The sequence below is a fragment of the Rhineura floridana genome, chromosome 12 (genome assembly GCF_030035675.1).
Source record: "Rhineura floridana isolate rRhiFlo1 chromosome 12, rRhiFlo1.hap2, whole genome shotgun sequence".
Classification (NCBI taxonomy): domain Eukaryota; kingdom Metazoa; phylum Chordata; class Lepidosauria; order Squamata; family Rhineuridae; genus Rhineura; species Rhineura floridana.
The window spans coordinates 331,660-564,097 of NC_084491.1; the positions used below are offsets into that span (position 1 = coordinate 331,660).

Consider the following 232,438-nt stretch of genomic DNA (forward strand, 5'->3'; position numbering starts at 1 on the left):
AACATCGGGCACTTCTCATTCCATATATGGTAAGAGCCTTTGTTGTAGAATAGTGAGCATTACTTTACTTGCATGGGATATTAAAGCAATAGTTTGATAATTACCGCATTCCCTGGGATCTCCTTTCTTTGGAATTGGGATGTATATTGAATGCTTCCAGTTTGTGGGCCATTGTTTAGTTTTCCATATTTGTTGACAATTTTTTGTCAAAATTTGGACAGATTCCGTCTCAGTAACTTGTAGCAACTCTTTTGGTATGCCATCTGTTCCTGGTGATTTGTTTCTTCCAAGTATTTTAAGGGCAGTACTTAGGAGTCCTAAAAAACTGATATTTATAAAAATTCAGAGTGAAAGAATAATATTATCATTTTCACGAGACTTCTGGCTTCCCTGATTTTTTTTCTACACAGGAAACCAAACTGAAGTCATATTAAACTACCATCAGTACTGGGGTGGATCTCCTTATAGGTGGCAACCTGCTAAGACACCTTGATGGTGGGCCCCTGAATGTGGTGATCCACAGCACTACAGTGGACAGCGAGAACCTCCTCCTTGGTGGCAGTGGCACTGCAGCTCCCACAATACAGCTATGCCCCCTACAGAGAGGTCAACCCAGCTATTTGGATCAGCTCACAGAGCGCTGACACGCACACCCCCACCAGCTCATGGCGAAGGTTCCCCATGCCTTGCGTCACAGCTCCATCCCACACCTCCTGCCAACAATGGCAACCAGCCAGCTCTGCACCTTCCTTCTTGTTGGTGCTGCGTTTGCTCCAGCTGGTGCTGTTCAAAGGGACACCACGCTGCAGCCCAACGGAGTGGACCACCACTCTCTCCATCTCTACCAGGAGCATTAGTCCGTCCACCCCAACAAGAGGAGAGCCCTCCCACAGGCGCTCTGGTGGCAGCTCCTCCACGACCAGAGCTGGCTGCTCAGGGTGAGTCTCCAAAGGCATCATGGAGGAATATAAGAACATAAGAACATAAGAAGAGCCTGCTGGATCAGGCCAGTGGCCCATCTAGTCCAGCATCCTGTTCTCACAGTGGCCAACCAGGTGCCTGGGGGAAGCCCGCAAGCAGGACCCGAGTGCAAGAACACTCTCCCCTCCTGAGGTTTCCGGCAACTGGTTTTCAGAAGCATGCTGCCTCTGACTAGGGTGGCAGAGCACAGCCATCATGGCTAGTAGCCATTGATAGCCCTGTCCTCCGTGAATTTGTCTAATCTTCTTTTAAAGCCATCCAAGCTGGCGGCCATTACTGCATCTTGTGGGAGCAAATTCCATAGTTTAACTATGCGCTGAGTAAAGAAGTACTTCCTTTTGTCTGTCCTGAATCTTCCAACATTCAGCTTCTTTGAATGTCCACAAGTTCTAGTATTATGAAAGAGGGAGAAGAACTTTTCTCTATCCACTTTCTCAATGCCATGCATAATTTCATACACTTCTATCATGTCTCCTCTGGCCTGCCTTTTCTCTAAACTAAAAAGCCCCAAATGCTGCAACCTTTCCTCGTAAGGGAGTCGCTCCATCCCCTTGATCATTCTGGTTGCCCTCTTCTGAACCTTTTCCTACTCTATAATATCCTTTTTGAGATGAGGCGACCAGAACTGTACACAGTATTCCAAATGCGGCCGCACCATAGATTTATACAACGGCATTATGATATCGGCTGTTTTATTTTCAATACCTTTCCTAATTATCGCTAGCATGGAATTTGCCTTTTTCACAGCTGCCGCACACTGGGTCGACATTTTCATCGTGCTGTCCACTACAACCCCGAGGTCTCTCTCCTGGTCGGTCACCGCCAGTTCAGACCCCATGGGCGTATATGTGAAATTCAGATTTTTTGCTCCAATATGCATAATTTTACACTTGTTTATATTGAATGGCATTTGCCATTTTTCCGCCCATTCACTCAGTTTGGAGAGGTCTTTTTGGAGCTCTTCACAATCCCTTTTTGTTTTAACAACCCTGAACAATTTAGTGTCGTCAGCAAACTTGGCCACTTCACTGCTCACTCCTAATTCTAGGTCATTAATGAACAAGTTGAAAAGTACAGGTCCCAATACCGATCCTTGAGGGACTCCACTTTCTACAGCCCTCCATTGGGAGAACTGTCCGTTTATTCCTACTCTCTGCTTTCTGCTTCTTAACAAATTCATTATCCACAAGAGGACCTCTCCTCTTATTCCATGACTGCTAAGCTTCCTCAGAAGTCTTTGGTGAGGTACCTTGTCAAACGCTTTTTGAAAGTCTAAGTACACTATGTCCACTGGATCACCTCTATCTATATGCTTGTTGACACTCTCAAAGAATTCTAATAGGTTACTGAGACAGGACTTTCCCTTGCAGAAGCCATGCTGGCTCTGCTTCAGCAAGGCTTGTTCTTCTATGTGCTTAGTTAATCTAGCTTTAATAATACTTTCTACCAGTTTTCCAGAGACAGAAGTTAAACTAACTGGCCTGTAATTTCCGGGATCCCCTCTGGATCCCTTTTTGAATATTGGCGTTACATTTGCCACTTTCCAGTCCTCAGGCACGGAGAAGGACCCAAGGGACAAGTTACATATTTTAGTTACCAGATCAGCAATTTCACATTTGAGTTCTTTGAGAACTCTCGGGTGGATGCCATCCGGGCCCAGTGATTTGTCAGTTTTTATATTGTCCATTAAGCCTAGAACTTCCTCTCTTGTTACCACTATTTGTCTCAGTTCCTCAGAATCCCTTCCTGCAAATGTTAGTTCAGGTTCAGGGATCTGCCCTATATCTTCCACTGTGAAGACAGATGCAAAGAATTCATTTAGCTTCTCTGCAAGCTCCTTATCGTTCTTTAGTACACCTTTGACTCCCTTATCATCCAAGGGTCCAATCGCCTCCCTAGATGGTCTCCTGCTTTGAATGTATTTATAGAATTTGTTGTTGTTGGTTTTTATGTTCTTAGCAATGTGCTCCTCAAATTTTTTTTACCATCCCTTATTGTCTTCTTGCATTTCTTTTGCCAGAGTTTGTGTTCTTTTTTATTTTCTTCATTCGGAGAAGACTTCCATTTTCTGAAGGAAGACTTTTTGCCTCAAAGAGCTTCCTTGACTTTGCTCGTTAACCATGCTGGCATCTTCTTGGCCCTGGCGGTACCTTTTCTGATCTGCGGTATGCACTCCAGTTGAGCTTCTAATATAGTGTTTTTAAACAACTTCCAAGCATTTTCGAGTGATGTGACCCTCTGGACTTTGTTTTTCAGCTTTCTTTTTACCAATCCCCTCATTTTTGTGAAGTTTCCTCTTTTGAAGTCAAATGTGACCGTGTTGGATTTTCTTGGCAATTGGCCAGTTACATGTATGTTTAATTTAATAGCACTGTGGTCACTGCTCCCAATCGGTTCAACAACACTTACATCTCGCACCAGGTCCCGGTCCCCACTGAGGATTAAGTCCAGGGTTGCCGTCCCTCTGGTCGGTTCCATGACCAACTGGTCTAGGGAATAGTCATTTAGAATATCTAGAAACTTTGCTTCTTTGTCATGACTGGAACACATATGCAGCCAGTCTATGTCCGGGTAGTTGAAGTCACCCATTACTACCACATTTCCTAGTTTGGATGCTTCCTCCATTTCATTTTTCATCTCAAAATCTCCCTGAGCATTTTGATCAGGGGGACGATAGATCGTTCCCAGTATTAAGTCCCTCCTGGGGCATGGTATCACCACCCACAATGATTCTGTGGAGGAGTCTGCCTCTTTGGGGGTTTCGAGCTTGCTGGATTCAATGCCTTCTTTCACATATAGAGCGACTCCGCCACCAATATGTCCTTCCCTGTCCTTCCGATATAGTTTATATCCAGGGATAACCGTATCCCACTGGTTTTCTCCATTCCACCAGGTCTCCGTTATGCTCACTATATCAATGCTCTCCTCTAAGACCAAGCACTCCAGTTCTCCCATCTTGGTTCGGAGGCTCCTAGCATTAGTGTACAGGCACTTATAAGCAGTGTCTCTCTTCAAGTGTCTTTGGCACTTGTGGTTTGGCCTGTGGTAATTTTGCTCTTCTGAATTTATATGCTGTGCCCCTGCTCTCGCAATGCCTACTTCTAGGCCTACCCCTTTTAAAATTTCATCATTTCTTTGGTTTTTATCCCAGGGGGGAGGTTTATTCCAAACCGGACCTTTCTCAGCTCCTGTCGGGTTTCCCCCCTCAGTCAGTTTAAAAGCTGCTCTGCTACCTTTTTAATTTTAAGTGCCAGCAGTCTGGTTCCATTCTGGTTCAAGTGGAGCCCGTCCCTTTTGTACAGGCCCGGCTTGTCCCAAAATGTTCCCCAGTGCCTAACAAATCCAAACCCTTCCACCCGACACCATCGTCTCATCCACACATTGAGACTGCAAAGCTGGGCCTGTCTGGCTGGTCCTGCGTGTGGAACTGGTAGCATTTCAGAGAAAGCCACCTTGGAGGTCCTGGCTTTCAGCATCCTACCTAGCAACCTAAATTTTGCTTCCAGGACCTCACGGCTGCATTTCCCCATGTCATTGGTGCCAACGTGCACCATGACCACTGACTCCTCCGCAGCACTGTCTACCAAACTATCTAAACGACGGGCGATATCTGCAACCTTTGCACCATATATATCTTGCAGGTGGGGGGGCATCACCTGAAGTAGCATCAGCCCAGGGACTGGAAGTGGTTGCACCATGCCTGGGGAGCACAGTCTCCAGGGGAAGTCTGCACAATGGCTATTGTGCAAGGATGTCAGATAAATTTGTTATCTTTGAACTTGGTACTCAATTGTTCATATTTTGCTGCCATTATGCATAAACCAACCAACCATTACTTATATGAGCACCCCCGAGTATTTGCAGGATTCTGTAAAAGGCCACCAAAAAATATGGTAATGATTTCAAAAAACCTGTGTCCTACTTTTCATAAACTTCTATGCGTGAATGTCACAGTGCCGGGGGCATGCACGCCACCCAGGCCCTGAAGGTCTCCAGACTGCTGCACATACTGGAGGCTCATCAGCAGGCAGCCCCTGCAGGTGGACGGGCTGGCAGGATGCGTCGACTCTTGTGATCTCCCCACAGCTGACCATGGGTGCCTGCTGATGCCCTCTGCATGGCACACTGCAACCAGGCACACCGTTCCACGTGCACGGTGATCAAACAGGCACTTCGGCTGCTCAAGAGCCTGTTATGCTTTCTCTAATGCATGGGAACAGGGGTGGGGCCTGCCCCCCCCCAAGGTGGTGAAGTCTTTGCAAAGGAGATTGTGGCAGCTTAGGTATTTTTAATTGTCGTTTACGCTCAGTTTTCTGGACGGAAGTGCAGGAGTCCACACATCTAATTAAACAGACTTTGCTGTGCTGCACGGGTGATGAAATGCTTGCCAGTTTCCAGCTCATAAATAAGCTGATTTAAAATGTATGTTCTAAGTTTAAAAGAAAAGCAGAAAATGAGTTACACTCCAGAAGTTGCCTGCCTCTGCTGTTTCCTCTCTGTCCATATGTCTTCCTGCTCCACTACATTTTATGTTCAAAATTCTTCATCCCAAACTCCAGTTCCAGGTCAAAATTTAAAATGCACTTGGAGACATTCCCACCTAAAGCCAATCAAGTCTTAACAATTAGGCTTTTACATAACTTTTTACATAACAATCAGGCATTTTACGTAAAGATGAGGAACTGGAAGTATTGGGAAGATGTGAAGCCTTGTGCTGCTGCATGGGTGCATTCTGCCTTTTGCTGCAGGACAGTAGTAGGAGTGTACAGTAGCGGCATATTCAGAAGTGCAGGGACCCTTCATGATAGTCACAGCCACACCCTTCCCCCCCTTTTTGCTGCTGAGTTCAGCATGAGATCTTTGCTATTGCGTTCTCCCACAACAACAGACATCTCTGGGAGCCAATCAGCATGACAAGGGAGAGTGTTAGCTACTGAAAAGAGTCTTCTCAGTGCTTGACTCGCTTCCTTTCACTCTGATTGGCTTCAATCAGCAGGAAAGGCCAAGGAAGCCTGTTAGAAGCTACTCCTCTTTCATGCTGATTAGCTTGTAGGATGCTGGAGACATGGGGACTCTGCTCCCCAAAACGTGAGGGGTCTAAGACCCCCTGAAACCCTGAATGACTACACCCCTGTGCAGGACACCAACAGGAAAGGCCTAAGCCGCAGCTGGCATCACATTTCTGGCAGGCACCTTTCTCTAAGACGGTTGCAGAGAGTCAGCGTCTGGGCGCTGCCGGACCAAATCTGGAGTCTGGACCTCCCTGTGAGATCAACTGAAACCCTCCTCCAGCACGCTGCAGGCAACGGAGAGGCCACGAGGGGCTTCCATGGTGTTGCCCACTATAACTGGGGCCGCCACCGCCAAGCTCCTGCCTCTGACCCCGCGCCTCTTTGTTGCGTTTTTTTTATTTCCCCTGCTAAACTCAGGCTGCGCAGGTCAAGCTGATCTGGCGCTCTTAGCCAAGAACAGGCTCCCCCGCCCGCAAGAGCGGACTTTTGGCCAAGAGGAAAGTGGCCAGGAAAAGCACTGGACGTGTAGACGAGCACTTGCTTCGTGGCGCCGTCATCGGACCTGGGCATGAACAGCCAAGCAAGAGCGCGCCCGCCGCGGCCCGCCTGGAAATGAGCCGCAGGCCGGCCGCCCCGTCCTCGTGCTCCCGCGGCTGGGGGAAGAGGAGGGCACCCGAGGAAAGGCTCGCTACGGCCTCGCGCCCGGCAGAGAGCTGCAGCGGCGGAGGCCCTTGGAGGCCGCCTTCTCCTCGGGCCTTCCTCGGGCAGGCTGGAAGCCAGGAGGCTACTTCGACGGCTGCCCAGAGCCGGTGCGGCGGGGCGGAGTTCCGGCTTCGCATCCTGCGCAGGCTCGCCCGGGGGCGGGGGGCCGCTTGCTCAGTGCAGCCTCGCCGGGATGTGCTGAGGAGCTGATTCGAGGAGAGGGGGACCCAGAAGCCGCGGGTTGGGGCTGCGCTGTGTCTCGGGGATCCGAGGGAAAGAAGGGGGCGGCCTCCTTCCGCCTGGCCCCCGCGCCCGCCCCCCCCAAGCGCTTCTCGGCCCGTCGGGTCCCAGCGATCAGGCGGGCGGGAGCGGAGGCTGACGAGGTGAATAAATAATAGGAAATAAAACTTCATGAAGCAGAAAATAAAAGGCAGATTATACAGATGCGGCAATTTTAAGGATCGTTGCCTCTGTCCTTTTTTTACTGCTGCATCTGGAGTTTCCGCGCCGCCCACTGAGACGCTGCAGCCAAATATTGGCACGGGGGGGGGGAGAGGAGGCGGAGGTGGCGAAGCAGGCGCGCCGCGGCCCGGCCGTTCCTGCCCCAACGGCAATAGCCTCAGACGGGGAGGCGGGACGGGGCGCCGGGGAGGGCAGCCTGCGCTTGGCCCGGCCCGGCCCGCCCCTTCCTGAGGGAAAAGCAGTGCGCTCGCGGGCAGGGCCAGGCTCTTGCCAGCCCTCCCGGGAGCGTCTGGTGATCCGACGGCACGGCTGTGATCGGCCAACGGAGCGGGAAAGGTGCCAGTCCCCGTGCTCGGTGGGCGATGGAAGTTCCCTGGGGCGACTGTAGAGCGGCGGGCCCCACAGGCTCAGAGACCCTCGTCTGCTTCACTAGCTTGCTTTAGGTAGCCGGGGGCTACTCACGCGGAATCCTAGTCGACTGCGTTCCTTTCTCGTCCCCTCACCCCCCCCCGCGAAACCGTCGATTTGGGCTGCCTGCTAGAATTCCAGCGGGCGCAGCAGAGGGGGGCGAGCGGGCTACTAGTCCCTTTGCTAAACTGCAGCGGGCACTTTTTATTCTTCGGGGAGTAAGTCTAAATCAGCCGCTGCTCACCTGCGCCACCTTGTGGCGAGACCTGGTCTGGCAGCCTTCCACTTTCACCCTCCGTGGTGGTCCTCCATGGACTGCACAACCAGAGGAAGTGGTAGGCGACCCTCCCACAGGGCCAGGCCACTGTTGAGCCCCCTCCCAGCACAGAGCCAGCCCCCCTCCAGCTGCAACCCCTCCGCCTGGCTTCTCTGCTAACTTAGAGCAGCCTCTGACCCCCCACTAATAATGGACTTTTACAGAAGGAGAGGTGCTGGGGGGGTACTCTCCCCCCCCATTGCAGGGGTGGCCCTGGAGCCAGCTTGGCCCCCGGAGGATGCGCCTGAGCACGGCCCAAGTGCAACTACTCCAGTCACCAGTTTCCATTGGAGACCTAAATGGCTTCAGGCGGTAGGAGGAGGTGGTGGCCCTTCCATGAAGGCTGGGGAAACTGCCAGCAACAGGGGCAGTGTGTGCGCATTCTTGGTTTTACCCCGCCCAGAGTCACCCCCAACCTTCAGGGCCCAGATGGGTGCAATGGGGCAGAGCAGAGGCCTCTCTCACCCTCCCACAGCCAGGTTCATTTGGAGCAATCACAAGGTTCCCACCCCTCCCCCTGGCTTCGCAGAGGCCCAAATTCCCCTGCAGAATAGGGCCAGGCCTGGAGTAGGAAGGCCGGCCGGCTAGACAGGCCCTGTGGACTATGTAGACAGCTAACGGGCTTGTAGCTGGAAGAGGCAGGGCAAGAGGTGCCGAAGGGAAATTGCTGTGGGGGCGGGAAGAGGGTGACAACGGGGCCAGTCAACCCCTTCCTCCTAGAATTTCAGGCCCCTCAACCCACCCCCCACCTCCCCCTCAGAGAAGCAGCCAGGAAGGAAATCCTCCCCTGCCCCACTGTCCCCTGCTGTCCCCAGAGGCTGGCTCAGAACAGGTGGGAGATGTGGAGCCCACCGCCGTCCCCCAGGGCTGCTGCAGCGCCCCAGTCTGTGCCCGCAGCCACAGGCCGCTCCCAGCAACCCCTCAGCATCCACTCCAAGCTTCGGTCCACCTTTCCTTTATTGCACAAAGGCCACATCCGCCCCAGCAGCAGTAACTGTGGCCTGAAGGCAGCGCAAGGCTGAGCCCCACAAGCAGAGTTCAGCAGCAGACAAAACACTTCCTGAGTCTCTGAGTTGAAAGGGGGGGACTGGGTGATGCCCAGTGCTGTGAGCACAGAGGACATTGCGCAGAAGCCGCACAGGTGAGGCATCCGCACCTGGCGCAGTCTCCGCCAGTCTACCTATTGTGCTTGTGGTGCCACCTGGAGTCCAAATTCTGCAAGTGCCAAGTCAGAGAAAGGGCTGCGTCTCCCCCTTCGTACCATTTGCCATCCTTGGGCTTCAAACAGCAATACCTGGGGGGACAGGGAGAGGGAGGAGGCCCAGCTGAGGAACCCTCACAGCAAGTGCTTGTTGCGCCTGGGGATGATTCTGCGTACTGTCCGGCGCTCTGAGATATTCCGTTTCACCTTGACGCCAGCAGGCAGCCCATCCATATTCAGGGAAGGGCTGGAGTGGGACTTTTGCAGGGCAGGACAGGCCTCATCTGCTGCTTCGGCCTCTCCCAGCTGAGCTTCCCACTGGTCAAGGTCCTCCGTGGGACTGTTGAGCCTCACCTCCAGGAGCCTCACGTAAGTCTCATAACGGTGCTTCTGCACAAGACCAAAAAACAAAACAAATAAAAAACAAGCATGAAGGGAAAGCGCCTTCTCTGATTGAAGCAGCCAGTGAGGCACCCCAGCCAGACGTCCCTGCTGGGAGGACCAGGGGGAGGTTTCAGCCTGTTACGGTGGATTCCTCCCCTACTTTTCATTCTTACCCAGGAGTAAGGATGCACCCAACATCCATGGTTACCTACTCATAACTATGCACAGAACTGCAAAAATATAATTTGAACAGTGACCGCAGATTCTTTTTTTAAACAGCAGTCGTGATTTATTCTGATAGAGGTGTTGCACCCAATGGGAAAGATGTAAAACGCTACAGGGCTGGCATGAGGAGGAAAGAGAAAGCGCCAGGAACCACTAGAGCAAGCCAGCTAGCAAAGACCCAAACAACATGCAAACTAACCATGTGCAAAAACTTGCCCAAGAAAAGTTGTGTGTGCTTTTGCAAGTTAGGCTTTCCAAGCAATCAGTGTGGGAGGAGGGCAGTGGGAGCATTCTCCCCCTACAGAACAGCATAACTCTTCAGGCCCCTCCCTTCGCCATCCCTAGAAGAGAGGCCAGCCCCCCCCCCACCTCATAGAGCAAATACTCCTTCTTCAGCTGATACTCCTCCAGGTCCCGGCCACGCCCACGCTTGTGTGGGAGGTTTCGCTGGTGCTCCAGGAGCTCGTCTGACACCTTGTCCATCCAGCCCTCGTGGGCAGCGTGTTGATCCTCCTGCAGCAAGAGAAACAGGCTGTGACTCACCCTTCCCTGCCCAGGGGCTGACACAGGCCACAACAGAGCCTCATAGGGCAGGGAAGGGCTGGGGGTCTGCTCTTCCCCCGTCCCCAACTGTCTTCCTGCTATTTCGTGTGGCAGCTGCAGAAGAGCTTGCCCAGAAAGGCCAACACCCACGCACACACAGACACTGCCCATCTCACCAGGGAGTTCTTGCAGGGTGCAGTCGGCAGAATTGGTCGGATGAATTTGCGCTGGGAGCCCACTGCAGCGGGGAAAGGTGGCGAGGAGAACATGGCAGCCACAAGGTTTATGCGGGAAATCCATGAGCTCATTTCTGCCGAAGTCCTGTGGAAACAGTAGAAGGCACAGAATTCATACACACATAAGGAAGACAGCAGGGGTGTGGGCCTTTCCAGTGTTTTGCCCTGTCTGCAACATGCACAACTATCTGCCTGTTGGACAGAAGTTGCAATGAAGCCTGGCTCTCCAGGAACAAGCTGGTTTCCTTGAGGCCAAGATGGCTGAGCTGGAGACACCGAGAGAGGCAGAGATGATTGTGGATGAAGCCTTCAGGGACATTAGAGCTGTGTCCCACTCCCAGGAAGATGGCTCTCCTGCTATCATAGAGAACGAGGGCCTCAGGGAAGGAGACAGTCACTCTGAGGAAGAAGGAAACGATCCCTTAGAAGGGACCCATTCCTTGGGGGACAAGCAGATATCTCTCATGCTGAGGATACTTCTCCGGGGGTGGAAGGATCCTAGTAGTGGGCTATTCACTCATTAGACAGTCGGGTGTGTGAGATGGACGCGCAGACAGCAGGGTCATTAGCCTGCCTGGCGCATGTTATGTAAATTTGTATATTTGTTAGCAGAGATTGCCAATGGTCTGAAATGCGTGTGTGCCAGTGTGTGTGTTTACCTAAGTAGCAGGCTTTTACCCTGCATTGAGATCACTGAGACAAGACTCAGTAAAATAAGAAAAGCTACTTTATTTATAGAAATACATAGTAGATAGAAAGGCATACCTAGTCCTAATTAACTAAGTTGGAGGCGCACCACCCAGACGTGGGAGTTGCCCTCATGGCTCAGGAGGGAGAGCAGAGACAAAGATGTCTCCTCTCTCTCGGACAGTCCAAGAAGGGAAGAGAGAAAAGGCCGGAAGGAGGAGAGGCAGATAAGCTTCCCTAAGCATATCAGTCTAGCGACGGAAGGAACTCAGTCAGAGCATCACAGGTAAACAAGCCTATCCATCTGGAGGATCCTAACACTATCTCCCTTCTGGAACATAAATAAAAGAACAAAACAGGAGTTGCTCTTGCCCCACTTCCAACAGCGCAAAGGTTGTGGATGTCGCCCGTCAGCAGATAGCTTGGTAGACAGTGCTGGAGAGGAGTCAGTAGTCATGGTGCATGTTGGCACCAATTGTTGGAAGTGGGGCAAGAGCAACTCCTGTTTGGGTTCCTTTGTGTGTATTCCAGAAGGAAGATAGAGTTAGGGTCCTCTAGCTGGCTTGCCTACCTTCACCTGTGCTGTTCTCTACCTAACTTTCTTCTGTTGTAAACTGATATTCTGCTCAGGGAAGCTGACCTGCCCCTCCTTCCTTTGTCTTCTTCTTCAACCGGCAGAGGAGAGAGGAGACACCTTTGTCTTTGCTCTCTCTCCTGAGCCATGAGAGCAATATCCACATCTGGGAGCTGCACCTCCAATTTAGGGCTTATCCAAATGGAGCGGGATAATCCACCATTTCCATATCTGATTTGTCAGCTGATAGTCCTCACTTTTTGCCTTTTTGTTCGCTGTTTCCCAATGAAAAAAAATGTCCCAATGAAATTCCCGATTTCAAACAGCAAATCGCATTTTTGCCGGTATTGGAAGGAGCGGATTTAACCCACGAAAATGCGTGACACCACACGACGTCATTTGGATGACCAAAAAATAATAAGCACACATAGCGCACGTGTCACACATTTTGCAGTCGTCTGGATGAGCCCCAAGTTAGTTAGAACTAGGTATGCCTTTCCTATCTACTAGGTATTTCTACAAATAAAGTAGCTTTTCTTATTTTACTAAGTCTTAAGTTTCAGTGATCCTGATGCAGAGTAAAAGCCTGCCACTTAGGTAAACACACACACGCAGCTCAGACTGCTGAGTATCTCTGCCTATATATATTTCCACAACACCAGTGACATGGGGGAATGCAGTCATGAGGTCCTGGCAGCAAAATATAGGTTGCTAGGTAAGATGCTGAAAGCCAGGCGCTCCAAGGTAGCTTTCTTTGAAATGCTACCAGTTCCACTTGTCAGCAAGACAGGTGCAGCTTTCTAGTCTCAATGGGTGGATGAGTCGATGCTGCTGGGAGGAGGGTTGTGGATTTGTTAGGCACTGGGGAAGATTTTGGGACAAGCCAGGCCTGTACAAAAGGAATGGGGCTTCGCTTGAACCGGGATGGAACCAGATTGCTGGCACTTAAAATCAAAAAGGTGGCAGAGCAGCTTAAACTGACTGAGGGGGGAAAGCTGACAGGAGCTAAAGGGGGTCCAGTTCAGAACAAATCTCCCCCCTGGGATGAAGACCAAAAAATGATGAAATTTTAAACGGGGTACGCCTTGAACGAGGCATTATGAGTGCTGGGGCACAGGATAGCAGTCCAGAGAGAAAAAAGCACCACAGGCCAACCCAGAAGTGCCAAAGACCCTTGAAGAGAAGCCTCCAAGCCAAGATGGGAGAACTGGAGCACTTGGTCTTAGAGGACAGCTTTGCTGATATAGTGAGCATAACTGAAACCTGACGTAACAGAGAAAACCAGCAGGAAAAAGTTATTCCTGGATATGGAGTATAGTGGAAGGACAGGGAAGGACATATTGGAGATGGTGTCACTCCATACGTGAAAGAGGACATTGAATCCACAAGCTATGAAACCCCAAAGAAGCAGACTCCTCCAAAGAATCGTTGTAGGTGGCGATACTGAGCCTCAAGAGTGATTTAGATGATCTGTCGCCCCCCTGATCAATATGCTGAGGGAGATTTTGAGATGAAAAATGAAATGGAGGAAGCATCCAAACCAGGAAATATTGCAGCAGTGGGTGACTTCAGCTACCCTGACATAAACTGGCTACAGATGTGTTCATTCATGGCAAAGAGCTGAAATACCTAGGTGCCCTAAATGACTGTGCCCTAGAACATTCAGTAATGCAACCAACCAGAGGGACAGCAACCCTGGACTTGAGTGGCACCTGGGACCTGGTGCAACATGCGCTGACCAATTGGGAGCAGTGACCATAGTGCTATTAAATTAAACATACATGCAAATAGCCAATTTCCCAGAAACACAGTCACATTTGACTTCAGAAAGGAAATCATCCCCAAAAGGAGGGGACTGGAAGTTGAAAGGCAAAGCCAAGAGGATCAAATCACTCCAAAATGCTTGGGAGTTGTTTAAAAACACAGTATTAGAAGCTTAGTTGGCGTGTATAATGCAGATCAGGAAAGGTACCACCGGGGCCAAGAGGATACCAGTGTGATTAACAAGCAGAGTCAAAGAAGGTATTAAAAGCAAGAAGTCTTCCTTCAAAAAATAGAAGCTTTGTCCAAATGAGGAGATGAAAAGGAACACATTCTTGAGTTATACATTTTGGAGGGGGGGGAAATCTTAATTTCACATATGTGCTCATGGAGTCTGAACTGATGTGAGTGACCAGGAACGAGACCTTGGGGTCATAATGGACAGCTTGATACCATGAAAGAGGCAAATTCCATCTAGGAAAGGTATTGAAAATAACATTGCTGATATCACAATGCCTTTATATAAATCTATGATACAGCTGCATTTGGAATACTGTGTACAGTTCTGGTGAGGTAAAAGAAAGTACTTCACACAATGCACATTTAAACTATGGAATTTGCTCCCACAGGAGGCACTGATGGCCACCAACTTGGATGGCTTTACAAGGGGATTAGATAAATTCATGGAGGATAGGCCTATCATTGTCTACTAGCCATGACGACGATGTTCTGCCTCAATAGTGGGACGCAATATGTCTCTGGATACACATTGCTGGCAACCGTAGGAGGGGGGAGTGCTCTTCGCACACAGGTCCTGCTTGTGGGCTTCCCATGGGCAACTGGCTGGTCACTATGAGAACAGGATGCTGGACTAGATGGGGCATCAAGCCTGATCCGGGCTTGTCTCCTGTTCACACAGATAAACAACCCAGAGAGTTATCAATATCCATTTCTAATTTAGTGAGCTTGCCTGCATCACGGCAGCTTCCCTGCTGAAAGAGTCCCTCTTGCGGGGGGGGGGGGGGAGAGCTGTTTCCCAGTGGCGGCAGCAGCAGCCGCCAGTCTGACTGAGCTACCACGGAAGATGCATCAGTAAAGTCAGTAAGCGAAAGCAGGCATCCTTGGTGGAGCCCACAGACAGCAAGCATGGCTATTACTCCAGACAGTTCGCAAAGGGAGAAAGGGCAAGGCAAATCTAGACCTAGCAGGCAAAAGTTATGTACACAATATTAAGGTCAGTTACATTTCAAATACAGTTATGGTTGTCAAATAATAGGATAAGTTCTCTATACAACCATGTCAGTCATAAGAGTCACCATGTCCCAGTAGACAGAGTTGGGCTTCAGTCTGCCGGGATTCGGGTCAATATCTCCCCTTCTTCTACCAGGGAACTCATTTACTGTTGGACCTCTCCATCTGTAAAATGGGAACAGCAGAGACCTCTACCCCACAGGATTGCTGGGAGGGCAAGCCCATGAAGACTCTAGTCAGCATTTTAATTTGCAACAGAGTAGCAGCGATTTAGAATGTAATAGGAATGGAGGACTGATTTTGAGGAATGCCCAAGACCAAGTGTGTTTCTCAGGTTTGAATATATGCCTAAAATCTGAAACTGTTCTCTGTATGCTTGCCAAATGGTTAAGAATTCTGTGTTTTCAGGTAACAAGATTTGCTGCTGCACCGTCTAAAACTAGTTTTTGTCGTTCTCCTTTTGATCTGTGAACATGCCAGGGCAGCGATGAGGAGTCCGAGAGAGGAGAAGCAAGGTGGAGGGTGGGAAAAAGGCTGCCAGGGATGTCTCTGCCCCAGAGATGGTGAAGAAGACCCCAATCCGAGGAGGGGAGAAGGCGGCCTTGGCTGAGCTCCAGCTCCAAAGGCCGGCAAATACTCACGGGGCTTGGAAGAGGAAAACGCGCCAGTCAGCAGTCTGCAGCCGAAAGACATGGGGCCGCTTGGTGTATTTGCTGGCCGCCTCTGCCAGGGCATGGTGCACCCCAATAGGCTCCTCGGAGCCAGAGGCATCCATCCGGCTCTCATCCTGTGGGGACAGAAGCAAATGGAACAGCCCCCTGAAGCACAGCCTCCGTGGCAGGGCAGAGCAGAGCACAGATTCCGCATGCAGAAGGGCCCCAGCAACACCCCCAGTTGCCAGGCTGGGAGAGGCCCCTGGCCAGCCAGGGCTGGTAGACCAAAAGCCTAGCCCAGCATAGCATGCCGTGAGCTAGACAAGACTCTTGGTTAAACGATGCTGCAGCTGGTGGCTGGAAGCCAGTGCAAAGGGCCCTTACTGGGGAGGAGCTCTGGGCTGCAACACCCCTGGAATGAGAGCTCTCCCAGGGTTCAGAAGGGTTAAATAGTGAGACACATCCTGCCTGGACACTGAGGCATAAGCCATGAGCCTCCATGCAGGTGAGGAGGAGGAGGAGGCGGCAGTGCAGACCCCACGGATGCCCACCTCTGAGAACTGACCCACTGGCCCCTTGCAGGCCTCTTGTGCACACTCTTCCTCATGACATCCCTCAGCCACACCAGAGTTAAGTTCTCCGGACCCAGCGGGGCCTGGCCAGCCGTTGGTTACCTTAAAGAAGTAGAGCACCATCCCCTTCAGCACAGTGTGAAATATCTTCCAGCTTCTCTTCCCCCAGGGTGCTGCAAAGGAGTGAGATGGGGAGGGGGTTGGTTGGGTCCAGGGCTTGCATCTTGGAAGGGCTATGGGGCTCTAGCACAGACATCACCAACACATGGTCCTCCAAGCTGTTGGGGCTGACAGAAGCTGTAATCCAAACCGGTTGGAGGGCACCAGGTTGGCCAAGGTTGCTCTAAAACTCTGGGTGTTGAGGACCCTGGCTCAGGAGAGCTCCTTGAGATGGGAAGCCCTACAACTGCCTGCCCCCCTTGGCGCCAGACAATCCTGCTTGCGGCTGCAAGGCACTCCCTGCATACTGGAGGGGGAGAATCATGGCTAGCATAAGGGACTCCAGCCTTCCACCCCGCATCGGCCACGCCACTGGCCTGGCATGCACGTGCGATGGCTAGAGCCTCCAAAGCATGGCTGTCAGGCTGCTAGCCCTCTGCCAGGGCCCAGCACTCACTTTTTTTGCCATCCGCCTCAGCATGGACCTTGCGAGCCAAGAGGCCCTGCTGGTACGTTTCAGCACCAGGGTCATGTGACAGAGTCAGGAAAGGGTTGGCTTTCTTCTGGCTGGATGCAGAGGGTAAGAGCACAGCGGGGTTGAGCAACTCTTCCTCATCACTGCAGGGAAGAGAGAGAGAGAGAGACTGACTTTCTATGGGCCCACCTGCAAAAATCATTTTGGGGAGAAAAGGGAGAAACAACAACTTCTGAGTCAGCTACTTCGGGGACTTCAGCATCAAACTACTCTTGCGGCATCTTCCATGGTTGCCAAGGGCCAGCCAAAAGCAGTTTGCTGCTTAAGGTAACCAGGTGCCCCCCCTCCACAAACAGAAGCTGACCGAGCCTCATCTCAACACTGGTGATGGAGCAACCGTCTAGCTGAGGGTGCAGAGGGAAGACCACACGGCTAACTCACTTCTGCCTCCCAGCACCTCACTGCCATCACGCCCTCCCCTCCACATCCACCATTGAGGCAGCCGCCTCCCTCTGCCTAATGGTAAGACCGGCCTTGATGGCTGCCAACTGCTTAAACATTCTCCTAATCATTTGGGCAAGTAAATGGGCACCTTTAAGCATCTGGGTTCGAGATGCAATCCTTCCAGTCCTTAATGAGCATCTGGGGATGGCTTGTTAGGGGTCATAATCCGCTGGAAAATTGGGAGCCAACCTGTTTTGTGCATCTTAGGTGGCAGCTAGCTCACTCCAGAGCATAGGGAAATGCGAGATCTCCCCACTGAGACCGGGCAACCTAACCTTGGAACTTTGCTCCCCAGCTGTTAGGATTCCAGTTGCCCTTTCTCTCTCCAAGCAAGTTTCTCACACAGGTGTGACACAATCAAGAAAAATAGTTTTCAGGCTGTGTGTGTGTGCGTGCGCGCACTCATGAACATGTGTGTGTGTGTTGCACATTGATGTTTGGTTCCTCCCCCATATCTCGAAAAACCACCTACAGAGGATGTCAAGGAGAAAATGTCTCCTCTCTCCTGGCTGAGGGTCACACGACAGCCCCGGTGGGAAAGGTCTGGGGCTCTCCAGATGCTGTCGGACTCCAACGCCCATCAGCACCAGCCAGCAGGGCCAACGGTCAAGGGTGGTGGGACCTGAACCCAACAGCAACCAGAGGACCACAGATGTTCCTCACCTCTGCACCACAGAACCCACATGTTCTTAGTCCGTGGCAGAAAAGGTGTTCCTGTCCAGGAAGAGCATTTAACTCTGTTCAGCTGGATGACCAAAACTCCAGGATGACAAAGGTTCTGCTGGTGCCTCACAGGCTGTCTGCTGCTGTTCTGTGTGGCAACACAGAACACCATTACCTTGCAGCCAGAGGCCGTGGGGCATTGCTGAGCCATCACAGCAGCTCACACCATGACATCACAGCAACTCACCCAATGGTGAGAGAGATCTCAAAGAGAGATATGGACAGCCTGCACCTATCCTCAGGTTTTATCTTTTGATTGAGGCCCTGGCTATGACCTTTTGGAGCAAGCAGCAGCATTATTATTGCCAAAGGGTCCCATGCAGGACCAGCCTTGGTCCTCCCTCCTGCCACTCAGACCCCCCCCGCAACACACACACACACACACATTGGCGTTACTTACACAGCCCATTCCAGTTTCTCTTGGCGGATGGAGTAATACAGCGCCTAGACAGAGAGCAAAGGAGCAGGGCTGTTAAGATTCCCTCCTCACATCCAAACCCCCGTCAGTCCCCCAGGCCCTGCCACTCAGCAAGCTCCTGAGAGTCCATCCTCAGGAGCCCCCCCAACACAAACACACACACACAAAACACACACCTCCACAGCACACAGACCCCATTGCTACTGCCACCAGAGCAATCTCCATTTTCTGCCTCTGGAAAACAAAATGTCTTCCTCCCTGACAACCTTGCCTTTTATTTTATAGGGAAAAAATCAAAGCCCTCTTGGTGCAGCAAATCAATTGAAAACCTCCAAACTGCTGAGTCCCCACAGACCCAGGTGCCTGCGCCAAGACCCAGGCCGCTCCTCTATGGTAGATGCCACGAGGGTGGTTTTGCACTCTCCCTGCAGCCACGCAGTGGGGCAGAAACCCCCAAATGGCTGTGGCATTATGTACTGTGCTCCCTGGAATATGAAGCTTGGAGAATAACTGCCAACGTGAGAGGAAGACATTTCTGTTCAGGAACTCCAGTGAAGGAGGCCAGTCCGGGAACAGACCAGGGGGTTAGAGGGGCAAGCCCCTGTTGCACATTCACTGGAGGAGGGGGCACTGTAACCATCATGCCTGCAGAGGCTGGGGCCACACAGCAGCACGCCCCTGCCATCTTCCCACGGAGCCCCCCAAGCCCTTTTGCCTCTGTCTGGCCACTTGACGGAGCCACAAGTGGAGCCAAGGGGCCCGCCTAAGCCTGGTCCAGCTGCAGGGCTCTGCTGGCAGCCCTGCTGGCCTCCAACGCCGCTGGCAGGTTTGCACCTGATGACTAGGGCAGCAGAGCCAGCCCCAAGGGCTTGCCGAGGGAGAAGCGGGTTGGGCTGGGCCTGAGGCCTAGATGTAGACGCTTCCTCCAACGAGGCCTCTGAAGCAAGCAGATGGATCCTCTGTGCAGCCGGGAATTCCGGAATCCCCCAAACTGTGCAAACTGGGGGTGGCTGGGGCGGAAAGCTCTAGAAGGCATTTGGGCATGTAAAAGACTAGCTTATCCGAGAAAAGGCGAGACTGGGCCACCCGCCCCTCCCCCCACCCGTGTACAGAAACTGCTGCGTGGAGGAATTTTCAATGCACGATTTCCCCTCCCTCCCCCCGAGGAGGCCCAAAGGAATGGGGGGCCCCTCGCCGGAGACCCAAGCACTGCCCTCTGTACCTTCAGCAGCTCTTTGGGGAAGCTCCTGCCATGCTCGTTCAGGCCGTCGAGGTTGTCGAGGAAGCCCTGACAGGTCATGCTGCGCCCGATATTCTGCTCCCACCAGCAGGGAAGGGGGCGGAAGGAGAGAGGGGCCATGTCAGACGGTGCGAGAGCCACACGGGGGTTCCTGGAACAGTCCCCACCCACCCCAAACATTCCTTCCCTGCACACAGATTTAGACCCAGAGCCACACAGGAGGGAGCTGCCTAAGAATGGGTCCCCTCTCTCTCCCTCACAATATTCCTTTTTCCACCCTGACACACATACAGCCATGGGGACAGGCTCCTCCAGGCTCCAGGCCTTGCCACAGACTGGAGTTTCCACTCCCCATTCAGGACAAACCAGAAGTTTAATGGCATGGCGAGGAGTCACGTGTGGTCAGGAGCCTTTTTTCCTAAAGCTAATTGTGAGCCAGTGTGGCATAGTGGTTAAGGTATTGGACTACAACCTGGGAGACCAGGGTTCGAATCCCCACACAGCCATGAAGCTCCCTGGGTGACCTTGGGCCAGTCACTGCCTCTCAGCCTCAGAGGGAGGCAATGGTAAAACCCCCGCTGAATACCGATTACCATGGAAACCCCATTCATAGGGTCGCCATAAGTCTGGATCGACTTGAAGGCAGTCCATTGACATTTCAATTGTGGCACAGTGGTGACTTTCGTGAATCATGGAGGAAAGGGCCTCCCTGTCTTTTGCAGTCTCAGTGAACTCCCCACCCACCACCCACCTCGTAATGAAGGAAAAAAACAGACATGGCTGCACACCACACCATAGTCTGGTAGGTCAGGATTCTTGACTCACAGGTAACACAACAGCCTCCTCCCCTGCCCCCATGGCCTCACCTGCCCATGCAAGTCGGTGTTGAGGAGCATGATGGCACAGGTGAGGGTGTGCACAGCGTCTGCAAAGGAAGGACACCAAGACACTCAGAGGGAGGGGAGGAGGAGGAGGTATGAGGGCCTTGCAGGCTCCTCCCTTTTCTTGCCCCTGGCCCCGCCTTCTCCAATGGCAGCAGTTAAACCCACTTAGTGAGAGAGTTCAGGGCCTCTCTCTCTGGGCCAGCTGAAGAAGGCTAGGGTTGCCCAGGACTTAAAACAAATCTGCCTTTCCGCTCTTACCATCGGATGGAGCAGTGTCCTGGAGGGCAGGCATTACAAGCATAACAGGCATTTTCTATCCCTACTGAAATCTGCAACCAGGAGGCCCATGTTCTTAGACTGCCCCCCCAAAAAATCATGCAAATTGGGCAGGCCCATTGCCTGAAAAGGGAAGAGAGGGCACTGCTCGTAGCCCCTCCTCCTTGCCATTCATTGCCAACAGCTGCCCTTCAACCTTGAGTTAAACTGGAGGGCAAAATACAACGGCTTGAGGTGCAGCAGGGTGGGAAGGAGGGAGGGGGAGAGGGGAGAAGAGTCTCCTTGCAGTGCCTGTGAGGCAAAGGGTGAGCTGGAGGGCAAATCCCTTAGGTGCATGGGAGGGAAAAGGGCCTGCAGATGTGGGGGGTGGCCTTTGTCCTGCTTTTGCAGGTTATACCAGCCCAATGAAGTACGACAGGCAGAACAACAGTAAAAAAAGTAAATGAAGGAAGACCCTTTGTTGCCCTGGATCCTGACTGCACAGGAACGCTGCCCGGGGGCGGAGGGGGTGTCCTGTTTCGTGGCTTCTCCCCTCACTGCACTGCTGCCTCTTGGGCTCCTCAGAGAAGCCGGACAAGCGCACAGGCATTGATCCATCCTCCCCAGTCCAGAAGTGCAGGCTTTGCACCCAAAGTGAATGGCAGGACAGGACAAGGCCTCGCTCATACCTTGCCAAAGGGGGTGACTGTCACTTAAACCCCAGCGAGATGTCAGGGGTTGCCGGTGGGAAGCCACCTCACCCCCCACCTTACCTGGGCTCAGACAGACCTCGGGATTGCAGCAGTGATAGCGCTGGGAGAAATGCCGGAGGATCCGCTCCCGCTCCTGAGTCTCCCCTGTGAGCACAAAAGCCTTCAGGAATGTCCTGCCAACAGGAGGAGAGGCGCATGAGCTGCAGGGAGGGTGTCCAGGCGTGGGATGCCAGCGCAGCCAGGCTGAGGCTCTGCTAACAGCCCACAACGGCAACCCCTCAGCCGGCCTCTGCCTCCAGCTGCTACCCGCGACGACAGCGGAAGAAAGTTGAGACCACGAGGGTGGGTGGGCTGGTCCACTTCTGCCCCTTCCCAAGGGATGGTCAAGTGTGGAATGGAGTCCGGCCAACAGAGACTACACCTGTCCAGAGCTGGTGGGAGGATCATGGCGGGGCATTGCTGACCGACCCACCCCAGGATTTCCTGGCCAGGCCAGCAGGACCTTCAGCCAGAGATCAGCTTCCCCGCCTGCCTCGCTGCTCTCAAATCCGGACACCAGGCTGGGCCTAGAAGTGGCAAAAGGGGCCCCCTCCCCACCTTGATGCTATCTTTAGACAGGTCAGGCTTCTGTTTTTTTAAAGGACTGCTCTTGGTTTTTATCTTCATGGTTGCAACCCGCCATGCAACCTTTATGAGGCTGACAGGCTGCCTGCAAATCAGTGAATACAAAATATATCAAGCCTGCCACAGCCTTTAGCTGACAAAGGAGCCCCTCATCCATGGCCCTGATCCAGAGTGTGCAGGAGCAGCTGCTGAAGCTGGACCGACCTCCTCCCGCATCTGCCGGGCTCCCTGCGGTACCTTGGCCTTCTCCTCTGGCCCTTCCTTGTGCTGCAGCACTCAGGTCCTGCTTGGGGGCTTCCAAAAGAGGCGTCCAGCTGAGAACCGGGTGCTGGACTAGAAGGGCCACTGGCTCCTCAGGTGCTCTCCTGCCGCTCCTGCGCCAGCCCAGACCTGCCCTCTCCCGCCACCTTGGAATGGGCTGGGAGGGGCCCCAACACCTGCCATCCCCCCAGGAGCAAGGGTGGCCTACTTGGCCTCTTCTGTCCACCCTACCTCAGGGCTTGGTCCAGAGTCTGTCCGCTGAAATGGAAGAAGGAGAGGTAGGCTTCTGCAACCATCTGGCTGAAAGTGTTGCTGTGGACAAAGACGCAGGAAAAGTTCAGACCTCCAGCGTGACACGGATGCACTTTCTGCAGCCAGCCCTCCACCATGGCCCGCAGAAGACCTTTCCATCCTCCCACTGGGCACCTCAAAAACGGCCACTGCCGGCCTCTCACTTGGGGAGCAGCACCTCTACTGCACCTCTAATAGCTGGGTGGGAATGGGGAAGTCAACAGGTACCTGTACAGCTTGTGTGGCAATTCCCCTTTGTCCTATTGTTAAAGATCCTGGAGAGCTGCTCTCCTCTTTTCCACCCACCCACCCATCCACACTCCCACGGCCGAAAAGCCCCCCAGCCAACGAAGGGCAAGGAGAAGAGCAGCCGGGTCTCTCCAGGACAAGAAAGGCCACTGCTCACTGCGACACGGAAGCCCACTCTGGCACAGGCCTATATGGTTACTTTCCAGCCTGGAGAGGACACTGTGGGGGAGGGTGTCAGACCACCTGAAACAGTTTGGGTGGCAAACGGGCAGCTCCATGCATGTGGGAAGGGAAGGGAAAGAGCCATTCAGCACGCTCCAAGACCCCCTTACTTCTTCCGGAGGAAGGAAGCCACCTGGGATCTCTTGAACCCATCCAGGTGGTACAGGCGCGTTGCCAGCCTCAGTGCTGCAGCCTGGTCTCCAGCAGTGCTACCGTCCGTGTGGAGAATGCCGTTGGTCTCTGCTGGCTTCTTGGCATGCAGACTCTCCCCCAGGTTGCCATCCTTCCCAGAGGGCGGGTCTTCAGGGGCACTGCAGAGACAAAGCCAGGCACCAGTAGCAAACTGGGAAAGGGAGGAAAACAGCCTCTTCGGGGGGCCAAGAGGAGCAAAAGGAGGCAGCTGCCTCCCAGAAGCACCACAAGGCTTCTGTTATCTCTGGGGCAGAGGCATCTCCCTGCCTGACGGCTGGTTCACATAGTTTAACCCACTGAGTACCACTGGTGCTTCATGCTGAGACATGCTGAGACCTTCAATGATCCACCTCCAGGCATAAAATCAGATCCCTTCCCTGCAAGATCAGGTCTAAACCATCCCTCAGTCTTGAGGGAATGGGGCCCTTGGAGCCAAATGAGGGTTGAGACAGGGAAGCATAAAGCCACAGGTCAGAGAGAAGCTCTGAAAGGCCCTTCTGTGCCCAAGGCCCAAGAGAGCTGCTGCCATCTGCGTACACAACACTGAAGCAGATGGGCCGCAAGGGGCCTACTGATCAGAAGGCAGCATCCAGACGGATGTCCCTGTCCATTTGAAAGAACAGCTGCTGGTGCACCAGCCCTTGCAAGCCCAGCTGCTGGAGCAGGACCGCTCCTGGGACAGCCCAAGCACCTCTGTGCTTGCCAGCCAACCTGCCTGGCAGTGCCACACTCTCTAGAGCTGTGTGGGGCTAGTTGTGGGCTGCCCCTCTGTACTTTTCCCTCTGGGATGCACAGGGCACATGAGGGATCCACTCCTTGCACTGCTTCCACTGAGACATGTTTCTCCCTACTGTGGAACCTTTCCTTTGCAGAAGGAGGTCCTGAGCAGACAGCCTGAGTAAGCAGATCCCGAGAGCCAGAAGGCACAAGGCAGGCGCTGGCAGGGGGGAAGTGGCAGCAAGGTAACTGGGTAAAAACTGAGGTTCATCAAAACTGCAAGACGTCCGCTAGCCGGACGGCTCCAGAGGAACCCTTCTCCACATGACAGTGACGCATCTGCCCCAGCCCAGCCTCTAACCTCACCAGGAGGATGTTGTGGGCGCCTAGCAGATGAAAGGAGGCTGACAGGTCCAAGAGACACTAAACTGAGCAAGCTTACTGTGGGAGAGGCAGCCTTTCTTCTTCTTCTTCTTCTTCTTCTTCTTCTTCTTCTTCTTCCTCCTCCTCCTCCTCCTCCTGCTCCTCCTGCTCCTCCTCCTCCTGCACAGCTTCTTTGCCATCCACAATGGGCACCTCCACCATCTCAAGACCCTTTGCTGAGCTCTGTAGCTGCCTTCCTACACCACCAAGCAAGACTGAGTGCAAATCTGTCGCTGCAACTTCCTCCTGCAGACAGGAAGTGCTTTGGGGGCCCTCCACCCTTGCGCAGGAAGGCAACGGGTGGCCACAGGATGGGGCTTGTGGCCTGTGTTGCTCCTGCCACTGACTCTGCTCTGCAGCAGAAGCCATGAGGGCCTGGGAGCTGGAAGACACCCAGATGATCTCCGTTGGAGATGGAGGCTTCAGCGGGGGGCAGATCTCGTGAGATTCTTGCAGCAAAGCAGACACCAGGGAGGTGCTGGCAGCAGAAAACAGCAACCCTTCCTGTGCTTGCAGATCCACGCCATGGTTTCCACCTGGGGGGGGGGGGGACACACGTTAGTTACATGACAGCCTCCTCTCTAGCCCTCTTTGAAGGGTGCGTGTGAGAAAGGGGCCAGATGACCTGCATGCCTCCCTGTGGGTCTTGGGCCTGCACAGCATAGGCTGCAAGAGGGGCCCACCTGAACCCCCTGGCTGGTGATGGCTTAAAGTTTCAGAGGCTAAACAAGGGGGAGGTGGACTTGTGGTAGGAACCTGCAAAACCAGACTTGGAGAGCAGCCCCCTCCCCTCTCCAAAACAGCACCCGCCCAAGCCAGTCAGCACTATATGCAAAGCTAAAATACTAAAATTAAAAGCTCTTCTCTTGAACCAATTTGGCCATGTACCAGAAAGTAGGGAAGGCACATGTCAAGGCACCCAACCATCACGCCTGCCCCACCTAAGCGGGGAGCATGTCCTACAGCGTCCTGTGTTCTGCTTGCTTATAACGCAGCCTCCTCCAGGCACCTATTTTGCCAGCCTCTCCCCTTTCCCGGAGTAAGACCAGGGAGTAGTCATAGGTAGACCTTTGAGAAATGCTTCCAAGTGCCGAGTTTTTAATTCTGGCAACTAAGCTTCCAGCAACTGCAGAATGAGATCTTGTGCATGCTCAATCATCACCTCCCTGCTCCCACCCACCAAACCGGGGGGGGGGGGGGAGAGGCAGAAGTTCAGCAATTTGCTTGGCCCCCAGCCTTCTGCTCCCGACTGGTGCAAGCACGGGGGCATGTGCCTCTCCAACGCACCCACCGCTGGGCCTGGGACTGTCCTGTTGTTCTGGTTGTAGATCCCAAGGACGCATCCAGCTAACATCTACTCAGGAGTCAGCCATTGAACTTAATGGGCCTAAGTTAGATATGGCCATTAATTTCAATGGGTTTACTCTATATTTTTAATTAAATGAATTTTAAACGGAGCTAACCTCTTGCAAAAGCCAGCTCTATGTAGGCTTAGTCACAAATGCCAGGCTCCCTCCTGCTGACCTGAGTCACTTCTAGTTCTACGTCAGTTTTTGAATATTAGTGTTTTGTGTAAACAGTACAGTAGGGCCCTGCTTTTCGGCGTTCCGCTTCTCAGCATTCCACTAATACGGCAGTTTTCAATTACAGTAGGGCCCCACTCATACGGCGCGTGTTCTGCTTTTTCGGCATGACGCACTCCGAGAAGGGTGTTGGGTGCCATTTTATTGTCGGTGTTCCACTTTTCAGTGATTTTCGCTTTTCGGCGAGGGTCTGGAACTGAACCCACCGTATGAGTGAGCCCCTACTGTAGACATATATTGGAACTTTTACCTTTGTACTCTCCCCCCCCCCAAAAAAAAATGACAGCACGAGAGAGTTTGCTCTTCCTGCTCAGTTCCAGTTTACGCTGAACATGCCCACATATCACTGGATACCAGGACTGCGCACCCATTGTCCCTTCTGTGTCCCAAGCAGAGGACAGATGCAAACAGCTCTTCCCTGAGAGTGAGTGCAGCAGCAGCAGTCGATGCAGGTGGCTGACTGGGGGCGCTGCACCATTTTGTGATATTAGCTCTTTCTCTGTTCCATACCCACCAGCAGCCATTTGGTGTTTGCCATGCCCCTTTGGAGCCATTTGATGACCCAAAAAAGTTTGGCAACCCCTGACGTGGATAATGAGTGCATTTGTTTGCATGTATTCAAAACAATGTATTCACATATTGTCCTCGCTCACAACTGCACCCAAAATGTGGCCTTGGCCTTTCAGCCCCAGTTGGCTATCTCTGCAGGTGGAGAAAACGCTCCAGCTGAGGACTCTGGCCTCCAGCTGAAAACACTCCTCTCCCTGGAGGCTTCTTCACAGGGTTGGGCTCTGCCACTGAAGGCAAACTGCTGACATGCACCCTGCAGCCTGCCGACAAGGACCAAGGATAAAAGACTAAAAGAAAAACCCACAAGTGTGGGTAAATGAAAGCTACAGCATAAGCGAGCACAGGATGGAGGCTGCAGAACACGCTGAATGGTTCCATGGTACAGAAACTAAAGTGGACACTTGGCTCATCATCATTTCCATGCTTTTGGCACCATGAGTGAATATGAAAAGGGTCAGCATCTTCTCTTAAGCCAAAGGGTCTCTGATCACAGAATCTCTCATCTGATTGCAAGCAGGCTGGGGGCAGGCTTTACTTCATTTAATTTATTTATTATATTTTCTGTGCCACTTTCCATAAAAAGTCCAAAGAAATATTATCCCAGTTTTAAATTTTTAATACCAATTAAACCAGTAAAAAGCATCAATAATAATAATTAAAAATAAACAGCACCAGATTATGCCATTTACTTGGCAAGTAAAGGACAGCAGGGAGGGGACCCTTCAACCCCCTGGCAGGTGGTAATTCCAAAGCATGGCGGTGTGGGGCATGGCGGAAAGGAAAAGGAGATAAATGGTAAATTGCACATTCCTCTAACCTCTCTTCATGTAAGTAATATATGTAATGTGTAATGTAGTTTGTTTTCACTTTTGTTTAAAAAGGTTGAAAGTATTTTTATGGTCATTTATAATTTAATTAAAAGAAGAAATGTCTGATGTTCTGAAAATTCCTGACCCTCTCTTGAAAATCTACCTACCAGATAATGATTTAGCAACATCCAAACCCAGTAACAATAGAAAAATTGTGTTTACTTGCAGCACTTCCAAGAAGGTGCCTCCCAACCTCCAACCCACCCCTTGCAGGCAGCTACACAATACACAGGGTGCTGCAGGAGCACTAAAGAGCCTTACCATCAGCGGCCTCGGCCTCTGTTGCTCTGGGGAGCCTCACTGCTGGTGGGCAGACTGCTTTGCTTGCGGAGGAGACCGGGTGGCATGTGGGTGGCACAGCCGGATGCTCCTACATAAAAGCTACTTCCCACAGCAAGACTCACCTGGAGGAGCTGCTCTGTCCAAAACGCTTCCGGAAGGGTTGTGGACCAACTGGTCTGGGAAGCAGCCTTGGGCCTGGAAGGCAAACCATAATGGGAATCAGAGAAAGCCGAGGCAGCCCTGGTTCCCCACCACCACCTCCCCAGAAGACCCTGCCTGCCTGTGAAGCCTTTGGCATGGCCCATCAACAGTGGATTATACAGACACAAGAGTGGCTGTATGCTATAGCCAGCAAGGATTTTTTGCATTCCGCAATGTTAAATTGAAAATACCCCCCATGCTATTCTACTGCTTCCCATAAGCTCATTTAAAAACAAATTCTAACAAAACTTATAGTCCTGAATTCAGAAATGCTTGCTTAACAACCCTCTAAGTTTTCATGGTGGTACACAAAACACAGAGAGAATCCAGAATTCAAAGTCTAAAACAAGAGTAAAATAATCCAGACCCTTGGACTTTTTTCTGTCAGTGGTCTCATAATTTGTTGAAATTAATTAAAAATCAGCTATATTCACAGAGTACCTGTAATCCTATTACTGACTTTGCCCCATACTCTGACCTTCATCTTCTGCAGTTAAAAAGTTAAAAATGCATGGCTAAATTTTAATTAATTTAAGAAAATTAACATTGGAATCTATGACACAGGCATGCTCAATAAAAACCAACAGTAGTGTCCTCAAAGACAGACTAACAGCTGTTTGGGTTGGCTAATCAAAGGGGCACACCCACACCAGGCATTGATTCCACTTTAAATAGTTATGGCTTCCCCAAAGAATCCTGGGAAGTGTAGTTAGTGAAGGGTGCTTAGAGTTGTTTGGGGATTCCTATTCCCCTGACAGAGCTCCAGTGGCCAGAATAGTTTAACAGTCAGCCCCTCTTCCCACAGAATTCTTTGATTGTAGCTCTGTGAGGGAATAACAACTCTCAGCACCCTTCACAAACTACACTTCCCAGGATTCTTTAGGGGAAGCCATGACTATTTAAAATGGAATAAATGTCTGGTGTGGATATGGCCAGGGACAGCTTTGGTTTAAATTTGGATGGGAGACTACACATGTCTGCTGTGGAATAAAAAGGTGGGGGAAACTCTGAAAAAATGATACTGTTAACAGTATTTTCCTTTTGGAAAGGAAAAGGGCTTTCACTCTACCCAGAGCCCACCCACCTAATCTCCTCCCCCCTTCCCTCCCTCCCCCATGTCAGTTTCACCTATCCTAAGCATGACGGCATGGGAGAAAATCCCATTGAACTCAATAAGCATGCACATGATACAGCCTACCCTCCCCCTCCTTCCTCCTCACTCCATGTTTGGAGATGCAGTCCTGATTGCAGATGTTACCACCACTCACCATATGCTCAGTGGTACATGTTACCAAATTCTTCCAAGCTACACAGGAAGTGGATTGGACTGTGAAAGACCAACCCAAATTGTGTTTGCATTTTGAAAAATTTGTAGGGCAGTACAATATCTCAGAGAGGAGGTCAGGTCTCCTGCTCCCCTGGTGCATTCACTATAGCTGCCCAATTTCCCTGCTTTTTAAAGTTTGGTAGAAATATCTGCTGGCTATAGATACATTCTTAAACCGCAAGGGGTTTTTGCCTGTTAGTGAATCTTCGCTAAGTGCCTGCAGGAGGAGGACGGCTGCACGTGGGCAGCTGAGAACAGGGATAGAACCCACACAGATGCTGATTTCCACCAGACCCGTGTCAGAGCCACCTGACCATCATGGGCCATCCTGATGCATGTGTACTTGAAAGGAAGCCCTCTGCTGCGTAAGGAGGAAGATGGAGAGTTGTGGTTTATGGGGGGACGGCACCGGCAGCAGCAATGACATATAATGCTGTAGCCTAAATAGCAGCTCAAAGAGCCGCAGAGAGAGGGGGGTAGTGCTTCCTCTGCAACCACAAGGTCACAGAAAGCTGCATGTTGGTCCATGTAGCTCTGAATGGTCTGCACTGACTGGCAGTGGCTCTCCAAGGTTCCAGGCAGGAATCTCTCCCAGCCTGACCTAGAGATGCCCTTGGGGATTGAAAGAAGATTCTCTGCCCTGAGCCACAAGTTCCCGAGGCAAGGTGCACACAGATTGCTCATCAGCTGGCGGACATTATTAAGGCCAGCTATGGCCTGCATTGGCCAGCAGCCTTTTTTTGCAGCCCGGCCCAAGGAGGCTGGTGTTCCAGTGCCTGATGTGGGGCAGGAGCAGCAGGCAGAGCTGGATGCTCAGGACTCTCCTGATGTGGCAAGTAAAAATCTGTGGTGAGGCAATTAGGCAGCTCTCTTACCTCTCTCTTCTCTGCTGAGGAGCAGGCAATCTCAGTATCCCCTTCTGTGATCATCAAGGGAGACAAGGAGCGGAAATGAGGCACGTAGCTCTGGAAAGGGCATGCAGGCGGCAGGTCACTGACAGGGTCTGGCGCAGGCCCAGGGAGAGAGCCTGTGGCCACAGGGCTTATTGCCACATTTGTCTGGCATAACAGGGCATCGTCACAATCCCTATAGACCAAACCACTGACAGAGATCCCTTCCTCCTCTTCTGTGGAAGCCTTTTCTTTTGCATGATCCCAGAGTGCTGGTCTTTCAAAGCTGATGGTTCTTGTTGGGCAAGGACTCTCCTGAAACAGCGGGTTGTTGTAAAATAAGGATTCCACCTCCTCCTCCTCTGAGCCTTCATCCTCCCCCAACCTCTCTGAGCACTCATCTGGGTCCTCCCCACTATCACTCTCCAGGGGCAAAGGCTCATGGGAGAATGCCGAGTCCTTAGATACGGGCACCCCTGGCACCGCCTCAAGGCTAAGGGGGGGAATTGGCAGTGGCTCCTTTTGCCGGTCAATCTCTCCTTGGAGATCCAGGACACACATCTGAGCTTGGAGGATGCTGGCCCAAAAGAGCGCCTGGGTGGCATCATTGCTGCTCTTGCTCTGACTTCTCAGGCTTCCTGGCAGCTGAAGCACATCTCCCTGAGGCTCCACCAGCTCCTCAGAGAAGCAGTCCAGGCACTCTGAAGCAGAGCACGCATCAGTGGGGAATTCTCCCTCCATGCAGTTCTGAGCCAATGGGGGAAAGGGGTTTTCAGAGGCTGCATCAGACCTGCTCTGGCCAGTGCCCTGGAAGCTATCCTGGAAGAAATCTATGTCTTCCAGGCACATGAAGGAAGGGGGAGGAGCCAAGGTGTCCATCACCTGAGGAACTTCTGACGATGTAAGCAGGTCACAAGCCCCTCCCAAGCTCTCTGCAGTTCCACAGCTCAGTTCCTCACTTCCATAATCAGCCAGGAGATCTATTAGGTCCCCTGAATGACTGGGGGTTCCAAAATGCTCCATTCCAGCTTCCACCATGAAAACATCCAATAAAGGTCCAATGAGGCGAAGCCCTCGTCTTGCTTGCAAAGCGTTCAGCAATGCCATCTACTGCAGGCAAGGTCCATGCCTCTCCCGCTTACCCTGGAAAAGAGAAAGCAAACATTAAAAATGAAACAAAATGAAAGTCAGGAAGCTGCCTGCAAACAGCCAGACTGAAAAGTAACTGCGAAGGACCCTGCAGGTCTCACCAGGTGGTGCTTTTGCATCTTCCACCCAATGAGTTCAGCTAAACGCTGTTACAGATGTAGTGCAGGTAACCCTGATAAACCCAAATCTCTTCCACAGTTTTTCTCTGAAGACACAAGTGCCATGGAACGTTTGCAGAAGAAGAGAGCAAGAAAGGAAAGGGGAAGAGAAAGGCTTGCTAAAATGCCACAATGTGAATTCTCTCTTCTGCTGCTGTCGTCTTCATCACTCTGGCCTCAAGCAAGAATAAATAAGTCAATAGTCTAAAACAGTTTCACTGTGTAAACTAGTCAATAATCCAAAACAGTTTGTAAACTCAGAGTGGGGGGTGGAGATTGCTACTGACTAGCTGCTACTCCTTATAGCCAGTTACAAATCGCAAAAAGACAGGTCCATTCTGGGGCAATCCAGGAGAGCCACATGCATGGAAAGGATGTGGGGACACAGCACAAGAGGACAAACTGCAGACCTGAGTGTCAGCCATCATCCCAACGTGAAAAAGGCCCCTCTTGTTAAAATGGCTTTTAGCTGTTCTCTTCTCGTGAAGCTGCTCAGAAAAGGAGTGGAAGAAGAGGGCTGGTATGCCCTCTGCATTAGAAGGGAACATAAGAATATAATGTTGGGTGCTGGTTCAGACAAAAGTGGTCTAGTCCAACATCCAGTGACCAACCAGAAGCCCAAAAGAGCAACACTCTCCCCACTTGCAATTCCCTGCAATGCATATTCAGAGGCATATGCCGCTAATACTGGAGGCAGAATTAGCCATTGTGGCTAATAGCTGTTGAGAGCCTTATCCTCCACGAATTTGTCTACAGCCATCCAAGTTGGTGGTCATCATAACATCTTCTGCGAGCAAATTCGTTTAACTATATGCTGTGCAATGAAGTACTTTATTTTGCCTGTCCTGAATCTTCCAACATTCACTTTAATTCAATGGCTCCAAGATCCATTATTTTGAAGGGCAAAAAATTTCCTCTATCCATTCTCTCCAGTCTCCACACCATGCATGATTTTATACACATCTATCATGTCACCTCTTACTCACATTTCCGCTAAACTAAACAGTCCCAAATGCTTGTAGGGAGGTTGCTCCCCTTCATCATTTTGGTTGCCTTTTTCTGAACTTTTCCCAGCTCTACAATATATATTTCAGATGTGGCAACCAGAGCTGTACACAGTTGTCCAAGTGCAGTTGAACCACAGATTTCTATAATGTCATTATGATATTGGCAGTTTTATGTTCAGTTCCTTTCCTAATGATCCCTGGCAAGGAAATTGCCTTTTTCACAACAGCTGCACACTGGGTCAACAACTTTATCAAGCTATCCACTGCAACCCCAGGGCTTCATTCCTAGTCAGTCACCCCATGAGCATGTATGTGAAATTAAGATTTTTTGCTCCAATATGCATAACTTCACACTTGTTTACATTTAATTGCATTTGCCATATTACCGCCCATTCACTCGGTTTAGAAAGGTTGTTTTGGAGATCTTGACAATCCCTTTTTGTTTTAACAACTCAGCAAACTTGGCCAACTCACTGCCCCCCCCCACTCTAGATCGTTCATGAACAAGTTAATCCTTGGAGGACCCTACTTTCTACAGCCCACCGCCAGTTCTCATAAGTGTATATATGAAATCTAATTTTTTTTGTCCCAATGTGCATCACTTTACACTTGCTTACATTGAATTATTACAGACAGACAAACTGGAACAGGTTCAGAGGAGGGCAACAAGGATGATCAGGGGACTGGAAACAAAGCCCTATGAGGAGAGACTGAAAGAACTAGGCATGTTTAGCCTGGAGAAGAGAAGACTTAGAGGAGATAGGATAGTACTCTTCAAGTACATGAAAGGTTGCCACACAGAGGAGGGCTGCGATCTCTTCTCGATCATCCCAGAGTGCAGGACACGGAATAATGGGCTCAAGTTGCAGGAAGCCAGATTTCGACTGGACATCAGGAAAAACTTCCTAACTGTTAGAGCCATACGACAATGGAACCAATTACCTAGAGAGGTAGTGGGCTCTCCGACACTGGAGGCATTCAAGAGGCAGCTGGACAGCCATCTGTCAGGAATACTTTGATTTGGATTCCTGCATTGAGCAGGAGGTTCGACTTGATGGCCTTATAGGCCCCTTCCAACTCTACTATTCTATGATTCTATGATTTGCCATTTTACTGCCCATTCACTTAGTTTATTTATTTATTTATTTAAAAATCTTTCTATCCCTCCCTTCTACCCTATAATAGGGCACTCAGGGCGGCTTACAAAAATAAAATCAAACATGTACATAATAAAATTGTAAACAGAAAAATCACATAAACATTACAATATATTAAAATACCTAAAATACAATTAAAATACATAACGTACAATATATATATATATATACACACACATACATATATATAGGGAGTGCTACTAAAGGGACTACAAAGGTAAAATTTAACATAGAAGGCATAGAATCGGTGTCAGGCTCTACCTTCAGTCCCTCCCAAAGGCTCTCCGGAGCAAGATCATTTTCAGAAGTCTCCGGAAAACCAACAGGGAGGGAGCAGAGCAAACTTCTTGGGGTAGGGTTTTGTGCTTCTTGGAATTTCTTTTTGACTTAACCATCTTGAACAATCTAGTGTCATTAGCAAATGTGACTGTCTCACTGCTCACAGGTCTAGGTCACTTATGGACAAATTAAAAAGCTCAGGTCTAACCAGCACAATCATTTTAGCTCATCCCAGGACCAGAGCAAATCTGGGTGGAGTTCAGTTTTCTCACACTCCTCTCAGACACAGATCCTGCCCTGAAATGATCTGTTATAACATCCACGGGAAACTCAGTCTCACAAACAAGCAAAGCAATGAGGGTGATGCAACGCCTTGCCTGCAGGCAAATGGGAAGCACTGAACTTGGCTAGCATTTCTAAAAGAGTTTACTATGAGCCATCAAAGAGGAGTCCCAGACGTACAGTACAATCTTATAATGTCTACTCAGAAGTAAGACACATTGAGTTCAACAGGATTTACCTGGAATATAGGACAGCAATCTTTACTGGGCACATACAACAACATATTTCCTGTGTAAATTGAGCTGCATCCTAACTGCATCTGTTCGGGGGGGGGGGATAGGGAGGGGCAGGGTAAACCTTCATTTCCTGCCTTTCCATTGACTCCTGTGAATTTTACTTACTTACTCCTGTACAGTGAATTTTACTTTTACTTGCATTTTGGGTGGTGCAAGTTACATCAGGCTCTGTGGGAAGGATGAGTGAATGAAGTTAGGATGTAGTGTAACTTTATCCCCCACTGCTATTTTGTCCTTCACACAGGCCTAATTTAGGGTGGCTTAATTTACTCCAGCAGAGCTTTCCTTCAGCCAGTTTAAGGTCAATTGGGGTTTACTAAGAGAGGAGACATGCCAGATCCGGATTGCATCATGAGCAAATCTAGGACTGCACCCCTAGTCAGCTTCTGACCTCTGTCTAAAGAGCACAGCTTGATGGCATCAGGTCCACTGCAAGTCAAGACCCAGAATGCAATGCTATGCCATTTACCTATCAGCCAGCCCCACTGAGCACAGAGTAAACATCCAGAGGTTTGTGCTGTGAGGTGCTATAATGCCATGCATGCCTACTCTGTGAGATGCCTTTGATACACCCTTTTAACAGGAGGAAATGCCGTAGGGGAAGCTGTTGGCAACAGGATAGCCTCAGGGGTTCAGCAATTCCCTATAATTTTCCCATCGTAACCCTTCCCTCATCTAAGGCTGGGAATTCCCAAGGTGAATTAAGGGGATAATTTTCAGATTCAGATCAAGGAAGTGAAAAGATATGCACATTGCTGGCACATCAGCATCTGCTCTGCCAGAAAAGGCTTCTAAATTCTGTCCGCTTATTTAAGTCAGGAAGGAGCCATTTAGCCTTAGGCAAATGCAGAGATCAAAGGAAATGCGCTTGGCCAAACATCAGCCTGCACTCCATGCCCACACTGATCTGCCCCAATTGCACGCCACCCATTACTTCACTGCATTACACTTTTATAATCAGCCCATCTTCCAACAGGTCCATGGTGGGAAATGACACCCACAGAATCACAGAACAGCAGAGGTGGGCTGTGGGCACACTAGCCACTTGAAAAGCAGCCAGAAAGGTTTTTCTGTTTTGAAGCAACTCTGCACTGTGCTGGCCACACCTCCCCCACGGCTGACTTCAGGCCTTTCAGGACCGCCCACCCGAAGACAAATGGGTTGATCTACCAATCGGCTGCAAAATCTCTCTGAGGCTGAATTTTTAAAAAAGTATTCAAGCTGATCCAACCAGAGTTTTAGAGAAAAAAGGGCCAGGACTTGACTAACATCGTGTCCCCCCCCAATTTTCAGAAAAGAGAGGTGGAGATGCACTGGAACCTGCACAACAGTCTCTCTACCCTGGGAAGGGGCCTATCAGGCCATCAAGTCCAACCCCCTGCTCAGTGCAGGAATTCAACTTAAAGCATACCTAACATCTTGTATCAATTTACCACCATTCATCATGGTAAAGACCAAATCATTGCAGCTGGTGAAAGCCATTCCCAAGGCACCAATGTCTCAAGGACCCAAACCCCTCCCGCTATTGGCATGAAAACTGAAGGGCCATCATAGCCCAGTGGCAGACACCTGCTTTGCATCACGAAGGAAGGTCCCACGTGCAATCCCCCGCTGGCATCTCCTGGGAGAGACTCCCCGACTGACATGCCGGAGAGCTGCTCCCAGCCAGTGCAGATGATTCTGAGCCAGACGGGCCAAGGCTCTGACTCCACGTAAGGCAGCTTCTCCTGTCCCTGAGGTATTGAAACTAAACTACAGCCATCCACAATCCTAAGCCTGGGTTAGAGGAGGCAAAACTGGTTAAGGGAGCAGGTGAGATGGTACTCACCAGCCCTGGGCCTCCGTCCGAAAGACACTGCCTGCTGGCCTAGCGTAAAAAGTCAGAGGTCCCTGGCAGCCCAGTCCAAAGGAATGTGTTGTGCTTCTCAGCACAGAAAACAAACTGTAAAAAGAAGCCAGATTCCTCTTCATTTTACTTATTTTACTGTAAGAATTGATATTCCACCTTGTCCAAAATTGGATTTCAGGGCTAAGTACTTAAAAATTTAAAACACAGTATTAAAAACAAACATTTTAAACAAAAATACAACAGCCCTTAAATGCAGAGGTAAAGAATTTCTTCACAGAGGCAGGAAAAAAGGGCAAGGCAAGCTTATGGTAACAAATACCCTGAACCAGATGATCCACTGGGTCCCTTTTAAAACCACAATTCATGTTATGAAATGGGGGGAGAGATGACAAGAGTAGAAGAAATCCCAAGTGCAAAGGAAGTAACTGCGGTCCCCACCCTGCAAACTCTCCATCACAACCTCAGCTCAAGGACATCCTAGAGAGAAACTCTGTAACCTACATTTGCTGTTTGTCTGCTGCAAGCCATGGGGAGATTCACTTGACTGCAGCATCCATTAAGCACAGCAGGTGCGTGGGCCACTGGCCTCAGAAAGGAGGAAAACACCCTCCTACCCAACCCCTTTTCCAGGCCTGGGACACTCCATCCACCCTCTTTGTGGGGGAAGCCGCAGCATTGCTGGCGCTCTAAATTTCCTGCTGAGGGGCAAGTCAGTTAGCTGTTCCACTGCGATGTCAACCCTCTGCAGCTGCAGCTCATCAAGACGGAAGCAGCTCATCAGTCAACCGGCCCACTCAGAATCCAGCCTGCAGGAGGGAATGAAAGGGGAAGTGCAGTTTCTGCCATTCCGGAGTGATGGGATCTCTCTGTGGTAAGAGAGGGCCCACAACAGTAGTGAAATCAAAACTACCCCCAAAGTGGCCCTGCTGTTCTGGCATCCCCATGAGGCAAGAGGAAGCACTGGTCTCACATACCCTTGAAAGCAGCTCACAGAGAAAGAGAGAGAGAGAGAGAGATGGGGCAGTCATGTCGTGGCTCCTGGCAAAGCAGGCTGAGCGCAGCAGCCTCTGGTTGCTGTTGCCTCCACTCCAGCCAGGATTTCAGCCTTGCCCTGAAAGACACTTTCCACCCTATAGCCCTCACATCAAGCAGGGCTCCAACTGCTGCATCGGCCACCTCACCAAATACCTTCCTCAAGAAGGCAACTGTGGTCTCCTCTCCTCACTGCTCCCCCTGGCATTAAATGCAGGCCTTTCCAGACAATGCCAACCCCAATCCAGCAAGAGTGGCACAACAACCCACACCCAAAATGAGGAGTCAGGGAGTGTCCTGCTGCAAAAGACTGAGTCTGAATCCTAGCAAGACGGAGACTCTGTGGGTTGGTGGTTCCCGAGTTTGGATAATTGGTCAGTTGCCTGCTTTGGATGGGATCGTTCTCCCTCTGAAAGAGCAGGTCCATAGTCTGGGGGTGCTCCTGGATCCATCTTTCTCGCTAGAGGCCCAGGTGACCTCAGTGGCCAAGATTCCCTTTTACCAGCTTCAGCTGGTAAGACAGCTGTGGCCATTTCTGGACCGAGGTAGCCTGACCCGCTGTTGTCCATACACGGGAAACCTCCAGGCTGGGTTACTGTAATGCACTCTATATGGGGTTGTCCTTGAGGGTGATCTGGAAGCTGCAGCTGGTGCAAAATGCGGTGGCACGACTGCTCACTGGGGCAGGGTATCACTGCTGAAAGAATTGCACTGACTGCTATCGGGCCAAGTTCAAGGTTGTAGTTTTGGTGTATAAAGCCCTATACAGCTTGGGACCAGGATACCTGAAAGATCGTCTTACCCCTTATATTCCCAGCAGATCACTGAGCTCTACAGGTGAGGACCTCCTGCAGATACCATCGTATCAGGAGGTCCATTCTACACAACATTGGAAAAGGACCTTAGTGTGGCAGCACCTACCCTGTAGAATTGCCTCCCCTTAAATATTAGACAGGCGCCATCTCTGTTATCTTTTTGGTGCCTACTGAAGACCTTCCTCTTTCAACAAGCCTTTTAAGTAGAGACCTTATCCCAGTCTGCATCTGTGCTAGAATTGCTTTTAAAGATTTTTAAAGGTTTTTTTTAAAAAAGAGATGTTGTTAAGATGTTTTATTTTTAAGATGTTTTGTTTTTGAGATGTTATAAGATGTTTTTAGTGATTTATCTCTTGTTTGCTGCCCTGGGCTCCTTCTGGAAGGAAGGGCAGGATTGAAATGTAATTAATAATAACGGGAGAGCATTGTTGCTACGCTTTCTCAGAAAAAGATGCTCTGGGGCAGGGAGGACGTGACCTGCAAAGAACTGCTTTTTTTCCCCCTAATGGATATTGCAGGGGTTAGAGGAAGACAGTTGTTGGTGTCTGGCACTTACTAGAAAACAGTTCCAGCACTGAAGGGGTGCTGCCATTCAGTCTCTAAAGAAGCAAAATAAAACAAACTTGTTTTTGGACACACAAAATGTGCTAAATGCTGGAGGGGGGTATTTACCTCTGAATATGCAAATGGGAACTAGTATGGGCACATCCATGCACGCATGCTCGACATGAGGCAGTTCTGGCAACTGAAGCTCCTTCCCTTTTGTTCCCCGGCAGGGAGGAGAAAGACCCACAGCTCTTGGCTGTCCAGTCCCTGTTAGCTCTCTAAGTAGGCAGGTCAAAGGCCCATTCTTTCTTCTTTATTGTGGTATAGGATTCCAAGAACAGCTGTCAAAAATCTGTACAAGTGTCATTATTATGACATAAAAGTAGCATCTTGTGGCGTTCAGAATGGATTTCTGACTGGTTTTTCCCAAGTTATATCCTCCTCTTACTTGAGGGTTTTAATGCTGCTTATTGGGATTAGTATATTTACTATTTTGGGAAAGGGAATTCTCTGTTATGTATAATCCTGTAAAATGCAGGAGTTTGATTCTTTGATGTAGTTTTTATGAGATGTATTTACATTTTTAAATGTTGTAATCATGATTTTGTACATTTGTAAGTTGCCTAGAGACTTTGGCAACACACAACTCTGATCAATAATAATCTTATGCATGCTTTCCTGGGATTAGTCCCACTGAAGATATTATGGAGAAAGGGTAAAGAAGAAATTCCACCAACAGTTCAGCACTAAAGGGAACGTCAGCCTAGTTTGAAAACGGTAGGCTTTGCCTGCCTTAAACACACACACACCCAACAAGCTCTGTTTTCCAAGGTTAAAAAAGGTTAGGCTGTTGTAGGTAAAAATAAAAAAGACTCACCTGGATGTTTCAGCCTTTTGTTTAGATGAAAAACAGCGAAAGGCTAGGCTAGTCTGCCAGGCTAGAGTGCAAGGCACCTTAAACTACAGGGGAACTTGCACCATTGTAAGTGTGCTGTTGAGAGCAAATAAAATTAAGTAAAAGCTAGTTAGCTTTTCTTAGCATCATTAGTACAAGGAAGGCTAAGTCCCAGTTGACAGCTGAGCCACCAGCTTCACTCAATCATTTCCCTTTGTTTACTTCCCATTGTTCACTCCCCATACCCAGGGGGCTACACTGACTGGGAGCAAGAATTTAAACTACATTCCCTGGCCTCACTTGCTGGCAGTAGCAGGTGGAAGGAACCAGCCACACATATAAATGTAGAACAGCCTAAACAAGGGAGCCTGCTGCATGAGCTGGAGGGGCCCCCACTGACGAAGCGCTCTGGCCCCAGCTGAGAAAGGATGAAGGTGAGTTAAGCAGCCGAGTCATTTCGGCAGCAGGGCAAGGAGGCCAGGGCACCCCACTCTGCCCATCTGTTTTGTGACCTGAACAAAACCTATGCTTTCAATAAATTAACTCAATAAAATACAAAAACAATGATGCAGGTAGGAAGCTAGCAGAGATGTAGGGGCTTTCCACTGTTTTGCACTTTCTATCACATGTATGACTGTCTGCCTGTTGGACAGAAGTCGTGGGTGTGCCCTTAGTGCAAGGCGGTCCTAGCTCTCCAGGAACAAGCTGGTTTCCTTGAGGCCAAGATGGCTGAGCTGGAGACACTGAGAGAGGCAGAGATGTTTGTGGATGAAGCCTTCAGGGACATCCCCACTCCCAGGATGATATCATGGAGAACAAGGGCCTCAGGGAAGGAGACTGTCACTCTGAGGAAGAAGGAAATGATCCCTTAGAAGAGACCCATTCCTTGGGGGACAAGCAGATATCTCTCATGCTGAGGATACTTCTCCGGGGGTGGATCCTATAGTCAATCATTAGGAAGATAGACAGTGGGGTGTGTGAGATGGGGGTGCACAAAGGTTGTGGATGTCACCCGTCAGCAGGTAGCTTGGTAAACAGTGCTGGAGAGAAGTCAATGGTCATGGTGCACGTTGGCACCAATGGCATGGGGAAATGCAGTCATGAGGTCCTAGAAGCAAATTTAGGTTGCTAGGATGCTGAAAGCCAGGACTTCCAAGGTAGCTTTCTTTAAAATGCTACCAGTTCCACACGCAGGGCCAACTAAACAGGCACATCTCTATAGTCTCAATGCATGGATAAGACGATGGTCTTGGGAACACGGTTTTGGATTTGTTAGGCACTGGGGAAGATTTTGGGACAAGCTAGGGCTGTACAAAAGGAATGGGGCTTCGCTTGAACCGGGATGGAACCAGATTGCTGGCACTTAAAATCAAAAAGGTGGCAAAGCAGCTTAAACTGACTGAGGGGGGAAAGCTGACAGGAGCTAAAGGGGGTCCAGTTCAGAACAAATCTCCCCCCTGGGATGAAGACCAAAAAATGATGAAATTTTAAACGGGGTATGCCTTGAACGAGGCATTATGAGTGCTGGGGCACAGGATAGCAGTCCAGAGAGACAACAGTACCACAGGCCAACCTCTCTGTGTTACACCCAAACCATTCCCCTTAAAGAGACAACAAACAGTTTCAACAGCCCTAGAACAGTTGGTCCTGGAACTGACGATAGTGACGGCAACTCTGGACTTAAGTGGCGCCTGGGACCTGGTGTGAGATGTGTTGACTGATTGGGAGCAGTGACCATAGTGCTATTAAATTAAACATACATGCCAATAGCCAATTTCCAAGAAAATGCAACACAGTCACATTTACTTCAAAAAGGAAAACATCCCAAAAAGGAGGGGGACTGGAAGTTGAAAGGCAAAGCCAAGAGGATCAAATCACTCCAAAATGCTTGGGAGTTGTTTAAAAACACAGTATTAGAAGCTTAGCTTATCCAAACGGAGCGGGATAATCCACAGTTTCCATATTCAGTTTGTCATCTGATAGTCCTCACTTTGCCTTTTAGTTCGCTCTTTCCCAATTAAAAAACATGCTTTTTTGCACCCGCACACACAGCGGTAAGACCCCTACATTCTTTTCGCTTTTTCCAAGCTCCTCCTCTAAAACCTCCCCCTATCAACCAATTGGTCAGCAAAAAAATTACGTATGCTCCTCTCCCCCTTTGCAACGAAGCACAATATGGCTGTAAAGCAGTTCTCGCCTTGGAAGGAAAGGCTGCTGGTCGGTTTCATGCCTGCCTTGTTTGTATTCTCCCTTTCCTTCCCAGGAGAATGAAATTGACAAAGCTTTCTGGAGCAGGCTTGAAACCGACCAGAAGCCCTTTTCTTGTTTGCATTTGCCATATTACACTTAAACAAATGTATGCTTTTCTGATTTGAAGCAAAACCCCCAGCAAGTACAATGACATTGACAAAGCTTTCCGAGGCAGGCTGAAACCGACCTCCCCCCCTTTCTCGCTTGCTGTGCATTGCAGATCTCACCCAGAGCGGCCGCCCAGTTTGCAGGCTGGCAAAAAATAAAATGCATCTGCGCAGTAGTTGCAGATCCCCCCCAACACCCCACCATTGCGATGATTGGTTCAATTTTCCCGGGCTTTTATTCTCGCACATGCGCAAAAGTGCAGATACGTGATTGGCTGGAATGAGGAGAAGGGGCAAGGGGAAACACCCAAAAACTGCCCATCAGCTGTAAAGTCCGCGGTATTGCATCCTAACTCCTGAAGGCACAGCGGATGATTCCCGATTTTAAACAGCAAATCGCATTTTTGCCGGTATTGCAAGGAGCGGATTTAACCCGCGAAAATGCGTAACAGCATGAGACATCATTTGGACAACCGAAAAATAATGAACACACATAGCGGGCGTGTCACACATTTTGCAGTCGTCTGGATGAGCCCTTAAGTTGGCGTGTATAGTGCAGATCAGGAAAGGTACCACCAGGCCAAGAGGATACCAGTGTGATTAACAAGCAGAGTCAAAGAAGGTATTATAGGCAAGAAGTCTTCCTTCAAAAAATGGATGAGGAGAATAAAAAGGAACACAGACTCTGGCAAAATAAATGCAAGATGACAATAAGGGATGCTGAAAAGGAATTTGGGAAGTGCATTGCTAAAAACATCAAAATCAATGACAAAAAAAAGTTTGAATACAGTAAAAGCAAAAGACTGTCTAGGGAGGTAGTTGGACCTTTGGATGACAAGGAAGTCAAAGGTATGCTTAAGCAGGATAAGGAGATTGCAGAGAAGCGCAATGAATTATCGGCTCCCGCCCCTGCCATGGATTGCAGAGAGGGAGCTCCCAGACACACCCACTACTGCCACGCAGTCCCCACCTACCTCTCCCTTTACATAAATGCTGGTTGCGCTGTGGGCGCAAGCCTGCCATCAACTAAGATGGTGGCTGAGGCTTCCCTAAGGGACTGATGCCTCCGCCGCCATCTTGGTTGGTGGCACGAATGTGTGCTACGCGAGCGCATCCCTGCCATCAACCAAGATGGTGGAAGGGGAATCAGCCCCTTAAGGAAACCTCGGCTGCCATCTTAGTTGATGGCAGGCTTGTACCCACAGCGCAACCAGCATTTATGTCAAGGGAGAGGTAGGTGGGGCCTGCGTGGCAGTAGTGGGTGTGTCTGGGAGCTCCCTCTCTGCAATCCATGGCAGATGCGGGAGCCGATACTGCCGCAGATTGCAGAAAGGAACACTACCCACCCACTTTAAGGAGGGGCCCTTCAGGGGCCCCTTGGGAACCAGAGGCCCTCAGCCAGGGCCCAACCTGGCCGCCCTCTGGTGCTGACCCTGGAAAGGAGTATGAGGAACTGAGACAAATAGTGGTGATGAGAGATGAAGTTCTAGGCTTCATAAACAAAATAAAAACTGACAAATCGCCAGGTCCAAATGGCATCCACCCAAGAGTTCTCAAAGAACTCAAATGTGAGTTTGCTGATCTTCTAACAAAAATATGTAACTTGTTCCTCAGACCTGCCTCCATATCTGAGGACTGGAAAGTGGCCAATGTAACACCAATCTTTAAAAAAGGATCTGGAAGGATCCCAGAAATTACATACTGGTTACCTTAACATCTGTTCCAGGAAAACTGGTAGCAAGAATTGTTAAAGATAAAAAATAATCAAGCATATAAAAGACCAAGCCTTGCTGAAGCAGAACCAGCATGTCTCCTGTAAGGGTAAGTCTTGTCTCGCTAACATATTAGAATTCTCTGAGAATGTCAACAAGCATATTGAGATGATCCAGTGGAGATAGTGTGCTTGGACTTTCAAAAAGCTTTCGACAAGGTACCTCACTGAAGACTCCTGAGTAAGCTTAGCAGTCATGGAATAAGAGGAAAGGTCCTCTTGTGGATCAAGAATTGGTTAAGTAGTAAGAAGCAGAGAGTAGGAATAACTGGACAGTTCTCCAATGAAGGGCAGTAGAAAGTGAAGTCCCCCAAGGATCGATATTGGGACCTGTTCTTTTCAATTTGTTCATAAACAATCTGGAGTGGGGGGGGGGCAATGAGATGGCCAGGTTTGCTGAGTTGTTAAAACAAAAAGGGATTGTGAAGAGCTCCAAAACGACCTTTCTAAACTGAGGGAATGGGTGGTAATATGGCAAATGCAATTAAATGTAAACAAGTGTGAAGTTATGCATACTGGAGCAAAAAAATCTTAATTTGACTGTAACTGTCTAGGAGCTAGACCCAGAGGTCATACTGGATAGCTTGATGGATGTTGACCCAGTGTGGGTCAGCTGTGAAAAAGGCAAATTCCATACTAGGGATCATTAGTAAAGGTATTGAAAACAAAACTGCCAATATCATAATGCCATTATGTAAATCTATGGTGCGACTGCATTTGGAATACTGTGCACAGTTCTAGTCACCTCATCTCAAAAAAGGATATTGTAGAGCTGGAAAAGGTTCAGAAAAGGGCAACCAAAATGATCAAGGGGATGGAGCGACTCCCCTATGAGAAAAGGTTGCAGCATTTGGGGCATTTTAGTTTAAAGAAAATGTAAGTGGGGAACATGACATAAGTGTATAAACTTATGCAGAGCATGGCGAGAGTCGATACAGAAAAGTTTTTCTCCCTCTCTCATAACACTAGAACTTGTGGACATTCAAAGAAGCTGAATGTTGGAAGATTCTGAACACACACAAGGAAGTCCTTCTTCACGCAATGCATAGTTAAAGTATGGAATTCACTCCCCCAAGAGGTAGCAATAGCCACCAACTTGGATGGCTTTAAAAGAAGATTAGACAAATTCATGGAGGGAAATGCAATCAGTGGCTGCTAGCCCTGGTGGCTGTGCTCTGCCACCAGTCAGATGCAGGATGCTTCCAAAAACCAGTTGCCAGAGCCGCAGGAGGGGAGAGTGCGCTTTGCACTCAAGTCCTGCTTGTGGATTTCCCATGGACAACTGCTTGGCCACAGTGAGAACAGGATGGTGGACTAGATGGGCCATTGGCCTGATCCAGCAGGCTCTTCTTATGTTCTTATGATGTACATGAGGGTGCATTTGAAAACTTCCCAGAAACTTCAGAAAGCACAAAATTCAATTGTTAGGTTACTAATTCAGACGAGCTATATGGATCACATCTTGCAGTTCTTAAATCACAACACCAAGTACCAATCCATCCAATTTAAGGTGCTGGCGATTACCTATTGAGTCCTGGATGGCTTAGGACCCAGGCAGGCTTGGGCACCTGAAGGGCTGCCTTCTATCACACGAGCTTGCTTGAACTCTGGTGGTCATAATCCAACGTCCGCCCACTGCCAGAGCCTAAGTGGGTGTGCTGGTGACCAGGGAGAGGATCTTTTCAGTCATGGGGCCTTGCTGTGTAACATCCTTCTCAGGAAGGCTTTCCTCGCACCAGCTCTGATGTCATTTGGGTGCCAGGCAAATACCTTTTTGTTTGCCCAGGAATTCCAGCATACCATGAAAGTTAGCCTCAATTACTGTTATATCCATTTTTCTTAATGTTATGAGTTTATTTTAATTACTGCTTTTGTTGTTTTGGTTTTGAGCCTCTTGTACATGGGTTCTGCCTTCAATGTTTTGTTATATTTATTTTTTTATTCATAAAAAATATTTGTATACCCCTATTTAGTTAAACATAAGAACATAAGAAGAGCCTGCTGGATCAGGCCAGTGGTCCATCTAGTCCAGCATCCTGTTCTCACAGTGGCCAACCAGGTGCCTGGGGGAAGCCTGCAAGCAGGCTTAAAACATCAAAGCAGTTTACAACACATTAAAAACAACCACCACCATTGAATTAAGAACATTAAAAATACAATAAAAACAAAGGTCAACTGTTGCGGAAAAAAAGCATTTTCTTAATTGCCTGCATAAGCCTGGCAGAACAGAAAGGTTTGCAGCAAGCGTTTAAAGTTAAAACAGAAGGCGGCTCCTGCTGAATCTCTGTTGGCAGAACATCTCGGAGAGCTGGGCCAATGACACTGAAGGTTTGTGTCGGTGTTAAATGAGCCTCACCAACAAGGGGAATGATCAGAGCCGTTCCTGCAGATGATCTCAGTGACTGAGCTGGGATATAAGGGTTCAGGAGGTCCCTATGATACCCTGGACCTAAGTTGTTCAGGGCTTTGTAAATTAATGCAAGGACCTTGAACCTGACTCAGTAGTGGACAGGCAGCCAGTGCAGATGTTTTAAGAGTGGTGTCACATGTTGTTGGCCATGTGTCTACATCAGCATTCTGGCTGCTGCATTTTGCACCAGCTGGAGCTTCTGAACCAGGGCCAAGGGCAGCCCCACATAGAGTGCATACCAGTAATCCAGCCTCAAATTTTCCAACACATGGACTACAAAGGTCAGGCTATCCCTGTCGAGGAACAGCCGCAGCTGACGAACCAGACAAAGCTGGCAAAAGGCACTCCTGGCTACAGAGGATATTGGGCCTCTAGTGACAGATCCAGCAGTGCCCCCTAGGACCTGGTCCTTCAGAGGGAGCGCGACCCCATCCAGAACAAGTAACTTGCCTATCTCCTGGACATGGGAACCACCTACCCAAGGAGCCTCCATCTTCTCAGGATTCAAGCACAGTTTATTGCCCTCATCCAGTCCACTATAGCATTCAGACACCGATCCAGAGCATTCACAGCCTCTCCCGATTCAGATGTTATGGAGAAATACAGCTGCATGTCATCAGCATACTGCTGACACCTTGCTCCAAAACTCCTACAGCTTCATATAGATGTTTAATAGCACTGGGGAGATAACAGTACCCTGCAGAACCTCATAGCACAAGTCCCAGGGGACCGAGGAACACTCACCCAGTGTTATTGTCTGGACGTGGCCCTGAAGGTAAGAGTGGAACCACCATAATACAGTGACTGTGTGATGTCCCTGTATGTAGATATTACTGTAAATATGGTAAGTGCAGGTTTTGTAGGGTAAATGTGGAAAGTAGAGTGAGTGAGAGGAGGGAGTACATGGGCTAGAATGCTAGAGAATGCTGTATTGTGATTGGCTGAGCGTTTGAGTGGCTGAAGGTATAAATGAGAGGATGACAGTTGAGAAAGTTCTGCTGGTTGAGTCGGTTGTTGTGGGTTGGAGTTGGTTGTGGGTTGGATTATTTGGCTGGTATTAAGGCAGATTATATATGACTGGAAACGTAAAGAGTGACACTATATGAAACCATACGCTTGTTAAATATACCTTAAGTAATCTTGTTATTTCCTGGTGTTTATAAACAAATATTTTCTTGGTTTACCAAAGGCCTGATACTTGGCTTGGGGCTTTCACAGACCAGAGGGGTAGGCAGGATATTTACCAAGGTGGAGAAACAGTATCAAATGGTGGCAGCGGTGAAGAGATAGTGTATCATCAAGTATCCAGGGCAACCCAGGTCTGTATGCTTTATTGGCACAAAGATCCAGGGGGTGTGTGGACTGCAAGTGCACCCAGACACAAAGTAACAAATAAAGCCAGAAGGAGACTAAGGCAAAGTCTATTGTGAAATAGGGCGTGGCTGGTGGTGCAGCCTAGCAGTGGGATCTTGCGAGATCTGTGCTAGAGCCGGTGAGAGAACAAATAAAAACCAGGATCCTGACTGGAGGGACCTGACAGGAGGTGGCAGCGGTTGGGGTCCTGACAGACTGCAGTACCCATCCCACTGAGTCAGTCCAGGAGGATACCATGGTATCAAATGCTGCAGAGAGATTGAGCAGAAATAACAGGGTCACACTCCCCGTCTCTCACGTGATAAAGGTAGTCCATCATAGAATCATAGAATAGTAGAGTTGGAAGGGACCTATAAGGCCATCAAGTCCAACCCCCTGCTCAATGCAGGAATCCAAATCAAAGTATTCCTGACAGATGGCTGTCCAGCTACCTCTTGAATGCCTCCAGTGTCGGAGAGCCCACTACCTCTCTAGGTAATTGGTTCCATTGTCATATGGCTCTAACACTTAGGAAGTTTTTCCTGATGTCCAGTTGAAATCTGGCTTCCTGCAACTTCAGCCCATTATTCCGTGTCCTGCATTCTGGGACAATCGAGAAGGTATCCCCACCCTCCTTTGTGCGACAACCTTTCATGTACTTGAAGAGTGCTATCGTATCTCCCCTCAGTCTTCTCTTCTCAAGGCTAAACATGCCCAATTCTTTCAGTCTCTCCTCATAGGGCTTTGTTTCCAGTCCCCTGATCATCTTTGTTGCCCTCCTCTGAACCCATTCCAGTTTGTCTGCATCCTTCTTGAAGTGTGGAGACCAGAACTGGATGCAGTATTCAAGATGAGGCCTAACCAGTGCTGAATAGAGAGGAACTAGTACTTCACGCGATTTGGAAACTATACTTCTGTTAATGCAACCTAATATAGCATTTGCCTTTTTTGCAGCCACATCACACTGTTGGCTCATATTCAGCTTGTGATCAACGACAATTCCAAGATCCTTCTGACATGTCGTACTGCTGAGCCAAGTATATCCCATCTTATAACTATGCATTTGGTTTCTTTTTTCTAGGTGTAGAACTTTGCAGTTATCCCTGTTGAATGTCATTCTGTTGTTTTCAGCCCAATGCTCCAGCCTATCAGGGTGACCAAGGCTGATTCTGTTCCGACACCAGTTCTGAATCCAGATTGTGATGGATCTAGATAACAAGTCTCATCCAGGGATACCTGCAATTGCTCTACAATCACCTTCTCCACCACCTTTGCCAAGAAAGGCAAGAAAGGGGGTTGGCGACTGGTCTATATTTGTTACACTCCATTGGGTCCAGTGTGGACTTATCAAGAAGTGGACACACCATCGCCTCTTTAAGGGCAGCGGGCATCACACTATCACACAAAGATGTGTTTACTACACCTGTGACCCATTCAGTCACCCCATTCCAGCTAGCTTTAACAAGCCAGGATAGACAAGGATCTAATGAGCAGGTGGTCAGGCAAGCATCTTGTCCACATTATCAGGCCACGTTAACTGGAAGTGATCCCACCACACTGGGTTTGACATTGCATTGGACACCTCGGCTGGCCCTGTGACCACAGTAGTGTCTAAATCACTGAGCGACTTGTCCCCAAAGTGTTTAGCCGGCTGGCCACAGCTGGACACCGTGTACTCCAGAGGTCTGCCCCCGTGGTCAGGAGAGACCAGCCCCCAGACCACACAGAACAACTCAGCCGGACGACTCCTTGAGGACACAATGGAAGCAGCAAAGCAGGATCTCTGTGCTGCCCCCACACCGTGTGGCAGGCCTGACTGTGGGCGCGACTACATGCTCAGTCGGCTGTGCAGCAAGATCTGCGCCACTCACGCTCTGGCCCTCGCCCGGTCCTCGCCATCCGCAGCAGCTTCTCAGCATGCCAAAGAGCAAAGAGGCTCCCCGGCACCAGAGGTCCCTCGGGAGCGGTCGTGTCAATGGCCCCACAAGTCTCACCCTGCCCAGGGAGACCTGGGCTGCAACAGGGTCACCTGCTCTGTCACTGGAAAGACCCCTGGAGCGCTCAGGAATCTGACAGATTACCCTGACTGGTCACCTGCAGCGTTTTTACCGAAAGTCGAACTTTGGCATGGCCGTTTTTAAAATAAACAGACAATCCTTTCCCAAGCGGGTGTCCTCCAGATGCTCTGGACTACAGCTCCCATCAGCCCCTGCAGCATGGCCCCTGCCGCCCTCAGCCCAACATCACCGGCCCTCCTGGGGTGGGGGCTGCAGGCCACAGCATCTCGAGGGCACCAGGTGGGAAAGGGTTAACAAGCTTTGGGCTCTCAGCCCCATTGGTAACGAAAACGCCTCTGCCCCACAGAAAAGCGACTCGTGGGGAAAATCCGACACCTGCGGAACTCCCGGCGGCCCTCCCGGCTCGCTCCCGGAGCCCAGCCTCTGCCCCGCCGCCGAGGCCAGCTCCACCACCAGCGAAAGCCGTTCCCCGAGGCGCGAACCGGCCGTGCGCTTCACAGCTCGCTCCGGCCCGTCTGGGGCCGCCGGCGGCGACAAAAGACAGGGAAGTCGGCGGAGGCCCAGCAGCCCTTAGGTCGACCTCCCGATGCGGGAGCAGTCTACCTCTGACAAGCGATGGCGGCGGGAGGCAGGAGCGGCCCGGCGTCAACTCCTCTGTCCTGGCGCCCTCGGGGTCGGGCAGGACAGCCACCCCGGCATAACGACGAGGCTTCCAAGCACTCCTCGCCTGCCATCAAGCGACCCTCCCTGGGCGAAGAAGGGGCCCCGCGGAGGCGCCCACGACGCCCGTGCCAAGCGCAGGGGCCGCACCCAGCCAGGCGGAAGCCGGCAACCGGAGGAGCAGGGGGCCGCCGCGGGGGCTCCGGCGGACCGACCCCGCTTCCCGTCGCGGAGCGCCGCTCCTGCTCCCCAGGGCGCACGGGAGGCGGCGGCGCTGGCGGCAGCTCCTGCGAGGAGAGCCCCGGGCCGGGCACTTACCCTGCCGGGCCGCCCTCTCCGCCGCCCGTTCAACTCAGTTCCTTCCTTCCTGCTTGTGCGCCCGCCCGCCCCGTCTCGCCGGTCCGTCGGGGAGTCGCCGGAGGCCCCGCTTGCAGGGCGGGAGAGGGGAGCCCTGCCCGGGCAGCTCCAGATGCAACACGTCCGCCCGCCCGCTGCGCGGAGAGGGAGCCGCATTTCCTTCCTGCCCGCCGGTGCAGAGCGAAGACCAACCCGGCGGCGGCGGCGGGGCCTGCGCCGCGCCTCCTCCTCGCAGCAACTTTCCAGCCCCGACCTCGGCGGCCATGATCCGCTCGCTGCTGAGACCCCCGGGAGGGAGGGGGCATTCCAGCTGGCCGCTGCGGCTCGTCTCGCGCCCCTGAGACCCCAGTCGGGCAGGACCGGCAGCGGCGGCGGCCCAAGTTGAACCCGACCGGGGGGCTGGGACGTCATGCCCCCGTCCCCGTCCGGCGAAGGCCCTTTTGTCCTTCCACGAGGAGGAGAGACGTCGTGCAGCCCCCCGGTCGTCCTTCAGCCTAAAGGACCAAGGGTTACTCGACTGGTGGAGCGGCTACTGCCCCCATTCGCCTGCGCGACGCTCCCGCCGCCTCGGGCAGCCGCTGTCTGCCATCTTGTGAGCGCCACTTCCATTGGAAGCGGACCAAGACCGAAATCGGGGCCCGTCGAGCGCAGCATCGTCGCCGCTAACCCCCCGGCAGAGGCTTCCTCCGGGCTCTCCCGCGGGGGGGGGGCGCTTTTCCAGCCCCGCCTGGAGATGACGCCAGGGACTGGGACCTTCCGCGGGCACAACTGGGGCGCCTCCACTCTTTCGGGGGGGCCCAGTGCACGTCTCCCTAATTTAAAGAACAAAACCGGGAAGAAGAGCAGGTGTATTCCTTGGCTGAACTGGCAGGTACAGGTAAAGGCAGCACTGCCCCTAAGTTTTCATGCCTGCTTGGAAGAAACACCCCCCCCCCAGAGGCCAAAGCTGTGGCTCTCCTGCCCCACCATTGCCTGTGCTAGCAAGGTAATGACCCTCCAGGCAGCCACTGGGCTCCCCAGTTCCAGAATGTCAGCCATCGCTCCCTCCTGCCTGTCCATTTGTCAATACTCCCTCCAAGGGGCTGTTTACGTGACAGTAGCCCTCCCCCCACCATGACTCTAGGCAAGATTCTTCCTTTTGAATGTGCAGGGGGGCACGCCCTCGACAAGGCCTGTCCCCTTTGCACCTTTCTGGCAGCTCCCTCAAGATTTTGAGATAAAGTTCCTTTCTCTGCGTTACTTGCAGGTGAGGTCTCAGACCCATGGCCACAAATCTTCCCACCTGAGCTGAGTGGAGAGCGCTCTTGGCAGGTGTCCCTGGTGGGAATCCCCAGGTGGGCCAATGGGCCTGGCCACTCACCTGCACATTCGCTGGATGCTGGCCCAATGGAGTCCTCCAGACCTGCACTTTGGGGGCAGGCCTTAGAAGCCCTCTCTTTAGCTTTTCAGCTGCCCTGCTCCCAGGCCCCACCAGGCCAGCGCCAGGCAGCGTGGCCGGCATTGTCGCTGCTTCACAACCACACGGACCCCCTGGGCAGGCAAAAAGCGCTGTTGTTTGGATTCCAAGAACAGAGTCAGTCACACAGACCTGTCCTTGATCTCTGCAATGCCTGGCGCCCACGACGGGACTCAGTCCCAGAACTGTCCAGTGAGGGCTTCAAGCCTCATTGCAGCTACTCCCCAAGAGCATTTCATCACAGAGACTTGCCCAACAGCTGTCTGTGGGCCAGGTCGGTGACCATTTCCTGAGCAAGCAAGATGGGGCAAACTTGCTGTTTCCTGTTTGTCCCTAAGGTTACACGCACCTTCATTGTCAGGAAGCTACAGGGAGCACTCTGAGGGCTGAGGAGTCCTTGCAAGGGTGCAACAAACTTGGGGTCGCTGGCCTCAAGCATATGAGTTTTCCTCCTCTTCTAAGGTCACCCAGCGAGGAACAGAATGCCCAGAGGGGAAGGCAAGCAACTGATTCATTCTTGTCACTGTTTCCTCCCATCACAATGGAAAAAATGTCCACGGATTTTCCACAGATCTCCAGCATGAGCTATCCCAGAGAAACAACATGGTTGGCTCACATCATACAGGAGCCAACCACTAGCGGCCGTATCACCAGCAGCCCAGAATGAGGGGGGGATGTGACAGCCAGAGGTTCCCAAGTGGTGTTGTGAGCAATTTGCCCCAGTTGGGCTGTGGGAGAGAGCTGGGGCAGCAGAAACAAGCCAGAAGGGGGGAGATGGCAGGCAGGGCTGACAGGAAGCCTCAGATGAAGAACAGTCACCCACTGAAGTAGACCGTGAATCTGGGTAGAGAAAAAGGCCCAGGGCTGAGCGTGGCATGCAAGGAAGGCAGTTTGGTGGATGAATTTCGTCATGGCATGATGAAAGAGGAGGGATTTAGCAAGCTCCAGGTAGTTGCGCAGGGTCCGGGCAAGGATTAAAGGGAAGACTCCTCTGTGTCATTATTGGTGGCCTTAGTCTTGCCACCACATGACTATAACCGCTCAGGAGGTTGCATCGCCTGATCACAAGATGGCATCTCACGTTTTGGCAGCTCCACAATTTTGCAATCCTTTGCAGTGCACAGAACCCTTGAAGAGGCTCCCCCTTGTGGCAGAGCAGCGCTTTGCTCAACGAGGCGCCCGAGTGCAGGCAAGAGCTGATTGACAAACACAGAATCATCAAATAGTCGGGTTGGAAGGGGCCTACAAGGCCACCGAGTCCAAACCCCAATTAAAGCGTTCCTGGGAAGTGGCTGTCCAGCTGGCTCTTGAGTGCCACACACCACCTTTACAGTGAGCCCTTCCTTACCTCTCCGGCACGTTGTTGTACGCCTGTGTGGGGCAAGGGGGATCATCTCCGGTGGAAGAGCTGCCTGGTGCAAAATACATTGGGTGAGACTTGGAGGGGTAGCTCTTGATTTAACTTCTTGTTTCGTCATTGGGCTTTCAACTGACTTTGGGGGAGTCACCCAATGGACACATCCCATGCTAGGATTTGCCATACTGGCAGCTTAATGCATTTGTCAGGAAATACTGCATCCAGACAACTCAGCAGGAGAAAGGCAAGGCTGGGGTCCAGCTGAGCTGAAACTGGACCTCTTGGGGGTCTGAGACAACCTGCTTTCCACTGACTCTAATTGTATATTACATGCTCAGGGCCAAAGTGCATGTGGCCCCAGACTGGACTGTGGTGTGAGGGGAAAGGAGACTTCGATGGCACACACACACCATGTCTCTGAACTGGATCAGGGCCCTTGCAGCTGCTGCTGGCACAGCTCTGCATTGCACAAGCACTCTTAAGAGGGGCTGAAGTGGCGATGCCTTTTATACAACTTTATGGGACCCTTCCAGTTTTCACTTATGGGGTTAGGTATCCAAGTTCCATAGGCATGGCAAGGCAAGGCTTGGAAGGAGGTGCCCAGAGCGTAGCCCCTTCCCATGTGAAGCACGGATGCTTCCTGATGTCATGCTCTGCTCCCCTCCACGGTTGTCAGCTAGATTCCCTCTGCTGGGTCTTGTATGGTCCTCAGACAGATGAGATGCACTTTCCCAGGAGCGCACAGACAGGTTGGCCTGGGGCGAAGGCCGGGGGTGGGTGGGCAGAGTCTCATTTGGCCATTTCCTTTTGCTTTTTCACAAGACTTTGCAGGTGAAGTAAAGTGCCTGTCCCTCAGTCACCATCAGCCCTTCAGTCCTGTTTTCTCATCTGTGAATGAGCCTCCTAGCTGCTTCTCTAAATGGGACTCTCTCACACAGAGAATCAGCGTCCCTGCAAAATAAATCAAGGAAGGATGCTGGCAATGCCTCTTACTGCTTAAACGTTGCAGAATCCTGGTGACAGGAAGGAGCCACGTGGGTGCAGCTGCCTCTGTCTTCACAGGAAGCCACAGCTGTGAGGGAGCAACAGAAACCACGCACAGACCGTAGCAAGCTGCGGAGGGCTCTGTTCTCTTCTCACCTTGGAGGAACGCGCAGCAGGCAGGCAGAGTGAGCTAGCCACATGGCTGGTGAGGAGGGAGAGGAAGGCCCCCTGGGCCACCCCAAACTCTTCCCAATGGCCTCAGAGGCTTACCCCGGCAGTGCTGCTTGTACACACAGATTAACAATGAACAACAGGTCTTTCTCCCTGTGGGCAGCAGCACAGCCATCAATGGGGCCAGCAAAGGACTGAGGCCAGCGCCCCTCCCTCTTCTCCGGCAAGCCGAGAATGAAGTCCCGAGGTAGGGTTCTTGGTTAATTTCTAGTCAGCTTGTATTTAAACATGAACCTGCCTAATTTGCACTTTCCAAAACAATGAAAGAACCAAAATGCCGCCATCCTTCAAAATTCACACTTCTTTAGACTTTGCAGTTCAGTTCCCCAGCCAAATAATGTGGACAAAAATGTGTATACTGGTGCAGAGTCTTCACAAAATTGCATTTATGGGTCCAACCTGTCTAAGGCAGCGTCCTGTGTTCCTGTCTAAAAGTGTGGACTCCAAAGCCACCCGCTGAGGGCCTTTCGGAAGTGGCAGGATGACACTCTGACACAGGGATATCGTGGCCATCGCATCCCCAATTGGCGGGCTGAGGGCACCATTTCCAGGGATGTTGTGGGTGTCTGCTGTTTTTTCTTCCCAATTTTTATATTTTTGATTAATACTGCATTTTTCTCTTCCTTTCCTTAGGTGCCTGAATGTAGAATTTGGTGGCTGTCCCATTGATGAATTGACAGTGTCTCTCTGTAGGGTAAGGATAGGGCTGCTCAGTAAAAGACCTAAGAAATCAGACTGGTTAATCAATGAAATTAACTGCTTATCAGAATGCTGATAGTTAATGGAGGTATTTCTCATGTGATGTTTTAAATTTAATGGTGCTGATGAATCAGTGAAATAAAGAATCAAGGAACTGCATGATGACTTACAAATTAATAGTTTGATATTGATGACCACAATAATAATAATAATTTACTCATAGAGAAAATCAGGCTCCTGAGTCTTGAATTTTTATTATAAAAATTTAAATGTATTTGTGCATTTTATGTATTGCATATTTATACATTTTTATTTTTAGTTATGTTTTTATTATAATAAAAAGCAAACAAGAAAAAGCACAACACAATGACAAATATAGAAAAAGTCTCAATACATAAAAATATGAAGATAGATACAGGATTTCACAATTAAACAAAAGCAAGACTAGTCCTTGGGAATGCTGGATTTGTTTCCAAAAGTGAATGTGGAAGTACATTGCTTTGGGTCTTGCTACAACAGTAAATAATAAAATTTACTCTATTTTTCAATAAATAGGTTATCTGATTTTGGATCAAGAGGGCAGACAGAACCTTTGAAAACTGCACCATTTTGGGGGGTCTTAGAATTTCCGAGCAACGCCGGAAGTAGGGGTCTGCTAGCAATAATAAACTCAGAGGCCCAACCATGAGGGGTGTGACCTGAAAGGAGGCAACCAGTTGTCCCTGACACACCTTTGAGTAGTTACCAACAGTAGGAGGAAGAGACAAAACAGGAGGGGCACGAAAGTAGCAGGCGAGGCCACCCCACTGAGCACCATAGAGCAGGAGAGGCAAGTGCTTCTTGCAGGAATGAATGGCCCAGGGCTCCCCACCCCCGCCACAGGTGTGCTGTCCCATCAGATGCTCCAAGGGCCAGTTTCCTGGTGGGTTAAGACAAGTTCAAAAGAGGCTCACCAGGGACCTTTTTTGCCTGAGCTGAGGAAGGATGGCTAGAGAAAGGACAATATCGCGGAGGGTGATCCCATCCCTTTCTCATCTGGAACTCCTTAAGCAAGGCAAAGGGAAAGGGCTGCTCTGCCTCCTGGAAGCAGAAGCACCTCAGACCTTGGACCAAGCCAGCTCCACCCATGGCAACGAAGACTGGGCAGGCAACTGAACATCACAGTAAGCCCCCTTTTCAGAATGTTCTTATGAACGTTCCACTCAGATAAACCAGAAGATGACCAGGATCCCTGCCACATGATGCCACTGCTCAGGGATGGCAAATGCCCTTAGGCAACCGTGGAGAGGAGACAGGAAGCTTCATTCTCCTGCTCTGCTGTTCCTTTCCTGTCTCTGTGAGTGTCCCAAGCCCATGGACTCAGTCAGACCCCTGCCTGTCTCTTTCTCCTTACCCAGCTCATTGCACGGCTCAGTGACGACACAGCTGTGGCTAGTCCTGGGGTGCTGTGCTGAGATTAGAGCAGCCAGAGGCAAATCAGAGCCACAACAGGCGAGATATGTGCTGCAAGAACCCCCTCCTCTGAACTGTGATGATGAAGCTAAAAGGAATGCAGAAAGTGGTAGCTACATAAAGAAGGAGCCAGCCAGCTTGTAGGACAGGTTTGACAGCAGTGTCGCCTTTGTAGGCCAGGCAAAACGAAGGCAGCATTCTGCCAGCTGCCCTTCCCCAAGCACAAGAGGTTCTCCAATCTTTGCCATGGTTCTGGAGCCTAAGGCTGGGGCAGTCACTAGCTGCAACAAAAAGTCTGCTGGGGGGGGAGGCAGAGGGAAGAAGAGAGCTGAATGAGGGCCCTGGGAAGCCCTGATCCAACCAGTGTCTGCAGCAGACGCACTTTGCCTGCACCATCTGCCTGAAAGTCAGCAGGGCTGGCTGGCACCTGCCACCAGCCATGCTTCCAAGCGCCACATTTGGGCCCAAGGAGCAGCTGCACTCTTCTGAGGCGGACATCAAGGGCTCCTGCCAAAGGGTCTCTGACCCAACAGCCGAGAAGGAGACCTCCCACAGCTCATAAGAACATAAGAACATAAGAAGAGCCTGCTGGATCAGGCCAGTGGCCCATCTAGTCCAGCATCCTGTTTTCACAGTGGCCAACCAGGTGCCTGGGGGAAGCCCACAGGCAGGACCCGAGTGCAAGAACACTCTCCCCTCCTGAGGTTTCCGGCAACTGGTTTTCAGAAGCATGCTGCCTCTGACTAGGGTGACAGAGCACAGCCATCATGGCTAGTAGCCATTGATAGCCCTGTCCTCCATGAATTTGTCTAATCTTCTTTTAAAGCCATCCAAGCTGGTGGCCATTACTGCATCTTGTGGGAGCAAATTCCATAGTTTAACTATGTGCTGAGTAAAGAAGTCCTTTTGTCTGTCCTGAATCTTCCAACATTCAGCTTCTTTGAATGTCCACGAGTTCTAGTATTATGAGAGAGGGAGATAAACTGCTGCCCCTAGGCTCTGGAACTCCCTCCCTAGGGAGGCAAGAATGGCCTCCTCTGTGCAGTCTTTCCGCCGACAGCTAAATACTTTTTTCTTCCGGCAGGCCTTTGGAACTGAAGGTTTTAAGGGTAGTGACTGAAGAGGATGCTGAATGTTATTGTTTTACTTGTATGCTCCTAAACTGGGTTGCAGTATTTTAAGAGTATACCTAATTGGTTTTAACATCTTAATAGTTTAATCCTGTTTTAATGCTGATTTTATATGTTTATATGTTTTATATTTTTATAGGTTCTTAATGATGTGTACTTATTTTTATCTGGAAGCCGCCTTGAGTTCCAGTTTGGAAAAAGGGCGGGGTATAAATAAAGATGATAATAATAATAATAATAATAATAATAATAATAATAATAATAATAATAATAATAATAATAAAAACTTTTCTCTATCCACTTTCTCAATGCCATGCATAATTTTATACACTTCTATAATGTCTCCTCTGACCCGCCTTTTCTCTAAACTAAAAAGCCCCAAATGCTGCAACCTTTCCTCGTAAGGGAGTCGCTCCATCCCCTTGATCATTCTGGTTGCCCTCTTCTGAACCTTTTCCAACTCTATAATATCCTTTTTGAGATGAGGCGACCAGAACTGTACACAGTATTCCAAATGCGGCCGCACCATAGATTTATACAACGGCATTATGATATCGGCTGTTTTATTTTCAATACCTTTCCTAATTATCCCTAGCATGGAATTTGCCTTTTTCACAGCTGCCGCACACTGGGTCGACATTTTCATCGTGCTGTCCACTACAACCCCGAGGTCTCTCTCCTGGTCGGTCACCGCCAGTTCAGACCCCATGAGCGTATATGTGAAATGAAGATTTTTTGCTCCAATATGCATAATTTTACACTTGTTTATATTGAATTGCATTTGCCATTTTTCCACCCATTCACTCAGTTTGGAGAGGTCTTTTTGGAGCTCTTCGCAATCCCTTTTTGTTTTAACAACCCTGAACAATTTAGTGTCGTCAGCAAACTTGGCCACTTCACTGCTTACTCCTAATTCTAGGTCATTAATGAACAAGTTGAAAAGTACAGGTCCCAATACCAATCCTTGAGGGACTCCACTTTCTACAGCCCTCCATTGGGAGAACTGTCCTTTTATTTCTACTCTCTGCTTTCTGCTTCTTAACCAATTCCTTATCCACAAGAGGACCTCTCCTCTTATTCCATGACTGCTAAGCTTCCTCAGAAGTCTTTGGTGAGGTACCTTGTCAAACACTTTTTGAAAGTCTAAGTACACTATGTCCACTGGATCACCTCTATCTATATGCTTGTTGACACTCTCAAAGAATTCTAATAGGTTACTGAGACAGGACCCTTGCAGAAGCCATGCTGGCTCTGCTTCTTCTATGTGCTTAGTTAATCTAGCTTTAATAATACTTTCTACCAGATTTCCAGGGACAGAAGTTAAGCTAACTGGCCTGTAATTTCCGGGATCCCCCCTGGATCCCTTTTTGAAGATTGGCGTTACATTTGCCACTTTCCAGTCCTCAGGCACGGAGGAGGACCAGAGGGACAAGTTACATATTTTAGTTAGCAGATCAGCAATTTCACATTTGAGTTCTTTGAGAACTCTCAGGTGGATGCCATCCAGGCCCAGTGATTTGTCAGTTTTTATATTGTCCATTAAGCTTAGAACTTCCTCTCTCGTTACCACTATTTGTCTCAGTTCCTCAGAATCCCTTCCTGCAAATGTTAGTTCAGGTTCAGGGATCTGCCCTATATCTTCCACTGTGAAGACAGATGCAAAGAATTCATTTAGCTTCTCTGCAAGCTCCTTATCGTTCTTTAGTACACCTTTGACTCCCTTATCATCCAAGGGTCCAATCGCCTCCCTAGATGGTCTCCTGCTTTGAATGTATTTATAAAAAACTTTTTGTTGGTTTTTATGTTCTTAGCAATGTGCTCCTCAAATTCTTTTTTAGCATCCCTTATTGTCTTCTTGCATTTCTTTTGCCAGAGTTTGTGTTCTTTTTTATTTTCTTAATTCAGACAAGACTTCCATTTTCTGAAGGAAGACTTTTTGTCTCTAAGAGTTTCCTTGACTTTGCTCAGTAACCATGGTGGCATCTTCTTGGCCCTGGCGGTACCTCTTCTGATCTGCGGTATGCACTCCAGTTGAGCTTCTAATATAGCGTTTTTAAACAACTTCCAAGTATTTTCGAGTGATGTGACCTCTGGACTTTGTTGTTCAGCTTTCTTTTTACCAATCCCCTCATTTTTGTGAAGTTTCCTCTTTTGAAGTCAAATGTGACCGTGTTGGATTTTCTTGGCAATTGGCCAGTTACATGTATGTTTAATTTAATAGCACTATGGTTACTGCTCCCAGTCGGTTCAACAACACTTACATCTCGCATCAGGTCCCGGTCCCCACTGAGGATTAAGTCCAGGGTTGCCGTCCCTCTGGTCGGTTCCATGACCAACTAGTCTAGGGCATAGTCATTTAGAATATCTAGAAATTTTGCTTCTTTGTCATGACTGGAACACATATGTGGCCAGTCTATGTCCGGGTAGTTGAAGTCACCCATTACTACCACATTTCCTAGTCTGCATGCTTCCTCAATTTCATATCTCATCTCAAGGTCTCCCTGAGCATTTTGATCATTTTTTGAGCATTTTGATTGTTCCCAGTATTAAATCCCTCCTGGGGCATGGTATCACCACCCACAATGATTCGGTGGAGGAGTCTGCCTCTTTTGGGGTTTCGAGCTTGCTGGATTCAATGCCTTCTTTCACGTATAGAGCAACTCCGCCACCAATGCTTCCTTCCCTGTCCTTCCAATATAGTTTATATCCAGGGATAACCGTATCCCACTGGTTTTCTCCATTCCACCAGGTCTCCGTTATGCTCACTATATCAATGCTCTTCTCTAAGACCAAGCACTCCAGTTCTCCCATCTTGGTTCGGAGGCTCCTAGCATTAGCGTACAGGCACTTATAAGCAGTGTCTCTCTTCAAGTGTCTTTGGCACTTGTGGTTTGGCCTGTGGTAATTTTGCCCTTCTGAATTTATATCCTGTGCCCCTGCTCTCACAATGCCTACTTCTAGGCCTACCCTTTTTAAAATGTCATCATTTCTTTGGTTTTTATCCCAAGGGGGAGGTTTATTCCAACCTGGACCTTCCTCAGCTCCTGTCGGGTTTACCCCCTCAGTCAGTTTAAAAGCTGCTCTGCCACCTTTTTAATTTTAAGTGCCAGCAGTCTGGTTCCATTCTGGTTCAAGTGGAGCCCATCCCTTTTGTACAGGCCCGGCTTGTCCCAAAATGTTCCCCAGTGCCTAACAAATCCAAACCCTTCCACCCGACACTATCGTCTCATCCACGCATTGAGACTGCAAAGCTGTGCCTATCTGGCTGGTCCTGCGCATGGAACCGGTAGCATTTCAGAGAAAGCCACCTTGGAGGTCCTGGCTTTCAGCATCCTACCTAGCAACCTAAATTTTGCTTCCAGGACCTCACGGCTGCATTTCCCCATGTCATTGGTGCCAGTGTGCACCACGACCACTGACTCCTCCCCAGCACTGTCTATCAAACTATCTAAACGACGGGCAATATCCGCAACCAGGCAGGCAAATCAACTTGCAGTCTACACGCCCATCACACACCCCAATGTCCATGTTCCTAATGATCGAATCACCCACTACAAGGATCCCTCCACCCCCTGGAGATATATCCTTGGCACGAGAGGATAGCTGCTCATCCCCCAAAGAATGGGTCCCTTGTAAGGGATCGTTTCCCTCTTCCTCGGCTGGATGCTCTCCTTCCCCGAGACCATCGTTCTCCATGATAGCAGGAGAGCTATCATCGTTGGAGTGGGACACAGCTATAACATCCCTGACGGCCTCCTCCACACACCTCTCTGCCTCTCTCAGCTTTTCCAGGTCAGCCACCTTGGCCTCAAGGAAATGAAGTCGTTCCCGGAGAGCCAGGAGCTCATTGCACCGAGAGCACACCCACGACTTCTGTCCAACAGGCAGATAGTCGTACATGGTGCAGGCGGTGCAAAACACTGGAAAGCCCCCACACCCCTGCTGGCTTCTTACCTGCATAGTTTTGTTTAAGGTTTATTACGTCAATGGGTTGGAAACTGCGGTTTAGTTGAGGTCAGGGAACAGACGGGCAGCTCATGCAAGAACATTCAAGGTTGGTACCAAAAAATCACGGACAGATTGTGTGTACAATTAATGAGAATTGAATGTTTTGAAAGTGGAGGGGGGAGTTCATGAAAAGTTAAAAAACCTTCCCAGCCCTCTTTCCTGTTGAGGAGCAGCCTTTTCCCCAGTGTATGAAGGAGTGGGAAGATGCTCATTAGACTCTGCAGCCTTGTTGCATATGAGCTGCTCACTGTATGCAATAAACAGACTGAGCCTTCCTATTCAAGTCCCTGGAACACTCCCCATCACCTGGTGACATAGCCAAGGGAGGGAAAAGCAGCTCAGCTAGCCCCACTGCCATCTCCTGCCACAGGGAACCACCTGCCCGGTACGATCTTTGGGAGAAGCTTGGCTACATGTCCTGCCACCACCTAAGGTTACGTTGTGCCTGCAAGGAAGGAGGACCATCACTGCCCAGGGAGGGAGAGCCATCTGCCTGCTTTGCTGCTGCTGCTTGGCCAACATCTCTGCTCTCTCCTTCTTGGGCTCCTGCTCTGCACGTGGGCACCTTGCAGGACCAGGCCCCAGGCACTCAGCCAGCTGTGCCTGATACTGTTCCATCTGTCCCTTCTCTGGAGGGGATATATAAGCCGGCTGGCTGAGGGGGCTTGGGAGATCCAGTGCCTGCAAGGGAAGAGGACCATCACCGCCCAGGGAGGGAGAGCCATCTGCCTGCTTTGCTGCTGCTTGGCCAACATCTCTGCTCTCTCCTTCTTGGGCTCCTGCTCTGCACGTGGGCACCTTGCAGGACCAGGCTCCAGGTACTCAGCCAGCTGTGCCTGATACTGTTCCACCTGCCCCTTCTCTGGAGGGGATATATAAGCTGGCTGGCTGAGGGGGCTTGGGAGATCCAGTGCCTGCAAGGGAGGAGGACCATCACCGCCCAGGGAGGGAGAGCTATTTGCCTGCTTTGCTGCTGCTGCTGCTGCTGCTTGGCCAACATCTCTGCTCTCTCCTTCTTGGGCTCCTGCTCTGCACGTGGGCACCTTGCAGGACCAGGCCCCAGGTGGCGCTTTTCCCGGGAAGAAGAACGGTTTGAGAGCTGCGTTGGTGCGCATGGAGCACGGGACTGTGGTTGTTGTGTAGACCTGAATGGAATGAGTGGATGTTTGTATGACTGTATGTTGTGAGTGTGTGTGTATTTTTATTTTATTTTATTTTATTTTTATTTTTATTTTATTTTATTATGTGCCTGGGCGGGAGGATAGGGTATTGGGAGGGGGGACCAGAGGGGGCCCCTGTTAGCGTAATGACGGGTAATGGGAGGTATGGCGTTGTGAGGAGGACATGCCGGTTGAGGGGAACTCGGCCCAGACAATTGGTGGCTGTACCGTGTTCCGGTCCTCCCCACATCCATAGGATTGCTGGTAGTTCTATCAGCCAACTCTCGGATCTCCAGTTGCTGCTTCTTAATGCCAGATCGGTAAATAATAAAGCTTCCCTCATCCATGATTTAATTGTGGGTGAGGCGGCCGATCTGGCGTTTATTACTGAGACATGGGTGAGCGATCTGGGAGGCATTAATCTCTCCCAGCTGTGCCCACCTGGGTACTCGGTTCAGCATCTGGGTAGATCCGAGGGTCGGGGAGGGGGAATCGCTGTGGTCTATAGAAGTTCCATCCCTCTCATTAGGCACCCTATCCAGGTAGCTAATGGTCTGGAGTGTCTCCATATTACGTTGGGTCAGCGAAACAGACTGGGAATACTGTTGGTGTACTGTCCACCCTGCTGCCCAACAGCCTCCCTAACTGAGCTGACGGAGGTGGTCTCGGGTTTGGTGTTGCGATCCCCCAAATTTATGGTATTGGGGGATCTCAACATTCATGCCGAGACCGCTTTGTCTGGGGCGGCTCAGGACTTCATGGCCTCCATGACAGCCATGGGGCTGTCTCAATTTGTTACTGGCCCTACGCATATTTCGGGGCACACTCTAGACTTAATTTTTGCTACTGGAGCAGGGGATGGTGATCTGGGAGTGAGGGATTTTACATCTATTCCTCTGTCATGGACAGATCATCGCCTATTGAGGTGTAGGCTCACAATGTTTTCTCCCCTCTGCAAGGGTGGAGGACCTATTAAGATGGTCCGCCCCCGGAGACTAATGAATCCTGAAGGTTTTCAGAAGGCTCTGGGGAGTTTTCCGGCTGATAAAACTGACGCTCCTGTCGAAACCCTGGTCAATCTGTGGAATACGGAAATGACCCGGGCAGTTGACACGATCGCCCCGGTGCGCCCTCTCCTCTGCAGAGCTCAATTGGTTCCGTGGTTTACCCCGGAGATAAGAGTGATGAAGCAAGAAAGGAGACGGCTTGAGTGCAAATGGAGACGAACTCCCGACGGCTGTGGTCTTGCACTTGTGAAGATCTCTACCAAGCTCTATGTGAAGCCGGTGAGGGCAGCGAAGAAGCAGTACTTTGCTGCCTCCATTCAGTCATCTTCTAACCGCCCAGCGGAACTTTATAAGGTTGTTTGGGGACTTTTACACTCTGGTCCTCAGAACGCAATAATACCATCAATAGCCCGCTGTAATGAGTTTGCGAGACACTTCCAAGATAAGATCACAAACATCCGCCGGGACCTTGACTCCAATATTGTAGCAGTTGAGCCTAATGAGGTGTCCGGAGCACAGTCCTGTCCTGTTTTATTGGATGAATTTCAGTTGGTTCAGCTCGAGGACGTGGACAAGGTGCTTGGACAGGTGCGGGCGACCACTTCTGCTCTGGGTCCTTGCCCCTCATGGCTAATAAAAGCTAGCAGGAACGGAACAGCCGGATGGGCCAAGGAGGTGATCAATGCCTCTTTACGAGAGGGAGTGGTACCACCCTGCCTGAAACAGGCGGTGGTGAGACCGCTCCTAAAGAAACCCTCCTTGGACCCTGAAAATCTTGACAACTATAGACCAGTAGCAAATGTTCCGTTCCTGGGCAAGGTTTTAGAGCGTGTGGTCGCTCACCAGCTCCAGGCTCTCTTGGATGAAACTGATTATCTGGATCCATGTCAATCGGGCTTTCGGCCGGGGTTTGGTACAGAAACAGCCTTGGTCGCCCTGTATGATGACCTCTGTCGGGAGAAAGACAGAGGGAGTGTAACTCTGTTGGTTCTCCTTGATCTCTCAGCGGCTTTTGATACCATCGACCATGGTATCCTTCTGGGACGTCTTGCGGACTTAGGAGTTGGAGGCACTGCTTGGCGGTGGCTGTGCTCCTACCTCAAGAATCGTCTCCAGAAGTTGGTGCTTGGGGAGCATTACTTGAGTCCCTGGATACTCCAATATGGGGTCCCACAGGGTTCAGTTCTGTCCCCCATGCTCTTTAATATCTATATGAAGCCGCTGGGCGAGGTCATTAGGAGATTTGGAGTGCGTTTCCAGCAATATGCTGATGATACGCAGCTCTACTTCTCCTTTTCATCTTCTTCAGGTGAGGCTGTTAATGTACTAAACCACTGCCTGGCCGCGATAATGGACTGGATGAGAGCTAATAAACTGAGACTCAATCCTGACAAGACTGAGATGCTGTTGGTGGGGGGGCTCTCTGCCCAGATGGTTGATGTCCGACCTGCCCTAGATGGGGTTACACTCCCCCTAAAGGAGCAGGTCCATAGTTTGGGGGTCTTATTAGATCCGCTCCTGTCAATGGAGGCTCAAGTAGCCTCGGTGGCACGGAATGCGTTCTACCAGCTTCGGCTGGTAGCCCAACTACTTTTTATTTTATTTTATTTTTATTTTATTACATTTTTTTTTTAGACCGCCCTATAGCAATAAGCTCCCAGGGCGGTGTACAGCATGATAAAACAGGTTAAAATACAAAAACACAATAAAACATAATTAAAAATTTTCAATTTTAAATTCAAATTTTTAAATTTTTAAAATGCCTGGGCGACCCTATCTGGATAGGGAGAACCTTGCCACAGTTATCCATGCTCTGGTAACCTCTAGATTGGACTACTGTAATGCACTCTACGTGGGGTTACCTCTGAAGACGGTTCAGAAACTTCAGCTGGTGCAGAATGCTGTGGCCAGAGTTCTTACTGGGACAAAAAAAATTGATCATATAACACCTGTCCTGGCCCAGCTGCACTGGCTACCAATATGTTTCCAGGCCAGATTCAAAGTGTTGGTTCTTACCTATAAAGCCCTTAACGGCATTGGACCGCAATACCTGACGGAACGCCTCTCCCGCTATGTACCTACCCGGTCGCTGCGCTCGACGTCGAAGGCCCTTCTCCGTGTCCCAACGCATAGGGAGGCACGGAGAACAATAACTAGAGCTAGGGCCTTCTCAGTGGTGGCCCCCGAACTATGGAACGCCCTCCCTGATGAGATACGCCTGGCGCCTTCTTTGTTATCTTTTCGGCGCCAGGTAAAGACCTACCTCTTCACCCAGGCATTTTAAAAATTTTAAAATTTGAATTTAAAATTGAAAATTTTTAATTATGTTTTATTGTGTATTGTATTTACATCCACTTGTATTTTAACCTGTTTTATTATGCTGTACACCGCCCTGGGAGCTTATTGCTATAGGGTGGTCTAAAAATGTAATAAAATAAATAAATAAATAAATAAATAAATATCAGAGCTGTTTTGGTTCAGCCCAAGTTGTTTTTAGGTGCTCCAGTCTGGTGCAAAACGGGCCTTTCCCAGTGGCTGGTGACTCCTTTCCTTTGTCAAGTGTATGCTTAGCCTGGGCTGTGCTTTTCCCCTCTTATGGGCATATCCTGCTATGTTTTTTTCCAGTAACCCATAGAGAAATAACATCTTTATTTTGGGAGGGGTAGCCATGTTAGTCTTGTGGCACTTTAGAAGACAGGCAGAGAAATTCAAATTATGGGGTGGGGGAGGCGCATCCACTGGTGATTTGCCAGTGCAAATCTGCTGCATCCAAACCCTGCTTGGGGGCAGCTGGGAGGGGCTGTGCCCAGGATAAAGGCCACCAGTCCAGGGGAAGACGCAAAGATACACCTATGGCACCTATAGCAACTATGCCTGCACCACCCACACGCTTCCCAGCAAGCACAGCTGCCTTGTCCTATGTACACACGGCCAATTGGGGACACCTCAATGGGAGGGAAAAGAAAATGGGGGGAAGCCTCCAGCGCAGTGACCCCCTCCCAAATGTCACCGTGACAGACTCAGCATTCAGTCACAACACACCACCATCACCAATATAGAAACACCATATGGGAGGAACATAACTCATATGGGGCAGGGCGCTGCTATTGTCCCATCTCCTTCACCAGGAAGCCTCTTGATCATGGGATGGGCTTAGAGGGTCTGCATCTGGTGTTGGGCCAGAGAGACACATTAGGGGTGCTGCTGGTCTGTTGACCACCACCACCCCAGTTGCCCACCATCATCCCTGACTGAGCTGACCAAAGTGGTCTCTGGCATGATGTTGGAGGAACCCAGGATGGTAGTCCTGGGCAACTTCAATATCCACCCAGAGGCTGCCGTTTGGCTGGCTGAGACCTTCATGGCCTCCATGACAATCATGGGACTGTCTCATATGGTTGTCAGTCCAGCACATCAGGCACAGCACACCCTTTGTGTGGATCTTTCTCTGAGTTATATGAAGTATGGGCCGAAGGTAGGGGTGTGCAATGCACCCCCTTCTCAAGGTTGGGTTTGGTAGCAGCAATTCCCCCCTGTAAATGTGGTGGGCCTATTCAGATGGCCCACCTTCAGAGACTGATGGAACCTGATGTGTTCCTGAATGCTCTGAGGGATTTTCCAGTGGAGAAAGCTGACGATCCTGTCAACGCCCTGGAACAGCAAGATCAGGCAGCAGATAGATAAGAACAAGAGCCTGATGGATCAGACCAGTGGCCCATCTTATCCAGCATCCAGTTCTCACAGTGGCCAACCAGATGTCCATGGGAAGCCCACAAGCAGGACCTGAATACAACAACACTCTCCCCTCCTGCAATTTCCCCCAGCAACTGGTATTTAGAAACATCCTGCCTCTGACCGTGGGGAACATAGCCATCCTGGCCAGTAGCCATTGGTAGCCTTCCCCTCCTCCATGAATTTGTCTAATCCTCTTGTAAAGCCATCCATGTTCAGCTTCAGTGGATGCCCACAAGTTCTTGTGTTATGAGAGAGGGAGAAAAACTTTTGTGTATCCAGTTTCTCCCTGCCATGCATAATATCATACACTTCTGTCATGTCACCTCTAACTTGCCTTTTCTCTAAACTAAAAAGTTCAAAATGTTGTAATCCTTCTTCACAGGGGGTTGCTCCATCCCTTTGACTCAGGACTCAAGGCACAAACATCCAACAGCAACAGGCTGGGAGAACTGTGGCATCTTAGTAACACCTTTTATTGACAAATATACAAGCAGTCCCTAGGAATGGCCAATGCAGTCACTTTATCCTGCAGCTCATCCCCAAGGAGAGCAACTCTGCTCAGGGATGTCTGTGTTTATTGTTTTTATTTATATTCCACTTTTCTCAGTAGCATTTGAAAGCAACTTGCAAAAATAGGCAATAAAATCAATAAACAACACTACAAATAAAAGCAAAAAGAGTAGAAGAAAAACATATATAAAAGCAGCAGTCATAAAAATTTCTAAAAACAGCAGATGAGGGTCTACCATGCAGAGGAGGAGCCTGTCTGAACAGAAAGCAGGGAGGGGGAGGTGACCCCCTCCCCCTCTTCTTAATATTGATCTTCAAGCTCAAGCGGATTGGGGAGGGGGAGAGGTGGTTCTCGTAGTAACCTGGTCTTGGGTCTTTAAAGAGCAACACCTTCACTTTAAACTAAGCCTAGAAACAAACAGGTAATCAATGTTTTGAATTATACGTTGAGCTCCAGCTGGTGCTTTGGTAGCCACACATTAGGACCCCGTCACTATTTCCAGGCCCGTGAAGAGAGCTTTGCAGTTGCCCATCTGGAAGGGGGCAGAGCAATGTGAACTAGGCAGATGCAACAGGTACATATGCCTGGGTATCTCAAATGTAACTTAAGGCTATATCTTAACTGCTCCTGGCTGGGGAGGGCAGTGACTGTAGAGGGGCTGTGTAAACCTTCATGTTCTGCCCTTCCATTGATTCCTATGGGATGAATTTTAGTTACACCTGCATTTTTGGTGGGTGAGTTCTGTGAGTGGAGCCAATGAATGAATGGAGTTAGCATTCATTATTATTTATTTATTTATTAAATTTATATCCCGCCCTGCACCCTGAAGAAGCCCTGGGTGGCAAACAAATGATAAAACGCTAAAAACATCTGAAAAACAATTCCTATACAGATGCAGAGTGGGATAAAGGTCTCTATCAAAAGGCTTGTTGGAAAAAGAAGGTCTTCAGTAGGTGCCAAACTTTATTTTTCTCTCTCCTTGCCTGTGACAGTCTCCTCTCTTGTCCTTAACACCAGCAGGGCTTTCCTTGTGGTGGTGCAAGTAGATATGCCTGGGTAAGTCCACTTAAGGGGTAGAGACACTATCACTGTTCTGCTGTTTCCAGTGCGTCTCCACCTCTCTTTTTTGAAAATGGGGGCACATGATGATGCTGGTCAACCCCTGCCCCTTCTTACTGTTAAACCTGGTGGGAGCAGCTTGAGTGCGAGTTTTTTTTAAAAAATTCAATGTCGGAGGTTTCACAACTGATTGGTATATCAACCCATTGCCCCTCCAGGTGTGGCCAATGGAAACACTTTGCTGCAGGCTCAGACAGAGACAGTGATTGGCCCAATGCTTTGCTGTGAGCAGTCCTGAAAGGTCTGAAGTCAGCACTGGGGAAGAGAGATGTGGCTAGCAGAGGGCAGAGCGCTTCAAAAGGCAGCCAAGAAAACCATTCTGGCTGCTTTGGAAGTGACTAGTGTGCCCACAGCCCTTAGGTCAGCCCAGCTGGGGGGCAGGAGAGACATCACATCCTAACCTCTCCAACCAACATGTCTGTGTAGAACTGTAAAATAATTCAGGAATGAATTTCTGGTGCCAGGTCCAAGACAGCTGAACACATAACATTAGAAAAATGGCTTCCCTCCTTGAGACAGAGTTTTAAAAAATGCTTGGGAATTATGAAGGGAAAGTATTCTGCATTTTTTTAAAAAAACAAAACCCATTCATATTCAATAGTAGTGAGTCACCACTTTCCCCCTCCCTCTCTTAGTGGAAGCTCATTAAAAGCAGGTTCCTCAGCTGGGCTGCTTCATGTATGATTTGGGAGTGATAAAGTGGACTCCTGGTTACGCTCTTCAAGAATAAAGATGTGTTTCCCATAGCAAGAAAGCAGCTGTGATGTCTTTTCTGACATCCTTTCTCTCTGTCTCTCCCACCCCATCTCCCTCTTTCTCTCTGCCCTCAGTATGTTTGTCCAAAATCCCAAATCCTTCCTTTGAATCTGGGTTTGAAATAAATGCCTTATAACATCATGGGGTTGCTAGATAGCTTGCCCTGTGGTTTTCCTTCATAATGATGGCTGTGAAAGTATATAAAACATTCAGGATTCGTACTTTTAACTTCTGAATTCTTCACGTTCTAGTTCTACTATTTTCTTTTAAAACAAATGTTTTGTTTTGTTTAAGTACACCTGAATTGCAGCTATGGATCTGTTTTAGGTAAGCCTTGATTTCCCCAGATCTTCCCCCCTCCCAGTCCAAAACAGTTTTGGAGGAGAGGGATTAGAAGGTGCAAAAGTAGCAGTGGCAAAAACATTGGGCTGCCTCCCCCCACCCCGCCCACTCTACAGGTGTCCCCTACTGGAGACTGCAGCCTGAGCCGCAAACGGGGCACAAGCACAAATGTGTGGCATAGTTTGGCCCGGAAGGGACGCTGAATCTGCCGAGGCAAGATTGGTGCCCGTGAGGATCCGGTGCCGGGGCCAAGCAGCTGGGAGGAAGAGCCATCAGGACAGCTGTACCCGTGCAGGAGGGGACTCCATTAGGGCTGAGAGAGACTTCTGGGTGCCTCTCCATGCTCCGTCACCCACACGGGGGGAGGCTGCAGCATTACTGAGAGAGGAGTGGCTGTGAAATCCTTGGGTGTTGTAAGGAGTCCCTCGGGGAAATTGGGCACTTGGCAGCTGCTGCTCCTGAGGGCTCAGCAGGGCTGGAAATAAAAGTCCACCACATGAGACGGTCCAGGGAGCTGTGTGAGGCCAAGAGGCTCATTGGCTCTGGAAGAGGTGCACAAGAACCAGCCTGGGCAAGCAGCTGACTCAAATCGCCATATCCCATCCTTGTTGGACAAGAAGAAAGTAAAGCGGCCGGACTCCTCCCTGCTGTCTTTGTGTAGGTCGGTGATGTTGATGTTCTGAGGAGGATAAAAGGGAATGATGTGGTTAAAGATGCCTCTGAGGAGAGAGTCTGTGCTGGCGTGTGGGGAATGGTGGCAGGGAGGGCTGATCCCATCTCAGCTGGGCGTCTGTCCTCCCGGCTGATGAGGAGAACACGAATGTTCCCAAGGGAGCCAGATCCCCATGAGGCACCCAGTACTGACATGTCAGGGACGGCGGCTGGGAGGACATCTTCTTCCTAGGGCAGCCTGCAGGTGAGTTTTCTTCCTTGCCCACCCAGCGTGAACTACGCAAGTGAGGGGCAGGGAGGGTGGCTGGTTTGCCCAAGAAAGAGCCGCTCTGCCTGGGAGCGCAAAGGAGCTCTGCCAGGCTCTCAAGCTGACTCACGACTATTCAGCACCATGGGACTAGAGGCCTTTGGGGCTGGTAAACCCTAACGCAGAGAACTCTCCTTTGCCTCCCACCCTGCCTGTCCCCATTTCCCCCTCCTGCCTCTCTCCAGCACAGCCACCTCCCCCCATCCTGGCATCCATGAGGCCTCCTCTTGCCTCTCTCCAGCACCCACTGCACAGCAGAGGGACAGCCAACATTTGCCAAGAGCAGCTGCCTCTGCTGCTATTGTGGGAAAGAAGCCAAGTGTGGCACTGGCTCCACTCTGAGGCTGGAAGACAGAACAAATCACCCCTTTTCAAAGAGAGTTGCAGCCACTGAAGACAGGACAGACTGACGGGACGCACACATGCACACACGCACACCCAGAGGGGCAGCTTCTCCCCTTTCCCCTCCCACACAGGGAGCAATGCACATGAGGCTGTTGCAACTTGGGAGTAAGACTTACTGAACGTAACGGGACTTACTTCCAGGTAAACACTTAGGACAGGATCTCTTTCTCCCTCCCCCTCTCTCTCACACACAGCCTGCCTCTGGGTCTCTTCTCTGACACTTGTGGGATTTATAGCGAGGGTTCCCATCCCTATCACAAGCGCAATGTGGCGATGCGGAAGTGGCCCCCTCACCTCAAGCTGCAGCGCAGGCCAGGCACTGGAGGAGCAAGCCAGGCACCGCTTCCCATCCTGAATACTCAAGATGATGGGGAATTTGTCCTGGTGAAAGGCACGGTTGTGAATCCAGTATATCTTCTCTGGAGGTGGGAAAGAGAAATTGAGAGAGTCTGTCAACATCCTGTGGGGACTCCAGGTGAGAGATGGGATCTTGGTGGTCATTCTGGTGAGCGAGGTGAGGATTAGGGGCTCAGTGGCCCCCAGATGGGCATTAAGTGGTCTAGGGTTGCCTCTTGCCACCCTGGAGGCAGGAGAGGCTCTTCAAGAGCTCCTGGGCAGCTAAGATCCCACAGACACAATCTGCCTCCAGCTCAGAAGGGCACAACCTGAGAAAAGGAGGCCTTGGGCTAAGCTGCAAATGTTCCTCTCCCTTTCCAGCGACTGGGGGCTGGATGTGGATGCCAAGCCAGGCCAGGGACTGGGCCTATGATCGAGGCAGAAGCAGAGAACAGGCAGCAGTGAGAAGAGCGTGAGGATGTCTGAGGAAGATGCCTCCCTCTCTTGGTTGGGATTCGGAAACAAGGCTGGGGGCAGGAGGGAGCAGAGTGGGAGACACACACACACCCCCGCAGCTCCTCTGCATGTTCTGTGCTGGTTGCATATCCACAATACAGATCAGACCCAACCCACTGGGCATATTTCTTGTCTGTTCAGCCTATCAGCAGCTTCAGGAAAGCCCAACTCCACACAGACTCACCTTCCAGTGCAAAATTGGGGCCTTGCAGGTATCCAGCTACTAGTTCATTGTTCTGCAGGTACAGGGATTTCTGGTTGACATCCCAGATTCTGAAACATCAAGGGATGATGTTAAAAGAAAAACACTCCCTTTTTCTCCCATCAGCCATACACCTGGTAGCAATCCTCAGCATTTTCCAGATCTTCACATCGAGGAGGACCCGGCTGCCTCTGACTTGCCCAATCAGCGTGGAGGTCTCAAGGCCTACACCTGATTCTGCAGAAGCTGTCTGCCATTTACAAAACCCACGAGCCAAAGCTACAGCCCAAGGTGGTGCCTGACCCATTATCCAAGCCGAGGGCCTGCAGCAGCTCATCATTTCCCACTCCCAGCTGGCACCTTCCCCTGCTGTTGACTCGTCCGGCTCACCCCTGCATTCTGGCAGCATTTCCAGGTGGCAGCATCAAACTCACCAGAAGGGCGTCAGACGCCAAACTGGACTGAACATGAACACCTGTACTCATAATGGGATCACAGCACTGGGCACAGTGAAGCAGGAGGAATGGGGTGCTGTCAGTCCATCCTTCAAAGTCCTGCATGAGAACAATCCCTTTCACATCCTTCTCACTAGCTCTGAGACTCAGCATTCATCTATTTAGATGAGAAGTTTGTTTGGTCTCAAGAGCTCAGATTATGTGACATATTACAGGCAAAAAAAGAGAAATCAGGTATAATGCATCTGCCAAATGTGCAGTGTTTGCTGTTTGGTATCCAGTTTGTAGATGCTGGAGCAATTTTGACCAGAAAGTGCCAGATTAATGTGAGCACAATGATTTCTGCAGGCTCACAGGCACCGAGTTAGCAGCCTCTCCTATACAGGCTTTGCCACTTACGGACCGGCACCCATTCTGCTGTGCTGCGGAAACCGGCTGCCCATTGGCACAGGACACTTACCTGGACCTGAAGACAGCTGCCTGGGCATAGCCCTTGTCTCCATCTGGACAAAGAACAGAAAGAAGGAAGAGGAGAATGTTACTTGCTGGGCATTTGTGAGGCTCCATAGTGAATCTTGAATCAGGTGCTCTGCTTGGTCAGTTAGGCTGCCTTTTTATAGATTTCTTGTCAGCCACATGGTGGGAATGTACATTATTGCCAGACACTGTAATTAATTCTGTGGTTGCATCCCCAAATTTCCAGCAGTTCTTTTGCATGTTGCAATTCATGTTGCAACTTCAGATGCTGAAACTAAAGTTCCTTAAAACAGCAGCTGAAGTTCCTTCCTATTGCGACACACAAAGGGGAAAGGAAATGGCAACAAGTAAATACGGTGACAAGAAAACACTGGTTCAGTTTTAAGTTGTACCCCCAGCAAGGAATATAAAAACTCTTCAAGAGTCTTTACTTTAAGACCCATTCCTTGACAGGAGCTGTAGCTTGGGACTTCTCTGAGCAGAGGACGATTGCAAAGCCACAGCTGGTCCCTCACCAGAGCTCCAGTCCCCCGTCCTGGCATTTCTACTTACAAATTCGCCCAAGACAAGCATCAGAAGGAGAGATTGCCTTTCTCATGGTTAAAACATGGCTGTTGCAAGTGACCACAGTTAAAACAGAGAGAAGGCTTGAGTTGCGCATTGTCAAGGGCTCTTCCATACCAGTGCAGCCTAGCAGCTCCTGTGTTTGTGAGTCGCCCATTGTGCCTGCCGATCCTGTCGCCTGGACTTCCTCTGGGCCTCACCTCAGCTATTTATTATGCAGTCTTGGGAGGAGTGGCCAAGCTTGGAGGCTGCGGACAGAAAAGTAGAATTACAAAAGAGGCAAGTGATATTTGCATTTGGAGGCAAATCTATCTTCAGTTATCTCCCACCCCACAAATCTCAAGGGGCCTTTGCAGAGTTAGGCAATGCCACAACACCCTCTGAAGGCAAAGAAACTGTAGCTATGCTGTTATCCCTCCAGGGGACAACTGAAAAGGGAAGAGGACAGAGGACAAGTGTGTCTCTGGTGGGAAGGGCCTCTGCCTGAAACTCCAGAAGAGCTCCCTGGGCCAGCCAAAGGAGAGGACCAAGGGAGGGGTCAGCAAGGGAGGCGGCTGCCTGCTCCTGGGCTGCACAATCCAGCTTCCTCAAAGTTTCCACTATCATGGGTTGTTGGTTTTTTAAGAAGTCAGTGTTTGGCCCTTTGGAACGCAAAGCTTCACTTGGAAAAGATCTGTGGGTAATACCTGGGGAAATGGACTTGGAGTGAGGCTTCTGCTCCCCCACACAAGTGCTTGACCCTCCCCATGGCCAACAGAAGAAAAGTTATACACAGAAAAACTGCAGAATAAATTATGTAATGCCAGCACTTTTGTGTACTTTAATCTGCACGATTTACAGTGCAGTCCAAACACCAGAAATGCCAGGTTGGTTGGGTGGTGGTGGTAAGATCCAGCATATTGAGCCCCCCACACCCAGTGGAGGGATATCCATTTATACATGCCAGCATAAATGCACTACACCAGTGGAAGTCCAGTCTCCTTGGCCCCACCCCATATGCAAGAGGCAAATACACCTGCAGACGATGTGTTCACAGGACCCCCCCAAAAGGGGATGTGACATAGGTAGGGGAATGGGACATGGGGAGGAAGGATGTGCAACCCCATCCAATCATTGCTCAGCCTACAGCGATTCCTTTGCAAGCAGCTGCAAACTACAGCCACAAAAAGGATGGTGCAGCTGGACACGCCCCTTAGGGAACAATGAGAAGAGCCCTCTCTCCCTCCACCTGCCAGCCACCCCACGCTGCTCCTGAGAGAGCAGCTTCTGGATCCAGTGGGAAGAGGGCGTGCACCAGCAGCAGGATACCAACCCCACCTGTGCCACAGGAGGAGCACTCCGAGTTAGGTTGGGACTTCCGGTTTCCGGTCGCTGACTTCGGGTGAGATTCTCCCTTGCCTTGTTTAGCTTATCTAAATCTATAAACAACATAGGTTCAGTTTTAGCCATAATACAAGCCCAGATTTAGCTATTTTGGAGTTTAATCCTTTTAGTCTTTAGTGCAAAAAAAAAAAATGCTCCTAGGGAACGTTGTTGCTGCTTTCGTCTAATTGCCAAAACTGCCTTGAAGTTTTACGGCTCCGTTCTCATACAGCCTTACGAACTAAACTTCACTGAAAAGAATGGTGCTAACAAGAAAGGAGAGAAGAGCATTAGGCCTCCCTCTTCCCTCGCAGAGTTTACCAAAGAAAGATAAAACCGAGAAGATAAATAACAAGTCGAAGATAAAGCAGATAAGTCAGAGGAAACAAGACTGTTCTCCCCCATTACATCGACTGGAACCTGAGTTAAAGGGACAGAAGAAAATTACAAACTTTTTCCCAACGGTTCCCAAACACCATCCTGAAAAGGACTTTGCAGCTTCGGTTTCCTCTCCTTTAGAATGGTCTCTGCCTCTCAAAGGCTTTCTCCATAACCACAAAAGTGACTTACCAGCAATGAACTTGGCTGAAGAACTAGAGCTAGCTGAAAGACAATATACAGCAAGAGATTCTGCTCTTACAAAAGGAGATACTGCTTTAAGGGGTAATCTGGATACTGACATACAACAGGTTGTTGCAGTCAACATTGATACACCAAATTCAATACAAGTTTGCCAGATTGCCATCTCTTCCTCGCGTCATGAGGTAGAACAGCACTGCGACAGTTTTGAGAAACAACAGGTGACTCACGCTTCTCCATCGGACTCTAATCACCTGTTTCTAAATGAAGTTACAACTGATTCTACTTTACAAGGGTGGTTACTTATGCTGACCACGGATTTGGAGAGTCTCAAGTCATTTATGCATGAATGTAACTCATTAACGACGTTAGTCACATCAAGCTTCATTCCACAAATCAATGTGTCCCCCACCTCCCAGGGGCATTTGGCAAGATCTGCAGCCCCCACGAAACCTGTCCAACAGAAATTAGGCAGGGGCAGAAAGAAGGGGCCGGCATTCCACGTAAAAAAGAGTAAAAACGTGAAGTCTAAAAATCTTCCGCGGAAAAGCAGGATGAATTATAAGAAACTTTTTAACTTGTTAGAATCTACATCTGTTATGGAGTCACGAAAATCTAAACCTTCCTCACCTCAATTGCCAAACAAACTAAAACACTCTGATATAAAGACTTTTGCAGTACCTAAAGCAGAAGGAAGAATTATTGTTCCATCGATTTGTGAGGGGAAGAGTACATCTGAAACCCCTCCCCCAACTCCTTCGCTTTATATGCCTTTGCAGGATCCCTGGCAAGATGCTCTGAGGGGTGTATCTATAAAACATCAGCCGGCGATATCAGCCTCATCCCCGAGCTGGAAACTTGTACTTATAAGCAATAAGTTAGTTCTAATTAACTATCCAAAACCTTGGGGTTTAATAAGCCCATTAAACAGGAAACGTCACCTGGCAGATTTACTGAATAAATCGCTAATTCCATTTCGGTATAGGGAAATCCATACAATTGACATCAATCAAGTAGAATATCTTTACTTTAACAGTAACAGAGCGCGGGCTGTGGTTACTTTTGCCTCACAGGAAATAGCCAAGCAAATATGGCGTAATAAAGACTCTTTGTTTAAGCAGGGCATAACAATTCTCTGCTTTTTTGCAAATGTTGCCCCCCCAATGGTTTTAACAAATGATCTGAACAAGTGTCAAAATCAGCTTGACATACCAGCCCAATTAGAACCGGAATTGTTGATAGATTTAGAGGATCAAGTTAATCTTGTTGTGGGACAAGCAGCTCGAATTCGGCCAGAGCCCCTCACAGCGTTAAATTACCAAAGGAGCTATTCTAGTTCAAATTTTAAGGAGGATCGGATCACCCAACAAAGGGAAAACGTAGTCTCTGATTGTGTTACCATCAAAGATTCTACTCTGATAGTTAACCATCATCTGCCTGCTAAGTTCCATCGCCAGAAGGACCCACTTGATGATCTTTTAGAGGAGGATGAACAATTCCTGATATAGTCTTTTGGATTATTGCCCGAGACTGAACGGGACAAAATTTTAAATAGACTAGTTCATCTTTCATTACGACTCTCGGTGATTCATGAACGTTCAAAGGCGAACTCGTACCCAAAGGATGAAGTGGAAAAGGAAGTAAAGGATGAATCTAACTCGCTTTTTATAACGGGTCTGCAAGATCCCCAAAGACAATTTCTTACTAACATGCGTGATGTTTTATGTTGCATGAACTCTCCACCTGGGCTAGATTCCAGAGAGGGCATGTCCAACCGGATCTTGACTGAGGCGTCAAATGAACTACCAGGGTCAGTTTGACATTTTATGATCCTGTCATGGAATATCAAGGGATGGTCCAATAAAGACTGTAAGGACGACCTCTTCAATTTTTTACAGCAATATAAGATCATATGTTTGCAGGAAACCTGGGTTACAACTGATTCATCAATGTCTCTCTCTGGTTTTCAGGCTTATTCCATTCCAGCGTTTAAACATAGCATTAATGGCAGAGGTAGTGGTGGGCTCTGTATATTTATATCTGATGACTTGCCGCTAGAGATCCATACCCTAAATCCACCTAGCGAACATTTCGTACAAGGTCTAAGGATTTCTAGCTCATTGACGGGTCCACTCATTATATAAATGTGTATTTTCCTCCTCATAAAGCTAGGAATCTATCATCATATAATGTTTGGGACCAATTATCTGAGTTTATAGCTCTATTGGAGTGTCAATATTCGGATTATAAATTGATTATTTGTGGTGATTTCAATGCCAGGATCAGTGATGGTAGTTTAGATGTACTTTCACTAAACCATGATCCGGTTAACCCTTTCTCCCTGGAGGATAGGATTTTGCGAGAAAAAACGCTAAATAAGCAAGGTCAGAGGTTAATAGATTTAATCCTCTCTCACCAGCTAATCAATTTACATGGTTCTCTGCTTGATAATTCTAATGGGGCCTACACTTATTTTTCCATCCGGGGCGCCAGTGTAATAGATTATATGCTGGTCTCAAGTACATTTCTCCCGAGGGTGGATCGTTTTCGTGTTCTGGATAGAATTGAAAGCGACCATTTCCCTTTGGTATTGAGTCTAAGATTGATTAACCCGCTGTCCCCCCCCGGTATTACCAAATAATGAAAATTTACAGATTGCGGACCGCAGAGTATTCTGGTCCTCAAACTTACACACGCTCACTCTCCAAACACTCGGAAATCCTGGTATCTCTGAGATCAGACAGGCAGTTTTGGAGTCGAATATGGATCCCACTATAGCTTACCTGCAAATTTTAGCTTTGATTAAACCTTTGCTAATTAAAAGATGCAGACCCATTATAACTCAGTTTAGGAGTAAGAGTTGGTTTGATCAAGAATGCAAGTCGGCAAAGCATCAGTTAGTTAAACTTACTCGTAAAATATTAAGAGACCCAGTCACCTTTAACTATAATCAACTCACTAATCTGCGTTCTTCATATAAATCCCTAATCAGATATAAAAAACAGATGTTCGCAAGGAGCCAGTGGGACAGGCTTTATCAAGCTTGGCAGGATGGCAACGATCGCCTCTTTTGGGAGTTGGTCGCTACTGGCTCTGGTATTTACAGACAATTTATATCTAGCAACATTTCTCCATCAAAGTGGCAGGAGCATTTTGCCCAGTTATTCGCTTCCCAGTCTACGACAAATCTCATTTGCCCTGTCCATATTAAGCCTAGTCCTTACTTCTGGCCCCCGGTCACACCATCTCATGTTAGATCACTTATTTCTGCACTAAAAAAGGGCAAGGCTCCGGGGGAAGATATGATTCCCCCGGAGCTTTTCCTTGGCTTTCCAGATTGGTGGGCACCTATTCTGGCCAAGCTTTTTACTAATAATAACAACACAGGATTAATGCCAGACGGCTGGAAACAGAGTATAGTTATTCCCATTTATAAAAAAGGTATAAAAGACGACCCGAACAACTACCGGCCTATAAGTCTTTTGGACATAGGCGCGAAGATATACAGTAAGTTCCTTCTTCAAAAACTGGAGGAATGGGAAATTGAAAATCAGATTATCGCTCCGGAACAAGCAGGGTTCCGGAAAGGCCAAAGCACATTAGATCACTGTGCCACTCTTTATTTCCTCGCAAGGCAGGCTGTAGGTGGTCCCACTAAACATTTATATGCCGCCTTCGTGGATTTAGCTGCGGCATTTGATTCAATCGATAGAGATTGCCTTTGGGCCAAGCTGGCGCGAACTAACATTAATAAACGCCTACTATTCTTAATTAGAGAACTATACTCAAATAACATCCTTAAAATTAGAGTAGGTAATAACTTGACTGACCCAATAGCAGTAAGAAGAGGAGTTAGACAAGGGTGTCTTTTGGCACCCACTTTATTCAACCTATATCTGAATGATATAGTATATGAATTAGAAGGATCAAAATATTTTCCACCTTCTGCAGGTAGTAGAAAGATCTCTACTCTTTTATATGCAGATGATATGATCCTCCTTTCCCTTACGCCTGTAGGACTAAGAAGGCTTTTGACGAAGCTAGACTCTTACTGTAAGACTGAGGGACTTCAAATCAATTATAAGAAAACAAAAATAATAGTGTTTGGCAACAAATATCAAAAGCATACTTGGTCTATTGGGAATCATCCAATTGAACAATGCCGGTCATTCAAGTATCTTGGAATTCATTTCCAAGACACGCTAGCCTGGAAAACACATTTGGCAGCCATTAAATTGTCCGCCACTAAAGCGACAGGTTCAATATTAAAATTCTATAGGACAGCGGGGGGGAATTTGGTAGCTCCTGTTTTAAAAATCTTTCAAAGCAAGATTTTAGCTCAAATTACTTATGGGGCGGCAATTTGGGGGTGGTCAGTGTCTTCATATTCTACCCTTGAGGCCATCTAAAACACCTTTTTTATATGCTTACTTCGCCTTTCGCCTGGTACGCCGGCTGCATTCATGAGAGCCGAAACTGGTTTGCTCCCTATTAGTGCCCGTATACATGAATCTTTTCTCCGTTACTGGTCATCTTTGGCAAACTCGTCAGTAAAGATATTAGCAAGGTTATGTTATGAAGCGGCAGCAGTAAATAATGCCTGGAACTCCAAATTTCGGATGGTTCTTGCTCATTATCATATCTCCATTCACCCTATATCTGCGCTGCATAGGTATAATATTCATGATCATATAGCGAGACATTGCATTTGGCTTGATGGTTTGACAATCCTAAATTCCAAATTTTCTAGATGGTTTAATCTTTTCAAATGTGAACATAAATTGGCTAATTACTTAACATATCAACTGCCGGTTCATCTTAGACATGCATTTACTGCTTTAAGATTTCAAACTATGCCAACAGTAATGCTAACTGGGCGCTATCAACAAACTCCACTTGAACAACGTCTTTGTAAATGTCATATGGAGAAAGTGGAAGACTTACCTCATTATTTATTTGATTGTCCGATCTACTCTCAGCCCAGATCCGAGTTCCTTGACCCTGTAATAACCCTTCTGGGTCCCAGATCCGATGATTATTTCATTACACTCCTTTTAGAAGATAATGAATATTGGAAAACTTACCTGGTGGCACGTTTCGCCTATGTTGCGGAAAAACTGAGGGCCAAACATCTATGTTCCCTGGATTTAGTTTCAGTCTAAGGCTAATAGGTTTTAAAGTTTTATATGGACTTTTTTTTTTAATAGAACTTGTTCAGTTTATATTGGTTTTATTGTATTTATATGTGTTTTTTAAGTCTGCATGTATGTTGCGATGTCCAACGGCTTGCAATTAATAAATTACTTACTTACTCACTCATGCTTCTCACAGCACAACATGCTGCCTCATGAGCTCAGGAGCGGGGCTCCCGGGAGGGGCAACATGGGGGCAGTGCACTTTGCATGTTGCGGAGCACCCCACCTGCCAAACCATGGCCCCTGGTTGGAAAAGGCCACACTTCAAGCAAAGTTCCCAAGATGAGGGAGAGGAAACAGTGCTAATACTTCTCCCTCAAGCCTCTCTCCCCAACAGGACTTGGGAAGTCCGGAGTCCAGGGCAATAGGAACAGCACCGAACACCCGCACCCTCCGAGCCCCCACAGGGTCATTCCAGGAAAGGGGGACACAGGGAAAACCCAAAACAACCCCCATCCCTTGTATGGGGGGCTGGCGGGGGGCAGCAGCAAACACCCCTCCAAACAGCTGAGGCTACTGTGGGCCTTCACACTGCCACACCCCTGGCAGGATCCAGACCTGTAGCCAGGGTGGGGGGGGGGCATCCCCCTAACGGCTTACAAATAAATAAACAACAGGAAAACCCTCCCTTACTTGCCAGGATCTCACCCTTGCTCCCACACATGGCCCCTGCTGTGCGTGCCGGCACCCACGTCACTGCAGAGCCTTCTGCTAGAGACTGGTGTGACATCCCCCATGCCCAGAGATGCAAGAGCAAGCTGCTCCAGGCCACTGGTCAATGCGACTCCCACAACTACCAGCCCTGGAGAGTGTGTGTTGGCCGGGAGATTTGCAGGAGCGGCCCAGCACTCAGACCGGTGCCATTGAGGGGCTGCACACTAACAAGCTAACCAAAATTCCTGGCCCTCAAGAGTGTTTGTCTTGCATCTGGCAGTCCCAGGGATGTCCAGGCCCCAGCGAACGGGCCAAGCAGCTCCAAGGCCAGAGGAGAAGTGCCCCAGGCGGGTAAGGAGGTGCCAGGCCAAAGGTCAAATGCCCCCATCACTGGTCCTGGCAACAGCAACAACTGCAGCAGCAGCAGCAGGCGCTCTGCTGTAACCAGAGACAGGGCTGGGCACTGAGGGGTCAGCTACCCTGATGCCCCCAACTCCTAGCTCGCCTTTGTGTGTGTGTGTGTTGTGTGTGTGTGTGCGCGCTTTGTGGTTTGTAGAATACCCAACACGCTTGCACTGGGCACTCCTGTTTCTTTACTGTTGCCTTTGTTGGAATAGGAAACTATATTGTGGGAACTAGTTTTTTATAAGTGAGGGGTAAACTAACATTCCTAGGATTCTTGGGGGTGGGAGCCATGTGTTTTAAATGTATGGTGTGGATGTGGCCACAGAATCTGCTCTTGGACCACAACTCCCAGCATCCTCTCCTGTAGGGACCTAACACAGAGCAGGAGGATGAGAAGTACCATCCAGACAGGGCTGGAATGCACGCAGGTAAGCTACTCCTGCCACAGGCTGCTTTGGAACGCAGGGACGGGGTAGGCGACAGCCTGGCATGTGAACCTTCCCAGGCAAGCCTTCTGTATTTAAATTTTACAAAATTTATAGACTGCTTGATTGTAAATAACCTCTAAGAGTTTATAAGAAACATTAATAAAAACAGTTAAAAACAAATTGAAAACAAATTAAAAACATTTCAAAAACAGCTGTAGGCTAAAAACAGATTAAAACACATCAACATCTATGTGTCTTGATAGGCTTGCCTAAAGATAAATGTTTTAAGCAGGCACCGGAAAGGAAGGCACCTGCTTGTCAACTGGCCTTAAGGGTGGGGAGGCCGGCAGCTGGCAGGAGGGGCGGGGGCAGATAAGGCGCAGCCCATGGAGAGAGGAGGGCAGGGCAGGCAGTGAGCAGCAGGGGCCACTGTCGCTAGGGGCCAGCGCACATGTGCAAGACGGGGCCCTGAAGGCGGCTGACATTGTGAGGCTGCGGTTGACAGCAGCATCTTGCCCCACAGTGCTCCAAAGCAACATGCTGATGCACTGATAGGGCGGGGGGGGGGGTCCTGCCTGTGGTGCAGAAGCATGTCTCCATTGCCTCCCCCATCAGGCCCCCAGCCCAGCCAGGTCAATGTCTATGAGTAGCTGCCACACTGCTGCTACACCGCACAGCTTGGTACAGGCTATCACCACTTTGGTTACCTTCACAGGGAAGTGCACGCGCGCGCGCGCGCGCGCACACACACACACACACACACACCCTGTGTGATGGAGGCAGCAGCACCAGATCATGGGCATCTTCCCAAGTGTGTTTGATCACCATGTGTTGCCAGGCCACCTGACTATAGCATGCTAAGTGGCGGGCACATCCACATGAGCAGGAGAGGACTTATTTATTTATTAATTATTTTGTTTATATCCTGCCCTTCCTCTCGGCAGGAGCCCAGGGCAGCAAACAAAAACACTAAACACTTCAAAATATCATAAAAACAGACTTTAAAATACATTAAAACAAAACAACTTTAAAAACTTTTTTTTAAAGTTTTGAAGACATCTTAAAAAAAGGTTTAAAAACACATTAAAAAGCAATTCCAACACAGACGCAGACTGGGATAAGGTCTCAACTTAAAAGGCTTGTTGAAAGAGGAAGGTCTTCAGTAGGTGCCGAAAATATAAGAGATGGCACCTGTCTAATATTTAAGGGGGATACTTAGAGAGTAGCCACGGTTGGCTGTAGAAGGAAGGTGGCCACGGCCAGTGGCCCCCACACCCCAGCCCAGCCACCATCTCTGGGCCAGTCCTCGAGCACGTTCAGCAAAGCCACGGACTCCATACCCGAGAAGGCATACACGCTCTTCAGTAGGGTGGCTTTCACATGGGTCAGGGATCGCCAGTCCTGCACCCATGGGTGCCACAGCAGGTGCAAAGGCCCCAGACCCTGAGCCTTTGTTTCTCCTTCCATCCTCTGCAGTCTGATCCAGCAGGAAACTGGCTGAGATTACATGGTGGTGGTGCTACCGCTGCAGAGGAAAGGGTGGTGGAGTTGCCTGCTGTTCATGCTCCAGCATGAACACCTGATGGGGTTGTTTTCTGAGTGTTTGAAGGGTGTGTGTTTGCTTTCCCCATCTGTCTTCTGAGCTGCTATGCCATTTGTGCTTTGTATCTCCTGTGCTTGCAGTAAATCTTCCTTTGGCATCTCCTGGTGTGTGAAAATTGTTCCTTAGTATGTGGGGAATACTGGTTCCATGTGGGTGTGCTTGAAGGGGCATTGAGGGTACCAGCAGCTCCATATATTTGTGTGTGTTTACAGCACTTGGTCTGGTTGTGCCATTTGTGCGTATCCACCTGTGATTGGTTGTGTAGGATGGGCGTGCCATGCATGCCTGGGGGCCAGTATGCATTGACTGGGTGATGCTGGCAGAGTTGCTATGGACACGGTGTGCATCTTTGCTTTCCCTCTTCTGGGCTAGGGCTCTTTCCACCCCACCCCCCCAGCATGCCGGCTGCTTACAAATGCGGTTTGGATGCATTTGTTTTTAAGTTGGTCTTTTGCCAGCAGCTCCAACTTATACCACTTTCCTATAGTATGGATTAAGCTGTAAATGAATGAAAGCACTTTGTGTTTACCCCACGCAGCCTGTCTGCAGCTGCTATTCTGAGAATAAAGGAATGGGAAATTGGCTTATTCTAAGTGGGTACGTGATGCCTCCTCATGGCCCTGTGATGCAGAAACTGGTTTTCTACAGACACAAGCTGCGATATGAGGAAATGAGATCATTTCCAATGAGAAGACCTGTTTGTTTTCAGGAATGTAAGGCTACAAGATGTTGTGCAATGCATGTCCAACTGCCATAAAAATTATGCATGTCTGTGTTGCCTTTGCCTGTGTGGTCGCATTTGTTGCGTGTCACAGGCTCAACGTGAGCCAGCAGTGTGATGTAGTTGCTAAAACAGCTAATTCAGTCTTGGGCTGCATTAACCAAAGCACGGCCTCCAGATCAGAGGAAAGGAGAGCTCCACTCTGTTCTGCATTAGTCAAGCCACATCTGAAGTACTGTCTCCAGTTCTAGGAGACACATTTTAAGAAGAACATTAACCAGCTGTAACATGTACAGAAGAGGGCAGTCAGGACAGCGAGGGGTTTGGAAGCCAAATGGAATGGCTGAGAGAGCTGGGCTACTTTAGCCTGGTGAAGGTTTCATCTGTTTAGACTACCTCAGAGACAGTTAACATCCACAGGAACAGAGGCAGAGGTGGCGACTGCCTTCTGGTCCATCTAGCTCAGCACTGACCACCGTGCCGGGCAGTGGCTCTCCAGGGTTTCAGGCAGAGAAGGGTCTTTCGCAGAACTAGCTGGAGATCCCGCTTGAGACTGAACCAGATGCTCTCACACTGAACTACAGCCCTTCCAGATGCCTCAATGGCCAGTTCCTTGAGCTGGATGGAGCCCCAGCTGACAAGGATTTAAGGCAAGTTAAGAAGCAGGGCGAGGAGAGGGTAACTAACACCCATTTATTTAATTATTCAATCATATAATCATATAATATAAGGGGCCTATAAGGCCATTGAGTGCAGCCCACTGCTGAATGTAGAAATCCAACTTAAAGCATCCCCAACAGGTGGCTGTCTAGATCCCCTAGATGACTGTGTCTTAGAACAGCTGGTCATGGAACCGACCAAAGGGGCAGTGATCCTGGACTTAATCTAAAGTGGTTTCTAAGACCTAGTGAGATATGTGTGTCAAACCAATTGGGAGCAGTGACCATAGTGCTATTAAATTAAACATACATGTAAATGGCTGTTGCCAAGAAAATCCAACCCAGACACATGACTTCAAGAAAGGAAACTGAGGGGATTGGATGTTGAAAGGCAAACTCAAGAGGACCAAATCATTCCAAAATGTTTGGGTGTTGACTAACATCACATATTAGAAGCTTAGCTGGAGTGTATATAGCAGATCAGGAAAGGTACCAACAGGGCCAAGAGGATGCTGACGTGGTTAACAAGCACAATCAAAGAAGCTATTAGAGGCAAGAAGAATTCCTTCAAAAATAGAAGTCTTGTCTGAATGAGGAGTATAAAAAGGAACACAAACTCTGGCAAAAGAAATGCAAGATGACAATATGGGATGCTAAAAAGGAATTAGAGGAGCACATTGCTAAAAACAGACCAATAACAAAAGACTCTTTAAGTACATTAGCAGGAGACCTTCTAGGGAGCTGGTTGGACTCTTGGATGACATGGGAGTCAAAGGTGTGCTTAAGCAGAATAAGGAAATTGCAGAGAAGTTGAATGAATTCTTTGCATCTATCTTCACAGTAGAAGATATGGAGCAGATTCCTGTGCTATAACTATTGCAGGATGGGAGTCTGAGGAACTGAGGCTGATAGTGGTGATAAGAGATGAAGTTAGTTCAATATATGTTCCAGAAAACTGATACCAAGTATTGTTAAAGTGCTGCCAAAGCTTCCTGTGTCTGCTATTATCATGAGCACCGTGGAGAAGTCTTGGCAGAAAGGCTTTGACAAGAAGGACTCGGATCCAGAGGAAGGTCCCAGTGTTCTGTAAAGGGGGAGGTGAGTTTGGGGGAAAGCCCAGTGATCTGCCGGACAGTGGCCATTCCTGACAGGTAGCCATTCCTGCACCCCTCCTCCCGAGTGCTCACTGCCTCCTCCTAATAATAATAATAATAATAATAATAATAATTTTTATTTTTAAGTCGCCTATCTGGCCACGACAACGGCCACTCTAGGCGACGTACATAAAAAGATAAAAGGATAAAAATACAACATTTAACCAGAACAACAATCAATGAAAATCTAAAACCGCCCATCTATACAGCTAACCCTAGTCCACCCCAGCAATCCTGTATGCCTGCCTGAATAGCCAGGTCTTTAAGGCTTGGCGGAAGCCTACCAGGGAGGGGGCATGGCAAAGATCATAAGGCAGGGAGTTCCAGAGGGTGGGGGCCACAATTGAAAATGCCCTCTCTCTGGTCTGCACCAGCCTAGCTGTTTTAACTGGTGGGACCCAGAGAAGGTCTTGCATGGCTGATCTTGTCAGGCGGCATATTTGGTGATGTTGGAGGTGCTCCTTCAGATAAACTGGTCCAAAACCGTATAGGGCTTTAAAGGTTAACACCAACACCTTGAATTGGGCCCGGTACACAACTGGTAGCCAGTGTAGTTCTTCTAACACCGGAGTGATGTGATCACGGCGACGGCTGTTTTTGATCAAAGTGCCGCCGCATTCTGTACCAGCAGGAGTTTCCGGACCATTTTCAAGGGTAACCCAACGTAGAGCGCATTACAGTAGTCTAAGTGAGAGGAGACCAGGGCATGTACTACCCGTGGGAGCAGATGGACAGGAAGGTAGGGTCGCAGCCTCTGTATTAGATGTAATTGATACCAAGCTGCCCGGCTCACTGCCGAAACCTGAGCTTCCATAGACAGCTGGGAGTCAAGGATGACCCCGAGACTGCGGACCTGGTCCTTCAGGGGCAATCTTATCCCATTAAACACCAGGTCTATATCTCCTAACCTTCTCTTATCTCCCACGAGCAGCACCTCAGTCTTGTCGGGGTTCAGCTTCAGCCTATTACTTCCCATCCATTCGCTTACGGACTTCAGGCACTTGGAAATGGTATCCACAGCCAACTCTGGTGAGGACTTAAACGAGAGATAGAGCTGAGTGTCATCCGCATATTGGTGTCACTGCAACCCAAATCTCCTGATGATGGCCCCCAGCGGCTTTACATAGATGTTAAATAGCATGGGGGAGAAGATAGAACCCTGTGGCACTCCACAATTGAGAGGCCAAGGGTCTGAAACCTCATCCCCCAATGCTACCCGTTGATGCCTGTCTGAGAGATAGGAATGGAACCACCGCAAAACAGTGCTCCCTATTCCCATTCCCCCCAGGCGATCCAGAAGGATACCGTGGTCGACGGTATCGAAAGCCGCTGAGAGATCCAGGATGACAAGGAATGTACATTCTCCCCTATCCAACACCCTCCTCATATCATCCACCAGGGCGACCAAGGCTGTTTCAGTTCCATGTCCAGTCCTGAAGCCCGATTGGCATGGATCTAGATAGTCTGTTTCCTCCAAGTGTGTCTGTAACTGTTTGGCCCACTCGCTCAATCACCTTGCCCAAGAATGGTAGATTAGAGACTGGGCGAAAGTTATTCAGCTCTTGGGGATCCAAGGAGGACTTTTTCAAGATGGGCTTTATTACTGCCTCCTTGAGGGCTGATGGCATAGCACCCTCTTCCAAGGAAGCATTCACCACTGCCTTGATCCCTTTGCTCAGTCTCTCTTTGCAGCCCACAATGAGCCACGTGGGGCAAGGATCAAACAGACAGGTGGTTGGCCTCACAGTAGAGATCACCTTGTCCACTTCCGCAAAGGGAAGAGGCTGAAACCGATCCCACCGGACTGGAAAGCAACTGGCCGACTCTGGCCCACTTCCTGTGTCCACAGCGTACGGAATCATGCTCTTCAGGCGCTCGATTTTATTGGCAAAGTGTTTTGCAAATGTGTCACAGGAGGCTTTTGACTGCTCCATAGGTTCCTGCACAACTGGACCAACCAGGCTTCGGACCACTTGGAACAATTTCCTGGGACAACACTCTGCGGACGCAATTGAGGCAGCAAAGAAGTCCCTCTTTGTTGCCTTTGTTGCCACCTGGTAGGCAGCTATTGCTGCTCTAACCAGTGTCCGATCGTCTTCAGAACGAGATTTCCGCCACCGGCGCTCTAGTCGTCTCACCTCCTGTCTCAGACCTCACAACCGTGGTGTATACCAGGGTGCGATCTGAGTTTTATTCAGGGGGAGAGGACGTTTCGGGGCCACCCAGTCTATTACCCTGGTGATCTCCCTATTCCACTCTGTCACTAGGGTTTCGGCCGGGCAACCTTCAGACAGCTCCAGATCTCCCAGCGCCTTCAGGAATCCATTAGGCTCCATCAGGCGTCTGGGGCGGACCATCCTAATAGGTCCTTGTCCCCTGCGGAGGGTATATGGCACTGAGAGGTCTACATTCACCAGATAGTGACCTGACCATGACACGGGGTGAGAAGAAACAGCCCCCATTTTCAGAGCACTTCCTCCCCCTCCCGAGACAAACACAAGGTCAAGAGCATGACCGGCTACATGGGTGGGCCCGATATTACTAAGGTGCAGATCCCAGGAAGTCATGGTTTCCATGAAATCCCGAGGAGCTCCAGTGAGAGCAGCCTCGGTGTGCAGGTTGAAATCCCCCAAAACCAAAAGGTTGGGGGAGAGAACCCGCACACCCGAGACCACCTCGAGCACCTCGGCCAGGGAGTCTGCTGTGCAGCGGGGTGGGCGGTACACAAGGAGAATCCCTAAACTGCCCTTTGGGCCCAACCTCCAGTACATGCAATCAATAAACTTGGTCTCATGGAGAGGGGGTCTGGCGAAAATCAAGGACCCCCGATAGATAACTGCCACTCCCCCTCCCCGCCTACCAACCCTCGGCTGCTGTGTGTACCGGAAACCGGCTGGACACATGGCCTCAAGCACAGGAGCTGAGGCCTCATCCAGCCAGGTCTCAGTAATACACACCAGGTCTGCGTTCTCATCCAAGATCATGTCATGGATGAGTGTTGTTTTCTGTACCACAGACCTGGTGTTACATAACAGCAGTCGGAGGTCGGCTGGAGTCCTGCATCCCCCAGTTGTCTTCTGGTGATGAACAGGCCCGGAACAGGGGATGGATATTAAGCATCTATCCCTCGTTCCCCTAGGCTGGCGTGGCCTGTCACCCGCACCTCTCCAGCATCTGCCGCCTAGCCTTTTAATATCATGGCTTCCCACCCTCCTCACAACATCCCTCTCCAGTCTGCACATGTCCCCCTCCCCGATTGGCAGTCAGGCAGGTCTCCCACCCTCCCAACCAGGTCTCCCACCCTCAAACAAGTCCACACAGAATTGCCTGTGTCTCTCTTGCTTCAGGTCAGCTCATTTACAGCCAGTGGCCGCCCACCATCGGCTGCAGCTAGGCCTCCACCACAGCTCTCTCCTATCTCCTGACCTTCGTTGTCCTCCAGTCACGTCCACTGGCTCCCTTTCTTCATCAGGTCGGAGCGTTCCGCCGTCCTTCTCTTCTCAGATCTTGTTCTCCAGGAGCCGCCGAAGCGGCCGGCGGAGGGCGCGCCGTGTCGCGCCACTGATACCACGATCTCTCCCTTCCCTCCCACGCGAGAAAGCCGCGGGTAAGCCGCAGAGGGGATAAGGCAGGCCGCGCGGATAGCACCCAGGCCTGCCGCTCCACGCCCTCAGCTACTCCACGCCCTTCATTCAAGCGGCTCTTACACTCGGGCAGAAGACGCCCCGAGGCCCCGAAGGAAACGCTGCAGTGGTTGCCGCTGAAGGCATGGGTCAGGGCGGGACCTCACTGGGACCTCACTGGGTCGGCGCTCATCCGACTCGCGCAACCGCTCTTATCGTCACAGACCACCTCAATCTTCAGCTCCAGCCTCCGCAAGCCTCCAGCCTCCGCAAGGCTCCCCGGCCACCTCCCCCGCCGCAACCACCACTCTCACCGCAGCGCCACACCAAGGCACCGGGAAGGTAAGCTGCCTTAATCAGGGGGGAGGAAGGGGGGTGTTCCGCTCTGCGTTGTTCACTCACACAGTCACTCGGGAGCCCGAAAAAGATGTTCAAAACTAGATGTTAGATAGATGGATGTTAAAATAAACTGCGGAGCTCCGAGCATAGCGTCCTCCTATGCCGCCATCTCTGCTGGCCAAACAGGAGTGCTCAGGGGTGGAGCTGCCAAACATGGTGGCTGAGGTGTCTCTGCCCACCCGTCCCCAAGGATGCACAGGTGAAAATGGGTTGAGCCTGCTATTACGCCTGCTCATTGGTCTGCCTGCTTGCTTCCCTGGTCCTGATCCAAGAGAGTTCCCAGCCTAGTGTACCCACACCAATCCTATTAAAGGGAATTTGGGAGGCATGTCAAATTGTTGCAATGTCTATGCATGTGTAGCCATGCCTAGAGATGCGTGAGAGGAAATCGGATGACTGTGTACTCTGTAGTTTGTTCTATAAACTGTGCTTGTGTTAAGTTCTGCATTAAAGGAAACAAGAAAAAAAACAAGCCAATGATCCTGTGTCTGACACCGTGGGGGTTAGGCAGGACAGGTGCAGGGTTTTTTTAATGGAATATTTGTGTTTTTAACAGTGTTATAAGTCGCTTGGAGACCTTCAGTTAACAAGTGACTAAGATATCTTATAATGTATTGTTGTTAATATAAGTCCTGACTCACTCACTATTAGAATTATTTGACAGTATCAACAAGCATATAAGCAGAGGTGATCCAGTTGACACAGTGTACTTGGACCACCACAAAGTTTTTTACAAGGTACCTCAGCCAAGACTCCCGAGTAAGCTTAGCAGTCATGGGGTAAGAGGAGAGGGCCTCTTGTGGATCAGGAACTGGTTAGGAAATAGGAAACAGAGAGTAGGAATAAATGGGCAGTTCTCCCAATGGATGATCCTCTGTGGCGCAGAGTGGTAAGCAGCGGTAACGCAGTCGAGCTCTGCTCACGGCTGGAGTTCAATTCCAACGGAAGGAGGAAGTCGAATCTCCGGTAAAAGGGGTCGAGTTCCACTCAGCTTTCCATCCATCCGTTGTCGGTAAAATGAGTACCCGGCATATGCTGGGGGGTAAAGAAAGGCCGGGGAAGGAACTGGCAATCCCACCCCATATATACGGTCTGCCTTGTAAACGTTGCAAGACGTCACCCTAAGAGTCGGAAACAACTCGCACTATAAGTGCGGGGACACCTTTACCTTTTTTTTTCTCCCAATGGAGGGATGTAATGAATGAACCATGTCTTATATATGAGTTATGTTATAAATATAAAAAGGTAGTGTCTGCAGGATTAGGTTTAGGGGTATACGCCCATAAGTCGGAATCGACTTGAAGGCAGTCCATTTCATTTTCATACCCCTTTAAGTATGACAGGGCAAAATTTAGTGTAACACCTGGGCTAAGCTCTCTATTTACTAAACCTTGAGCTACCCAATGTACTGGTTGCTGGCTGACCTGCGAGAGAATTACTATTTGGAATAAGCCCTGTAAGTAGGAATGGTGAGTGCCTACTGGTAAAATACATTGAGATTATCATCTTACATTAAATGTGGACAATTCTGAACTAGGCAATACCTATTTTTTCAGATTGGGCAACCCACACAACAATTCAAGATCCATCAAAGAATATAAATGTATATAGGAGAAGATAGATTAGTATATAAACATGTTTAAAACAGATTGTTTTTCAGTTCTGTGGGCTCTTTTTCTCTACAGGTCAGTATGTATTGTTTTGATACAACAGCAAACTGTTTATGTAGTGACAAAATTGAACCATTTATCTGTATTGACAACTGAAGAAGACCAGTTTAGGGTAGAAACACATTTGATGTATTGGTCTATTATGTGTTTGTAATGTAATATTTGGTTTGTCACAACATTGTTGGCAGCATCAGTAGATATTGGATATTTTCCATATATCTGTCCCTAACATCCGAGTTTTTAGGAATTTTATTTCCCCCTGCATATTATTTGAGATTAAAGTTGGACATTTTTTCTATTTTACAAATTCTAGTATTAATACTTTTCAGACTTAAGAACTCCAAAAGGATGTCTCCAAACTGACTAAATGGGCCGTAAAATGAAAAATGTAGTTCAATGTGAGCAAATGTGAAGTGATGCAAACTAATTTTAGGGTTAGGGTTAGGAAGGGCAAAGGCCTGCGCAGCCCTCGCCCTCGAGACGGAAGGCAGGAGGAGGAGCAAGCCGGCCTCTGTGGGCGCCAGAGACCTGGACAGGGGCTAGCAGGTGGAAATGGCCAGAGAGCGGTTTGTGGCTCATTGTTAGGCGGAAATCCCGCAGGGCAACAGCCGCTTTGCCGGCGGGCTCTCTATCGCCGCCCAATTCAGCAGAGGCCGGAGGGGGGCCCGTCAGGGAGGCAACTGCATCCCGCACCGCGGATCCGTCGCTGACTACGCGGCTGGAGCGGATGACCTCCAGGGTACCCTCCCCGCGCGGGCTGCGCAAGGGCGGAAGAGAGCGACCCCGCTCTCCCCCAGGAAGGGAGGGAAGCGGAAAGACGCCCCCGCTCGTAGATCCCCCTCAGGCGGCGGGGAGGGGCGGCCACTCCTTTCACCCCTCCTGGGCTAACTTCCTCGAGGAGACGGAGGAAGCAGTTTGGGGGAGCAGCCTAAATCGGGCGCCACTGGCCCACACCGCAGGACTAGCGTCAGCACTCCCGCTCCGGGGTCCTTCCGCGCCAGTCTTCTAGTCAGGCTTCCGGGAGGCGCGCGCTTGGAAGCGCTTGCGCAAGCGCGGTCTAGTTCTGGGGGCGGGTCACCTTGCCGCAGCGCATGCGCGGCCTCGCTTCAGCGGGCCGTCTGCGCATGCGCGACGGGGTGGAGGCCAGAGGTAGCCATGGCAGGCGGGCGGCGCTCTCGGGGCCCGGCGGCCCAGGGGCTCCTGGCGGCGATGGCGCTGCTACTCCTGCTGCTGGCGGGCCATGGGGCCCAGGCGCTCTACTTCCACATCGGAGAGACCGAGAAGCGCTGCTTCATCGAGGAGATCCCGGACGAGACCATGGTGATCGGTGCGCATGCGCCCGCCGCGGGAGGGGTGGAAGGGCCGGGGGCGCGCAGGAGCGAGCGAGCGAGCGTCCGCGCACTCCCGAGCACGCGCACTCCTTCTCCATCTCTCTCTCTCCATCTCTACCCCCCGCAGGGAACTATCGGACGCAGCTGTGGGACAAGCAGTCCGAGTCGTTCCTGCCCTCCACGCCGGGCCTGGGCATGTTCGTGGAGGTCAAGGCCCCCGACGGGAAGGTGAGGGGCAGCGCCGTCCGCCAGGAGGCTGCTCGCCCCGCCCCGCAGATGTCGGCGGGGAGGCACGGTCGGGGCGTGTGGCGGGAGGGCCGGGGAGGCCCCCGTGGGAGGGAGCCCTGCTTTGGCCTCCCTCCGCTCTGATTTCACGCCGTCGCCCCGCAGGTGGTTCTCTCCAGGCAGTACGGCTCCGAAGGCCGCTTCACCTTCACCTCGCACAGCCCGGGCGAGCACCAGATCTGCCTGCACTCCAACTCGACCCGCATGCCGCTCTTTGCGGGCGGGAAACTGGTAAGCCGCCTTCGGTTCTCTCCAGGCCTCCCCTGGTTCAGGGCCTCAAGCCGCCCTGGCGATTCCCCGCCCTAGGCAGGAGGGAGGCTGGGCAGAGCTGCGGAAGGGACGCTGCCGCAGAGGGCTGCTTCTCCATCTTGCTGGCCTGCCCTTTGCTCCTGCAGAGAGAGCATCACTCGGTACTGAGCAGCCGGGAGGGAAGAGCCAGGTGAGGCCTGGGTGCTGAACTTGTATTGGCTGAATGCTCAGTGCTGTTTTGTGTTCAGCGAGTGCACCTAGATATCCAAGTTGGGGAGCACACCAATAATTACCCAGAGATTGCAGCCAAGGACAAACTGACCGAACTGCAGCTACGAGCCAGGCAGCTCTTGGACCAGGTGGAACAGATCCAGAAGGAACAGAACTACCAAAGAGTAAGCAGTGTTTTGACACTTTATGTCTTGGGAGGAGGAGGAGGTGGCAGAGGGGTGTACCCTGAAAGTCATTTTGGTTTGTGAGGAACCTCTTGGGGACAATGGAAACTTTGAGCTCTGTCTAATAACTAGTACCACACTCAGAAAGGAGCATCACTGAGAAGCATTTCTAGTCTGAACCTATAGAAAAGAGATGGCTGCATCTCAAGAGTATCTTCTTTGGGAGAGGGGTATTTAAATGACAGAGGTGCTGGCTGACTGGTGTTAGAATTACATATGTGGAGAGTAAATAGTGGTGGATCTGCACAGAATGAGATTGGCAGGAGTTGCTTGGAGGAAGTCATTTTGGAACAGTCCTACATTTGCAGATAGGATCTACCTGCATGGATATATAAGCTGGATTGTATGTGCACGATGCAGGTGAGAGGACAGGGCAATTTTTCCTCTGACTTCCACTTCTGTGTCCCCTTTGCAGTACCGTGAGGAGAGATTCCGGATGACCAGTGAGAGTACCAACCAACGGGTGCTGTGGTGGTCCATTGCCCAGACCATCATCCTTATCCTCACAGGCATTTGGCAGATGAGACATCTCAAGAGCTTCTTTGAAGCCAAAAAATTGGTTTAGCCTTTCTGACCATACAGGCACTGTCATTCAACAGCTTCTTGTTTTCAGCTTCCATTGAACGTATCTTGACTCTTCCAGGGTTAGAGCTGAGATGGAAACAACCTAAAACAACCTTGGACTAGTGCTTGTGATCTTCCTCTCCGCTGAGAGGGATACCCTGCCCAGAGAAGTCTCTCACATGCCACCTCATTTTTTATTTTTTGTTTTGCTGTGTTGGAGCAAGAGCAGCTGGGAAAATCTCAATGGCCAACACCTTCATGGACATCCCAGGGGAGATAATTACTTTCTAAGAGATTGAACAGGCTCATTTTTAAAAAAGAACGTGCTGTCTTGTTTCTTGGTTCTGATTGCTGGGAGTGACTTTAAAAGGTTCTGTTCTGGTGGTCTCCATCATTCTTTGTTCTTAACACAAGGCATTGGGGCAGCCCTTGAAGTGGATAACTTCCTAGAAGGGAAAGGGGGGAAATTAAGTTTCTACCAAACCTAGGCTTGGGGTGGGTGGCAGCTAATACCTACAGGACCTTGAGGGCTGCTTAGAGCAACACCAGTATTTAGTCCTCCAGTCTTCCTCCAACAACAGGAACAAATAGTCTTCAGCAACATCTTATCCACCATCTCTTGTAACCCTCCCCAGTTTCCAGCACAGGCTGGAAGATCTTTGCCTTGTGTAGATAGTCATTCTGAAAGAGTAATTTACAAAGGCTCCGGGGTTGTTTTAGGCGCTGGCATTCAGGGCCCCTAGACTTCCTGCAGATGAGCATGAGTGAGTGTAGCTTCTTTAAAAGCACAGGGAGGGCATTTTGCAGCCCTGGCACTGCCTCTAATGTAGATGGCAGGAAGCTTGCTAGGTGGCAGCCTTAAGCTGGCTGGCATTTATGTGCCACGGAGCTTCTTGGAAATGCAACATTCTCCTCCCCTGGGTTTTTTCCCTTGGCTGCTAAGGTAAATTCTTAATAACATTGTTCCTTGTCACAGTTTTGGAGTGAAGTAAAAAATTTTGCAAAAGGATTTTCTGCTTGTGTGTGTGGGGAGTCTGGGGTGAGCTGCTCTCTTATGTGTTGGGGGTGGGGAGGGGAGTGCAGAGCCCAAGATGCAAATTTCAGGTTGTCTGGGGCCAGGCTTCTCAGCAAGCTTCCTAGGGAAGAAGCTGCCTTGGCAAAGGAGCCTCCCCCACCCCCAGCGTCAACCCTTGGGGGGGGAACGAGAAGGATTTTGTTACTGGGTGGCTGTATGTGGGACTTGTGCCATGCTTTCAGCTTCCTCTGTGCCCGTAGGCATCTGCTGGCATAAGATTATATGCATGAGGATGGGTGACAGAGCAGGGTTCTGAAGGCCACCTTAAATGACCACAGAGGAGAGTCTGGCTCTTGGAGCAGGCAAGGGGGCCTGTCTTCCAGAATGCCCGAAAAGGAAGAAGTCACAAGTTGGGCCTTGGGTGCAACAGAGGCAAGCAAGTTTTTTCCTTTGCTGCTGCTGCTACAAAATCAAGGATGGCTCAATCTGACAGTGGCCCCTATGCTCTCGTGGTCCAAAAGAGGCTCGCTGCCTGCCCAGCCTTAGATCTTTGCAAGCCTTGTAGCTCCCAGCCAGTTTACGCTGAGGAGCAGGAAGCCGTCCCTAAAAGGGGCTCTTGGCAAGGAGTTCCGCTGGTGCGCGCTGGTCCAGTCCGGCCACGACCACGTTTGCTCCCAACGCAGAGCGCCGTCGGACAGGACGCCATCCCGCTCCGCCGTCTGCATGGCCGCCCATTCACCTCCAGAGGGCGCCGACGGCGGGCTGGGGGCGCTCTGGCCGTGTGTCTCGCTGCTCCGTGTGGGCTGCGTTGAGCGAACTTTTCCGGCTTCAGAGGAATGGAGGAAGGAAGCGGGGGACGGGAAGCTCTGGCCGTGTGTTTCGCTGCTCCTTGTGTGCTGCGTAGAACGACCGTTTCCGACTGCAGAGGAAGGTAGGAAGGGGCGACGTGATGGAGAGCGCAGAAGGCGGCGGGAGCTTCGCTCATCTCGGGCTGGACGCGAGGCTGCTGAAGGTACGGCTTCGTCCTCGGGCAGAGGGGCCGGAGGATGGCCGAACCGGGCGGCCCGGTGGGATGGGATGGGCGCGCCTCCTCTGCGGAGCCCGGCCACGTGGTTCTCTTCTCTGTGTCTCTGCCGGGCAGGCGGTGGGCGAGCTGGGCTGGGCGACTCCGACGCTGATCCAGGAGAAGGCGATCCCGCTGGCCCTGGAGGGCAAAGACCTGTTGGCGCGGGCCAGGACGGGCTCCGGGAAGACGGGCGCCTACGCCCTGCCCCTCCTGCAGCATTTGCTCCGTGGGAAAGCGGTGAGCCACCCCCGACCCCATAGCGCCAGCTTCCTTGGGCGGTTCGGCTGGGGGAAAAGGCTGCCTCCTTTGCGCCCCACCGACCGCCCAGCTCCTCGGCGGGCGCCTGACGGGGCTTCTTGTCTTTTAGTCCGCGTCGGTGGCGGAGCAGGCCGTACGAGGCCTCATCCTGGTCCCTACCAAGGAGCTGGGCCAGCAGGTGGTGCAGATGCTCCGGCAGTTGGCTGCTTACTGTGCCCGCGACCTGCACATCGTGAACATTTCTGGCCAGGCGGAGTTGGCTGCGCAGAGGTGAGTGGTGGGAGTTGCAGGGGCCCCTCCTGGGAGACTCTGTTGTGCTGGTCAGGCTAGAGAATCCCCTGCCAACTTCTAAGACTCTAATTTCTATGAAAGGCTTCTCGTTGGCAGCTTTTTTGATAAGCTGCGCTGCTCATTTTCCTGAGGTGACTTTGGAGGTGGAAGAGATACCAGCATTTCCAAAAACTTTCTCAAGAGACTCCCTGGGAGTTGGGATACAACATTAGATGATGTCACCATTGACAAATGAGAGGAAAGATTTTGAGAGGTCTTAGTTGCATGGGAAGACAGAGCTTATGGGGGCCGGGAGGATACTCCATTCTCTATCTCCAGGTTGGCAGAAGCTATTTTGCTGAGAGTTTTTCTTGGAGAGGAACATCTTGCTTGTGACTGTTTTCTGAGTGGAAAGAGCAAGCAGCGCTCCGCTACAGCCAGCACAGCCCAATTTGGGAGACTCTCAGTAGTTCTCTCAATGGTGTGCTAATTTTTCCCCACCAGAAACCTCTTTGCTTACAAGCAGAGCAACTTTCTGCGGTTCTGGTTGTATCACAGCCCCAAAGTATTCTTTCAAAGACAGGCAGCTGTAGTACTTCAATCTCTGACTGTGTTATGAACGTTTTCCCTTAAAGACCCATTTTGATGGAGAAGCCAGACGTGGTGGTGGGGACACCATCACGGGTCCTGGCTCACCTGCAGGCACACAGCCTCAGCCTGCAGGACTCCTTGGAAATCTTGGTGATGGATGAAGCTGACCTGCTCTTTTCCTTTGGCTTTGAGGAAGACTTGAAGAGCTTGTTGTGGTGAGTTTGTTCCGGCTTTGAGTTGTTGGATTTGAAAGGAGGGTGGGGAGACACTGGGGCTTTCTATGTTCCTGGAAGGAGCACCTACTCAGGTCTTCTGCATGACAGAGGTGCTGGGTGCTCTGTTATCTGACCGGTGGCTTTCTTTGCAAGAACCTATGTAGCATTATGGAAAGTGGTGCAACTGACTGTAGAATGAGTCGTAATCCTGTATTTGATGGCAGGAGCAGCAGGAGCTGGACAGTCTTTTTGTCCGTCACTGAGATTGGTGTGAACCTTGGAACTTATCCTTCCTCTTTAGTGGGTGTAATTTTATGCTGTCATTAGGGGCATATTTGAGCTCTGAAAAATCGTAAGAAACTGACGGCCAGAGCAATCCCAACTATAGGACGTTAGTATGAGATAAACTGGCTTAATTCAAGCCTGATCCAAACTCTGTTTAGGAGCATCTGGTAGGCACTACGACCAGTGGAAACACCCCCAGCTTGTCAGAGGGAACACAAAGATGCACATGGTAACACTGCCAGCAGCCACCAGTCACTGCGTGCCATCTACTAGGCAGGCAGTGCACGCCCACCACACACACAACCAGTCACAAAGGCGCACACACACACCCCATAACACAGCACAGCGATGTAAGCACATATGGAGCTGTAAAATCCACTGAGTTCCCCACGATTTCAGCCCCACCACATAGACAAACACTCCAAGCACACACAGATACCACCATCTACTCACACCCCAAAGTTCAGGCACCATGTTTGGGGAGATGCAAAAGGAAAGCTTATTGTAAGGAGATACAGTTTGAAAGGTACAGTAGCTCACACCTTATTCCAGAGTGCTATTTCACGTTACCTTTGGGCCTGAGTTCTCAGGATAGGTCCCTTCCCATCAACTCCTGTGGAGAATTGTGAGTTATACCACTTTTGCTGGCATAACTTCTGCCGGGCTGCTAAGGGTGTGTCGTTGAGCTGAGGGAGGTTTGGATGTGGTGTAAACTCTGCCCTTCACCCCCTTGCGACATGCCTCTTTTTTCAGGGTTTATACCAGCTTATGTTTGGTCAGTTTAACATCAATTTAAATCAATATAAGGGCTTCCCCCAAAGGGCTCCTGTTATGTAGGTAGATGGGATTTACACTGGTATAGCATACCCAGAGACACTGTATCCAAACCTTCCCAGTCTGGTGGATCCGGGGTTTGGATTTCAAGGGGGTAAGTCCTGGTCATCCCCTAATGCTGCCAATCTCCCCACAGGAGCTACACTGGGGAAACATTGTATCTGTGCACTCACAAAATAGTTGAGTTTCTCTATACTAAGTATCTGCCATGAGCAAATTTAAGCTGTCTTGATGCCTATTGGATCCATTTTGTTTGTTTCTGCGGCATATTTTAATGGAAAACAATATAATTTTAAGAGAAAACCTGGGCTGAACTCAGCCACAGGGTAGGGAAAGTTGGTGTCAGCAACAGAAAAGAAGCTCAGCATGTTTATAGTAAAGGCAATAGATGTATAGGCCTAAATTGAGATCTCCAGTGCCCCATTTAATGATCTTCTTGGAGGTGTTTGCTTCGCTGCCTTTGGATGTTGAGCAAGGTGGGCTTTTCGTGTGGCCTTGCAAGGCTGTTCTTATAACCAGTGAGCTCTTGTTTCCTCCCTAGCCACCTGCCCAAGATCTACCAGGCCTTTCTCATGTCAGCTACCTTCAATGAAGATGTCAAGACGCTGAAGGAGTTGGTGCTTCACAACCCTGTAAGGTTTGGGTGGGAGGAGAGAGAGACAAAGCTGTGAGGACGATCTTTGAGTCAACGTAGGCCTGGTCAAGGGTTGGGTTACCTTTGCCCCATTGCTCTTGGCCAGTGGGGTGGGGAGAGTGCTGTTCACAGATCAGCAGTGGCTCCTTGTTTGTCTGCTTCAGGATTGACGATTTCCTTCTGTTTCCAATCTCCTAACAATCTGTGGCATAGAGGAGCCAGGAGGGAGGAAGCAAATTTGCAGAACAAACCTCCCTCTCTGAGTCTATCCTGTAAGAGCAAATTGGTCTTGCTGAGTTCTGCACTTCCTGCATCTCCCACCGGAGCTGGGGGCTCAGAGTGGGCAGCTGGCAGGGCCTGTGAGGAGTCCCTGGCCTATGAGAGTCTCGCATCCAACTGTTTTGGCAGCCATGTCTGGGGTGGGATTATTTTCTAGGAGACCTGCTGTGGCCCTGTTAGCAGCTGGGATATCAGGGGGGTGGGTGGGAGGCTTCCATCGTCTTTGCTCCTGTGTGCCCCCCGAGTCAGGGCCCATGAGAGATAGCAGCAGGACCCAGTGAAGCTACCCTGGCCTGTGAGAGTGTTAACATCCACCTGCTTCAACCATCAGTTCCAGGCCAGCAGATTCAGGGGTAACTGTTAGAATATCAGAGAGCTCCTCTGTAATAATGTGTGCTGTTGTGTATTTTACTGTGTTTTAAATGTAGCAGAAACCACTTCAAGAACGGCAGTTGGTAGGCAGTGGTTAATACTCCAGAATATAAGAAGTGGTTTCCCATGGTCCATTTCTTATGTAGGTGACCCTTAAACTGCAAGAGTCGCAGCTGCCAGACAGCTCCCAGCTGAGCCAATTCCACATCCGGTGCGAGAAGGAGGAGGACAAGTTCCTCCTGCTCTATGCACTGCTGAAGCTTTCGCTGGTGCAGGGGAAAGTCATTCTCTTTGTCAGCACCATTGACCGCAGCTATCGCCTCAAGCTCTTCTTGGAGCAGTTCAGCATCCCTGCCTGCATCCTCAACTCCGAGTTGCCTGTTCAGTCCAGGTGAGCCTTGGCAGGCCAGGGGCGGAGGCCGCTGCCCTAGGAGGTGGGAGGAGGAGCAGTGGCTCTGTGGCTTTGCCCTTTGCTGTTGAAGCACACAGAGGTGGAGAGATATAAACAGGTGGGCTTTGGGAGACCTGCCTTGCTGTTGTGCCCCAAGCACTTACTGTCGTATCCATGGGTTAATCTCCTGGCAAAACAACAGTGTTCATCGATTGTGGGGATGAGTTTGAAGCTAATGAACCTTTCGGTCATCTTCCAGGTGCCACATCATCAGCCAGTTCAATCGGGGCTTCTGTGACTATATCATTGCATCAGAGGAGCAGGACCTGGCAGAGCAGGAGAGGCCAAGAGAGAGGAGGAGGAGGGGAAGGAAGGGCATCAAAGCAGGAAAGTGAGTTTGGTGTGAGAGTCCCAGATATATTTCTTTTGATCATGGATGCTTGGGGCAAGATACCGTCAACATTCTGATGACACTTAGATTTATTTCTCCATAATATCTGAATTGGGAGTAGCCGTGCAGGTCCTAGACTGGAGCCTGGATGCAGCGGTGGAACAGATGAGGGGGAAAAAAGTTGAGCTTGAATCCCAGTAAGATGGAGGCACTGTGGGTGAGAGGCTCTCGTCTGAGAAATTGGTCAATTGTCTGCCCTGGACAAGGTTGTGCTCCACCTGAAGGAACAGGCATGCAAGCTGGTGGTGTTTTTGGATCAGGCTTCATCACTGGAGGCGCAAGTAGCCATGGTGATTAGAAGCACCTTTTACTACCTCTGGCTGGTATGATAACTGCAGCTATTCTTGGACTGGGAGAGCTTGACCGCAGCAGTTCAGGCACTGGTGACCTTGAGACTAGCTTACTGCAATGCACTCCATGTGGGGCTTCCCTTGTGCTTTACCTGGAAGCTGCAGTTAGTGCAGAATGCTGCAGCCAGATTACTGACAGGAGTGAGACCCTGTGAGCATATAACACCTCTACTCAGATTTGCACTGGCTTGCAATTTGGTACCAGGCCAAGTTCAAGATATATTTAGAAAGCCCTTGTTAGCTTGGGACCAGTTTACTTATCACTTACTCACCTTATCCCATATGCTTCCCACTCAACCCATTCAATCTGCAGAAGGGGCACTGTTACAAGTGCCACAGAATTTTCGTTGCATGCTTGGAAGGAACCTGTCTTTCCATTTGGCAGGCCCTACACTCTGGTGCTTCCTGTCGCTTGATATCAGGCAGGTGTCTTCACTGTGTTATTTTTGGTATCTGTTTAAAACTTTCCTGCTTAGGCAAACCTACTCAGGCATATGTAAAGGGACATGTATATTAATTCGTATTTTTAGTTTATTGTGTGTGTTTAACTGTTGATTTTATGCATACATCAAACTTGTCTGTGACTTAGATATTTATTGACAATTTGCATGTATATTGTCTACTCTTTGTAGTTCAGTAGTCTACAAGCGTTGATATAGAGAAATGAAGCAGGGCTGCAGAATGTGTTTGGCGGAGGCCCAGCAAGGCCTGGATGTTTCTAAGGAGCCGCCTCCTTGCCCTGCTGGCTGGGACAGAGCAGCCTCTCACCTCCAGTGTCCTCTTCTGCCACTTCTCTTCCAGGGGCAAAGACCAGGAGTACGGGGTCTCTCGTGGGATTGACTTCCAGAACGTCTCTGCTGTCCTCAACTTTGATTTCCCTCCTTCAGTGGCGTCCTACATCCACCGAGCAGGCAGGTCAGTGGCCAGTGGGGTGTGTGTGTGTGTGTGTCTGGTGTCCACTGAACAGTCGCGTTCCACATTCTTGGGAGAAGGGAGCCACGCTGTGACTTGACCAAGGCCATTTGTTGGCTCTGTGGCATCTGAGACTCCCAAGTATGACCAATTTATTGCAAGATGCCTCACACTGAACTTGGATTTTTCTGAATTTCCTCTTGAGTTGGTTTTACAAAGCAGATTTCTCTGATTATTTCATCTTTTTCTAAGAAAGGTGATAGTGGGGAGGAGGGTGTGTCATACAGCTCCAGAGCTTGCCCTGCTGTCAGACCCACCTTTTCACTGAGATGGCTCTTCCCCCGTTACTTCCTGAGTCTTTTCTTGCCACTGAGGTTCAAGCCTGTGGGCCTTTGAGCTGTGGACTCTGTTCCTTGCACTTGCCTGACCTCCCCTTCCTTCCTTGCAGGACTGCCCGTGCAGACAACCCAGGCACTGCCCTGACTTTTGTGCTGCCCTCTGAGAGTGCTCTGCTGACCGTGATTGAGGCAGCTCTCGTAGGAGGTGTGTGTGTGAAGAGCTGCCCTCAGAAAGGCTTCCAGGCAGGCAGAGGGGAAGTGCGTCCCAAGGTTTTTTGGCAATGGGGTTGGGGGAATGGACACAGTAGCCCTCTTCTCGGGCCAGCTGAGGAGATGCCCTGTGCGGTGGCCGTGGGACTTTCTGTCGCTCCAGCTGCTTCCATTTGTTCCCCAGACAGCAACGAGACCCCATTGCGACCCTACCTGTTCCGAATGGAGGAGATTGAGGGGCTCAGATACCGTTGCCAGGTGAGTGGGTTGCACAAAGTGGAGAGTGTCGGATGGGGGCCGCATCCTCGCTTGCCCTCTCCCTGCGCAGGGGCAGCGACTCTTCCGTGGGCATGGGGCAGCTCTGCGGTTTAGGGCAGGCCTTTGTGTAGACTGGGAGGTGAGATCTGCCTGGCCAAGATAGTGGCATTTTGGGTCCTCAGCACTGGCACTTCAGGGTGCAGGAAATACTGGCTTCTGGTCCGCGTAATCCAGTGAGAGCCCCCTGACATCCACTTGAGGGGTGGTTTTGCAAGGCCTGAAAGGAGGTAGGACAGAAAGCAGGCGAGTGACGAAAAGTTGGGAATTTGGAGCACAGAATCCTGTTCTTCTGCTACAACCGTCTGGACACAAGCAGGTGAGTCCTCTCCCTGTTTCAGCTGTAGTTGGGGCTGCCTCCCACAGCTGATTTTATAGTCATGGGAGCGGAGTGAGGGATGTGCACCCTTTGCAGTGCCAGACAGCTTTGAGATGGACACAACCCGCATTCGGGTCCCTCTCTTTGCTCCCAGGATGCCATGCGCTCAGTCACCAAGCAGGCCATCAAGGAAGCTCGTCTCCGTGAGATCAAGGAGGAACTGCTCAACTCTGAGAAGCTGAAGGTATTTGCCTGCCTAGGGAGGGTGGCAGCAAATCTGTGCTCTCCACCATTCCTCCCTCCCCCGCTGGGTCCATGACCCTCCCAAGTGTGGGCAAGTGGCTGACGGGGTGGGGGTCATTTGGGGTGCTCAGGAGCTGCCCTTGTCTGGCCATTTCTTTCCCAGACGTACTTTGAAGATAACCCCCGGGAGCTGAACCTGCTGCACCATGACAAGCCTCTTCACCCAGCCATCGTCAAGCCCCACCTGCGCAATGTGCCCGAGTACCTAGGTAGGGGCTCTGTGCTGCAGCAGCCCTCGTTCTGCCGGTGGGAGGGGCAGGAGAGGCGACAAGCAGCAGACCAGCCCTCACAGAGAGTAGCTTTCCCCCTCCAAGGGAAGGCAAGGCTGCAAGGTCCGCCACATCCTGGTCCCGCTCTGGCCTCGGGTTCTTGTTGAAGCATTTTCACTGCAAATCTCCAAGGTTCCTTGAGTTGCCAGAGTGACTGGTGGAAGAATTGGGAAGCAAAGTGGGTTGGAAGTTGGTTTGGGGAGGGGTGGAGGGTCGGTGGGCTCTTCTGCGTCCTGTTTGTTCCGGTAAGAGCAAGTGGCTGTCCTCTTCACAGTGCCTCCCACTCTCCGGGCAGTGGCGCGGACCCTTGTCAGCAAGCGCAAGCGCCAGCGCCGGAAGCCTCCAAGCACCAAGGTTGGTGTTGCTCTCCTGCCCGCTTGCAGGCAAAAGCGACGGCCTTTCAATCACGCCCCGGGCAGTTGGTTCAAAGGACTGTCATGAGCTGGACACCAACCTCGCTAGCCCAGTCTGTGCTTAGAGACACGGCGTTGCTGTTGCTCATGCACTGGGCCTGGGGAGAGGGTTGTGGCTTGACCCACTGAATGCTGACTTGGTTTGTGGGCTGACTGAGGCACCTTCTGCACCCCAGAGCTCCCTTTCTCCCTTAGGTGGCAACAGCAAAGATACTCCCAGTTATCTCCACTCTTGGTTATTGGGGACGACGACAACCTGCTATTACTTGTCCCTTTAGTGTGGAGGAGCCATTCCTTGTTGCTGATTTCTGATCAGCTAAGGGGGCATCTGCGTGGTACTCCTGGTGTCACAACTGCAGAGGCCTTTGGGACGGGGCCAAATGCTGAGAGCAAATTGGGGGGGGATGAGGGGCCAGCTGGCCAAAGGCCCAGGTGCAAGGAGCCAGAGTCTCTGTTGGGGGGGAATGTGATGGGGGGTGGCGGGCGCACAACAATATTGTGGACCACCTCCAGCTCTCCTCCCCTCTTTGCAGGGCCAGCAAAACCCGCTGCACAGCTTCAAGAGCGCAAAACAGACGTGGACGCCAGCCAAGCGCAGGAAGGCCCCTGGGATGGGAGGCTCCTAACTGTGGCTTCAGAACAGGCAGTGCTTGTGTGTCGGGATTGGGGTGTGGAGGAGTCTGGCACTGGGCACTGCTGTTCGCCAGAATAGGATATTTTTACGTATGTACGGCAGCTGTTGAAAGTTTTGTGTAGATTCTTGAGGAGTTCTCGTTCCCCGTGTCTTGGGGGAATATTAAACAGATCGTTCCTGCCAGCCTTCTCAGGGCTTGAAGGCAACAATTGACTTTCCTACATTGTCAAGTCTTCTGGTGTTGTTCGTGTTTGTTCTTTGCTCTGGAGTGTCTGAGGAAACATCCCTTGTCCTGGTGATGGGGGGGGTCAGCTGTATGTTCCTGGCACCCGCCTTTCTGGGCCAGAGACTACCTAACCGTGGGCAGTGTGTGGGGGTGGGCAGAGGCTGAGGCCTGGGGTGCCTTTCCCCTTCGCTTGTCTCTGTGGACATTCCTGACGCCTCCTGCTGCAGGGAGTCCTGAAACAGTGCACTTGTTGGGGTCTCTGGAAAGGCCATCTCCGTTTTGCATGTGAAGTTGAGTCTCCCCCGTTTTCTGGAAATCAGCTTCTGCCTCTCAGACCTTCTTCCCCTGAACAGATGCCAGGCTCCCCCTCCTTTGCCTTGTCCTTTCTCTGCCCTCTCACTCGCTGCGCCCCACCTTGCCCTTTGCTCCCCAGATCCGAGGCAGAGGCAAAACGAGGCTGTTGCAGGCCAATTGCAGGCAAGGTCGCTCCAGTTCTTCTTCCCATCTCAGAGGGGTGTTTTGTGGCTCTTATCCTGAGTTCCTGCTGCCTGCTGTAATGAGTATCTGGCTGCCAGGGTTGGCGATCAGTGGACTATTGCCCAGGCTCTTGGCCTTATCATGCGTCAAGGCCAGGCCAGGATTGTAAACCTTGAGGAGGTTGGATGATAACTGGTTCAGGGTGGAGACAGTGGGCTTATGTGACGCTGGAGATGGAGGATAAGGTGAGGGGGAGGAGGCTGCAGGCCCACCTGGAAGACCATGGACGGCAACAGAGATGCAGCTCACTTTCACCACCTCTTCCTTTGCCCTTGACTGTCCTCCCTTCCTGCAAGTGCAGTGGGTGTTTCCCAAGACGCTGACATGGCTCCGTGTTTGCGACTTCCCTCTTGGGGCAATGCCTTTGGGCATCAGCGCAGAGAGGGAAACTTCCTGAGGAAAGAGATTGGGGGAACGATGCTGTGCTTAGGTTTGAGGAACGGCCTTGAGAGCATTATCTGGTGGTGCTTTGTGAACAAACTTCAGGATTCTGTGTTTTCCAAGTACCCATTACCAAAATGCTCCTGTCTTCCTTGTGGTGCTGGGATGAAATGCACCCAAGGGAAGGGAATCTCCCCTTTTCCACACCTGCCTGTAATTCAGCCGCTATCTTTGCACTTTGCTGAGGAGGCAGAAGACCAAGGCCAGGTGGCCAGACTCTGCAGTGCTTTCCTGCTCCCTTGAGGAGCCTTGAACAAGGAATCGCCAACCGGTGGTGATTTGAAGAGACAGACAGACAAGTGGCAGCCGCTGGTGCAATATTTCCTTCAGCTGGAAGCAGCAGCAGCAGCAGCCTTGCTCAAAACTCCCATCCTGGGGCAGAGAGCCAGGCAGTGTCAACAGGACTGAGCTGGGTGGATCAGTGGTGTAACTGGACAGCAGACAGCTTCCTTTTGTTCAGCTGTAACTGAAAAAAAACCCCACTTGTCCCCACTTGTCCCATGTTGACCTCTGCCTCTCTTTCTGCTGTGTAGGATTTTAGACTGTAAGCTGTGTGGGGCAGGGTCCTCTCTCCTGGTGCTTTGTTACACAGAGACCTGTGATATGGGAAATAAGAGGCTCTGCAACTCAACATTGCATACTGGAGGGGAGCTGTTTCCTGCCCTCCTGGATTCTCCCCTCACTTCGATGATTCTTGACTTGGAACCATTGTGCAAGGAGAACTTGGTACAAAAGGGGCATGTCTGGCCAGTCCCCTCCATGCAGAATTTTTCTCTCAAACCTTGTGTAAGCAAGACAGCAGCAACGGAAATTTCTCTGCACTTGGGGGGGGGGGTCCAGACTGGCAGAGTTGGGGCTCCAAGGCAGAGTGGCTGCAGCTGAGGTTGTTAAGGACCTTGCTGCTCTGGGCTGCTACCTTCCTCTTGTGAGCTGTTTTGCCTCTGTAAGGATCAGGTAGGATATGAATAAATAAATAATTATACAGCCACAAGAGTCGCTGTATACTATAGTCTGCATGGATTTTTCGCATTCCACAATGTTAAATTGAAAATACCCCCCATGCCATTCTGATGCTTCTCATAAGCTCATTTTAAAACAAAACCTTGCAAAACTTATAGCCCTGAACTCAGAAACGCTTGTTTAACAACCCTCTAAATTTTCACGGCAATACACAAAACAATCAGAGATGATTGATTGTTCAAAGTGTAGAGAGAGAGAGAGAAAAAAACAGACCCCTTTTGGTCTTTTTTCTGTCAGAGTTCTCATAATTTGTTGAAATTAATTAAAAATAAGCAGTGTTCACAGAGTACCTGTAATCTGACCTTGCCCTTTGTTTGACCATCTTCTGCAATTTAAAAAATGCCTGGCTGATTTTTAATTAATTTAAGAAATTTGAACTCAATGATAAGGCTAGGCATGCTCAGTAAGAACCAACTGTTCTAAAAGCCGGATTCACAGCTGCTGGGCTTGGCTAATCGGGGGCACACCCACACCAAACCTTTATTTCACTTTAGACAGTCATAGCTTCCCCCAAAGAATCCTGGGAAGTGTAGTTTGTGAAGGATGCTGAGAGGAGATTCCTGTTCCCCTGACAAGAGCTCCAGTGGCCAGAGTGGTTTAACAGTCAGCCACTCTGGTTGAAGCTCTGTGAGGGGAACAGGGCATCTCCTAGCAACTCTCAGCACCCTTCACTAACTACACTTTCCAAGATTCTTTGGGAGAAGACATGACTGTCTAAAGTGAAATAAAGGCCTGGTGTGGATATGGCCAGGGAAGCTTTGGTTTAAATTTGGGTGGGAGACATGTGCCTGCTGTAGAATAAAAAGGTGGGGGAAATGCTGAAAACAGAAATACTGTTCACAATGTTTTCCTTTTGGAAAGGGGCTTCCCCAGTGCCCACCCCCTCAATCTCCTCCACTCCCCCCTCTTACCCCTGCCCCTCCCTCAGGTGAGTTTCACCTATCCTAAGCATGGTTGCACAGTGGTAAATCCCACTGAACTCAAAAAGAATGCAAATGATACCTGCCCCCCTCCCTCCTATCCCCTCCCTCTTGCCCCTTCTCTCCCCCTTCCTGTGCCCCTCCCCTTTCTCCCCTATGGTCAGTTTCACCTATCCTAAGCCTGACTGCAGGAGAGTAAATTCCATTGAACTCAATAAGCATGCAAATGATCAATCCATTATTTGCAAACTTGCACAGGATCCCATTTCTACCTCCCAGATTAAAAAGCAGAGAAATTCACTAATAGGCAAAAAAAAAAAAACGCTTGCAATTTAAGAACTTACCTATAACCAACAGATATTGCTATCGAACTAAAAAGCAGGGAAATTGGGCAGCTATAGTGAATGCACCAGGGGAGCAGAAGACTGAGATATTGTACTGCCCTACAAATTTGTCAAAATGCAAACAGATTGTTGGTCTTTCACAGTCCAATCCACTTCCTGTGTAGCTTGGAAGAATTTGGTAACAAGTGCCTCTGAGCACATGGTGAGTGGTGGCAACACCCGCAGTCAGCCCAAATAACAGAAACAAGATGTGCTGTGCTGATCTTGTTTTAGCACAGAGGAAGCAACAATATTAAGAATGTTGATATAGTTCAGATAGTCACTTTAAATATGTTTAATTTACTTTGCAATTTTAGTAAATCATTTTCTTTTCCTTCTGTTTCTATAAATATGTGAAGTACAGCAATACTTGCAACACTAAAAAAAATCCAAAAGCAATTGTGGAATAATGGCACTGACTATTCAGCAAAATAGTTTCCAATGGATATGAGGAGTGTCTCAGTTTGCATAAGAAAACATTGGGAGGTGAAATATATTCTAGCAAAATTCTAGGTGTGCTCTATGTTTTTAATTGACCATGCCCACCTTTTCTTAAGTGGAGTGGTTTAAACATAGCAGGCTGAAACCATGCATCCTGGTTTTTCCAACAGCTAGAGTCATTGCTTAAGTAGCAACATATTGTAATCAGTCTGATTTTACATCAAACTACAGATTCAAGTGTTAATGCACCCCCCAAAAAAATAGATGATAACTTCCAGTTTGAAACACAAAAGGCTGTCTTCACCATCATATGACAGTGACCAATAAAAAGGCTTTGAAATTAATAAAAATAAATTTGAACAGATTTCTAGGATGAATAATGACAGAAATACAATTTTCTAGGTTAGATTTTCTGTAGAAACAGTAGTAACACAGGAAAGAAGCAAAGTAAGAACAACACCAACAAACATGTAATTAATTATCCATCTTTGCAGATGGCAGATGTTGCCACCACTCACCATATTCTTAGAGGCACATGTTGCCAAATTCTTCCAAGCTACACAGGAAGTGGATTGGACTGTGAAAGACCAACAATGTGCATTTTGACAAATGTGCAGGGCAGTACAATATCTCAGAGTGGAGGTCAGGTCTCCTGCTCCTCTGGTGCATTCACTATAGCTGCCCAATTTCCCTGCTTTTTAAAGTTTGATAGCAATATCTGTTGGCTATAGGTAAGTTCTTAAACTGCAAGGGGTTTTTTTTGCCTATAATAGTAATCAGTGCTCAGAGAGTTTGCTATTAGTGTATTGAAGCTCTGTTAAGTGCTTCAGGTGCAAGTTCCATGTGCTATTAAAGTGGTATTACTCATGGGGGGTGACTATGTTCTCCTGCTGCCCTACAACTTTGTGACTTCAGAAAGGGCCCTCCTTTGCCTGGGCTTTTGTGCTGCCCTCAGGAGGCCTCCAGAAGGGAACAGGTGTGTAGCCTTAGCTGGCAGTGTTGCGGCCTTTGGATTGGGCAGGCCTTCTCTAAAAGTGGCTTCCATCATTGCTTGCTTCATCAACAGAAAAGGCAAAACAAGCACTGTCTGGGTGGGTTCTCTGCTCCAAGGCCCTGAAGCCCTCTCCCTCCCCCAAAGCAGCTCTGGTCTGGAGCAGCTGCCAATTGGGCTGCTCTTTCATTCTGAAGAGGCTTCTCATCTCTGATTTTGACTGCTTCCCACCTGCACTCATCAGCTGAGCACTTTGTTTCCTGCTGCAGCCCTTACTGCTAACATTCCCACCCCAGGAAAGATTGCTTAAGGTGGGGAGGGTGGAGCCATGGGCACCCCAGAAGAGGGAGTGGAGCCTGAAGTAGTAAAGCACTTGAGCCAGGAAATCCTGGAGGGGGAAGGGAGCAGAACCACCACTCCAAGGAGCAGGTCCGCCAGATGCTCCAGGATACTTGCAGGGAAAACCTGTCTCTGGGCTTGTGGGTGGCCAAGGGGCTGCATGTGAGATGGCAACAGGCTTGCTTGTCTCAATCCTGCTGCTTCATTGCCAGGAGCCCTGAGAGGAAAAAGGAGGAACAGAAGTTGTCATAGAGGGCCCAACCTATTAATAATAATAATAAAATTTATATCCCGCCCTTCCCCCCAGTAAGAGCCCAGGGCAGCAAACAGAAGCACTAAAAACACTTTGAAACGTAAAAACATTAAAACATATTAAAACAAAACATCTTTAAAAACATTTTAAAAAAACTTTAAAAACAAAAAGCAATTGCAACACAGATGCAGACTGGAATAAGGTCTCTACTTAAAAGGTTTGTTGAAAGTGGAAGGTCTTCTGTAGGTGCCGAAAAGATGGTGCCTGTCTAACATTTAAGGGGAGGGAATTCCACAGGGTAGGTGCCACTACACTAAAGGTCAGTTTCCTATGTTGTGGAGAACGGACCTCCTGATAAGGTGGTATCTGCAGGAGGCCCTCACCTGCAGAGTGCAGTGGTCGACTGGATACATAAGGGTTAAGACGGTCTTTCAGGTATCCTGGTCCCAAGCTGTATAGGGCTTTGTACACCAAAACCAGCACCTTGAACTTGGCGCAGTAGCTAATGGGCAGCCAATGCAATCCTTTCAGCAGAGGGGTGACATGTTGGCGATACCCTGCCCCAGTGAGCAGTCTTGCTGCTGCATTTTGCATCAGCTGCAGCTTCTGGACCAACCTCAAGGGCAGCTCCTCAATCTATTGAGTAGGTGAAGAGTACATTCCAGAAGGTAACAGGGAGCTAGTCCTGGAGCCACCAGAAAACCCCCAACTCCATTGTCAGGTTAATAATAACTGGGATTTTACAGCCTTGGCGCTGCCTGATTGGCTTCTCTGGCGTCAGACCAGGACTCCTAATAACTGGGAGCCAGGTGGAGTAAGGACGTGCTCCTTGGCACAGTCAGTATCAGGCACTACCTCCTTTCTGAAAGAATCTACTGCCTGCAGTCCAGGAAGAGCTGCCAGCATGCTGAGTGCCATCCTGCTTGCCTTGGTACTTTCCAGGATGGGGCTGGGCACGGTGAGTGAGATCAAGGGGCTGGTGGTGCTGGATGATGTGGGGAAGAGCTGGAGGGCTTCAGAAGGCAACAGCCTTTGAAGGGTCTTGGGAAGAGAATAGGTCACATAAGCAATGGGTCAGTCTCATTGTTGCCAAGTCCTTTCCTACCTAAATCTGGTTTCAGATGCTCACAGAAAGTAGGACCTGTAGCTATTCACTGTTTGGGAATAGCAGGGAGGCCTCAATTTTGCATTTCCAAGAGGTTCAAGCTGATTTACAGTAACAGGAATACAAGTTAAAACCAGCAATGCCAATACTAAAGAGACATTGAAAACAATACTGAAAGCAAGTCAACCAAAAGCCTTTTGGAAGAGGTGTGCGTGTCCCTCTCCTCCCTCCCCCAACAATGTCACTTTCCCTATGGCTGGGGAAGCCTGAGTTTTCCAATTTGTGCAAATTCCAACATAAATGGATGACAGCCACACCTCCCGGACTAACATGCAGATCAGAAGTTAGTTGTGAAATTGGTGTGCGCTTCCCAAATGTCCCAACAAAGTTCTCAGCTCAAAAAGAATGCATCACAATAGAATTTAATGTGCACATTTTGAGAGGAAATGCATTTTAAAATAAGTATTTAAATAAGAATTTTAGTGTGGATTCCCATGTTGTCTCAGAGGACAGCATAAATAAAGAGGGCATAAAAAAACCTAGTGGAACAAAGAGTACTTTTGGGAAATGGTTGTCTCTAGATGCGAACTGTTGGAAGGGCGGAGTGTCCTAGAGGTGGCATCGCTCTGTACATTAAAGAAGACATACAGCTCAGTAAGCTAGAAATCCCAAAAGGGGCAGACTCCTCCACAGAATCGGTGGTGGTGATGAATTACTTGAGAGTAATTTACTAAATTTACTGTGGATATGCGAATATCCCCTTGACTAAAATGCTTAGAGAGCTCTTGAGATGAAGACTCAAATCAAGGAAGCATCCCAAAGTGGAAAGGTAATAATGGATGACTTCAGCTACCCTCACATAGACTGGCTATATACGTGTTCCAGTCATAACAAAGATGCCCTAAATGACTGTGTCATAGAACTAACCACTGGGACAGAGACCAGGCCTTAATCTTAAGTGGCGCCCAAGACCTGGTCCAAGATGTAAGTGTTGTATGAACAAATTGGGAACAGCGGCCATACTGCTACTGCTATCTAAGTCAATATACAATATATATGTAAATGGATAAGTGCCAAGAAAATTCAACACAGTCACAGTTGTCTTCAGTTGAGGAACCTTCCAAATATGAGAGGATTTGGAAAAAGGAAGTTAAAAGGGTCAAAGTCAAGAAGGTCAAATCTCTCTAAATGCTTGCGAATTATTTTAAACCACAATATTACCTCAACATACATGGAAGAGCAGGAAATGTACCGCTAGGGCCAAGAGAATGTCTCCATGGTTAACATGTAGAGTCAAAGAAGCTAACAGAGGCAAAAAGGCTTCCTTTAGAAAATTATTCCTACTAATAGCAAGAAGGCTTTCTTCAAAAATAGAAGTCTTGTCCAAATGAGGAGAATAAAAAGGAACACAAACTCTGGCAAAAGAAATGAGAGATGACAATAAGGGATGCTAAAAAGGAATTTGAGGAGCACATTGCTAAAAACAGGCCAATAACAAAAGACTCTTTAAGTACATTAGTAGCAGGAGACCTTCTAGGGAGCTGGTTGGACTCTTGGATGATGTGGGAGTCAAAGGTGTGCTTAAGCAGAATAAGGAAATTGCGTGAAGGAAAGTTGAATGAATTCTTTGCATCTATCTTCACAGTAGAAGATATGGAACAGATTCCTGTGCTATAACTATTGCAGAATGGAAGTCTGAGGAACTGAGGCTGATAGTGGTGATGCGAGATGAAGTTCTAGGCCTAACATTCACTCAAGAGTTTCAAAGAACTCAAATAATAATAATAATAATAAATTTAATTTTTGTGTCGCCTACCTGGCCGAAGCCACTCTAGGCGACGTACAAACTAAAATTCAGTAAATTACAATACAGATAAAATACAATAAAATCAGTACAATCATTAATCACAGCAGCATGAAATCAGTTAGGGCGATCAATAGATAATAAAATATCCCAAAAAAGTTAGCCCTCCCCGGAATTCCTGAAGGCCTGTCCAAAAAGCCAAGTTTTTAATGCCCAGCGAAATATATCCAGGGAAGGGGCATGGCGAAGATCGAATGGGAGGGAGTTCCAGAGAGTGGGGGCCGCCACTGAAAATGCCCTCTCTCTAGTCCCTACCAACCTAGCTGTTTTCGTTGGTGGGACTGAGAGAAGGCCCTGTGTGGCTGATCTGGTTGGGCGGCTTAATTTGTGGTACTGGAGGCGCTCCTTCAGATAAACTGGGCCGAGACCGTATAGGGATTTAAAGGTTAATACCAACACCTTGAATTGGGCCCGGAAAACAACTGGCAGCCAATGTGGGTGAAATAATACTGGCGTGATGTGATCACGGCGGTGGCTGTTTGTAAGCAACCGAGCCGCCGCATTCTGCACCAGTTGTAGTTTCCGGACCGTTTTCAAGGGTAACCCCACGTAGAGCGCATTGCAGTAGTCTAATCGAGAGGTGACCAAGGCGTGTACCACCAGTGGGAGCTGATGAATAGGGAGGTAGGGTTGCAGCCTCCATATGAGATGTAATTGGTACCAAGCTGCCCGGCTCACTGCCGAAATCTGAGCCTCCATGGACAGCTTGGAATCAAGAACCACCCCGAGGCTGCGGACCTGATCTTTCAGGGGTAAACTCACCCCATTAAACTGTAGGTCAACAGCACCCAACCTCCCCCTGTCACCCACAAGTAGCACCTCGGTCTTATCAGGATTGAGCTTCAGTCTGTTCCTTCCCATCCATCCACTCACGGATTCCAGGAACTTGGACAAGGTCTCCACAGCCATCTCTGGTGAAGATTTAAAGGAGAGATAGAGCTGCGTGTCATCTGCATATTGATGACATCGCAGCCCAAAACTCCTGATGATAGCTCCCAGCGGCTTTACAGAGATGTTAAATAGCATGGGAGAGAGGATAGAACCCTGTGGCACTCCGCATGTGAGGGGCCAAGGGTCTGAAACCTCATCTCCCAATGCTATCTGTTGATGCCTGTCAGAGAGAAAGGAACGGAACCACTGCAAAACAGTGCCTCCTATTCCCAATCCTTCCAGGCGATCCAACAAGATACCGTGGTCGACGGTATCAAAAGCCGCCGAGAGATCCAGGAGGACAAGAAAGGTGGATTCTCCCCCATCTAATGCCCTCCTCATATCATCCACCAGAGCGACCAAGGCTGTTTCAGTACTATGTCCAGTCCTGAAACCCGATTGGTATGGATCCAAATAATCCGTTTCATCCAAGTGTGCTGCCAACTGGCCAGCCACCACTCGCTCAATGATCTTCCCCAAAAATGGCAGATTTGAAACGGGGCGAAAGTTGTTCAAGACTTTGGGATCCAAGGAGGCCTTTTTCAAAATAGGTTTTATAATTGCCTCCTTGAGGGCTGGTGGCAAAACACCCTCCTTCAAGGATGCATTTACCACCGCCCTGATCCCTTCGCCTAATTTCTCCCTACATTTCATAAGAAACCATGATGGGCAAGGATCAATCAGACAGGTGGTAGGCTTTACCGTTGAAAGCACCTTGTCCACATCCTCAGAAGGGAGAGGCTGGAACCTATCCCACAGAACCGGACTGCAATTGGTCAACTCTGGATCCCCCACTGCATACACAGCGTACGGAATCGAGTTCTTCAGGTGCTCGACTTTATCAGCAAAGTGCTGATCTTCTAAAAAAAAGTACGTAACTGGTCTCTCAGATCCGCCTCCGTACCTGAGGATCAGAAAGTGGACAATGTAAAAAGAGATCCAGGGGGATCTGAGAAATTACAGGCCAGTTAGCTTAATGGCTGTTTTGTGGACACTGATGGAAAGCATTCTTAAATGTAGTTACCAAATATATAAAAGAACAAACCTTGCTGAAGCAGAACCGGCATGGCTTCTGCAAGTGTAGGTCCTGCCTCACTAACCTCATTAGAATTCTTTGAGACTGTCAACAAGCATAGAGGTGATCCCATTGATATCGTGTCCTTGGACTTTGAAAATGTGCTTGACAAAGTCCCTGAGTAAGCTTAGCAGTCATGGAATAAGAGGAGAGCATCTCTTGTGTATCAGGAACTGGCTAGGAAAAAGGAAAGAGAGAGTAGGAATAAATGAACAAATCTCCCAATGGACGGATGTAGAAAGTAGAATCCCCCAAGGATCAGTATTGGGACCTGTGCTTTTAAATTTGTTCATAAATGATCTAGGGTTGGGGTGGGGATCTATGTTTGCTACTGACACCCAATTCCGGATGGCTAAAACAAAAAAGAATTGAGAAGAGCTGCAAAAGGACCTTTCCACACTGAGTGAATGGGCAGTAAAATGGCAAGTGTAGTTCAATGTGGGCTCATGTAAAGTGATGTACTCTGGGGCAAAAAGGGAAAAAAACCTTAATTTCACATATATGATCTTGGGGTCTGAACTGGTGCTGTCTGACCAGGAATGAGACCTTGGGGTCGTAGTGGAGAGCTCGATGAAGATGTCGACTCAGTGTGTGGCAGCTGTGAAAATGGTGAATTCCATGCTAGGGGTCATTCAAATCTATGACGTGACTACACTTGGAATCCTGTGTACAGTTCTGGTTGCCTCGCCTCAGAAAGGATATTTTAGAGTTGAACAGGTTTCAGAAAAGGGCAACCAAAAGTCACTCCATTGTTCTTTTCTGAATGTTTTCTAACTCTACAATATCCTAGGTGAGGTGAGGTGAGCAGAGCTATGCACAGTATTCCAAAAGCAGCCACACCATAGATTTATATAATGGCATTATAATATTGGCAGTTTTATTTTCAATACTTTCCTAATGATCCCTAGCATGCACTCATTCACTCAGTTTGGAGAGGTCCTTAAGATCTATTCTAGATCATTTATGAACAAACTAAAACACTCAGTTGAAAATACCAGTCCTTAGGGAATTCCACTTTCTACATCCCTATAATAGGATAATTTATTCCTACTCTCTGCTTCTTGTTACTTAACTGGTGGCTGAGCCACAGGAGGATCCTTCTCTCTTCTTCCGTGACTCCTAAGTCTACGCAAAGGTTTTTCAGGAAGTCCAAGCACACAATGTCAACAGGATCCCCTCTGTCTATATGCTTCCTGCAACTCTCGAGAACTCTAATAGGTTAGCAAAACAATAGAAAAGTGTCCAGCTGTTATGACCTAAGTCACAGCGTTTCTGCACAATGAAACGTGTGTGAGGGCTGGTTGTAGTAGGTGGGGAGGCAGATGATGGCCTGTCGGCACCTTACCCCTGGGAGGTGCTGGGGTGCACAAGGGTTGCTGCTGTTCTAGACTCATTATTGGGTAACCTGGAACAAAACACATATGAGTATTTATTTGTTAAGAGTTGTAGTGTTTTGGCACCTGCACTGAACAGAAGAGATGAGGCCTGGTATTATGAAGGGACTGTGGGAGGACTGTGAAATGGTAGGTACTCACTGGGGAGCAGGGGGTGTAGCTGTCCGGGGTCTTGGGTCCCTCTGTCTGCAGTGTCCTACAAGCCAATCAGCATGAAAGGGGAATGTGTTAGCCACTGAGAAGGATCTTCTAACATGCTTCCTTGTCCTTTCCTGCTGATTGGAGCCAATCAGAGTGAGAAGTAGCTGACACACTCCGTTCTATCCTACTGTTAAGAATAGTAGAGTTGGAAGGGGCCTATGAGGCCATCGAGTCCAACCCCTTGCTCAATGCAGAAATCCACCTTAAAGCATACCTGACAGCTGCCTCTTGAATGCCTCCAGTGTTGGAGAGCAGCAGCTTTTAACTTTCCATTTTGGTTTAGCAGCCTGGCACTGATAGGAGAAGGGGCCGGTGTGGGCAGCTGCAAGCACAACCATTTTACTTCCCCACAGTGCTTCCGGACCCAACACAGTGTGTCCCAGACGCGTTGTGGGGGAGGCGGAGAAGATGGCAGTGGCCATAACTATCCGGATTGGCCCTTTCTCCTATCCATCCCAGGCTGTGGATTCTTTTCAAAAAGTTCAAGCGCATGACGCACGTGCAAAAGGGATGCAGGATCATCAGTCCTGGGGGGGGGGCATGGGGGGATTTGGGTCCTGCCACTTGCCTCACCATCCCAAGCGCTGCCACTGGGCCTGCCAAGCTGGGGGACAGTGTCTGGGCAAAGGTTATCTAGCTTCATGGGTGGGTCATTTGAAGACAGGCAGCAGCGTAAATCATCTTAGGCAGGTATTTAAGTCAGTGCTGCTTTTTCTTGTAAAAAAGTGTTAAAAGCAACGCGCAAGAATAAAAACAGTAACAATGCATCATAAAAACAGCAACGGGTCATAAATTTACTAGAAAATTTATGCTCTTAAAATTGTAGAAAATGAATGTGGAAGATTGAGGGGGGTGAGTGAGAGTTTGGTTCTCTTCCCTGAGCAGTTGCACTTTTTCCTCAAAGTGCTTTGTGTGTGCTCCCAAAAGGCAAGGAGCCCTCTCCTCCCCTCCCCTCCCCTGGAGCTCCCGCTGTAGAGCTCCAAGTCATCCCATGCAGTGTGTCAGGCACCCCTCCCCCAGTGCCATGTGAGCTGTCATTGGGACTGTGTTTATATCCTGACAGAGCCATATGGCCGCCCTGGGCTCTTGCTGGGAGGAAGGGCAGGATATAAACAAAACGATAAATAAATAAATAAAATATGGTGCTGGGCTGCGTCTGGAGTCCTCCCAGGCCAATGTGGGGGTGGCCAGGGAGGGGGTTGTGCAGGAGTTCTAGGTTGGGAATGGCTTCGTTCCAGTGGGGCATATTCCCCTCCAGCCTGTCCACTTGGGTGTGATGGCCATTAGTGGGGGGCACTCCCTTCCAGGCCATCCCCCTTCCATCCGCAGCGTTCTACATTTGGGGTCCCTCTGCTAGGAAGACTGAAGTGGGCATACCTTTGCCAGCTTGGCTATCCCTGAGCAGACAGATGGGTTTCCACTGCTAGGGTGGGAGAGTTCTGCCAGGGTGGTGCTGGTGGTTCTTGATGCAAAACACTGTAAGAGGTATTAAGAATTAAAAGCAATAATTAGTTTGGATTTACTTGTAAAGCCCATGACCTACTTGCATAGGCTTTGCGCTTCACAGGTTGGGAAACACAGAACCCCAAAGTGCTTAATGTATCCTGGATGTGAAGCTTGTTGCATGAATGGGAAAACAGGGATGAGGGTGGTGGGCAGACCTTGAACTCTCCGCCGCCTTCCTACTGATCTGTTCTTTCTTTTCCTTCTGGGTTCTCTGGAATGAAGGCGGCCGCTCTGACAGAAATCCATCGTGCTGGGTACTGTTCCTTCTCTGGAGAGTGTGGCAGGAACCCTGAAATCAGCGCCAGCCTGCTTCCACCATTCGTGCCGTGCATCTCCAACACACCAGCCCAGCAGCTCAATGGCTCCCACCTCAGCCTCCTTAGGACTGTCTGCCCTACACTATTCGCAGGGATGAAGGACACCTATGCTTGCTGCTCTGAGTTCCAGTTGCAAAGCTTGCAGACCAGCCTTATGATGACCCAGGGTGTGTTGTCTCGCTGCCCGGCCTGTTTACAGAACTTTGTCAACATTTACTGCCAGAACTTATGCAGCCCAAACCAGAGCCTCTTCACCAATGTCACCCGCTACTTCAACCACACCGCCCAGAAACAGGGCGTTCTTGAGTTCCAGTGCTACTACAGCCAGCGTTTTGCAGATGAAGCCTACGATTCTTGCAAGGGGGTACGGCTGCCAGCCACTGGTGGCTATGCCATAAGTGCCATGTGTGGCATGTACGGGGCCACCTTGTGCAACAGCCAGCGGTGGCTGGACTTCCAGGGAGATGTGAGCAATGGGCTGGCTCCTTTGGCAATCTCTTTCCAGCTTGTGCCAGGCAGCTCTGCTGCCAACATTGGGAATGGCATTGTGCCACTCAATGGAAATGTCTGGAAGTGCAGCGAGGCCATGAACAACGGGAGTGGGGATAGATGCTCCTGCCCAGACTGTGCCCAGGCCTGCCCTGCTGCCCTGCCTCCTCGTCCTGCAACCCAACCCTTCAAAGTGGGAGAAATGGACGGGGTCCTCTTGGTGTGCACCCTCCTCTTCTGTGGGCTCGTGCTGCTGTTTGGGGCTTTCCTGCTGTGGCGAAGCTACTCCTCCTCTGGGAAGCCAAAGGAGCAACGACTGGAGTGGGCAGTGACTGGGTTGACCTGTTCTGAGAAGGCAAGCCAGGACATCCATGCATTCCTGGACAGGATGTTCAGCGCCTGGGGCACGCTGGTGGCCTCTCATCCCATCAAAGTGATTGCCATCTCGGTGCTGGTGGTGGCAGGACTCTCCAGCGGGCTGGTCTTCATCAAGCTGACCACGGACCCTGTAGAGCTCTGGTCCTCCCCCGGCAGCCGGGCCCGGCAGGAGAAGGCCTTCTACGACCAGAACTTTGGGCCCTTCTTCAGGACCAACCAGGTCATCCTGACCACACAGAGCCGCCCCAGCTACACCTACGACTCTCTCATCCTGGGACAGAAGAACTTCAGTGGGGTCCTCTCCAAGGAAGTGCTGCTGGACCTTCTGGACCTGCAGACGAGGCTACAAGACATCGTGGTCTGGCCCAGGGAGCACAGCAAGAACATCTCCCTGGAAGACATCTGCTATGCACCCCTAAAGTCCCACAACACCAGCCGCTCTGACTGCGCTGTCAACAGCCTGCTGCAGTATTTCCAGAACAACCTCACTCGCCTTAATATGACAGCCGAGCAGACGCTGCACGGCAAGACCGGCACAGTGGACTGGAGGGACCACTTCCTGTATTGCGCCAAGTAAGGGTGGGCTTAGTGGTCATCTCCATGTTTCGGGGAGACGATCGGGTGGGTTTGTTTCAGCCATGTTAAGCTGGGGGCGTCCCACAGACTGCCCGCCATGGCAGCCTGGCCTCCGCATCCCAAGGCAGGAGGGCTTTCCCAGGAGCCTGGCTCCTCTCCTGGCACTGGGAGGCAGCAGCCAGAGCCAGCCGTTGCCAGCCACATCCTGCTGGCTCCTGTTCCCTGCTCTGGACTTGCTTCTGTCTGCAATTGCAGAATTGCTTGGCCACAAACAGCTTTGCTGTTTGGCTGAGTGGCACACCCCTGCTTTGCAGGCAGAAATTCCAAGGTAGGCCTGAGAAAGACCCCTGTCTGAAAGCCGGAGGGCCCTGGTGAGTTGGGGTCAGCCAGGGCGGGAGCCTTTTTCCCTCCGCGGACCAGACCCTCATCTGGGCCCCCTGTAGCAGGGGGTGGACCTCCCGCCCCCCTGCCAAGCTCTCTTGCTTGGTGGCCCCCAAGGCCCAACAGCCAGCTGGTCTGGGAACCGCAGTGCCAAGGGTTTTGCCTGCCCCACACCTGGGGCTTTGAGAAGTGCCAAGGAGTGCCAAGAGGCTCCAGCAGGCGGCTGCTCTTGGCGGGCACTGGCTGCACGTGGGGATGATCCAGCGGGCGGCATCCATTAGCACTGTGAGGCTCCTGCTCGTGCCTTGGCAGCTGTGTCCCACACGGAGGGGCAGGCGTGGGACAGGCGGGCGTAGTTTGGGGGAAATGGCCGTACAGGGCACATTTAAACCCCTGGTTGGCCGCATTTGGCCTGTGGGACTGTCGCACAGGCAACGCTGAGCTGGTGGCCTGACTCTGTTCAAAGAAGCAGCCCCTTCCCTTTCTGATCCCAGGCGGCCTTCTTGGCTGACGGGGGGGGGACTGGAGGGACCCTCCCCGCCGGCCCTCACAGCTGTCCTCCCTTCCCCTTCCCCTCTTAGCTCACCGCTCTCTTTCCAAGACATCACCCAGCTGCAGCTGAGCTGCATGGCAGACTATGGCGCCCCCGTCTTCCCTTTCCTGGCCGTCGGAGGTTATCCAGGTAGGGTGGAGGGGCTTGGGCATCATCTGGGCTGCTGCCGCTGCTTCTCTGCCGTGCCGGTGCCTGCCACGTGACAAGGTGCTGTGGCTGCGAGGCGGCAGAGTCCGGGGGTGGCTGAAGGAGGGTGCAGCACCACTTCTAAGTGGCGGCCCTCGTGCAGGGTGGGGTCGGGAGAGGTATCCTAGCACCAAAATCCTTGCAGTGCCATCGCCTGGTCCATGTTTCACGTGTGTGTGTGGGGGTTATAACTCCATCTCCCTGTCCCCCTGCCCCACCCTTGCAAGGCCTTGTGGGCAAAGCCCAAGCCCTGGCCGAGGCCATCCCAGCTGAGGCAATCCCAGCTCGGTCGGGCCACGAGTCACGGAGGGAGCAAGGGGAGGGCCAGGCGGCAGGGGGGCAGTCCCTGCTTGCGTTACAGGCTTTTCCTGGCAAAGGGGAACTCGGGGAGACTTGTGGGTCCACTGGGCGAGAGGGTGGGGGAGCGAATGGCTAGGAGTTGCCAGCCTGTGCCACCCTGAGGCAGGATAAGGCCCTCCAGATACCCCACCTAGTCAGGCTGAAGGTGCCACCTGAGGGGCTCAGATCACGTGACCTTCCCCTCCCTGGCAAAATCGCCAACTCTTCAGGCATTCCTGGCACTTGGGTGCAAGAAAGAAAGAACAGGCGGAGGGTGGAGCAGCTGTGCCTGAGGGGTTGGGAGGACTCTGGGCTTGCCTGGGCTGCGTGTCCTCCTCCTCCTCCTCCTCAGTGACCTTCTTGTCTGCCCAACAGAGGAGAAGTACTCAGAATCACAGGCTCTCATCCTGACCATCTCCCTGAACAACTTCCCCTCCAGTGACCCTCGTTTTGACTTTGTGAAGCTGTGGGAGGAGCAGTTCCTGAAGGTTGTGCAGGAATTCCAGCAGGAACACGCGGACAACTACACCATGGCCTACATGGCTGAGGTATGAACTGCTGCTGCTCCTACAGGGCTGGTGTCCCTCCCCAAGGGTGGGTGCTGCTGCTCCTGGGCCACGGGAAGGCTGGCTGTAGATACCAGCCACGTGAGGCCCCAGTGCGCAGCAGTGTGCGCAACACACCTTCCTCCCTGACCTATACCACAGGTGCTGCCAGCCTCAATGCTTCCCACAGCCCGATGGCCCCAGAATGTCAACGAAGGCCAGGGGGGCTGCCCGGAAACTGTAGGGGCCTTCCTGCAGAGCTGCTGCCTCATCGGGGCAGGCAATCCTGGCTCGACGGTCCTAATGGGGATTTCCCCTAAATCCCAGAAACAAGGAATTGCTTTGACAGTAGCTAGAAAGAAAATAACAACATGCTCTAGCTGTTACAGGTTTTATTAAAGTAGCACTTTAAATTTAGCTGAAAAGTGCCATCCTGGGGAGAGAGAGAGCGAGAGAGCCAAAATGTCTCCTGTATTGGTTACCAGGATAACGAGGATTTCTTACCCGCATCTTCATCATAAGTGTTGGAATTCTATTGAGTTGCGTAGCAGAGCGGAGAGTTTTGAGCGAGCTTATGTGTGTGTGTTTGAATCTTTGCTAAGATTCTACCTTCCCTGCAAATTAGTCAAGAGACTTTAAGCTTTAAAACAAGAAACAACTACTTTATTCTGGAAGTACATGCTTGATAGGAAGGAGTTCTATATCTAGCTAACTAGCCATGTTGGAGCAGTCTGCACTGGTCCCAGTGCAGCTCTCATGCTGGTTGAGAGAGGAAGACAAAGGAAAGATGTCTGCTCCCCTCTCAAGAGAGAAGAAGAAACTGGGAAGGCAGGAAGGAACTGAGATCAACATCCTTTGCATATCAGTCTAGCAGGAAGGGGAGAGACGGCAAGGATCAAAGGACAGGTATAGCCTAGCAACCAAGAGGTCTCCCTAGCTACCCTTTTTAACCCCATGCAGCCTCAACCCACCAAGTTGGAGCTGAACCTCATACATTCCAACAATGAGGTCTCTGCGGTGGGTTTCAGCAATGTAAAAATCCAATATTCAAATGGGTTAAAACAATTTACAGTCAGAAGAATAGGGTGGGCCCTCAAAATAAATACCACAGGGGTCAAAGGGCAGCAGGGTAAAGAGGTGCATCTTCAGCATTTGGCAAAAGCTGTACAGTGAGAGTGCCGGACGCACCTCCATCAGGACTGGATCCCACAGCTGAGTGGCTGTGGTAAAGAATGCCCTCCCTGGGCCTGCCACACTCCAAACTTCTGAGCATAGCAGAGCCACCAAGAGGGGCCCTCTGCTGTGCTTAACACCAAGAGGGGCCTAAATCATTTAGGGGTTTAAACACTAATGTGAGCACCTTGAATTGGGCATGGAAACAAATTGGCACAAAGTGCAGATGCTTATTTGAGTTTTAAATGGAACCTCAGCTAGTAATCTGCTCGCTGCATTGTGGACCAGTTGAAGCTTCTGAGTTGAGTTCTAGGGCAGCCCCACGCAGAGTGTGCTGCAGTAATCCAAAAGGGGGCATAGCTGCCAAACAGCCAAGCTATAGCTGGAAATAGGCTCTCCTAGCAACAAGGCCCCCTGAGCCTCCAGTGAGTGACAGTGCTGGATCCATTAGCCCCCCCCCCAAGCCATGGCCCTGCTCTCTCCAGGGTAGCGCAACCCCATCCAGAACAGGCTGCCACCCCACCTCTTGTGCCTCGAGAACTCTGAACACATAACACCTGTCTCACTGGCCCACATCCAGCCCATCACCACTTCAAGCACAGATCCACCTCTCCTGCTTTGGATGGAGGGTGGGGAGAGAGAGAGAGAGAGAGAGAGAGAGAGAGAGAGAGAGAGAGATCTGCAGATTGACACCCCACTCCAAATCTCCCAAAGTCTCAGATGGACATTAAGTAGCCTGGGGGACAAGGTGGAGAGGCCTGATCAAGCAACTGTGCAGTCTGGAAATGCTGCCGGCTGGGAAAACAAAATTTCTGACTCTGACCCTGCCCTTAGAAAGGTTCAAGATAATACCCAGAGCCTTGGTCCAAAGATGACCTATTTCAAGGCTCTCGGATTTCTTACAACAGCAGGATGTGTTCCCCTCATAGTAGGTCAGGGAGGGGGATCCAGGTGGCTCCCATTAGTACCATAGAGGGCAGAGGGAGATACGGTATGGGGGGACAGCGATGTTATTGGGTGAGAGGGATATGCAACAGGACGTTGGTTGCCCCCAAGCTGTCTCACCATTCAAATAACCTGGATAGCCACGGTGTCAGTCCCCCTGGGTTGAAATTGCTGCTCATAAATGCCAGGTCGGTGAATGGTAAAACAACGGCCATTCAGGACTTGATCCTGGATGAGCACGCCGACCTGGCCTGTATTACTGAGACCTGGTTGGATGAAGCTGGCGGGGTTAATCTCTCTCAGCTCTGCCCATCAGGTTTCTCAGTGCAGCAGCAGGCTAGACCTGGGGGGCGGGGAGGAGGAGTCGCAGTGATCTACTGAGATACCATCTCCCTGACCAGGTGCCCTGTCCCGCAGTGCTCTGGATTCGAGTGTGTGTATTTAAAGCTGAGCGGCCAGGACAGAATAGGGATTCTCTTGGTGTACCGCCCACCCCGCTGCTCAACAGTCTCCCTTCCTGAGCTAACCGGGGTGGTCTCGGGGTTGTTGCTGGAGTCCCCGTGGCTTGTGGTGCTAGGGGACTTCAACATCCATGCTGAGACCGCCCTGTCAGGAGTGGCTCAGGACTTCATGGCCTCCATGACAACCATGGGTCTGTCCCAAGTAGTAACTGGCCCCACTCATGCTGCGGGTCACACTTTGGATCTTGTTTTCTGTGTGGAGAAGGATGATGGTGATCTTGGTGTGGAGGATCTTTTTTTGGCTCCCTTGTCATGGACAGATCACTACCTGGTTGGGTTTAGACTCACTGGGACTCAAAACCTCTGCAAGGGTGGGGGACCGATTAGGATGGTCCGCCCCAGGAGCCTGATGGACCCAGATAGGTTCCTGAGGACTCTTGGGGATTTTCCTGCCACCTTGGCAGGTGATCCTGTCGAAGCCCTGGCTGACCTCTGGAATGAGGAAATGGCCAGAGCGGTGGACACAATCGCTCCTTAGCGTCTCCTCTCACGTAGTGGAGCCAAACCTGCCCCTTGGTTCACCAAGGAGCTGGCGGTGATGAAGCAAATAAGACGGAGACTAGAGCGACGCTGGCGGAAGACTCGGAGCGAGTATGACCGAACATGGGCTAAAGCCTATTTGAAGGCCTACTCCATGGCAGTATGGACAGCAAAGAAATCTTTTTTCTGTGCTGCCATTGCATCTGCGGGGAGTCGTTCAGCGGAGCTGTTTCGAGTGGTTAGGGGTCTTTTACATTTGGACCACCGAGAGGATAATATACACTACTCAACAACCCGCTGTCAAGAGTTTGCACGACATTTTGTGGGTAAAGTCGCTCAGATTCGCTCCGACTTAGACGCTAGGATTGATACAGTCTCAGGGAATGTAACTTTGGCACCTGCCTGTCCAATATTGATGGATTCTTTTCAATTTGTGCAGCCTGAGGATGTGGACAGGATCCTTGGAGAGGTGAGAGCCACCACATGTCTGCTGGACCCTTGCCCTTCCTGGCTTATAAAAAAGGCCAGAGAGGGACTGGCTGAGTGGGTGAAAGAAGTGGTCAACGCCTCCTTACAACAAGGCAGAATTCCAAGGTGCCTAAAGGAGGCAGTTGTGAGACCTTTATTGAAAAAACCTTCCCTGGACCCCTTAAACATGGATAACTACCAGCCAGTGTCCAATATTCCATTCTTGGGTAAGGTAATAGAGCGTGTGGTGGCCTCCCAGCTCCAGAGATTCCTGGATGAACAGAGTATCTAGATCCATTTCAATCTGGTTTCAGGCCTGGGTATGGGATGGAGACGGCTTTGGTCGCCTTGGTGGACGACCTACGCAGAGAACTGGACAGGGGGAGTGTGTCCCTGTTGGTTCTGCTGGACCTCTCAGCGGCTTTCGATACCATCGACCATGGTATCCTCCTGGACCGCCTAGCTGGGATGGGACTTGGGGGCACTGTTTTGCAGTGGCTCTGGTCATTCCTGGAGGGGCGAACCCAGAAGGTGGTACTGGGGGACTCCTGTTCGACTCCTTGGCCATTGGTCTGTGGAGTCCCTCAGGGTTCAGTTTTGTCCCCTATGTTATTTAACATCTACATGAAACTGCTGGGAGAGGTTGTTCGGGCGTTTGGAGTTCGGTGCCACCATTATGCTGATGACACCCAACTCTGTTTTCTCCTTTCCACCTTCTTCCAAGGAAGCTGTCTTAGTTTTAAACTGGTGTCTGACATCAGTTGTGGATTGGATGAGGATGAACAAATTGAGGCTTAATCCAGACAAGACAGAGGTGCTCCTGGTCAGTCGTAAGGCAGATCAGGAAATAGGGATACAGCCTGTGCTGGATGGGGTTATACTCCCCCTGAAGACACAGGTTCGCAGTTTGGGTGTCCTCCTGGACTCAGCTTTAAATTTGGATTCCCAGGTTTCTGCAGTGGCCAGGAGGGCTTTTGCACAATTAAGATTAGTGCGCAAACTGCGCCCGTTCCTTGACCCGTCCGATCTGGCCACGGTGACACATGCCTTAGTCACATCCCGTTTAGATTACTGTAACGCGCTGTACGTGGGGCTGCCTCTGAAGACTGCTCGGAAACTTCAGCTGGTACAACGTGCTGCAGCCAGAATGCTAACTGGGGCTGATTACAGGGACCATACAACTCCCCTGCTAAAAAAGCTCCACTGGCTGCCAGTTTGTTTCCGGACACAATTCAAAGTGCTGGTGTTGACCTATAAAGCCCTACACAGCTTGGGTCCAGGCTATTTGTCAGACCGCATCGCCCTCTATGTGCCTGCCCGGGCCCTGAGATCTTCAGGAGAGGCCGTTTTTTCAATACCTTCATCCACACAAGTACAACTGGTGAGGATACGAGATAGGGCCTTCTCGGTGGCTGCCCCTAGGCTTTGGAATTCCCTCCCTAAGGAGATAAGAATGGCCTCTTCCCTGCAGTCCTTTCGTCGACAGGTAAAAACTTTCTTATTTCAGCAAGCCTTTGATTCCGAAGGCAGCTAAGGATAGGCCCAGAAGGAGGTCATATTGCTCTTGATTGTTTATTTTGTAATTATTCTGATTTTATGAGTATAGTTTTTAATATCTTTTTTTTTTTTTCAATAATTTTTATTCAGATTTTCATAAAACATACAAGACGAAATCATAAAACATTCAAAGACAAAAAACAAAATCAAAAATAGTTAAACAAAAAGAAAAAAAGAAAAAAAAAATAAAAAATAAAGAGTAAAATATTGACTTCCCATTTGTCAAAGATCAAATCAGTTATAAGTCTATAATATATAACAATCCTGTCTCTTAAGTCATATTATAAAATCACTTTCCTCCAGTAGTTATCTTACTTAATCATCAAATCTCATAAACATTACTTTATTCTTTCCACAAAAAGTCAAAGAGAGGTTTCAATTCTTTAAGAAATATATCTATCAATTTTTTTTTCCAGATAAGCATATCGATTAATCCATCTCATTACTAATTATGATAATCTTATTGTCATAACCATAGTCAAAATAAACATTTCAATTAATCCATCACATCAGAATCTGTTAGGTTCAGTAATTTCAGTAGCCATTGTTCTATTATCCCTATTAGTTCCATTTTCCATCTTCCATCTTCAGTAGTCTTGTTAAGTCCAGTAATTTCAGTATCCAATCTTCCATTATCAGTATTCCATAATAATCTTGCTGTCAAAGCCATAGTCATATAGTAAGAGTCTGATGGGAATTACCTCTATCCCAAATATTTTCTTGCCATCCATTCTGAATAGGTTGCTGAAATACTGCTGTAAAATCATATCTCTGTTCTTTTTTTCAAAATACACTGGGTCATCTCTTGAAAGTTTTTCCATTGTCACATGGCTGCAGTTAATTCCATAGATTTTCTCTATATTGGGCTCCATCACATCATTCCAGTCCAGAAGATTATCCATGCCATTGATAACTTTATCTCTAGAATCTTCATTAATTTCTTCAGAGATAACATTGAGTTCCAAACAATAGATTTTATTTCTAAAGTCCATAGACTCCAAATCTTGTTCCTGTTCCACGTTTGTTCCAATCTCCGGGATCTCCTCTCTCACAGGGACCCCTGTTCCAGTCTCCAGGGTCTCCTCTCTCACAGGGACCCCTGTTCCAGTCTCCAGGGTCTCCTCTCTCACAAGGACCCCTATGTCTTTAATCTCCTGTGTCTCCAAACAATAGATTTTGTTTCTAAAGTCCATAGACTCCAAATCTTTTTCCTGTTCCACGTTTGTTCCAATCTCCAGGGTCACCTCTCTCACAGGGACCCCTATATCTTTAATCTCCTGCTTCATTTTACTCAATTCAATTTTCAGCTCCTTACAACCCTGTCGCAGGTTTTGTTTCGTTATCTCAATCTCATCCATTATTTTCTGAAACATAGTTATTTCCAGATTCTCAGCCACTTTCTTAATTGCCATTTTAAAAGAAAAATATAGGAAAACCACTTCTTATTTCAGCAACAATTGGGTTAATACTCCAAACTTGGTGACATCACAGTATAAACAGAGCAGACAGCCTTATCTCTCCATGCTTAAGTAAACAAAATGCAGTTCCCAGGATCGAAACAATTAATGGCGGTCGTCAGGAAACAGATTCGTCAAAATAAAATAGACCAAAAAGAGAGTAGTCTCAGACAATATAATATTCTTCAAAATAAAAATCTGGAATAGAAATCCCTCTTCTGTGTATATCTTTAGAATGCAAATCCAGGACAGCTTTTTGCAACAAAAACAGAGATAAGCTATTAATTAGTGAGTAGCAGAGAGAAGTTATGGCTCCCCAGTGAGATGTCAAAAACCGATCAATCTGGCAAATCTCTTTTAAACAGCAACAATTTAAGTCAAGTAAAAGAAAAATATAGAAAGAAGGGTGCTTGCCTGTTAGTGCGTTCTCTCTTAGAAGATAAGATGAACGTTCGCTTTATCAGATAGAGCTTGTTGTTGAAAATCCGTCCCACCTTCGTCGGCTGGACCTCGTCCCATAAATTAATGAGATCTGGTCGTCCCAACAAAAATAGGCTTTGAGGTTAATCTCTTCGTTTCTCCCTACCCGGGAGAAGTTTAATCAGTCAAAAAAAAAAAAAATCTGACTGATATATCTGAATAAGCTTCTTTTGAGGCAGGAGCCCGTCTCAAAAGCAGGCACAGGCTAAGTCACCCTTCCCGGAAGTCGAGTATAGTTTTTAATATCAGAAACAGTTTAATGCTATTTTAAATTAGAGTTCATTTTTTAATTATATCTGTCTATATTTATTTACTTATGTATTATATGCTTTTAACTTTGGTAGGTTTTAATTGTATCTGTTTATCTGGAAGCCGCCGTGAGTTCCAATTTGGAAAAACGGCGGGGTGTAAATAAAGTTAATAATAATAATAATAATAATAATAATAATAATAATAATAATAATAATAATAATAATAATAATAATAATACGGGGCACCTCAGCAAAACTCCCCTGGTGCTGGCAACAGTTCCCCATCACTACTTTCTCAAAATGGACCCAGACTATGGTCTGAAGGCTCATGAGGCCAGCCCCTTGTGAAGCTAAGCAGGACCGGGTCTGGTCAGGGCCTGGACGGGAGACTGCCTGGCAACCACATGCATGCCGCCTTGGGTTCCAGGGTGAAAGAAAGGCGGGGTATAAATATAACAAACAAATAAAAATGGCCCTGAAGCACAGTGGCCCCAGCCCCCACCTCCCTGAGCTGTCCCAGAAGGATGCCGCGGTCAACGGCATTGAAGGCCGAGATGAGGCCAAGGGGAACACGCACGTTGGCTCTCTCTGTCTCTCTCCGGCAAATGCCATCAGCCAGGGTGACCAAGGGCGCTTCAGAGCATGCCCAAGACTGAGACTGGGCCGAACTGGGCCCAGAGAATGGGCTTCCTCACAGCATGCCTGAAGCTGGGCTGCAGCCCCCCACCCCCCAAGCAGTGACCTTGCCATTTGGCACCTTCTCAGCGTTGCGCATGCATTTCTAACTTACTCGGTTCTGCCCTTTAAGTTATTTATTTATTTATTTATTTAATTAATTTGTATCCCACCCTTCCTCCCAGCAGGAGCCCAGGGCGGCAAACAAAGCACCAAAAAACTTTAAAACTTCATAAAAACAGATCTTAAAATACATTAAAACAAAACAGCATTAAAAACATTTTAAAAACAACCTTAAAAAAGGGTTTTAAACATTATTTAAAAAAACATATATTAAACAATTCTGACACAGATGCAGACTGGGATAGGTCTCAACTTAAAAGGCTTGTTGAAAGAGGAAAGTCAGGTGAATATCAGGTGACTCCTCCCACCGTCTGATGTGGAGGGAGGGGTGATGCCGGGTGGGAACTGACGTTTAAACCTCCCCCCACCCCCCACCGCCACCCAGTGCTGGGTCTACTTTATTTTATTTTTTTGCCATCACTGCCAAAAACAATGGGGGAGGGTGTGGAAAAATAAATAAATTTGCTTGGGGAGCCTGATCTGGCTTCAGGCGGGGGGGGGGGGAGCAACCACCCCCCTGCTATGCACACTCAGCCGGGGAGGGGAGAACTCCCCACTTGCAAAATCCCAGTGTGTGAAAACAGCAGACATCTGCGCCCCTCCAATGTGGTTTTCCCTGCCACTTAAAAAAAAAGCATTTCCCCCTCCTGAGCAGAGCTGACACAGGATCTGGTGCATTTTCCACAGATGTGTCAATGGCATATCCTTGAACTGGTGTACGGCAATACAGGACTGCTCTAAAAGGGTCTGTGTTTTGAAGAGTGGCATATATATGTCGTGCAAGCAAGCAGATGTGAGCTGGGCTCCTCCTCCCTCTTCTAATCAGCTGTTCTCTCCCCCCCCCCATCCCCATGACTGCAGCGCTCCCTGGAGGATGAAATCAATCGGACAACTTGGGATGACCTCCCCATCTTTGCTGTCAGCTACGTGGTGATCTTTGTGTACATCACCCTGGCGTTGGGCGAGTACTCCAGCTACAAGCGCATCCTGGTAGGAAGGACTGCCCACACCCCATACCTGCCCCCAGCAAGGCGGAAGGGACCAGGCAGCTGAGGACAGAGAGCTGCACTGATACCCTGAGAAGCACCAGCTCCCCCCCCCCGCTTCCCAATTTATTCAGCTGTAGAGTCAGCTGGAGCATTTTCAAGCAGGGCATAACATGCAGGGTTGTGAAGGGCCAGCGTAGTGTGGTGGCTTGGGGTGTCACACCAGGGCCTGGAAGACGACCTGGGTCCAAATCCCCACTCAGCCATGAAGCTCACTGGGTGACCTTGGGCCAGTCACCTTCTCTCAGCCGAGCCTACCTCACACGGTTTATTGTGAAACTAATTGGGAGGCACATAAACACATGTGCCGTCTTGAGCTCCTTGGGGACAGGGTGGGATATAAATGTTTTCCTACTTAGGTGCTGACAAACACGCAGTGTGTGGGGGAGGGATGGGGGCTGCATCTGTTGCTCTGTGCTGGCTCCCCACAGAGCGAGGGCACGTCTGAAAGGGGTCACCTGATGAATGGGTGTTGGGTTCTGAGCTTTTGGGTCTGTGCGCATGTCTGCCAGAGCCTTTGGGAAGGGGCTGCCTGCCATCACCCAAGCAACCTTGCCTGCTTCTCTCCCACCGAGGCACTCAAGGCCAGCAAATCTTAGCTGGCCCACCTTTGTTCTCTCCGTGGCATTTCTGGAGGGAGGGAGGGAGGGAGAGGACGGGGTCTTTTGGCCCAGCCAAGGAGAAGGAGGTGGGCTCAGCCTCCTCCTGGTCCTAAAGGGTCAGGCACTCAGAGAGCAGCCCAGAATCTCACAGCTTTCCAAGTGCTTGTGATGGTCAGTGCTGTATAATGACACACACACACTGTTCTCCTGAAATCAGCAAGTGGCCTGCTGCTTCTTGAGGCCCAGAAAGGGCGAGGGGCTGGGTTTTCTATGTCATGCTTTTGCCAGTGCAAAAAGACAGACTCGCCAGTGGTGAATTGGCGAGTGAATGTGCACCTGTGCCAAGCGTCTGCCCTGGCTGTTGCTCTCGCCACAGACACTCCGCTCCTTTTCAGGTGGACTCCAAGGTGACCCTGGGCCTGGGAGGAATCCTGGTGGTGCTGGGCGCCGTGCTGGCCTCCATGGGCTTCTTCTCCTTTGTGGGGCTGCCCTCCTCGCTCATCATCCTTGAAGTCGTCCCCTTTCTGGTGCTGGCGGTTGGGGCTGACAACATCTTCATCTTTGTGCTGGAGTACCAGGTGCGAGAAAGATGCCAAGGGTTGGCATCTCAAAAACTGAGCTGTTCTTCCTCAGAGCTGAGGAAGGAAGGAAGGAAGGAAGGAAGGAAGGAAGGAAGGAAGGAAGGAAGGAAGGAAGGAAGGAAGGAAGGAAGGAAGGAAGGAAGGAAGGAAGGAGAGGCTGCCTCTCCGCACAGCCTTCCTGGGCCAGCGTTGAGTCCACCAGCCCTGGCCTCACAAGGAGGCCTCTTGGGCTGTACCGGAGGACCTTTGCCTCGCAGCCTTGCTGCTTCTCTGTGGGAGTGTGGGGGTGAAATCCCCCTTTCTCAGACCTTTCTCTGCCACCCATTGCAGCGATCTGAGCCACAGGCTGGAGAAACGACGGAGCAGCACATTGGGCGGGTCTTGGGGGATGTTGGTCCCAGCATGCTCCTCTGCAGCCTCTCTGAAGCGGTCTGCTTCTTCCTGGGTGAGTAGGGGTCCTCGTCTGGTGTCAAGGTGGGAGGCAACACCGAATGTCTATGGTCAGGTGGATTTGGTCAGGTTTGGGCGGAGGCTGGTGAAGGGCTGGCTCTGGAACCCCCTGGCGTCTGCCATTTGCAAAGCTTCACACTTGGGAAACAATGCATGCAGAGTCTGTGACTTGCTTTGGGGCCCTTTGGCGGCCAGTAAGGGCTGAAGATCATGGCTTTGTCAGGCCGTGATGGCAACAGGGGCCAGAGACAGGATGGCCCTCCCAGTCAAGGCTATGGCAGGGTCTGTGTGTGTGTAAGAGAGAGAGAGAGTGGGAGCAGCCAAGGCACTGGAGAGTCCCAATATAGGCTGCCCCCCGGGAGAGAAAAACTGCAAAACAAAGCAACGTGTGCAAGGAGACCGGGGGACCCTCACGTGTCTCCCATTTCTCTGCTTTTTGCCTCCCTCCCCCCCCAGGTGCCTTGACCCCGATGCCGGCTGTCCAGACTTTTGCCCTCAATGCTGCTGTGGCTGTGCTTTTTGACTTTTTGCTTCAGATGTCCGTGTTTGTGGCCTTGGTGTCTCTGGATGCCCGCAGGCAGAAGGTAGGGGGTCTTTCCAAGGATATTTCTGAGAGGGGGAGTGGGTTTTTGTAAGGGCTGGACCTGGAGGCTGTGTCTGGGCTGACGGCTCACACCCAGGTCGGTCCTGAATTGCCCACAGTGGACAGGCCGCAACCGTCCCTCTCCCACCCCTCTCTGTAATGGTCCTCCATTTGGGGTGCCAGCTAATGTTGTGCCTGTGTCCCCAGGCCTCCCGCTTTGACCTGTGCTGCTGCCTCCGCCTGGAGAAAAGGACCCCAGTGAAGAGGCATGAGGGGCTCCTTTGCACCTTCGTGCAGCGATTCTATGCCCCTGTCCTGCTCAACAGCATCGTCCGGATAGTGGTGGTGAGTGTGGCCTCTTAGGGAGGTGGGTCCTCCGTGGCTGCTCGTTATCATGACAGAGACACAAACGGCCACCCGGGCTGGAGGCAGCATGCCTCTAGTACCAGTCCCTGGGGATCCATAGTGGGGGAGGCACAGGTCTGGTGGTGCCCGGACGGGAGGCCGGCAGCCTGGAGTCCTGTGATGGAAGAGGAGCCAAGGGCATGAAGCCATTTCCCTCACGTGCTGCTTTCTGGAAGCATCTGCTTGGCCATGATGGGAAACAGACGCTGGCGTAGACCCCCTCCTCCCCCTGCTGCTACAAGAGGCCTCCTCTCGTGTCCATCCATTCAGATGCTGCTCTTCACCCTCATGTTCTGCGCTGGGATCTTCCTGACGTGCAACGTCCAAGTGGGGCTGGAACAGGAGCTGTCAGTGCCCCAGGTGAGAGGGGGGGTGCCCGTCTGCTGCCCCACAGGCAGAGGGATGGGGGCACAAAGGGGCTCCTCCACGGCCTGCTTCAGAGAAGTCGAGGAGGCGGCCAAGTGTGGGTCTTCCCAAAAGGCTCTGGGGATCCCTCACAACCACCGTGAAGAGATCCCCACTGCACCATCCAGCTTTCCCTTCTGGCCTCATTTTTGTGCCTTTCACGTGCCTTTGCTGACCTCTTCACCTGTTTGAGACACCTCCTTGCTGCTTTCCTCAGCACTGAGGAGACAGCGTTGCACACAAATGCCTCTTTCTTGGCTACTTCTGTTTGAGAAAAGAGATCTTCCCCAGATTTGCCTATCGAGGGTCCAAGTCCAGGTGTCCATCTTTTCAAAGGCCCACCTCCAGTCCTCAAGTGTCCTTCTCATTTCAAGCAGATAATGGCCAGAAGTGGGCAGGAGGGACTCCTCTGGGGACGGAAGCAGCAGGGCTGGCAGAGCGGCAGTGAGGGAAATGCTAAGACCCCCCTTGTGGGCACAATTAGGGCAGAGCCGGGGGGTGGGCTTTTCTCTGGAGCCGTCAGGAGGCCATGGCTGCCTTTGCAAGGTGACAGCAGCAGAGAGAAGGAGAGCCACCCTGTTCTCTGTCCCGACACCCCCAGGATTCCTACATGCGGCAGTACTTCCAGTACCTGAACCAGTACTTCATGGTGGGTGCCCCAACCTACTTCGTCACCACCGGGGGCTACAACTTCTCCACAGTGCCAGGAATGAACGGGGTCTGTTCCAGCTCAGGCTGTGATGACAACTCAATGATGCAGAAGATCCAGTATGCCACGCAGTTCCCGGATGAGTAAGTCCCTTTGAGCAGCGGGAGGTGGAAAGAAACACTTCTGGCCCTTTTCAGAGAGAGGAGCCCTGTCTGCGTGAGAGAGAGAAGCTTCAGCTAGGGAGAGGGGCTGCTGGAGAAGAGCAGCAGCGGAGCCCTCGAGCAGGAAGCCGCTGCAGCCACCGTCTCACACACACACACACACGCGCACCCCTCAGAAGGGAGCACTGGGCAGGAACTCGAGATGCACAGCTGGCCGGAGCCTGCCTTGGGGGCCGGGTGACACTTGTGAGCCCTCTGTCCCGTGGATGTTCCCAACCACATGAGGCAGATCTGACACCCAACCTTGGGCACGTGTCATTGTGGGACTGTCCTGTGGAAGGGGCACTGTGACGCCCTTCCCTGGCTTTCCCTGTCAGGTTCCTACCTGCGCGTGGCTACTGCCTGTCTCTAGGCACCACCAGGGACTCCACCAGTCCGGACCGTTCTCTCTTATGATTTCTCTCCCCGCTCTAGCACAGATCTCAACAGATCCCCCTGCTAGGCAACCACCAGTAACGTCCCAATACTAGTATTCCCAGAGACTCTGAATACTGGTATTGTTATTCTCTTCACCGCTGCCACCATTTGTTACAGTTCCCCTTCAGCCTTGGTCATTACCTTACCCTCCCTTCTGGTCTGTGAAACCCCAGCCAAGGATCAGGCCTTTGGTAAACCAAATTAAGTATTTATTACAGATAACAAAGCTAACAAGATTAACAAGATTTCTTCTTAAGGCACATAAGCATATGGTTTTACTCAATACTAATCCGAACTCCACCTTCCTCCTTCTCCACTCTCTCCTGGCAAACAACTCTCTAAACCCCACCAAGCAACCCACTCAGTTCACCTCATCCACCACCACCACCTCCCAGATTCCACTGTCTCTCTTCCTTTTATACGTTCAGCCATTTTAAACACTCAGCCAATCATCTCCCATTTTACTGCCCATTCACTCCCCCTCCTCTTTCACTCCACTTACCATGTATCTTCTAAACAACCAACACTTACCATGTATACATTAATATAGGAACATCACAGGCACTTCAAGGGCTTTGTGGCCCATGAGCTCCGTGGCGGAATAAGCTCAACAGCAAGCCCAGGTTACTGAGAAGCAGCCACGCCAAGGGCAGCCACCGGGGCATTCACAGGATCAGGCCCCCAAGCCTTCCTGCCCTTTCAGGCAATCACAGTCACGGCTCCCGGGTTCTGTGGGAGGTGCAGCAGCTCCACCTCGGCTCGTTCTCCATCACCCTTCGTTGCGCCAAGATCCTTCCCGGGGTCAGCAGCAGAGCGAGAGCCAAGGGGTTCAGCCCAGGTCTGATAAGCTTGGCCACTCCAGGCTGGTGCTTTCCCAGTTGGCAGGCTCTGCTGCTGCTGCTGCCCCCTAATTCGGATGCCCTAGACCCCCACCAGTGCCCAGGCCCAAACCCTCATCCAGGAGGCCTGGGGACACGGGTGGCCTTCTCCCTGCAGAGGGCGAAGAGCAGTGTAGTGGAGCCGCCTCCATTCTCCCTTAGATTGTTTCTGCTGGGCTATTTCAGCTCCCAAGAGGCCTTCATTAGGCCCTGGTGGGAGCAGCTGCACCTTCTTCTGGGTTCTGGAGAGGAGGCTTGGGGCCACCTTAAAGGGAGAGTTGCAGCAAAATCTCTTCTTCCCCAAGGTGATCCCCAGCAGATCTTCAATTAATAGCAGCCTTATGGGCCCTCAGAGGTCTCTTGATTGTCCTCCTGAGGGCATGAGGGGATGGAGCGCGGCAGCTCTCTTTGGGAAGGGCATGTCGTCATTTTGGTGCCGTGAGGCTGAAGGGTTGAGTGGAGCCTGTCTGCTTCATCCCAAAAGGCCAGGGCAGCTTCTGAGCTGGGAAGCCTCCCCAAGAGGGGATGGGCCCCAGATGCTCCATTGCCAAAGGACCATGCCAGCACCTCAGGTTGGGCGTGATAGTGGCGGGCATGTTCATTTTGCACCAGCTCTCAGTGGCAGCCCCAACCCAGATCCGGATTATGATGGTGGAGGAGGCACCCTGTGTACCGATGGCGAGTGCCAAAAGCCACCTCTGGCTCAAGACTTGCTCTCTCCTAAGAGATGGTGGCCCTTGGGCCCAGTGAGACTACCTGTGCCTCTACTTCCAGGTCCTTCCTGGCCATCCCTGCCTCTTCCTGGGTGGATGACTTCATTGACTGGCTGAATCCCTTCTCCAGATGCTGCCGCATTCACCAGTCTGGCCCCAAGAAGGGCGAATTCTGCCCGTCCACGGACAGTAAGTGATTCTCTGTAGGTGTCTGGCAAGCAGAACAGAGAAAGTGTTCAACATGAACAGAGCCAGATGGCAAACAGAAAGGGGGTGGTGGGAGGTGGCCCAGGGGTCCCTGCCTGGTGCTTTGGTCTTGCTCTGCCTCTTAATGCCTCTCCCTTCTCCCATGGTCAGCCTCCTTTACCTGCTTGCTTAGCAAATGCATGCCCCAGCCGAATGGGACCCTCCGACCTGACACAGAGGAGTTCAACCGATTCCTGCCCTGGTTTCTCAATGACACACCCAACCTCAAGTGTCCCAAGGGGTGAGTACTGCGAGCGCAGGTCGTATTGGCAGGGTCCCGGCTGCTGTTCCCACAGTAGTGAATGATCCCCTGCTCTGAGCCACTGGAGCGGCTCCAAGGAGAAAGGAGCATCCTTGCCGGGTGTTGAGCCACTTCCGTCAGATTGAGTGGCATGTCCTGCCAAGAGAATTCTGAAATATGAAATTGTTCCTGTCCTGTAGTCCACAGGGCATATCTTCATATTTAGATGTTAGAAATCTGGACACAGCTACTCCCTCCCAAAATAAGAACATGCAAAAATGTACCGGATGTTAGGCAATGAACAGTGGCTTTGATTCATTGATTCAAATGCTGTTACGCTTGCAGACGATGAAGTAAATGGCTGGTTAGGACCTTGTAATTGTATCTGGAGCTCTGGCAGCCACCTGGTGAGGTCTGCCAAGAATGCAAGGCCAAAAAGCGTCCGCTGCGGGTTATTCCGTTTTTGGATCCCATCCCACAGATCGCAAAACAGCCAGCACACCTTACAATAGCAAATGAACCTGCCAAACTCTGCTTCAAGGTCGCTCCTTTTAAACTGGGGGCTGTTCATGCCCTACCTTGCACAAAGCACCTCTTGTCATTGCCTATTTCAGAGGCAAGGATTGTGTGTGGAGATTCTCCTGCTGAGCACTGCAGTGATCGTCACCTGGCAGATCTTCAGCTAACAATCTGTCTAGTCAGTTAATACCCTACTAACAAATCAGCAGCAGAGACCTATCCAGACAAAACCAGTTTTTAAAATGCACAGATTGTAAAGGCTTGAGAAAGTAAAGAGGGTTTCACCCAGTGGTGGCTGAACTTCTCTGTGGGAGTGTTCCAAAGATGGAAGATGTGGAGGGGCTCTGAGGTAGGTCTTAATGTGCAGGTAGTTCACAGTGGGATGCAACACCCCTGCGCTTTGGGCTCCTTGGCTTGGCTCTGTGCTAGCCAGTCCTGGGTGCCTCCAGCCATTCCTGTTGTGGGCTGGGGCAACCAGGCTTGCTTTGGGTGGCCTTTTGGAGATGCCCTTTGAGCCATTTCCAGTTTGCGCGTCCAGTGGGTGCTGTGGCCTGTGTTCGTCTGAGAGCCTGGCTTTCCAGGCTGTCAGCATATCCTTCTCTCTCTCTCTCTCTCTCTGCAGGGGTCTTGGTGCCTATGACACGTCTGTGCGGTTGGGGCCAGATGGGCAAATCTTAGGTGAGTGGCCCCCTCCCTCCGGGAGCAAGGAGCACACGGGGGAGTTGCTCTCCCCCACTAGAAGGGCGCCGACCCTCTCAGCCGGGGAGGGCAGGAGAATGCGATGGGATATGTGTCTGTGCCGGGGTCATCCAAGGGAGGAGGGTGGTTGTGGAGCAGGGCTGTGGGAGGGCCTAGAGCAAGGGGCAGTGGCCCGTAGGGGGTGCAGTCCCATTGGGCAGTAAGGCCACTGCCGTGCCTGTCTCCTGCCCCCCACAGCTTCCCGGTTCATGGCCTTCCACAAGCCTCTCCGAAACTCACAGGAGTACACAGCAGCCCTGCAGGCGGTGCGAGAGCTGGCAGCCAACATCACAGCCAGCATGCGGCAAGTGCCTGGCACGGACCCCAGCTTCCAGGTCTTCCCATACACGTAAGGCAGGCTTGGGGAGGGACTGCTGGGTGTTGGCAGGGGAGGGTCTGGAAAGGTCATGTAGTCCAGCCTCCTCCCCTAAGGCAGGCAAGGTCCTCCAGTGCCCTGGACATCCACCTAAGCCATTAACCTCAAAACCACCAGAGCTAGTGTGCAAAAACACACAAGGTGCCCTGACACTACTCAAGAAAGAGCTACAAAAAGTAGGCCAGCCATATGCTTCCATGGTGGGGGTGGGGGTGGATTGGTAGACCAGCTGTTCTTTTGTACCCCAGTATCTTGTTCATTGAATTCCTCAGTGCTCCCAAACAGCCATCTGCTGAGCTGCCCCTTTCAGCCACCTCAGTGCAAGAGAGTGTTCTCAGGTGTTTGGTTTAAGACTGTTCTGCACCCCTCCCCTCTCCTGTCTGCTTTTGTCTATCTTGGGAAATCCCCTCCCAAAAAGGGCAAAAAACCCACATAGCCTATCTCAGGACCAAAGTTCGGGTGTCTGGTCTGCTCCCCAACAGCAAATTTTCTAGTCCTCCAAGGTTCCACTGTTATGGAAATATTTATATGTGGAGATTCTCAGTGGTCTGCGCTGCGTGTGTGCCAGTGTGTGTATTTAGCTTTTACCCTGCATTGAGATCACTGAGACTTAAGACTTAGTAAAATAAGAAAAGCTACTTTATTTATGGAAATGCATAGTAGATAGGAAAGGGATACCTAGTTCTAACTAAGTTGGAGGCACAATGCCCAGATGTGGGTATTGCTCTCATGGCTCAGGAGAGAGAGCAGAGACAAAGGTGTCTCCTCTCTCCTCTGACGGTTGAAGAAGAAGACAAAGGAAAGAGGGGCAGGTCAGCTTCCCTGAGCAGAATATCAGTTTACAACAGAAGAAAGTTAGGTAGAGAACAGCACAGGTGAAGGTAGGCAAGCCAGCTGGAGGACCCCAACTCTGTCTTCCTTCTGGAATACAACCAAAGAACCCAAACAGGAGTTGCTCTTGAATGAATGAATGAATGAATGAAACTTTATTTTTACCCCGCCCTTTTTCCAAACTGGAACTCAGGGCGGCTTACAAATAAAAGTACATGTAGTTAAAAACATAGAAAAACATACAATTAAAATACAATTAAACTATGCATAACCTTAAAACCATAAAAGGCACTTAAAAATCTAAAAACAATTTAAAATAATACAGATAATAATGTAAAACAATAAAACAAGCCTTGTAAAACCCAATTCTAAACACCTTCTATCCCAAAGGCCTGTCGGAATAAAAAAGTCTTTACTTGCCAACGGAAGGATGGCAAGGAGGGGGCCATTCGTGCCTCCCTAGGAAGGGAGTTCCAGAACCTAGCAGCAGCCACCGAAAAGGCCCTATCTCGCATCCCCACCAATCGCACTTGTGAGGGTGTTGGGACTGAGAGAAGGGCCTCTCCTGAAGATCTCAGGGCCTGGGCAGGCTCGTATAGGGAGATACGGTCTGACAAATAGCCTGGACCTGGGCCGTATAGGGCTTTAAAGGTCAAAACCAGCACTTTGAATTGTGACCGGAAACAAACTGGCAGCCAGTGGAGCTGTTGTAACAAGGGAGTTGTATGGTCCCTGTAAACAGCCCCTGTTAATACTCTGGCTGCAGCTCTTTGTACCAGTTTAAGTTTCTGAACAGTCTTCAAAGGCAGCCCCACGTAGAGCACGTTACAGTAGTCTAAACGGGATGTAATTAAGGCATGCATCACCATAGTCAAATCAGGCATTTCTTGCTCCACTTGCAACATCCACCAATTCTTTTTGCATTCTTTTTTTTTTAGAATACTGTTTATTGAATAATTGTTTGTTGCTCAGATAGCTAGGGGGACCAGACTTCCAAAATATGTATTGACTAAGGGCCGGTACTTGAATAATATGAAACCGATGCACCCAAGTCTAGTTTTTATTTGCTCTCTAGTTAACTGTTGATCTTCAGCAAAGAGGTCAAGTACTCTGTACAGATCCTTTATTGACCATAGCTGGAACTGGTTGTACTTAAAGGTGTCCCCAAATGAGGATGCTCTAGGAAAGTGGCTTACAGAAAGGGTTAACCCTCTGTAAAGTTTTTTGTAATAACGTAAGAAACGAAAGCAAACCACTTGGAAAAGTTTGTTGGTTTTTTTCATAGCCAACCTATTTCCCTGTGTTCTGAACAACTTGGATTGTTTCATATTGCAGGCATCGTAATACAGGTGCACGTGTGGAACCCCAAGACCACCATTTATCAATGCAAACCTTATTAGGTCCATTTATCAGTTCGAGACCTCTCTCCCCCTTGTTAATATGTTTAGCGTTTTCTGCCATTTATACCATTCCCTGGAGTCAACCCGAATTGGCAGTGTCTAGAATAAGAAGCGGGTTATGCTGCCATTTTGATTGCTGCTCTACAACCCAACCAGGTCAAATGTATCTTTCTGTGCTCACACAGATCTTTCCAAGTTGTTCAACAGAGGATCAAAATTTTGCCTTTTTAATTGCTTCAGATCTTTAGAAAGCACAATTCCCAGGTATTTAATGCTGTTGGAATGTAGTGCTACACTGAAATCTTGTGCTAGCTGGGTGTGCGATTCAAGAGGGTGTCGCAAGACAAAGCATTGCCAGTTTTTGATAATTTACTGTGAGCCCTGAAACTGCCCCAAACACTTGTCAAAACTGCCTTTAGCTCAGGGATTGCCTGCCAGGGGTTGCTTATAAATAACAGAATGTTGCTGGTATGAGCTTCATCACCCAATTTGACCCCCCTAATAGACTCATTAGCCAGAATCATGTTAGCCAGAATCTTCATGGCTCCATTTTAACCTCCAAGATCTTTGCAGGACAGGTCTTTGCTACTAGGAAAGAAACATCACTGGCCTTAGAGGAGCTGAATGAGTTCGATTGTTCACTGATCCAGTGACATTTTGATAATGTTTACTTTTGCTGATTTTTTGTGAGTCTCTTGCAAAAAAAAGAATAGCGGGATTTTTGGCTCTGAGCTTCCAGCCTTTCAACACTCCACAATACTATTCTAAGTTTAGCCATTATGTGTCAAATATATGAGTGACTGGGTGACTTTAAAAGGGGGTTAGTCAAATTATGGAAGATAAAGCTATCAATGACTACATGTTGCAATGGTTGCATACGACCTCCAGGATCGGAGGGGCTGGCCTCTAAATATCGTTGGCTTTTACATTTGTGATCTGCTTTCAGGCTGCTGCAGGGCTCATCTGATGTTTGTAGGGTAAGGTATCTAATCAGAGGGCAGATTTAGGCACCTGATTGCATTTTTATGTCAAAAAGTGTGTGTGTGGAATAACTAGTATTCATTGCTAACCTGTGGTGTACCAGGCAATGCTGGAGATCATCACAGTTTGTTCCAGGAAGAAAAGCCAAAGTCCATTGACGATTCAACAGGAACAGTGAGAATTCTGAGGAGACTCTCAGAATGACTCTTAATAAGTGGCCCACATCTAGGTTTGTGATGACGATGGACAGGAGAATGGCTTTGGATGGAGCACAGAGATTGATGCCATTACAATCACCCCGTCCAAGACGGTGAAACGATAATGGCCACAAACTGATGAGGCAGCACGCTGGAAGGAGGGCAAAGGGAAGCCCTTTCCAGAGAGCGTTCCTAGTTCCACAAGTGCTGCCACTTACTGCAGCGGTGGAGAGTGGTTAGGCAAGTCTAGGGCACCCAGTTCCCTGGGAATCCTCAGAGACAGTGACGAGACCAAGTGCCTCTCTGGCATTCCCATGACTGAATCCCATCATTTTCTGCAGGATCACCTACGTGTTTTATGAGCAGTACTTGAACATCACCATAGCAGGCATCGTCAACTTGGCCCTCTGCTTGGTGCCTACCTTTGCAGTATGTTGTCTCCTGCTGGGCCTGGATCTGCGTTCAGGCTTCATTAACCTGCTCACCATCATCATGATTGTGGTGGACACTGTGGGTGCCATGACGCTGTGGGGCATCTCCTTCAATGCTGTCTCGCTCATCAACCTGGTGGCGGTAAGTCAAGCCTGGCCTGAGTGGTCTGAAGGCATCCTGTGGGGCACTGCTCTACTTTAGGCCAAGGGCATCATAGCATCTCCCAAGTGTGGTGGGTTCTGGTGGGCATGGAGGTCCAAGGTGCCTGGCCTCAAAACTAGACTCAGCCCTCTGGCTTTGCTGGTCCACAGTGGCTCAGTGGTGCTTAAAATTCTACCCTTTCCCCTGACAATAAATAGTTATGCAATGTGATGTTAGGCATCCTGAAGCCACCCTTATTTGCATACATCCCCAAACTTATACACAGAGAATAATTTGTTCAGACACGTTTGCCTACATTTGCTGTCCATCAGGGTTCCTATTAGAGATCCACTAATTTGGAAAGGTGAGTTACTGTGGGGCAACAGGTGTGTGGGGTGCAGAACAGGAAACGAGGATAACGAGGAGAAGCAAGTATCAGCAGATGCTCAGTGACCAGTTTTTTCCTCCAAGAGGGTTACAAATTTGATAGGCAGCTCCTCTGCTCCGGAGCTCCCTCCCATTGACATACTCTCAGAAAAATAATTTTAAGTTATTTATATATTGTTTTAAAAGGGGTTACTGACTTTCCCGTTTTAGTGACAACTATTTTATGTATACTTATTGTTATTTATTACATTTATACCCTGCCTTTCTTTTCATGAGACCCAAGGTGACTTACATATGGTTCCCAGGCAGTCTCCCATCCAGGCACTGACCAGACCTGACCCTGTTCAGCAGGGAGCTGGCCTTATATGCCTTCAGGCCACAAGTATACTTGTGTTTTTGTGGATTTTATCTGTGTTTTATTGATACTTTTATTATCTTCCACATGGCTTAAGTAAGTAGTCTATATAAATCATTCTAAATAAATAAAATTATTATGTTTTAATAAATAACTGAGATGGATGGGGGTTGGATTTGCCTATTGCAAACTGCCTTCATGCAAGGGTTCACCTCTGGAAAGAATCCCCATCCCAACAAAACTTCTGTGCTGTCTGTGTTGAAGGACTGGGGGATTTTGAAGCACAACTGACAAGGACCGTTCCCCTTAAGGCCACTTTCTGAAACATTAAACGGTGAGGAGCTTTGTTTTCCCTTTCCCCAAAGCCCAGAGGACTCAGAAAGTAGCTTTGTCCAATATCCTAAGAGATTGGATTGGTTTTTGGACCAAGGGCGAGAGAGGTTCTATCTCTGTTAAGCCATCAGAAACCAGAGGCTTAGGCTTAGGGTTAACTTATTCCACCTCCCTAATTGTTCTGGACTTCCATTATAAAAAAATGGCACACTGGCCTGTGTGTGTTGTTGTTTAATGCCAGATCGGTACAAAATAAAACCACTCTCATCCATTATTTGATTGTGGATGAAGGTGTCAGTTTGGTGTGCATTACCGAGACCTGGGTGGGTGAGCTGGGAGGAGTTGGTCTGACCCGTCTTTGCCCATCTGGATACTCGGTGCAACACCAGCATAGGCTGCAGGGACGGGGGTGAGGAGTTGCTGTGGTCTACAGAACTTCCATCTCTGTCACCAGGCAACAACTCTGTCTTGGAGCTGGCTGTGAGGGCCTGCACCTGGTGTCGGGCCGAGGAGACAGTAAACTAGGGATGCTGCTGGTGTACCATCCACCCTGCTGCCCAGCAGCTTCTCTGACCAAGCTGGTGGAGGCTGTCTTGGCTGTGGTGTTGGAGGAGCCTAGAATGATATTGCTGGGTGATTTCAGTGTCCATGCTGAGGCTGTCTCTAGTGTTCTGGCTCGGGACTTCATGGCCTCGATGATGACCATGGGGCTTTCTCAAGTTGTCACTGGCCCGACACATAGGGCAGGGCACACCCTCGACTTGGTTTTTGCTCCAGATGGAGGAAGGGGTGGTCTGGAGATGGGTGGTGGTGGAGATCACTCCATTGTCATGGTCAGACCACTTCCAGGTGAAGTTTTGACTTATGGCTCTGATCCTTCCCTGCAGGGCTGTGGACAGATTAAGATGGTCCGCCCCCAGAGACTAATGGAATCCACTGGATGCCTGAATGCCGTGGGGGAGTTCCCAGTAGATAGAGGAGATGACCCTATTGAAGCCCTTGTCATGCTGTGGAACAGCAAGGCGCGTCGGGCTGTTGACACAGTTGCCCCCTGAGCGCCCTCTCTGGCATTGTGGAGCCTGGTTGGCACCCTGGTACACCAAAGAACTAAGGGCAATGAAACAGGCTGGACGATGGCTAGAGCTCAAGTGGCGAAAGATGTGCTGTGAGGCTGATCGGACACTAGTAAAACATCATAACTGTGCCTACTGTGTGGCGGTGAGGGTGAAGAAGGCCCACTTCTCTGCCACCATTGCATCCTCAAGTAGCCATCCAGTGGAGCTTTTCCATATTGTCAGGGGTCTGTTGACATCAACTCCAGGAAATGGAGTTTTAGACCCTTCAGAGGCCTACTGTGAATTGTTTGCAAGGCATTTTGAGGGTAAAGTTGCTCGCCTCTGTAGCAGTCTTGATGCCCCCTCCACATCAACTGTAGTCCCCAATGAGGTGTCTGGTGCAATATCTGCTGCAACTTCTTGGGAATGGTTTCAGTTGATGCGGCCTGAAGACGTAGACAAGATGCTTGCACTGATGCAGCCAGCAACGTGTCCTCTCGGCCATTGCCCTTCTTTTTTTCTTTTTTTTTATTTGTTAGATATTTATACCGCCCGACTAGCATAGCTTTCTGGGCGGTGTACAGCAAAAATACAAATACATACAATAACCCATCATAATAAAACAAGAACACATATAAAAATAAAAATCTAAAATCAATTATAACAAGTTTAAAACTAAATAAGATTAAAATTAGATTAAAATGCCCTGGAAAAGAGGAAGGTTTTAACTTGGCGCCGAAAAGATAGCAAAGTCGGCGCCAAGCGCACCTCATCGGGGAGACTATTCCACAGTTCAGGGGCCACCACCGAGAAGACCCTAGTTCTTGTTACCACCCTCCGAGCCTCTCTCTGAGTCGGAACTTGGAGGAGGGCCTTCGATGTGGAGCGTAGTGTACGAGCGGGTTCATATCGGGAGAGGTGTTCCAGCAGATATTGTGGTCCTGCACCGTGTAAGGCTTTATAAGTCAAAACCAACACTTTGAATCTAGCCCGGAAGCAAATTGGCAGCCAGTGCAAGCGAGCCAGAACAGGTGTGACCGCTTGGTCTTCGTTATCAGTCTTGCCGCTGCATTTTGCACGAGCTGCAGCTTCCGAACTGTCTTCAAAGGTAGCCCTACGTAGAGCGCATTGCAGTAATCCAATCGTGAGGTTACCAGAGCATGTACCACTGATGTTAGGTCTTCCCTGGTCAGATAGGGACATAGCTGGGCTACCAAACGAAGTTGGTAGAATGCATTCCGTGCTACCGAGGCTACTTGAGCCTCGAGTGACAAGGAAGGATCTAAAACAACTCCCAAACTATGAACCTGTTCCTTTAGGGGGTGTGTAACCCCATCCAGGACAGGATGTACATCCACTGTCTGGTCAGAGAAACCACCCACAAGCAGCATCTCAGTCTTGTCTGGATTGAGCCTCAGTTTGTTAGCTCCCATCCAGTCCACTATCGCAGCCAGGCAACGGTTCAGCACATCGACAGCCTCACCTGAAGAAGATGAAAAGGAGAAGTAGAGCTGCGTGTCATCAGCGTACTGGTGGCAACGCACTCCAAATCTCCTGATGACCGCACCCAACGGCTTCATATAGATGTTGAAAAGCATGGGGGACAGAACTGACCCCTGCAGGACTCCACATTGGAGAGCCCACGGTGTCGAGCAGTGTTCCCCAAGCACTACCTTCTGAAGACGACCCGCCAAGTAGGAGCGGAACCACTGCCAAGCAGTACCTCCAACTCCAACGAGCCTCTCCAGAAGGATACCATGGTCGATGGTATCAAAAGCAGCTGAGAGATCAAGGAGAATCAACAGAGTTACACTCCCTCCATCCCTCTCCCGACATAGGTCATCATACAGGGCGACCAAGGCTGTCTTAGTGCCAAAACCGGGCCTAAAACCCGATTGAAATAGATCTAGATAATCGGTTTCATCCAATAGCGCCTGGAGCTGGCCAGCAACCACTCGTTCCAAGATCTTGCCCAGGAATGGAACATTTGCCACTGGTCTATAGCTGTTAAAATTTTCTGGGTCCAAGGAAGGTTTTTTCAGAAGCGGTCTCACTGCCGCCTCTTTCAGGCGGCCAGGAACCACTCCCTCTCGTAAAGAGGCATTTATCACTTCCCTGGCCCAGTCAGCTGTTCCATCCCTGCTAGTTTTTATTAGCCAAGAGGGGCAAGGATCTAGTACTGAAGTGGTAGCACGCACCTGTCCCAGCACCTTGTCCACGTCCTTGACCTGAACCGACTGAAACTCATCCAATAAAACATGACAAGACTGAGCTCTAGACACCTCATTAGGAGCAACTGCTATAAACTGAGAGTCTAGGTCCCGGCGGATGCATAAGATCTTATTCTGGAAGTGTCCAGCAAACTCATTACAACGGGCCACCGATGACCCTACCATGTCCTGAGGGCCAGAATGGAGCAACCTTCGGACAGTTCTAAAACTCCGTTGGGCGGCAGAGAGATGACTTAATGGTGGCAGCAAAATGTTGTTTCTTCGCCACCCTCACCGCTCCTAAGTACAGCTTGGTAGAAGCACTTACCAGCGCATAATTGCATCCGTCGGGAGTTCGTCTCCACCTCCGCTCTAGCCGCCTCCTATCTTGTTTCATCGCTCTCAGCTCTGGGGTGTACCATGGAGCTGTATGAGCTCTACACAGGAGAGGGCGCACAGGAGCGATCGTGTCAACAGCCCAGGTCATCTCCGCATTCCACAGTTCAACCAGGACTTCGACGGGAGCGCCAGTCTTATCAGCCGGAAAATCCCCCAGAGCCCTCTGAAAGCCTTCAGGATTCATTAGTCTCCGGGGGCGGACCACTTTAATGGGTCCCCCACCCTTGCAGAGGGGAAAAGCCGCTGTGAGTCTAAACTTCAGCAAGTGGTGATCTGTCCATGACAACGGGAGAGATGTAAAACTTCCCACATCCAGATCACCATCCCCATGTCCAGTGGCAAAAACAAGGTCTAGAGTGTGCCCCGACACATGTGTTGGGCCAGTAACATATTGGGACAGCCCCATGGTTGTCATGGATGCCATGAAGTCCTCAGCCGCCCCGGACAAAGTGGCCTCAGCATGGATGTTGACATCTTCTAGTACCAGTAGTCTGGGGGATCTCAGCAATACCTCAGAGACCACTTCTGTCAGCTCAGTTAGGGAAGCCGTTGGGCAGCAAGGTGGGCGGTACACCAACAGGATTCCCAATCTGTCCCTCTGACCCAACACGAGGTGCAAACACTCCAAGCCAGTAGCTACATGGACATGGTGCTTGATGATTGAGATGGAACTCTTATAGACCACAGCGACCCCACCTCCCCGACCCTCAGATCTACCATGATGCTGAACCAAGTACCCCGGTGGGCAGAGCTGGGAGAGACTTGACTCCTCCCTGTTCACCCACCCAGGTCTTGGTTATACATGCCAGATCGGCCGTCTCATCCACAATCATATCATGGACGAGGGAGGTTTTATTGTGTACCGATCTGGCATTTAACAGCAGCAGCTGGAGATCCGAGAGTGGGCTGACAGGACAATCAACAACCCTGCGGGTGTGCGAAGAACCAGAACGAGGAACAGCCACAACATGTCTGGTCCGCGTTCCCCTTACCTGGAACGTCCTTCGCCCAACGCCATACCTCCCTCTGCCCGTCACTACACTAATTGGGGCCCCTTCAAGTCCCCCCGATGGATGGAAAAACCTCTTTCCCAGGCACATAATAAAAACTATATACAACACACATGCGCACTCACACCAAGCACAGTCACATATACACTCCAACCTTCATTCAGAACCCACCAACACAGTCCCACGCTTAATATCGCTGGCCAGAGAAAACGCATCGTGTCGTGTAGCCGATATCACTGACCAAAAAGGGCACGTCGTGCCACGCAACCGATGTCACAAGTCACAGAGAGACGTGCCATGTCAGGCCCACCGCGCCGTCCCACGCCGCCGCCACCTCGAGTCGAAAGAGGGGTGCCCCACTGAGCTGCTGGCACAGCGAGCCAGAGAGAGCGCCACGTCACACCGCCAGCACACCGCCAAAAGAAGGAGGCTCCGCCGGCACCACCTGCGCCACAGCCGAAACAGGCACGTCTCGTCCCGTCGTCTCGCCACATCGCCGATGCCACAGCCAGCAGCGTTGCATCGCCGTCGCAGGCCGGGGGCGTGCCGCAGCCCAACACCCACGGCACAGGCTGAAAGGGCGCACCCCGCAGATCGAAAAGGGTGCGCTGCACCACACCGCCGCCACGGACCAGAAGGAAGACGCCCAGGGGCAAGGCCGATGCCACGGGCCAAAGAAAAAAAGAAGCGTCCCGCCGCCAACACCGCGGACGCGAACACTCACCCGCACGCCCTCCACACCAATGCCGACCCCAGCAGCGCCACCACCGCGGCAGAAAGGTAAGTAGGCCACACTCACTTCCTGGCTGAAGTCTCCACAGCGTTCTTATTGCCGGTACCTCGGTGGCTTGCAAAGATGTAGAGGAGGGTGAGCAACCAACTAGGTCCAAATTGGGTCCAAACAAAGGTGGAGAGGTGTTGAAAGGTGTTAAAATAAGATATGCGGCAGAGCTCTCATCATAGCTCTGATCACAGCATCCTCCTGCGCCGCCATCTTAATACTGCTGTTCTTGGCTTATTCAAGCTTGCCAAGGGGGGTTGACCGAGTAGATCCAGAGTGTGGTCAACGCATCATTGCGGGAGGGAGTGGTTCCAGCCGCCTTGAAAGTATTGGGGATCCGACCACTCCTGAAAAAGCCCACCCTGGACCCATTGGTTTGTGACAACTACCGACCAGTCGCAAATACCCCCTTCTTAGGGAAGGTGATTTGAGAGGGTTGTGGCTCAGCAATTGCAAGTACTCTTGGATGAAACAGATTATCTTGACCCATTCCAGTCTGGGTTCAGGTGTGGTTATGGGACTTTTGGCCTTGGTCAGCCTGATGGATGACCTTTATCAGGAGAAGGATGGGGAGGGTGACCCTGTTACTCTTACATGATCTCTCAGCTGCTTTTGATACCATTGATCATGGTATCCTTCTGGGCCGACTTGGTGAGATGGGTATTGGAGGCACTGTTTTACAGTGGTTCCGATCCTATCTCCAGGGTCATTCTCAGACAATAGCATTGGGTGATTGTCTTTCTGCCCCCTGGCAGTTGTGCTGTGGGGTGCCGCAGGGTACCATCTTGTCCCCCATGCTGTTTAACATCTATATGAAGCCCCTGGGAGTGGTCATCAGGAGATTTGGCGTGAGGTTTCAGCAGTATGCCTACGATACCCAGCTCTATTTCTCCATAACATCTGAATCAGGAGAGGCCATGCAAGCCCTTGACTCTGAATCCTAGCAAAACGGAGGGGCTGTGGGTTGGTGGTTCCTGAGTTTGGATAATTGGTCAGTTGCCTGCTTTGGATGGGGTCATACTCCCTCTGAAAGGGCTGGTTCGTAGTCTGGGGGTGCTCCTGGATCCATCTTTGTCGCTAGAGGCCCAGGTGACCTGAGTGGCTAGGAGTGCCTTTTACCAACTTCAGCTGGTAAGACAGCTGTGGCTGTTTCTGGACTGGGATAGCCTGACCACTGTTGTCCATGCTTTGGTAACCTTCAGGCTGGGTTACTGTAATGTGCTCTATGTGGGGCTACCCTTGAGGTTGGTCTGGAAGTTGCAGCTGGTGCAAAATGCGGCTACGAGATTGCTCACTGGGGCAGAGTATTGCCAACATGTCACCCCGCTGCTGAAAGAACTGCACTGACTGCCCATTTGCTACCGGGCCAAGTTCAAGGTTCTAGTTTTGGTGTATAAAGTCCTATACAGCTTGGGGACCAGGATACCTGAAAGACCGTCTTATCCCTTATATATCCAGTCGATCACTGCGCTCTGCAGGTGAGGGCCTCCTGCAGATACCATCTTATCAGGAGGTCCGTTCTGCACAACATAGGAAACGGACCTTTAGTGTGGCAGCACCTACCCTGTGGAATTCCCTCCCCTTAAATATTAGACAGGTGCCATCTCTGTTATCTTTTTGGCGCCTATTGAAGACTTTCCTCTTTCCGCAAGCCTTTTAAGTTGAAACCTATCCCAGGCTGCATCTGTGTTAGAATTGCTTTTTAATATGTTCTTAAACTTTTTAAAAATGTTTTTAATCTTAGAAGATGTTTTCATAGCTTTTTAAAGTAACATTTTTGAAGATGTTTTATTTTAATGTGTTTTAAAGTTTGTTTCTATGATGTTTTAATGTTTTTAGTGCTTTTGTTTGCCGCCCTGGGCTCCTGCTGGAAGGGCGGAATATAAATCAAACAACAACAACAATACATGGACTGCCTGCAAGTTGAATAAAAGGACTATCCAACGCAGGCTATTGTGAAAAAGAGTTACCTGAGAATATGTGTTTCAAAATAAAACTCCAAATAGCTGCCTATTCAAGATTCACTGCAGGGAGTGCCAAGTCCTAGACACTTTAGGGAGCAGGACTAGGACCCACACGCACTGTTCTTCCAGTTCCAAAACAGGGGCACACCCTCCCGCTTTTCCCTGTAAAACCTGGTGGGAGCAGCTTGAGTGCGTTTTTTTAATTCAGCTTCAAAGAGATTTCACAATAGATCAGCAGGTCAACTCGTTCCCCCTCTAGGTGCAGCCAAGGGAAATGCTACTGTGCTCACTAGTGTACCTATGGTCTTAGACTCGCATCAGAATATAGGATTTTGTCTCAATAATAAAAATAATCAGGGAACTGGGTTTATTTTCTTTTTTTTTTTTTCAATAATTTTTATTCAGATTTTCATAAAACATACAAGACGAAATCATAAAACATTCAAAGACAAAAAACAAAATCAAAAATAGTTAAACAAAAAGAAAAAAAGAAAAAAAAATAAAAAATAAAGAGTAAAATATTGACTTCCCATTTGTCAAAGATCAAATCAGTTATAAGTCTATAATATATAACAATCCTGTCTCTTAAGTCATATTATAAAATCACTTTCCTCCAGTAGTTATCTTACTTAATCATCAAATCTCATAAACATTACTTTATTCTTTCCACAAAAAGTCAAAGAGAGGTTTCAATTCTTTAAGAAATATATCTATCAATTTTTTTTTCCAGATAAGCATATCGATTAATCCATCTCATTACTAATTATGATAATCTTATTGTCATAACCATAGTCAAAATAAACATTTCAATTAATCCATCACATCAGAATCTGTTAGGTTCAGTAATTTCAGTAGCCATTGTTCTATTATCCCTATTAGTTCCATTTTCCATCTTCCATCTTCAGTAGTCTTGTTAAGTCCAGTAATTTCAGTATCCAATCTTCCATTATCAGTATTCCATAATAATCTTGCTGTCAAAGCCATAGTCATATAGTAAGAGTCTGATGGGAATTACCTCTATCCCAAATATTTTCTTGCCATCCATTCTGAATAGGTTGCTGAAATACTGCTGTAAAATCATATCTCTGTTCTTTTTTTCAAAATACACTGGGTCATCTCTTGAAAGTTTTTCCATTGTCACATGGCTGCAGTTAATTCCATAGATTTTCTCTATATTGGGCTCCATCACATCATTCCAGTCCAGAAGATTATCCATGCCATTGATAACTTTATCTCTAGAATCTTCATTAATTTCTTCAGAGATAACATTGAGTTCCAAACAATAGATTTTATTTCTAAAGTCCATAGACTCCAAATCTTGTTCCTGTTCCACGTTTGTTCCAATCTCCGGGATCTCCTCTCTCACAGGGACCCCTGTTCCAGTCTCCAGGGTCTCCTCTCTCACAGGGACCCCTGTTCCAGTCTCCAGGGTCTCCTCTCTCACAAGGACCCCTATGTCTTTAATCTCCTGTGTCTCCAAACAATAGATTTTGTTTCTAAAGTCCATAGACTCCAAATCTTTTTCCTGTTCCACGTTTGTTCCAATCTCCGGGGTCTCCTCTCTCACAGGGACCCCTTCCAGGGTCACCTCTCTCACAGGGACCCCTATATCTTTAATCTCCTGCTTCATTTTACTCAATTCAATTTTCAGCTCCTTACAACCCTGTCGCAGGTTTTGTTTCGTTATCTCAATCTCATCCATTATTTTCTGAAACATAGTTATTTCCAGATTCTCAGCCACTTTCTTAATTGCCATTTTAAAAGAAAAATATAGGAAAACCACTTCTTATTTCAGCAACAATTGGGTTAATACTCCAAACTTGGTGACATCACAGTATAAACAGAGCAGACAGCCTTATCTCTCCATGCTTAAGTAAACAAAATGCAGTTCCCAGGATCGAAACAATTAATGGCGGTCGTCAGGAAACAGATTCGTCAAAATAAAATAGACCAAAAAGAGAGTAGTCTCAGACAATATAATATTCTTCAAAATAAAAATCTGGAATAGAAATCCCTCTTCTGTGTATATCTTTAGAATGCAAATCCAGGACAGCTTTTTGCAACAAAAACAGAGATAAGCTATTAATTAGTGAGTAGCAGAGAGAAGTTATGGCTCCCCAGTGAGATGTCAAAAACCGATCAATCTGGCAAATCTCTTTTAAACAGCAACAATTTAAGTCAAGTAAAAGAAAAATATAGAAAGAAGGGTGCTTGCCTGTTAGTGCGTTCTCTCTTAGAAGATAAGATGAACGTTCGCTTTATCAGATAGAGCTTGTTGTTGAAAATCCGTCCCACCTTCGTCGGCTGGACCTCGTCCCATAAATTAATGAGATCTGGTCGTCCCAACAAAAATAGGCTTTGAGGTTAATCTCTTCGTTTCTCCCTACCCGGGAGAAGTTTAATCAGTCAAAAAAAAAAAAAAACTGACTGATATATCTGAATAAGCTTCTTTTGAGGCAGGAGCCCGTCTCAAAAGCAGGCACAGGCTAAGTCACCCTTCCCGGAAGTCCGGAACTGGGTTTATTTTCAAGAATTTTGGAGATGTTTTGTGGTAGGATTTCTAGATGCCTGACCCAGCACACTTTCCTGTTGCCAAGCTTGGTCCCTCAGCAAAAGGTGGCATATATTCCACAGATGCAGCAGGTTGAAGGGCAGTGCTGGGCTTCCTCTTTCTTCCTCCATGCTTCTCTTCCTTCACCAATTAATTTATGAGTGTGGTGTAGTGGTTAAGGTGTTGGACTGTGACCTGGGAGACCAGGGTTCGAATCCCCACACAGCCATGAAGCTCACTGGGTGACCTTGGGCCAGTCACTGCCTCTTAGCCTCAGAGGAAGGCAATGGGAAACCCCCTCTGAATACCACTTACCATGAAAACCCTATTCATAGGGTCACCATAAGTCGGGATCAACTTGAAGGCAGTCCATTTCCATTTTGTACCATCGAACTTGTCAAGGATTATCAGTACCTTGGCACAGTCATTAACCAAAATGGAGACAATAGTCAAGAAATCAGAAGAAGGCTACGACTGGGGAGGGCAGCTATGAGAGAACTAGAAAAGGTCCTCAAATGCAAAGATGTATCACTGAACACCAAAGTCAGGATCATTCAGACCATGGTATTCCCGATTTCTATGTATGGATGTGAAAGTTGGATAGTGAAAAAAGTGGGTAAGAGAAAAATCAGCTCGTTTGAAATGTGGTGTTGGAGGAGAGCTTTGCGGATACCACAGACTGCGAAAAAGACCAATAATTGGGTGTTAGAACAAATTAAACCAGAACTATCACTAGAAGCTAACATGATGAACCTGAGGTTATCATACTTTGGACACATACTGAGAAGACATGATTCATTAGAAAAGATAATAATGCTGGGAAAAACAGAAGGGAGTAGAAAAAGAGGAAGGCCAAACAAGAGATGGATTGATTCCATAAAGGAAGCCACAGACCTGAACTTACAAGATCTGAACAGGGTGGTTCATGACAGATGCTTTTGGAGGTTGCTGATTCATAGGGTCGCCGTAAGTCGTAGTCGACTTGGAGGCACATAACAACAACCACCACCATTGGATAAAATGCAGCCTATGGCCAGGGGAGAATTGGCTTTCCAAAGTCTACAGTCCTCCTCATTCAGTTAAACTAATGGTAAGATGCAGAATTCTGGTCAAGTGGTGATAAAGGCAGGTTTGCTGCAGGCTGTGCAAAACATTTAACTGTGGCCTCTTGGCACACTAAATGCACAACGTGGGTTTCTAAATAAACCTGTCTGGCTGAGTTTCCATCGCTAACAGGTCTGTTCTCCTCACAGGCTGTGGGCATTTCGGTGGAGTTTGTGTCGCACATCACCCGCTCATTTGCTGTCAGCACAAGGCCGACCAAAGTGGAAAGGGCCAGAGAGGCCACTGTCAATATGGGGAGCGCAGTGAGTAAAGCAGAGGAAGGCAAGCCAAGGACCGGATATGTCATCTGGGTGGTGCTGTCACTATTGGGACATCCTGGTCCTTAGGATGCTGCTTGGGGCCGCTTTGGTGGGGATGACAGCACAGTTGCCCTCATGAAGACTTTGGGCCTGGGTTTAAATAGATTTGTAGAGGATCCAGTGTAGAGGAGAAATGAAAAAGTGACTAATGAGAAAGGTTCAAAATGAGGGAATGAAAGAGGATTGGGTAAAATCTGGGAAGGTTAGCGGTAGATTGGGCAAGTAATCAATCAAGGTTGACGCATCTGGGGAAATGCTCTTCTTGAATGGGTTTACCTGCCAAGAAGAATTAATTTGGGCTGAAATCCAATACATCTACTCTGAAGTAAGCTCCATTGAGTTTAGTGGGACTTACTCCCAGGTAAGTGTGTACTGGATTACATTTTAGGGTTTGAGGTTGTCTGACTCATCCTTTAAGTGCCATTGTTCTATCTCAGTGGCTCCCAAACTCCCCCCCCCCGGTGGACCACTTGAAAATTGCTGGTGGTCTTGGCGGACCATTTAATGATTTTTCTGCCTGTTGTAGCCATTGCATTTCTATTGGTTTTTTAAAAAATATATTTTGTTGTATTACAATCTGCAATTCAAGCTGTAATACAATAAAATGCAAAATAAGAAATAAAACAAGCAATAAGAATACAAGTAAAAATCAAAAGGAATTATTAGTGCAGTCGTGCCGTGGACCACCTGACTGAAGCTCACGGATCACAGTTTGGGACCCTCTGTTTTATCTCGTTTGTATGGGATCCCCAGTTGACTAAAGGCGCTTCAGGACACCAGAGGAGGTCAATAAGGTTTCTGCGTCCTCCTGACCTCTCCTAGTAAGCCGGTCGTCAAGCCAAAAGGAAGAGGCCACTTCAGTCTAGACACAAAAGCCACACATCAACTTCTAGGGCAAAGTGGCAGCAGGCCCATTTCTTCCTCACCAGAGTTCCTCCCACCCCAGCCTTGCTGTTTTCACTGGTTCTTTTCCCTTGACTTAGCGACGGCCAGGCCAGGCCCCCCTCCGAAGGAGCACGCGCATGCACACTCGGTAATTGGCCAGCCTCGGCTAGCTGCCAGGTGACCCGAGAGCCACTCAGTCTCCCGCTCCCCAGAGTACAGCCATTCCCTGCTGCTTGCTGAGGCTGCCAGGGGCAAGTGCCCCAAGCCTGCATGCCGACATTCCCCGTGGGGGCGGGTCCCCCACTCTGCCCCACTTTGGGAGCTATCTGGCAGTGACCCACCTTCTCTCTCCTGCAGGTGTTTGCTGGCGTGGCGATGACCAACCTTCCTGGCATTGTGGTGCTTGCCTTCGCCAAGGCCCAGCTGATCCAGCTCTTCTTCTTCCGCCTCAACCTCATCATCACGCTGCTGGGGATGCTGCATGGCCTCCTCTTCCTGCCAGTGCTCCTCAGCTATTTTGGTACGGCTGCCACCCTCGCTGGCTGGCTTTCCTGAGCCAGACTGCCCAAGGCACTGGCTGCGGAGGTGGCGGCAGTGGTGGAGGGGGGGGATTGAGATAAGGGGCAGGAAGAAAGTGTGGTAAGGGGAGGTATAGTGCAACAGCTTGTGGCAGAGTGGGGCAGAAGCCGCCATAGCTCTGGAGGGGGTGGGAGGGCTGCCTGCTTCCTGAGGAACACTGGGGCTGGAGATGGGCTGCAGAGTCTTTTGTGGGGTAGAGCTACAGCCTTCAGCAAGGCAATCCTTTCTAAAAAAAGAAATTGAAAAGCACCACTTCCAAGTTTATCCGGTTTTAATGTTTAGCGCTGCCTTTACTTGCTTTCTTATTTAATGACCACTTCCTCCCCCCCCCCCCGCAGGGCCTGATGGTAACCAGGGAAGGGCACAGGCACCACAGCAGAGGAAGGACCAGGACCAGCCGAAAAAGAGCAGCCTGGTCATCGCCAACAATGCTGCTTTTGAAGGCAACAGGGTTAAAAGCAATGGCCAGCCCTTTTCTGCTCACAGCCAGACTCCGGCCCAGGCTCAAGCGGGACCCGAGGAGGAAAAATGTGAAAGAGTGGGCAGTAGCTGCCCAGGAGGAACTGGCCGCATGCAGCAGGAGGCCCTCCACGCTGGCAGGCAGGACACAGACTCTGGGCAGACAAAGTTGGCACTGTCGGAGGCTGCTGTGGAAAGCAACTGCATCAGCAGAAGTGGGTCGCTCCAATGAGGGGCAGTGCTGCTGCTGCTGCTGCTTCCATGTGGGGATGTGTGAAAATGTGAGTGAGTGCAATTGGTGGGTGTGGGCATGTAAAAGAACTCTTTTCTCCGGCCGGACAGCTGAGCACAAGAATGCTCTAGACTCTGCATGCCCAAATGTTAAGTGTTGTATGAATCTCCTTTGCAACTGTTTGCAGAAGGTGGACGCGTTGTAAGAAAGAGTTCTGGCACTGGCCTAGCCAGCCAGCCAGAGCTGGAGAACTGGCTGAGCCTGCCTGCGGCACACCAGCTTCTGTAGCCACCAAGCTGGAGGAGGGGGAGCCCCCAAGTATCTCTTTCATCACAAGGTGCTCTGCACAAGAGCGAAGACAGCCAGGACTTGGAGACACAGGATGGGGCCACCTTGTCAGCACAAAGTGCTCCTAGGGATGGAGGCTCCCTGAGAATCCCATCTATGCTATCTTGAGTTCTCTGGACAAAGACAGGATAGAAATGTAATATAGCATTTTGAGTTTTTTTAAAACCCTGTTTCTTTGTGGGAAGTGAGGCAAAGAACATAAATGCCTCTGGAAAGGAAGGAAGCCTGCCTGCAGGGCATGAAATCAACAGCCCCTTCCTCTGTGCCAGAAACTAAGCTCTGCCTCTTTGCAGGGATCATGCTGCTTCCGCATTTTCCTGCTGGGTGCCAGCCCACCCCTCCCCCTCCACCCACGTTCTGCCAGCCATTAAACGCCTTCTCCTGTGAAACAATAACCAGGGCAAGGCTGGGTAGGGGTGCCCTGCGCCAGCCAGGCCCACACTTCACCTGAACTGTGCCTCTAGATGCGGGGAGCAATACTGGCTCCCAACACCCGATTCCCCCCCTACTTAAACCACTCACTGATATAGGTGTGCCAAATGCATTTTACCTTCGGCAAGGGTGTAGGGCCTGCCAATTCAACAGAGAGCAAGTGTGATCATAGGGCATAAACCCTTGTGGGCTAGAGTCCATTTCATCAGAAGCATCAAGTGCTATCAAAGCTTGGTATAATTCTGCATGAAACATAAGCATATAGGTGTTGGGGGTGGGATATAGTAAACTGGCCACAAAAGCAGCCATGAATGCAACAGGAGAAGCCTGTGGCACTTCTATGAAACGCTTGGCTACATACACATCAACTGGGCCCTGCAACTCAGTGTGTGTGCAACACAGCCGGAAGACTATGCCTCCCTCCGGAATATCTTATGCCGCTGCTAAGGGCTGAAGGAGTAGTTAAGCCCCTATTCTTGTTTGCTCCACTTTTTGTTTTGTTTTTATTTTCTAACACTGTTCCCTTTTGCTTTTGTTTCTGTCTGAACTGCCCAAGTTGAAGCAAAGGGCAAGAAACCCTCTGCTCCAGCAGTGAGCCAAATTAGGACCATCAGGCTTCCCCATTTGGCCCTGTGAGGTCATTTGGGCCAAACCACACCCACTCACCCTAAGCTGATGATGTCAGGTTTTGGCAGAGAGAGAGATGGCTGGGCCAAAAGGGTCTTTTGCAAGCACCAATTATCAGCTGATCCTTGGGGCTTGCAAAGTCTTGATTTCACACACACCCCCGCAAAAACAATGCCACAGTTCCAGTTTAAAAAATTGCATGACATTGTAAAAGGAAATAAAAGGGTTTTTTAATATATATTCTGCGGCTCAATTTAGTCTAAGGTTGCTTTTTCTGAATTACAAAAACAGGAACAGTCCATTTTTTCCTCTGCAAATAATCATACGATAGCTGTCTCTGCAAAGTATTTTTTTCTTCAGCATGTGGGCAAAATAGCATCAGCCTCAGTCACTGACATACTTCTTAGGAAGCTGAACGCCACCTCTCTACCTACATGAAGCCACGGCCCCTCACCTGGGATTCAGCACAACTTACACATTCCATTCATTTAGTCAGGACCCCCAGCATGCATAATTGCTCTGCAATGCAGCAGTATAAGATGATTCTTAAAAATAATTGTAACAATGCTACTTCTCATTCAACTATATTTTTTCTGAGTACTAAAGGCGCTGTACGCAATATAAACTTTGTTAACTGTGCAGTGTTTGATCCTAAAAAGATAGTTTTTGATCAAAATGAAAAGCAATTTTCACAACTCATACATACACTGCTCTTGCGTCTTAAATGCTAATGTTATTGAAGTTGCACAAGACCGTGAATGAATCTGTTACAGTGCAAACATCCAGGTAAAGCAAAGTAAAATGTTTTGATAACTTTCAGAAACTTGATCTCATCTATTTAATGTACTTCCTATTATTCAAATAACATGAATACCAAATAAGAGTCTGTAAGGGAACTGCCAAGATCATTTTCCAAAAGATATTTGGTGTGTCGGCTGGAAGTGCGTCTGGCCGCGAGGGGGGCGGCTCCTTCCCTGCTGCGGGTCGGGAGCGTCATTGCCAGACCAGCCTCGGACTGTCCCCGTCGCGGTGGTGGGCGTGCTTTGGTCCCCCCCTGAGTGTATGTGGGGGGCTGCCGTCGCTGCTTGTGCGAGCGGCCTCTTTTGCTCCGGGGCGCGGCTGGGGCTCCCCATAGCGGATCCTGGAAGAAGAATGCAGGTCCGAAACCAATTACGAGCATCTGTGATGGCAAGGAAGCCTCCATGTTCAGAGGCAGTCTACCTATGTCTCCCGTGAGGAGGAAGAGCACCGGTTGAATGTCTACCCGCAGCCGCGGGAGTCGGATCACGACCGGAAGTGCGGACCACGATGAGGGCGGTCTTCTTCTGCTGGCCTCTTTAGGCTTGCCTGGTTTTGCGTAAGGAAGACCCGTGACGTTTCATCTCGTGCGAGTTCTCGGCACATCCGGGCACATCTCGCGAGATTTGGCTTGTCAGCGCGCCCGCCCTTCATACATCACGAGTTCTGTCCCAAGATGGCGGCGCCCGTGTGGACGGCAATGGCGGCTCGGAGGCGCCTCGAGGCGAGTGAGGGCGCGGCGGAGCCCGCGGAGGCCCTGCCCTGGGAGGGGCGCTTCGCACGATGCACGGGGGATACAGTCGCGAAGGCCGCCGGGCTTGCCGTGTTTTTGCGGGCCCTCCGAATGGCCCGCTCCAGCCCTGAGAGCCCCCGAGGGCCTTGCGCCGCCGCCTTCCCCCTCCCTACCCTTCTGGCGTGGCGCTTCGGCCCTCGCAGGGGGCTGCCGGGGGCGGGGGCCTGGGTAGGCGGGGCGCCAAGATGCTCCGGGGCCCGAGTGGTTCCCCCGCGAGGGGCGTTTCGGAGTGAAAGAGGCGGGGCGGGGTTCTGCTCGCGGGAGGCTGAGCGGAGAGGAGGCGCCCTCCCCTTCCCGGGGTCCCGGGTCCCTCACAGACCCCCGAGGCGGCCGCTTCATGGGATGCCTAGTTAACCTTCGGGGGCCGCCAGCGTGGGGTGTGACGGCCAGCGCGCCTTTCGAGGGGCGGCCGGGTGAGGGTCAGAGTTGGGAAGGGGCCTCGGGAGGTATCGAGTCCGACCTGCTGCCCTTGCAGGAAGCCCCCGGCCGCGGCGTCTCTGGCAGCCAAAAAGAAAAAGCGGGGTGGCTAGCATCCAAAAGAGAAACCAAAAAAGGGGGTCAAAGACCAAGATGCTGGAAAATAGGAACTTTTATTATAGATAAAACCCAACGCGTTTCAGCCTATTATCTGCAGGCTTTCATCAGGGGCTATGGTAAATCAAACAAAAGGGACAAGTTAACTCTACACACATATAAAATCATACACACATACATAGTACGTATAAGTCTTTAGGACAATCTGACTCACATATCAGTATCCGATATTACACGGTCCGAGCATATAACACCTGTTCTGGCTCGCCTGCACTGGCTGCCAATATGCTTCCGGGCCAGATTCAAAGTGTTGGTATTAACCTATAAAGCCTTATACGGTGTGGGACCACGATACTTGTCGGAACGCCTCTCCCGATACGAACCGGCCTGTACTCTACGTTCTTCTACGAAGGCCCTCCTCCGGGTTCCGACTCATAGGGAGGCCCGGAGGGTGGTGACAAGATCTAGGGCCTTCTCAGTGGTGGCCCCCGAACTGTGGAATGGTCTCCCCTTGGAGGTGCGCTTGGCGCCGACATTGTTACCCTTTCGGCGCCAAGTTAAAACCTTCCTCTTCTCCGAGGCATACTAATTTAAGTTAATTTAATTTAAAATCTGCTGTGATTGTTTTTAAATTATTTTATTTTATATGTTTTGTTGTATTATACTATGTGATTTTATTGTATTTTCTGTGTTCACTGCCCAGAGAGCTATTGCTAGTCGGGCAGTATATAAGTCTAATAAATAATAATAATAATTTTAAGAGAACCAGGAATTTGAAGGATATCCTAGTCAAAAGTGATTTCAAGGTAAATTTGTATCCAAGCACAAAGGTCCTTCCAGGTACCACTGCACCTAGGGGTCACCATCCGTGGTCACTGTGTTTTCTGCAGATACACTTGCAAAATGATGGAATTTACCAATCCAGTCAATCACAAAAGACACACTCTGAATCACTTTTCAACTTGCAACACTTCAAGAGTCATTTACGTGATACAGTGTGGCTGCTCAAAAATGTATGTGGGTCAGACTTCAAGAATGATTAAAAAACGCATAGGAGAGCATCTTAGCAACTTAAGGAATAAAAGGATGGGAGCCCCTCTAGTGGATCACTATAGCCAATGCCCACATTCCATAGCCGATCTAAGATTTTGGGTTTTGGAGAAGGTGTACGGAGAGAATGAAGATATTCTATTAAGAAAAGAGTTATCTTGGATTTTAACTTTAAAAACAATGACCCCCAGTGGGTTAAATGAAGATTTTGAGCTTCTCCCCCTACTGTAAATTTTGAAAATTTCCCTTAGTCCCTCATTTGTTTCTTGCATCCAGGTGTTAGCTGTTCCTCATGCTACAGGGAACATTATTGTATTCACCTGTACTTCGCTTTGGACTGCTTGTGTATATATACAGACAATCCAATTGCATTACTCATTGAGACATTTGACTTTGACACAGTACAGAAAGCGATTTGCTGGTCTTACAATCTTATAAGCCATCATGTCAGTATCAGATTGTCCTAAAGACTTATATGTACTATGTATGTGTGTATGATTTTATATGTGTGTAGAGTTAACTTGTCCCTTTTGTTTGATTTACCATAGCCCCTGATGAAAGCCTGCAGATAATAGGCTGAAACGCGTTGGGTTTTATCTATAATAAAAGTTCCTATTTTCCAGCATCTTGGTCTTTGACCCCCTTTTTTGGTGTCTCTGGCAGCCAGCCAGCCGTCCATCCATCCATCGCTCTTGACAGAGTCCACCACCTTCCGAAGCATTATGATCCTTTGTCTTTTTTTTTTACAATAATTTTTATTCAGATTTTCATAAAACATACAAAACAAAACCATAAAACATTCAAAGACAAAAAACAAAATCAAAAATAGTTAGACAAAAAAAAATAAAAAGTAAAATATTGACTTCCCATTTGTCACAGATCAAATCAGTTATAGGTCTACAATGTATAACAATCCTGTCTCTTAAATCATATTATAAAATCACTTTCCTCCAGTAGTTATCTTACTTAATCATCAAATCTCATAAACATTACTTTATTCTTTCCACAAAAAGTCAAAGAGAGGTTTCAATTCTTTAAGAAATATATCTATCAATTTTTCTCCAGAAAAGCATGTCGATTAATCCATCTCATTAATAATTATAATAATCTTATTGTCATAACCATAGTCAAAATAAACATTTCGATTAATCCATCTCATCAGAATCTGTTAGGTTCAATAATTTCAATAGCCATTATTCTATTATCCCTATTAGTTCCATCTTCCATCTTACATCTTCAATAGTCTTGTTAAGTCCAGTAATTTCAGTGTCCAATCTTCCATTATCAGTATTCCGTAATAATCTTGCTGTCATAACCATAGAAATATTAACTTCCCATTTGTCACAGATCAAATCAGTTATAGGTCTACAATGTATAACAATCCTGTCTCTTAAATCATATTATAAAATCACTTTCCTCCAGTAGTTATCTTACTTAATCATCAAATCTCATAAACATTACTTTATTCTTTCCACAAAAAGTCAAAGAGAGGTTTCAATTCTTTAAGAAATATATCTATCAATTTTTCTCCAGATAAGCATGTCGATTAATCCATCTCATTAATAATTATAATAATCTTATTGTCATAACCATAGTCAAAATAAACATTTCGATTAATCCATCTCATCAGAGTCTATTAGGTTCAATAATTTCAATAGCCATTATTCTATTATCCCTATTAGTTCCATCTTCCATCTTCCATCTTCAATAGTCTTGTTAACTCCAGTAATTTCAGTGTCCAATCTTCCATTATCAGTATTCCGTAATAATCTTGCTGTCATAACCATAGTCATATAGTAAGAGTCTAATGGGAATTTCCTCTATCCCAAATATTTTCTTGCCATCCATTCTGAATAGGTTGCTGGAATACTGCAGTAAAAACATATCTCTGTTCTTTTTTACAAAATGTACTGGCTCATCTCTTGAAAGTTTTTCCCTTGTCACATGGCTGCAGTTAATTCCATAGGTCTTCTCCATATTAGGCTCCATCACATCATTCCAGTCCAGAAGATTATCCATGCCATTGACAACCTTATCTCCAATATCTTCATTAATTTCTTCAGAGATAACATTGAATTCCAAACAGTAGATTTTATTTCTAAAATCCATAAATTCCAAATCTTTTTCCTGTTCCACGTTTGTTCCAGGCTCCAGGGTCTCCTCTCTCACAGGGACCCCTATTTCTTTAAACTCCTGGATCATTTTGCACAATTCAATTTTCAGCTCCTTACAACCCTGTCGCAGGGTTCGTTTCGTTATCTCAATCTCATCCATTATTTTCTGAAACCTAGTTACTTCCAGATTCTCAGCCACTTTCTTGATTGCCATTTTAAAAGAAAAATATAAGAGAACCACTTCTTATTTCAGCAACAATTGGGTTAATACTCCAAACTTGATGACATCACAGTATAAACAGAACAGCCAGCCTTATCTCACTATGCTTAGGAAAACAAAATGTAGTTCCCAGGATCGAAACAATTAATGGCGTCGTCAGGAAACAGATTCGTCAAAATAAAATAAACCAAAAAGAGAGTAATCTCAGACAATATAATATTCTTCAGAATAGAAATCAGGAATAGAAATCTCTCTTCTGTGTATATCTTTAGAATGCAAATCCAGGACAGCTTTTTGCAACAAAAACAGAGATAAGCTGTTAATTAGTGCATAGCAGAGAAGAGTTATAGCTCACCGAAAAGATGTCCAAAGCCGATCCATCTGGCAAATCTCCTTTTACTGCAACAGTTTAAGTCAAGTAAAAAAATATAGAAAGAAGGGTGCTTGCCTGTTAGTCCGTTCTCTCTCTAAAGAAAAGATGAACGTGTCGCTTTATCAGATAGAGCTTGTTGAAAATCCGTCCTTCCTTGTTGGCTGGACCTCGTCTCATAAATCAATGAAATCTAGTCCTCCCAACAAAAATAGGCTTTGAGGTTAATCTCTTCGTTTCTCCCTGCCCGGGAGAAGTTTCATCAGTCAAAAAAAAAATGTTTTGACTGATTTATATCTGAATAAGCTTCTTTTGCGGCGGGAGCCCGTCCCAAAAGCAGGCACAGGCTAAGTCACCCTTCCCGGAAGTCTGAAGCATTATGATCCTTTGTCGAGCTGCTTGTACCGCCAGGAAGTTTTTACTAAAGTTTAGTTTAAAGAAATCCCTTTAAACTTTAGTCCTGATTCAACTTGTGGTATTGTCAATGCGACAGCCCCTCAGGTTTTTGAAGATGGCTACTGTATTGCCTCTGAATTGCCTTTTTTCCAGCACTTTCAATCTTTCCTCCTGGGCTCCAGCCCCCCCTCCTTTGCCATCCTTGGATACGTTCCACTTTGTCAATATCCTCCTTCATCTGTGTTGTCCAGAACTTGGCCCTCCAGGCAAGATCATCTAGCCAAGGCAGAATAGGGCAGAACCATTATTTCTCACCATCTGGACGTTTTACTCCTACTGTTGATGCAACCTACACTTGCATTAGCTGTTTTAGCTGCCGCAGTGCACTCTTGATTTGTACTTAGATCAGCTACAAGCACGAAAACTTAGTTCCTTTTCACGTGTACAGCTGCTCAACCAGGTGTCGCCCATCTATTTTTGTGCATCTGAGTCTTGTTGCCTATCTCTGTTGAAATTCATTTTGTTAATTTTGGCTTAGTTCTCCACCCTAGGCAAGAGAAATCTTGCATCTTACTTCTGTGCTCAAAGGTATTAGCTACCCCTCCCTGCCTGGTGTCATCTGCAGATTTCATGAGCAACTCCTTGATTATTGTTATTAATAATAATCATTCAATTTATATCTTGCCTTTCCTCCCAAAGGAGACTAGGGTGGTGAAAACATCAATACGTTTTTTTAAAAATCTAAAAAAAGTTAGATATTCTTTTAAAAAAACCCAAAAAACATTGATCCCAAAGTTGCCAGAAACAGTGTCTTTTTGCTATCAAATGCCAGGGTGAACAGGAAAGTTTTTAAATTCCCCCTGAAAGTCAGTGAGGGAGACAAATGCACTTCACCAGGTAGGGCATTCCACCAACTGGGAACTGCCACTGAAAAGGTCCTGTCAGGGGTCTACGTCTTCCAGGCAGCCTTCCTCTAAGTCATTTAGAAATATGTTAAACTTTGTCAGTTGCAGGATAGAACCCTGTGGTATCTAACTGGTCTCTTCTGTCCATGTTGATAAGGAGCCACTGATTAGTACTTCTTGGTACAATCCATTAAACTACCTAAAAGTGCACATTCTAACCACCTTTAACCAGCTTGCCAGCAGAATTTCATAGGGGATGTTGAAAGCCTTGCTGATATCAAGATAAACTCCATAGCATCCCATGATCTCCCAGGCTAGTGCCTCTGTCAGAAAAGGAGATAAGGTTAGTCTGGCATTATTTGTTCTTGAGAAACCCATCCTGGTTCTTCATGATCACAGAGTCATTTGCAAATGCTCACAGGCTGATTGCTTAATGATCTGTTCTAGAATCTTCGCAGGTGTCAAGCTGACTGTTCAATAGTTGCTGAGATCCTCCTTCCCCCACCCCACCCCACCCCCCATTTTTGAAGATGGGAACAACATTTGCCTATACTCAGTCACATGGCATTTCACCCATTCACCAGAGATTTTCAAAAATTACAGATAGAACTTAAGATCACATCTACAAGTTATTTTAATACCAACAGGTGCAGTTTATCAGACTCTGAAGACCTGAATTCATTCAGAGTTTCCAGATACTTCTGTACCTGTCTTGGGTTGCAATTCCTTACCTTCATAAGTTGATCTGTTTGGCCAGGTTGAGCACAGGTGTCCCTTGTGGGAAAAGACTGAGGCAGAGTAAGAGCCAAGCATTCTGCTTTTCTCTCCATCACCTGCTCACATTTCTCCATCCTCGCCTCTCAGGTGACCCACCCTTGTTCTTCCTCTGGCTCCAAGCATACCCCCCACAGAACCCCCCTTTTTTGTTTTTTGCATCTCTTTAATGTTCCTGCTGCTCCCCCTCGAAGCTTTGGCTGGGCCTTTGCCCTTCTCTTTGGTGCTTTGCCTCTCCTCCTATTCCCCACACATGTCAAGTATGAGCCAGAGCTTCTCCGAGAGGTCCTCAGACAGCCAGTGGGAGAACTGGATAGTTGGCAGTTGTGCCTTCACAGGTGCATAGGGATCTCCCTTATATTGAGTCAGATGATAGGTCCATCTAACTCCGTGTTGCCTGCACTGACTGGCAGAGGCGCTCCAGGGTTTTGGGCAGGGGTCTTTTCCCACCCCCACCCGGAGATGCTGCTGGGGATTGAACCAGGAACCTTCTGCATGCAAGGCAGCTGCACCACCAAGGAGCTATAGCACTTTAATATATCTCACATTTTACAAACTCCTACCTGTCTGCTTTTCTTCTGTATTCCTATGGGATCACACCCAGCAATTCTTTAAACTTGTTGAAATCAGCTTCCCTGAAGTCCAAAGTGTGCTTCTGACTGTGCTCCGCTTTCACTTTCCTCATAAATCCCAAGGTGACCCTGTCATTTCCAACTGAGTTCCCTACCTCATTTCCCCTTCATCAGCTAGTTCTTCTTAGTTGATAAGGGTCAAGTCTAAGGCAGCTGATTTCCTGGTCTCTTTTTCTGGAAGATGAAATTTTCAGCAAAGCAATTTTAGACCTTTTATTCTTAGCAGAATTTGACTTTCTGATAGTTGAAGTCTCCTCTTTGAAAATGTGATAATCTGACCTAGGAGGGCATCACCCAGGCCTCCTGCAAGGCTTGACAGTCTGTTGCCAGCTCGGGCAGCGAGATGGTGCTTACTTCCGCCTCCTTTTATTTTTTCCAAATGCTCTGAACTGAGGGTTGTATGCAACTAAGTCCTTCTCAGAGTAGACCCATTAAAATTAATGGACCTAGGTTAGTCAAGTATTGATTTGAATCGGTCTAGTTGGAGTAGGACACTGGATACCACCCTGACCTTGTACATTCAAGTTTGTGGATTTCCTCATACGCGTATGTGTTCTTTGTTGGTCTCTTATTTTACAATAAATTAACACCCTTCAGTCCCCAGATTCCATTCATGATACTCATTCTGGCATGTTTCAGTAATGGCTGTTAAGTTCTGTTTATTCATAAGGTTAGACTTATGGCTCTGATCCCCCCCTGCAGGAGTGGTGGACGGATTAAGACGGTCAGCTCCGGAGACTAATGGCATCCAAAGGATTCCTGAATACCCTGGGGGAGTTCCCAATAGATAGAGCAGGTGATCCTGTTGAAGCCCTTGTCACAGTGTGGAACAGCGAGGTGCTTAGGGCTCCTGACACAGTTGCCCCCAAGCGCCCTCTCTGGCACTGCAGACCCTGGTTTGCACCTTGGTACATCAGTGAGCTAAGGGCAATGAAACAGGCTGGATGACAGCTGGAGCGCAAGTGGTGAAAGATGTGCTGTGAAGCTGATCGGGCACAAGTAAAACATAACCATGCCTACTGTGCGGCGGTGAGGGTGGTGAAGAAGGCCCACTTTTCTGCCACCATCACATCCTCAAGTAGCCATCCAGTGGAGCTTTTCCATATTGTCAGTGGTCTGTTGGCATCAACCCCAAGAAATGGAGTTTTAGACCCTTCACAGGCCCACTGTGAATTGTTTGCAAGGCACTTTGAAGGTAAAGTTGCTCGCCTCCGTAGCAGTCTTGATGCCTCATCCACATCTATTCTAGTCCCCAATGAGGTGTCCAGTGCAACGTCTGCTGCAACTTCTTGGGAACGGTTTCAGTTGATGCGGTCTGGTGACGTGGACAAGGTGCTTGCGATGATGCGGCGAGCAACATGTCTCCTCAACCCGTGCTGTTCTTGGCTTATTAAAGCTTGCTGAGGGGTTTTTACTGCATGGATCCAGCGTGTGGTCAACGCATCGTTGTGGAAGGGAGTGGTTCCAGCTACCCTGAAAGAGGCGGTTATCCAACCACTCCTGAGAAAGCCCACCCTGGACCCATTGGTTTGCAACAATTGCCAACCAGTGGCAAATACCCCCTCACTTAGGGAAGGTGATGAAGAGGGTTGTAGCTCAGCAATTGCAAGTACTCTTGGATGAAACAGATTATCTTGACCCATTCCAGTCTGGGTTCAGGCCTGGTTATGGGACTAAATCGGCCTTGGTCAACCTGATGGATGACCTTTATCAGGAGAAGGATGGGGAGGGTGACCCTGTTACTCTTACATGATCTCTCAGCTGCTTTTGATACCATTGACCATGGTATCCTTCTGGGCCGACTTGGTGAGATGGGTATCGGATGCACTGTTTTACAGTGGTTCCGATCTTATCTCCAAGGTCTTTTTCAGAGAATAGCATTGGGTGATTGCCTTTCGGGCCCCTGGCAGTTGTGCTGTTGACCGCCATGCTGTTTAACATCTATATGAAGCCTTTGGGAGCGGTCATCAGGAGATCTGGGGCGAGGTGTCAGCAGTACGCTGATGATACCCAGCTCTATTTCTCTGTAACATCTGAATTGGGAGAGGCCATGCAAGCCCTTGACCACTGCCTGGACTTGGTAGTGGGCTGGATGAGGGCCAATAAACTGGGTTTGAATCCTAGCAAGACGGAGACTCTGTGGGTTGGTGGTTCCCAAGTTTGGATAATTGGTCAGTTGCCTTCTTTGAATTGGATCGTTCTCCCTCTGAAAGAGCAGGTCTGTAGTCTGAGAGTGCTCCTGGATCCATCTTTCTCGCTAGAGGCCCAGGTGACCTCAGTGGCTAGGAGTGCCTTTTACCAGCTTTGGCTGGTGAGACAGCTGTGGCCTTTTCTGGACCGGGATAACCTGACCACTGTTATCCACACACTGGTAACCTCCAGGCTGGGTTATTGTAATGCACTCTGTGTAGGGCTGCCCTTGAGGTTGGTGCAGAATGCAGTGGCGAGACTTCTCACTGGAGCAGGGTATCGCCAACATGTCACCCCGCTGCTTGAAGAATTGCACTGACTACCTATTAGCTACCGGGCTAAGTTCAAGGTTCTCGTTTTTGTGTACAAAGCCCTGTACAGCTTGGGACCAGGATAACTGAAAGACCATCTTACTCTTATATACCCAGCTGATCACTGCACTCTGCAGGTGAGGGCCTCCTGCAGATACCATCTTATCAGGAGGTCTGTTCTGCATAACATAGGAAGCGGACCTTTAGTGTTGTAGCACAGACCCTTTGGAATTCCCTCCCCTTAAGACAAGTGCCATTTGTGTTATCTTTTTGGCGCCTACTGAAGACCTTCCTCTTTCAACAAGCCTTTTAAGCTGAGACCTTATCCCAGTCTGCTTCTGTGTTGGAATTGCTCTTAATATGTTTTTAAACTTTTTTTTTTAATATAGATATTTTTAAACCTTTACTTGAATATGTTTTTAAAGCTTTTTTAAAAATACTTTTAAAGATGCTTGTTTTAATATATTTTAAAGTTTGTTTTTATGATGTTTAAAGTGTTTTTAGTGCTTTTGTTTGCTGCCCTGGGCTCCTACTGGGAGGAAGGGTGGGATATTAATAAATAAATAAATTTGCCTTCCTCTGTTAAGCTGTTGACCTCATCCTCTTGTATTTCCCACACGACCCCAGGGGTTGCCACCTGCCCCCTTTCCATTTTGCTGTTGCGTGTTGTTAGTGAGCAGTTGCACCACCATCCTGGTTTCACTCAAGTCCGTTCCTAGCACTTGGTGTGGTGCTCTCTCTTTGGATTTTGTAGTCCTCCCCAGCAAGGTTTGGTTTAAAGTATTTGATCAGTTTGTGAGACTCCTACCAAACATATTCTTCCCAATCATTGCACCTCTCGCGGGAAGTGTTTCATCACTGAAGCACAGACCATGATCCAAGAATCCAAACCTTTCCACCATCTGTGTTGCCATTCCTTTACTTCTAGTGCTCTTTATTCTCTTAGGCCATGACCTTCTCGGAAGCTGTTAGTGCTGTCAACAGTTGTTAGGTCTTGATAACCAAATGGGACCTCTGCGTTCATAGGCAGCGGCATACATCTCAATACTGGCTGCTAGTCCTAGAAAGTGAGAGACATGCCCTGGTTCCCTGTGCCAGTATAGCAGTAGTTCTTGGTCTGACCTAAAAGCATGTATAGAGGCTTTTGGGAGGGAGGTGCTTTTGCTTGGATTGTTGTTGTGTTAGATGAGTGCCTGATTGTTCTGTTTTTTCAGGCCTTTGTAGGGAGACTTGGCAATACTTCCTGGCACCTCTGTGCAAGGCGGGATTTCCGGACCAGTGTTGCCTACTGCAAGGTAAGAGACGGAGGGTAGATGGATGGGGGCCTGCCTGGAAGAGCTGCTGGGCATTGTGAGGCCTTTTGCAGGAAGGACTGCCCATTGTCTTCTAATGGCTTCAAATGGGGGTCTCTGACTCATATTTGTATGGGAAAGATTGTTTCCTTTGTGTGTTGCAGAAGACTTACTATATGCCCCTCTGAAAAGTGTTGGGAGCTCCCTTCACTTTGGTTATAAATGCATTCTTCTTATGAATTAGGCCCCGTTACTTGGCCTGTGGTGGGCAGCTGAGCAGGTCATAGCTGAGCTGGGCACAGAGACTGGGCAGATGGAGGTCCCTACATGCAGATAAGGCCCAACTAACTGCCCTTTAAAATACTATCCTGGGAGAGGGAGAGGCTGGGTGGAATATTTATATACCTGTCAATCAGTGCAGCAGCATGTGGGGAGGTGGAGCTTTTTTCCCAATGTTAATGGCTACACAGGAGATTGCTGGGGGTTGAGGAGAGAGATTTTTTTTTACCAAAATCTTAGCTGAGGATGGAAGGCTTGCGGCTCCTCTCCCTGTGAGCCACATACTGACAAGTGTCAACTCACCCCCATGCATGTGAAGCATTTTTTATTTTTTAAATCCCACAATGCAATTGCCAGTCGAGTCATTCCAGTTGCATATAGTTAGGTCATCGGCTCCTCCCTCTCTCAAACCTGAGGGGCGCATTGGTAATATATCTTATGCTGTTGCTAGTGTAATGTTTTGATTGGTTAGCCCCCTTGAGTTTGTCTTGAAAATTTGGAGGGGAATAGGTCAAAAGTAAAAATAATTTGAAAAATTGTATCTAATTGTAGCTTGAAATCAAGATAGGGATTGAAGGAAATATTTTTTCAGCTCACTAGGGGGCACACTTGAGTGCTTGTGCTCCTTGATGGCAGCTGCTTTTCACAGGCCTTTGCCTTTGGCATGTCTTACTGTAGGGTGAGCTTCATGCTTTGGGGACCTACTTCCTTTTTACTAGAAACAACTGAAGCCAGGGCCAACTATTATTTATTTATTTATCAAATTTCTATCCCTCTCTTCCAGCAGTATCTGAGACAGGCTGACATACATTAAGAGAGAAGGAAGGAGCTGCCTCTCTGCAGCTGCTCAGCCTAGGAATTATCAGTACCAGAAACACCCCTTTCATACAGAAACCCGCTCCTGTTCCGCTGCTCCCAGCGTTCTTTTCAGCAGTCTGGTTTTTGGGGAAAACCTTTTTGTTGTTCTGGTTCAGTGACGTGAAATTGAAGACCCATGTTGAAGTGTTGCAGGTTACCCAGAGAACAGTGAGATCCTGTCCACCTCTGGCTTATTGTGTCTTGTGGCATTAGAGGGTTGAGTTGAGGGCAGGATCGTCTTCTACTATGTATTGTTTGTTATCATAATTTATATTGTTACACTGTATTTTATTGTATTGTATTTTGCTGTATTTATTGTATGTACGTCGCCTAGAGTGGCCACTGGCCAGACAGGCGACACATAAATTAGATTGATTACTATTATTATTTATTATTCTGTCATTGTAAAGGTTGCGTCGGACTCTCGTGCACACATGCTCTCTGTGTGTGCGTGAGAGAGAAATGCCTTCCTCAATGCTTCTCTTGCAGAACCAAGCTGCACGGGTTCGTGTTGGGAAAGGGGACAAGCCCGTGACATATGAGGAAGCCCACCCACCACACTACATCGCCCACCGTAAGGGCTGGCTCTCCCAGCACACAAGTGAGTTGGTGGGCAGGGCAGATGGACTGCCTTGATACTTTTTTCCTCTGGAAAGGGCGGGGTGTGTGTGCGCATGGCAGCGGTGCACAAGGAATCTGAGGGTGCCCTTGCCTTTCTTCATGTAGGGCTTCTGCTGCCTGGAAGATTTTGGATTTGAGGTGTATGTCATCAAAAGGGACTTGGTAGACAATGATTAAGGATGGGAGATGGTGGGCTTGTGGGCCTGCCCCTAGCTGGAGTGGGGGTTGCTCCCAACAACTTCCACACCCCTTTTTTCTTGGGAGGAGGAGATGAGCCAATGTTCTGAAATAGGTTGTTTTGGGGGGCGGTGCGAATCCTGCCTTAGCTCTTGAAAGGAGCTGCATAACAAGTTCTCCCAAGTCTGGCCTCGTCGGGTGGCTACGAAGCCTCCTTTCACCCTGGGGTTTTGTGCTCTGAGCCATGCTCTGTCTGGCTCAGCCATTTTGCTGCACAGTGAAAGCTGTGACCCACCTGTTCTGAATGCAGAGTAGAATGAGCCCCCTGGGCTACATCCTGAGGCCTACTGTAGGAAAGTAAGCAGAATTGGCCCCTCCCTTCACTCTCTCTTCCTGCCTGCCTGCCCAACCTGTAGGTCACCTGAGTGGTGAGGGAGGAGCAGCGGAGCGCGTCGTGGAGGACGTCTTCATCCGCAGGTTCATCTACGGCACCTTCCACAGCTGCCTGGCCAATGAGATTGTGCTGAAGCGCCGGGCCAACACCTTGGTCATCTGTGTCGTTTTTGTGCAGCGGTTGCTCCCGTCTAAGTTCTATTTTCTGATCGGTTACACAGAGACATTGCTCTCCTTCCTCTACAAGTGCCCAGTGAAGATGGAAGTGCAGACGGTACCTGAAAAGGTGGTCTACAAGTACCTCTAGCTCTGGCTGTCCCACCCATAGAAATCTTCTCCTGGTGCTTGTCCCCCACCCAGGCCCAGCTGGATGTCTTGCGTCACTTCCCCTTGAGCAGAAGGGACACGAGGCTGGATGGAGTTGTGGCACCCGGGCTGTTCTACTTGGCAGCTGTTTCCTAAGAAGGATGTTGAGCCTACAAGTGAAGAAGCAAAGGATTTCACCCTTGACTCTTGCTTTGAAATCAACACTTGTGTTTTTTTTAATGTTGCTGAAATCCAAACAAGGAATGGTTGCTGCCCCATTTATGGTTCTTCCCAGATCTGTTTCCTTGGAGCATGTGGGATTCCTGGCTACTGAACTAGGCCAAGAGCATCCAGAGAAGCTATTCCTATCCCGTTGGCATAACTCTGCTTCAGGCAAGAGCTTTAGAGCACCTTTTTTGCCCTTGCAGTCTCAGGGTGTTAAGGCGGGAGCTGTTCAAAGCATCCCCTCCTGAATTGCAGCCTCTTTGGGACATTCCTGCAGATTGCCAAAGGAAACAACAGAATATCTGGTAAATACAGGCGGGGGGGTGTGACCCTGCTGCAGGGGGATCTTTACTGTGGGCAGGGTAGGGAGAGAACCAGGCTGGTGTGTGCGTTCGTTCCCTCGCTCTCCCTGCCTCCACCACTTCACAATTAAACGCTGGAAGGTGCGTGCTTCAAAGCGAGGGAGAGGAACGTAACCCTGCAGAGAACAGAGTTGTAGGGCAAAGTGACACATTATTGACTAGGTTTGGGGCCCAGCCATGTGTAATTTTGACTTAGGTAGTAAGTCCAGCTGAAGTCTGAAGACTGGCTGCCTGGGGAAACTTTCCAGCTCTTAAGATGGGTGGTGGAGGCTGTTGACCTTTGTCATCGGCGACTATCACATCACTGTTTGTTGGTGGCCTCTGATACTCAGTCATTGTCCAATCAGCACCAGCACATCATTGGCTCCACTTGCTGGAAGAGCTCTGCATTTTCCCAGCACAAATACAGAAAATGTAATTTCCCTGGAACAGAAGTTGGGTTCCTTGAGAGTTTGGATTCTGTGCAGCAAATGAGCAATGAAGGTGCGTTTGTTTTGCTATAAAGCAATTGCCCCAAAAGGCTTCTCTCTGAAAAAGAGAGAGGGAAGTTCTGGATTATGCCTTGACTCTTGTGCTGGAGTGGTAAATGGAGGGAATGCAGAACCTCTGAAACTTAAAAAACAAGGCCAGTAGAATGGTGCAAATGGTTCACTTGTATCCCAGGCTCCCTGTATAGGCGAGGCACAATAAGTGCAGCCGGATTGTTTTTTGTGCTTGCATTGCCCCTGGCATGGCGGAGAGGGCCTGGTTCCTTGAGGTCGTGCGGAATCCAGTTGGCCTGAGAGACAGGACCCGACTATGTTGCTATGAGGGGAAATACTTGGGTCTCTGGTAGCAGCTAAACCCTTGTAACAGCAGTGTGTGTTTGTGCTAAAAGGGAGAGGCGTCTGAACCTTAGTTTTCATTCTCTTTTTTTTCTGATTGCAGATTTGGGGATCATTAAGAGCGAGTTACAGAGGGAGCCCCTCCCCCACCTCCAGCCTTTCCATGCTGTGCAGGGAAGGATAGAAGCCTCTTCCTTCCTCCCCCTCCCCCCTGTGGTCCAGCAGCCCTGCAGTATTTGGGTGGGGTGGGGTGGGGAGGAACGTCCTGCTCCCTGCCTGGCATGGAACCTAAGCGAGAGACGGAAAGAGGTCACCCTTTTCCCTTCCCACCGCCAGCATGTGGTCCTCAGAGGTTAGCGCACATCCCCCTCCCCGGAAATCCTGCCCCCTGCCTTAAATGATTCTGCCCTGCTGCTGTATCCACGAGGCGGCAGGGGCTCTGCACACGTTGTTTGTTTGTTTAGTGATTACATTTCTATCCCACACTTCCTCCCAGATGTTCTCATCGTCTGTTGCTTGGTATGTTTGTGGGCTGAGCCCTGCCCCTGGAAACAGACCCAGGTGCCTAAGCTACGGAGGAAGCAGAGGTCCACGTGCTGCACAAACCCTCTTTTGTTTATTTGTTTATGATTTGATTGATGTCTCGTCCTTCCTCCCAGTAGGAGCCCAGGGCAGCAAACCTTAATTGCGGGTGGGTTGATGGAAGGGTGTGTAGAGAAGCCGCTCACCTCTGCCATCTCAGCACCAGCCCCCAGTGGCTCTTGCCAGGCCTGGTGCCACGAAGGGCATGTGCCACAGACCAGCCGGCTTGAAGCAGGTGCTAGGAGTCGGCCTTGGACACCTGCCAGAGAGCCAAGGAGGAGCACCTGCGAGGGCAGAACCGTCTTTCTTGCCATGAACTCACTCAGGTAGGGCCCCAGGCAGGTTCTCCTTCGCTAGAGAGGGGCTGCTGCCTCCCACATGCAGGGGAGCTCAAGGCCTCGTGCTCCGCTTCTTCCTTCCTGGCAATGGGCACAAAGCCAAGGCAGAATGCGATGGGGCCAGAGAGGCAGTGTGCTGACTCCAGCTCTGCTCCTGTCAAAAGCTCTCCTCCAGAAGGAGAGGAGTCTGCCATCCAGTACGGAAGCACCCACAAATCTTCCTGACAACATGAACAAGGGAATCGTTCAAATAAATGGATGATCCCATATCTGTGGACGGGGGCGACGTCACAGTTGGTTAGCTGGGGTGGCCACTAGCAGTCTCCCTTGCCCTTTGACTTAGGCTGCAAGTGACTGGTGTTCATGAAAGCTGGGGGTTTGGCCACCGTGTTGCCCCCCCCCCGATAATTGCAGGTGTGACAACAAAAGGTTCCTCTGAGGGGAATTCTCCACTTGTATGGACAATCTTCCCAGACCCGGGTGGGAGCTTTCTTATCCGAGTAGGGGGAGGAATGGGAGCTCAGTGCATTTGAGATCAGCTCCCCCCAACAAATACACACTCCACCCGCCGGTACCTGGGCCCATGACGAAGCTGCCTTTGACCGAGTCAGACCATCAGTCAGTTTAGCTCAATATTGTCCATGTTGACTGGCCGTGACTCTCCAGAGTTTCACAGCCCCACATGGAGGTACTGCTGGGGGTGGAAGCTGGGGCCTGCTGTGTGCAAAGTAGGTGCTCTTCCCTGACAGCCCTTGCCCTGAAGGTTGCCCGTCACCGAACTCCCCTCCCTGCATGTGTCTCTGCTGGTGTCTGCAGGAGCAAACCTTGAGTGGTGGGGGATGTCAAACCTGAAGCCTGCTTTTTGGAAACTCCGGTAACATTGGTAGGATTTGCATCCTGTGCCAGCCCTGCTGCCTGCCTGCAGCTTAGCAAAAATCTAAAAAGGCCAGAATTGCTGGAGTTCGACAGAGCCCCCTGCTGCTTCTCTCATGCCTTTCTGTCTTCCTCCTGCAAATGGCCCTACTCTGTCCACTGGATCAGAGTAAAGGGGGGCCATCCATTCCAACATAATAATAATAATAATATCCTGTTCTTGCAACAGCCCCCTGTATGCCCTAATAGGAAGCCTGCAAACAGGTCATGAGCACAATAGCAGCAGCCTCCCGGCAACTGGTGTTCAAAGGAATGCCACCTCATGGAGATACATAGCCGCCTCCACCGTGAGAAGGACAACTACATGGAGTAGGTTTTTGGCGGTGGGAGGGGGGCAGAATTGGCTTTGCTTGGGTCACCGCAGTTGGACAACAGAAATGGTTCTCAAAGGTCTCCAATAACAACTCCCTTGACTGACACTTTTGGATTTTCTTGAAAGGATATGCATTGTTTGATCTTGTGCAGGTGGAGGCCCATAAAATAAAGTGGCAATTGTGGCGCTGAGAGGTCAGAAGCAGTGCCAAAGGTGGCATCTGTAGTTTGCGGTGCTTTTGGTTTCGCAGTGCACAATGCTAGCAGCTGTGGGATGATTCCTGTAGTACAACTGGTTAAGAGGAGAGAGCAGGCCAGATCCATTGCCATGCAGTCAGGTGCTGCAGAAAATACTCCATGCAAGCTATTATTTATCCATTGCCTACACATTTCTCAAAATGATGTACAAAAAGCAATTAAAAGAGCTAAAAACAGTTTAAAACAATACAGAAAACAGGACACTAAAAACCAATAACTAGTAGACATCTATGGCAGAGACCTATTCATCCAGCTGGGAAGGCTGAGAGAATTCCTTTAGGAGAGGAGAGCCCTGTTCCAGATGTGTGGGGTGGGTGTATGTGTGTCTCATAACATCTGAACAGCCCCAGAACTGGATCAGGCCAAAGGGGGCCCATCTAGTCCAGTGTCCTCTTCTCACAGTCGCCAACCAGGTGCCCCAGTGTGAAGCCCCCAAGCAACACCTGGATGCAAAAGCATCTCCCTGCCTGTGGTTTGAGTGACTGCTATTCAGAAGCATCCTGTCCCCACTGTGGAGGCAGAGCATAGTAGTCCATGAATAGTAGTCCTATTCATAGTCATAGTAGTCCTCTTCCTCCATGAATTTGCCTAATCTTCTAAAGCCATCCAGGCTGGTGGCCGCCACTGCCTCCTTCCTCATCATGGCGCATGCCAGCCTTTTTGCCTACTTCTAATGCTGAGCATGGACTCCTGAACCTTCTGCTTTGGACCACCACACACACACTCACTTCCTTGGTTAATAATGGAAATAGCAACAGGATACCTGCTTAACAGAATTGCAGGGACTGGATGCTTTGTGCTGTCTTGTCAAATTTGCCGTTCAGGGCTTCAGCAAGTGGTGGGCATAATACTGCCAGTATTGAGGAAACAAGTTGGTTTACATTTATATTGCTTTCCTCCTGGGAGTGGGGTGATATGTCTATTCTCAAGTGACAGATTATGGAAACCGGCAGGGGGGGGAGAGAGAGAGCAAGGTGGCAGACTGCCCCATGGCTAAGGAAGTTCCAGAAGCCCTTTCGGCCTATGCCAACCCTCTGGCCATTGGGCCACCCTCACCGCCTCCTGCCTCGCCACTTGCTCAGCTGAACACTGCAGTGTACAGAATGTTGGAACTGGCCACAGAAGACCTGGATTCAATTTGTTGTGGCTGAGTGGCCTGGGGTCCAGGTCCCCTCGAGACTCAGCAGTCCCTGGCCCCCAGCCTGGCCCAGTGGGGCAGCTGCCCACCCTCATCTGCCTCCAGGTGGGTTCTGTCCAGGTACTGCCATGTTCAAAAAGCTCTGAAACTGTTGCAAGCGACTGAAGCTTGCTTAAGCTCATACCTTTGGAATTAATCCCCCTTTTTTGCTTGTCAGGTTCATCTAAATAAATTCAGTGTTTACTGGATGATCTTTTTTGCCAATACGCGTGTGTTAAAAGCAACATCTTTGAGGGCGAGAATCTTAGCCCAAGGGCCTGTTATGCCGAGCACAAAGTTATTTTAAGATTGCAGTGTGGAAGAAGAGCCCAGCACCACGGGAGAACAAACAAAGCCACCGGAATGCACAATATTTGCAGAACCCTTGACTAGCATCGATTGTGGCTCGAGCAAAGCTGCAGCGGGCCACATCTTATGGCTCCCTTTCGTGCCTGGCTAACTGCTCTCCCCATCCCACCCGAAAGGTTTTCTAGCTTGGCTTCAGCTTTAACCGTTTCACTCTTTCAGAGCTTCATATATTTATAGCCCGTCCTGGACAATTTTGGAATTCAGTTTCAATGCAGGAGCTCTTTTGCAAAAAGGGTAGAAACCCATTTCAGTCTTCCCTCATAATTTCAGAGCATACATTTTCCTCCTGTCAACAATACACAGGTCTGGAGGTTCCAGGACTTGCTGACAAAAACAGACTAAATCACTGTGTCTGGATGGCTTCCATCTGAGAGTTCTTGAACTCATAGGGACAAGTTACAGATTATTGTTCGATTGCTATTCTAACAGTAATATGTAACTTGTCCCTAAGATCCTCCATATCTAAGGACTGGAAAGTGGCCAATGTGATAATCATTTAAAAATATTTGTTTATTTCATTTATCAGTCACTTTATACAAAAAAAAGTCTCAAAGTGACTTGACAAAATATTTATCACGTATATCCCACCTTTCCTCCAAGGAGCTGAAAGTGGAGTATATGGTTCTCCCTTTTCCATTTTATCCTCACAACAATCCTGTGAGGTAGGTTAGGCTGAGAGACAGTGATCACTCAGTGGGCTTCATAGCCGAGTGGGGATACATAAAAAAAAACCAGAAAAAGTGCAACAAAGAATCCAAAATCCATGAAATGCTCATTCAGAAGTATACGTTAACAAGGACCAAGTCCTTCCCACCTCACTACAAGATGAGCCCCAATGTAGGAGACAACATGAACCCAAGACTGCCGGGGAAAATAGAAAGGTCTTGGCCTTATGCCTAAAGACTGCCAAGTATAGCACCAAGCTGGTCTCCCTGGAGAGCACATTCTATGGACAAAAAGGCCCGTTCTGGTGTGGCTACCTCTGTCCTTCCCCAGATGGGACACACAGAGGAGGGCCTCTGATTAGGAACGAAGGGTCTCGGCTGGTTCATATGAGGACATGTGGTCATTAGAATCATAGAATAATAGAGTCTGAAAGGTCCATCGAGTCCAACCCCTGCTCAATGCAGGAATCCAAATTAAAGCATATCCGACGGGTGCCTGTCCAGCTGTCCTTGGAGTAGTCATGGTTCCCCTCTGTTGTTTTCACCCTAAGGGGCAGATTAGGCTGAGAGAGGGCGAGTAGCCCAGTAAACCTTGTAGCTGATTCCCATTTTAAAAATTTATTAAAATGATTTACATGCAAGCAATGTTTATGAAGTAATGCAGATCCACATGATAATTTAAAGCACATTCAACTCACATTTAAAGTGCATGACTTCTCCCAAAGAATTCTGGGAAGTGTCATTTTCCCCTCAGTTATAGTTCCGACCATCCTTAACAGTTCCCATGGTTCTGTGGTGGGATTCACGTGCTTCAAATGTATGTTGAATGTGCTTTAAATGAATAGTGTGGGTCTGCCCTAGTATGCTGTGCATTCATTAATGAATTTTAAAAGATACTTTTTTAAACGGGAAGGACTGTAGCTGAGTTGTAGGGCATATGCTTTGCATGCAAAGATCCAAAATTCAGTGTATGGAAAGGACTATTGCCTGGAAGCTTGGTGAGCCAATGCTAGTCCATGTCTTTAGGACTGACCTAGATAGTACCAAATGGCCTGAGTCAGTATATGGCAGATTCCTTTGTTTCTAAAAGAGGAAAGAGACCCAAAGGCCACAGTGCCTCTGACATTTGTTTATGTGTTTTACTTACAGTATTTATATACCACTTTATTGTAAAATACTTCAAAGCGGTTAACAAAAGGAATTAAAACAATAAAGTTATTGGCAGAAACAGTTAAAAACATTTGAAGTAATACAACTAACAATGAGTTAAAAACAGATAAAAAGCACAATAGCTTCTACATGTCTGGGTAGGTTTGCCTAAACAAAGTTTTTATCAGATGCCAAAAAGACTACAATGAAGACCCCTGCCTAATGTCAATAGGCAGGGAGTTCCAAAGCTTCAGTGCTGCCACACTAAAGGTTCCATTTCTGACAAGAGCAGAACAAGTACTTGGCCTGGTAGCAAATTGATAACCAGTACAGATTTCAGAGCAGAAGGATTATGTGCTGATAGGGTCTCACTTGTGTCAGCAATTATGCCGCAGCATTCTGCACTAATTGCAGCCCCCAGGTCAGGTGCATGGGGATTTCTGTGACCTTAGCTGGCTGCCTGCCAGTTTTTTGTTTTTGTTTTTAGTTAGGAATCCTGACTGGTTGTGGGATGCTGAGTTTTCTGCCTTACTCATAGGAATCTTTTGGCTGGTATGGTATCGCATTTAGGAAATCATCACTGTCTTTTGTTTTTCTGTTTGCATTTCATTTATCTCTGATCTCACTCCCTTATATCCATAGAAGCAACAACAGTGGATCCATGTGGTCAGCTCACCCCCCTTAAACCCACTGATGATGCAACTTGTTTGCATGATGGTTTGTTTCTTGCTCAATAGTGGTAAAAGAGAATTCATATAATAGGAAGTATGGCTTCAACTGATGTTGTTCCCAATCTGCTGCCTGTGAAAGTAGACCAAACCATGTGTTTTCTCTCTGTCAGTTATTACTCACTGGAATTGGATTGGCTGTCCAAGTGAGTTTATAGCAGCCCACAGGGTAGGCAGGAAGGGGTAGAGAATATTTTTAACCCTTACTCATTTCTCATGCCTCTATCTGCAGTGAAAGGTCAAGTCTGTAAAGAAGTTTGGAGCAGCCATGTTAAAAGGCAGGCAGGGCATTCCAGTTGGGGTTGCCAACCGTGCTTTGTTGTCAATCTCTTTGCAGAGGATCCCTAGTCAAGCCTTACCAACAGCACAATCCAAACCATATCTACTCAGAAGTAAGTCCTGTTGAGTTGTATGGGGCTTAGGCCCTTAGGAAATGTGCTTAGAATTGCAGCCTTCAGGGGCATAATCTTTCCCCGAGTGCTCCCATCTAACTTCTCCACAACATTAGGCTCCTTTCTTCCTACAATGGCCTTCTGGTGACTGGCCTGGCCTGAGGGCACTTGAACCCTTCTTGCCAGAAGCAAGTAGGCTAGATTAAATGTTCCCTACCCAGGCTTCCTAAGCAGGTGAGAATGATCCCATCACTTCAGCTGGACCTGGGAACACCCTCACTTAGCTAAGATTTCTGTCTTGATTTCCAGACACAGAAATTTTTTTGAGTGGTATGCTCCAAGCAACTGCGGTTGATGCTTAATGTATCATGCTTAATGATATCACTAGGCCCCATCCCACCCTGTGACATCACTAAAGCCCACCCCTGAAATCTCAGGCTTTGGGATAATTCTGACCTGGCAACCCTAGTGGGAGATGCCTCTCTAGTCTCCATACCAGGAATCTGTAACGACATGCAGACATGGCTCAGCTGGTTGGGGCTTTCATTTCTTTGCATAAGCAGCATAGGACAAATGTGGTCAGAGAGATGCCTCATACACCTGGGTCTGTCATTATCCTTGGAGAGCTCTCCTCTGAGGGCATGGAAGATCTTGGGCCAGACTGGGGGTGTGTGTTGGCGGGTATATTCTCCAAGTCATTGATATAATTATTGCCGTCTGAAGAGGCACTCTTGTGCTATAGCGCAACAAATGGACGAAAAAACACAATTGGAATATTTGTGGTATAAGAAGTTACAGGATTTCAGGAAGAACATATAGAACATGCATTGATTGAACTAAAGTATATCCACCCCAAAACGTTTGCAGGCACCACCTGTATGGAAAGTGGGATTGTGTATAACAACCTCTATGCATCATGAACACAAATCATCATGAAGGCACAGTAAACAAGGCCATCTGGAAGAGCCCCTTGTGTGACTCACCAGTGGACTCCTTGCTCAATCCAATAAGGCACTAAGTTCACACTCCTTGCCAGCTCACTGCAGCGCACAATTCTACCTCTGAACCATGCAAAGGTCAAAGCAGCTGGCTCCTGCCAGTCCCCCTGTCAAGCTCCCCCCCCCATGCATGCAGCTCTGGTCCTAGCAAATATTAGCACTTCAGAACTCAAGACAACCCAGTTAGGCAATTGAGCTCCTCACTGGAAAGTCTTCCTCTGACCGACACAACCTTATCAGCAAAAATGCCTTTGGCTGCAGCCTTGACTTCTAATGCTCTGTTGTGGCAGCTTATTATTTATTTACTGAGCCAATTATTCAGGTAAAAGCTCTGGATCTGTTAAGATTTTGCACCTGATTTAATTGGGCACTGCACCTATGGCAACTGCACCCATGTAAGCTGACTGAATGTGTAAGCCAAGGGTGGGCAGACAAACCTTTGGCTGTCATCTCTTCAAAAAATGGTGCAAATGTCTGCATATAGTGGCTGGCCCCTCAGGTGGCATGGAAAGCCCGCAATGGTAGTGAGGTGACCATGGACAGCCCCTCAGGTGGGAGTAAATGGACCTGGAGCTCAGTAGACAGCTGTTAGCCCAGAAAGGGTCCAGAGGAGACTCTCTTACGCTCCTCCCTGCCAGCATTTCCTCTTCCTGGTCAGGCGTTGGGTCATGTTTTACTGCCTGATCTCCCCCCCCCCCCAAGTAGACCTTTCCTCCTATGGTGAGGTGATCCCAGGCACCAGCAGTTGTCCAGCAGCCAAAGGGACTTCCTACAATGGCTCTGGCTTCCCACGGTGTCTGCTGCTGCATTTACTCCTGAAGATTGGTTGGCAAAGTGGGAGAATCGGGGATCAAGGTGGAGCTGGAGATATGGTTGGATGTGGTAGATCCGAGGGTCGGGGAGGTGGCTGTGGCCTATAGGAGTTCTCTCTCGCTCATCAAGCACCCTGTCCAGGTGACGACTGGCTTGGAATGCCTCCACCTTGTGCTGGGTCAAAGAGACAGACGGTTGGTGTACCATCCACCCTGCTGCCCAACAGCTTCCCTAACTGAGCTGTCAGAGGTAGTCTCGGAGGTACTGTTGAAGTCCCCCAGACTATTAGTACTGGGAGACTTCAACATCCATGCCGAGGCTGCTTTATCTGGGGCGGCTCAGGACTTCATGGCAACCATGGGGCTGTCTCAATTTGCCACTGGCCCAACGCATGTGTCGGGGCACACTCTTGATTTGATCTTTGCCACTGGACATGGAGATGGTGATCTGGAGGTGGGGAGTTTTTTATCGACCCCATTGTCATGGACAGATCACCGCTTGCTGAAGTTTAGGCGTACAGCCACTCTTTCCCTCCGCAAGGGTGGAGGACCTATTAAGCTGGTCCGACCTCGGAGACTAATGGGTTTCCCAAAGGGCTCTGGGGGATTTTCCGGCTGATAAGACAGGCGCTCCTGTCGAAGCCCTGGTCGAACTGTGGAACACGGAAATGACCCGGGCCGTGGACACGATCGCTCCTGCGCACCCTATCCCATGCAGAGCTCATGCAGCCCCGTGGTATACCCCGGAGCTGAGAGCGATGAAGCAAGAGAGGAGAAGGCTTGAGTGCAGATGGAGGCGTACTCCTGACGGATGCAACTATGCCTTGGTAAGTGCCTCCACTAAGTTGTATACAGAAGCGGTGAGGGCAGTGAAAAAGCGATACTTCGCTGCCACTATTAAATCATCTGTCAACCGCCCAGCGGAGCTCTTTAAAATTGTCCGAGGGCTTTTAGATTCTAGCCCTCAGGATATTATAGAACCTTCAGAATCCCGCTGTAACGAGTTCGCTGGGCACTTCCAAGATAAAATCTCTTGCATCCGCCGGGACTTAGACTCCAGTATTATGGCAGTTGAACCTAATGAGGTATCCAGAGCACGGTCTTGTCCTTATTTATTGGATGAGTTTCAGTTGGTACAGCTTGAGGACGTTGACAAGGTGCTTGGACTGGTGTGTGCAACCACCTCTGTACTGGATCCTTGCCCCTCTTGGCTAGTGAAAGCTGGCAGGGTTGGAACAGCCGGCTGGGCCAGGAAAGTGATAAATGCCTCCTTGAGAGATGGAGTGGCCCTAGTTGCTTAAAAGAGGCAGTAGTGAGACCACTCCTGAAGAAACCTTCCCTGGACCCAGATAATTTGAACAACTATAGACCGGTAGCGAATGTTCCATTCCTGGGCAAGGTCTTAGAACGGGTGGTTGCCAGCCAGCTCCAGGTGCTCTTGGATGAAACCGATTATCTAGATCCGTTTCAATCCGGTTTTAGGCCCAGTTTTGGCACTGAAACAGCCTTGGTTGCCCTGTATGATGACCTATGTCGGGAGAGGGACAGAGGGAGTGTTACTCTGTTGATTCTCCTTGATCTTTCAGCTGCTTTTGATACCATCGACCATGGTATCCTTCTGGAGAGACTCACGGAGCTGGGAGTTGGAGGTACTGCTTGGCAGTGGCTCCGCTCCTACTTGGTGGATCGCCTCCAGAGGGTAGGGCTTGGGGAGTATGGATCGATACCCTGGACTCTCCATTGTGGAGTCCTGCAGGGATCGATCTTGTCCCCTATGCTTTTTAACATCTACATGAAGCCGCTGGGTGCGGTCATCAGGAGTTTTGGAGTGCGTTGTCACCAGTATGCTGATGACACACAACTCTATTTCTCCTTTTCATCTTCTTCAGGTGAGGCTGTTGATGTGCTGAACCGCTGCCTGGCCGCGATAATGGACTGGATGAGAGCTAATAAACTGAGGCTCAATCCTGACAAGCCCGAGACACTGTTGGTGAGTGCCTTCTCTGACCAGATGGTGGATGTTCAACCTGTTCTAGATGGGGTTACACTCCCCCTGAAGGAACAGGTTCATAGCTTGGGGGTTCTTTTCGATCCATTCCTGTCTCTCAAGGCGCAGGTGGCCTCGGTGGCACGGAATGCGTTCTACCAACTTCGGTTGGTAGCCCAGCTACGTCCCTATCTGGAAAGCGACGACCTTGCCTCAGTTGTGCATGCTCTGGTAACCTCTAGATTGGATTACTGCAATGCGCTCTACCTGGGGCTGCCTTTGAAGATAGTTCGGAAACTACAGCTAGTGCAAAACGCAGCTGCTAGACTGCTGACGAGGACTAGGCGGTCCGCACATATAACACCTGTTCTGGCTCGTTTGCACTGGCTACCTATCCGTTTCCAGGCTAAATTCAAAGTGCTAGTTTTGACTTATAAAACCTTACACGGCGTGGGACCACAATACCTAGCGGAACGCCTCTCCCGATATAAACCTACCCGTTCACTACGTTCAACATCTAAGGCCCTCCTCCGAGTTCCGAATCACAGAGAGGCTCGGAGGGTCGTAACAAGATCTAGGGCCTTTTCAGTGGCTGCCCCCGAATTATGGAACAGTCTCCCCAATGAGGTCTGCCTGGCGCCTACACTTCTATCTTTTCGGCGCCAGGTGAAAACCTTTTTATTCTCCCAGGCATTTTAATCTACCTTTTAAGCTTTTAACGTATATGAGGTTGTTTATTGTTTACTATTTATGCTCTACTGTTCTTGTGATTTTATTGTATTTGATCCTATGCTGTACACCGCCCTGAGAGCCTTCGGGCTGTGGGCGGTATATAAATTGAATAAAATAATAATAATTATAGGGTGTGTGCACTCACCTGCCTTGGGACTATAGCAGGTTCTTCCAAGTCTTCAGTTGTACTGGGGTTCTCCACAGTCTCGTGTCTCTTTCCCAGAGGAGGCCTCTCCTGGACCAGGTGGGCGATGTTCACCTGTAATCAGCTTGTGCAGACCAGCGCAGCTGCAGGGCTGGTTCTCTCCAGCTTCCCTGAGGCAGTTCCCTCTCTGTGCCTTTCCTAGAATTGGAATGTGTGGTTTGCGCAGTAGCAACAGGGTGGGCTATCAGCAGAGGACAAGCTCTTCATGCTCCCAACAAAGCAGGATTGTATGCAGCTCCCTGATCCATTTCCTGCACATCTGGCCTCCAGTTTCAGGGGGGAAGGGGCCCAAACAAGATCATGAGGATAGTTTCCAAGCTGTCCCTGGGCCACAAGCCACAGCTGGTGGACAACGTGGCTCTAATGGGTTGCAATAAGCAGCCTAAGGCAGTCCGTCATCAGGTAACTCCCTCACAGCACGCAGGATCTCCTGGAATGCACGTGTACATGTCCAAACAATTGGGAAAACTGTTTACAGGATCAGATGGCTGGACCCGTGGCCACAGAGAAGCAAGAACATTAGTCCAGGATAGGCTGTGTCATTGGGCAAGTGGGGAAATTGCTGGTCACCCTAATACTCAAAGGTAAAAAGCAGCAACCCACACACCCTCCAGAAGAAATGCAACCATCTACCTAGAGAGCTTTGTAGATATGCTTGTATATGGATTGTCCCTGTTAATTCCTAACATTTCACTGGCAGTTGCTGGGACATCTTGGGAGGGGAGGCTTTGATTTACAACAGGGCAACAAGGTCTTTGCAGTCATTTCTATCTGGGCAGGCGCAGTCTTTATCTCCGGCCCCGAGGGCAGGGCTCGTTTGGAAGGAAGTGCTGTTGCTCAAGTGCAGAGAATCTCCTGGCAGTTATGCAAGTGCACTCATTTAGCTCTGCGCCTGGGGGCATGTGAACTCCCCATGGCTGAAGGGTGGAATCTATGTACCCATTTACCCTTCAAGTCAGGAAGTTCCCCTCTGAAGGAAGAATGGCCACGTGCAATCCTGGTAGAGGCTTCTGGCTCCAAAGATGCAAGCCAGGAATACGCAATAGAGCAAATGGTGTTCTGCTTACATCACACCTGAATTACTGCTTTCAGAAGATACAGCAAAAACATTGGAACAAAGATCCAGGAAGCAGCTGGTGTCTGCCACAGGCCTTACTACATATCCTGAAGTTGGCAAGCTCAGCCACTTGTGAACACCCAAGAGCCAGTTATCAGGCCTCAGCTCAGAAAAATGGCAGCTGCTACTGCTAAAATAATACAGCCTCGGCGCATCTTCCCTTATACTGAAGCCGGTTTCTAGGCTAGAGCGTGTGGCTTCAGCACCAGGACACAACAGCTCCATCACGGCAATTACTATTTTGTCTTCTCATCAAAGTTTCCACCACCCTTTCCTGTGACAACAGACCGCTGGCTTCTTGAGGCTGGAGCAAAACACCTTCCACTTTCAGACAAGGAGCCCTTTCATGAGTCACCACAAGGCAGCTTTGCCAAGCTTGGTTTGCATTTGGCCGTTTCTCTCTCTGCACTGTAACCAAAGTGTGTAGGAGCAATGATACTGGCAAAAATGACAAGAGGCAGCCATGGACACCTGGGTTCAGCAAAAGCAAGTTGTGGCTTTCTGGACCCACTTCACACTGTTCTGTGGACTGTCTCCACTTTGGGCTCTATGATGCTGTTTTGCCAGAGAAGTCACATACGAATTCATCCTCAAGGCACCTTGTTTCTTCTCTGCTAATTCTATTGGTTTCAGTTCCACACACAATATGGAGTTTGAAGGGGGAGGACTTTGCATGAATGAGTGAAGACAAATCTCCCAGCTAGGATATATTTCTGGTTATTGTCTGTATTTTGAAACAATGATTGCCTTTGCTCCTACCTTTGCCATTCCACGTTTAGACATGTATAGAATTACTCTGAAAAGTATGATCTGCTGAGATTCCAAATTAGGTGCTGCACCAAAGAAAGAAAATGCATGAATCAAAGAGGAGGTGGAAAGACAGGAGATGGCAGAGGGCCCACGTGAGAATTTTCTGTTCATTAATTCATTCAATTTATATCCTGCCCTTCCTCACAAGGGAGCAAGCAACAGGTGATAAAACACTAAAAACAATTCCCATAGAGATGCTGACTGGTATCTAAAGAGGAGAATGAGAGGGTGGGGAGCTGACAAGCACGGTGGCTTGAACGAGGCTAGTAGGTATCACTCTTCTCCAGTGCACAGTTCACCTGCCTCCGACTGACCTGTGAAAAGTGGTTGCGCCTGAATACAACCAAAGAAAGGCGAGGCTTGCTCAAAAACATGGATTTCAAAGGCAAAAGACATTAAAAAGAGAGGCATTTCTTTCCAATGTGGGTTTTGTCCGTTGGGCTTGTCTGTAACACAGAATATGCCCACTGTTAAACAAACGCGGGTCCATCTCGTGGGCGTCGGAAACTACTCTCCAAAGGATGGAATCCTCAAGCCAGCTTCTTCCCGAGCGTCTCATGACCTTCCCCGCCGCGCCGACTACATCGCCCGCCACCCACCCCACGGCCGCAATGACTCGCCAGCCCGCAGCCGGTCCCCGCCGGAGGAAAACAGGATCCTGCCCCCGCTGTCTCGTCTGGCAGGAAGCTGCCCGGGGGCGCCTTCGGGCCCCCTGCCCGGGCGGGCTTCGATCCAAGACGTTGCCCCGGCAGTCGGGCAGCCGGGGGGGGGAGGCAGGGAAGGGAGGGAAGTGGCCTGCCCAAGACAGCGCCAGCGCGCCGCCGCCAGGAGCTCCTGGGCGGGTTCCGAGGGCCGGGGCGGTCCGCACCTCAAGCACCGTCGGAGAAGCAGCGTGGGGCTGCCCGCGTGAGGCTGCCGCACTTGGGGCCCAGCAGGGCGAGCTGGGGGTCCGTGACCCGAAAGCCCCTTGGGAGCGACGCGGCGGCGAAGGGGGGCACTGTGCAGAGGCAGCCTCGACCCCAGGACTGGCGGAGAAGCCGAAGGCCGCCACCGCCCCCCCCCCCCCGGAGGGCCCACGGCTTGGCGCCTCCGACGGGGGTTGACCCCGACCTTTCACCTACGGAGGGGGCCGCGCAGGGACCTTCCCCCGCGGGTAAGGGAGGGCTTCGGATCAGGTCTCTCCTCCCCCTCCCCGGTGGGTAAAAGAGCGCGGCGGCGGCTTCCGGGCTGCCGTTCCAGCCATTGGCCAGCTGCAGGGCGGGGCTTCCGGGGCCGGGCGCCGACTATAAAGGGAGGGGCCCTGCGGTCTTCCCGGGAGACTCGAGGGCGCACGAGGCTCGGCGCTGCTGCTGATTGGTCGAGCCGAGCAGGCAGCGGAGAAAGACGAGCGGGAGCGCCACTTGCAGCGCCTTTTCGCCACCCAGACCGGCAGACCCGCCGCACGCACGCCTGACGAGCCGTTGCCCAGGCCCAGCCGGTGAGTTGCAGGCGCGCGCTCCGCCGGGAGTTTCGCGTGCGGGAGCGGCCGTTGCGCCAGGCGGGAAAGAGGAAGGGGGCGGCACTGCTTGGCCCGGGCGGTGCGGATCCCGCGGGGAGCCTCCCCGGCGTGGCTGCGGCTGTGGCGGGGCCCTTTCCCGGCCGGCCACGAGGCTCCGTGCGCCGCAGGGCCGCCCTGGGCTTGGCGGGAAGCGGGGCGGAATCGGCCGCTGGGGCCTCGGCTGACTCGGTCTCTCTTTGTCCGGCAGGAGGAGGAAGAGGAGGGAGCCGCTGCGCGCCGTCCGCACGATGGAAGCCGCGCCGGTCGCCGTGGCCAGCCGGAGGGACGCGAGCCCGCGCGTATAGCGACCGTCCCCGACGCCCCGCGGGCCGCTCATTCCCGCCTCCCGCCTGCCACTTCTCCTGCCCGCGCACCGGGGCGCGCCGCTCCGTGGACGGCCGCCGCGTCATGGGCTCCGGGGTCGAGCCGACGGCCGCCCTGGCGGACTCGGTGACCGTCGCGGCGGGCGGCGCGTCCTCCGGCCCGTTGGTGGCCTTCCTGTGGATGCTGGTGCTGGGCTTCGTCATCGCCTTCGTGCTGGCCTTCTCGGTGGGCGCCAACGACGTCGCGAACTCCTTCGGCACTGCGGTGGGCTCCGGAGTGGTGACCCTGCGGCAGGCGTGCGTCCTGGCCTCCGTCTTCGAGACGCTGGGCTCGGTGCTGCTGGGCGCCAAAGTCAGCGAGACCATCCGGAAGGGGCTCATCGACGTCAACATGTACAACTCCACCCAGCAGCTGCTCATGGCTGGCTCCGTCAGTGCCATGTTCGGTGAGTTGCCGCCGCCGTCTCTTGGACAGAGTGAAATGCACGCGCGCCACTCGCAGCTGGTCACCCTGGGCGTTGCTGTTAAGCACCTTCCTTGAGATTATTCTCACTGCGGATTGAAACGTCAAACGTGATATTGACATGACAGCTTTGCTTTTATTTCTTAGGTTCAGCTGTGTGGCAACTAGTGGCTTCGTTTTTGAAGCTTCCCATTTCAGGCACCCACTGCATTGTTGGGGCAACAATTGGCTTCTCTCTCGTTGCCAAAGGACAGGAAGGAGTCAAGTGGTCAGAGCTGCTTAAAGTTGGTAAGTGGCAACCTTATTTTCAAGTTTTGAAAGCTAGTGTGCTCACTTAATAGATACACGCCTGGATTTCAGTTTGGAATTGTAGTCTGGCCACAGGAAAGGGATGCTGTATTCTCTTATAGTAGTAGCAGTAGCAGCAAAGATCAAATATGTACTTCTTTTTTTCCTAGTGCTCTCCTGGTTCATATCTCCCCTTCTTTCTGGAATTATGTCTGCTGTTCTGTTCTTCTTTGTCCGGATGTTCATTCTTTCCAAGGTAGGTTTTCCTCCTAATAAACTCAACCTGCACATGAGGTGAATGTAGGAGTTGGCATATTTGAATTTATCTTGGGAGCCATACGACTGAGAAGTTTTCTAATCCAAAGTTTATTGGGATTCTAATTATAGATTGCATACTGGTGGCTTGTAAACATATTGCACTCTCTAAATGCATGTTGGTCCATATTTAACTTCCACCTGAATGGCCGCTTACTAAACTTTGGTAATTTCCCTTTATAGAATATTTTGTTAGTACCAAACTATTTGAACGGATATAACTTTTTAAATAGATTGTCTTTGTTCTGTTCAGCAATATGTTGCATAAATCAGCTTAAAACGTTGCCTGCATAAATTGTGAGAATCTTCAGCAGAGGAGAGGGAGGGTTATGTGTATCTAAAAGTTGAATTCACTTGTTAGATTTTGTGGCATGAGACTGCTGTGCCTTGAGTGGTGGTTCATGCTTCTGCAAGGTGAAACTGATCTGTATGGTGCTTGAACAAGTGGTGACGTGGGTGAAATGTTTCCCCCTATATCACTGGATGTCCAAGTTAGTACACCCATTTGATCTGCATTTTAAAAATGAAAGTTTGGGTTGGATCCAGCTATGTTATACTGAGTAGACTGATATAAACTAATGTACTGTTTCCATTGGGTCAACTCTTGAGTTGTATTACAGTATAAATTTATGTGTTGTATAAATATCTGAATGTTTCTTCCAATAGCAAAGAACTAGTTGAACTGAAATACTTGATTTGGGGGAAAAGTAACAAAGAACATTTAGAGTGGTTTAAACGCTATATTCAAATTTTCCTTCAAAGTATATTTGTATTATAAGACATCACAACTGAATAGCAAATAGCATCCTCAGTTTGGATTTTAAGCAGGGAAATGGAGTGACTAAAAACTATGAACACACTAACTTTTGGCGTACTTGGTTGCCTGTGAACATCAGGGATACTCAGCAAGACGTTAGCAAAAGTTATTATTTGTTTGTGTTTCTGTATGATACATGTAAGTTGTAGTTCTCAATACATTCTTTTTTCATTAAAGTTAAATTACAAATTTGTTTCTAGATTTGATTAGTATTTTATCCATTCTGGGTACCCAGTTTGAATTGTATTGTATTAAACCATGTTAGGGCTTTTACACAATAATGCAGTTCTAAATGTGGAAAATGCCCCACATAAACATGTATCTCTGTGAGCAAGAGACCCAGATCTGAATATTCGGAAACTTCTGTTTTGTAGGTGGATCCTGTTCCAAATGGGTTACGTGCGTTGCCCATTTTCTATGCCTGCACAATTGGAGTCAATCTCTTCTCTATTATGTACAGTGGTGCGCCTTGTAAGTAAATAATAAAATACAAGTTTTTATTTTTTAAATTCTTTATTAACTTCTCAATCAAACACAGAGTTTTACCCCTTTTGCTTTACAGGGATGAATTCTCCTAGAAGGCAGCTGGCCTGGGCCAGTTACAGAAGGCTGCAGGCCAGCATACGCTGAGCTCAACCCTAGATAGTTGCCCTACCCAAGGTGCCTGCTCACACTGTAAATGACTAGAAACCTTTCCCCTTAGTCTTCACAGGAGCTGCAGATTCTGACCGCTTAGCAGCTGCTGCTGTTGCCATGCCATAAGCACCTTCATTTAATCATCTCCAGCTACTGACCTCCCTTTCCCTCTTTGATGCTGACCCCGCTAGGGCACACTAACCTGCTTACAGAGGACTCTGCCCTCTCCACCTTCTGCTAATGCAATTTGGGCTCTGTGGTAGTTTTCTGATTCTGGCCTCTGAGGCTTAGATTGCTTTTGATCCCAAAGAATAATACCTCCTACTTTCCCCTACTCCCAAGAAGAGCTGGCAACCAAGTGCTTCGAAGAAGGATCTCATACTGCCTTGTTGGCACTTTCTGGGGATTTCTCAGTTGAAGTGGTAAACTGTCTGTTGGTAAAGGTAGGGGAAAGAAGCCTTCTGCTTTAACCCCTTAGCTTTTTAGTACAGAACAGGAGGTGGTCCTGACTGCTGGCGGAAGACCTGCTGGGAAGCAGACTGGTGTAAAAAGCCTAATGCACGTTTACCACTCACATGTTTCAATACAGGTTGCCACACTTATTTTCAAGTAGGGCACAACCTGTTCAGAAAATGCGGGACTCAGAAGTGGGGAGAAAGTGGCCACTCTGACACGGAGGTCGTGTAACTAGGACCAGCCATGGCACCACATCCAGCTTGAATGGGGGTGGGGGGTGGTTTCCTCCATGTTGGCTCCAGGCCTCTGGCATTTAAAGTGCCGCTGAAGCCCAGTGAGACATTGCAGTCAGGATGCTGCCCTCCCTTCTTGTGGGGGAGGGTCAAATAAGTCCCATCCCCCAAGGGCCACGTAAATTAGTAACCAAAAGTTGCACATCGTTATTGTAGGGGGAGTGGGAGAAGAGGAAGCAATTTATATGTGCGTGTATGATGGAGGTGGGAAGTGAGGCTTCTTGCAAGCATGTCTGAAGCTCAGAGCGAACTTCAGAATGAGTTGGATTCAGCCAGAAAAAGCCAGGGCTCGTTTCCTGCCTTTCAGTGCAGGTCAATTTACAGAAAAGCCTCTTGTGGCTGATGCTGGATTCTTGGGCAGTGGCTTTATTTGTGCTCTAGGAGCGTTGGGAGGTAGCCAGCTACACCCTTTAACGTGGAATTACCAAGTGCAGTCAAGGGGTGCCATTTCAAACACAGATACTTAGTTATGCTTATATCTCACTCCTCATATGAATCCTGGAGTGGGTGGCAACAATATTAAAACGTGCAGTAAAGTACAATAAAAGAAATAAATACCTCATACAACCAATAAGAGACAGCCAGAACAGATAAGCAGTAGTAAACCTAGTCCTTATCATTATAGCAGTGACTACCCATTCAGAAACGCCTGGGTAAGCAGGTGGATCTTCACCTTCCAGTAAGCTAGTGAGATGGTAACCTGCTGCAGCCGGATGCTCATGTAATGAAATACCCCCAGTACTGATTCAGTAGAGACCTCTTGTGAAGTGGCTGCAGCAGAGTAAGGGGAGCGTCAGTCACTGTCAGGCATGAGGCTGCAGAAGGCCAAGGCTTGAGATTTGGGAAGCATCAAATGACTGGGGCCATTTCTAGGCTTTGCAATAACTCGGCCATCTAAGGGAGAGTGATGGAGAGAGAATGTAACCTGGCAGGCCGTGCCTTCTACTTTCAAGTCCGGTTGTAGTTTTGTGGGCACTGTGAAGATGCAGGCGTTGCACATCTCCGAAGAGCCAGTGACTGCATGGTCACTAACCCTTCCATTCCGTGTGCTTAGGAGGGGCTCCTGCCTTGGGGTTTTCAAGATGCGTTGTTTTATTTCCTAGTGCTGGGCTTTGACAAACTTCCTGTCTGGGGCATCGTCCTCATATCGGCGGGGAGTGCTGTTGCCTGTGCTCTCGTCGTCTGGTTCTTTGTCTGTCCAAGAATGAAGAAGAAAATCGAACGTAAGTAATTCTAAGTGAATTTATGATTGTACATAACATGATTGTACAAAATGCATGTCTCGATGTTGAGTGATTGGCTTCTCCTCAGCCCATGAGTGCTTGGGCTGTTGGGCTCTTAACCTAATCTAAACATCAAGCTGTCTTCACGTGTCTTGCCACAAGGTATTTATCTGGCACAAATTGTTGCCTAGTAACTTTATAGAGCAAGAGCTCTTTGGTGTACTTGTAGCAGAGCTGTATGTGTCCACCTGTGCCACATCACGTTGGCAGCACAGTGTGAAAGGGACTTAACAAACATGAATTCCAGACAGTCAAATTGCAGGGAAGAGATCCCCAGATATTCATGCCTTCCAAATCTAGGAAGCTTAGATGTAGAACGCCACATAGTAGCTCTTATTAACAGTCTCCAAACTAGTATCACCAGATACACTCCCCTGGTTTTAGCTCCCCTTGCTGGAGCTGGCTGTCCCGCCTTACCTGCCTTCTGTAACCTTTCTCAGATTACTGACAGACCGTGAGGTGACTTCCCAAAGGAGCAGTAAAATAAATGAGAGTGAAGTGTGACCCACTGTTTCCCTGGGTGCCCGACCAGTACCAGAAAGGCACCAGTGCTGTTAGACCTTGAATTCATTCTCTCAGCATTCAAGAGATCTAGACAATAAGATAACACAATTAGGAAAAAAATGTTTTGAACGGAAATCATCTCAGAGACAGACATGCAAAGCGGGTTCATAGACTTGAATGACACGTTGCTACTGTTTGAACCAATCTCTGAACTTTTTCTCCATTTGTGTCTCTTGCTTTAACCCTGACTCTTTACCGATGCCACAGAACATCTCTCTGCCCTTCCTAACCCACAACCCTTTGCATTGCTTCCACTCCCCATCTCACTACCAGTTGAACTCTGTGTCCCCCTAAGTGAGAACCTGTCTGATCCCCAAAATGGTCTTTTCTCCACCCTCCATCTGTGTAACATTCCAGTTGCAGGATTGGCTGCAGATGTAGAGGGCAGATCCCAGCCGTGTTGGTTACACGCAATGTGTGCTCTCTGCCGTTCTTATTACAGCTGCCTTGTCTGTTGTGTCCTAGACATTACGTAAAAGCATATCAGCTCTAGCTAAATTGGTACAATGAAGCTTGCTTTAGTGCTCCTGCATGCTTGTCCCCCTGCATCAGTTACTATTCTGCCCCAGTTTTGGTGGTCAGGTTGGTAGTTGAAAACAATTCTTTCTCCCTATTCTGCCCCACACGTAGATCTTCCCTGTGTGGTTCCTTTTTGGAAGTGCAAAATGTAGGCACTGCCGTGATCTGCCATTCTTGGCTTTCTGGCCTTTTTTCCTCGTGTTGGGCACTGCTTGGCTGCTGTGCAGAGAAGAGGCAGGGCCTCATGTGCACTCTCCCTATGCACATAGTTTCCGTGCATCATGAAGCCCCCATATCTCACATAGTGTGGACTGCATGTCACTTCTGTCTCTCTGCTTCTTGGCACTGCCCTTGGGACGTGTGTGTGTGATTCATGCTTTCTCATTTGGCTTTGTGCAACTTGATACTTTCTGCAGAAGGAATCAAATCAAGCCCTTCTGAGAGTCCTTTAATGAAGAAAAAGAGCTGCCTGAAAGAGCCAGATGAAACTAAAGTGGACAGCAGGATGGCTGATGACGATGACAACCACAGGAGCTCCATGGCTGAAGAACCCTCTGGGCCTCACAGAGCAGCTGCTGAAGAGAGGATGGTCTCCTTCAACTTGGGGGACTTGGAGGAGATTCCAGAGCATGAGAGGCCACCCCGGGTAGAGATGAAGGAAACCAGTCTTGATAGCAGTGAGTTGGCTCTGGGGGTGGTGGTGGTGGAGGCTGATGGCTGTCGTAGGTAGAACAGCAGCACCTTCTTGGGTGCCTGCTGAGTCAGTCGTCTTGCTTCATGCCGCCTTTGTGCTTGCAGGAGCCATGCAGCTTCCCAACGGCAGCCTTGTTCAGTTCAGCCATGCGGTCAGCAGTCAGATGGGCTCCAGCGGGCATTACCACACTGTGCACAAGGATTCTGGCCTCTACAAGGAGCTGCTGCATAAGCTTCACCTGGCGAAAGTGGGCGACTGCATGGGAGATTCTGGAGACAAGCCGCTGCGGCGGAACAACAGCTACACCTCCTACACCATGGCCATCTGTGGGATGCCCCTGGATTCGTTCCGTGTCAAAGAGGCTGAGGCGAGGGGAGGGGACGAGATGGAGAAGCTGGCATGGCCTGGAGCGGACTCCAAGAAGAGGGTCCGAATGGACAGCTACACCAGCTACTGCAATGCTGTGGCAGACGCCCACCCGGCTGATGTGGATTTGAGTAAGGTGGAGAAGGGTGGTGGTGGCAGCAGTGGCTCTCTGGATGAGTGGCATGACCAGGACAAGCCGGAAGTGTCCCTCCTCTTCCAGTTCCTGCAGATCCTGACGGCCTGCTTTGGATCCTTCGCTCATGGGGGAAACGATGTGAGGTCAGTTGCTGGGCTGCCTTTGGTGGTGGTTCTGGGTGCCCTTTCACGAGTTCTGCTGTCCCCTGCCTGGCGTATGGAGCCTTTGGCAATGTTATTTCCATCCAGTAAGTGGCACAGAACATGTCGGAAATGCTTTTGCTACTTGGAGGAGACTTTGTTTTGTCATCCCTTTGTCACGTCTGTCTCTCTGTTCCCTTTTGGCAGCAATGCTATTGGTCCCCTGGTTGCCCTCTACTTGGTCTACCAGACGGGCGATGTGGCTTCTATGGCGGCAACTCCCATTTGGCTGTTGCTCTACGGTGGAGTTGGGATCTGCACTGGCCTGTGGATCTGGGGGAGGAGAGTCATTCAGACCATGGGGAAGGATCTCACTCCCATCACACCATCTAGGTAAACTTGAGACCTTCTGACTTTATGGAGAAAATGTTGTGGGAAATAAGTTTTGTGACTGGACGGGGGAGGGGGGACTCAGATGGGTTGGAGCTTGTAAATTTGAGGACCTGATTAACAGAAAGAAATCTGGCCTGGTCTGCTTGCCTTGAGGATGTTATAGAAGCTTCCCCAGTAAGGGTTTTATCAGACGTGAGGTTGAGGGTGTTTAACGTCACACCTGAAGTAAAAGTATTCCTGTCAGATGCTTCTTCTGTCTGACTTAAGAAAAATAAAACTCCCAACAGATAATGGCCGTTTCCTTTGAGCAGTTTTCTTTTTCTATGGTGGATGCTCTTGATGCTTCAGCTTAAATTTGCCACAATCCTTTTAGCCTCAGAACGACTTTGTCCTTTCTGGCAGCCCACAGTTCTGTTCAACTCGTGCGGGTTTTTCAGCTTCGCTGTATTACCATTTTCCTAGGCTGCACATAAAGCGTTGTAGCCTTTGGGCTCTGAAGTAGGTAGCTGAGAACTGCTGAGGTCATATTTAAACAGTATGGGTTTGCTTTGTGCATAGCTGACAGGTTGTTCTTCTGCTCCAGCTTTCCTTAAGGGTTTAAAGCCCAAAAATATGGTTGCCAGGACTCTCTTCTTTCTCTAGGGGTTGGAAGGGGTTGTGTGGTCTTGTGTGTTTGGCTGCTGCAATGCCAAGGTCCTCTGAACAAGGCTGCAATGCAGCAGCCAAACAGGGTGGTCTTTCCTCCAGCTTTAAAGCAGTAGGGAGGGGAAAGGGGCTGCTGTGTAACTGGAAATGCTTACAGCCCCCCTTCTGAAGCTCCAAGATGGAGAGAAGGAAGGCTTGGTGCTCCCTCGTCGTACCAGAGGGTGTGGTGAGGCCAAAAGCAAAACCCTGATATGGCCAACACTCATGCTGCAGCTTCAGGAGGCACACAGTGTAGAGAGGGCTAGTCAATAGGGTGTCCTCTAGATCAGTGGTTCCCACCCTTTGGGCCGGGACCCTCAGGAGGGCCACAAAGTAATCCAGAGGGGGCCGTGCACAGTAAAGAAATGAATTATTTATTAATTTTTTAAAAAAGTCTTCACTCCTTCTACACTGTCTGCTTCCCACTGCCGCTGCAGATGACACCTCCCCCTTGCTCCAAACGAGAGGGGAGGCCTTTTGCTGAAGCGCCAGAGCTTCTTTCAGGCACACTAAGGGCAGGCATCTGCCTATAAAATACATGGCAGATGCCAAAGGAGGCTGAGGGTGGAGCTACCAGGAAGAAGAGGGGATTACTATCACTGATTCCTGTCTCCTTGCACTGCCGCTACTGACAACGCCCTTACTTAGAATGAGAGGAGAGGGCTTTTTGTGAAGCAAAAAGAAGCAAGCCTGCAAAGAAAGGCTGCTTTCCCCCTTCCTTCCTGGCAGCCAGCCTGCCTCCCTGGGGGGAGGGGGTCACAAAAAAATTTCAGCTTATAAAGGGGGTCCCGTGCTCATACAGGTTGGGAACCACTGCTCTAGATGTTGCTGAACTACAGCTTCCATGATCGCTGACCATTGGCCATGATGGCTACAGGGGCTGATGGGAGTTGTAGTTCAGCAATATCTGGAGGCACTACATTGGCTATGCCAATGTAGACCCCTATGGAGCAGGGATCCCCAACCGTTTTGAGTCCAGGGACGCACTTGGCAGTCTGGACACCACCACACTGTCATGGACACCATGACACAATGGCAGCAGCCATGGACAGCTTGCCTAGTCACACAGGATAAATATCTTACCCAAGGAGCTGAGTACAAGACAGGCGTCTGGCTTAAGCCCCAAAAATCAAACCACTTTTTTATCCCACTAGCAGAACAAAATGCCAGTTTCACAGAAGGAAAACTGGGACATCTGCTCATAGACACCCACTCAAACCAAAGCAAGTAAGGCCTTGCTGCCCCACACCTCCATCTCTCAAGCTCACCAGCAGTAGCAGGGGTTCTCTTTTTCATCCAACACCTGTATTAGCTGCCGCTGGAAGGCAAAGCTGCATCCTCCGGCCACCCTGTCCAGTCCTTTTCCTACGAACAATACTTGTGAGTTCACGTGGGGAGAAGAAGGGGAAATGTCAAGGCGGTTGGAGGCAGTTTGGACTTTGCCTTCTGGCCAGCCCAGCCACAGCAAAGGGGGGGGAAACCATTAAAAAACCAGAAAGGGTCTGGGAGATCTCTACATGCCAAGGCTTGTGGCGGCTTGTGGGCTTTGTGGCAACGAAAGACCCTGCTTTGGACACCCTGAGTATAGAACAACGTAGCAGAGTGGCACAATGTTACGGGTCTCTAAGGTCACCTCTCTGTCTACAGTGGCTTCAGCATTGAACTGGCATCTGCTTTGACTGTGGTCATCGCTTCAAATGTTGGCTTGCCGATCAGCACAACTCACTGTAAAGTAAGTGGAAGAGGTTATCTGCGCAAAGCCAGGGCTAATGTGGTTGGCAGGGGCGCTCAGGTTGAGACTCTGGGTGCGCCAGGCACGACTTCACTAGTTTGCTTTGGGTAGAAAATGGCCCTATAAAGTGGCTCATATGTTAGGAATCTGATGAATTCTGGACTGTTCAGAAAAACCCTAATGGGCTTTGATGCCTTGGTGTTTGCTATTTCAGATTTTCTCCCTTGTCAGCAGTACTTGTGCAGACGTAGCAGAGGGGCAGGATTGTAAATGGGGGTGAAATCCGATGGACTGTTGTCTGCCACGTTAATGGTGGTGTTTCTCTGAGCACAGGCTGGTGGCTTGGCTAAGACCTGCTTTGTCCCTCTCTGCAGGTGGGATCGGTGGTCTCTGTGGGCTGGCTGCGCTCTAAGAAAGCTGTGGACTGGCGCCTGTTCCGCAACATCTTCATGGCCTGGTTTGTCACAGTCCCCATTTCTGGCCTCCTCAGTGCTGCCATCATGGCGCTGCTGAAGTACCCCATCCTAGGAGTGTGAGGCAGGCAGGCTGGAGCCCCCATCGCTGTGCTGCGCAAGCACCTGTTTGCATCATAGCCTTGCCAAGTGGCTGGAACAGTGTTAGGGTGACTTCGCCGCCGCAAGAGGAGGGCATGGTATCTTCTTTATGCTGTACCTGCTTTTATTCATAATCTCTTGTCTTGGAACAAAGAAGTCCCACTTCTGCTGGGCTGTGAATAATTGTGTCTACATTTCTATATTGTTTTGTATTGATCTTCAACTTCATAATGTTGTTAGACGTACCATTCTTGTTCTGTGAGCTGAGCTGCAAACCTGGCAATTGCAACAAGGAGGAAGTAGCTGAGCAGAATTGTATGTGTTGAGGGGCCACTTTTATAAATAAATAAAATCTTTTTTTAATTAACGCCGACTGCAGTGAATTCTTGGGACAATGTGGACGTTACGCCATTTGAGCCCTTGCCACTGACAGGTAGACCGAGTCTTCACTGGGCTACATGTCAACTTCTGCCTGGTAGACCTAACACAATGGGGTTCAAGAGGTGCTTTCCAAGACTTCTTAACTCTTCTCGCCTCCCCCACCTTCAGCTGGCATCAACCCAAACTCTTGGGCTTCCTGAGGCCAGCCAACCCAATTTGGGCCAAAGAGCCAATATTCTTAAGGGGGGTTTCAAGCAGATTCACAACAATTTGGAAATGGCAGCAGCAGTAGGCCAGCCTTCCCCACCCTGATGCCCTCCATATGTTGTTGGATTACAACTACCTTTTCATAAAAGTGACTCAGTGTCAAAATAATCATTAAAACCAAGTATAAGAACAAGAATAAAGTAAGAACCTCAAATGTTCATCCATTATGTGAAGTCTGTGGTGGGGACGGTGATAGCAACAGCCCACCTTTAAAGAACGAGATAGGCCCAATATGAGGAGCATTATTCATATTAGCTGCTTTGGGCAATGTCCAAATGGTGCCGGTGCCAAATGCAGGCACAGGAAATACCAGTTGCTGAACGACTGAGGCAAAGATGTGGTGTTCTCCAAAGTTTAGGATGTGGGATTCCCACATAGAAAGATTTCCTTTATGGAGAATGACTGGGGCTGTGTGCAAGAGGGCTGTCTGGTTACTCTGACAGACACAAGTTTTGTACCTCGTAGCTGTTTGTAAACTGTAAACATATGGCATACCAGTCGGGTATAGATTACACAGGAGTCCTAAGAAACCAGCACAATGCAGTTTTGAAAGGTTCGGCCCACCATCTTGATTCAAAATGGTATCCAGTTGTATCAAAGACAAAAACCTGCTCCTTGATCTTGGGGACCATCATGGAAAATTGGGTTATGAGGTGTCCAAATGCACAGTGAGCAAAGAACTTTCCAAGATATCTAGTAGATTATTGTTTATGTAACAGTTTCAAAGCAGGGGGATTTTCCAAATATAGTGAGCGTACAAGCAGGCCCTAAAAGGATGAAGAGGGAAAAGGGAGGGTTTGGAGCGACTGCTCCTTCTCTGGCCAATGGATGGAGCCACGTTGGTTTCCCCTTTCCGTGATGGGTTTCCTGGGAGAGAGGCAGGGGATGCGGCCTCCCAGGCACCCAGTGGCAAAGGACAAGAGTGCCTCCCTTGATCTCTGCAGTCCCAGAGCAGCTGGATGGCAGCAAGTTCTCATGGTTGTGTATGCTGAAGACTGCAGTGGACTATGTGGTAGCCAACTACCTGTGTTTGCTTTTGTGAGAAGATTGCAAAAAATGTCAGTGTGTGGAGAGAATGGAAAGGGCATTACAGGTGATGCAAAGTGAGGATAACAGAACGCAACAAAAGTAGGAATGAAATGTGAGAAACCCATCTAGTTACAGCATCAGGAACAGACTAACTGTTTGCCAGAAGTTATAATCTTGGAGATGATCATTTCATCGTAGCATGAATATCCAGCCAGGGTACTGGCATTGAGCCAGTAAGACCAGGGTACTGTAGGTAGGCGGTTTGTCTGTCCAAGGGAGTGGCCTTCATCTGATGATGGATGAGGCTGCGCAGCCTTCCCCAGCCTGGCGCCCTCCAGACGTTGGAATGTATCTCCCACCATCCTTGACTATTGGCTGTGCTGGCTGCGGCTGAGGGGAGAGCGCTCGACCGGGCAAGGCTACCCTGTAGGAACAGATTCACAGCTGTTTTTGTCACTGGAAACTCAATGCTTTGGCATGGAGTGCTTTTTACCAGCTTACATTGTGTGCCAGCTGTAAGCCTCTCTGGCCTCGGCTATCCATCTAGGTCAGGCTGTCATAACTATATATTTGGGGCTCTCTCTGTAAACTGCCAGTAGAGTAGAATGTGGCTGCCAAGTGACCGGCTATGGCTGGACGTTATCGTGTGACACCTTTGTTATGTCCGATGCTCAGGCTCTCCTCTGTTTCTGGGGGGGGGGGTGACTAAAGGCTTTTTATGGCTGAGGACGGGGTACTTGAAGGACTGTTGTCTCCACATGTACCTCCCGATGCCAGTGGGCTCTGGTCTGAAGGGGGAGGCCAAGGGGGCTGCCGTGGTTGAGGAGGAGCCCATCCGCCGGTTCATGTGGAACCTGCCTTTTGGCAAAAGGCCTTTTTAAATCTCACTGATCTATTCAAGCTGGTCGTGTGGTTTTGTGGCCTTTTAGTTACATTTTTACATTAAATACATTTGTCATCAAAGAGCAAATACTGATTACTGGCTGGAGAACATCAGTATAAGGGTAAAAATGTAATAGGCTTTGGAAATTAGCTGTTCTTGCAGAAAAGGCTAGTGAAATGCAGAAAGGCTGTGCCGTAGCCTCTGATGGTGCACAGAAATACATCTGCATACAATGACTAGTCTGAACTGAAACCATTAAGGGACTGGAATGGAGCTGAGCCGATGGAGTGGGTTACCCCCACTTACCCCAAATGGCACTGAGTCCCACCGATGGCCAAGCGGAGCTGATCTCTTACTGCACTTTCCCATCTTCTTGCCATGATCACCTCAGCCCTTGAAAAAAATATTTGAGGGATGGGTAGAGCTGCTTTAATCCCGCTTTGAAGATAGAGCCGATTTCCTGACCTACCATCAGGGTTAGAAGAGCACAGCTGAACGCTCCAAAAACGATCAAACACACTTGAGCGACCATCTGAATGAGCAGTTTAATTGCATAGCTGAAAAGCTGGCCTTGTTCCATGCAACATCCTGGTGTCTGCCAGCGTAGCATGTTCCAATCTCTAAACTGCAGCCTGTAATTACATAATCCCTCTAATTCCTCTGCTGCCCCTGGCAGGCTGTTTGGAGATGGAAACTGGTGAGTTGGTTGATACTGGGGAGCACTCTGCAAACACCCACGCTGGCCATGAGAATTGCCCACCCTGCAGGCAACTGTGGATGCTTCTTTCCCAGACAAGCTCCTTGGCGTTTCATCTGGGGGTAGCGAGGACCGTATCTCTGTGCTGAAGAATACCACATGCTAATGCTTTGCTCTTGGGGAAGAGGCAGCAACAGGCAGTTGAAGTACAGCTGAACTGAAGGACTGTAAGATGGGTGTGATATAAGCAGAGCCCCTGCAGCAGCTGCATCAGGTCAAAGGGTCTCATCCAGCACATTTTCACAGTGGCCAGCCAGGTGCCAGAACTGACCACAGCAGCATTCTCCCTGCAGATGCTCCGCAGCCATTCGCCCTTGTCTGCTGCTGAAGCGACTCCAAGGTGGATCTCTTGCAATGTCCTGTTTCCAATAGCAACCAGCCAGATTTTCTGACAGTTCCTCAGCAGGGCTTGCCAGTGATGGCCTTCTTGTGCTTGAACCCCTAAAAGTCATTGCTGTCTGGGCTCCCTCTGATGGCCTCAGTAATGACAGCTGATGGCAGAAAAGTCCAGCACCCTGTCCTCACAGTGGCCAAGCAGGACCCGAGTGCAAAGAACACTCCCCCCTCCGGCAGCTTCCAGCAACTGAGGCAGCTCATAGCCACTGATAGGCGAGATTCATGGAGGAAAATGCTAATATTGTAATATTGTCCATCGGAGTTGGTGGCTGTCCCTGCCTCCTCTGGGAGTAAGTTCCACAGCTTAACTCTGCGCTGCGTGAAGAAGAACTTCCTGTTGTCTGTCCTGAATCTTCCATCATTCAGCTTCATTGGATGTCCAGGCGTTCTAGTGTTATGAGAGAGGGAGAAAAACTTGCCTCTACTCACATTCTCTGTGCCATGCATCATTTTATGCACCTCTATCATGTTGCCTCTGACCCGCCTTTTCTCTGAATGAAAAAGCCCCCAATGGGGACAGAGGAAGCCGCCTTAGGCTGAGTCAGATGATTGGTCTATCTAGCTCAGCATCCCCTACACTGACGGCAGCAGCAGCTCTCCCGGGTCTTAGGCAGGAGCCTCTCAGCCCTACTTGGGGACGCCAGGGGTTGACCCTGGGACCTTCTGCCTGCAAGGCAGACGCTCTGCCTTGAGCTACGCCTCCCCCTACGACCTTTCCACATGCAGGAGTTGCTCGTGCCCTTAATCATCTTGGCTGCCAGTTTCCTCCAGCTCTGCAATATCCTTTTTCAGGTGAGGTGACTAGAACTGTACACAGGATTCCAAATGTGGCCACTGTGTAGAATTGTATAATGGCATTATATTGGCAGTTCTATTTTTAATTTGTTTCCCACCCTGCGCTCCTACTGGGAGGAAGGGCAGGATATACATCTAATAAATAAATATCCCTCCCTCCTTTGCATGGAATTTGCCTTTTTCACAGCTGCTGCACACTGCGGCAACATCTTCCTATCCACTACAGCTCCAAGGTCTCATCCTTGGTCAGTCACTGGCCATTTAGGCCCCTTGAGCGTATATGTGAAACTGAGGTTGTTTTGCTCCAGTATGCATAAGGTTACACTTGCTCACATCAAATTGTATTTGACATTTTATTGCCTTTCACTCAGTTTGGAGAAGTCCTTTTGAAATGGGAGGCGGTCCTGGGTGCATAGTTATGTTGGGAGGATTTGGGGGGCCTTCAACACAGGTTCTTCCTGGGGCATGGTGACTGGTTCCAATCGCCCCTTCCCTAAGACCAGGCCAATTCCCTGGGTGAGGCATATGTTAACTGCTTGGGTGTCGAACCAGTGTGGAGTTAGGGTGCCAGACTAGGCTCACATCCCCTCAGTCATTTTCAGCCTAACCTGCCTCACAGGGTTGTTGGAAGCATGAAAGGGATCAAGAGGAACAGTGAGTTGGTTAGATTTTATTTAACAAAATTTATAAGAACATAAGAAGAGCCTGCTGGATCAGGCCAGTGGCCCATCTAGTCCAGCATCTTGTTCTCACAGTGGCCAACCAGGTGCCTGGGGGAAGCCCGCAAGCAGGACCCGAGTGCAAGAACACTCTCCCCTCCTGAGGCTTCCGGCAACTGGTTTTCAGAAGCATGCTGCCTCTGACTAGGGTGGCACAGCACAGCCATCACGGCTAGTAGCCATTGATAGCCCTGTCCTCCATGAATTTGTCTAATCTTCTTTTAAAGCCGTCCAAGCTGGTGGCCATTACTGCATCTTGTGGGAGCAAATTCCATAGTTTAACTATGCGCTGAGTAAAGAAGTACTTCCTTTTGTCTGTCCTGAATCTTCCAACATTCAGCTTCTTTGAATGTCCACGAGTTCTAGTATTATGAGAGAGGGAGAAGAACTTTTCTCTATCCACTTTCTCAATTCCATGCATAATTTTATACACTTTTATCATGTCTCCTCTGACCCGCCTTTTCTCTAAACTAAAAAGCCCCAAATGCTGCAACCTTTGCTCGTAAGGGAGTCGCTCCATCCCCTTGATCATTCTGGTTGCCCTCTTCTGAACCTTTTCCAACTCTATAATATCCTTTTTGAGATGAGGCGACCAGAACTGTACACAGTATTCCAAATGCGGCCGCACCATAGATTTATACAACGGCATTATGATATCGGCTGTTTTATTTTCAATACCTTTCCTAATTATCGCTAGCATGGAATTTGCCTTTTTCACAGCTGCCGCACACTGGGTCGACATTTTCATCGTGCTGTCCACTACAACCCCGAGGTCTCTCTCCTGGTCGGTCACCGCCAGTTCAGACCCCATGAGCGTATATGTGAAATTAAGATTTTTTGCTCCAATATGCATAATTTTACACTTGTTTATATTGAATTGCATTTGCCATTTTTCCACCCATTCACTCAGTTTGGAGAGGTCTTTTTGGAGCTCTTCGCAATCCCTTTTTGTTTTAACAACCCTGAACAATTTAGTGTCGTCAGCAAACTTGGCCACTTCACTGCTCACTCCTAATTCTAGGTCATTAATGAACAAGTTGAAAAGTACAGGTCCCAATACCGATCCTTGAGGGACTCCACTTTCTACAGCCCTCCATTGGGAGAACTGTCCGTTTATTCCTACTCTCTGCTTTCTGCTTCTTAACCAATTTCTTATCCACAAGAGGACTTCTCCTCTTATTCCATGACTGCTAAGCTTCCTCAGAAGCCTTTGGTGAGGTACCTTGTCAAACGCTTTTTGAAAGTCTAAGTACACTATGTCCACTGGATCACCTCTATCTATATGCTTGTTGACACTCTCAAAGAATTCTAATAGGTTACTGAGACAGGACCCTTGCAGAAGCCATGCTGGCTCTGCTTCAGCAAGGCTTGTTCTTCTATGTGCTTAGTTAATCTAGCTTTAATCATACTTTCTACCAGTTTTCCAGGGACAGAAGTTAAGCTAACTGGCCTGTAATTTCCGGGATCCCCTCTGGATCCCTTTTTGAAGATTGGCGTTACATTTGCCACTTTCCAGTCCTCAGGCACGGAGGAGGACCCAAGGGACAAGTTACATATTTTAGTTAGCAGATCAGCAATTTCACATTTGAGTTCTTTGAGAACTCTCGGGTGGATGCCATCCGGGCCCAGTGATCTGTCAGTTTTTATATTGTCCATTAAGCTTAGAACTTCCTCTCTCGTTACCACTATTTGTCTCAGTTCCTCAGAATCCCTTCCTGCAAATGTTAGTTCAGGTTCAGGGATCTGCCCTATATCTTCCACTGTGAAGACAGATGCAAAGAATTCATTTAGCTTCTGTGCAATCTCCTTATCGTTCTTTAGTACACCTTTGACTTCCTTATCATCCAAGGGTCCAATTGTCTCCCTAGATGGTCTCCTGCTTTGAATGTATTTATAGAATTTTTTGTTGTTGGTTTTTATGTTCTTAGCAATGTGCTCCTCAAATTCTTTTTTAGCATCCCTTATTGTCTTCTTGCATTTCTTTTGCCAGAGTTTGTGTTCCTTTTTATTTTCTTCATTTGGACAAGACTTCCATTTTCTGAAGGAAGACTTTTTGCCTCTAAGAGCTTCCTTGACTTTGCTCGTTAACCATTCTGGCATCTTCTTGGCCCTGGCGGTACCTTTTCTGATCTGCGGTATGCACTCCAGTTGAGCTTCTAATATAGTGTTTTTAAACAACTTCCAAGCATTTTTGAGTGATGTGACCCTCTGGACTTTGTTTTTCAGCTTTCTTTTTACCAATCCCCTCATTTTTGTGAAGATTCCTCTTTTGAAGTCAAATGTGACCGTGTTGGATTTTCTTGGCAATTGGCCAGTTACATGTATGTTTAATTTAATAGCACTGTGGTCACTGCTCCCAGTCGGTTCAACAACACTTACATCTCGCACCAGGTCCCGGTCCCCACTGAGGATTAAGTCCAGGGTTGCCGTCCCTCTGGTCAGTTCCATGACCAACTGGTCTAGGGTATAGTCATTTAGAATATCTAGAAACTTTGCTTCTTTGTCATGACTGGAACACATATGCAGCCAGTCTATGTCCGGGTAGTTGAAGTCACCCATTACTACCACATTTCCTAGTTTGGATTCTTCCTCAATTTCATATCTCATCGCAAGGTCACCCTGAGCATTTTGATCAGGGGGACGATAGATCGTTCCCAGTATTAAGTCCCTCCTGGGGCATGGTATCACCACCCACAACGATTCTGTGGAGGAGTCTGCCTCTTTTGGGGTTTCGAGCTTGCTGGATTCAATGCCTTCTTTCACGTATAGAGCGACTCCGCCACCAATACGTCCTTCCCTGTCCTTCCGATATAGTTTATATCCAGGGATAACCGTATCCCACTGGTTTTCTCCATTCCACCAGGTCTCCGTTATGCTCACTATATCAATGCTCTTCTCTAAGACCAAGCACTCCAGTTCTCCCATCTTGGTTCGGAGGCTCCTAGCATTAGTGTACAGGCACTTATAAGCAGTGTCTCTCTTCAAGTGTCTTTGGCACTTGTGGTTAGGCCTGTGGTAATTTTGCTCTTCTGAATTTATATCCTGTGTCCCTGCTTTCACAATGCCTACTTCTAGGCCTACCCCTTTTAAAATTTCATCATTTCTTTGGTTTTTATCCCAGGGGGGAGGTTTATTCCGAACCGGACCTTTCTCAGCTCCTGTCGGGTTTCCCCCCTCAGTCAGTTTAAAAGCTGCTCTGCCACCTTTTTAATTTTAAGTGCCAGCAGTCTGGTTCCATTCTGGTTCAAGTGGAGCCCGTCCCTTTTGTACAGGCCCGGCTTGTCCCAAAATGTTCCCCAGTGCCTAACAAATCCAAACCCTTCCACCCGACACCATCGTCTCATCCACGCATTGAGACTGCGAAGCTGGGCCTGTCTGGCTGGTCCTGCGCGTGGAACCGGTAGCATTTCAGAGAAAGCCACCTTGGAGGTCCTGGCTTTCAGCATCCTACCTAGCAACCTAAATTTTGCTTCCAGGACCTCACGGCTGCATTTCCCCATGTCGTTGGTGCCAACGTGCACCACGACCACTGACTCCTTCCCAGCACTGTCTACCAAACTATCTAAACGACGGGCGATATCCGCAACCTTCGCACCAGGCAGGCAAAACACCGTGCGGTCTACACACCCATCACACACCCCACTGTCTATGTTCCTAATGATCGAATCACCCACTACAAGGATCCCTCCACGCCCTGGAGATATATCCTCGGCACGAGAGGATAGCTGCTCATCCCCCAAGGAATGGGTCCCTTCTAAGGGATCGTTTCCCTCTTCCTCAGCTGGATGCTCTCCTTCCCCGAGACCATCGTTGTCCATGATAGCAGGAGAGCTATCATCATTGGAGTGGGACACAGCTATAACGTCCCTGAAGGCCTCCTCCACACACCTCTCTGCCTCTCTCAGCTTTTCCAGGTCCGCCACCTTGGCCTCAAGGAAATTAGATTTTATTTAACAAAATTTATATACCACTTGCATATAAAGATCTAAGAATTTTACAAAAAGATAATTTCACTAGTATCATGGTGAAAATGCCAATCCGGCTGGTTTACAAAGCTCTGAGACCTGAGACTCTGCAGAGGAGGAAATGTATGTAACAAGGCACTTTTGGAAATCTGAAGTTTGTACTGAAGGTGTTGGCCGTCTTGTGTTGCTCTGGAGTAGGGGTGGATGAGAGGATCGGGTAGACGCTGCACTGGGCCCCCTCGGAGGTCCAGAGAGGTCCAGGCCACTTCCAGCTTTTGAGGCTCCTAGTCATGACAAAAACATTTTAAACTCTTTTTAATGTGACAAAATCTAGATCAGTTAACAAAACAAATTGTGTCTTAATAGTGCCTTTTACCAAATCATCTCTTATTTGCTTAAATTGTCAGCTGTAAGCTGAGAGTGTATATTACACTTTGGTCCAATGCACATAAAAAAAGTTGTGAAACTTAACAAGTGTCTAAGGTTGAGGCTCCCTCTGAGCATAAGGTCAAATGGACCTCCCCCCCACACACACACTTTGGCCTTGCAGTGCACTGCTGCTGCTGCACGTTAGCACCGTTGTGACCAGCACGGGAGTTCTGATTGGATGGCACCTTCTCAAGAGCACACCTGAGGCCTCCCTTTCTGGCTGGTTTGTTGGTCACAGCAGCTGCTGCGCTTGTACAGACGTCACAGGATCACTTTGAATATGCCAGAGCAATCCACTTAATAACTAATCGCCTGTCTTGAACACTAGATCAAAGCGGTATAGCTATAAATGTACATTCTGCTCTGCTTAGTGGTGGATGTGGCCAAGATGATTTTTATAGTGTGTGTGCGCAGTTGGCAAAACAATCTATTTTACCCGGGAGGGAAGAGTGAGTGAATGATGCAGCACTTTCAGAGGATATTTGTAAGATTTTGTTAAAAGAGGATTAATATGCCACAATTGTACTTTGTTTATACACATCCTATCATGGCTAAAGGTTTCCTCTCCTCTTACAAAGCTTGTCTTGTTTAGCTTGCAAAAGAATATAAATAACTTTGTTAGCAATTTATTTTTTAACAAAATTTATACAGTATACTGCTTGATTGTGAAAAGCCCTCAGCGATTTACAAAAGCATGAACATTATCCATAAAAACAGTAGTTACTTTAAACAAGTAATTAAAACATTTTAAATGATTAAAAACAATAGTAGGTTAAAAACTAAAATATATCAGCATTTATGTGTCTGTGGCTTGTCTAAACAAAAACATTTTAAACAGGTGCCGAAACAGTGAAGGCCCCTGCCTGATGTCAGTAGGTGGGGAGTGTGATGCGTCCTTCCCTGGCTCTCCCTGTCAGGTTCCTACCTGCTCGTGGTTACTGCCTGTCTCTAGGCACCACCAGGGACTCCACCAGTCTGGACCGCACTCTCTTATGGTTTACCTATCCGCTCTAGCACAGATCTCAACAGATCCCCCTGCTAGGCAACCACCAGTAACGTCCCAATACTAGTATTCCCAGAGACTCTGAATACTGGTATTGTTATTCTCTTCACCGCTGCCACCATTTGTTACAGTTCCCCTTCAGCCTTGGTCATTACCTTACCCTCCCTTCTGGTCTGTGAAACCCCAGCCAAGGATCAGGCCTTTGGTAAACCAAATTAAGTATTTATTACAGATAACAAAGCTAACAAGATTAACAAGATTTCTTCTTAAGGCACATAAGCATATGGTTTTACTCAATACTAATCCGAACTCCACCTCCCTCCTGGTAAACAACTCTCTAAACCCCACCAAGCAATCCACTCTTTCTCTTCTCCCCCCAGATTCCACAATTTACCACCTCACATTTCCCAGATTTACCTGTCATCCTTTCATTTATACTGTCAGCCATTTTAAACATTCAGCCAATCATCAAGCATTCTATTGCCCATTCACTCCCCCTCCTCTTTCACTACTTACCATGTATACTCTAAACAACCAGCACTTACCATATATACACTAATATATAGGAACATCACAGGGAGTTCCAAAGCATGGGTGCTGCCATACTAACAGAACAATGTAACAGTGCCAGCTCTGCAGATTGAAATGACTGAGTGGGCATAATCCTGCGGGTAAACTGGTTCTAAGCTGAAAAGAGCTTTATATACCACCTTGAACTTGGCCCAGTAACAAATTGGCAACCAGTGCCGCTCTCTGAGCAGAGGCGTTTTACAGTATGCTGGTAGGGTCTCACTCCTGTCAGCAACCGTGCGTCAGCATTCTGCACTAACTGCTGTTTCCAGATCAAGCACAAGGGAAGCGCCACCAAGAATGCGCTGCTGTGGTCAAGCTCTCCTGGTCCATACCAGGTGCCGCTGGTGAAAGGCGCTTTATTTGCCTTGAAGAGAGCTTAGCAGAGGGAAGGTACCCTGGGCCTGAAGCATTAGGAGGAGTCTCTCCACCCCTTGATTTTGCAGAGATGGCCCAGGTTGGCCCATTTTCTGAAACAGGTGGCAGGCGCTGCTCCCACTTTCATGGTGCGGAAAGGAAGGTTCCCTGAAATATGCAAAAGAGCACAGCATTTGAAATCATTTCATCCTGTAACCTTGACTCCTGAAAGCCTGATCCAGAGCCCAGCAGAGTAATGTTTCCACCCCATGGGAGCTGTTGAATGCTGGGGGGGGGGGGTTGCCTGGCCACTGTTTTTCTCCCCCCCCTCAATTCTTTAAATCAGGATAGATGTGCAATTTAGACAGGAGAGATGAAGAAGAAAACTTTTCCCCCCATTATAAGCCACCAGAGATCTCTTGCACACTATTTATCTATATGAAATAAACTCCAAAAGGTTTGGTGTTCTTTGGCACCGTTGTTTTAAAACAGGGATTGGCCGTTGATTTTATGTACTGCAGGAGTACACGGCAACTAGAAAATGCAAATACACTGAACAAAATTACTTCTTCATTTTTAAAGGCACACGGTGTGAGCCCTGGAGGGATGCATCAGAACATTAACCACAAGCTACAGAAACATGGTGTTTTCCTGGCATGTGTGTGGACGCAAGAGCACAGCATCCTCTCTGGGCCCCAGTGCCCTTGCTCTGCTTAGCCGAGGTCTGTTGCCCAAGTGTCAGGCCTGGGAGCACGGGGGGGGGGCTCCCTGGGAAGGAGGGGTGGGGCCAAAAGGCATGCTGGAGCATAGGCGGGGCAGTGGGGGTTTTTTTTTGGGTTGAGCAAATTTGGATCCTTGGGTGCTGGCTTGGTGAAGGCAGCAAAGTTCCAGTCCAGAGAGATTTTGTTCTTGAGGGTACATCCCTCGGAGGAGGATGCATCTTTTATGTCTCTGTCAGGGTAGGGGAGGCAGAAGCTGAGGGATCCTGCTGGGAACTAGGCTCCTCTGTGGCTTTGTGTGGGGTCTGGCCCCTGGCCCACCCCCCAGGATCTACATTTAGGGATGATGAATCATCATCCTGGGCCTAACACTTTCCTTCTCGACTTGGTGTTAATCTTTTCCAGAATTAGAGGGGCTTGCTTTGCTTTTTTTTTTTAGGCTGTAGGATTTAAATGTGTCAGATAAAAAGGAGTGGGGGTGAGAAAAAGGACTGGAGACTGTGCAAGAGGAGCAGCTGCCTCTTGGAGCACCACATCACTGCATCCTTGGAGATGAGGGATTTTTTTTTAACAATGAAAATGACACTCCTAGAAGTCCACACAATTTTGGCATCTGATTGTGCATTGCATTGCTCATCTGTACCTGTGAAATCCTGGAGGGGTGTGTGTGTATGTTCTATGTCTCATAAGCAGAGCAGCTGGGGGGGGTGAGAACAGGGGGGGCAGAGTAGCAGAATGTTTAGCTGGGAGGGAGGAGGAACGGACAAACCTGTCCCCGCTCACCCTTTTAAAGACAAATACAGCAACCTTCAGGTTTATGGGAGAAACTGAAATGTGTAGATTTCATTGTCTGCAAGATGAGGAGGCTAGAGTAATTTAATGCCCAGAAGCCCTGAGATTGCCAAGCTGTTGAGTGCATGATGAGCCTGGCAGTGTGTTCCTGAGCCAATCTAGATGGCCAGCAGCCAAGGCAGGTCAGGTCAGGCTGACTCAGTGCTGGGGAGGGACTCCAGGCTGAGTTGCTCAGTCTGTCCAATCAGTTCACTAACTTTGTCAGCATTAAGGAAATGAGAGTGGGCAGGAAAATCCATAGCCTTGTCCCCTTGAGTAGGCTCTGGGCTGGGGAAAAGTCAACATTTATGTGGGTGACAAGAGGCTGCTGAACTCCAATGCCAAAACGCCTGACCAAAAAGATTGATCAAAACCCACGTCTAACAGGCCACTAAGTGGCACAACCAGGAAAATATGGGGGTGCCCGGCAACCTCTCCTGGGGCTTGCTTCCCTGTCTGCTGGCAGCAGGCAAAGCCACCTCCTGCTCCTCATACATGCTCTGGGTCTGCCAGTCCATTCTACTATTTAAGAGCCAAGTGATTTCCTTTCACTCACGCTAATCTTACAGTCTATCTGTGCTAGTTTAGAATTAGTTTGTGTTCCTAAAGTTGCTATCCAGGGGTGTAGTCTTCAAGGGTCTCAGGGGGACTTAGACCCCTTACTTTTTTGAGAGCAGGGCCCCAGCAGTGTCCCTATGTCTTCAGCTAATCAGCATGAAAGAGGAATGAGTTTGCCACTGACAATCTTCTAACATGCTTCCTTGTTCTTTCCTCCTGATTGGAACCAATTAGAGTGAAAGGAGGTGAGTCAGCTGCTGAGAAGACTCTTCTCAATAGCTAACACAGCCTCCCCTTTCATGTGGATTGACTTCTAAGCATGTCTGTTGGGGGAAAAGGCACTAACGAGCATCTCATTCCTAACTCCACTGCAAAAAAAAGGGGAGGGGCAAGGGTGTGACTAACATGAAGGGATCCTGCACTTCTGAATTTGCCACTATACTACTGTTGCTATCTCAGAAATAAAGGAATGCATGTGGTTTACTCTTGTGCAAGTTTAAGAGTGGGATAAAACTAATTAACTGACAATAAGTTTTAAGAAATGTGCTTAATTGAATTATTTTAAATTTAAGGACACCGCTTTAACAAATCTCAAATCAGACCTTGATGTTAAATGTTGGAGAAATAATTATCTATTTAGATACAAAGATCTTATTAAAAATGGAAGTCTAACTCAACAGTTAGAAATTACCTGGCTTGATTTGAATATTTTCAGATAAGAGATGTAGTTCTGAAGGGAAAATCAGAGGTTAAAAAAGGCAAATGGCTACCCGGGTGCTGGGAATCAGCAGGAAGAATGCTCCTTGCTCTCAGTCCTGTTTGTGGGCTTCCCTTTGGGGTAACTGCTGGCCACTGTGAGAATGGGGTGCTGGACTAGAGAGGGGTCTCCTTGGGCCTGATCCGGCTGCTGCTGCTGCAGGGCTCTGCTTCTTTCCTAAGTCCTTATTGTGGTGTTGAGCAACCGGCAAGCACTCTGGAAAGATTCGACCCTCTTCACTTCCCCTTTAAATTCACTTTTTCTCAGCCCCCACAAGTTTCCATTTTTTATTTATTTATTTATTTAATTAAGCTTATATACCGCCCGACTAGCAACAGCTCTCTGGGCGGTGAACATTAAAAATACAATAAAAATAACACAATACAGTATATCACAATACAAAACTGTACAAAAAACTGTACAGTCTAAAATCAAAATATAATAATTTAGAATTAACAGGAATTAAAAAGCCTCAGAGAAGAGAAAGGTTTTAACCTGGCGCCGAAAAGATGATAGTGTCAGCGCCAGGCGCACCTCCTCGGGAAAACCATTCCATAGTTCGGGGGCCACCACTGAGAAGGCCCTAGATCTTGTCACCACTCTCCGGGCTTCCCTATGAGTCGGAACCCGGAGGAGGGCCTTCGTAGGAGACCGTAGTGTACGGGCCGGTTCATATCGGGAGAGGCGTTCCGACAGATATCGTGGTCCCGTGCCGTATAAGGCTTTATAGGTAAGTACCAACACTTTGAATCTGGCCCGGAAGCATATTGGAAGCCAGTGCAAATGGGCTAGCACAGGTGTTATATGCTCAGACCGCTTAGTTCTTGTTAGCAGTCTGGCCGCCGCATTTTGCACTAGCTGTAGCTTCCGAATCGTCTTCAAAGGTAGCCCTACGTAAAGCGCATTGCAGTAGTCCAGACGCGAGGTTACCATAGCATGTACCACTGATGTGAGGTCCTCCTTACTCAGATAGGGACGTAGCTGGGCTACCAACCGAAGTTGGTAGAATGCATTCCGGGCCACCGAGGCTACATGAGCCTCAAGTGTGAGGGAAGAGTCTAAGATGACTCCTAGACTATGCAACTGTTCCTTTAGGGGGAGTGTAACCCCATCCAGGACAGGGTATATATCCACCATCCGATCAGAGAAACCATCCACCAACAGCATCTCAGTCTTGTCAGGATTGAGTCTCAGTTTGTTAGTTCTCATCCAGTCCATTGTCGCGGCCAGGCAACGGTTCAGCACGTCGACTGCCTCACCTGAAGAAGATGTAAAGGAGAAGTAGAGCTGCGTGTCATCAGCATACTGATGACAACGCACTCCAAAACTCCTGATGACCGCCCCCAGCGGCTTCATATAAATGTTAAAAAGCATGGGAGACAGAACCGAACCCTGCGGGACCCCACATTGGAGAACTCACGGTGTCGAGCAATGTTCCCCAAGCACTATCTTCTGGAGACGACCCGTTAAGTAGGAGCGGAACCACTGCCAAGCAGTGCCTCCAACTCCCAACTCCGCGAGCCTCTCCAGAAGGATACCATGGTCGATGGTATCAAAAGCCGCTGAGAGGTCAAGGAGAATCAACAGAGTTACACTCCCTCTGTCTCTTTCCCGACAGAGGTTATCAAACAGGGCGACCAAGGCAGTCTCAGTGCCAAAACCAGGCCTGAACCCCGACTGAAATGGATCTAGATAATCGGTTTCATCCAATAGCGCCTGGAGCTGGTCAGCAACCACACGTTCCAGGATCTTGCCCAGGAACGGAACATTGGCTACTGGTCTGTAGCTGCTGAAATCCTCTGGGTCCAAGGAAGGTTTTTTCAGGAGTGGTCTCACTGCCGCCTCTTTCAGACAGCCAGGGACCACTCCCTCTCGTAAAGAGGCATTAATCACTTCCTTGGCCCAGCCAACTGTTCCTTCCTTGCTAGTTTTAATTAGCCAAGAGGGGCAAGGATCCAGTACCGAAGTGGTCGCACGAACCTGTCCAAGCACCTTGTCCACGTCCTCGAACTGAACCAACTGAAACTCATCCAACAAAACATGACAAGACTGTGCTCCGGACACCTCAGTAGGATTAACTGCTATTAAATAGGAGTCTAAGTCCCGGCGAATGCATGAGATCTTATGCTGGAAGTGTTCAGCAAATTTATTACATCGAGCTACCGATGTATCTGCCGTATCTTGTAGGCCTGGATGGAGTAGGCCACGAACCACTTTAAAAAGCTCCCGTGGGTGTGAGAGAGATGACTGAATAGCGGCGGCAAAATGTTGTTTTTTTGCCACCCTCACCGCTCCTACATAGAGCTTAGTAGAAGCACGAACCAGCTCATAATTGCATTCGTCGGGAGTTCGTCTCCATCTCCGCTCAAGCCGCCTCCTGTCTTGTTTCATCGCTCTCAGCTCCGGAGTATACCAAGGAGCTGTATGAGCTCTACATAGGAGAGGGCGCGCAGGAGCGATCGTGTCAACAGCCCGGGTCATCTCTGTATTCCACAGATCGACCAGGGCTTCGACAGGAGCGCCAGTCTTATCAGCCGGAAAAACCCCCAGAGCCTTTTGAAAACCTTCAGAATTCATTAGTCTCCGGGGGCGGACCAATTTAATAGGTCCCCCACCCTTGCAGAGGGAAAAGGCTACTGAAAGTCTAAACTTCAGCAAGCAGTGATCTGTCCATGACAACGGGAGAGATGTAAAACTCCCCACATCCAGATCACTATCCCCATGTCCGGTAGCAAAGACCAGGTCAAGAGTATGCCCCGATGTATGTGTTGGGCCACTAACATATTGAGACAGCCCCATGGTTGTCATGGCGGCCATGAAGTCCTGAGCTGCCCCAGACAAAGTAGCCTCAGCATGAATGTTGAGATCTCCCAGTACTAATAGTCTGGGGGATCTCAACAGTACCTCCGAGACCACTTCCGTCAGCTCAAATGAAGTCAAATGTGATTGTATTGGTCTTTTTTAAAAAACAATTAAACACTTACATATTTTATTTATTGTTTTATTTATTTATATTAAATTTGTTGTCTATGAACTATAAGAAATACATTTTCACAAAATGGAATAATTTTTTTTACAATGCATTTATAACTTAATATCTCATTTGTTAGTATATTCTTTTGGTGTAAAAAGAACTCTGAAGTTTTATTTATTTATTTATTATTATTTATTTATTTTATTACATTTTTAGACCGCACTATAGCAATAAGCTCCCAGGGCGGTGTACAGCATAATAAAACAGGTTAAGTTTTAGGAACAGTCGCCTTGTTTTTACTGGGAAACTGAGGACTAGGCGGAGGTCACGGGGCTCCCTGCCCTGGGAGGCCACCGGCACTGGCTATGCCATGATAAACTATCAGGGACTGCGTGGCCTGTCATGCGATGGCAGCTTGCTTTGGAGAGCTGGAGAAGGCCCCGCCCACAGGAAGCCTCTCGGGAGCGCCCCGCGAGGGCCGAGGAGGGCGCCTCGGACCGGGTGTAGCGGGAGGGGCGGTCCCTGCTGGGCCTGTCGTGGAGGACTCTTTGCCTGAGCCAGGGGCCGCTGCTTTCCGGCGACACGGGAGAAACCCCCTGCACACTCCTTTTGCCTCCTCTCCCACGGGCAAGAAGCAGCCGGCGCTCCCGGTTGCAGGCCGTGGGTGGCCCGGCTCCGGCTGGCTGGAGCAGGCTTGGTCGTGGCGTCACACTTGTCATGGGCGAGGAGCCCGGTGACAGCTCCTGTCGGCTCCCGGGCTTGCCTGGCTGCATTCCCTTCCCCGCTGCGGCCTCTGGAGCTGCGCTTGGGGTGGAGAGGAGTGAGGCGGCCTGGGCGGTTGGATCCTGGCTCCGGTCCTCTTGCTCCGTGGCCCTCACCGGCTCGATCCTGTCCTGTTACCCTGATGAGTTCATCAAGAATACTGTACGGCCAGCGCCAGCCCTATCTGTAAGAAGCTCGCCAAATGCCCTTCCTCACCCAGCGCTTGATTCCCGACACACGTTCTGTGGGATGGCACCATAAAAGCAGCAACTCTGCGGGGTTGTGCAGTCTAGAAGACACATGTACGTTGGACGCAAGGATATCACAGTTTCCCAGCATTTTGTAGCTAGGAAATCTGACTCTTTCCCATGGACACATTGAGGCCACTGGGTGGAAGTGGGTTGCACTCAGTCTCAGTGTCCAAGGGACAAAACCTTTCTCATGTGCATTTTAGCCATTCTTGAAGGTTCTAGTGCATTAGATTCTTGCACCAAGACTCTTCCTTGGCAGTTTTAAATTGTTTCTCTTTTGATGGGATTGGGGGCTATCATTGTTCTTTGTGTTTTTATTAGGTACATTTTGATAGGTACTTTGAATTTCTCTAATGGCTCTGTAAACGGCCCAAAGAATGTAATTATATGGGTGTTACACAAATGTAGTAACTGAGTCAATAAATAAAGAGACCAAAAGTTATGGAGGGTTTCCAGGCTTCCCTCTGACTGTGGGCAACTCCTCCAGTTGGGGCCACAACTTCAGGTTCTGCCCTGTCCATTGCCTAGCCCAGAAGAATCTTCATCTTCATCTTGGAATGGTCCCAGGGCATCTGCTCTGAAGGCACGCAAGGCCACTAGCTTACTGAAGCTGAGCAGCTCTGGGTTTAGTCAGTGCCTGAAGGAGTGGCCTCCTCCGCTGTGATAAGTGAGCATCTTTCAAGGGGCGAGATGGGGGGTGGAGAGGATGGGCAGCAGGGGGAGTGTGTGAAATGTATAGCCTGCAGGAGGTGAGAGAGGCTGGGGGTGGGCTGGGAGACCTTGTGAGGGACAACCTTGTGGTGTGTGTGCACATGTGCATGCCCACACTCTTCAGGGGTTGTTGGTAGCCTTACAGCAAGGTCTTGAGCTGCAGCCTTGCCCTGGAGGCCGGAGGCTTCCAAGCCTGCTCCAGGAACAGGCCTGAGTGGAAATGTGCTTGCCTGGCCTGGCTCCAGTAGCCTCTGCCCTCTTCCACTGCGACGTTGCCTGTGGCTTTGGGTATAGTTCAGATTATGTTGCAGCCACTGCTGACCGGTGGACTAGGCTGCAGAAGGGCATTTGCGCAAGGAAGGCTTTTGAGAGTGGGGAAGGTCTTAGGGGTGCCACATTGCACAAGGCTGTGCTGAGGCAACTCGCTCAGGGAGTGTGTGTGCGCGTGTGCAGAGCCACCTCTTGCCAAGGACATCTCTCTGCCAGGAAGCCCTGGCGCTCTGCCGCTCCTCTCCTCCCTTCGCCTTGCCAAATGCACCCTGCAGGCGGCCTGTGCTGCTTCCGCAGTGGCTGTCCAGCTGCTCAGTTAGGACAGCTTTGGCGGTTGGAGGGCTGTCCAAGAGTGGATGGGGAGAGCTGCCAGGCTGGCGCAAGAGAGATGGCCGATTGCAGGGAACGATGCCTCTGTGGCTGACAAGGCAAGGCGAATGCCTCTACTTCCTGCGTCCAGCTCTCATTTGGGGCACTCGGAGTGAGGAGATCTGGCAGGGCTGGCACTTGCCCTGGTGCTCTGTTGCGCTTGGAAGCTTTAGTGCTTGGAGGCTACTCCATTAGGGTGAGTGGGGCATTGCCCCCCCAGCCTCAAACTGCCCCCACCTGCCTCCTTTAACCAGTCCAGGGGAGTGGCACTAACTGCAGCTCTTGCTTCCTCCTTGGTCTCCATGTTGGCCCTTGCAGGACCCAGCAGGGAGGAGAAGGAGGATGCGCTGGCCCACTGCCTGCCATTGGCTCTGCCTCCACCTGCTGTTGGGCTGCCCGCCTTCAATCTCTCAAGCCACCAGCTGCCACTGCTTTAGTGGCTGCAGGAAATCCATGACCAGCTTCAGTGTGCCTCCCCCACTCCATGGCTGCAATTTGTGGATCATAATAATGACCACCCTTCCTTGCAAGATTGTTGTTAGGACTACTCGAACAATGTGTGTGAGGGAGAAGAGCCACACAGAAGCCCTGAGGCATTTCTCCCACCCAGCTGTTTGCTATTAGAGGGTTAGAACGTTCCACAGCATAAAATCTCTTGAAAGTCTGGTAACTGCTGCACTCCGTATCCACCAAGACACAGGACCTGTCTGGGGAGAGCAGTCGCACAAATGGTGAAGCCTCCCATGGCCACTGCTGCATGTCTCCACTAGGCAATGCTGCTGCTGGGCTGCTGAGAAGCAGGCTGCTGGATTTGGAGACCAGAAACTGCCCCTGGGAGTCTTACCCGCTTAAGTGAGAGAGCACCATATTTTGAGTGTGATTTCTTTTTGATCAGCTGAGGAAGCTGTTTGTGGCCAAATGAGACTTGTGGAATGTATATTCTTAGCATTCCTTGCCTTGTGATGTATATTTCAGGGCTTGTTTGTCTTCTCATGCTGCTTTATGCTCCAGATTTAGTGTTGAATTTCCTTGAGTGCCCATTTTATGCTTTGATATTGTGCTATGTTTTGTATTCTGTTCGAATTTGCTGTTGCATAAATCAAGTAAGCTTTTCATCGCTGTCAAATCTCCTTATAGTCTCAATTAGTACCCAGCCTGAATAAATTTGCATAGCAGGACCTTTAAATGGGGGGAATTTGAATTTGCTATCCAATTGGTATGCATTCACAGCCTCCAGCAACTGAGAGTTTGGAGGGCAAATGTGAAGCCTTGAGATGGGATTGTCCCTACCTCAAATAGCTTTGGCCTCATAGCAGACAGTAAATGGCACAAGTGAGGTGGGACATCAGAGCAGTTTTGGACCATTTGAAAGGCCCTCTCAAGGCAAACCTGGCCATGCATCTGTCTGGCACCGAAGTCAGCAAGTGGAGGCTCTTTCCCTCCCCCTCCCCCTCTAGGCGCAGCTGGTGGTGGCTCCCCGCGCTTGTTTTGTCCTCTGCTTGGTGTCTGGGAAAGGCCCTTGTATTCAGGCCTTTAAAATGTTTAAGTTCTAAATGTTAATGGCTTTACTAAACTGCTGCTTTTTACTGCTGTCCTTTGGGGTTTTTAAAAATCTCCTTTTCCCCTGAATTGCATTATTGTTGTTTATATTGTTGGGAGCCAATTGCTTGAGGGTCAGTGTACAAATTCATAAAATTAAATTCAGAAGCAGCACTCCGCTTTAGCAGGGGCTGTAGGAGCAGAGAAGGAATTGTAGCAAAATTGAGTTTGGTGGGTGATGGGCAGGTGAACGGTGGAAGGCATTGCCAAGGAGCTGGAGTGGACCACTGGCTTCCTTCCCCGAGGAGGAGCCAAGCTGGGCTTGGAGCCCTGGGCTGCGAAACCCTTGTAGCTGGCTGGTGAAGAGCTCTTGAAGAGAACTGCAGAGTTTGCCTGCCTCAGGGCCCTCCCTGTCTGCCTCCTTCCTTTTTGGGGAGCAGGGTCCTCGCAGGTCCCTTTGTCTCCAGCATCTTACAAGCCAACCAGTATGAAAGGGGGATGTGTTAGCCACTGAGAAGAGTCTTCTAACATGCTTCCTTGTCCTTTCCTGCTGGTTGAAGCCAATCAGAGTGAAAGGAGGTGAGTCTGCCACTGACAAGACTCTTTCCAGTAGGTAACACTACCCCCTTTCATGCTTATTGGCTCCAAGGGACATCTGTTGTTGGATAAGGCGTTAACATGGACCTCATTCCCAACAAAGCAAAAAAGGGTTGTGGCGGCGGCTGTGACTATCATGAAGGGACCCTGTACTTCTAAATTTGTGACTACACTACTGCTCCTGAGCATAGGGTGAGTGCAGGGATGGCGCAGAAAAGGGCAGCCATAATGATCAGAGGGCCTGGAGGGCCTCCCTTGGGAGGAAAAGCTATAATATTTGGAGCTTTTTAATTTAAGAAAAAGGCAAGCATTGAGGGACACAATAGAGGTTTATAAAATGATGCCTGGTATAGAAGATGTAGATGGAGAGAGTTTTTCTCTGTTTCACAAAGTGCTTTTCTCCAGGTGCTGCATGGCTTAATTGCTGCCACAACTTAGGTGGCTTTAAAAGACGGTTTGGCAGCATGGTGGTGGTGGCGGCTGTTTTTTAACTGTATTTTTATTCTGCCCTTCCTCAAAACTGAGCGTAAGTTATCATAATGGCACAACTTATCAATGGCTGCGAGTCACGAGGGCTGTACCCTGCCTCTAGGATCGGAGGCCGCGGCCTCCAAATGCCAGTCACTGACTTGTGCCCTGATGCTTTGCGGTGGGCTTCTCAGGTGCATCTAGTTAGCGGCTGGGCAAGCCGAATGCTGGATTGGATGGGCCCCTTTCAGCCTAATCCAGCTGCTTCAGGGCTGTTCTTATGGGTTGTGATTCTAGGAATGCACCCACACTCACCGGAAGGGTCTCCTGAGGATTACGGAGGGGCTTGATAGCCTGTGTTATTTTCGCGATTATATATAAATGACTTTATATAACTGACTGTCACTGTCCAAGAGTGTCTCTAGAGGATCACGGGTCACCCACCCATGCCCTCTTTCTCTAGAGACACTAGCATTGGGGCAGGCTTTTGGGATGGTGTGTGTGCAAGGGTCCAGCATCTGCTTTCTGGGAACCTGGTATAGTATTTGCTTTCTGCTCCAAGGGGTGTATTTGCCTTTACCAGTCTCTGATTGTATATTTGTACATGAAACACCCCCATCCCACCCCCATTAATAGTTGAGAATTGTACTAGAAAGGGAGGGGGCCTGGGAAGTCCTCTCAGGGGCAGCCTGATCCATGGGGTGCCATCCTCAGTCTGAGCAGGTGTGCTGGTAAGGTCAGTATTTCCCCTCCAAACTGCCAGATTTTTGCAGGCATTTTCCTCTTCACTCTCCCATCGCCTGGGGCAGATGGGAGGGGCCTTTTCAGTATCTGCCTGAAATTGGAAAGATCCGAGGCTGATATAACCTGCTGGCAACTTTCATGCTATTTGGATGGAAAACAGGAAAATAACTGCTTGCTTGAATTAGCAAAGGGAGCTTTTGACCCTCTTAATGACCTTCTATGGTATTGCAAGCTTGTTTTAATCATCTGAAGGGGGACTTATACATGTCCAAATACATGAAGACTTCTGAGTGTCACACAGAACTGGACACCATGTGAAAACATAATCCATAATCCATACAACTTTCAGAAAAATCAAATTATGCCGCTGAATTTTGAACTCTTGGCTCAAGGGCCAGAGAGGGGAAATACACAGCAGAGCCAAAGGGCTCATTTCTGCCATAATAATAAATCTGTTGGACTTCAAGGTGCCTCCAGAGGACTCTTGGACAAGCTCCAGGCCCTGCCATGGTTAAAGTGCTGCTCCCACCCTTTCCCAGTCCCCTAGAAAGCATCTCTGCTTCTGGTGGGAGAGAGCGTCCCCTGCTGGAGAATCTACGCAACGGTCCCCTTTAATTACAAAGGTGCCACATTGCTCTTCCCTTGTGGTCAATTCATACACTCAAGATGAATGTTCTGCCACAGATAATATATATATGTATGCTTGTGGTATTTCATTACATATTTTTTAAATACATTTTCAGAAGACTAATGGGATACATCCTGTTTCTCTCAGTGGCCAAAAATACGCCTCTGGATAGCACACAAGGAGAGCACAATAACTTATAGAATCGAAGTTTATAAGGCCATCGAGGCCAACCCCTGCTCAGTGCCAGAATCCAACTTAAATCATACCAAACAGGTGGCTTCCCTGCTGCCTTTTGATTGCCTCCGGTGTTGCAGAGCCCATAATCTCCCTAGGATGTTGGTTCCTTTGTTGCACCACTCTCACCATTAGGATATTTTTCCTGATGTTCAGCCGAAGTCTGGCTTCCTGCAACTTGAGCCCATTATTCCATGTCCTGCACTCTGGGACGATTGAGAAGTAATCCTGGCCCTCCTGTGTGTGGCATCCTTTCATGTCCTTGAACAGTGTTATCATAGCTCCCTTCAGTCTTCTCAAAGCTAAACATACCCAGTTCTTTCAGTCAGAGTCCTCATAGGACTTTGTTTCTAGTCCCCTGATCATCCTCGTAATCTCCTCTGAACTTGTTCCAGTTTATCTGCATCCTTCTTGGCTCTCTAAGTCTTCCCATCCTCACCACTGCTGAAGATCCTTTTAATTGGAGATGCTGCCAGGGATTGAACCTGGGCCCTTTTACATTCATTCATTTATTATTTAATTAATTTACTGTACAGTATATCTTGCCCTTCCTCCCAGGAATCCAGGGCAGCAAACAAAAACACTAAAAGAACTCTAATCTTAAAAGCAAAAGACTTTAAAACATATTGAAACAAAACATCTTTAAAAACAAAATATATTATTATTATTTATTATTTATTATTATTTAAAACATTTATAACCCGCTCTATCTCCGGAGACTCAGAGCGGCGAACAAAAAACAAAGAGCAGAGAACAATCCCATATAAAAATTAAAATTAGCATGATAAAAACAATATTAACTAAGCATATCAGCAGCAAGAGCCTGTCAAGCAATAAAAACATCCTATATATTAGATTGATATCCCACCCTTTCTACCAGAAGCCCATCTTTAAAAAGTCTTTTTTAAAACAAAAACAAAGCAGCTTTAAAAACATCTTAAAAAGCAGTTCCAATAGAGACGCAGACTGGGATAAGGTCTCTACTTAAAAGGCTTGTTGAAAGAGGAAGGTCTTCCGTAGGCGCCAGAAAGATAACAGGGATGGCGCCTGTCTAATATCCAAAGGGAGGGAATTCCACAGGGTAGGTGCCACTACATTAAAGGTTTGTTTCCTATGCTGTGCGGAACGGTCTTCCTGATAAGACGGTATGTGCAGGAGGCCCTCACTTGCAGAGCGCAGTGGTCGACTGGGCATATAAGGGGTAAGACGGTCTTTGCACCTCAGGGGCTCTACCCCTCAATGATGTGCTTTCTAGCTTGTTTTTGTCTGTTTAATCATGCATTTTGCAAATTTTACCCATAATTCCTTGGGTTCCCCCTTGAATGCCTTTTTTTAGCTGCTTTGAATTTTATGTTGTAAGTTGCTTTTAAACATTTTTTCATATAAAATGACAAATTAATACTTTTACTAAATAAGAAACTGGTGCTACACTGGCTGCTTTCCAAGGTCTGTTTTTTGTGACATCTATTGTTGCCTTTGGTAGGCTGAGTCCTTGCTAGTAGTCAGGGCCAGCCTAAGGAGTCCTGGCTTCCCCAGACAGAATCAGATGTGGGACTCCCAGCTCGGTTGTTGCACATAGGACAGGATACAGCTTGCAAGGTCTAAAATCGCGACAAGGTGAGTCCCCTTCATAAAGGGTGGGGCAGGCGCAACTACTTCTGCGGGGCTTTCTCTCAGCTGGGGATTGGGCAAGCAAACGTCTGTGGTGACGGAGGTGGGGTGAGTCCTCTGCCCCAGACCCTCCCTCCTGGGCGAGGACGGGCTCCCGGTGGGAGGCAAGCGCAGCAGTGGATCAACTACGCCCTGCTCAGGCGAGGCCACAGCACAACCTCTCATTCCCCACATGCAGAGGGACCCTCCCCAGGATCCCAAGACCCCTCTTCCTCAGACAGTGGTGGGCAAGCTAGGCGGTCGTCCGGGCGCCAAGCTGAGGGGAGCACCAAGCGGAGATCAGTGGCTGTGTTCCTTTAACGCACTGTCTGCAATGAGCCTGGGTGGCAACAGGCAAGTGCCTGTCACATTTTTTTCAATGTTCTTCAGGGTTTGGGTGCTAACTACAAAAATTACCTTTCTTCAATTAGTTTTCAAGTATGTTTCTCAATTTCCACCAGATGTCATTTGCACTAGGTAGAAATGTTATTTAATATTTATGTAAGCCCTTTAGGAAAAATGATTCGAGAATTTGGGATTCATTATCATCAATACGCTGATGATGCACAACTTTATTGTTCCTTTCCACCGAACACTGTAGAGACTGTCCACTGCCTTAATCAATGTCTCCTAGCAGTGCAAAACTGGATGAATAAAAACAAATTGAAACTTAACCCAGAAAAAACAGGTCATTCTCATTGGCAAAAATCTCCCCCAAGGAGTTGGACATTTGCCTTCACTTGACGGAGCTCTTCTCCCTTTAAAATCTCAAGTCTGTAGTTTGGGTATAATCTTGGACTCAGCCCTAACCTTTGAACCTCAGGTCGCAGCTGTTTCCAGAGCCGCATTTGCAAAACTAAAACTAGTCTGTCAACTTCGTCCATTTTTAGGAACATCAGAATTAAGGAAAGTAACTCAGGCCTTAATAACCTCTCGACTGGACTATTGTAATTCTTTATATGTTGGCCTTTCTACTAGAGCACTTCGACCGCTCAAGCTGGTACAAAGAGCGGCCGTGAGGATGATCACTAAAACTGGTCCTCGGGTTCATACGTCACCTCTTCTTTACCATCTTCACTGGCTCCCTATTAGCTCCAGACATCAGTTTAAGATTCTGGTTCTAACGTTTAAGGCTCTTCACGGACTTGCGCCGGTATATTTGACAAACCGTCTCGTTGAATTCAAAACCTATCGCCCTATGAGATCGATTTCTGAAGGCACTCTTACTATTCCTTCAACTTTTAAGATCTGCCAAATGAACACCAGGAGGAAGGCCTTCTCAGTCATAGCCCCTACTCTTTGGAATAATTTACCATCTGAGATACGACGTTCCTCGTCCCTCATTGAATTCCGTCGGCGGATTAAAACATATTTGTTTCAATTAGCTTTTAATGTTTGAATGAAACTGCTGTTGAATGTTTTTAGTATTAATTTACTTATTTGTTTTTAGGTTATTATATCATGCTGATTTTGTATTATTTCTGTTTTAATGTTCACCGCTCTGAATTCTGAGTTTTTGAACTAGAGCGGTATATAAATCTTTAAATATAAAAAATAAACAGCTGTACTCTCAGGCAATCTTACCAAACACTTAGCACTGCAAATACTATCAACACTATATAAATAATAATAAAGTAAAGCTGTAAGCTGGTAAGAGGTCAGCTGAATACCTTTATAACTTTTCTGTATTATTTTTAAAGAATAATATTCTAAAACAAAGAGTGCTTGCCAAAAGCTAGGAACTGCTGCAAAAAAATATGAAAAGTGAGACCTTTGATTGGCCCAGCCAAGTACCTCAGTTACAGAGTTTGTTGCAAGGAGGGAAGGATCAGGGGAGGCTTTGAGGAAAGATTCTGTGAGGGCTGTTGGGGTGAAGGAAGTAACTCCACCTGAAGTGTCCAGGCAAGGTGCCGCAGTTATCACAGGGAAAGGCGGAGGAGTGGCAAGAGGCCAGGACTCCTGCACGGGTAGTGGAGAAGGCCTGCAGCAGGCCAGGACCGAAGGCCTGGGAGACTGAGCCCGGAAACAGAAGGAAGCCCTGCCAGAAGGGAGCTGGAATCTGGAGGTGGTACTAGAAGCATCATCTCTGATCCCTATTCCTCATCACCCATGTGAGCAGAAATGAGGCACATCATTCTGCTTGATCCTGTTGGAAGTGGGGCAAGAGCAACTCCCGTTTTGTTCTTTTGTTTATGTTCCAGAAGGGAGATAGAGCGAGGGTCCTCCAGCTGGCTAGGCTTGGCTACCTTTACCTGGGAGAGGAGACACCTTTGTCTCTGCTCTCTCTCCTGAGCCATGAGGACAATACTCACGTCTGTGTTGGAAATGGGAGCAAGAGCAACTCCTGGTTTGTTCTTTTGTTTAAGCTCCAGAAGGAAGATAGAGCGAGGGTCCTCCAGATGGACAGGCTTTGTTTACCTTTTACCTGTGATGCTGTGACTGACTTCCTTCTGTACCTGCCCTTCCTCCTTCCGCTCTTTCCATTCCTTTCTCCGGCTGTCCAGGAGAGAGGAGACATCCCTTTGTCTCTGCTCTCTCTCCAAGCATGGGGCTAACTCCTACACCTGGGCGTTACGCCTCCAACTTAGCTAGCTAGTTAGAACTAGGTGTGCCTTTTCTATCTACAATGTATTTCTATGAATAAAGTAGCTTTTCTTATTTTACTAAGTCTCAAGTCTCAGTGATGCTGATGCAGGGTAAAAGCCTGCTTTCTTAGGCAAACGCACGCACACGCTGGCACACTCACATTTCAACATCTGCTGTTACTCTCTGCTGCTGTGGTGCTGCTTTTAAATGAAATTAAGCAACACAACTACACACAGCGCAACATTCTGGGCGTTGCGCCTCCAGCTTAGAACTAGGTATGCCTTTCCTATCTACTATGTATTTCTATAAATAAAATAGCTTTTCTTATTTTACTAAGTCTCAAGTCTCAGTGATGCTGATGCAGGGTAAAAGCCTGCTACTTAGGTAAACACACACACTGGCACACACGCAGCTCAGATCGTGATGATGGCTCCTTGCCGGGGCATCAACAGGGCCCCAACATCACACCTGCACCTGGTGGCCTCGCAAAGCTGACTGGGTGGGTGTGCGCCAAAGTCAGTCCTCACCCAGGGCCAGTCCTGCTAATAGTCCATGACGATGGAGTGATTTTTCCTGAAAGGGCAGGACGTGCTGAGCATCATACTGCCAAGATGGGTGTGAAAAGAGAGCAAGAAGAAACAGTTGGTATTTGGAGACAGAAACTGCAGCGCCTTTTTAGCCAAGTGAGCAAAGAGTGGGCTGCCTCTTTGTGGGGCTGAAGCAGTGTCTGTCTGCCTGGGGGTGGCATGGAGTGGCCTTCCCCAACCTGGTGCCCTCCAGATATTGCTGGACTTCCATCTGCCCCTGCCAGCACGCCCAATGGTCAGGGATGATGTAGTCCAAACCACCTAAATGTAACTGTACTGCCTTCAAGTCAATCCCGACTTATGGCGACCCCACCAATAGGGTTTTCATGAGGCTGAGAGGCAGTGACTGGCCCAAGGTCACCCAGTGAGCTTCACGGCTATGTGGGGATTCGAACTCTGGTCTCCCCTCTTTGCTCCCTGGGACTGGCTCGCTTGTTGTCAAAAGAGCAACCAGGGCGAAAGGCGCCACCAATTCCCGGTGGAGTCTCACTCGTGC

At 49.2% G+C, this 232,438-nt stretch overlaps 7 protein-coding genes across 14 annotated transcripts; 5 read left to right on the forward strand and 2 right to left on the reverse strand.

Moving 5' to 3' along the window:
• Nucleotides 1-8,820: 8,820 nt before the first annotated feature.
• Nucleotides 8,821-52,007, reverse strand: LOC133368835 (PH and SEC7 domain-containing protein 4-like). 5 transcript variants are annotated; one of them, XM_061593550.1, is made up of 16 exons: nt 51,792-52,007; nt 30,026-31,183; nt 27,745-27,817; nt 24,338-24,854; nt 23,097-23,297; nt 22,456-22,536; nt 21,400-21,512; nt 20,354-20,412; nt 19,470-19,562; nt 18,230-18,273; nt 16,585-16,745; nt 16,071-16,141; nt 15,385-15,530; nt 10,411-10,555; nt 10,061-10,204; nt 8,821-9,472 (listed from the first exon to the last, which is right to left on the reverse strand). In XM_061593550.1, the coding sequence occupies exons 2-16, from the start codon at nt 31,145-31,147 to the stop codon at nt 9,218-9,220; spliced, it is 3,225 nt and encodes a 1,074-aa protein (XP_061449534.1). In that variant the 5' UTR covers nt 31,148-31,183; nt 51,792-52,007; the 3' UTR covers nt 8,821-9,217. The 5 variants fall into 5 exon arrangements, with proteins under 5 accessions (XP_061449534.1, XP_061449533.1, XP_061449537.1 ...); XM_061593549.1 differs by lacking the exon at nt 51,792-52,007 and adding an exon at nt 50,393-51,073; XM_061593553.1 differs by lacking the exon at nt 51,792-52,007 and adding an exon at nt 50,018-50,267.
• A 16,091-nt stretch (nt 52,008-68,098) lies between these two features.
• On the reverse strand, nt 68,099-75,741 carry LOC133368543 (interleukin-1 receptor antagonist protein-like). 4 transcript variants are annotated; one of them, XM_061592892.1, is made up of 6 exons: nt 75,630-75,741; nt 74,430-74,560; nt 73,732-73,774; nt 72,799-72,887; nt 72,057-72,181; nt 68,099-71,057 (listed from the first exon to the last, which is right to left on the reverse strand). In XM_061592892.1, the coding sequence occupies exons 2-6, from the start codon at nt 74,467-74,469 to the stop codon at nt 70,845-70,847; spliced, it is 510 nt and encodes a 169-aa protein (XP_061448876.1). In that variant the 5' UTR covers nt 74,470-74,560; nt 75,630-75,741; the 3' UTR covers nt 68,099-70,844. The 4 variants fall into 4 exon arrangements, with proteins under 4 accessions (XP_061448876.1, XP_061448877.1, XP_061448873.1 ...); XM_061592893.1 differs by lacking the exon at nt 75,630-75,741 and adding an exon at nt 75,328-75,524; XM_061592889.1 differs by lacking the exons at nt 74,430-74,560; nt 75,630-75,741 and adding an exon at nt 74,301-74,422.
• An 18,129-nt stretch (nt 75,742-93,870) lies between these two features.
• On the forward strand, nt 93,871-96,657 carry TMED4 (transmembrane p24 trafficking protein 4). Its single transcript, XM_061592440.1, has 5 exons — nt 93,871-94,091; nt 94,223-94,323; nt 94,486-94,611; nt 94,878-95,024; nt 95,500-96,657. The coding sequence occupies exons 1-5, from the start codon at nt 93,920-93,922 to the stop codon at nt 95,647-95,649; spliced, it is 696 nt and encodes a 231-aa protein (XP_061448424.1). The 5' UTR covers nt 93,871-93,919; the 3' UTR covers nt 95,650-96,657.
• A 721-nt stretch (nt 96,658-97,378) lies between these two features.
• DDX56 (DEAD-box helicase 56) lies at nt 97,379-106,590 on the forward strand. The gene is made up of 14 exons (XM_061592439.1): nt 97,379-97,675; nt 97,805-97,966; nt 98,097-98,257; nt 98,893-99,063; nt 100,724-100,814; nt 101,614-101,858; nt 102,118-102,249; nt 103,461-103,574; nt 104,020-104,114; nt 104,304-104,377; nt 104,908-104,997; nt 105,160-105,265; nt 105,600-105,679; nt 106,272-106,590. Exons 1-14 carry the CDS (start codon nt 97,613-97,615, stop codon nt 106,362-106,364), a joined length of 1,677 nt encoding a protein of 558 aa, XP_061448423.1. The 5' UTR covers nt 97,379-97,612; the 3' UTR covers nt 106,365-106,590.
• Nucleotides 106,591-120,214: 13,624 nt separating this feature from the next.
• NPC1L1 (NPC1 like intracellular cholesterol transporter 1) lies at nt 120,215-161,480 on the forward strand. The gene is made up of 18 exons (XM_061593351.1): nt 120,215-121,755; nt 122,721-122,826; nt 123,598-123,765; nt 132,754-132,882; nt 133,936-134,118; nt 134,452-134,566; nt 135,028-135,155; nt 135,362-135,499; nt 135,830-135,919; nt 136,566-136,756; nt 138,904-139,031; nt 139,200-139,329; nt 140,471-140,526; nt 140,785-140,935; nt 144,713-144,944; nt 157,243-157,356; nt 158,656-158,818; nt 159,216-161,480. The coding sequence occupies exons 1-18, from the start codon at nt 120,215-120,217 to the stop codon at nt 159,566-159,568; spliced, it is 4,116 nt and encodes a 1,371-aa protein (XP_061449335.1). The 3' UTR covers nt 159,569-161,480.
• Nucleotides 161,481-161,970: 490 nt separating this feature from the next.
• LOC133368623 (small ribosomal subunit protein uS3mA-like) lies at nt 161,971-177,894 on the forward strand. The gene is made up of 4 exons (XM_061593075.1): nt 161,971-162,497; nt 173,277-173,357; nt 174,981-175,092; nt 175,706-177,894. Exons 1-4 carry the CDS (start codon nt 162,450-162,452, stop codon nt 175,987-175,989), a joined length of 525 nt encoding a protein of 174 aa, XP_061449059.1. The 5' UTR covers nt 161,971-162,449; the 3' UTR covers nt 175,990-177,894.
• A 13,955-nt stretch (nt 177,895-191,849) lies between these two features.
• Nucleotides 191,850-203,523, forward strand: SLC20A1 (solute carrier family 20 member 1). Its single transcript, XM_061593074.1, has 11 exons — nt 191,850-192,440; nt 192,709-193,269; nt 193,434-193,574; nt 193,745-193,830; nt 195,081-195,177; nt 197,195-197,314; nt 198,874-199,134; nt 199,256-199,796; nt 200,001-200,186; nt 202,518-202,602; nt 202,977-203,523. The coding sequence occupies exons 2-11, from the start codon at nt 192,909-192,911 to the stop codon at nt 203,136-203,138; spliced, it is 2,040 nt and encodes a 679-aa protein (XP_061449058.1). The 5' UTR covers nt 191,850-192,440; nt 192,709-192,908; the 3' UTR covers nt 203,139-203,523.
• Nucleotides 203,524-232,438: the final 28,915 nt, after the last annotated feature.

Bases quoted from the DNA above. Each gene is read 5' to 3' on its own strand.
- SLC20A1 (XM_061593074.1), top strand. From the start codon at position 192,909: ATGGGCTCCGGGGTCGAGCCGACGGCCGCCCTGGCGGACTCGGTGACC. The intron at 193,270-193,433 runs GTGAGTTGCCGC...TTTATTTCTTAG, and splicing joins CTCCGTCAGTGCCATGTTCG to GTTCAGCTGTGTGGCAACTA. The intron at 199,135-199,255 runs GTGAGTTGGCTC...TTGTGCTTGCAG, and splicing joins GGAAACCAGTCTTGATAGCA to GAGCCATGCAGCTTCCCAAC.
- NPC1L1 (XM_061593351.1), top strand. From the start codon at position 120,215: ATGAAGGCGGCCGCTCTGACAGAAATCCATCGTGCTGGGTACTGTTCC. The intron at 135,920-136,565 runs GTGAGAGGGGGG...CGACACCCCCAG, and splicing joins AGGAGCTGTCAGTGCCCCAG to GATTCCTACATGCGGCAGTA. The intron at 139,032-139,199 runs GTAAGTGATTCT...TCCCATGGTCAG, and splicing joins ATTCTGCCCGTCCACGGACA to CCTCCTTTACCTGCTTGCTT.
- LOC133368835 (XM_061593550.1), bottom strand. From the start codon at position 31,147: ATGGCATTGCTGAACGCTTTGCAAGCAAGACGAGGGCTTCGCCTCATT. The intron at 27,818-30,025 runs GTAAGAGAGCTG...TTTGCCTTCCAG, and splicing joins CCTCAGCAGAGAAGAGAGAG to GCCCAAGGCTGCTTCCCAGA. The intron at 10,205-10,410 runs GTGAGATGGGCA...CTCTTGCTGCAG, and splicing joins CACCCTGCAAGAACTCCCTG to GAGGATCAACACGCTGCCCA.
- TMED4 (XM_061592440.1), top strand. From the start codon at position 93,920: ATGGCAGGCGGGCGGCGCTCTCGGGGCCCGGCGGCCCAGGGGCTCCTG. The intron at 94,324-94,485 runs GTGAGGGGCAGC...GTCGCCCCGCAG, and splicing joins TCAAGGCCCCCGACGGGAAG to GTGGTTCTCTCCAGGCAGTA. The intron at 94,612-94,877 runs GTAAGCCGCCTT...TTTTGTGTTCAG, and splicing joins TCTTTGCGGGCGGGAAACTG to CGAGTGCACCTAGATATCCA.
- LOC133368623 (XM_061593075.1), top strand. From the start codon at position 162,450: ATGGCGGCGCCCGTGTGGACGGCAATGGCGGCTCGGAGGCGCCTCGAG. The intron at 162,498-173,276 runs GCGAGTGAGGGC...CTGTTTTTTCAG, and splicing joins CGGCTCGGAGGCGCCTCGAG to GCCTTTGTAGGGAGACTTGG. The intron at 175,093-175,705 runs GTGAGTTGGTGG...CCCAACCTGTAG, and splicing joins CTGGCTCTCCCAGCACACAA to GTCACCTGAGTGGTGAGGGA.
- LOC133368543 (XM_061592889.1), bottom strand. From the start codon at position 74,409: ATGCGCAACTCAAGCCTTCTCTCTGTTTTAACTGTGGTCACTTGCAAC. The intron at 73,775-74,300 runs GTAAGTAGAAAT...TTCTTTGTCCAG, and splicing joins TGCTTGTCTTGGGCGAATTT to ATGGAGACAAGGGCTATGCC. The intron at 72,888-73,731 runs GTAAGTGTCCTG...TTGATGTTTCAG, and splicing joins GCAGCTGTCTTCAGGTCCAG to AATCTGGGATGTCAACCAGA.
- DDX56 (XM_061592439.1), top strand. From the start codon at position 97,613: ATGGAGAGCGCAGAAGGCGGCGGGAGCTTCGCTCATCTCGGGCTGGAC. The intron at 105,266-105,599 runs GTAGGGGCTCTG...TCCTCTTCACAG, and splicing joins CAATGTGCCCGAGTACCTAG to TGCCTCCCACTCTCCGGGCA. The intron at 105,680-106,271 runs GTTGGTGTTGCT...CCCTCTTTGCAG, and splicing joins GGAAGCCTCCAAGCACCAAG to GGCCAGCAAAACCCGCTGCA.